The following is a 288,358-nucleotide window of genomic DNA, read 5'->3' as shown; positions in this document are numbered from 1 at the left end:
CAGGGAGGGCCAGGGCTGGCAGTGGCTGCTCAGGGATGGCTTTGGCCCGTGTCCCTCCAAGCAGCCACTGCCCAAGCAGCTGCGCTGGCCCCGGGCTCTCCTCCCGGCCTGCTGGGCTTTGTTGGGTGGCACAGCCTGTGCCAAGGGGCGGCAAGGTGCTCGCAGGCCCCAGCTCTGGGGCAAACGGAGAACGTCCTGCCCGCATCCACCGTGCTGCCAGCTCAGCAGCGCAGCACAGCACGGGCTGACGCTCCCCATTGCTCCCACAGGTGCAGCCAGCCCCACCCACGTGTTTCTGATTTCCAGAAGAGGTGTGAAAAATGGCAATCCCTTGTTTGTAAAGTTTTAAAATTTTATTAATAATAAAATGTTTATAAAACTACCAATATCATTAGAGTGATAAAAATTTTGGACAATTTGGATTAGGCGAATAGGAGACAATAGAAACAAAGAGTTACGAACATCTGGGTACCTATTTTCTGGGCAACAGAAATCCAAAAAGGAACACATGTTAACGGAGGATTAACCCTTAAAATCAATAAGCTGTTGCATGTTCATACATCTCATACATGATGCATGAATTCCATTCAAACTCAGGATTTTGTCTGGTCCTCGTCAACTTCTCCCTCTTAATCTTTACCGGCTTCCTGAGGGCTGAACGACGCAGGAGGAAGTTAATTTCATCTGAGAGGAGAGCAATAAATTCTTTTTCTCTGGCAAATTGCAGTGTTCTATGGCTGCTACCTCGCTATGAGCCCTTGCTTACAAACAAGTATCTTACATAGTGTAGCTTATATTTAAACAGTCTGTTATAACCAAATTATATTTATAAGACTACTTGAGAAAATTAATACAACATTCGTTCTAAAATAACACATATAATATTCATTTTAATATTTGCAAAAAGCCAATCATAAAACAACCATGTTTCACAAGGGTTTGGAAGTGGTTGCTGTTGGGGAACACTCTTGTTTACTTGTGATAAGGGCAAGTTTGAGCTTCTGTTGATGCCAGAAAAGGATTTGGAAATGCTCAACAGAGCCCTGACTGCGAGCTTCCCTGTTGCGGTGCATGTTTTTGATTGTAATTTGTCCTAGTAGTCACTTTTATGACACTCCCTTTTTTTGTATTGTTATACCATATTTTATTGCCAATGGGTCGCTCCTTTCCCCGCCCTGAGTTGTTGGCTTTGCCCTAGTTGTCTATCTCCGCAAAAACCTGCCCTTTTGTTCCCTGTTCCTCCTCCCATTCAATGTCAATCCCTCCCCAAGGCTGCCCCTTTCTCTAGAAACTTCCCTATCAGTTTGGTATCCTTTGAAACCCTATTGGTTTGTTTAAGTTGTCCTCCTCCCCTGTAATCCCCTATTGGTTTAAACAATGTATACCCCGCCTTGTGTTCCACCCTCAGTTTCTCCCAATTGGCTAAAGACTGTATCCTCCCCAGGGACCTCCCCAGTTTGGAAATCTGTGTATGGCATTAATTCAGTGTCTTTCTGCCGCCGAGTCAGCAGGGAGCAAACATAGAGAAGAGCTCTCCCTGTTCCTTGTCCCTACCCCAGCGCAGTCCACCTGTGCTGTAAAGCAGCTGTGCCCTACAGCCAAACCCCAGAGTTGACAGTTTTCTGGGGGCGGCCCACTCTGGGGGTTGGTGTTGGCAGCTAGTCGGGCTGAAGAAATCGGGCACTGCAGCACTTCCCAAATGAGCTCTTCTCTTGCAATAAAGAGATGGAGCTGCCAGCCCAGTGTCCGGGTGGCAGCAGCAGCAAAGCCCACCGGGCAGCAGCACAGGCTGGGCTCCATGGCCAGGAGCAGCCGTGGATGCCCACGGTGTGGGCAGGCAGGAGCCAGGCAGGGGCTGCTGTGACCAGCGGCGGTGCCCCCAGGGCTGGGGGAGCCCATGCTGAGCGTCCCTGGGCTGAGGGCACATTTCCTTCTGGGGGATGATCTGGGCCTGAACCTCATGAGGCAGGCATGGATATTTTGGGTTCCCTGCTTAGGGGTGCTGGGATCCCTCATGAATTACAAAGGAGTATTGATGGCCTCTCCTAAGGTGTGCAGGCATCCCTCATGAGGTGTGCAGCGGGGTTACATTTCAGGGGGTTCTTTACTCTTCTTAGCACAGCAAAGGGTCATTTGACCAAGGTTTTGCAATGCTGGGAGAAAGCCTCTTGAAAAGCCTTGGGCCCTGCCTGCAGGCACAGCGGGCGGACAGAGCCCATCCTCTGGGGCCAGGCCGGGCTGCACTTTTTACAATGGCAGGACCTTATACAACCCACACTAGTAATCAAATAGTTCAGACCCAACCTAAACTTGAACCTGAAGTGTATGAAATAGGCCCATACATAGTGAGGAATGTGGGTGAACAACGACTGTTGTTCAATCCACAATGGTCTCTCAAACGTGTTGAGTTGCTAGTGCAAATGAACATCTCAAAAATCCAACCAGCCTGCTCCCCTTTCCTAAGAACATCCTTTGAGGGCTTCACAACGTGGTTACAAAGACAGATATAGCTCAGGAGCAGAATAAGAAATGATCTAACTGGGATGTTAGGGAATGGATTGAAAGTTTTAAATGGAATTGATTCAGAAATACTGATGAATAAGCTGGCCACTGCAGCAGGTGACCTAGCAAAATTGAAGCAGCCTTTACAGTCATCTCTATTGGCATTAGGAACTAGCCAGTGGCAGATTTCCAAAGTACTGCCAAAGTGGGAAAAGCTTGGGGGCCAAGACCACAAGGTAATAGTAGAAGCACTTGGTACAGTTCAAGATAATGTGTCTTTAGCTTTCAGTTGTATACAAGCACAGTTATAGATGTAGGCAACAGCAGCTCAGATCATACGGGAAGGGGGTGAAGGTAATTTTCCTGCTTCTTATGTGGCCACTGCCTTTGTGCTTACCATACGTAATGCCACTGTTTATGTTATCCACCCCATATTGCACTAAGATTAAATCATGAAAAAACAGTGCTCTACCCTTCAGAACATAGGGTGTGCGCAGGAAAGGTGAATGAAAAGTGGCCAACAGTAAAGTTAGAATCCTGCATTACTAGAGAACAACTAGGATTCATTTGTGAAAGCAATAAAATTAATGCCCAAATGTGTGTCTAGGCACTGAACAGAGTATTGCCGCTTTGAGATTCACCCAGTCACTCATCAGGAAACTGTGCTCGTATATACTAGTAAAAGTTATGTGTGCCTGAGACCTGCTTGTGCTGCTGTAAAAATTGATAGCAACGATTTTATTTTGTCTAGAAGAAATCATTTTAATTTTTGTATTTGTAATTTTGTTAAGATTATCGGGTGTGATTTTTCGTACGTGGCCCCAGTGACATCCCACTGGTTGATTAAAACCAATTACACAATGTAACACAGACTATCACCTACTCCTGTTGGGATGGCCCTTACATTGACAAAACAATTAATTAAGCACCAAGACCTACTACAGATCTTGAAGGAAATTCTAGAAAGCAGAGAAAACCCTAATTAATGTCCAACATGATAACAAAGAAATAACCAGAATTCTGCAAAGAGTAAAGCAAACTGCAGATCATCGCTGGTGGGATGTGATCTTTGGGTAATCACCACCTGAGAATGGAATCATTAATTAATGTGTCATCCCATTTAAGTTTTGTTAATATTAGTTGGACTAAGTTTAGAGTTATCCATTATATTGCTAATTTGAAATTGGAGAATACTACAGCGAACAGCTGTGTTAACCTCCTTATCAAATGTTCATGGTAAAGCATTAAGAGACACTTATTATCGTAGTGATTTACATTAGATGTAAGAATTTACTAATTTCTAGGAAAGGGGGGAAAAGAGACAGAGTAGAAATTTTCCAGAGTAGAAATCCATTTTGATTTAGGTGAAATGTACTACAGTCTGTAGTTTGAAAACATAGCTGTTGAGTCTGACTGCCTGTTCTGGTAAAAAGCCTAGGCTCAGAGAAACTGCTTCAGTCAAGGACAGAGATAAGAGGGTGGCAGGGGACACAGAGACAGAGGAACTGCTATGAGAACAGGCCAACCTGACCTGGGAATTCTTTCTGATAAAGATTAACTAGCGGTAAATGTCACCCCAAATTTATAAAAATGAATATGTATGAACCTATCGTAAAATTGGATGCATATCTATTTGAGTGGGTAAAAAACAAAGGATGTGGAGTTCCCAGAGGGATGCATGTCTTTTAAGGAGAGGAATCTCCACATGCATCCAGCACAGTAATAAACATACCAACTTTACAACTTTCACAAAGTCATGGAGTTGCCTTTATCTCCACAAAACAGGCCCCAGTGTCAGCTGGCTCACAGAGACCCTCCTGCACAGCAGGAGATTCCCACTGTGCTCAAGGTTTGCCTCTGAAGACTGAGAGATGAGCTTGTAAGAAATGCCGGAAATTATCAGGGACAGGGCTTTAAGTCCCTTGCTGTCACTAGGTAAAAATCTCCAGTGGGAATAGGGCCTCACCATACACCAGGTGTCGTCTGATGACTTAGTTCATCTAAGAGTAAAGATCACCAATTAAATGCAGTTTTATTTTTTATTCAGCAAGTGTAAAAGTGCTCCAAATTTTTCACAATTCTAAAACAACTTTGAAAAATCCTAAACTACAATGGGAAGAGGGAAGAAATATTTGGGGATATTTTTCTTAAAAAATGTTTCTCAATTTGTCTAAAATCTTCTGCTGTGTATAAATGTAAAACAAAGACAAAATGAGGTTGCTTTGTCTCAGGAGCCCCGTGCTCAGCTGCTGCCAGCCCAGCCCTGGCTGTGCCCAGACAAGCAGCTCCAGCAGTGCTGGTGGTAGCACAGACACACCTGGGCTGAACCCCAAAGATGTTGCCAGGCTCAGGCCCGTCCCTGGTAGTAGCACTGCACCTCCTGGCCTGGCTGGACACCAGGGGCAGGACCTTTGGGGACAGAGGCTCCTGCTCTGGGTGGTGATACCAACAAGCTGTCCCTAGCAATGAGCTGGTAATGCAGCCGTGGAAGGGACAATGATCACAGGCAAGGAGATGCGAGATGACAGGTCCAGTTCTCCCTGGCTGAGTTATTTGGCCAGTCTTGTGAAGCTGCAGAGGCATCCCTGTGGAGAGAGGAGGTGGCTGAGGCCCCAGCTGCCAGTGGCACACAGGGAGCCTCCTGCACAGCAGGGCCCAGAGCTGGCAAGGCTGCCCAGCACGGCTGGAGCTGCTGGCACAGCTTGGCCCAGCTGCACAGCTGCCCCTCAAGGCCCCGGCGAGCAGGGCACGGCTCTGGGCAGGCTCCCTGGCCAGGAGCGGGCCCCAGAGCGCCTCTGCCTTTCAGGGGCAATTTCGTCCCTGCTCTTTCTCCTCCCTATATTGCTCTGCCTCTGCCTTGAGCCCCTGGGGCTGCTCTTGGCCAGGCAGCCTCAGTGGGAGCCAGCACTGGCTGCAGCCCCAGCGGGCCCCCCAGGACAAGGCCCAGAAATTAGGAGGCCAGTGAAAGCACTGGGCAGCAGCAGAACCCTCAGCAGAGTTCTTTGGACAACCATGGACTGGCCACACCTACACTGCAGCTTCTCTTGGAATGTTTCCTGTCTATATTAGACTTTCAAAAGAAGCTGTTTGAGGGAAAGAGGAAAAAAGCACTCACCCTTTTCTCTTCCTGTAAGTCAAATTTGGACACAGCATAAGATGAAAATAAGCTCCAAAATAGCAGGCCTGCCATTAATCTTATCCAGCAGCCTGTTCCCTTACAGAAACCCCTTCCAGGGCCCTCCTGGGATCCAGAACACGTGTGGTAGGGCTGGCTGCACCTGTGGGAGGAATGGGGAGCGTGAGCCCGTGCTGTGCTGCACTGCTGAGCTGGCAGCACGGTGGATGTGGGCAGGACATTTTCCTTTTCCCCCAGAGCTGGGGCCTGCGGGCACCTTGCCGCCCCTTGGAACAGGCTGTGCCACCCAACAAAGCCCAGCGGGCCGGGAGGAGAGCCCGGGGCCAGCGCAGCTGCTTGGGCAGTGGCTGCTTGGAGGGACACGGGCTAAAGCCATCCCTGAGCAGCCACTGCCAGCCCTGGCCCTCCCTACCCCGTGACAGCTCCCCCAGCGCCAGGGCACAGAGTCAGGCCCTGTCAGGACCCAGTGCAGCCCCTGCCCACTCGGGAGCCAAGGCTGGCTCTGGCCCTGGGCTCGCGGCAGGGCTCCCGCTCGGGGCTGCTCCTGTGCCTTGGGCCTCTGGGCACTCAGGGCCAGCTCCGGAGCAGCTGCAGCGGGAGGGACGTTGGTGCACGGGTCCCCTTTCCCCGGGGCTGTGAATGAGCTCCAGAGGCCTCCAAGGCTCCAGAGGCCTCCAAGCCTCCAGAGGCTACTCCTGCTGTGGCTGCTGATGGGCCATGCAAGGGTAGGCTCTGGTGGAAAGAGCTGCCACCACACAGCCCCTCCAAGGGCTGACCGTGGCAGAGCAATTACCTCCTGTGCCAGTGCCCATGTCTGGCATCTCCTCCTTTCCTGCAGCAGGGGCTGCCAGTCGGCCTCTGCTTGCTTGGGGAAACACTCCCTTCTGTCCTGCCTTTTGCTCCATCACTTGAAAAAGGAAAAAGTTCAGCTGGATCAGATGGAACAATTTCTGATTTCTTTTGGTGGCATCTTCAGGACATCATGCTTATCAAAAATGGGGATAAGATTCAAAACCATCTAGCCTTTTGGGGCTGGGCAAGGGCCCACTTTCCTCCAAATACCTGCCAGGCCTGAGCAGAAGGTGTGAGGGGATTGTGCAGGGCAAGGGCACACACCTGCATGGCTCTGTCCTGGCACCTGCAGCGATGCCCCCCTGGCCGAGCTTTGGGCTCTGAGCTGGCACCTCTCCCAGGGGAAAGGCCTTGACCTACCCTCACCATGTACCAGAGGCTCAATCCCGAACGTGGGTTGCGAAGCCAGATCACCTTCACCAACAGGTTCAGCTGCAAAGAAAGGGAGGACAGAACAGCTCCTGTGACACTGCAGGAGATCCTCAGGCTCCAGGAAAGGCTCAGCTCCGGGGCACAGCCCTGGGCCCGGCCCCTTCCCTCTCTGCTTTTCTCTGTGACTGCACAGAGCACACGGAAGGACACAGTGGCATTGCACATGGGAGGAGGTTGGACAGCTAAATGCTCCTTCATCCCACTGACTGTCATCCTGTGGGATCTCTCAGGGCTCCAGAAAAGAGCAGGGCAAGGTTTTCAGAACCCTTCTGCCCTGACTTAGCCTCTAACGAAAATGGCAGATGAACGAGCTCTTGCCACTTGGGTACTGATTAATATGGCACTAGAAAGGGAAATTCCGAACTTGCCTCCAGCATTCTTCAATACATTCGAAATATCATTCAACAACAATTCCAAATCATCGAAGTCGCGATCCAAATCTAGAAGGGAGCAAAGACCAGACCCATTTCAATGATGCACTGGCATCCCCTTCTGCCTCCGGGAACTGGGCACTGCAAGGGCGTCGGGTAAGGCTGTGTGGGCCAGATGTGAATGGACAAGGCCAAAGCTGCACAGGGGCCTGGGGAGCTCTGAGCTGGCTCCTGGTCACTCTCCACCCTCTTTGCAGGCCCTGTGACACATCCCAGGAGAGGAAACTGGGGCAGCTCACGGCCCTGGGGGCTCTCTCCCTCCCCCAGAGGAAACCCTCCCTTAAAGGCCTGGGGAAAACCATCCCCAGCGCTTCCCGTGGAGGAGGGAGTGCTGTCCCGGGAAAGGGGAGCCAGGCTGCCGGCTCACCTGCTCCCCGCGCTTGCAGCGGAGCAGCCTGGGCAGCCCTGGCAGGCAGGGCCACGGCCAGGAGGAGCAGGAGGAAGAGGCGCAGAGCAAGGGCCATGCTGCCTTGCCCTCTGCCAGTCCCGCAGCTCTTGCTGCCACCGCTGTCCTGACACCGCTGTCCCAATGTCAGCACCACTGCTGCCACCACCGCTGCTGCTGCCGCAACAGTTGTGCTCAAGCACTGACTGCTCGCTCCTTGTGCTGCTGTGCAACCACGGGGCTCTGGCACCTCTGTGACCTCAGATCCTGCTGTGACCTCAGGCTGCTGCGACCCCTGAGCTTGCTGTGACCTCATGGCCTCAGCTGTACCCCCAGAGTGGCCCCTCAAGTGAAGCAATGGACTGCCATGTCTGTAAATATTTCGCTTCAATAAAGGGCCACTGCCCAAGCAAAACATTTGTTGTGCCTGCTGACATTGCTGGTCAGGCTGTGTCCCTGGAGATGGTCCAGGCCCAGATGATGCCAGGGAAGAAAATGTGCCCTCAGCCCAGGGACGCTCAGCATGGGCTCCCCCAGCCCTGGGGGCCCCGCCGCTGGTCACAGCAGCCCCTGCCTGGCTCCTGCCTGCCCACACCGTGGGCATCCACGGCTGCTCCTGGCCATGGAGCTCAGCCTGTGCTGCTGCCCGGTGGGCTTTGCTGCAGCTTCCACCTGGACAGTGAGGTTACAGCTCCATCTCTTTATTGTAGCTGAAGAGCTGGGCAAAGCTCTGGAATGGAGACGGAGGGGGTGGGGACAGAAGCACCTTCAGTGTCATTTGGCAGGCAGGTAAGATGGTTTTGGGAGGAGGGGGACATGGTGGACTCAGCTGGGTATGGAAGGTGCTGAACTGGTTTTGGGGTTGTGGCAGTTGTTAGGATGGACTGGGAGGGGGTGGAGGCATATTGGTGATCCCTGTGGGGAGTGGAGGAGGCTCAGGGATCCCCGCAGGGAGCGGAGGAGGCTCAGGGATTCCCGCACGGAGAGGAGGTGGCACTGGGACTTCCACAGGCAGTTTCCTCATAGATGGCAGCTCTTCTGGGGTTGTCCTCTGAGGGCTTCTGATGGGTCTGCCCAGGTCCTCACCCCTGCTGGAGGAACTGCTCAAGTTATCTGGACGTGAGATCATGCCACTCTCCTTCAGCTGCTGTCAAGAGGTGTGACTGTAGAGAGAGGAGGTGGCTGAGGCCCCAGCTGCCAGCTGCACACAGGGAGCCTCCTGCACAGCAGGGCCCAGAGCTGGCAAGGCTGCCCAGCACGGCTGGAGCTGCTGGCACAGCTTGGCCCAGCTGCACAGCTGCCCCTCAAGGCCCCGGCGAGCAGGGCACGGCTCTGGGCAGGCTCCCTGGCCAGGAGCGGGCCCCAGAGCGCCTCTGCCTTTCAAGGGCAATTTCGTCCCTGCTCTTTCTCCTCCCCACCTTGCTCTGCCTCTGCCCTGTGCCCCTGGGGCTGCTCTTGGCCAGGCAGCCTCAGTGGGAGCCAGCACTGGCTGCAGCCCCAGCGGGCCCCCCAGGACAAGGCCCAGCAATTACGAGGCCATTTAATGCACTGGGCAGCAGCAGAACCCTCACAGAAGTTCTTTGGATACCCATGGACTGGCCACACCTACACTGCAGCCTCACTGGTAATGTTCCCTTCTTATGAGAAGCATTTAAAGGAAGCTGTTTGAGGTCGAGAATTACAAAACATGATTTTGTCTTCCAGCAATACCAGATTGCTCATGGCTGGAATTTTCCTTCTCTGGGAGGGAGCTCCTCCTGCCTGGCAGTTGTGTCCAATGGCTGGACTTGCTCCCCCCCAAGTTGAGCTCAGTGCTCTGTGTTCTGGGCACTGGCACAGGAGATCACATCCAATGATTTCTGAGCTCCTCAGGCACTGTCAGCCACAGCCCAGCATGCTGAGGAGTGAGTGATCTCTGGCTGGAGACAAGTGCCACATTCCTTCCTGTCAGCAGCTTCCCAGCTGGAAATTTGGCACCTTGGGGAGGCCATGGCTAACACAGTCCTTTGGCTTCATAGGAAAGGTGAAGCCTTTACTTCACCATTTGCTCTTCATGTGCAATTTGAGGCACTGCTTCCTCTTGTGGTTCTCAAAGGACACAGTGAATAAAACAGGGGGAAAAACCACCCAACTTCTTCAATGCTTGGATATGCCAAAGGAAACCTTGAGAAGCACAAGGTGGGTCTGTGCTGCCTGACCAAGCCAGAGCCCTTCCATGATGGAGTGGCTGCCTCAGTGACGCGGTGCCAGAGTTCTTCAGCCTGGGCTGCTCCCAGCACTGTCACCAGGAGGGGGCTGCCCCCAAAAAGCCACACAATTTGGGGTGTAGCTGTAGGGCACAACTGCTGTATGGCACAGGGGGAATGCTTCAAGGGCAGGGACAAGGAACAAGGAGAGGTCTTCTGTATGACTCCCAAAGGTGTTTATGTCCAGGAAAGTCAGGCACAGAAAGACACAAGTCCAGGCTCTAGAAGGGGTTTTTCAACAAGGGGAGGTTCAAGAGGAGAGTACAAAACTTTAACCAAGTGGGAGAAACCTGGGGAGAAGCATAAGGCAGGCAATACAGTGTTTAAACCAATTGGGAATTACAGGGGAGGGGAAGAGTTTAAACAAACCAATGAGACCTCAAGGGATACAAAAATGTCAGGGAAGATTCTGGAGAAAGGGGCAGGTATGAGGAGAGATTGACATTGATCCCCCTAGGAGAAGGAACAGGGAACATTCAGGAACAAAGGGCAGGTCTTTGGGAAGATGGAAAACCAGGACAAAACCAACAAGAGAGGTGCAAAGGAACAATGCATTAAGGATAAAATATGCTATAACAATACAAGAGAGGGGGGGAGGGGGGGATTTTAGAACTGACCATTGAAACTGAATTGCTGTTATAAACACAGTAGAGACACACGGCAACACCCCAGTGTGGTAGTCTGTGATTTTACAGGTTGTTCTTCTGTAGTAAGTTTTAAATATTCCTTGTTCTATGTTTGTAATGCTTCATTCCACGTATCACACTTGGTTTCTCTGGTGGTTCAGTCCTGAGTTGTTTATTCACCAAGTATATGTCAATGCCCCTGTCCAACAAAGCACAGCCTTTTCTTCTGGTGTGTACACTGTCATTCATCCCCTCCTCAAAGCAAGATTGGATTTCAAGGTTTGCTCCTTCCCCTTGTTGATTTCTATAGGATAGCCCTTGCCCTGCACTCCTTCCCCAATGCCTTCCCCTTGGTAAAAGGTTGTGTCACTCCCCTTCTTCCCTCCCTTCCTTAAAAATCAGTGTTTTGCCCTCAGTAATTGTCACTTGTCCCTGACTCCTCTGGCGACATAAACCTTCCTTAGAACTCAAAGAAGTGATCTCTCTCGGTTCCTTCGCCTCAGTCCCTCGTACTGGGTTGCTGCTGTGTCACCCGTGCCACAGGTGTCGGCTGCAGGGAGCTGCGAGCCCCTGTACGCACCGCCAGCCGGGAAGGTCCCTGTAGGGATCCAGGGGCAGCCTCTCTTGTGACTGTCCACGGGACTCAGGCAGTGAGCTGGCCAGAGAACATATTGCCTGTGACCCAGTCGGCGAAGTTACACCCCAGGGCAGAAGGGAAGAGCTAGAGATGCCACCACTCTGGACTTCTGCCATGCCCTGGACACATCAGCCCTGCCCAGCATCCTTGTCCCTCCTTTGGTGAGCTATGGATCTGATGGAGGCACAGTTTGGAGAATGAGCAATTGCCTGGCTGGTCACATCCAGGGGGTTGTGGTCAATGGCTCAGAGGCCCAATGGACGTCAGTGACCAATGGTGTCCCTCAGGGTGACAGCAGAAGCTCCCTGGACACTGGGGACTCAGTTTCCTGGTGGTGCTGCTGGACAAGAGAGCTGGAGGGGCCTCCAAAAGAGAACTGTTGTGATTGCCCAAGTCTTTCAGACTTGCTCAGGGAATGAGGAGCTCACTGAAGTGAGAAGATACTGAGAAACCACACAGTCCCTTCCCTGGGAAGAAACATCTCCCCATCCAAACTTCCTCTCCCTGTCTTTATCCAGCTCCAAGAGGAACAGACATGTATATACATCTGTCTATCTATCTATTTATCTATCTATCTATCTATCTATCTATCTATGCCTATCTTAGTTATTTAGCTATCTAGCTATCTAAGTATCTACCTATCTTCCTATATATCTACCCATCTATCTATCTGACAAAATAATTTCAGCTTTATATTAAATCTCTTTATTTATCCTTATCCTTTGAAGTAGAGTTTAGAAAGAAGTATTTTCATACAATTACATTTATTAAAGACATTAAATAACAGATGCTTTTAAGCTGTCCATTATGGAAACTGCAGCAAATCCCTCCCTGACTGACGTTCAGGAGTGCTTGCTGTCAGGGAGGGATCAGAAGGTCCTGTCCAGACGGTGGGAGCAGATGTATGCCCTCTTCTCCAGGATCTGCTTTGCAGCTTTTTTCATTGAATCATCCCGGTTTTCATCGGCATCTCTGGAGTAAGAGAGAAAAGTCAACTAAGGGACCATAAAGAGTCATTGTAAATTTCATGCAAGAAGTGTTTTTGAGTACAAATGCAAGAGTGAGTGCCAGGAAGAAACTGAACATTCTCTTCTGAAAAAGATTGATTATTACAGACTGAGCTTTGGAGAGCCAATGCACAGCTCGTCAGTACTTCCCACAGAGTCCAAATCCCTCATTTCTATCAGTCACTTGACAGGAGTATATACATAAAATATAGATTTTATATTGCTCAATAAAGAACCCTGGCAGTTGGCTTTAGCAATGAAGTGAAGAGACTCTTCTCAACAGGTTCCAACTCTGCCGCTTGTTTGAATTCAAAGCAGAGAAAAACTCTTCTGTTTGTCACATCAAAGCAACAAAAGTTTCATGAGTCTGTGAAAGACATAAGACCGTAAAAATCATTCCGGTTTATAGTACTTACAGTCTTTTAATTCAGCCATGGGATAATTAGGCCATCATTCACTATATCAAAAAACTGGAAAAGGCACTGGAAAACAAGTTATTTTCAAAACTAAGTTTAGAAAAAGGGAATGAATTTCATAAAGAAAAACATGTAGAAAAAACATAGGAATTTAAACTTCTCAAAGCCATTTGATAATAGAGCCCTGATTCCCAGTCATGTGCAGTGCAGTCTCAGCTGTCCCTTTGAGGCCAGAACTACCAAGGCTCAGGGCTGGGATGCGCCTTCACCCAGAACTGGCTCCAAGACTGATTGGGAATCAATCTAGAATAGGGCTGACAAAAAGAGCAAAGTTTCACGGCCAAATCCAATCCTTCATCAGGTTGGATTTGTTTTAACACTGAACTGGAGCATATTTGCTTGTGCTGCAACACCGTTGCCATTAAACTTTACATGAGCTACAAAATAAGCATTGCCCTGTCCTGAACTGTGCTGCCCAAAAAGTGCTGAGAACTTGCTGTGCCTCTGCCCTGTGCCCCTGGGGCTGCTCTTGGCCAGGCAGCCTCAGTGGGAGCCAGCACTGGCTGCAGCTCCAGCGGGCCCCCCAGGACAAGGCCCAGCAATTAGGAGGCCAAGGAAAGCTCAGGGCAGCAGCAGAACCCTCAGAAGAGTTCTTTGGACAACCATGGACTGGCCACAACTCCACAGCAGCACGACTATGAGTCAGGCTACCAATGCTATGGAGCAGAGTTATAGGAAAACTGTGCAGAAAAATCAGCAACTGACCGTCTCATCTCATACAGCTTGCGAATGCCAAGATAGCAGATTAGCAGCAGAAGTGGCACAGTGAACACGATCACCACTGTGCCTATCATGCATTTCCTGCGAACATCCTGGGGGCAGACAATTCTTGGGAGGCGCACTGGATCCGGGCCATATATTCCTGCTTCAGTGACAACGTCTGTGGGAGCAATGGGGAGCGTCAGCCCGTGCTGTGCTGCGCTGCTGAGCTGGCAGCACGGTGGATGCGGGCAGGACGTTCTCCGTTTGCCCCTGAGCTGGGGCCTGCGGGCACCTTGCCGCCCCTTGGCACAGGCTGTGCCACCCAACAAAGCCCAGCAGGCCGGGAGGAGAGCCCGGGGCCAGCGCAGCTGCTTGGGCAGTGGCTGCTTGGAGGGACATGGGCCAAAGCCATCCCTGAGCAGCCACTGCCAGCCCTGGCCCTCCCTGCCCCGTGACAGCTCCCCCAGCCCCCAGGCACAGAGTCAGGCCCTCTAAAAACACAATGGAGCCTTGCTCTCCCCCTGTGCCCTTTCCCCACCATGCGCACCCCGTGCAGTCTCTCCCAGGTTTCAGGACATGTCTCACACGGAGGGACCCCAGCAGGACTGCTCAGACTGGCTGAGCCTGGCACAGCAATCACCTTCTGTGGCACTGTCTGGCATCTCCTCACTTCCTGTATCAGTGGCTAGCACGGGTACATTGCGTCCTCCAGGATGTGCTGCCTTCGGGAAAGTCTTTTGGTCCATCTCTGGAGAAAGGAAAAGGGACAGCCGGATCAGGTGGAGCCATTGCACACTGGGGAGGTGGCATCTTCAGGAGGTACCACTTGTGAAAGACATGGATAAGGATCAGGGAAAGGCCAAGGCTCTTGGGTCTGCAACAGGGTCCTCCCTCCCCCAAACATCTGCCCCTCCGGATCTGGCCAGAGAATGGGAAATCCCAGGCCCATGGTGTAGTTTGGGCTCTCACTTAGTTGATGCCAAATGCCTTCCCGCAGAGGCTGGGGATAAGCTGCAGCCCGGCCAGGCTGGCAAACAGCCCTGCAGGGCATGGAAGCAGCAGCGGGGCAGCGAGGCTGCCATGGATCCCTTCCGGCTGTGCCGGGCACGGCGTGTCTAGATGTGCAGCCAAAGCCCCCGGCTGCTGAGCCCCAGGACAAGGCTGAGGGAAATGCACCCACCACGGTGCCTCTCCAGGTCAATCGGGGTTTGGTCCAGTTGTTTGGATTCCTCCAGGGGCACATTCTGTTTTGTAGGCTTTTTCCTCCCTCTCAGAGGACCTTAAGAGAAAGTATTTCCATTTCACCAGGAATAGATCTCATAGAAGCAGGGCTCAGCTCGTGGGGTCAGCTGGGACACACTACTCACCCCTGCGATGGGAGCTGGGCTTGTGTGCAACATCCACCAAAGGACCTGGGAGGATCCTCCCTGCAGACACACCTGTAACTCAAGAGCCACAGAAGCTTCTGTCGCCTGGTTCCTGCCAGGTTGCCAGTGATTATTCTCTGAGAACATACCTGCAGAAGCTCCCAAGTGCTCCAAACCATCTTCCATCCCAGCTGCTGGCAAAGCCATGCCACCACTCTCATCTGGAAGGGAGCACAGACCAGACCCATTTCCGTGGTGTGCTGGGATCCCCCTCTGCCTATGGGAACTGTGCACTGCAACGTGATCGGGTATAGCTGTGGGAGCCAGATGTGAATGGACAAGGCCAAACAGCACAGGGGCCTGGGGAGCTCTGGGCTGGCTCCTGGTCACTCTCCACCCTCTTTGCAGGGCCTGTCTGACATCCCTGGAGGGCAGGCACTGACGCACAGCCAAGATGGCAGCTCAAGCCTCAGCAGGGCTCAGGCCCAGAGGCACAGCAATTACCTCCCCTGACTGTAGTGGGCATCACCTCCCTTCCTGCAGCAGAGGCTGCCAATGAGCCCCTGCTTCCTCCAGGAAATGCTGTTTTTGGCACAGCCTTTTGGTTCATCTCTGGAGAGAGAAAAAGAGACAGCTAAATTAGATGGAGATGTTCCCCTTTCTGGGAGGTGGCATCTTCAGGAGGCATTACTGGTCAAACTGATGGATAAGGAGCAGGAAATCATAAAAACTTTTGGGATTGGCCAGGATTTGCCCTTCTAAAAACTGCTGTCATTCCTGATCTCCCCATGGTCCAGGCAATTGCAGGGGATCTCAGGGCATGTATGACCCATGGTTCGGTTCGGCCTCTTGGTCAGCAGATGCCCAATGCCTTCCTGCAGAGGCTGGGGAGAAGCTGCAGCCAGGCCAGGCTGGCAAACAGCCCTGCAGGGCGTGGAAGCAGCAGCGGGGCAGCGAGGCTGCCATGGATCCCTTCCTGCTGTGCCGGGCACGGCGTGTCCAGATGTGCAGCCAAAGCCCCCGGCTGCTGAGCCCCAGGACAAGACTGAGGGAAATGCACCCACCATGGGGCCTCTCCAGGTCACTGAGCACCTGGTCCAGAAGTTTGGCAGCCTCCAGGGATTTCTTGTCTCCTGTACCTTGGTTCATCGAACTCGGAGGACCTTAAGAGAAAGTTGTTCCATTTCTACTTCTTGCCTGGAGTGGCAGTGAGGGCGCCTGGGTGATTGGTGCCCTCCAAGGCACTCCCTCAGCTCTGCCTTCCACTCAGGAGCAGGGCCAGGGGCACCTCGTGCCTGCAGTGGCCCCACACTGGGATGGAAGGAGCCCCTTGCGGGGCAGTTGGGGCAGAAAGGACTCCCTGGAGCTGCTGCCGCTCTGAAGTAAGCCCCAGGCAGGGCCAGGGCTTGGCAGCGGCAGCAGGAGCAGCTCAGGTTCCCTGGGGCCGCCAAAGGAGCTGAGAAAGGCTCAGCCCCGGGGCACAGCCCTGGGCCCGGCCCCTTCTCTGTCTGCTCTTCTCCATGGATGCACAGAGCCCACAGAAGAACACACTGGCATTGCACATGGGAGGGAGATGGACAGATAAATGATCCTTTTTCTCTATGACTGAGATCCTGTGGGATCACTGTTGGATACAGGAGCAGAAATTTGGAAGCCAGGATTCCCACAATTTATCAAACTTCAGCGGATCTTGAGGGGAATGACACAGGAATATTACTCTGAGTGAGGATTTCACTTGGACAATGATTACTGTTTTAGGAAAGGGTTGCTGGTAGCCTACCTTCACCAAGCTCCAGCATCCTTAAGTATTGCTTTACCAGCATTTCCAATCCATGCAACTCAGGATCCCAGTCTAGAAAGGAGCACAGATGGGAACCATTCCATGCTGTGCTGGGATTCCCCCTCTATAGGGAACCCAGCACTGGAAGGGTGTCAGGTTATGCTGCGTGCCAGGAGTGCCAAGCAGCAGAGAGGGAGAAACCTTCCTAGAATGCTCATCTAGAGGGAAGCAAACACCCAAAACCATTTCCATGGTGTCCTGGGATCCCCCCTCTGCCTTTGGGACCTGGGCACTGCAAGGGAGTCGGGTAAGGCTGGGGGAGCCAGATGTCAATGGACAAGGCCATAGCTGCACACGGGCCTGGGGAGCTCTGGGCTGGCTCCTGGTGACTCTCTACCCTCTTTGCAGGCCCTGTGACACATCCCGGGAGAGGAAACAGGGCCAGCCGAGGGGCCTGTGGGGGCTTTCTCCCTCTCCCAGAGGAAACCCTCCCTAAAGGCCTGCAGAAAACCATCCCCAGCGCTTCCCGGGGAACAGGGAGCGCTGTCCCGGGAAAGGGGAGCCAGGCTGCCGGCTCACCTGCTCGCCGCGCTTGCAGTGGAGCAGCCTGGGCAGCCCTGGCAGGCAGGGCCACGGCCAGGAGGAGCAGGAGGAAGAGGCGCAGAGCAAGGGCCATGCTGCCTTGCCCTCTGCCAGTCCCGCAGCTCTTGCTGCCACCGCTGTCCTGTCACCGCTGTCCCAATGTCAGCACCACTGCTGCCACCGCCGCTGCTGCTGCTGCCGCAACAGTTGTGCTCAAGCACTGACTGCTCGCTCCTTGTGCTGCTGTGCAACCACGGGGCTCTGGCGCCTCTGTGACCTCAGAGCCTGCTGTGACCTCATGGCTGGGGCAGGATTTCATTGGAATGGATCTCCAGCGGTGCCCTTCCAGCAAGGAGAGGATGTCCCGCCCAGTACCTATTTGCAAGCTCGGATTTTGTCACAACTGAGATACACGATATTGCACAAGTGAGACTTTTTGTGGTTCTACATATGATAGCAATGTCAAGTCAAAAATTCCACTCATGTTGGTGATTCCCACTATTGCAGGCAGCAGCAACCCTGCCATGCTAACACCGAGTCCCTGCTCTGCGCTGTGTGGCCATTTGGCCCGTATTTAAAAAGTGAAGAACTTGATGCCAAAGCTGACAAAAATTATGCAACACAGACCTTCAGGGTAGCTCACACTTTAGGGGACACCCAAACTCTGTGCACATCTTATGGGTGTCCTCAGCCACCATAAAATCCCCGTATGTCCTCAAAGAAAGACATATGACCTCTGCTCAATTTTAAAGATGCCCCTGCAAAACTTGGGACATACATTAAACTCGCTGCACAACTTCTTTGTGTCCCCAGTCCCCTGCACAGCACAGAGGTGACCCAAAGCCCCTGCATGCCTTTAGAGGGACCCAAACATAACACTCAGGGAGCAGTACCAGTGCTGAGCCATCTTCTGTGTGTGTGTGTTCACCATGTGTCCCTAGGTGAACAGATGAGGCCTGGGGGGAAAATCCCCTCTCTGCTGATAAGAGATCCCGGGCTGCCACAGGCCCAGTGTCTCTCAGGCTCTGAGTTCATCCCTCAGGCTCTGAAGGACTTCCTTCAGAGTCCAGCCTCTTTCCATTGTTCTCAAGGCAAGCACCTCCCGATGGCTTCCCTCTTTCCCTGGGCATGCCACTGGAGGAGGCCCAGGCCCAGCTGATGCCAGGGAAGGAAATGTGCCCTCAGCCCGGGGACGCTCAGCATGGGCTCCCCCAGCCCTCGGGGCCCCGCTGCTGGTCACAGCAGCCCCTGCCTGGCTCCTGCCTGCCCACACCGTGGGCATCCACGGCTGCTCCTGGCCATGGAGCTCAGCTTCTGCTGGTGCCGCGTGGGCTTTGCTACTGCTATCACCTGGACAGAGCTGTGACAACTCCATATCTTTATTGAAATATAAAATGTGGGCCAAGCCCAGCCATGGCAGAAACGAGCTGCCCACCTTCAATCCTGGCTGGGGAACAGGAGAAGGGGGCCTTGATGTATAGGGTCTCGTTTTGGAGGAGAGTAATTTGGGAAGGCCTCGTGATGGTGCTGCAGCCGCGACAGGGCAGATAAGGGCATAATTGTAGACCTGGCATAACAGGCCAAGTTCTCTTTGACCAAGTTGCTAGGCCTCTGTTCTGAAGGTGCACAGGAGCACCTATGGAGAGAGGAGGTGGCTGAGGCCCCAGCTGCCAGTGGCACACAGGGAACCTCCTGCACAGCAGGGCCCAGAGCTGGCAAGGCTCCCCAGCAGGGCTGGAGCTGCTGGCACGGCTTGGCCCAGCTGCACAGCTGCCCCTCAAGGCCCCAGCGAGCAGGGCACAGCTCTGGGCAGGCTTCCTGGTAAGGAGCAGACTCCAGAGCGCCTCTGCCTTTCAAGGGCAATCTCGTCCCCGCTCTTTCTCCTCCCCACCTTGCTCTGCCCCTGCCTTGAGCCCCTGGGGTTTCCCTTGGCCAGGTAGCCTCAGTGGGAGCCAGCACTGGCTGCAGCCCCAGCGGGCCCCCCAGGACAAGGCCCAGAAATTAGGAGGCCAGTGAAAGCACTGGGTAGCAGCAGAACCCTCAGCAGAGTTCTTTGGAAAACCATGGACTGGCCACAACTCCACTGCAGCTTCTCTGGGAATGTTTCCTGTCTACATTAGACTTTAAAAAGAAGCTGTTTGAGGGAAAGGTGAACAAAAAACTCACCCTTTTCTCTTCCAATAAGTCCAAATTTGGACACAGCATAACATGAAAATAAACTCCAAAATAGCAGGCCTGCCATTAATCCTATCCAGCATCATTTTACCTTACCGAAACCCCTTGCGGGGCCTATCTGGGAATCCAGAACACAGGTGGTGTGGCCGGCTGCACCTGTGGGAGCAATGGGGAGTGTCAGCCCGTGCTGTGCTGCGCTGCTGAGCTGGCAGCACGATGGATGCGGGCAGGACGTTCTCCGTTTCCCCCAGATCTGGGGACTGCAGGCACCTTGCCGCCCCTTGGCACAGGCTGTGCCACCCAACAAAGCCCAGCAGGCCGGGAGAAGGGCCCAGGGGCAGCGCAGCTGCTTGGGCAGTGGCTGCTTGGAGGGACACGGGCCAAAGCCATCCCTGAGCAGCCACTGCCAGCCCTGGCCCTCCCTGCCCCGTGACAGCTCCCCCAGCCCCAGGGCACAGAGTCAGGCCCTGTCAGGACCCAGTGCAGCCCCTGCCCAGTTGGGAGCCAAGGCTGGCTCTGGCCCTGGGCTCGCGGCAGGGCTCCCGCTCGGGGCTGCTCCTGTGCCTTGGGCCTCTGGGCACTCAGGGCCAGCTCCGGAGCAGCTGCAGCGGGAGGGACGTTGGTGCACGGGTCCCCTTTCCCCGGGGCTGTGAACGAGCTCCAGAGGCCTCCAAGCCTCCAGAGGCTACTCCAGCTTTGGCTCCTGCTGGGCCATGCAAGGGTAGGCTCTGGTGGAAAGTGCTGCCACCACACAGCCCCCCAAGGGCTGACCGTGGCAGAGCAATTACCTCCTGTGCCAGTGCCCATGTCTGGCATCTCCTCCTTTCCTGCAGCAGAGGCTGCCAATTGGCCTCTACTTCCTTGTGGAAACACATCCTTCTGTCCTGCCTTTTGCGCTATCACTTGAAAAAGGAAAAAGTTCAGCTGGATCAGATGGAACAATTCCCGATTTCTTTTGGTGGCATGCTCAGGACATCATGCCTATCAAAAATGGGGATAAGATTCAAAAAACATCTGGCCTTTTGGGGCTGGGCCAGGGCCCACCTTCCTCCAAATAGCTGCCAGGCCTGAGCAGAAGGTGTGAGGGGATTGTTCAGGGCAAGGGCACACACGTGCATGGCTCTGTCCTGGCACCTGCAGTGATGCCCCCCTGGCTGAGCTTTGGGCTCTGAGCTGGCAGCTCTCCCAGGGGAAAGGCCTTGACCTACCCTCGCCATGTCCCAGAGGCTCAATCCTGAACATCAGTTGGGAAGCCAGATCACTTTCACCAACAGGTTCAGTTGCAAAGAACGGCAGGACAGAACAGCTCCTGTGGCACTGTATGAGCTCCTCAGGCTGCAGGCAAGGCTCAGCCCCGGGGCACAGCCCTGGGCCCGGCCCCTTCCCTCCCTGTTCTTCTCCATGGCTGCACAGAGCACACGGAAGGACACACTGCCATTGCACACAGAAGAAGAATGGACAGCTAAATGCTACTTCCTCCTACTGACAGTGATCTTGTGGAATCACTCAGGGCTCTAGACAAGAGCAGGGCAAGGTTTCCAGAACTGAGCATCTTGTCTGGGCTGTGCCCGCAGTGCCAAGCAGCCGAGAGGGCAGCTCAAGAATCAGCCCGGCTCAGGCCCAGCGGCAATTACCTCCTGTGACTGTACCTGGCATCGCCTCCCTTTCTGCAGCAGAGACTGCCAATGAGCCACTGCTTCTGCTGGGAAGTGCTTCCTTCTGCCATGCCTCTACCTCTGTTTCTGGAGAAAAGATGAGGTATAAATGGATCAGGTGGGGCTGTTCCCCACTGGGCACATGGCATCTTTAGGAGCCAATGCTTCTCAAAGACACAGTTAAAAAGCAGGAAATCCCTGTCAACTTTTTCGGTAGGCCAGGGCCCTCTGTTCTCCAAAATGCTGCCCGTTCTGATTTACCTGGCGACAGGGAAATCGCAGGGGATCTCAGGTCCATGGTGCAGGTTGATCTCCCTGTCAGCTAATGCCAAATGCCTTCCTGCAGAGGCTGGGGAGAAGCTGCAGCCAGGCCAGGCTGGCAAACAGCCCTGCAGGGCGTGGAAGCAGCAGCGGGGCAGCGAGGCTGCCATGGATCCCTTCCCACTGTGCCGGGCATGGCATTTCCAGATGTGCAGCCAAAGCCCCCGGCTGCTGAGCTGCAGGACAAGGCTGAGGGAAATGCACCCACCACGGTGCCTCTCCAGGTCAATCAGGTTCCTGTCCATGTGTTTTGCTGCCTCCAGAGATTTCTTGTCTTCTGTGACTTGCTTCTAGGTGTGAGAGTCTGTGTGAATTTTCCCTCATCTGCCTCACGATCGTCATTTGGGGAGCACTGAAGAGAAGACCACCCCTGCCTTGCTCTGTAGGAGAAAATCACACGCCAAAGGCCCTGAGACCTGAGAGCACCGTGCTAAGTATTTGTTTTCACAGGTGTTGTTTGCTGTATGCTGCACTGAGCCCAAAGAAGGGGGCACTGTGCCCTTTCTGCAACAATAGCCCTTGGAAGCTCTCCCACCTATCAGCCTGGCTGGACTTCTCCTGAGTTTCGGGTGGTCTCCCACAGAAGACCCTCACCTGTTTTATGTTTTACCATGACAGACAGACTGAGATGTAAGAAGCCTCTCCATCAAGGACTGAGACATGAGACCCCTATGTGAAAAGGCCCCTCTCCTCCTTCTAAGGACTGGGACTGAAACGCCCAACCCGGGGGAGGTGTGTGGGGGCGGCAAGGTGACCAAAGCGAGATATTTGCCTGCAGGTTGTGACCACTGGGCCACAAAAACATTGCCTCACCCTTTCTCTACTCCCCTCCTTCGGGTAAAAGGGCGAGTAATCATACGGTCCAGGAGTTCCATTGGAGCAGTTGCTGGATTCAGTGGCCTTTGGGCCAGAATAAAGCTCTGGATTAAAACCCTCCATCAGAACCGACTCCTTTCCTTCACTACCGCCTTAAAGCTTCTCTGGCAGAGGGAAGCCTGAGGAGCAGACCCTCCACGGGAGGAAGCTCCATCCCGCTGGCACCGGAGTCCCAGCATGACTGGACTTGTCCCCACGCGCCCAGCTGCAACATCCAGCTGGCCAAAAGTGTCTCTGGGGTGGAACACCACAGTTGCCGCTATTTGCTTCAGCTGCAGGGGCTAGACAAGCCAAGGCATGTGCCATTAGTAGTATTGGTGTAATATATGGTATGAAAAATTCATGCTGTTAATGAATGGTATAAAATATTGTGAAACCCAAAATCATGTCGTTGACCTCCTGGCTGGGAGCAGCTCTCTATTTAGATTCAACTATCTCCTGGACACAAGATAACAATCAACACCTTAACATAAGAATAGAAGCTTCCATGGCGATGATCACCGGTTTCTTGAGTCATGGGGAGCCACCTAAGAGTGATTATCACCTTGCCAGTTGCATCTATCAAGATAGTCAGCGGTGCCAAACTGATGCAGCTGAATACACGGCATTCCCGGAACTGATTGACGCTGATGGCACACCTGGACTCAGCCTTTGTCCAGCTCTGCACATGGAAATAAACAGCAATGCACGTGAAGAGATACAAAGGAAATTTGGTCATCTGTGCCTCGGGCAGAATAAACTGCAGAAAACCTCGTTGCAAGAAGCAGCATGCGTGAACGGGGGAGACTCTGACACTCGGGAGGTCAGATACAGGTTCACCCGGCGGCGATCCCGGGCTCAATGCTGTCTCTTTGTCTGTGGTGGTTTCAAGGACCAAAATTCGGTGTCATAGACAAATTAATAAACCTTTGCTTAATTTTTGACAATTTTGGCTCATGATTTGATCATTTATAACATTGGTAATTCCAATAAAGAAAAAACAGGAGAGGAACATGGCATCCAGTTCAGATAAATGCCACCATTTTGCTGCCTATTCCTGGTTAAAAAATAAAGGAATGTCCTGAAGATCCCTTCATGTGGGTGCATTATTGGCTGTATCAGTACTTGTGTTCGGTAAAACAGGGAAGTTGTTACAGCTTCTCTCCCCATTTATCACTGGATGAAACCCAAATACTGCATTGCTCCTTGTCTACTTGCTTCCAAGTCAAGGCAAATTTTGGTCATGATTGAGTAGGACACATTCATCTGTTCAGAAGCAAATTCTTCTTTCCATTCACACAGTGGCAAGGTTGCTTTGTGGATTTGCTCTAATCGGACAGGAATTAAGGCCTACCTCTCACTAGAACTAAAGCTGATGCATTGGGAGGCAAAGTCTTGAGTAATTTGTCCTGGTGTCTGGCACTGTAGAGAGTTGTTCTGGAATTAAATGACACTTGAAGACACGTGTAGTCTACCATACTTCTGGCACACTAGAAGTGAAAAAACAGCCTTTGAAACACCATTTTATACTTTCTTCCTTCTCCTTCTCCCAGGAATTTCAATCTCTGAGGTCTAAGCTCTTCAGCTGCCTCACAAACATTGTTTTCATTCAGACAGACATCCATGCATTGAGCCACAAATCAGGCCTGCGGTGTGAAGCCAGAGTGCCATCAAAATTACAAATACAGCTTTCTGAGATCTTTCTATACCTATAGAAAGAGATTCAAACTTGTTCATACATGCAACATTGACTAGAAGTGAATGACAGATTGTCACAATAATTGCTTGGGGAACCAAAAGACATAAATAAAAATAAGTTTACATGAAGATAATAAGCAAACCATGACACTGATGACAAAACCAGACCTGCCAAAAGTAAAACCAGTAAGGTTGTTTCATCTGTCTCAGTACAAAAAAATTGCTGAAAAGTATCAGAGATCCTTAAGAGCATTACTATATACAGGAAATTCGAGGTATTGGAAAAAATGAAGAAAATTTTAGTATGCAATTCACAGAGGTAACCTGTAATTTATTGGCGGGTTTGTTGCAAAATTTCAGAGAGCAGACTGGAAAAGCATAGGGGCTGGTGAGCCCATGTGTGGGCATTTAGAGCAGTGTGAGGGATGTTTCTGGGAGCGACTGCAGGGAAGAAGAGCTGCAGACAATTACTGGGGCAATCTCTTTGCTGGCTGTGGAGTTTGTGTCAGTCAGTTCCCTGGGGCTGGGGGAGCTGTCACGGGGCAGGGAGGGCCAGGGCTGGCAGTGGCTGCTCAGGGATGGCTTTGGCCCGTGTCCCTCCAAGCAGCCACTGCCCAAGCAGCTGCGCTGGCCCCGGGCTCTCCTGCCGGCCTGCTGGGCTTTGTTGGGTGGCACAGCCTGTGCCAAGGGGCGGCAAGGTGCCCGCAGGCCCCAGCTCTGGGGCAAACGGAGAACGTCCTGCCCGCATCCACCGTGCTGCCAGCTCAGCAGCGCAGCACAGCACGGGCTGACGTTCCCCATTGCTCCCACAGGTGCAGCCGGCCCCACCACACGTGTTCCTGATTCCCAGAAGAGGTGTGAAAAATGTTAATCACGTGTTTTTAAAGTTTTGAAATTTTATTAATAATTAAATGTTTCTAAAAATAGCACTATCATTAGCGTGATAAATATTTTGGACAATTTGGATTAGGAGAATAGGAGACAATACAAGCAAAGAGTTACGAACATCTGGGTACCTATTTTCCTGGCAACAGAAGTCCAAAAAGGAACACATGTTAACAGCTTAAAAAGAATAACCTGTTGCATGTTCATACATCTCATACATGATGCATAAATTCCATTCAAACACAGGATTTTGTCTGGTCATCGTCAACTTCTCCCTCTTCATCCTTACTGGCTTCCTGAGGGCTGAACGACGCAGGAGGAAGTTAGTTTCTTCTGAGAGGAGAGCAATAAATTCTTTTTCTCTGAAAAATTTCAGTGTTCTATGGCTGCTAACTCGCTATGAGCCCTTGCTTTCAAACAAGTATCTTACATAGTGTCGTTTATATTTTAACATTCTGTTATAACCTAAAATTTAAATTATAAGTCTACTTGAGAAAATTAATACAACATTAATTCTAAAATAACACATATATTATTCATTTTAATATTTGCAAAAAGCCAATCATAAAACAAGCATGTTTCACAAGGGTTTGGAAGAGGTTGCTGTTGGGGAACACTCTCGTTTACTTGTGATAAGGGCAAGTTTGAGCTTCTGTTTATGCCAGGAAAGGATTTGGAAATGCTCAACAGAGCCCTGACTGAGAGCTTCCCTGTTGCGGTGCATGTTTTTGATTGTAATTTGTCCTAGTAGTCACTTTTATGACACTCCCTTTTTTGGTATTGTTATACCATATTTTATTGCCAATGGGTTGCTCCTTTCCCCCTTGTGTTTTTGGCTTTGCCCTAGTTGTCCTTCTCCGCAAAAACCTGCCCTTTTGTTCCCTGTTCCTCCTCCCATCCAATGTCAATCCCTCCCCAAGCCTAGAAACTTCCTATCCATTTGGTATCCTTTGAAACCCTATTGGTTTGTTTAAGTTGTCCTCCTCCCCTGTAATCCCCTATTGGTTTAAACAATGTATTCCCTGCCTTGTGTTCCACCCTCAGTTTCTCCCAAGTGGCTAAAGACTGTATCCTCCCCAGGGACCTCCCCAGTTTGGAAATCGGTGTATGGCATTAATTCAGTGTCTTTGTGTCGCCGAGTCGGCAGGGAGCAAACATAGAGAAGAGCTCTCCCTGTTCCTTGTCCCTACCCCAGCGCAGTCCACCTGTGCTGTAAAGCAGCTGTGCCCTACAGCCAAACCCCAGAGTTGACAGCTTTCTGGGGGCGACCCACTCTGGGGGTTGGTGTTGGCAGCAAGTCGGGCTGAAGAAATCGGGCACTGCAGCACTTCCCAAATGAGCTCTTCTCTTGCAATAAAGAGATGGAGCTGCCAGCCCAGTGTCTGGGTGGCAGCAGCAGCAAAGCCCACCGGGCAGCAGCACAGGCTGAGCTCCATGGCCAGGAGCAGCCGTGGATGCCCACGGTGTGGACAGGCAGGAGCCAGGCAGGGGCTGCTGTGACCAGCGGCGGGGCCCCCAGGGCTGGGGGAGCCCATGCTGAGCGTCCCTGGGCTGAGGGCACATTGCCTTCTGGGGGATGATCTGGGCCTGAACCTCATGAGGCAGGCATGGATATTTGGGGTCCCTGCTGAGGGGTGCTGGGATCCCTCATGAATCACAAAGGAGTATTGATGGCCTCTCCTAAGGTGTGCAGGCATCCCTCATGAGGTGTGCAGTGGGGTTACATTTCAGGGGGTTCTTTACTCTTCTCAGCACAGCAAAGTGTCACTTGGCCGAGGTTTTGCAATGCTGGGAGAAAGCCTCTTGCAAAGCCTTGACCCTGGACTGCAGGCACAGCGGGCGGACAGAGCCCATCCTCTGGGGCCAGGGCCGGCCAGGCCGGGGCAGGCTCGGGCCAGGCAGGGAAGGGCTGCGGCCCTGGGCTCTGATGAGGCTGCTGAGCTCCGCCCTGGCTCTGTGCTGCAGCCCAACACATTTACAGCCAGGGCCGTGCCCTGGCCCACAGGAGGCACCCGGGTCCTGCAGCTGAGGCTGCACCTTCTCCCACTCAAGGCGGCTGGCTCTGTTCCTTTGGAGGATCCAGAGCCTTGTACTTCGGCCTGATGGTGCAAAGATCCCCCCAGCATCCCTGAGCTTGCAGAAATAAAGGCTTTGTGCTCATTAATATGAAAAGGTGTATGGGTGGCCTGCAGCTAATGTTCTTTTGTAGCCTGGACCCCAGTCAGTGCTCGACTTTTAATGAATGACCCAGCCCAAAGCTGGCCTTAAGACTGATTTGATGAGAGGGAGTGAAGCTCTGTTGACTGCAAAATCTCCAGGAAGAAAGTACAGGAACTTGGATAATGCTGGTGACAAAAGCAGAGTGCAGAGTTGAAGCTCTGAGGCCACCTCAATGCTGCCTCCCCCCACCCTTTTGTTTTTATTTTGTTTAATATTCTGAGGGCCAGTTCTTTCATGAAATGGGCCCTCAGCAAGGAGCTGCTGGGTCTACTGGCTGTGTCCATTTGTGCTCCCTGTGCATCTGGTCACCAGGGCCAGCACCTCTGGGGACAGGGGGTCCTGCTATGGGTGGTATTGGCACCAGAATGTCCCCAGCCATAAGCTGGTAGCGCAGCCGTGGAAGGGACAACAGACACTGGCACAGAAATGAGAGATGACAGGTCTAGTTTTCCCTGCCTGAGTTATTTGACAGGTCTTGTGAAGCTGCAGAATCATCCCTGTGAAGAGAGGAGGAGACTGGGGAATTGTGAAAACAATGGGGTATGCATAAGTTTTTGTATATGCCCCATTCGGCATAGGCATTTTTAGGAAGTGATTTATTGTAGGAGTTTTGAAGCAACCATTACATTCAAAAATGGAGAGTGTCCTCTGGAGCTGAATGATCAAAAGTACATAGAGGTGTTAAATTTAACCTTAACAGCTATTGAAATTGAGGGGGAAATTGATGAAGAGATACTAAGTCAAGTATTTCCCAGGGTATGGACCTCTGGTGTACCAGGGATGGCGAAAAATGCCTCCTCCATAGTAATTAAGCTTCAGGAAGGGACACAACAAGTCAGAATTAGGCAGCAGTACCTCCTAAAGAATGAAGACAGGGAAGGAATCAGCCCAATAATTGAAAATTTTCTGCGGTTGGGGTTATTGAAAGAATGCCAATCTGATTTCAATACTCCCATTTTACCCGTTGGGCAATCTGATGGGTCAGACCGGATAGTACAGGATTTGAGGGCTGTCAATAAAGCAAGAGAAGATTTGTATCCTGTGGTAGCAAATCCATATACTTCATGAACTTGTTTAACACCTGAGCTAACATGGTTAACCATTTTAGAATCAAATGATGCCTTCTTTTGCCTCCCTATCCACAAATCCAGCCAGAAAACTTTTGCATTAGAATGGGAAAGCCCTAAAAGTGGGCGCAAAACCCAGCTCACATGGTCCATGCACCTGAAGGCTTCAAAAAAATCCCCCATTCCGATTAGAGAACAACTTGCAAAGATCCAGAGTCCTGGGAAGCTCCACAGGAAGAAGGAAGGCTTTTGTAGTACCGGGATGATCTTCTAGTAGCCACTCGGACGAGGGAAGCATGTCTGGCCTGGACAGTAAGCCTTTTGAATTTCCTAGGACCCCAAGGACACAGCGTATCAAAGAAAAAGGCATAGGCAGAGAAAGAGAAAGTAATCTACCTGGGGTACCAGGTGAGTGCTGGGCAACGGACGTTAGGGCAGGCTCGAAAGGAGCCATATTCCAAACCCCAAAACCCCAGACAATAAAGGAACTCCAAACCTTCTTAGGCATGGCAGGGTGGTGCCGGCTGTGGTTTATAATTATGCACTGCTCGTCAGACTCCTCTATGCTCTTATGGCCAGTGGAAACAGAGATCTCCAGTGGACAAAGGAAGGCACACGGGCCTTTCACCAGCTAAAGAGTGCCCTCATGTCAGCTCCAGCTTTGGGACTTCCAGATGTAAGTGAACCATTCTTTCTGGTTTCCCATGAAAGACAGGGCATTGCCCTGGGAATATTGGCTCAGGACTTGGGTCCATATCAGAGGGCAGTTGCTTCCCTCTCCAAGCAACTAGTTGCCACAGCCAAATGAAATTAGTGTCTCAAGTTTGTGGTGGCCTAAGTGCATCAGATTGTTGGTGTAATTTCACCTTGGTACAGCCTGTACAAGTGACTTGCCTTTAAGCTCGAGATGCTGTCGGGCTCTCATTTAAATTTTAAATTGACACTGCACTTTTTACAATGGCAGGACCTTATACAACCCACATTAGTAATCAAATAGTTCAGACCCAACCTAAACTTGAACCTGAAGTGTATGAAATAGGCCCGTACATAATGAGGAATGTGGGTGAACAACGAGTGTTGTTCAATCCAGAATGGTCTCTCAAACGTGTTGAGTTGCTAGTGCAAATGAACATCTCAAAAATCCAACCAGCCTGCTCCCCTTTCCTAAGAACTTCCTTTGAGGGCTGCACAATGTGGTTACTGAGACAGATATAGCTCAGGAGCAGAATAAGAAATGATCTAACTGGGATGTTTGGGAATGGATTGAAAGTTTTAAATGGAATTGATTCAGAAATACTGATGAATAAGCTGGCCACTGCAGCAGGTGACCTAGCAAAATTGAAGCCGCATTTACAGTCATCTCTATTGGCATTAGGAACTAGCCAGTGGCAGATTTCCAAAGTACTGCCAAAGTGGGAAAAGCTTGGGGGCCAAGACCACAAGGTAATAGTAGAAGCACTTGGTACAGTTCAAGATAATGTGTCTTTAGCTTTCAGTTGTATACAAGCTGAGTTATTGATGCAGGCAACAGCAGCTCAGATCATATGGGAAGGGGGCGAAGGTAATTTTCCTGCTTCTTATGTGGCCACTGGCTTTGTCCTTTCCATACATAATGCCACTGTTTATGTTATCCACCCCATATTGCACTAGGATTAAATCATGAAAAAACAGTGCTCTACCCTTCAGAACATAGGGTGTGGGCAGGAAAGGTGAATGAAAAGTGGCCAACAGAGTAAAGTTAGAATCCTGCATTACTAGAGAACAACTAGGATTCATTTGTGAAAGCAATACAATTAATGCCTAAATGTGTGTCTTGACATTGAACAGAGTATTTGCCACTTTGAGATTCATCCAGTCACTGATCAGAAAAAATGTGCTCGTATCTACTAGTAAAAGTTATGTGTGCCTGAGAACTGCTTGTGCTGCTGTAAAAATTGATAGCAATGATGTTATTTTGTCTAGAAGAAATAATTTTAAGTTTTGTATTTGTAATTTTGTGTAAGATTATCGGGTGTGATTTTTTGTACGTGGCCCCAGTGACATCCCACCAGTTGATTAAAACCAATTACACAATGTAACACAGACTATCACCTACTCCTGTTGGGATGGACCTTACCTTGATAAAACAATTAATTAAGCACCAAGACCTACTACAGATCTCGAAGGAAATTCCAGAAAGCAGAGAAAACCTTAATTAATGTCCAACATGATAACAAAGAAATAACCAGAATTCTGCAAAGAATAGAACAAACTACAGATCATCACTGGTGGGATGTGATCTTTGGGTGGTCACCAACTGCCAATGGAATCCTTAATAAAATATGTCAACCCGTTGTAGTTTTGTTATTATTAGTTTGACTAAGTTTAGGGTTATCCATTATATTGCTAATTTCAAATTGGAGAATACTACAGCGAACAGCTGTGTTAACCTCCTTATCAAATGTTCATGGTAAAGCATTAAGAGACACTTATTGTCGTAGGCATTTGCATTAGATAAAAGAATTTCCCTATTGTCTAGGAAAAGGGGGAAAAGAGACAGAGTAGAAATTTTCCAGAGTAGAAATCCATTTTGATTTAGGTGAAATGTACTACAGTCTGTAGTTTGAAAACATAGCTGTTGAGTCTGACTGCCTGTTCTGGTAAAAAGCCTAGGCTCAGAGAAACTGCTTCAATGAAGGACAGAGATGGGGGGGGCACAGAGAGACAGAGGAACTGCTATGAGAACAGGCCAACCTGACCTGGAAATTCTTTCTGATAAAGATTAACTAGCGGTAAATGTCACGCCAAATTTGTAAAAATGAATATGTATGAACCTATGTAAAATTGGATGCATATCTATTTGAGAGGGTGATAAAAAAGGATCTGGAGTTCCCAGAGGCACATATGTCTTTTAAGGAGCGGAATCTCCACATGCATCCAGCACAGTAATAAACATACCAACTTTACAACTTTCGCAAAGTCGTGTTTATCTCCACAAAACAGGACCCGGCATCAGCTGGCTCACAGAGACCCTCCTGCACAGCAGGAGATTCCCACTGTTCTCAAAGTTTGCCTCTGAAGACCGAGAGATGAGCTTGTAAGAAATGCTGGAAATTATCAGGGAAAGGGCTTTAAGTCCCTTGTTGTCACTAGGTAAAATCTCCAGTGGGAAGAGGGCCTCACCATACACCAGGTGTCCTGTGATGACTTAGTTCATCTAAGAGTAAAGATCACCAATTAAATGCAGTTTTATTTTTCATTCGGCAAGTGTTAAAGTGTTCCAAATTTTTCAGAATTCTAAAACTACTTTGAAAAATCCTAAACTACAATGAGAAAAGGGAAGAAATATTTGGGGATATTTTTCTACAAAAAATGTTTCTAAATCTTTCTAAAATCTTTTGCTGTGTATAAATGTAAAACAAAGACAAAATGAGGTTGCTTTGACTCAGGAGCCCCGTGCTCAGCTGCTGCCAGCCCAGCCCTGGCTGTGCCCAGACAAGCAGCTCCGCCAGAGCTGGTGGTAGCACAGACACACCTGAGCTGAACCCCAAAGATGTTGCCAGGCTCAGGCCCGTCCCTGGTAGGAGGGCTGCACCTCCTGGCCTGGCTGGACACCAGGGGCAGGACCTTTGGGGACAGAGGCTCCTGCTCTGGGTGGTGATACCAACAAGCTGTCCCTAGCAATGAGCTGGTAATGCAGCCGTGGAAGGGACAACGGTCACGGGCACAGAGATGCGAGATGACAGGTCCCGTTCCCCCTGGCTGAGTTATTTGGCCAGTCTTGTGAAGCTGCAGAGGCATCCCTGTGGAGAGAGGAGGTGGCTGAGGCCCCAGCTGCCAGTGGCACACAGGGAGCCTCCTGCACAGCAGGGCCCAGAGCTGGCAAGGCTCCCCAGCACGGCTGGAGCTGCTGACACAGCTTGGCCCAGCTGCACAGCTGCCCCTCAAGGCCCCGGCGAGCAGGGCACGGCTCTGGGCAGGCTCCCTGGCCAGGAGCGGGTCCCAGAGCGCCTCTGCCTTTCAAGGGCAATCTCGTCCCTGCTCTTTCTCCTCCCCACCTTGCTCGGCCTCTGCCTTGAGCCCCTGGGGCTGCTCTTGGCCAGGCAGCCTCAGTGGGAGCCAGCACTGGCTGCAGCCCCAGCGGGCCCTCCAGGACAAGGCCCTGACATTAGGAGGCCAATGAAAGCACTGGGCAGCAGCAGAACCCTCAGCAGAGTTAGATGGAAAACCATGGACTGGCCACAACTCCACTGCAGCCTTACAGGGAATGTTGTCTTCCTATGAGAACCATTTAAAGGAAGCTGTTTGAGGTCGAGAATTACAAAACATGATTTTCTTTTCCAGCAATGCCAGATTGCTCATGCCTGGAATTTTCCTTCTCTGGGAGGGAGCTCCTCCTGCCTGGCAGTTGTGTCCAATGGCTGGACTTGCCCCCCCCCCCCCCCAAGTTGAATTCAGTGCTCTGTGTTCTGGGCACTGGCACAGGAGATCACATCCAAGGATTTCTGAGCTCCTCAGGCACTGTCAGCCACAGCCCAGCATGCTGAGGAATGAGTGATCTCTGGCTGGAGACAAGTGCCACATTCCCTCCTGTCAGCAGCTTCCCAGCTGGAAATTTGGCACCTTGGGGAGGCCATGGCTAACACAGTCCTTTGGCTTCATAGGAAAGGTGAAGCCTTTACTTCACCATTTGCTCTTCATGTGCAATTTAAGGCACTGCTTCCTCTTGTGGTCCTCAAAGGACACCGTGAATAAAACAGGGGGGGAAACCCACCCAACCTCTTCAATGCTTGGATATGTCAAAGGAAACCTTGAGGAGCACAGAGTGGGTCTGTGCTGCCTGACCAAGCCAGAGCCCTTCCATGATGGAGTGGCTGCCTCAGTGATGTGGTGCCAGAGTTCTTCAGCCTGGGCTGCTCCCAGCACTGTCACCAGGAGGGGGCTGCCCCCAAAAAGCCACACAATGTGGGGTGCGGCTGTAGGGCACAACTGCTTTATGGCACAGGGGGAATGCTTCAAGGGCAGGGACAAGGAGCAAGGAGAGGTCTTCTGTATGACTCCCAAAGGTGTTTATTCCCAGGAAGGTCAGGCACAGAAAGACACAAGTCCAGGCTCTAGAAGGGGTTTTTCAACAAGAAGAGGTTCAAGAGGAGGGTACAAAACTTTAACCAAGTGGGAGAAACCAGGGGAGAAGCATAAGGCAGGCAATACAGTGTTTAAACCAATTGGGAGTTACAGGGGAGGGGAACAATTAAAACAAACCAAGGGGACCTCAAGGGATACAAAAATGTCAGGGAAGTTTCTGGAGAAAGGGGCAGGTATGAGGAGGGATTGACATTGCTTCTCTTAGGAGAAGGAGCAGGGAATATTGAGGAACAAATGGCAGGTCTTTGAGAAGATGGAATACCAGGAAAAACCGACAAGAGAGGTGCAAAGGAATAATCCATTAAGGACAAAATATGGTATAACTATACAAAAGACGGGGGGGGATTTTAGAACTGACCATTGAAACTTAATTGCAGTTGAAAACACAGTAGAGACACACCGCAACAACCCCAGTGTGGTAGTCTGTGATTTTACAGTTTGTTCTTCTGTAGTAAGTTTTAAATATTCCTTGTTATATGTTTGTAATGCTTCATTCCACGTATCCCACTTGGTTTCTCTGGTGGTTCAGTCCTGAATTGTTTATTCCCTAAGTATATGTCAATGCCCCTGTCCAACAAAGCACAGCCTTTTCTTCTGGTGTGTACACTGTCGTTCATCCCCTCCTCAAAGCAAGATTGGATTTCAAGGTTTGCTCCTTCCCCTTGTTGGTTTCTATAGGATAGCCCTTGCCCTGCACTCCTTCCCCAATGCCTTCCCCTTGGTAAAAGGTTGTGTCACTCCCCTTCTTCCCTCCCTTCCTTAAAAATCAGTGTTTTGCCCTCAGTTATTGTCGCTTCTCCCTGACGCCTCTGGCGACATAAACCTTCCTTAGAACTCAAAGAAGTGATCTCTCTCGGTTCCTTCGCCTCAGTCCCTCGTACTGGGTTGCTGCTGTGTCACCCGTGCCACAGGTGTCGGCAGCAGGGAGCTGCGAGCCCCTGTACGCACCGCCAGCCGGGAAGGTCCCTGTAGGGATCCAGGGGCAGCCTCTCTTGTGACTGTCCATGGGACTCAGGCAGTGAGCTGGCCAGAGAACATATTGCCTGTGACCCAGCCACGAAGTTACACCCCAGGGCACAAGGGAAGAGCTAGAGATGCCACCACTCTGGACTTCTGCCATGCCCTGGACACATCAGCCCTGCCCAGCATCCTTGTCCCTCCTTTGGTGAGCTATGGATCTGATGGAGGCACAGTTTGGAGAATGAGCAATTGCCTGGCTGGTCACATCCAGGGGGTTGTGGTCAATGGCTCAGAGGCCCGATGGACGTCAGTGACCAGTGGTGTCCCTCAGGGTGGCAGCAGAAGCTCCCTGGACACTGGGGACTCAGTGTCTTGTTGGTGCTGCTGGACAAGAGAGCTGGAGGGGCCTCAAAAGCAGAACTGTTGTGATTGCCCAAGTCTTTCAGACTTGCTCAGGGAATGAGCAGCTGATTGAAGTTAAAGGATACTGAGAAACCACACAATCCTTTATCTGAGAAGAAACATCTCCCCATCCAAACCTCCCCTCCCTGTCTTAATCCAGCTCTAAGAGGAGCAAACATATATATACATCCATCTATCCATCTATGTATCTATCTATCTATCTATCTACCCATCTATCTACCTATATATCTGAGAAAATACTGTCAGCTATAAATGAAATCTGGGTTTTTATCTTTATCATATAAAGTAATATTTTACAAAGAAGTTTTATTTTATACAGTTGCATTTATTAAAGACATTAATTAACAGATGCTTTTAAGCTGTTAAATATGGAAACTGCAGCAAATCCCTCCCTGACTGACGTTTAGGAGTGCCTGCTGTCAGGGAGGGATCAGAAGGTCCTGTCCAGAGGGTGGGAGCAGATGTATGCCCTCTTCTCCAGGATCTGCTTTGCAGCTTTTTTAATGCAATCATCCGTGTTTTCATCAGCATCTCTGGAGAAAGAGAGAAAAGTCATCTAAGGGAGCATAAAGAGCCGTTGTAAATTTCTTTCAAGAAGTGTTTTTGAGTACAAAGGCAAGAGTGAGTGCCAGGAAGAAACTGAACATTCTCTTCTGAAAAAGATTGATTATTACCGACTGAGCTTTGGACAGCCAATGCACAGCTGGTCAGTACATCCCACAGAGTCCAAATCCCTCATTCCTATCAGTCAATTGACAGGAGTATATATATATAATATCGATTTTTTATTGTTCCATAAAGAACCCTGGCAGTTTGCTTTAGCTATGAAGTGAAGAGACTCTTCTCAACAGGTTCCAGCTCTGCCACTTGTTTGAATTAAAGGAGAGAAAAACTCTTGTGTTGGTCACATTAAACAACAAAAGTTTCATGAGTCTGTGAAAGACATAAGAGCAGAGAAATGATTCCATTTTAAAGTACTTACAGTCTTCTAATTCAGGCATGGGAAAATTAGGCCATCATTCTTTAAACCAAATAACGGTATAAAGCACTGGAAAAGAAGTTATATTTTAAACTAAGTTTTAAAACAGTGAATGAATTTGTAAAGAAAACAATGTTTTAAGACTGAAATGGACCACATTTTCTTGTGCTGCAACACCACTGTTGCCATGAAACTTTTCATGAGGCAGTAAATAAGCACTGTCCTGTCCTGAACTGTGCTGCCCAAACACTGCTGAGAACTTGCTGTGCCTCTGCCCTGTGCCCCTGGGGCTGCTCTTGGCCAGGCAGCCTCAGTGGGAGCCAGCACTGGCTGCAGCCCCAGCGTGCCCCCAGGACAAGGCCCAGCAATTAGGAGGCCAAGGAAAGCACTGGGCAGCAGCAGAACCCTCAGCAGAGTTCTTTGGACAACCATGGACTGGCCACAACTCCACAGCAGCACGACTACGAGTCAGGCCAGCAATGCTGTGGAGCACAGTTATAAGAAAACTGTGGAGAAAAATCAGCAACTGACCGTCTCATCTCATACAGCTTGCGAATGCCAAGATAGCAGCCTAGCAGCACAAGTGGCACAGTGAACACTATCACCACTGTGCCTATCATGCACTTCCTGCTAACATCCTGGGGGCAGACAATTCTTGGCAGGCGCACTGGATCCGGGCCATATATTCCTGCTTCAGTGACAACGTCTGTGGGAGCAATGGGGAGCGTCAGACCTTGCTGTGCTGCTCTGCTGAGCTGCCAGCACGGTGGATGCGGGCAGGACGTTCTCCATTTCCCCCAGAGCTGGGGCCTGCAGGCACCTTGCCGCCCCGTGGCACAGGCTGTGCCACCCAACAAAGCCCAGCAGGCCGGGAGGAGAGCCCGGGGACAGCGAAGCTGCTTGGGCAGTGGCTGCTTGGAGGGACATGGGCCAAAGCCATCCCTGAGCAGCCACTGCCAGCCCTGGCCCTCCCTGCCCTGTGTCAGCTCCCCCTGCCCAGGGACACACAGCCAGGCCCCGTTGGGACCCACTGGAGCCTTGCTCTCCCCCTCTGCCCTTTCCCCACCATGGGCACCCCATGCAGTCTCTCCCAGGTTTCAGGACATGTCCCACATGGAGGGACCCCAGCAGGACTGCTCAGACTGGCTGAGCCTGGCACAGCAATCACCTTCTGTGGCACTGTCTGGCATCTCCTCACTTCCTGTATCAGTGGCTAGCACAGGTACATTGCGTCCTCCAGGTTGTGCTGCCTTCCGCAAAGACTTTTGGTCCATCTCTGGAGAAAGGAAAAGAGACAGCCGGATCAGGTGGAGCCATTGCCCACTGGGGAGGTGGCATCTCCAGGAGGTACCACTTGTGAAAGACATGGATAAGGATCAGGGAGAGGCAAAGGCTCTTGGTGCTGCCACAGGACCGTCCCTCCTCCAAACATGTGCCCCTCTGTCTCTGCCCAGAGATCAGGAAATCCCAGGGAATTTCAGGGTCATGGTGCAGTTCGGGCTGTCTGTGAACCGATGCCAAATGCCTTCCTGGAGAGGCTGGGGAGAAGCTGCAGCCAGGCCAGGCTGGCAAACAGCCCTGCAGGGCTTGGAAGCAGCAGCGGGGCAGCGAGCCTGCCATGGATCCCTTCCCGCTGTGCCGGGCACGGCGTGTCCAGATGTGCAGCCAAAGCCCCCGGCTGCTGAGCCCCAGGACAAGGCTGAGGGAATGCACCCACCACGGCGTCTCTCCAGGTCACTCAGGATCCTTTCCATGTGTTGGGACTCCTCTAGGGAATTCGTGCCTCCTCCAGGCTTGTTCGTCCCTCTCGGGGGACCTTAAGAGAAGTGTTTGCATGTCAGAAGAGTGGATCCCACAGAAGCAGGGCTCAGTCCTTCGGGTAAGCAGGGACACACTACTCACCCCTGCAATGAGAGCCGGGCTTGTGAGCAGCAACCAGGAAAGGAGCCTGAAAAGTCCTCACTGCAGACACTCCTGTAACCCAACAGCCACAGAAGCTTCTGTCACCAAGTTCCTGCCAGGTTGTCAAGGATTATCCACTTCGGGGAACACTGAAAACATACCTGCAGGAGGCTTAAGAGGCTGCAAATCTTCATGGAGCCAAGGTGCCTGAGAAACCTTCCTAGCATGCTCATCTAGAGGGGATGCACAGATGGACTTATTCTGTGGTGTGCTGGGATCCTCCTCTGCCTATTGTAAATGGGCACTGCAAGGTGATCAGGTAAGGCTGTGGGAGCCAGATATGAATGGACAAGGCCAAAGCTGCACAGGGGCCTGGGGAGCTCTGGGCTGGCTCCTGGTCACTCTCCACCCTCTTTGCAGGCCCTGTGACACATCCCGGGAAAGGAAACAGGGCCAGCCGAGGGGCCTGTGGGGGCTCTCTCCCTCCCCCAGAGGAAACCCTCCCTTAAAGGCCTGGGGAAAACCATCCCCAGCGCTTCCCGGGGAGCAGGGAGCGCTGTCCCGGGAAAGGGGAGCCAGGCTGCCGGCTCACCTGCTCCCCGCGCTTGCAGCGGAGCAGCCTGGGCCGCCCTGGCAGGCAGGGCCACGGCCAGGAGGAGCAGGAGGAAGAGGCGCAGAGCAAGGGCCATGCTGCCTTGCCCTCTGCCAGTCCCGCAGCTCTTGCTGCCACCGCTGTCCTGACACCGCTGTCCCAATGTCAGCACCACTGCTGCCACCGCCGCTGCTGCTGCCGCAACAGTTGTGCTCAAGCACTGACTGCTCGCTCCTTGTGCTGCTGTGCAACCACGGGGCTCTGGCACCTCTGTGACCTCAGAGCCTGCTGTGACCTCATGGCCAGGGTGGAGTTGTGTGGGGAGTGGGATCTGCCTTCTTTGGCAGGGAGCTCATCCTGCCCAGCTGCTCTGTCCAAGGTCTGTGACACAGTCCCAGCCCAGCTGATCTCCCAGGCTGGGCCATGAAGGGATGGAGAGCAGCCCTGCCAAGAAGGACTTGGGGGTGCTGCAAGATGAGAGGCTGCACATGAGCCAGCCATGTGCATCCAAAGGAGAGTGCCCAGCAGCTTGAAGGAGGTGATTCCACCCCTCTGCTCTGGTGAGACCCCACCGGGAGTACTGTGGAAGAGGTTTTACATCAACCTCTGTGAGCCATTGAGAAGTTTGACATGAAAATCCATGTTTACCCCTGAAAGAATTTTGTAACAATGTCGTTGACATAGAAACCAAAAAAGAAAGAAGGAGAAATAAGTGAAACTTGTAACTGCTTATTTCCAAAAGCACCTTGGTTGTCTCTCTTGACCAGTGAGTAAAGTGTATACTTAAGAGCTTTGTAAGAATGTAGAATAAGCATGCATGCTAGAATAAAAACAGTGTTTGAAGACTTCTTGAAACGGAGTGCGTTGCTTTGTGCTGTCTTTGTCTGTACCACAACAGAGTACTGCATCCAGCTCTGGGCTCCCCATACAGGAAGGCCATGGTCCTGTTGGGTCTAGTCCAGAGGAGGGACAAAATGCTCTGAGGGCTGGAGCCCTTCTGCTTTGGAGACAGGCTGGGAGAGCTGGTGATGTTCAGCCTGCAAGGGAGCAGACTCCAGGGAGACTTGATTGCTGCCTTTCAGTACCTAAGGGGGCTTGTAAAAGAGATGGGACAGAACTTTTACTAGAGCCTTTTGTGAGCAGACCGAGAGGGAATGCTTTTAATCTAAAAGATTGTCGATTCAGACTGGACAAAAGAAACCCATTTTTTACACTAGGTCTGGAAGGCCTGGCACAGGTTGCCCAAAGAGGTGGACATCCATCCCTGCAGACATTCAAACTCATGCTCTCAGCAACCTGACCTACTTAAAGGTGTCCCTGCTCACTGCAGGGCATTGGACTAGATGGCCTTTAAATGTCCCTTCCAAGCCAAGCCATTCTGTGCTCCTGGGCACCATCAAAGCAGTGCTGGATTAGTGCTGGGATGATTATGTGGCACCTGTATTTTGGTAGTTGTGTCCTTTAGCAATTGGCCCTGAGAGCATTCATGGTCTGGGCAGTGAAGTCTGCAAATAACAGACAGTGTGCTCCAGGAGTGTTGCAGTGCGATTTCATGGTTTACCCCAGAACCCTGGGTTTCTCCCCTGAAGATTCCCTTCCAGGTGTGTCCATCATCCCTCCTTTCCCCAGTCTTACCCCTGCCGAGCACTGTCTGTCAATCCTGGGATTCCAGAAGGGCATTGAGTTATTGGCAGATTCAAAAGATGCCCTCTACCCGGGGTGGGGGTGGGCATTGGGCCATCCATGTGTCATTTGTCCCTGGAGATCTCCTCTCCTGTCCCAGGTTGGTGGGCTCCCTCTCCCTTCCCTCCTGCCCTCCCTCGGGTAAAAGGGCGAGCAACCATGCGGTCCAGGAGTTCCATTGGAGCAGTTGCTGGATTCAGTGTCCTGTGGGCCAGAATAAAGCTCTGGATTAAAACCCTCCATCAGAACCGACTCCTTTCCTTCACTACCGCCTTAAAGCTTCTCTGGCAGAGGGAAGCCTGAGGAGCAGACCCTCCACGGGAGGAAGCTCCATCCCGCTGGCACCGGAGTCCCGGCATGACTGGACTTGTCCCCACGCGCCCAGCTGCAACATCCAGCTGGCCAAAAGTGTCTCTGGGGTGGAACACCACAGTTGCCGCTATTTGGTTCAGCTGCAGGGGCCAGACAAGCCAAGGCGCGCCCCGTCAGCAATGTAATATATGTTAGAAATAATTCATGCTATAAAAGATTGTATTTTATAAACATTGTGAAATCCAAACCAGTCTCTGACCACAGGCAGCCCAAGAAGCAGACATCTATTTAAACTCTGAAATTCCTGAAGTAGGCAAGATAACGATCGGCATTTTAGCCTGAGAATAGACGCATCCAGGGCGATGATCACCGCCATCCTGAGCCACGGGAAGGTGCCTAAGAGTGATCATCACCCTGTTGTTAACATCCATCAAGATAGCCAAATTTGCCAGGAACATGCATGTGAATACATGGCTTCCCTGAACTCAATCAAGGCTGGCTATCAGCCAGGAGACAGCCTTTGTCCGGCTCTGCACAGTGAAACAGCCAACTATGAATATGCAGAGTTAGAAAAGAACCTTGAACTCCTTCACCTCTGGCACAATAAACTGTATAAAACATCCTTGCTAGAGGCGGCTCTTGTGAACGAGGGGGAATCTGATGCGATAGACGTTAGATCCAGGTTCACCCAGTGCTGAACCCAGGCTCAACGCTGTCTCTTTGGCTGTGGTGGTTTTGAGGACCGTATTTTGGTTGCGGAAAAGGTAAATAAATTATTTCTCATTTTTTGATAATTTGACTTTCAATTGATCATTTATAACAATTAGGGCCACCCTGATGTGATTTGAATTTTGGATTTGGGCTCCCTTTCCTGTCAGGAGGCTCCCCGCTGATATCAGCGGGGTGACGGTATTGGGAGTTCACGAAACCAATCTGTGGGAATCCACAAAAATAAAGGCTTTTGGGAAAGCTGCAAAAGGCAGGCCTCAGAGACAGTAGAACTGTGATTAGACCTAAGCAGCAGTCACTAGATAGGTCAGCAGAAAAATTATTTGAAAAGTAGAAAGGCAAGGACAAATAGAACAATGGTCTGTGTATTAACGCTTGTCTAGAATAACTCTCTAAGCTACAGAAAAGTTTATCTAACAAGATATTAGGAAGCTTAAGCTTAATAATGGAGCTCTGTGCATTGTGTTTTCAGGCTTACAAGTAGGTATTGTATTTGAAATAAGCAAGCATTGTTTTAATCAAAGGTACGTGTGCTTATAGTGGTTGGATAGAACTACTGTCAATATGCTTTTGCTTTGTGTGATTGGTCAAAAAACATATACAGTAAGTTGTATTATTAAGGTCTTTGTCTGCTGCCTGGGATGTGAGCTGGTGGCATCTTCCCATTGTCATAACCATGTAATGAGACTGATGCTGAAAAATGAAACAAACAAGGCATGTTCCACAGCAGTCCTGTCCCGTTTGTGATTTGTACACAGCCCCTGGCCGGCGGTACCAATCAAATACCAAACTGAAGCCAGAACCACAGCCAAAGATGGATAAAATGAGCCCAGAGCTCTTGGAAATTCGGAACGATCCGAAGAGGGATCTCCGAGGCCGTGGTGCTTTTCCTTCACTCAGAAAATTGACGTGCAGAAGGAATCCACCTGGGAAAAGGAACTGTGAGTACCATGTGGTTGAGTGGGGTGTGATCGAGCGTGTGTGAGACGTGATTTTATCATGAAGCAAGTGTGGATACCACGATTGCAGTTCCCCTCTCCCACGGGGAAAGTGGTTGGTGAAAGGGGAAGCAAGCGCTTTTTCTTGTCACACTTTTTCTTTTTCTTGTGGGACCTGGGACTTATTGTGAGTTCAGGGGATCAATCATGGTTGGGGTCAGGAGGGGAAAGAACGTTCCCGAAATAGTTTGGGAGCCAGTCTGCCTTCTGATCTAGAGAATCAGATAAGAGAGCTTGATACCAGTCAAAAGACCCGCAGAAGGGTTCTCCACGTGGCTGAGTAGACTGGTAGTGTTTCACAGACTTAGGAAATCGACATTGGACAAAGACTTGGGACTCACGTCGAGAATCCCAGCTGAAGGACACAAGGTGAGAAAATTGGCGAATGGGGTTTTTGGGAAAATGGGATTGAAAAAGTGTAAGTGCCACAAAAAGCCCCAGGAAAAACCTCCCCAAGATCCCGGGAAGGTTATGCCTGAAATCTTGAGGAGAAGCCCATTGGGATGGATATTAGAACACTGGGATGACAGCCCCAGGAGGGTGGGAAAGTCCAAGGAAAAGATGATACATTTTTGTATGGAAAAGTGGGGGGGAAAGGAGATTGCAAAATATGTGGTTTGGCCGGTGTTCGGCACTTTCAAGGATTTTGAGGAAATTGAGTATGTTGAGATGTGGAAATACGCTTGTTCAGGACCATACCCGATCAGAGCTCTCAGATGCTTGGCAAACCAGGGCAAGGAGTGGGAACTGCTGGAAAACCTTCCACCACCCTACCTTGTCCCTTCACCCCAACCCGTGCCAGCCCAGGTACCTCAGGTGCCCACGTTGCCTCCCGAGGCATCGATCCCACTGGGACAGGCTTCGGCACCGCTGCTCCCACCGGAGATGGCCGCGGCACCTTCTCTCCCATGTGAGCAGGTATTGGCGGCTCCACTCCCATGCGAGCAGTCCCAGCCACTGACCCTTCCCAAAATCAAGGAGAAACAGATAATTTCCCTAAAGAAAGCAAACTCTCCTCCAGCCCATTGAACAAGGTGGAGGACGAGGAGGGCAACCACTGAAGATAGTGATGACGACAAAGAAAAGCCTGGACTCTTCCCTTTACGGGAAGTACCGACGGTTCCAGGGGTTATTGGCTTTGTACCTGCGCCGATCGACATCGGGGACGTGAGGGCTTTCAAGAAAGAGATGGGGAAGTTGATGGAGGATCCTTTGGGGGTGGCAGAACGACTAGATGAATTTCTAGGAACCAGCACCTACACCTACAGGGATCTCGGTGCGATCCTGAGGTCACTGTTCAACAATGAAGAAAGAGAAATGATCAGACAAGCCGTGATCAGGGATTGGGAGAACAGGAATCCCCAGGAGGAGTGAGGAGATTAGATGTGACCATCTTGGAACGCCCAAATGGAGGAAGGGATGCAGAAAAGGATAAACTAGAGAAATATGATAATAGAAGGTATCAGGGAGGCAGTGCCATAGGGACAAAACATGAGCAAAGTACTCAGGGAATGCCAGGGAAAAGATGAGACCCCCATGGAATGGCTGGAAAGGCTCCAAAAGAGCTTGAGAATGTATTCCGGGACGGACCCCGAATCTCCGATTGGGGCAGTCTTGCTGAAGACCCAATTTGTGGTGAAATCATGGGAGGACATAAGGAAGAAATTGGAAAAGATAGATGGGTGGCAGGATAGGGAACTGCAGGAATTGCTCTGAGAAGCCCAGAAAAATCTACATTAGAAGCGACAAAGAAAAGCAAAAGATTCAGGCGAAAGTTCTAGTGGCTGCAGTGAGGGGGGCACAAGAACGGGAACAGGTCAGAGACTTGGCAAAAACAGCGCCAGTGAAGAAACAAAATCCTTCCCAAGGAAAAGTTTCAAACAGCCAGAAAAAGGACTTCAAGTGCTATGCTACTACTGCAAGCCAAGAGGACGCATTCAGAGGAATTGTCCCAACAAGGTCAAGGATCAAACTATATTTCAGGAAGATTAGGGGTGTCAGGGGCTTCTCAGTTTGGGGTCTGAAACACCAAGGGAGCCCTTGATAAAATTGAGAGTGGGACCTCACAGGCAGGAAATTTGGTTTTCAGTAGATTCTGGGGCTGAACGGGCCATGATGCAGCAGTTACTGCGAGGGTGCTCTCTAAGCGATGATGCAATGATGGTAATTGGAGCAAAGGGGAACCTTTTAAGGTTCCGATCATAAAGAATGTTGAAATAGAGACAGAAAGTAAAAAGTGTAAAGGAAAAATGTTATTGATAAAAGATGCAGACTTTAATTTGGTGGGGTGGTATTTGATGGTGGCATTGGAAATGGGTTTAGCAGTGCAAGATTCCCAGCTCAAAGTGAGATTGTATAAACTCACCACCCAGGATGAGGAGATGATTAATCCACAGGTTTGGTATGTGCAGAGGGAGGCTGGCAAGTTGGACTTACAGCCAATCCATGTTGAAATTGAAAGGCCAGAAGACCCCATTCGGGTCAAACAGTACCCCATCCCCATGGAAGGGAGGAGGAGGCTGAAACCGGTGACTGATGAATTGATAAAAAAGGGAACGTTGGAGCCATGCATGCCCCAACACAACACCCCGACTTTGGCAGTGTGAAAAACGGATGGTAGCCACAGGCTAGTGCAGGATTTAAGGGCTGTGAATCAAAGGACTAAGACACTGTTCCCCACAGTCTCGAATCCTTACACCCTGCTGAATAACATCTCTCCCGAGGACACATGGTACAGCGTGATCGGTTTGAAAGATGCTTTCTGGACCTGTCCTTTAGCAGAGGACAGCAGAGATTACTTTGCGTTTCAGTGGGAAGACCCAGAAACAAACAGAAAGCAGCAGCTCAGATGGACATCGTTGCCTCAGGGCTTCGTTAATTCTCCAAACTTTTTGGGCAAGCACTCGAGCAAGTGCTGAGTCACTTTGTACCAATAGAGGGAACACAATTGCTACAATACGTAGATGATTTGTTGATTGTAGGTCTGAGGGAGGAGGATGTGAGGACGAGTACCATTGAACTTTTGAACTTTTTAGGGGAAAAAGAATTGAAGGTGTCTAAGTCAAAGTTGCAGTTCACAGAGCCAGAGGTCAGATATTGGGGACATTGGTTAGCAAAAGGGAAAAAGTTGGATCCTGAAACGGTGGCAGGGATTATTGCCCTACCACCCCCACGGACAAAAAGAGAAGTGAGGCAACTTCTGGGGTTGTTGGGATATTGTCGGCTGCGCGTGGGCGTACATGGCCCTATGTCCGGCTAGCTGAAGGGGTGAAGCGGCCGACGCCCCTGCGCATCGGAAGCCAGCCCCCCTTGGCGTCCTGGCCTCGGGCTGGGCTGGATTGTGGGCTTGGATTCGCGCTGGACGAGACGAGAGAGGAGGCGACCACTTGCTGGGGGTAAAACGTCGGTTTATTGAAGAGCCCACATGCAGCACAGGGCAAACCAACAGGTGGAAAAACCCACAGCAAAATGGCCCCGAACACAGGGGGAGACAGAGTTTTACAGGGAAGGGGTGGAGACGGGAGGGAAAGCCCAGCTAACCAATAGGGGAACATGTGGGGAGGTACATAAGAAAACTGACACAAGAACTTATCCAATAAACATAGAACAAAGGAGGGGCCCCGGGACGCCAGCCAACCACAACCCCCAGAGAGAAGAATGTTCTAGAAAGCAGGGAGGAGTGGGGGGTGATTGACTGGGCTCAGGGAGGAGGAAAACTTTACTTATATGGTGGGATAAGGGAGGAGCAGTTATGTAACTTGGGAGATTGACAATTAACAGGGGCAGGGGTAACCATAGTAACATAAGTGCCAAAGGCTCTGTGGCGAGAAAACTGGAGGGGGAAGAACCATCTTACAAAGAACAGGGAGGGGAATAATACATAAAATGGGGGAACAAAACAAGAAATTTAAAAACACACTACAACAGTCGGCAGTGGATCGAAGGATAGAGTGAGAAGGTGAAGTTTTTGTATGAAAATCTCACCATGGACAGAATCAAATGGACAGAAAAGGATGAGGAAGAATTTAGGGGAGTCAAGGAAGTGCTCACAGCAGTACCAGTGCTGAGGCTCCCCGATGTGAGACGGCCATTCCAGTTGTTTATGGATGTGAGCAATCACACAGCACATGGTGTGCTGACACAGGACTGGGCAGGGGTCAGGAAACCGGGTGCTTACTTATCTAGGCTTTTGGACCCTGTAAGCAGGGGCTGGCCTGCGTGCTTGCAAGCGATCGTAGCTGTAGTATTGTTGCTGGAGGAAGCCAAGAAAGTAACTTTTGGAGCACCTTTGGTAGTATTTGCACTGCACAATACTACAACACTGGGGAATTCCCCAATTGCACTGGGGAATACTACAACAAAAGGCAGATAAATGGCTCATGGATGCTAGATTGCTGAAGTATGAAGCCACTTTGATTCACTCACCGGACTTGGAATTGCGGACATCAACCGCGCAAAACCTGGCTCAGTTTTTGTTTCGGGAAGCTTCGGAAAAACTCGTCCATGATTGTGTGGAAGCAGTCAAATTGCAGACAAAGAGCAGATTTGGAAGAAGAGGAATTAGACGAAGGAGGAAAAGGGCTTGTAGATGGCTCAAGCAGAGTGATTGAAGGGAAAAGGAAGTCACAATATACAGTTGTCGACAGGCAAACAGGAAAAGTGATAGAAGCAGGCCTCCTGAACGCGGGTTGGCCAGCACAGGCTTGTGAATTGTATGCAGTTCTGAGAGCCTTGAAAGAACTGAAGGGAAAGAAAGGAACAATTTCTACAGACTCTAGGTATGCCTTTGGGAAGGTTCACACCTTTGGGAAAATTTGAGAAGAAAGGGGGACGATCAACACCTAGGGACAGGCACTGATGCACAGGGAATTGTTCCGGCAAATTCTGGAAGCAATAACGGAGCTGGAGGAAATATCGGTTGTCCATGTGAAGGGACATCAGGCAGGGATGCAGTTCCAGACCTGGGGAAACCACTTGGCAGACCAGGAGGCAAAAACCACGGCATTGATGATGGTAAGTACCCCGGAGATCAAAGGGATCGAGGTCCCAAATGACCCTCCTCCATCCTCCCCAAAGGAGATTGAAAGTTATGAGAAGATTGGGGAAAAATTGGAGGAAGGTAAGTGGAAACTACTGGATGGGAGAGAACTAGCCTCTGAAGGTTTTGCCAGGAGAATTTTGAGGAGACTGCTCCAGCAAACACGCTGGGGCGTTCAGGCCTTGGCTGAACAAGTTTGGAAATTTTTCTGGTGCAGAGGAATTTCTGAATTGGCCAAACAAGAGGTACAGGATGCCTGATCTGTCAGAAAGTTAACAAAATCAAGGCAAGACAGGCAATCCTGGGGAGTCGCCACATTGGGTACTGAGCTTTGGAGAGAATTCAAGTTGATTTTACTGAATTGCCCCAGCTGAGAAGGTTCAAATTTGTGCTTGTAAAAGTTGACAAATTGACCCATTTGGTGGAAACTTCCCCCAGTCCAAGGGCAACAGCTCAGACAGTGTCCAAGAAATTGCTGGAAGAAATTGTGCCCTGATATGGGGTGATGAATTACATTGACTCGGATCAAGGGACTGATTTTACTTCAGAAATTATTAAGCAGATGGCAGAGGCACTGGGCATTCGGTGTGAATACCACTCCGTGGCATCCCCAGAGCTTGGGACAAGTTGAAAGGATGACTCAGACTTTGAAGGCGCAGTTCTCTAAATTAATTTTAGAAACTCAGATGTCCTGGCTGAAATGCCTCCCTCTGGCCTTGCTTAGTATCAGGACGATGCCTCATTCAGAAACAGAGCTCTCACCCTTTGAAATGCTATATGGAATGCCATATAAGCATGGGACACCGGTGGGACACCCCAGATTGGAGGACAGCCAAATTTTAGTAGCGATTAACAGAAACTTACAGGAATTGAGAGAACAGGGGATAGTATCTCAGAGTGCCCCTCTGGGATTTGCTATCCACAAAATTCAGCCAGGTGACAGAGTACTTGTGAAAGTATGGAAAGATTTACCCCTCTCCCCCCACTGGGAAGGCCCCTGTCTTGTCCTGACAAAAGACATGGCCATTCGGATGGCAGAAAAAGGTTGGACACACATGTCCAGGGTGAAGAAAGTCGAGCATCAGGAGGAGGCTCCCGAGTAGAGGATTACCTCTTCTCCAGGTGACCTAAAGATCAAACTCCAACGTCCTCATAAATGACCGATGGTGAACGGATAGGTTGTATACTGTCTGACTGTGTATGCTATCCGTTTGTACACTTCAAGTGTGAATATTGTCAAGGGGTTTTTGTTGTATACTGTAGGAGGGGGCAGAGACCAAACGGATTGTGCACCCAGTGTCTGGAAGAGGAGCTTGAGCTGACTGACCACAGTCTAACCCTAGACGCAAATTTACGAATTATCGAATTAGATTCACAAGAGTGGTTCCACGTTTTCCAGAACGGCGTGCATGGAAAACTCAAATCTAAGGCAGAAATATTGGATGTGGAGTTTCAGAAGTCAATCAAAGTACCACGTAGCTCAGATGCTGTCAAGATCTCCTTTAAGAAGAGGAATGTGGCTAGGTCAGAGAATGTGTTCCCTGAAGAATACTCCTGCTGCCGCAAAGATGTTCTTCCTCTCCGCTGGTGGCACCCCAGGGAGTGGAGGCAAAGGCAGAGGAGTACGCCTGGTGGGAATCCTGATTGGCCTGAGCCTAGCCATGTGCGGGACACAGAGTCTGCACATTGAGACTCTGATCCATGTGGGAAATCAGAGCTCCGTGGATGAGTGCAGTAAGTGCACTCAGATGGTCCCGACTGAGCGAAGGGGCAAGGGGATCTTAGCATGCCAAGTCCCAGAGAAATGCATCAAGGGAATCTGGCAGGTACTGTTTGATAAACGGCACTCGGGTCAAATTGTGCAGATTGGGCAAAGAGATCCTGTGTTGAGATCTGAAGGCTGGGACGCTGAACGGGCAGTCAGACAAGCACCAACACTGAGTGCTGAAAAGAAATGTAGAACCAATGCTGATCCCCGTTTGCAGTCAATGTAACCAAACAACGTGGGTTGGGGGAAAGACAGAATCAATTTTTGTAGTGTATCACCAGGTGAATCCATTGTGTTACGACAATTTGAATCTGGGAATGTGCGTGAAGAACAGGAAAATGTACTGTGTGGGAAGAAATATGAAATTTGATAGCAAATTCACCCTGAACAGAGAGCCGATCATGTTGGACTTAGCACAGGCAAACGATGATAGAGTCTGCCTGCAATATGTTTAGGGCTGTCTGTTTTGCAAGGAACAAAGATGGAATAGATCCTGAGGGAAAAATGAGAGAGATTACTCAGGAGCTGAAAAGGAGGGAGTCAGAACTGAGAAAGAAAAGGGTGGAACAGGAAAGATTGAAAACTTTGAGTGATCAGTAGGAACAGCTTAGGGGACAATACGCTGATGGGGAACTACCTTCCCAGATCGAAACTTACTCATTGATTTAGTTCAGGAAATTGCCACGGAATTGGGACTGTCAAACTATTGGATTTGTAGGGGGCTGAAATTGGCAGAGAAGTGGCCTTGGAAGGGTGAAGGTTTGGCTCCAGAACAGCTTTTGAAATGGGACAACCCAAGGGTCTCAAAATTGGCGCTAAGACCTAAGGGATGGGTGTTGGAGCAGCGAGTGATTGGGACTATCTGCATCAGTCGAGAAGGGAAAGAATATACTGAAATGGTGGGACACACACCGTGTATAACCACTTTTTTGGTGAATTCAGACAGCAAGAGCAAAGTCTGGCAACCAGAACCTCCTATGGTGTACTGGAGTCAGAAGAATGAAACAAATTGTGATTGGAATGGTCAGATGGCACTTTGTTGGGTCAAGAGTCCCGGAGCTAATCCTTACCAATCCTTGGCAGGACTGAGAGAATATTGGGGAGACCCAGGGAAAACTAATATCAGATGGAAAGCCCCAGATGGAATTTATTGGATTTGTGGAAAGAAAGCCTACAGTGAGTTACCTCCAAGGTGGAAGGGATCATGCACTTTGGGCATGATCCAGCCAGTTTTCTTCACTCTTCCTCAAACAAAAAGCAACTTACTCGGGGCTCCTCTGTATGAGACCCTGAGGAGGGAGAGAAGAAGCTTGAAGAAAATGATACCTGTCCTAAGTGGCAGGCAAACTTGGGGAGAGGAGGAGTGGCTGGCAGCAAGGATAATTGGTTATTATGGGCCGGCCACATGAGTTCAGGACAGAAGCTATGGATATAGGACTGCAGTCTATCTACTGAACCGGTTGATCAGGCTGCAGGCAGTGGAGGAAATTGTGTCGAATCACACCTCAGAGGCCCTGGATTGTTGAGTCGGCAGCACACTCAGGTACAGGCTTTTGTGTACCAGAATCAAATAGTTTTAGACTATTTGCTGGCTGAAGAAGAGGGAGTCTGTGGAAAATTCAATGAATCATAATGTTGTATTGAAATTGATGATTATGGGGAAACCATAAGAGGATTGGCAGCCAAAATTAAGAAAGTGGCCCATGTCCCAGTCCAGAAATGGAATTTGATCTTGCAGTCATCTTGGTGGGACAGATTATTTGAGGGGGCCTGGTGGAACAAAATAATATTTTTTGTGCTGTGTTCACTAGCAGGAGTCATATTCCTCCCTTGTCTAATACCTTGTTTTAATAGACTGATACACTCCGTGGTAGAGGGTATGCAGATAGCTATAGTGGCTGTGGACCTGGAGTTGGCTTCCAGAAACAACGTGCCCATGATCATGAACCTGGGAGACGGGAAGTGTACAAGCAATGCTGCTGAGGTCTTGGCAAAATTTGAGAAACAGGTCAAAACAAATGGGAACAATTATAATGGTTATCAGGGAATCCCGCAATGAGTGCGTGGCATGAGAATTTAATAAAGCCTGCTCTTTGTAGGGGACCCTTAACAGTGGAGGGTAGATGTAGGAAGTAAATAGATAATGGTAATTTGGGATGTAGAGGGAGCATAAATTAATGTGTTGACATTAAAGGGGAGGCATTGTAATATATGTTGGGAAATAATTCATGCTATAAAAGAATGTATTTTATAAAGATTGTGAAATCCAAACAGGTCTCTGACCACAAGCAGCCCAAGAAGCAGACGTCTATTCAAACTCCGAAATTCCGGAAGGAGGCAGGATAACGCTCAGCATTTAGCTTATGAATAAACGCACCCAGCATGATGATCACCGCCGTCCTGAGCCATCGGAAGATGCCTAAGAGCGATCATCGCCCTGTTGGTAACATCCATCAAGATAGCCAAAGTCACCAGGAACAGACATGTGAATAAGCGACTTCCCAGGATTCGATCAACGCTGGCTATTACCAGGAAATGGCAATTGTCCAGCTCTGCACAGTGAAAGAACTAACTAAGAATGTGAAGAGTTCCAAAAGAAACTTGGACTCCTTCTCCTCGGGCACAATAAACTTATAAAACATCCCCGCTAGAAGCGGCTCTTGTGAACAAGGAGGGCTCTGATGTGATAGAGATTTGATCCAGGCTCACCCAGCACCGAACCCAGGCTCGATGCTGTCTCTTTGGCTATGGTGGTTTTGAAGACCGTATTTTGGTTGCAGAAAAAGATAAATAAATCTTTTCTCATTCTTTTATAATTTGGCTTTCGATTGATCATTTATAACAGCAATATTGGTAATTCCAATAAAGGAGAAACAGGAGAGGAATACAGTTTCCAGTTCAGATAAATGCCAGCATTTTGCTTCCCATTCCTGGTTAAGAAATAAAGGAATGTCCTGAAGATCCCTTCATGTGGGTGCATTATCGGCTGTATCAGTACTTGTGTTCTGTAAAACAGGTAAGTTGTTAATGCTTCTTGCCCCATTTATCACTGGATGAAACCCAAATACTGCATTGCTTCTTGTCTACTTGCTTCCAAGTCAAGGCAAATTTTGGTCATGATTGAGTGGGACATATTCATCTGTTCACAAGCAAATTCTTCTTTCCATTCACACAATGGCAAGATTGCTTTGTGGATTTGCTCTAATTGCACGGTAAATAAGGCCTACCACTCACTAGAATTAAAGCTAATGCATTAGGATACAAAGTTTTGCATAATTTGTCCTGGTGTCTGGCACTGTAGAGAGTTGTTCTGGATTTAAATGACATTTGAAAACACGTATATTCTACCATACTTCTGGCATACTAGAAGTGAAAAAACAGCCTTTGAAACACAATTTTATCCTTTCTTCCTTCTCCTCGTCCCAGGAATTTCAATGTCTGAGGTCCAAGCTCTGCAGTTGCCTCACAAACATTGTTTTAATTCAGACAGGCATCCATGACTTGAGCCACAAATCACGACTGTGGATGTGAAGCTTGAAGCAATGTAGGTTTATAGCATTAAAAATGATAATCCATTCCCAGGTTAAGCCAAGCATTTTTCAAAAAACTCTACCTATTCTCAAGGATGTTTCAAAAAGGATCATTATAAAAGCTGGGAATGGGGAGAAGGAGTGTCTTCAAAATTAAAAATACAGCTTTCTGAAATCTATATATTCCTATAAAAAGAGATTCAAAATTGTTCATATACAGAACATTACCTATGAAGTGAATGACAGATTGTCAAAATAATTGCATGGGAAACAAAAAAAAACATAAATAAAAATAAGTTTACATGTAGATAATAAGTAAACCATCACTCTAAGAAAAAAACCAGAGCTGCAAAAACTAAAACCAATAAGGCTCTTTCATCTGTCTCAATACAAAAAAAATACTGAAAAGAATTGGAGATCCTCAAGACCATTAGCATATGCAGGAACTTCCAGCTATTGGAAAAAAAATGAAGGAAACTGCAGAGTGCAATTCACAGAGGTAATCTGGAATTTATTGGTGGATTTGTTGAAAAATTTCTGAGAGCAGACTGGAAAGGCATAGGGGCTGGTCAGCCCATGGGTGGGCATTTAGAGAAGTGTGAGGGATATTTCTGAGACCAGCTGCAGGGAAGAAAAGCAGAAATCACTGGGACAATCTCTTTGCTGGCTGTAGAGTTTGTGTCAGTCAGTTCCCTGGGGCTGGGGGAGCTGTCACGGGGCAGGGAGGGCCAGGGCTGGCAGTGGCTGCTCAGGGATGGCTTTGGCCCGTGTCCCTCCAAGCAGCCACTGCCCAAGCAGCTGCACTGCCCCCGGGCTCTCCTCCCGGCCTGCTGGGCTTTGTTGGGTGGCACAGCCTGTGCCAAGGGGCGGCAAGGTGCCCGCAGGCCCCAGCTCTGGGGCAAACGGGAACGTCCTGCCCGCATCCACCATGCTGCCAGCTCAGCAGCGCAGCACAGCACGGGCTGACGCTCCCCATTGCTCCCACAGACGTTGCCACTGAAGCGGGAATATATGGCCCGGATCCTGTGCGCCTGCCAAGAATTGTCTGCCCCCAGGATGCGCAGAGGACGTGCATGATAGGCACAGTGGTGATAGTGTGCACTGTGCCACTTGTGCTGCTAGGCTGCTATCTTGGCATTCGCAAGCTGTATGAGATCAGACGGTCAGTTGCTGATTTTTCTCCACAGTTTTCTTATAACTCTGCTCCACAGCATTGCTGGCCTGACTCGTAGTCGTGCTGCTGTGGAGTTGTGGCCAGTCCATGGTTGTCCAAAGAACTCTTCTGAGGGTTCTGCTGCTGCCCTGAGCTTTCCTTGGCCTCCTAATTGCTGGGCCTTGTCCTGGGGGGCCCGCTGGGGCTGCAGCCAGTGCTGGCTCCCACTGAGGCTGCCTGGCCAAGAGCAGCCCCAGGGGCACAGGGCAGAGGCACAGCAAGTTCTCAGCAGTGTTTGGGCAGCACAGTTCAGGACAGGACAGTGCTTATTTACTGCCTCATGAAAAGTTTAACGGCAACAGTGGTGTTGCAGCACAAGCAAATTTTCTCCAGTTCTGTGTTTAAACGTGGTTTTCTTTATGAAATTCATTCACTGTTTTAAAACTTAGTTTTAAATATAACTTCTTTTCCAGTGCTTTTTACCGTTATTTGGTATAATGAATGATGGCCTAATTATCCCATGGCTGAATTAGAAGACTGTAAGTACTATAAAATGGAATCATTTTTCTGCTCTTATGTCTTTCACAGACTTATGTAACTTTTGTTGGTTGATTTGACCAACAGAAGAGTTTTTCTCTGCTTTTAATTCAAACAAGCAGCACAGCTGGAACCTGTTGAGAAGAGTCTCTTCACTTCATAGCTAAAGCAAACTGCCAGGGTTCTTTATGGAACAATTTAAAATCGATATTTTATGTAGACTCCTGTCAAGTGACTGATAGAAATGAGGGATTTGGACTCTTTGGGATGTACTGACCAGCTGTGCATTGGCTGTCCAAAGCTCAGTCGGTAATAATCAATCTTTTTCAGAAGAAAATGTTCACTTTCTTCCTGGCACTCCCTCTTGCATTTGTACTCAAAACCACTTCTTGAAAGAAATTTACAATGGCTCTTTATGTTCCCTTAGTTGACTTTTCCCTGTTTCACCATAGATGCAGATGAAAATCAGGAGGATTCCATTCAAAGTGCTGCAAAGCAGATCCTGGAGAAGAGGGCATACAACTGCTCCCACCCTCTGGACAGGACCTTCTGATCCCTCCCTGACAGCAGGCACTCATGAATGTCAGTCAGGGAGGGATTTGCTGCAGTTTCCATATTTGACAGCTTAAAATGATCCCTTATTTACTGTCTTTAATCAATGTAATTGTACAAAATAAAACTTCTTTCTAAACAATACTTCATAGGATAGGGATAAATAAAGAGATTTAATTTAAAGCTGAAATTATTTTTTCAGATAGATAGATGGGTAGATATATAGGAAGATAGGTAGATACTTAGATCGCTAGACAGCTAGATAACTAAAATAGACATAGATAGATAGATAGATAGATAGATAGATAGATAGACAGATAGATGGATGGATGTATTTACATGTCTGTTCCTCTTGTAGCTGGATAAAGAGAGGGAGGGGAGGTTTGGATGGGGAGATGTTTCTTCCCAGATAAAGGATTGTGTGGTTTCTCAGTATCTTTTCACTTCAGTGAGCTCCTCATTCCCTGAGCAAGTCTGAAAGACTTGGGCAATCACAACAGTTCTGTTTTGGAGGCCCCTCCAGCAGCACCACCAAGACACTGAGTCCCCAGTGTCCAGGGAGCTTCTGCTGTCACCCTGAGGGACACCATTGGTCACTGACGTCCATCGGGCCTCTGAGCCATTGACCACAACCCCCTGGATGTGACCAGCCAGGCAATTGCTCATTCTCCAAACTGTGCCTCCATCAGATCCATAGCTCACCAAAGGAGGGACAAGGATGCTGGGCAGGGCTGATGTGTCCAGGGCATGGCAGAAGTCCAGAGTGGTGGCATCTCTAGCTCTTCCCTTGTGCCCTGGGGTGTAACTTCGCGGCTGGGTCACAGGCAATATGTTCTCTGGCCAGCTCACTGCCTGAGTCCCATGGACAGTCACAAGAGAGGCTGCCCCTGGATCCCTACAGGGACCTTCCCGGCTGGCGGTGCGTACAGGGGCTCGCAGCTCCCTGCAGCCGACACCTGTGGCACGGGTGACACAGCAGCAACCCAGTACGAGGGACTGAGGCGAAGGAACCGAGAGAGATCACTTGTTTGAGTTCTAAGGAAGGTTTATGTCACCAGAGGAGTCAGGGAGAAGTGACAATAACTGAGGGCAAAAAACTGATTTTTAAGGAAGGGAGGGAAGAAGGGGAGTGACACAACCTTTTCCCAAGGGGAAGGCATTGGGGAAGGAGTGCAGGGCAAGGGCTATCCTATAGAAACCAACAAGGGGAAGGAGCAAACCTTGAAATCCAATCTTGCTTTGAGGAGGGGATGAACGACAGTGTACACACCAGAACAAAAGACTGTGCTTTGTTGGACAGGGGCATTGACATATACTTGGTGAATAAACAACTCAGGACTGAACCACCAGAGAAACCAGATGGGATACGTGGAATGAAGCATTACAAACATATAACAAGGAATATTTAAAACTTACTACAGAAGAACAAACTGTAAAATAACAGACTACCACACTGGGGTGTTGCGGTGTGTCTCTACTGTGTTTATAACTGCAATTCAGTTTCAATGGTCAGTTCTAAAATCCCCCCCCATCCCCGTCTCTTGTATTGTTATAGCATATTTTATCCTTAATGGATTGTTCCTTTGCACCTCTCCTGTTGGTTTTGTCTGGTTTTCCATCTTCCCAAAGACCTGCCCTTTGTTCCTGAATGTTCCCGGTTCTTTCTACTAGGAGGAGCAATGTCAATACCTCCTCATACCTGCCCCTTTCTCCAGAAACTTCCCTGTCATTTTTGTATCCCTTAAGGTCTCATTGGTTTGTTTAAACTCTTCCCCTCCCCTGGGGATGAGTTGGTTTAAACACTGTATTCCCTGCCTTATTCTTCTCCCCAGGTTTCTCCCACTTGGTTAAAGTTTTGTACTCTCCTCTTGAACCTCTCCTTGTTGAAAAACCCCTTCTGGAGCCTGGACTTGTGTCTTTCTGTGCCTGACCTTCCTGGGCATAAACACCTTTGGGAGTCATACAGAAGACCTCTCCTTTTGTTCCTTGTCCCTGCCCTTGAAGCATTCCCCCTGTGCCATACAGCAGTTGTGCCCTACAGCCACACCCCAAATTGTGTGGCTTTTTGGGGGCAGCCCCCTCCTGGTGACAGTGCTGGGAGCAGCCCAGGCTGAAGAACTCTGGCACCACATCACTGAGGCAGCCACTCCATCATGGAAGGGCTCTGGCTTGGTCAGGCAGCACAGACCCACCTTGTGCTCCTCAAGGTTTCCTTTGACATATCCAAGCATTGAAGAGTTTGGGTGGTTTTTCCCCCTGTTTTATTGGCTGTGTCCTTTGAGAACCACAAGAGGAAGCAGTGCCTCAAATTGCACATGAAGAGCAAATGGTGAAGTAAAGGCTTCACCTTTCCTATGAAGCCAAAGTGTTTGCCATGGCCTCCCCAAGATGCCAAATTTCCAGCTGGGAAGCTGCTGACAGGAGGGAATGTGGCACTTGTCTCCAGCCAGAGATCACTCATTCCTCAACATGCTGGGCTGTGGCTGACAGTGCCTGAGGAGCTCAGAAATCCTTGGATGTGATCTCCTGTGCCAGTGCCCAGAACACAGAGCAAGGAGCTCAACTTGGGGGGGGGGGGGGGGGGGGCAAGTCCAGCCATTGGACACAACTGCCAGGCAGGATGAGCTCCCTCCCAGAGACGGAAAATTCCAGCCATGAGCAATCTGGTATTGCTGGAAGAGAAAATCGTGTTTTGTAATTCTCGACCTCAAACAGCTTCCTTTAAATGCCTCTCATAGGCAGGGAACATTCCCAGTGAGGCTGCAGTGTAGGAGTGGCCAGTCCATGGTTGTCCAAAGAACTCTGGGGAGGGTTCTGCTGCTGCCCAGTGCTTTCATTGGCCTCCTAATTGCTGGGCCTTGTCCTGGGGGGCCCGCTGGGGCTGCAGCCAGTGCTGGCTCCCACTGAGGCTGCCTGGCCAAGAGCAGCCCCAGGGGCTCAAGGCAGAGGCAGAGCAAGGTGGGGAGGAGAAAGTGCAGGGACGAGATTGCCCTTGAAAGGCAGAGGCGCTCTGGGGCCCGCTCCTGGCCAGGGAGCCTGCCCAGAGCCGTGCTCTGCTCGCCGGGGCCTTGAGGGGCAGCTGTGCAGCTGGGCCAAGTTGTGCCAGCAGCTCCAGCCGTGCTGGGGAGCCTTGCCAGCTCTGGGCTTTGCTGTGCAGGAGGCTCTCTGTGTGCCACTGGCAGCTGGGGCCTCAGCCACCTCCTCTCTCCACAGGTGCTCCTGTTCATTTTCAAAAGAGGAGCCTAACAACTCAGGCAAAGTTTTTCTGACCTCTTATCCCACTTCTCCATGTCTGCCCCTATCTGCTCTTCTGTAGCTACAGCACTGTCATGAACCCTTCCCAAAACCCACCCCTCCCAAACGAGACCCTCTTCCCCTGAGCCCCCTGGTCCTGTTCCCCGGCCAGCACTGAAGTTGACCAGCCCCTGTCTGCCAGGGCAGGGCTTGGCCCACATTTGATGTTTTAATAACGAAATGGAGTTGTCCCAGTCTGTCCAGGTGGTAGCATGTGCAAAGCCCACCCAGCGGAAGCACAGGCTGAGCTCCATGGCCAGGAGCAGCCTGGATGCCCAGGGTGTGGGCAGGCAGGAGTCCGGCAGGGGCTGCTGTGACCAGCGGCGGGGCCCCGAGGGCTGGGGGAGCCCATGCTGAGCGTCCTTGGGCTGATGGCACATTGCTTTCTGGGGGATGATCTTGGCCTGAACCTCATGAGGCAGGCATGGATATTTTGGGGTCTGTGCTCAGAGGTGAAGGGGTCCCTCATGAGGCACACAGTGATATTTTGGGGTCCCTGCTGAGGGGTGAAGGGATCCCTCATGAGACACACAGTGATATTTTTGGGTCCCTACTGAGGGGTGCAGGGATCCCTCATGAATCCCAAAGGAGTATTGATGGCCGCTCCTAAGGTGTGCAGGGATCCCTCATGAGGTGTGCAGCGAGGTTACATTGGAGGGGGTTTTTTACTCTTCTCAGCACAGCAAAGGCTGTGGTTTTGCAAAGCTGGGAGAAAGCCTCTTGCAAAGCCTTGGGCCCAGCCTGCAGGCACAGTGGGCAGGCAGAGCCCATCCTCTGGGGCCAGGCCGGGCTGCTCAGGCCGGGCCGGGGCGGGCCAGGCTCGGGCCCGGCAGGAAAGGGCCGCGGCCCTGGGCTCTGATGAGGCTGCTGAGCTCCGCCCTGGCCCTGTGCTGCAGCCCAACACATTTACAGCCAGGGCCGTGCCCGGGCCCACAGGAGGCACCCGGGGCTGCAACTGAGGCCGCACCTTCTCCCACTCAAGGCGGCTGGCTCTGTTCCCTTGGAGGCTCCAGAGCCTTGTACCTCGGCCTGATGGTGCAAAGATCCCCCCAGCATCCCTGAGCTTGCAGAAATAAAGGCTTGGTGCTCATTGTTATGTTTGCCCGTTTACCCCATCATCAGAAAAACCAAACAATATTAGACGTATTAGCAAATCTAATTGAATAGTTTAGAAAATATATAAAATTGGATACACTTGAAATATTGACAATATAATTTGATTAACAATAAGGGATCATTTGGTTCCAATAATAGTGCATAAGCAAAAGATAACCGTGGGGTACGGGGTGCAAGGTTCTTGGACCCTTGCCACCTCACCAACAAGCTTGCCAAGTGAAGATTCTCCCCTTCTATGCCATATGTCAATGCCATCTCCTCCCATTTTCGATTCATCACACTTCTACCTCCGCCCTCATCACCACCTTTACCACGCATGCTCCACCACTCATTTTGGTGGTCGCACCCCTTTTTGGGGGTCATCTTTAGATGAAGGCTGTCCTCTTCTTCGATGTCTTTTGATTCACTTTTGGGTTACGCATGTGCACTAAGCTAGCATAATGCAAGCCAAAACGAACATAATATTATATTTAAGCTTCAAAGCAAAAAAATCTCTTATAACTGGCATTTTCCTGGGACCCAACCAGATTTTCCTTTCTTTCTCTTAATTTTAAGTACCTGATATCTCTTGCTTTTTCTTGCTTTGAACATCTGCAGGAAAGAGGGGGGTCGAACTCCCCCTCTCCCTTTCTTTCTTGGCATGACACGTTTTAACTGTGTTCTTATTTCCAAATATTAATTACTGTATGAATATTGATTACTGTATAAATTTTGTCAGCATGAATCATACCTATTTACCACAAATCCCCCATTTCTCTTCTTCATCATTGATTTGTGCTTTATTAAAAAACTGTGCCCTGATATCCTTTATATTCTTTAGAATTTGGATTTTCTTGTTTTCCCATTTCAACTTCAAACTTTTCTAGCATTTCTCTCACTGCCTCTAGTGTTTCACACTCTTTTTCAAATTTGGTTAGCATTTCCTGGGTTATTTCAATCTCTCCAGGTCCTGCCCCCAGTTAATAGGTTCCTTTTTCTATAAGACAGGTTGATTTAGCTCTTAGTGCCATTATAGTTCTTGGTTTTCCTTTCACAGCTGATTCTGGATCTAGACGCATTGTTGTAATCTGCATCCCTTGAATCACTGAGGAAATTAGCCTACTAAAACACGGAATCATACAAGGCAGAAACAAAAGTCCCAAACCTGAACATAACAACATGAATCCTAACTTTTTCCACCAAACACCTCCAAAGAGGTAATCTCACCAATCTGCTTTCAAGATTGAATTCTACTTTTGTACTGGCACATGGGCCACCCTTTTAATTTCCTCCGCTTGTTCGGTGATAGCTTCTCCATAATCATCAATTTCTATGCAGCACTCAGATTCATTAAATCTGCCAGAAACGCTTCCTTCTTCTGCTAACAGATAGTCTAGGGCAATCCTGTTTTTGTACACAAACGCCCGCATTTGTGAATATTGCCTGGCCAGTAATTTTAGGGCACCGGAGGTGTGATTTGACACCACCTCCACTACTGCTTGCAGCCTTATGAATCAATTCAACAGGTAAATTGGGGTCCTATATCCCCATGGCCCATCCTGAGCCCATGTTGCTGGGTCATAATATGCTATAATTCTTTCTGCAGGCCATTTGTCCTCTCCCCATTTTTGGTTCCCTCCTGCTGTTGGAAAATTGAAATTCAAATCTCTTTTATTCCGCTGCAGGGTTTCATACAATGGAGCTCCTAACATATTGTACCTAGACCTCAGTAGAACAAAGAAGGATTGTATTACTCCTAAGGTAGAGGTTCCTCCCCATTTTTGAAGTAACTCACTGTATGCTCGTTGCCCACAAATCTAATATATCCCCTATGGGGCTTTCCATTTCTTATCAGTTTTCTCTGGCTGTTCCCAATAAGACCTCAGGCTGTTGATGGATTGGTAGGGGTTAGCTCCAGGACTTCTGTACCAGCATAAATCAATTTGATCATCCCACTCACAGTTTATTTCTTTTATTGGTCCCCCATATCCATCAGGAGTTTCAGGTCGCCAAACTTTTGAACCATTATCCATATTGACTACTAATGTGGACTTAACAGGAGTACGCTGCACTATTTTATTACATTTCTTTCCTTCTCGGGTTATACAAAAGGTTACAATTACTTGATGACTTAAAATCTATCCTTCAGGTCTCTTCAGTGTTCCAGAAATTTGGGTGTGGTTCCATTTTAAAAATTGCTCTGGAGCTAAGCTCTCACCTTTCCATGGCCCCGTTTCAGCCATTTTTAGACCCCCATTGCGGCGAGGGTGTGTCTGGCCTGGATGGTCAGTGTCCGGCTAGCAGTGGGCAGGCCGACACCCAGCTGCAATCCAAAGCAAGCACCACTCGGCGTCTGAGGGCCTCGGGCTGTGCTTGCCTGCGGACCGATCTCACCGCCAACGCGACTGGAAATAAGGAGCTGGACTCTTGATGGGGTCAAGTCAGGTTTAATGAGAAACCCAAGACGACATCCAGGGAGAGACCCCGGGGAGAGACCCCAAGGAGAGATCCCAAGGAAAAGCCCCAAGGAGAGACATCGAAATGGGGGTGAAACGAGGTTATAAAGGGGGTGGGTGTACAAAGGAGGGGTTTACACTGAACCAATAAGGAAGGGTGGAGGGATAAACTTAACACAACTGACATAAAGGGGAATCCAATGAATACAAAGTAAAGGAGGGGCCCCGGGACCACAGCCAACCACAACCCCCAGAGAGAAGAAGATTCTGGAAAGTGAGGAGGAGTGGCGGGTGATTGACTGGGCCCAGGGAGGAGAGAAAGTCCACATATAAGGAAATAAGGGGGAGGGGGAATTATATAACTTAACTGACAGTTTATGCCAATGGCGGGAAAACTGGGAAGGGCAGAACCATTTGCAAACATAGCGGGGAACAATACAAAATGGGGGAGCTATACAATAAACTTGTCAAACACACTACTACACCCCATAAATCCAACATTTGGATAATCCCAATTCTGTGGCAATCTCTTGCATCAATCCCACAAACGGATTCTTTTTTGAGGCTGGCAGGTCCCAATCTTTGTAGTGCTGTTTTAGTTGCTTATACAATTCAGCCAGTTCTTTTGACTCTTTTTTCTCCTGTTCTTTCCTCTATTCCTCTTTGGTTCCTTTTCTTCTTTCCTGTTCTCTTTTAATTTTTCTCTTATTTCCCGGCCTCCTGTGCCTATACTTGGATCATCTCCATTATCCTTACTTTCAAAACAAGAGAATCTTTCATATTGAGGGCAAATCTGATGGCCATGGGGATAAGGAGCTCATTCATTGTATTCCAAATTTTTCCTTACCCAATACATCTTTCCCTTTTTAACACAAACATCTATAAAGCTGCTGCAATTGCAGCAGGCAGAACTAACACAGATTCTATTTTGTCCCTAATCCAAACAGGGTGATTGCAATAGTCACAAATGTTGAAATTGCTGGGACTTGGTTTTTGCTCTGTTTGCTTTTTCATTGCCGATCCTTTCATTTCTTGAACTCTGTCCAGTGTGGCTTTCTGGCTTTGGCCAACTGTCCAGGGTACCATAATAAACACAGTGAAAATAATCCTCGGGAAATCTACCTTTCTACCTTTCTCAAGGCCCCTTGGGTTGCAACCAAGGGCCGAGATGCCAGTCTTCTCAATAGCAAAGGTAATATCCCGGGATCTAGTCACTGCTGGTTTTAGTTTCCTTGGTATCCATAGCCCCACAGAGTTTGCTTTTCCCCTTTTAAATGCCATTCAGGCTGGTTAAGAAAAGATCATTAAAATTAAAAGAACAGGGAAAAGGTTAGACTGAAACCCCATAAACCTATATTTTCCAAAATTTCAGGGATGTGCCAACCACAATAGGATTTTACCAATTATTTTCTGCTTCAAGGGCGGGGAGTTCATTAAGTCGCCGCCTCCAATAGGCAAACTCGCAGCACCAATATGCCCCGGAATGTGCCTATGATGTGGTATATAGACTTCTTCTCCACAACAACTATTGATTATGAGACACTGGTCTATAAGGCCATTAATTGCTCGTTCTCTTATTTGTGCTACAGCCAATAAAGCAAGAACCAATTGATCGAAGTTCTCTATTAATCCAATTGTTGCTGGAAGGGTCCCGTCTCCCAGTCTCAAAGGTATCTCAAAAAATCACTAGCAATGCGTTCTATAGTTAGCCAGCTAAATACATAACCATAGCAAAACCAACAAATCAATTGTCTCTCCTTCTCTTCCCTCTTAGTTACTTTCAACCATAAGTTAAAGCAAAGTGTGCAAACAATACACATCCAGGGATGACACTTTAAACCATGTTCACCGCACTCCCAACCTTTTACTTGTCTCTGAGGTCTTTTAACAACAGGTGTTATCAATCTCAGTTTCTAAAATTGCAGTGAAATGCGTACCCTGGTCTGAATCAATGACCCTCACTAAACCAAATCTTGGAATTACATGTTCTAACAATATTTTAGCCACTGTTTGAGCTGTAGCCCAAGCTGCTGGAAATGCTTCTCCCACAGAGTTAATTGATCTATTATACTTAACAAATACTTCCACTGACCGACTTTAGACAATTCTGTGAAGTCAGCCTGGATCTTTTCAAATGGCCTGTAGGCTGTTTTGTACCCTCCAGAGTGATTGCTCCTCAACATGTTCTTAGACACCCCCGGGTGATTTGTTTTCCACTTTCAAATATCTCTATATACCCATAAAATTTTAAAAAGTGATCACAAAGGGCTCTTGTTCGCCAGTGTGTCTGTCTATGCAAGTTATCTAAGATCTGACGTGCCACTGGCTTTGGCATCATAATCCTGCCATCAGGAAGAACCCACTTTCCCTCCTTCAGTGTTGCTCCTAATTTCCTTATAGCTGCCAGTTCTGCTAGTGAAAGGGAAGGTGTCTCCTGCTGAATGTCTGTTTCTTGTAAGGTCATGATTTCAGTATCTCTTTTCCTTAAGGCTGCTCTTCTTGCTTCTTCATTGGCCAGATTATTTCCTCTGACTCTAATATCCCTCCCTCTCTGGTGCCCCTTTACATGAACCACTGCTATTCTCTTTGGGCCCTTTAAAGCTTCAAGTATCTGAATTATCAGTCTCTCATGTACTAACCCTTTTCCTTGAGTGCTTATAAGTCTCCTTTCCTTCCAAATTTTTCCAAAGGTATGTACTACACTGAAAGCATATCTGGAGTCCATATAAATAGTCCCTTCTCACCCTTTTAGTATTAATGATGCACGGAGTAATGCATTAAGTTCACAAGCTTGTGCTGACCAGGATGGACTAAGGGGACCAGACTCCTTTACCTCAAGCTGTGCCCCACTGATTATAGCATAACCTGATTTTCTTTTCCCACTCACTACCCAAGATGACCCATCTCTAACTAACTTTTCTCCCCTTTGTAATTCTCGGTCTCCCAAATCTGGACGTATTTTTGTTTGTAATTCTGTAACCTCTATGCAATCATGTACCAGCTGTTCCCCTGGATCCCCATAAAGAAACTGAGCAGGGCTCTGTACTTGTGTCACCTTCAAGTCTAATTCGGGGGAGGTAATCAAGACAGCCTCGTACTTCAGTATTCGTCTATCTCTTAACCATTTTTCAGCTTTTTGTGCCAGAATTCCCCCAATATTGTGAGGGGTGTATACTTCCAAAGGTGCACCAAAGGTTACTTTTTGGGCCTCTTCCACTAGCAACGCAGGCGCTACCAAAGCCTGTAAACATGTTGGCCAGCCTTTACTAACTGGATCTAATAGTTTTGAACAATAGCCCACTGGTTTCCAGCTTCCTGCACAGTCTTGAGTCAGTACCCCATAGGCTGTCTGATGAGTTGTACTTACAAATAACTGAAAGGGTTTTCCCAAATCAGGAAGACTTAGTACAGGAGCCTGCAACAAAACTTCTTTAACCTCTTCAAATTTTTTCTAATCCTCACTAGTCCTCTTAAAATGGTTTGTAGGCAATTTTTCATACAAAAATTTCACTTTTCCACTAAATCCTTCAATCCACTGTCTGCAATAACCCAAAAGACCTAAAACCTGTCTTATTTCTCTTTTTTATTTCAGGGGACCCATGTTTCTTATTCCTCAAACTCTCTCAGGGTCCAGCTTTTTCTTTCCCTTACTGATCCAATGACCTAAGTACCTGACTTCTGATTCCACAAACTGTAATTTGGATCTGAATATTTTCAGACCATTTTCACCTAAAAAATTCAGCAAATGAATAGTGCTCCTCCTAGTTTTCTCCTCCCTTTCCTCTGCTTAAACCAAATCATCCACATACTGTAACGACTTGATTCCTTCAGGCAACTCAAAAGTTTTTAAGAGATTTTCTAATGCTCTCCCAAAAAGATTAGGTGACTTGGTGAAACCCTGTGGTAGTACCCTCCACCTGAGCTGTTCTCTTCTACCTGTCTCCCAATCTTCCCACTCAAAAGCAAAATAATCTCTACTGCCCTCATCCAAAGGGCAAGTCCAAAAGGCATCTTTTAAATCCACCACACTATACCACATGTAATTAGGAGGCAATTGACTCAACAAAGTATATGGGTTAGCCACTATTGGAAAATGTGTAATAGTCCTTTGTTTTATTGCCCTTAAATCTTGAACCAGCCTGTAACTCCCATCAGGTTTCTTTACCTGTAAGATGGGAGTATTAGGGGGTGACGTGAAAGGTTCTAATATTCCTTGCTGTGTTAAATTTTCAGTCACTGGTTTTAATCCCTTCTGCCCCTCTAGTGATATTGAATATTGCTTCACTCAGATTGGTACTTCTCGATTCTGTATTTCAATTTTAATAGGCAGAATGTTCAGCTTCCCCTCTTCACCCGAATGCCAAACTGTATCATTAATTTCCAGATTATCCTCTTCAGTTAAAGAGTAACTTTTAAGTTTTTCTTCACAGGGTTTTATCTGTAAATACAAAGCTGTTCTTAGATCTCTGCCTAATAAATTATTCTCGGCCTCCAGTATCAACAATAAATCATTTACTCCAAATTTGTCATCTGTTTCAATTTGCACCCCTTTAATTACAGGAAGGGGAAAAGACTCTCCCTTAACTCCAATTACTGGAACTCGCTCACGACTTATCTTACATCCCTGGGGTAATTTTCTAACTGTTGCCCGAGAAGCTCCAGTATCCACTAAAAATACAACTTCTTTACTATGGGGACCTATCTTGAACTTTATCAAGGGCTCTTCTGGTGGTGTTTTGGTCCCCTTCATTAACTAGAGCCCCTGACCTCCCTAATCCTCCTGAAAATTTTTCTCCTCTTGCTGTTTCTTCCTAAAACTTTTTTGTAGGTGCCCCTTTTTATGACAGTAAAAACAGGTGGGTCCTGCACCCCTCAAGGTAGGGCAAGAATTTTTAAATGCCCCTTCTTGTGGCAAGAAAAACACATGGGTCCTGTGTTCCTAAAAAGAGATCCTGACATCTGCTCTGTTCTTTCCTGCAGGTTTTTCTGTAATCAAAGCTGCCTGCATTTCTTTAACTGCCGCCACCAAAATTCATGCATCTGCCTTCTGCTCTTCCTCATCTCTCCTTACGTACACCTTTTGTGCTTCTCTCACTAACTCCTGAAGTCCCCTGTCCTGCCAATCTTCTAATTTTTCCAGCTTCTTCCTGATGTCTCCCCAGGATTTTGCTACAAACTGAATTTTTAAAAGAACCTGCCCTGCTGCAGTATCAGTATCTATACCTGAATAAAATTGCAAGTCTTTCTTTAATCTCTCTAACTATTCTGCCGGGGACTCATTCTTTCTCTGCTGCTCACTCAAAGCTTTTCCTATATTATGCCCCCTAGGCACTGCCCCACAAATTCCTTGAACAATTATCCACCGGAGATCACTCCTATTCTACCTATGCTCTGCATTCTGATTATTCCAATTTGGATCCTGCATAGGCCATTTCTGATCACTCCGCCCTTGTCCCTCAGTTCTCTGTCCCAAATCCGCATTCCTGCCTGTCCGATCACCTCTCTCTCTTCTCTTGTAAACAGAATTCCTAGCATAGACTGCATCTGCACCCAGGTATATGTGTTTGGTCCCAAAAACTGATCTAACTTTTCTGGCACTCCGATGGGGTCCTCTATCAGTGTACCCATCTCCTTCTTAAATTCCCTGACATTCCCGGTCTTTAGGGGAACACTCACATAATCAATAGGTGGCCTCTGTCCTGGATTTGCCATGGGAACCTCTCTAAGTGGGTACAATTGATTCTCTCTTTCTTCCCCCTCATCTCCATCATTTTCCTCCCCTTTTCTCCCTCTGCTTCTGGTTCTGTGTGCCACCAGCTCCTCTTGAATAGGAGGTGCATTTGGATTTACGGGGGGACTCTCAGGGGCCTGTGGCTGAGCTAGCTGGTTGGGTTGTCCATAAGGGGGTGGGAGTTGATTTAGTGGGTCCCACGGCTCCTGCCTGTTCCTTTTAACCACCTGCCTTTTGGTTAATAAAGGATACATCGGGAACCCCCAGCTTCCTGCCTCTGAACAACAAAGCTACTTCTCCCTCAGGACTCCATAAGGCAGCATACTCACTCGCCTCCTGATTAACAGGGTTTTTTGAATTCACATAAATATTTAGAGCCTGGCAAATCCAATCCTCAAATGATCCAAACTTAGGCCAATATATCTCTCAGGATCATTTCCTTTGTCCATTCAAACATGCAATACTTAACCATTTTCGTTTACTTTTTCCCCTTCGGGATTCCCATTCCATCCCAAAACTGTATCATCATCACCAGTGGGCTGTCCTGAGGAATGCTCCCTTCCTGAGAACCTCCCTCAAAGTTCCCAGATACCCTAAACTCCTGCGAATTTTTCATTCAATCTGCAGCCCCTGGGTCTAAGGACTTACTTTTTCCCTGACCCATCTCTGGCGGCAGTAAACTAAGAGATCCCCGGTACCAGGAGAGTCTTGGTTTTCCACACTCACCTCGTGGTTCAACTTCCTCAATTACTACTCTGTCTCACTGCCTTTTCAATCTACTTGTTCCACTCCTATTTCTCACTCTTTCTCAATCTATTAGCCACGTCCTCTCACCATCTAATCTCATTCTAAATTGCCAGGTACCAACCCCTCCAAGGAAATGGAACCTATTCAATCACTCTCCTTCTCATTCTCCCTACTGAGTCAATCCCTCCTGCTCAAGGACCTTCCCACAGGTGCTTGGACCAGGGACACCCTCCTTCCCCCTGGGTCAAACCCTCCTGGGGTCCCCACTCGTTCACTTTCACTTCCCTCCTTTACTGGCCGGTCTCCTTGCGGATATCTTGGAAACGTGGTACCGGGAGGCCTCACCCGCTTCAGGGGTCCAGGACTGCCCAGCCTCTGTCTCAGATACTCCACACACACTCACACATGCATACAGCCGCCCCCCAGACCCAAAACCTGGTGATACTCACAGCCTCCTTTTCTCTTTGGGGGTCATTTTTGATAAAGGCCTCTCCTCTTCTGCGATGTCCCTAACTCACCCTTGAGTTACACATGTGCACCAAGCCAGTAGAATGTAAGGCAAAACTAACATATTACCACATTTAAGCATCAAAGCAACAAATCTTTTATAGCTGGCATTTTCCTGGGACCCAACCAGATTTTCCCTTCTTTCTGTTAATTTTTAGTAACTGTTATCTCTTGCTTTTTCGTGTCCTTGAACATCTGCAGGAAAGAGGCGGGGGGGTGGAAACCCTCCTCTCCCTTTCTTTCTTGGCATGACACGTTTTAACTGTTTTATTATTTCCAAATATTAATTACTGTATCAATATTGATTACTGTATAAATTTTGGCAGCAAAATTTATACCTATTTACCACAAAACCAATCCGGCTGATAGGTGAGGAAAGAGAATTCAAGTTCATTTAAAGCACTGCTCAATTGTTGGCTTTCTATTGACTGAGCTGATGCTAAGAACTATTTTCTCACATATGGCGGCGTTTCTCTGCAAGGAGGCTTTGATGAGAAATTTCTGACCACATTTGCTATTGCTCTTTAAGATAAGTCAAGAACATGAGTAACTTTGTTGAGGAATGGAGAATTGTTTGTAGCTCAGGAAGAACCTTACATTTTAGCAGAGGAGGAAGGTAAGGCACAGGCTTAAATGCTTTCTCTTCGTGGAGTGATACACTTTCAGAGGAGTCTGTGACGAGAAGTCCCCTCAGCCACTGCCAGAGCTGTCTGCCTCCTCGGCAGGCTCAGTATTCTGGGAGTTCCATGAGCCTCACCTGCAACTGTATTTTCCTCTGAATATTTCTTGTTGTGCAGTACACAGGAAGAATGTTTGGTGCTAGATTCCCTATCTGGGCTTTGAGGTAAATCTCAGTAATGCTGGTGATTTTTATGTTCAGATGAACTTTTTATGGATAGTAAGGAAAAAGGAAGCACTACCATGGAAAATTAATTGCTGAAAATGTGAGCAGCCCAACCACACTAAAAATGAAACAAAAACTGAAGAATTTTTTTATTTTTTTTCCCTTGAAAGGTAAGGTAAAAGATGCAGTGCTAATAAAGTCTTTAAGAGATGCAACCAGCTCCCAACTGTATAAAAATCAAAGAGGTAAAGGATGAGAAAGGGCATGGGAAGAATCTTCCCCCCTTCCTGTTGAAGGTCCAAGAGTATGAAAACGGACTCTGGCTGTTGCCTGTAGGTAACACATGCTCATTGTAGAGGAGGGCAGGTGGCCAAGCTGTTGGTGGCCCAAGCCCTGCGTGGCTGGCCCAGTTGCAGTCCTAGTTGGACCAGGGCGGCGGGCTCGGGAGGGGAGGAGGTGGGGGGATCTCGGGAGGCTTCCGCTTCAAGGCCGGGCTGGGGGGCCGTGGGGGAGGCACGGAGGGCTGGTGCTCTGCTTTCTTGGGCAACTGCTGCTGCCGAGGCCTCGTGTGAGAGCTGTCAAAGGCGACGGTCTCTGGGCTCTCTGGGGGCAAGGGAGAGGCACGCCTTCTCGGCCGGGATGCTGGAGCGGCGGCAGCGCGACTCTGGAGAGAGGAGGTGGCTGAGGGCCCAGCTGCCAGATGCACACAGGAACCCTCCTGCACAGCAGGGCCCAGAGCTGGCAAGGCTCCCCAGCACGGCTGGAGCTGCTGGCACAGCTTGGCCCAGCTGCACAGCTGCCCCTCAAGGCCCCGGCGAGCAGGGCACGGCTCTGGGCAGGCTCCCTGGCCAGGAGCGGGCCCCAGAGCGCCTCTGCCTTTCAAGGGAAATCTCGTCCCTGCTCTTTCTCCTCCCCACCTTGCTCTGCCTCTGCCCTGTGCCCCTGGGGCTGCTCTTGGCCAGGCAGCCTCAGTGGGAGCCAGCACTGGCTGCAGCCCAAGCGGGCCCCCCAGGACAAGGCCCAGAAATTTGGAGGCCAATGAAAGCTCTGGGCAGCAGCAGAACCCTCAGCAGAGTTCTTTGGACAACCATGGACTGGCCACAACTCCACAGCAGCCTCACTGGGAATGTTCCCTGCCTATGAGCAGCCTTTAAAGGGAGCTGTTTGAGGTAGAGAAATCACAAAGCAGTCACGATTTTCTCTTCCAGCAATACTTGTCAAAGGCATGGAAAATGGAAAAGACAAGAAAAATGCCCAGGGTTTTGGAGCTGCATCAGGGCCCTCCCTCCTGCAAACAACTGCCTCTCTGCATCTACCAAGAGACTGGGAAATCGCAGGGGATCTCAGGCCTGTGATGCATTTTGGGCTCTCTGTCAGTAGATGCCCAATGCCTTCCTGCAGAAGCTCGGGAGAAGCTGCAGCCAGGCCAGGATGGCAAACAGCCCTGCAGGACGTGGAAGCAGCAGCGGGGCAGCGAGGCTGCAATGGATCCCTTCCCGCTGTGCCAGGCACAGCGTGTCCAGATGCCAGATGTGGAGCCAAAGCCCCCGGCTGCTGAGCCCCAGGACAAGGCTGACAGAATGCACCCACCACGCTGGCTGTCCACATCACTCCGTTTTTGTTCTGGATGTTGGGATTCCTTCAGGGACTCAGTTGCTCCTCCAGGTTTGCTCTTCCTTCTCAGGGGACCTTAAGAGAAATATTTCCATTTCCCATGAATGGATGCCACAGAAACAGGGCTCAGCCTGTGGTGTCAGCAGGGACACCTGGCTCTTTCCTGGCATCTGCAGCGATGCCTGCTGGCCGAGCTTTGGGCTCTGAGCTGGCAGCTCTCCCAAGGGAAAGGCCTTGACCTACCATCACCATCTCTCCGTGGCCCAGTAATGGGTATGGGCTGGGAATCCATATCAACGTCATCATCAGGATCATCTTCCTCATCAGGTTCATCTGCAAAGCAAGGCAGGAAAGAACAGCTCCTGTGACACCGCTGAAGATTCTCCTTCAGACCCAAGTGGCAGTGAGGGCACCTGGGTGATTGCTGCCCTCCAAGGCACTCCCTCAGCTCTGCCTTCCCCTCAGGAGCAGGGCCAGGGGCACCTCGTGCCTGCAGTGGCCCCACACTGGGATGGAAGGAGCCCCTTGCGGAGCAGTTGGGGCAGAAAGGACTCCCTGGAGCTGCCAGCAACTCCAAACCCAGTCCCAGGCAAGGCCAGGGCTTGGCAGTGGCAGCAGGAGCAGCTCAGGCTCCCTGGGGCTGGCAAAGGAGCTGAGAAAGGCTCAGCCCTGGAGCACAGCCCTGGGCCCAGCCCCTTCCATATCTGCTCTTCTCTGTGGCTGCACAGAGCACACAGGAGGACACACTGGCATTGCACACAGGAGGAGGATGGAGAGATAAATACTACTTCCTCCCACGGACAGCGATCCTGTGGGACCAGTGTTGGGCACAAGAGGTGAAATTTGGATGCCAGGATTTCCAGAATCCATCAAACTTCAGAGGATCTTAAGGGAAATGATGCTCTAATATTACTTGGGCAATGATTAGTCTGTTAGGAAAGGATTGCTGATACCCTGCCTTCACCAAGCTCCAACATCCTTAACTTGTGCTCTACCAGCCTTTCCAAATGGCGCAAGTCAGGATCCCAGTCTAGAAAGGAGCACAGATGGAAACCATTCCATGCTGTGCTGGGATCCCCTTCTATAGGGAACCCAGCACTGCAAGGGAGTCAGGTAATGCTGTGTGCCAGGAGTGCCAAGCAGCAGAGAGGGCAGCTCAAGCCTCAGCAGGGCTCAGGCCCAGAGGCACAGCAATTACCTCCTGTGGCTGTGCCTGGCATCGCCTCCCTTCCTGCAGCAGAGGCTGCCAATGAGCCCCTGCTTCCTCCGGGAAACTGCGCCTTCAGCACAGCCTCTCCTTCCATCTCTGCAGAATGGAAAAGGGACAGCTGGATCAGGTGGGGCTGTTCCACAATGGGAAGGTGGCATCTTCAGGAGGCAATGCTTGTCCAAGTAATGGATAAGATGCAGAAGAAAGATCAGGTTACTGGGGCGGATCAAGAGCCCTCCCTTTTACAAAGAGCTGCCCCTCCAGATGTGCTCAGAGACCGGAAAATTGCAGGGGATCTCAGGCCCATGTTGCAGATGGTGCTCTCTGTCAGTAGATGCCAAATGCCTTCCTGCAGAGGCTGGGGAGAAGCTGCAGCCAGGCCAGGCTGGCAAACAGCCCTGCAGGGCGTGGAAGCAGCAGCGGGGCAGCGAGGCTGCCATGGATCCCTTCCCGCTGTGCCAGGCACGGCGTGTCCAGATGTGCAGCCAAGGCCCCAGGCTGCTGAGCCCCAGGACAAGGCTGAGGGAAATGCACCCACCATGGTGCCTCTCCAGGTCAATCAAGATTTGGTCCAGTTGTTTGGATTCCTCCAGGGGCACAATCTGTTTTGTAGGTTTTTTCCTCCCTCTCAGAGGACCTTAAGAGAAAGTATTTCCATTTCACCAGGAATAGATCCCACAGAAGCAGGGCTCCACCTGTGGGGTCAGCTGGGACTAACTACTCACCCCTGCTATGGGAGCTGGGCTTGTGTGCAACATCCACCAAAGGACCTGGGAGGATCCTCCCTGCAGACACACCTGTAACTCAAGAGCCACAGAAGCTTCTGTCACCTGGTTCCTGCCAGGTTGCCAGTGATTATTCTCTGAGAACATACCTGCAGAAGCTCTCAAGTGCTCCAAACCATCTTCCATCCCAGCTGCTGGCAAAGCCATGCCACCACTCTCATCTAGAAGGGAGCACAGACCAGACCCATTTCCATGGTGTGCTGGGATCCCCCTCTGCCTATGGGAACTGTGCACTGCAAGGGGATCGGGTATAGCTGTGGGAGCCAGATGTGAATGGACAAGGCCAAACAGCACAGGGGCCTGGGGAGCTCTGGGCTGGCTCCAGGTCACTCTCCACCCTCTTTGCAGGGCCTCTCTGACATCCCTGGAGGGCAGGCACTGACACACACCCACGATGGCAGCTCAAGCCTCAGCAGGGCTCAGGCCCAGAGGCACAGCAATTACCTCCACTGACTGTAGTGGGCATCACCTCCCTTCCTGCAGCAGAGGCTGCCAATGAGCCCCTGCTTCCTGCAGGAAATGCTGTTTTTGGCACAGCCTTTTGGTTCATCTCCGGAGAGAGAAAAAGAGACAGCTAAATTAGATGGAGATGTTCCCCTTTCTGGGAGGTGGCATCTTCAGGAGGCATTACTGGTCAAACTGATGGATAAGGAGCAGGAAATCATAAAAACTTTTGGGATTGGCCAGGATTTGCCCTTCTAAAAACTGCTGTCATTCCTGATCTCCCCATGGTCCAGGCAATTGCAGGGGATCTCAGGGCATGTATGACCCATGGTGCGGTTTGGGCTCTGTGTCAGCAGATGCCAAATGCCTTCCTGCAGAGGCTGGGGAGAAGCTGCAGCCAGGCCAGGCTGGCAAACAGCCCTGCAGGGCGTGGAAGCAGCAGCGGGGCAGCGAGGCTGCCATGGATCCCTTCCCACTGTGCTGGGCACGGCGTGTCCAGATGTGCAGCCAAAGCCCCCGGCTGCTGAGCCCCAGGACAAGGCTGAGCGAAATGCACCCACCATGGGGCCTCTCCAGGTCACTGAGCATCTTGTCCAGAAGTTGGGCTGCCTCCAGGGATTTCTTGTCTCCTGTTCCTTGGTTCATCGAACTCGGAGGACCTTAAGAGAAAGTTGTTCCATTTCTACTTCTTGCCAGAGTGGCAGTGAGGGCACCTGGGTGATTGGTGCCCTCCAAGGCACTCCCTCAGCTCTGCCTTCCACTCAGGAGCAGGGTCAGGGGCACCTCGTGCCTGCAGTGGCCCCACACTGGGATGGAAGGAGCAATTTGCGGGGCAGTCGGGGCAGAAAGGACTCCCTGGAGCTGCTGCAGCTCCAAACCCAGCCCCAGGCAAGGCCAGGGCTTGGCAGTGGCAGCAGGAGCAGCTCAGGCTCCCTGGGGCCGCCAAAGGAGCTGAGAAAGGCTCAGCCCAGGGGAACAGCCCTGGGCCCGGCCCCTTCCCTCTCTGCTCTTCTCTGTGGCTGCACAGAGCACACAGAAGGACACAGTGGCATTGCACATGGGAGGGAGATGGACAGATAAATGATCCTTTTTCTTTATGACTGAGATCCTGTGGGATCACTGTTGGACACAGGAGCAGAAATTTGGAAGCCAGGATTCCCACAATTTATCAAACTTCAGCGGATCTTGAGGGGAATGACACAGGAATATTACTCTGAGTGAGGATTTCACTTGGACAATGATTACTCTTTTAGGGAAGGGTTGATGGTAGCCTACCTTCACCAAGCTCCAGCCTCCTTAAGTACTGCTTTACCAGCATTTCCAATCCACGCAACTCAGGATCCCAGTCTAGAAAGGAGCACAGATGGGAACCATTCCATGCTGTGCTGGGATCCCCCTCTATAGGGGTTCAGGTAATGTTGTGGGCCAGGAGTGCCAAGCAGAAGAGAGGGAGAAACCTTCCTAGAATGCTCATCTAGACGGAAGCAAACACCCAAAACCATTTCCATGGTGTCCTGGGATCCCCCCTCTGCCTTTGGGACCTGGGCACTGCAAGGGGGTCGGGAAAGTCCGTGTGGGCCAGATGTCAATGGACAAGGCCAGAGCTGCACAGGGGCCTGGGGAGCTCTGGGCTGGCTCCTGGTCACTCTCCACCCTCTTTGCAGGCCCTGTGACACATCCCGGGAAAGGAAACAGGGCCAGCCGAGGGGCCTGTGGGGGCTCTCTCCCTCCCCCAGAGGAAACCCTCCCTAAAGGCCTGGGGAAAACCATCCCCAGCGCTTCCCGGGGAGCAGGGAGCGCTGTCCCGGGAAAGGGGAGCCAGGCTGCCGGCTCACCTGCTCCCCGCGCTTGCAGTGGAGCAGCCTGGGCAGCCCTGGCAGGCAGGGCCACGGCCAGGAGGAGCAGGAGGAAGAGGCGCAGAGCAAGGGCCATGCTGCCTTGCCCTCTGCCAGTCCCGCAGCTCTTGCTGCCACCGCTGTCCTGACACCCCTGTCCCAATGTCAGCACCACTGCTGCCACCGCCGCTGCTGCTGCCGCAACAGTTGTGCTCAAGCACTGACTGCTCGCTCCTTGTGCTGCTGTGCAACCACGGGACTCTGGCACCTCTGTGACCTCAGAGCCTGCTGTGACCTCATGGCTGGGGCAGGATTTCATTGGAATGGATCTCCAGCGGTGCCCTTCCAGCAAGGAGAGGATGTCCCGCCCAGTACCTATTGCAAGCTCGGATTTTTTCACAACTGAGATACACGATATTGCACAAGTGAGACTTTTTGTGGTTCTACATATGATAGCAATGTCAAGTCAAAAATTCCACTCATGTTGGTGATTCCCACTATTGCAGGCAGCAGCAACCCTGCCATGCTAACACCGAGTCCCTGCTCTGCGCTGTGTGGCCATTTGGCCCGTATTTAAAAAGTGAAGAACTTGATGCCAAAGCTGACAAAAATAATGCCACACAGGCCTTCAGGGTAGCTCACACTTTAGGGGACACCCAAACCCTGTGCACATCTTATGGGTGTCCTCAGCCACCCTAAAATCCCCGTATGTCCTCAAAGAAAGACATACGACCTCTGCTCAAGTTTACAGATGCCCCTGCACAACTTGGGACATACATTAAACTCCCTGCACAATTTCTTGGTGTCCCCAGCCCCCTGCACAGCACAGAGGTGACCCAAAGCCCCTGCATGCCTTTAGAGGGACCCAAACATAACACTCAGGGAGCAGTACCAATGCTGAGCCATCTTCTGTGTGTGTGTGTTCACCATGTGTCCCTGGGTGAACAGATTAGTCCTGGGGGGACAATCCCCTCTCTGCTGATAAGAGATCCCGGGCTGCCACAGGCCCAGTGTCTCTCAGGCTCTGAGTTCATCCCCCAGGCTATGAAGGACTTCCTTCAGAGTCCAGCCTCTTTCCATTGTTCTCAAGGCAAGCACCTCCCGATGGCTTCCCTCTTTCCCTGGGCATGCCACTGGAGGAGGCCCAGGCCCAGCTGATGCCAGGGAAGGAAATGTGCCCTCAGCCCAGGGACGCTCAGCATGGGCTCCCCCAGCCCTGGGGGCCCCGCCGCTGGTCACAGCAGCCCCTGCCTGGCTCCTGCCTGCCCACACCGTAGGAATCCACAGCTGCTCCTGGCCATGGAGCTCAGCTTGTGCTGGTGCCGCGTGGGCTTTGCTACTGCTATCACCTGGACAGAGCTGTGACAACTCCATATCTTTATTGAAGTATAAAATGTGGGCCAAGCCCGGCCATGGCAGACACGAGCTGCCCACCTTCAATCCTGGCTGGGGAACAGGACAAGGGGGCCCTGAGGTATAGGGTCGCGTTTTGGAGGAGAGTAATTTGGGAAGGCCTCGTGATGGTGCTGCAGCCGCGGCAGGGCAGATAAGGGCATAAGTGGAGACCTGGCATAACAGGCCAAGTTCTCTTTGACCGAGTTGCTAGGCCTCTGTTCTGAAGATGCACAGGAGCACCTGTGGAGAGAGGAGGTGGCTGAGGCCCCAGCTGCCACTGGCACACAGGGAGCCTCCTGCACAGCAGGGCCCAGAGCTGGCAAGGCTGCCCAGCACGGCTGGAGTTGCTGGCACAGCTTGGCCCAGCTGCACAGCTGCCCCTCAAGGCCCCAGCGAGCAGGGCATGGCTCTGGGCAGGCTCCCTGACCAGGAGCGGGCCCCAGAGCGCCTCTGCCTTTCATGGGCAATCTCGTCCCTGCTCTTTCTCCTCCCCACCTTGCTCTGCCTCTGCCCTGTGCCCATGGGGCTGCTCTTGGCCAGGCAGCCTCAGTGGGAGCCAGCACTGGCTGCAGCCCCAGTGGGACCCCCAGGACAAGGCCCAGCTATTAGGAGGCCAAGGAAAGCTCAGAGCAGCAGCAGAACCCTCAATGGAGTTCTTTGGACAACCATGGACTGGCCACAACTGCACTGCAGCTTCTCTGGGAATGTTTCCTGTCTACATTAGACTTTCAAAAGAAGCTGTTTGAGGGAAAGGTGAACAAAACACTCACCCTTTTCTCTTCCAGTAAGTCCAAATTTGGACACAGAATAAGATGAAAATAAGCTCCAAAATAGCAGGCCTGCCATTAATCCTATCCAGCAGCCTGTTCCCTTACAGAAACCCCTTCCAGGGCCCTTCTGGAATCCAGAACACAGGTGGTGTGGCCGGCTGCACCTGTGGGAGCAATGGAGAGTGTGAGCCTGTGCTGTGCTGCGCTGCTGAGCTGGCAGCACAGTGGATGCGGGCAGAACATTTTCCGTTTCCCTCAGAGCTGCGGCCTGCGGGCACCTTGCCGCCCCTTGGCACAGGCTGTGCCACCCAACAAAGCCCAGCAGGCCGGGAGGAGAGCCCGGGGCCAGCGCAGCTGCTTGGGCAGTGGCTGCTTGGAGGGACACGGGCCAAAGCCATCCCTGAGCAGCCACTGCCAGCCCTGGCCCTCCCTGCCCCGTGACAGCTCCCCCAGCTCCAGGGCATAGAGTCAGGCCCTGTCAGAACCCAGTGCAGCCCCTGCCCAGTCGGTAGCCAAGGCTGGCTCTGGCCCTGGGCTAGCGGCAGGGCTCCCGCTCGGGGCTGCTCCTGTGCCTTGGGCCTCTGGGCACTCAGGGCCAGCTCCGGAGCAGCTGCAGCGGGAGGGACGTTGGTGCACGGGTCCCCTTTCCCCGGGGCTGTGAATGAGCTCCAGAGGCCTCCAAGTCTCAAGAGGTGCCTCCAGCTTTGGCTGGTGCTGGGCCATGCAAGGGCAGGCTCTGGTGGAAAGTGCTGCCACCACACAGCCCCTCCAAGGGCTGACCGTGGCAGAGCAATTACCTCCTGTGCCTGTGCCCATGTCTGGCATCTCCTCCTTTCCTGCAGCAGAGGCTGCCAATCGGCCTCTCCTTCCTTGTGGAAACACCTCCTTCTGTCCTGCCTTTTGCGCTATCACTTGAAAAATGAAAATGTTCAGCTGGATCAGATGGAACAATTCCAGATATCTTTTGGTGGCATCCTCTGGACATCATGCCTATCAAAAATGGGGATAAGATTCAAAACACATCTGGCCTTTTGGGGCTGGGCCAGGGCCCACCTTCCTCCAAATAGCTGCCAGGCCTGAGCAGAAGGTGTGAGAGGATCGTGGAGAGCGAGGGCACACACGTGCATGGCTCTGTCCTGGCACCTGCAGCGATGCCCCCCTGGCCGAGCTTTGGGCTCTGAGCTGGCACCTCTCCCAGGGGAAAGGCCTTGACCTACTCTCGCCATGTCCCAGAGCCTCAATCCTGAACTTGGGTTGGGAAGCCAGATCACCTTCACCAACAGGTTCAGTTGCAAAGAACGGCACAACAGAACAGCTCCTGTGGAACTGTAGGAGATCCTCAGGCTGCAGGCAAGGCTCAGCCCCGGGCACAGCCCTGGGCCCGGCCACTTCCCTCTGTGCTCTTCTCCATGGCTGCACAGACCACACGGAAGGACACACTGCCATTGCACACAGAAGAAGAATGGACAGCTAAATGCTACTTCCTCCTACAGACAGTGATCTTGTGGAATCACTCAGGGTTCTCGACAAGAGTAGGGCAAGGTTTCCAGAACTGAGAGTCTTGTCTGGGCAGTGCCCGCCGTGCCAAGCAGCCGAGAGGGCAGCCCAAGCATCAGCAGGGCTCAGGCCCAGAGGCACAGCAATTACCTCCTGTGACTGTACCTGGCATCGCCTCCCTTCCTGCAGCAGAGGCTGCCAATGAGCCACTGCTTCTGCTGGGAAGTGCTTCCTTCTGCCAAGCCTCTACCTCTGCTTCTGGAGAAAAGATGAGGTATAACTGGATCAGGTGAGGCTGTTCCCCACTGGGCCCATGGCATCTTCAGGAGCCAATGCTTCTCAAAGACACAGTTAAAAACAGGAAATCCCTGTCAAATTTTTGGGTAGGCCAGGGCCCTCTGTTCTCCAAACAGCTGCCCGTTCTGATTTGCCTGGCGACAGGGTAATCGCAGGGGATCTCAGGGCCATGGTGCAGGTTGATCTCCCTGTCAGCTAATGCCAATGCCTTCCTGCAGAGGCTGGGGAGAAGCTGCAGCCAGGCCAGGCTGGCAAACAGCCCTGCAGGGCATGGAAGCAGCAGCGGGGCAGCGAGGCTGCCATGGATCCCTTCCCGCTGTGCCGGGCATGGCGTGTCCAGATGTGCAGCCAAAGCTCCCGGCTGCTGAGCTGCAGGACAAGGCTGAGGGAAATGCACCCACCACGGTGCCTCTCCAGGTCTCTCAGGATCCTGGCCATGTGTTTGGCTGCCTCCAGAGATTTCTTGTCTTCTGTGACTTGCTTCTAGGTGTGAGAGTCTGTGTGAATTTTCCCTCATCTGCCTCACGATCGTCATTTGGGGAGCACTAAAGAGAAGACCACCCCTGTCTAGCTCTGTAGGAGAAAGTCACACGCCAAAGGCCCTGAGACCTGAGAGCACCGTGCTAAGTTGTTGTTTTCACAGGTGTTGTTTGCTGTATGCTGCACTGAGCCCAAAGAAGGGGGCACTGTGCCCTTTCTGCAACAATAGCCTTGGAAGCTCTCCCACCTCTCGGCCTGGCTGGACTTCTCCTGAGTTTCGGGTGGTCTCCCACAGAAGACCCTCACCTGTTTTATGTTTTACCATGACAGACAGACTGAGATGTAAGAAGCCTCTCCATCAAGGACTGAGACATGAAACCCCTATGTGAAAAGGCCCTTCTCCTACTTCTAAGGACTGGGACTGAAACGCCCAACCCGGGGGAGGTGTGTGGGAGCGGCAAGGTGACCAAAGCGAGATGTTTGCCTGCAGGTTGTGACCACTGGGCCACAAAAGCATTGCCTCACCCTTTCTCTCCTCCCCTCCTTCGGGTAAAAGGGCGAGTAATCATACGGTCCAGGAGTTCCATTGGAGCAGTTACTGGATTCAGTGGCCTTTGGGCCAGAATAAAGCTCTGGATTAAAACCCTCCATCAGAACCGACTCCTTTCCTTCACTACCGCCTTAAAGCTTCTCTGGCAGAGGGAAGCCTGAGGAGAAGACCCTCCACGGGAGGAAGCTCCATCCCAATGGCACCGGAGTCCCGGCATGACTGGACTTGTCCCCACGCGCCCAGCTGCAACATCCAGCTGGCCAAAAGTGTCTCTGGGGTGGAATACCACAGTTGCCGCTATTTGCTTCAGCTGCAGGGGCCAGACAAGCCAAGGCATGTGCCATCAGTAGTATTGGTGTAATATATGGTATGAAAAATTCATGCTGTTAATGAATGGTATAAAATATTGTGAAACCCAAAACCATGTCTTTCACCTCCTGGCTGGGAGCAGCTCTCTATTTAGATTCAACTATCTCCTGGACACAAGTTAAGATAACAATCAACACCTTAACATAAGAAGAGAAGCTTCCATGGCGATGATCACCGGTTTCTTGAGTCATGGGGAGCCACCTAAGAGTGATTATCACCTTGCCAGTTGCATCTATCAAGATAGTCAGCGGTGCCAAACTGATGCAGCTGAATACACGGCATCCCCTGAACCGATTGACGCTGATGGCACACCTGGACTCGGCCTTTTTCCAGCTGTGCACATGGAAAGAAACAGCAATGCACGTGAAGAGATACAAAGGAAATTTGATCATCTTTGCCTCGGGCAGAATAAACTGCATAAAACCTCGTTGCAAGAAGCAGCGTGCGTGAACGGGGGAGACTCTGACACTCAGGAGGTCAGATACAGGTTCACCCGGCGGCAATCCCGGGCTCAATGCTGTCTCTTTGTCTGTGGTGGTTCCAAGGACCAAAATTCGGTGTCACAGACAAATTAATAAACCTTTGCTTAATTTTTGACAATTTTGGCTCATGATTTGATCATTTATAACATTGGTAATTCCAATAAAGGAAAAACAGGAGAGGAACACGGCTTCCAGTTCAGACAAGTGCCACCATTTTGCTGCCTATTCCTGGTTAAGAAATAAAGGAATGTCCTGAAGATCCCTTCATGTGGGTGCATTATTGTCTGTATCAGTACTTGTGTTCTGTAAAACAGGGAAGTTGTTACAGCTTCTTGCCCCATTTATCACTGGATGAAACCCAAATACTGCATTTCTCCTTGTCTACTTGCTTCCAAGTCAAGGCAAATTTTGGTCATGATTGAGTGGGACATATTCATCTGTTCACAAGCAAATTCTTCTTGCCATTCACGCAGTGGCAAGGTTGCTTTGTGGATTTGCTCTAATCGGACAGGAATTAGGGCCTAGCTCTCACTAGAACTAAAGCTGATGCATTGGGAGGCAAAGTCTTGAGTAATTTGTCCTGGTGTCTGGCACTGTAGAGAGTTCTTCTGGAATTAACTGACACTTGAAGACACGTGTAATCTACAATATTTCTGGCACACTAGAAGTGAAAAAACAGCCTTTGAAACACCATTTTATACTTTCTTCCTTCTATTCCTCCCAGGAATTTCAATCTCTGAGGTCTAAGCTCTTCAGCTGCCTCACAAACATTGTTTTCATTCAGACAGGCATCCATGCATTGAGCCACAAATCAGGCCAGTGGTGTGAAGCCAGAATGCCATCAAAATTACAAATACAGCTTTCTGAGGTCTTTCTATTCCTATAGAAAGAGATTCAAAATTGTTCATACATGCAACATTGACTAAAAGTGAATGACAGATTGTCAAAATAATTGCTTGGGGAACTAAAGGACATAAATAAAAATAAGTTTACATGGAGATAATAAGTAAACCATGACACTAAGGACAAAACCACACCTGCCAAAAGTAAAACCAGTAAGGCTGTTTCATCTGTCTCAATACAAAAAAATTGCTGAAAAGTATCAGAGATCCTTAGGAGCATTACTATACACAGAAAAATTCCAGGTATTGAGAAAAATGAAGAAAATTTTAGTATGCAATTCACAGAGGTAACCTGTAATTTACTGGTGGGTTTGTTGCAATATTTCAGAGAGCAGACTGGAAAAGCATAGGGGCTGGTCAGGCCATGTGTGGGCATTTAGAGCAGTGTGAGGGATGTTTCTGGGACCAAGTGCAGGGAAGAAGAGCAGCAGACAATTACTGGGGCAATCTCTTTGCTGGCTGTGGAGTTTGTGTCAGTCAGTTCCCTGGGGCTGGGGGAGCTGTCACGGGGCAGGGAGGGCCAGGGCTGGCAGTGGCTGCTCAGGGATGGCTTTGGCCCGTGTCCCTCCAAGCAGCCACTGCCCAAGCAGCTGCGCTGGCCCCGGGCTCTCCTCCCGGCCTGCTGGGCTTTGTTGGGTGGCACAGCCTGTGCCAAGGGGCGGCAAGGTGCTCGCAGGCCCCAGCTCTGGGGGAAACGGAGAACGTCCTGCCCGCATCCACCGTGCTGCCAGCTCAGCAGCGCAGCACAGCACGGGCTGACACTCCCCATTGCTCCCACAGGTGCAGCCAGCCCCACCCACGTGTTTCTGATTTCCAGAAGAGGTGTGAAAAATGGCAATCCCTTGTTTGTAAAGTTTTAAAATTTTATTAATAATAAAATGTTTATAAAACTACCAATATCATTAGAGTGATAAAAATTTTGGACAATTTGGATTAGGCGAATAGGAGACAATAGAAACAAAGAGTTACGAACATCTGGGTACCTATTTTCTGGGCAACAGAAATCCAAAAAGGAACACATGTTAACGGAGGATTAACCCTTAAAATCAATAAGCTGTTGCATGTTCATACATCTCATACATGATGCATGAATTCCATTCAAACTCAGGATTTTGTCTGGTCCTCGTCAACTTCTCCCTCTTAATCTTTACCGGCTTCCTGAGGGCTGAACGACGCAGGAGGAAGTTAATTTCATCTGAGAGGAGAGCAATAAATTCTTTTTCTCTGGCAAATTGCAGTGTTCTATGGCTGCTACCTCGCTATGAGCCCTTGCTTACAAACAAGTATCTTACATAGTGTAGCTTATATTTAAACAGTCTGTTATAACCAAATTATATTTATAAGACTACTTGAGAAAATTAATACAACATTCGTTCTAAAATAACACATATAATATTCATTTTAATATTTGGAAAAAGCCAATCATAAAACAACCATGTTTCACAAGGGTTTGGAAGTGGTTGCTGTTGGGGAACACTCTTGTTTACTTGTGATAAGGGCAAGTTTGAGCTTCTGTTGATGCCAGAAAAGGATTTGGAAATGCTCAACAGAGCCCTGACTGCGAGCTTCCCTGTTGCGGTGCATGTTTTTGATTGTAATTTGTCCTAGTAGTCACTTTTATGACACTCCCTTTTTTTGTATTGTTATACCATATTTTATTGCCAATGGGTCGCTCCTTTCCCCGCCCTGAGTTGTTGGCTTTGCCCTAGTTGTCTATCTCCGCAAAAACCTGCCCTTTTGTTCCCTGTTCCTCCTCCCATTCAATGTCAATCCCTCCCCAAGGCTGCCCCTTTCTCTAGAAACTTCCCTATCAGTTTGGTATCCTTTGAAACCCTATTGGTTTGTTTAAGTTGTCCTCCTCCCCTGTAATCCCCTATTGGTTTAAACAATGTATACCCCGCCTTGTGTTCCACCCTCAGTTTCTCCCAATTGGCTAAAGACTGTATCCTCCCCAGGGACCTCCCCATTTTGGAAATCTGTGTATGGCATTAATTCAGTGTCTTTCTGCCGCCGAGTCAGCAGGGAGCAAACATAGAGAAGAGCTCTCCCTGTTCCTTGTCCCTACCCCAGCGCAGTCCACCTGTGCTGTAAAGCAGCTGTGCCCTACAGCCAAACCCCAGAGTTGACAGTTTTCTGGGGGCGGCCCACTCTGGGGGTTGGTGTTGGCAGCTAGTCGGGCTGAAGAAATCGGGCACTGCAGCACTTCCCAAATGAGCTCTTCTCTTGCAATAAAGAGATGGAGCTGCCAGCCCAGTGTCCGGGTGGCAGCAGCAGCAAAGCCCACCGGGCAGCAGCACAGGCTGGGCTCCATGGCCAGGAGCAGCCGTGGATGCCCACGGTGTGGGCAGGCAGGAGCCAGGCAGGGGCTGCTGTGACCAGCGGCGGTGCCCCCAGGGCTGGGGGAGCCCATGCTGAGCGTCCCTGGGCTGAGGGCACATTTCCTTCTGGGGGATGATCTGGGCCTGAACCTCATGAGGCAGGCATGGATATTTTGGGTTCCCTGCTTAGGGGTGCTGGGATCCCTCATGAATTACAAAGGAGTATTGATGGCCTCTCCTAAGGTGTGCAGGCATCCCTCATGAGGTGTGCAGCGGGGTTACATTTCAGGGGGTTCTTTACTCTTCTTAGCACAGCAAAGGGTCATTTGACCAAGGTTTTGCAATGCTGGGAGAAAGCCTCTTGAAAAGCCTTGGGCCCTGCCTGCAGGCACAGCGGGCGGACAGAGCCCATCCTCTGGGGCCAGGCCGGGCTGCACTTTTTACAATGGCAGGACCTTATACAACCCACACTAGTAATCAAATAGTTCAGACCCAACCTAAACTTGAACCTGAAGTGTATGAAATAGGCCCATACATAGTGAGGAATGTGGGTGAACAACGACTGTTGTTCAATCCACAATGGTCTCTCAAACGTGTTGAGTTGCTAGTGCAAATGAACATCTCAAAAATCCAACCAGCCTGCTCCCCTTTCCTAAGAACATCCTTTGAGGGCTTCACAACGTGGTTACAAAGACAGATATAGCTCAGGAGCAGAATAAGAAATGATCTAACTGGGATGTTAGGGAATGGATTGAAAGTTTTAAATGGAATTGATTCAGAAATACTGATGAATAAGCTGGCCACTGCAGCAGGTGACCTAGCAAAATTGAAGCAGCCTTTACAGTCATCTCTATTGGCATTAGGAACTAGCCAGTGGCAGATTTCCAAAGTACTGCCAAAGTGGGAAAAGCTTGGGGGCCAAGACCACAAGGTAATAGTAGAAGCACTTGGTACAGTTCAAGATAATGTGTCTTTAGCTTTCAGTTGTATACAAGCACAGTTATAGATGTAGGCAACAGCAGCTCAGATCATACGGGAAGGGGGTGAAGGTAATTTTCCTGCTTCTTATGTGGCCACTGCCTTTGTGCTTACCATACGTAATGCCACTGTTTATGTTATCCACCCCATATTGCACTAAGATTAAATCATGAAAAAACAGTGCTCTACCCTTCAGAACATAGGGTGTGCGCAGGAAAGGTGAATGAAAAGTGGCCAACAGTAAAGTTAGAATCCTGCATTACTAGAGAACAACTAGGATTCATTTGTGAAAGCAATAAAATTAATGCCCAAATGTGTGTCTAGGCACTGAACAGAGTATTGCCGCTTTGAGATTCACCCAGTCACTCATCAGGAAACTGTGCTCGTATATACTAGTAAAAGTTATGTGTGCCTGAGACCTGCTTGTGCTGCTGTAAAAATTGATAGCAACGATTTTATTTTGTCTAGAAGAAATCATTTTAATTTTTGTATTTGTAATTTTGTTAAGATTATCGGGTGTGATTTTTCGTACGTGGCCCCAGTGACATCCCACTGGTTGATTAAAACCAATTACACAATGTAACACAGACTATCACCTACTCCTGTTGGGATGGCCCTTACATTGACAAAACAATTAATTAAGCACCAAGACCTACTACAGATCTTGAAGGAAATTCTAGAAAGCAGAGAAAACCCTAATTAATGTCCAACATGATAACAAAGAAATAACCAGAATTCTGCAAAGAGTAAAGCAAACTGCAGATCATCGCTGGTGGGATGTGATCTTTGGGTAATCACCACCTGAGAATGGAATCATTAATTAATGTGTCATCCCATTTAAGTTTTGTTAATATTAGTTGGACTAAGTTTAGAGTTATCCATTATATTGCTAATTTGAAATTGGAGAATACTACAGCGAACAGCTGTGTTAACCTCCTTATCAAATGTTCATGGTAAAGCATTAAGAGACACTTATTATCGTAGTGATTTACATTAGATGTAAGAATTTACTAATTTCTAGGAAAGGGGGGAAAAGAGACAGAGTAGAAATTTTCCAGAGTAGAAATCCATTTTGATTTAGGTGAAATGTACTACAGTCTGTAGTTTGAAAACATAGCTGTTGAGTCTGACTGCCTGTTCTGGTAAAAAGCCTAGGCTCAGAGAAACTGCTTCAGTCAAGGACAGAGATAAGAGGGTGGCAGGGGACACAGAGACAGAGGAACTGCTATGAGAACAGGCCAACCTGACCTGGGAATTCTTTCTGATAAAGATTAACTAGCGGTAAATGTCACCCCAAATTTATAAAAATGAATATGTATGAACCTATCGTAAAATTGGATGCATATCTATTTGAGTGGGTAAAAAACAAAGGATGTGGAGTTCCCAGAGGGATGCATGTCTTTTAAGGAGAGGAATCTCCACATGCATCCAGCACAGTAATAAACATACCAACTTTACAACTTTCACAAAGTCATGGAGTTGCCTTTATCTCCACAAAACAGGCCCCAGTGTCAGCTGGCTCACAGAGACCCTCCTGCACAGCAGGAGATTCCCACTGTGCTCAAGGTTTGCCTCTGAAGACTGAGAGATGAGCTTGTAAGAAATGCCGGAAATTATCAGGGACAGGGCTTTAAGTCCCTTGCTGTCACTAGGTAAAAATCTCCAGTGGGAATAGGGCCTCACCATACACCAGGTGTCGTCTGATGACTTAGTTCATCTAAGAGTAAAGATCACCAATTAAATGCAGTTTTATTTTTTATTCAGCAAGTGTAAAAGTGCTCCAAATTTTTCACAATTCTAAAACAACTTTGAAAAATCCTAAACTACAATGGGAAGAGGGAAGAAATATTTGGGGATATTTTTCTTAAAAAATGTTTCTCAATTTGTCTAAAATCTTCTGCTGTGTATAAATGTAAAACAAAGACAAAATGAGGTTGCTTTGTCTCAGGAGCCCCGTGCTCAGCTGCTGCCAGCCCAGCCCTGGCTGTGCCCAGACAAGCAGCTCCAGCAGTGCTGGTGGTAGCACAGACACACCTGGGCTGAACCCCAAAGATGTTGCCAGGCTCAGGCCCGTCCCTGGTAGTAGCACTGCACCTCCTGGCCTGGCTGGACACCAGGGGCAGGACCTTTGGGGACAGAGGCTCCTGCTCTGGGTGGTGATACCAACAAGCTGTCCCTAGCAATGAGCTGGTAATGCAGCCGTGGAAGGGACAATGATCACAGGCAAGGAGATGCGAGATGACAGGTCCAGTTCTCCCTGGCTGAGTTATTTGGCCAGTCTTGTGAAGCTGCAGAGGCATCCCTGTGGAGAGAGGAGGTGGCTGAGGCCCCAGCTGCCAGTGGCACACAGGGAGCCTCCTGCACAGCAGGGCCCAGAGCTGGCAAGGCTGCCCAGCACGGCTGGAGCTGCTGGCACAGCTTGGCCCAGCTGCACAGCTGCCCCTCAAGGCCCCGGCGAGCAGGGCACGGCTCTGGGCAGGCTCCCTGGCCAGGAGCGGGCCCCAGAGCGCCTCTGCCTTTCAGGGGCAATTTCGTCCCTGCTCTTTCTCCTCCCTATATTGCTCTGCCTCTGCCTTGAGCCCCTGGGGCTGCTCTTGGCCAGGCAGCCTCAGTGGGAGCCAGCACTGGCTGCAGCCCCAGCGGGCCCCCCAGGACAAGGCCCAGCAATTAGGAGGCCAGTGAAAGCACTGGGCAGCAGCAGAACCCTCAGCAGAGTTCTTTGGACAACCATGGACTGGCCACACCTACACTGCAGCTTCTCTTGGAATGTTTCCTGTCTATATTAGACTTTCAAAAGAAGCTGTTTGAGGGAAAGAGGAAAAAAGCACTCACCCTTTTCTCTTCCTGTAAGTCAAATTTGGACACAGCATAAGATGAAAATAAGCTCCAAAATAGCAGGCCTGCCATTAATCTTATCCAGCAGCCTGTTCCCTTACAGAAACCCCTTCCAGGGCCCTCCTGGGATCCAGAACACGTGTGGTAGGGCTGGCTGCACCTGTGGGAGGAATGGGGAGCGTGAGCCCGTGCTGTGCTGCACTGCTGAGCTGGCAGCACGGTGGATGTGGGCAGGACATTTTCCTTTTCCCCCAGAGCTGGGGCCTGCGGGCACCTTGCCGCCCCTTGGAACAGGCTGTGCCACCCAACAAAGCCCAGCGGGCCGGGAGGAGAGCCCGGGGCCAGCGCAGCTGCTTGGGCAGTGGCTGCTTGGAGGGACACGGGCTAAAGCCATCCCTGAGCAGCCACTGCCAGCCCTGGCCCTCCCTACCCCGTGACAGCTCCCCCAGCGCCAGGGCACAGAGTCAGGCCCTGTCAGGACCCAGTGCAGCCCCTGCCCACTCGGGAGCCAAGGCTGGCTCTGGCCCTGGGCTCGCGGCAGGGCTCCCGCTCGGGGCTGCTCCTGTGCCTTGGGCCTCTGGGCACTCAGGGCCAGCTCCGGAGCAGCTGCAGCGGGAGGGACGTTGGTGCACGGGTCCCCTTTCCCCGGGGCTGTGAATGAGCTCCAGAGGCCTCCAAGGCTCCAGAGGCCTCCAAGCCTCCAGAGGCTACTCCTGCTGTGGCTGCTGATGGGCCATGCAAGGGTAGGCTCTGGTGGAAAGAGCTGCCACCACACAGCCCCTCCAAGGGCTGACCGTGGCAGAGCAATTACCTCCTGTGCCAGTGCCCATGTCTGGCATCTCCTCCTTTCCTGCAGCAGGGGCTGCCAGTCGGCCTCTGCTTGCTTGGGGAAACACTCCCTTCTGTCCTGCCTTTTGCTCCATCACTTGAAAAAGGAAAAAGTTCAGCTGGATCAGATGGAACAATTTCTGATTTCTTTTGGTGGCATCTTCAGGACATCATGCTTATCAAAAATGGGGATAAGATTCAAAACCATCTAGCCTTTTGGGGCTGGGCAAGGGCCCACTTTCCTCCAAATACCTGCCAGGCCTGAGCAGAAGGTGTGAGGGGATTGTGCAGGGCAAGGGCACACACCTGCATGGCTCTGTCCTGGCACCTGCAGCGATGCCCCCCTGGCCGAGCTTTGGGCTCTGAGCTGGCACCTCTCCCAGGGGAAAGGCCTTGACCTACCCTCACCATGTACCAGAGGCTCAATCCCGAACGTGGGTTGCGAAGCCAGATCACCTTCACCAACAGGTTCAGCTGCAAAGAAAGGGAGGACAGAACAGCTCCTGTGACACTGCAGGAGATCCTCAGGCTCCAGGAAAGGCTCAGCTCCGGGGCACAGCCCTGGGCCCGGCCCCTTCCCTCTCTGCTTTTCTCTGTGACTGCACAGAGCACACGGAAGGACACAGTGGCATTGCACATGGGAGGAGGTTGGACAGCTAAATGCTCCTTCATCCCACTGACTGTCATCCTGTGGGATCTCTCAGGGCTCCAGAAAAGAGCAGGGCAAGGTTTTCAGAACCCTTCTGCCCTGACTTAGCCTCTAACGAAAATGGCAGATGAACGAGCTCTTGCCACTTGGGTACTGATTAATATGGCACTAGAAAGGGAAATTCCGAACTTGCCTCCAGCATTCTTCAATACATTCGAAATATCATTCAACAACAATTCCAAATCATCGAAGTCGCGATCCAAATCTAGAAGGGAGCAAAGACCAGACCCATTTCAATGATGCACTGGCATCCCCTTCTGCCTCCGGGAACTGGGCACTGCAAGGGCGTCGGGTAAGGCTGTGTGGGCCAGATGTGAATGGACAAGGCCAAAGCTGCACAGGGGCCTGGGGAGCTCTGAGCTGGCTCCTGGTCACTCTCCACCCTCTTTGCAGGCCCTGTGACACATCCCAGGAGAGGAAACTGGGGCAGCTCACGGCCCTGGGGGCTCTCTCCCTCCCCCAGAGGAAACCCTCCCTTAAAGGCCTGGGGAAAACCATCCCCAGCGCTTCCCGTGGAGGAGGGAGTGCTGTCCCGGGAAAGGGGAGCCAGGCTGCCGGCTCACCTGCTCCCCGCGCTTGCAGCGGAGCAGCCTGGGCAGCCCTGGCAGGCAGGGCCACGGCCAGGAGGAGCAGGAGGAAGAGGCGCAGAGCAAGGGCCATGCTGCCTTGCCCTCTGCCAGTCCCGCAGCTCTTGCTGCCACCGCTGTCCTGACACCGCTGTCCCAATGTCAGCACCACTGCTGCCACCACCGCTGCTGCTGCCGCAACAGTTGTGCTCAAGCACTGACTGCTCGCTCCTTGTGCTGCTGTGCAACCACGGGGCTCTGGCACCTCTGTGACCTCAGATCCTGCTGTGACCTCAGGCTGCTGCGACCCCTGAGCTTGCTGTGACCTCATGGCCTCAGCTGTACCCCCAGAGTGGCCCCTCAAGTGAAGCAATGGACTGCCATGTCTGTAAATATTTCGCTTCAATAAAGGGCCACTGCCCAAGCAAAACATTTGTTGTGCCTGCTGACATTGCTGGTCAGGCTGTGTCCCTGGAGATGGTCCAGGCCCAGATGATGCCAGGGAAGAAAATGTGCCCTCAGCCCAGGGACGCTCAGCATGGGCTCCCCCAGCCCTGGGGGCCCCGCCGCTGGTCACAGCAGCCCCTGCCTGGCTCCTGCCTGCCCACACCGTGGGCATCCACGGCTGCTCCTGGCCATGGAGCTCAGCCTGTGCTGCTGCCCGGTGGGCTTTGCTGCAGCTTCCACCTGGACAGTGAGGTTACAGCTCCATCTCTTTATTGTAGCTGAAGAGCTGGGCAAAGCTCTGGAATGGAGACGGAGGGGGTGGGGACAGAAGCACCTTCAGTGTCATTTGGCAGGCAGGTAAGATGGTTTTGGGAGGAGGGGGACATGGTGGACTCAGCTGGGTATGGAAGGTGCTGAACTGGTTTTGGGGTTGTGGCAGTTGTTAGGATGGACTGGGAGGGGGTGGAGGCATATTGGTGATCCCTGTGGGGAGTGGAGGAGGCTCAGGGATCCCCGCAGGGAGCGGAGGAGGCTCAGGGATTCCCGCACGGAGAGGAGGTGGCACTGGGACTTCCACAGGCAGTTTCCTCATAGATGGCAGCTCTTCTGGGGTTGTCCTCTGAGGGCTTCTGATGGGTCTGCCCAGGTCCTCACCCCTGCTGGAGGAACTGCTCAAGTTATCTGGACGTGAGATCATGCCACTCTCCTTCAGCTGCTGTCAAGAGGTGTGACTGTAGAGAGAGGAGGTGGCTGAGGCCCCAGCTGCCAGCTGCACACAGGGAGCCTCCTGCACAGCAGGGCCCAGAGCTGGCAAGGCTGCCCAGCACGGCTGGAGCTGCTGGCACAGCTTGGCCCAGCTGCACAGCTGCCCCTCAAGGCCCCGGCGAGCAGGGCACGGCTCTGGGCAGGCTCCCTGGCCAGGAGCGGGCCCCAGAGCGCCTCTGCCTTTCAAGGGCAATTTCGTCCCTGCTCTTTCTCCTCCCCACCTTGCTCTGCCTCTGCCCTGTGCCCCTGGGGCTGCTCTTGGCCAGGCAGCCTCAGTGGGAGCCAGCACTGGCTGCAGCCCCAGCGGGCCCCCCAGGACAAGGCCCAGCAATTACGAGGCCATTTAATGCACTGGGCAGCAGCAGAACCCTCACAGAAGTTCTTTGGATACCCATGGACTGGCCACACCTACACTGCAGCCTCACTGGTAATGTTCCCTTCTTATGAGAAGCATTTAAAGGAAGCTGTTTGAGGTCGAGAATTACAAAACATGATTTTGTCTTCCAGCAATACCAGATTGCTCATGGCTGGAATTTTCCTTCTCTGGGAGGGAGCTCCTCCTGCCTGGCAGTTGTGTCCAATGGCTGGACTTGCTCCCCCCCAAGTTGAGCTCAGTGCTCTGTGTTCTGGGCACTGGCACAGGAGATCACATCCAATGATTTCTGAGCTCCTCAGGCACTGTCAGCCACAGCCCAGCATGCTGAGGAGTGAGTGATCTCTGGCTGGAGACAAGTGCCACATTCCTTCCTGTCAGCAGCTTCCCAGCTGGAAATTTGGCACCTTGGGGAGGCCATGGCTAACACAGTCCTTTGGCTTCATAGGAAAGGTGAAGCCTTTACTTCACCATTTGCTCTTCATGTGCAATTTGAGGCACTGCTTCCTCTTGTGGTTCTCAAAGGACACAGTGAATAAAACAGGGGGAAAAACCACCCAACTTCTTCAATGCTTGGATATGCCAAAGGAAACCTTGAGAAGCACAAGGTGGGTCTGTGCTGCCTGACCAAGCCAGAGCCCTTCCATGATGGAGTGGCTGCCTCAGTGACGCGGTGCCAGAGTTCTTCAGCCTGGGCTGCTCCCAGCACTGTCACCAGGAGGGGGCTGCCCCCAAAAAGCCACACAATTTGGGGTGTAGCTGTAGGGCACAACTGCTGTATGGCACAGGGGGAATGCTTCAAGGGCAGGGACAAGGAACAAGGAGAGGTCTTCTGTATGACTCCCAAAGGTGTTTATGTCCAGGAAAGTCAGGCACAGAAAGACACAAGTCCAGGCTCTAGAAGGGGTTTTTCAACAAGGGGAGGTTCAAGAGGAGAGTACAAAACTTTAACCAAGTGGGAGAAACCTGGGGAGAAGCATAAGGCAGGCAATACAGTGTTTAAACCAATTGGGAATTACAGGGGAGGGGAAGAGTTTAAACAAACCAATGAGACCTCAAGGGATACAAAAATGTCAGGGAAGATTCTGGAGAAAGGGGCAGGTATGAGGAGGGATTGACATTGATCCCCCTAGGAGAAGGAACAGGGAACATTCAGGAACAAAGGGCAGGTCTTTGGGAAGATGGAAAACCAGGACAAAACCAACAAGAGAGGTGCAAAGGAACAATGCATTAAGGATAAAATATGCTATAACAATACAAGAGAGGGGGGGAGGGGGGGATTTTAGAACTGACCATTGAAACTGAATTGCTGTTATAAACACAGTAGAGACACACGGCAACACCCCAGTGTGGTAGTCTGTGATTTTACAGGTTGTTCTTCTGTAGTAAGTTTTAAATATTCCTTGTTCTATGTTTGTAATGCTTCATTCCACGTATCACACTTGGTTTCTCTGGTGGTTCAGTCCTGAGTTGTTTATTCACCAAGTATATGTCAATGCCCCTGTCCAACAAAGCACAGCCTTTTCTTCTGGTGTGTACACTGTCATTCATCCCCTCCTCAAAGCAAGATTGGATTTCAAGGTTTGCTCCTTCCCCTTGTTGATTTCTATAGGATAGCCCTTGCCCTGCACTCCTTCCCCAATGCCTTCCCCTTGGTAAAAGGTTGTGTCACTCCCCTTCTTCCCTCCCTTCCTTAAAAATCAGTGTTTTGCCCTCAGTAATTGTCACTTGTCCCTGACTCCTCTGGCGACATAAACCTTCCTTAGAACTCAAAGAAGTGATCTCTCTCGGTTCCTTCGCCTCAGTCCCTCGTACTGGGTTGCTGCTGTGTCACCCGTGCCACAGGTGTCGGCTGCAGGGAGCTGCGAGCCCCTGTACGCACCGCCAGCCGGGAAGGTCCCTGTAGGGATCCAGGGGCAGCCTCTCTTGTGACTGTCCACGGGACTCAGGCAGTGAGCTGGCCAGAGAACATATTGCCTGTGACCCAGTCGGCGAAGTTACACCCCAGGGCAGAAGGGAAGAGCTAGAGATGCCACCACTCTGGACTTCTGCCATGCCCTGGACACATCAGCCCTGCCCAGCATCCTTGTCCCTCCTTTGGTGAGCTATGGATCTGATGGAGGCACAGTTTGGAGAATGAGCAATTGCCTGGCTGGTCACATCCAGGGGGTTGTGGTCAATGGCTCAGAGGCCCAATGGACGTCAGTGACCAATGGTGTCCCTCAGGGTGACAGCAGAAGCTCCCTGGACACTGGGGACTCAGTTTCCTGGTGGTGCTGCTGGACAAGAGAGCTGGAGGGGCCTCCAAAAGAGAACTGTTGTGATTGCCCAAGTCTTTCAGACTTGCTCAGGGAATGAGGAGCTCACTGAAGTGAGAAGATACTGAGAAACCACACAGTCCCTTCCCTGGGAAGAAACATCTCCCCATCCAAACTTCCTCTCCCTGTCTTTATCCAGCTCCAAGAGGAACAGACATGTATATACATCTGTCTATCTATCTATTTATCTATCTATCTATCTATCTATCTATCTATGCCTATCTTAGTTATTTAGCTATCTAGCTATCTAAGTATCTACCTATCTTCCTATATATCTACCCATCTATCTATCTGACAAAATAATTTCAGCTTTATATTAAATCTCTTTATTTATCCTTATCCTTTGAAGTAGAGTTTAGAAAGAAGTATTTTCATACAATTACATTTATTAAAGACATTAAATAACAGATGCTTTTAAGCTGTCCATTATGGAAACTGCAGCAAATCCCTCCCTGACTGACGTTCAGGAGTGCTTGCTGTCAGGGAGGGATCAGAAGGTCCTGTCCAGACGGTGGGAGCAGATGTATGCCCTCTTCTCCAGGATCTGCTTTGCAGCTTTTTTCATTGAATCATCCCGGTTTTCATCGGCATCTCTGGAGTAAGAGAGAAAAGTCAACTAAGGGACCATAAAGAGTCATTGTAAATTTCATGCAAGAAGTGTTTTTGAGTACAAATGCAAGAGTGAGTGCCAGGAAGAAACTGAACATTCTCTTCTGAAAAAGATTGATTATTACAGACTGAGCTTTGGAGAGCCAATGCACAGCTCGTCAGTACTTCCCACAGAGTCCAAATCCCTCATTTCTATCAGTCACTTGACAGGAGTATATACATAAAATATAGATTTTATATTGCTCAATAAAGAACCCTGGCAGTTGGCTTTAGCAATGAAGTGAAGAGACTCTTCTCAACAGGTTCCAACTCTGCCGCTTGTTTGAATTCAAAGCAGAGAAAAACTCTTCTGTTTGTCACATCAAAGCAACAAAAGTTTCATGAGTCTGTGAAAGACATAAGACCGTAAAAATCATTCCGGTTTATAGTACTTACAGTCTTTTAATTCAGCCATGGGATAATTAGGCCATCATTCACTATATCAAAAAACTGGAAAAGGCACTGGAAAACAAGTTATTTTCAAAACTAAGTTTAGAAAAAGGGAATGAATTTCATAAAGAAAAACATGTAGAAAAAACATAGGAATTTAAACTTCTCAAAGCCATTTGATAATAGAGCCCTGATTCCCAGTCATGTGCAGTGCAGTCTCAGCTGTCCCTTTGAGGCCAGAACTACCAAGGCTCAGGGCTGGGATGCGCCTTCACCCAGAACTGGCTCCAAGACTGATTGGGAATCAATCTAGAATAGGGCTGACAAAAAGAGCAAAGTTTCACGGCCAAATCCAATCCTTCATCAGGTTGGATTTGTTTTAACACTGAACTGGAGCATATTTGCTTGTGCTGCAACACCGTTGCCATTAAACTTTACATGAGCTACAAAATAAGCATTGCCCTGTCCTGAACTGTGCTGCCCAAAAAGTGCTGAGAACTTGCTGTGCCTCTGCCCTGTGCCCCTGGGGCTGCTCTTGGCCAGGCAGCCTCAGTGGGAGCCAGCACTGGCTGCAGCTCCAGCGGGCCCCCCAGGACAAGGCCCAGCAATTAGGAGGCCAAGGAAAGCTCAGGGCAGCAGCAGAACCCTCAGAAGAGTTCTTTGGACAACCATGGACTGGCCACAACTCCACAGCAGCACGACTATGAGTCAGGCTACCAATGCTATGGAGCAGAGTTATAGGAAAACTGTGCAGAAAAATCAGCAACTGACCGTCTCATCTCATACAGCTTGCGAATGCCAAGATAGCAGATTAGCAGCAGAAGTGGCACAGTGAACACGATCACCACTGTGCCTATCATGCATTTCCTGCGAACATCCTGGGGGCAGACAATTCTTGGGAGGCGCACTGGATCCGGGCCATATATTCCTGCTTCAGTGACAACGTCTGTGGGAGCAATGGGGAGCGTCAGCCCGTGCTGTGCTGCGCTGCTGAGCTGGCAGCACGGTGGATGCGGGCAGGACGTTCTCCGTTTGCCCCTGAGCTGGGGCCTGCGGGCACCTTGCCGCCCCTTGGCACAGGCTGTGCCACCCAACAAAGCCCAGCAGGCCGGGAGGAGAGCCCGGGGCCAGCGCAGCTGCTTGGGCAGTGGCTGCTTGGAGGGACATGGGCCAAAGCCATCCCTGAGCAGCCACTGCCAGCCCTGGCCCTCCCTGCCCCGTGACAGCTCCCCCAGCCCCCAGGCACAGAGTCAGGCCCTCTAAAAACACAATGGAGCCTTGCTCTCCCCCTGTGCCCTTTCCCCACCATGCGCACCCCGTGCAGTCTCTCCCAGGTTTCAGGACATGTCTCACACGGAGGGACCCCAGCAGGACTGCTCAGACTGGCTGAGCCTGGCACAGCAATCACCTTCTGTGGCACTGTCTGGCATCTCCTCACTTCCTGTATCAGTGGCTAGCACGGGTACATTGCGTCCTCCAGGATGTGCTGCCTTCGGGAAAGTCTTTTGGTCCATCTCTGGAGAAAGGAAAAGGGACAGCCGGATCAGGTGGAGCCATTGCACACTGGGGAGGTGGCATCTTCAGGAGGTACCACTTGTGAAAGACATGGATAAGGATCAGGGAAAGGCCAAGGCTCTTGGGTCTGCAACAGGGTCCTCCCTCCCCCAAACATCTGCCCCTCCGGATCTGGCCAGAGAATGGGAAATCCCAGGCCCATGGTGTAGTTTGGGCTCTCACTTAGTTGATGCCAAATGCCTTCCCGCAGAGGCTGGGGATAAGCTGCAGCCCGGCCAGGCTGGCAAACAGCCCTGCAGGGCATGGAAGCAGCAGCGGGGCAGCGAGGCTGCCATGGATCCCTTCCGGCTGTGCCGGGCACGGCGTGTCTAGATGTGCAGCCAAAGCCCCCGGCTGCTGAGCCCCAGGACAAGGCTGAGGGAAATGCACCCACCACGGTGCCTCTCCAGGTCAATCGGGGTTTGGTCCAGTTGTTTGGATTCCTCCAGGGGCACATTCTGTTTTGTAGGCTTTTTCCTCCCTCTCAGAGGACCTTAAGAGAAAGTATTTCCATTTCACCAGGAATAGATCTCATAGAAGCAGGGCTCAGCTCGTGGGGTCAGCTGGGACACACTACTCACCCCTGCGATGGGAGCTGGGCTTGTGTGCAACATCCACCAAAGGACCTGGGAGGATCCTCCCTGCAGACACACCTGTAACTCAAGAGCCACAGAAGCTTCTGTCGCCTGGTTCCTGCCAGGTTGCCAGTGATTATTCTCTGAGAACATACCTGCAGAAGCTCCCAAGTGCTCCAAACCATCTTCCATCCCAGCTGCTGGCAAAGCCATGCCACCACTCTCATCTGGAAGGGAGCACAGACCAGACCCATTTCCGTGGTGTGCTGGGATCCCCCTCTGCCTATGGGAACTGTGCACTGCAACGTGATCGGGTATAGCTGTGGGAGCCAGATGTGAATGGACAAGGCCAAACAGCACAGGGGCCTGGGGAGCTCTGGGCTGGCTCCTGGTCACTCTCCACCCTCTTTGCAGGGCCTGTCTGACATCCCTGGAGGGCAGGCACTGACGCACAGCCAAGATGGCAGCTCAAGCCTCAGCAGGGCTCAGGCCCAGAGGCACAGCAATTACCTCCCCTGACTGTAGTGGGCATCACCTCCCTTCCTGCAGCAGAGGCTGCCAATGAGCCCCTGCTTCCTCCAGGAAATGCTGTTTTTGGCACAGCCTTTTGGTTCATCTCTGGAGAGAGAAAAAGAGACAGCTAAATTAGATGGAGATGTTCCCCTTTCTGGGAGGTGGCATCTTCAGGAGGCATTACTGGTCAAACTGATGGATAAGGAGCAGGAAATCATAAAAACTTTTGGGATTGGCCAGGATTTGCCCTTCTAAAAACTGCTGTCATTCCTGATCTCCCCATGGTCCAGGCAATTGCAGGGGATCTCAGGGCATGTATGACCCATGGTTCGGTTCGGCCTCTTGGTCAGCAGATGCCCAATGCCTTCCTGCAGAGGCTGGGGAGAAGCTGCAGCCAGGCCAGGCTGGCAAACAGCCCTGCAGGGCGTGGAAGCAGCAGCGGGGCAGCGAGGCTGCCATGGATCCCTTCCTGCTGTGCCGGGCACGGCGTGTCCAGATGTGCAGCCAAAGCCCCCGGCTGCTGAGCCCCAGGACAAGACTGAGGGAAATGCACCCACCATGGGGCCTCTCCAGGTCACTGAGCACCTGGTCCAGAAGTTTGGCAGCCTCCAGGGATTTCTTGTCTCCTGTACCTTGGTTCATCGAACTCGGAGGACCTTAAGAGAAAGTTGTTCCATTTCTACTTCTTGCCTGGAGTGGCAGTGAGGGCGCCTGGGTGATTGGTGCCCTCCAAGGCACTCCCTCAGCTCTGCCTTCCACTCAGGAGCAGGGCCAGGGGCACCTCGTGCCTGCAGTGGCCCCACACTGGGATGGAAGGAGCCCCTTGCGGGGCAGTTGGGGCAGAAAGGACTCCCTGGAGCTGCTGCCGCTCTGAAGTAAGCCCCAGGCAGGGCCAGGGCTTGGCAGCGGCAGCAGGAGCAGCTCAGGTTCCCTGGGGCCGCCAAAGGAGCTGAGAAAGGCTCAGCCCCGGGGCACAGCCCTGGGCCCGGCCCCTTCTCTGTCTGCTCTTCTCCATGGATGCACAGAGCCCACAGAAGAACACACTGGCATTGCACATGGGAGGGAGATGGACAGATAAATGATCCTTTTTCTCTATGACTGAGATCCTGTGGGATCACTGTTGGATACAGGAGCAGAAATTTGGAAGCCAGGATTCCCACAATTTATCAAACTTCAGCGGATCTTGAGGGGAATGACACAGGAATATTACTCTGAGTGAGGATTTCACTTGGACAATGATTACTGTTTTAGGAAAGGGTTGCTGGTAGCCTACCTTCACCAAGCTCCAGCATCCTTAAGTATTGCTTTACCAGCATTTCCAATCCATGCAACTCAGGATCCCAGTCTAGAAAGGAGCACAGATGGGAACCATTCCATGCTGTGCTGGGATTCCCCCTCTATAGGGAACCCAGCACTGGAAGGGTGTCAGGTTATGCTGCGTGCCAGGAGTGCCAAGCAGCAGAGAGGGAGAAACCTTCCTAGAATGCTCATCTAGAGGGAAGCAAACACCCAAAACCATTTCCATGGTGTCCTGGGATCCCCCCTCTGCCTTTGGGACCTGGGCACTGCAAGGGAGTCGGGTAAGGCTGGGGGAGCCAGATGTCAATGGACAAGGCCATAGCTGCACACGGGCCTGGGGAGCTCTGGGCTGGCTCCTGGTGACTCTCTACCCTCTTTGCAGGCCCTGTGACACATCCCGGGAGAGGAAACAGGGCCAGCCGAGGGGCCTGTGGGGGCTTTCTCCCTCTCCCAGAGGAAACCCTCCCTAAAGGCCTGCAGAAAACCATCCCCAGCGCTTCCCGGGGAACAGGGAGCGCTGTCCCGGGAAAGGGGAGCCAGGCTGCCGGCTCACCTGCTCGCCGCGCTTGCAGTGGAGCAGCCTGGGCAGCCCTGGCAGGCAGGGCCACGGCCAGGAGGAGCAGGAGGAAGAGGCGCAGAGCAAGGGCCATGCTGCCTTGCCCTCTGCCAGTCCCGCAGCTCTTGCTGCCACCGCTGTCCTGTCACCGCTGTCCCAATGTCAGCACCACTGCTGCCACCGCCGCTGCTGCTGCTGCCGCAACAGTTGTGCTCAAGCACTGACTGCTCGCTCCTTGTGCTGCTGTGCAACCACGGGGCTCTGGCGCCTCTGTGACCTCAGAGCCTGCTGTGACCTCATGGCTGGGGCAGGATTTCATTGGAATGGATCTCCAGCGGTGCCCTTCCAGCAAGGAGAGGATGTCCCGCCCAGTACCTATTTGCAAGCTCGGATTTTGTCACAACTGAGATACACGATATTGCACAAGTGAGACTTTTTGTGGTTCTACATATGATAGCAATGTCAAGTCAAAAATTCCACTCATGTTGGTGATTCCCACTATTGCAGGCAGCAGCAACCCTGCCATGCTAACACCGAGTCCCTGCTCTGCGCTGTGTGGCCATTTGGCCCGTATTTAAAAAGTGAAGAACTTGATGCCAAAGCTGACAAAAATTATGCAACACAGACCTTCAGGGTAGCTCACACTTTAGGGGACACCCAAACTCTGTGCACATCTTATGGGTGTCCTCAGCCACCATAAAATCCCCGTATGTCCTCAAAGAAAGACATATGACCTCTGCTCAATTTTAAAGATGCCCCTGCAAAACTTGGGACATACATTAAACTCGCTGCACAACTTCTTTGTGTCCCCAGTCCCCTGCACAGCACAGAGGTGACCCAAAGCCCCTGCATGCCTTTAGAGGGACCCAAACATAACACTCAGGGAGCAGTACCAGTGCTGAGCCATCTTCTGTGTGTGTGTGTTCACCATGTGTCCCTAGGTGAACAGATGAGGCCTGGGGGGAAAATCCCCTCTCTGCTGATAAGAGATCCCGGGCTGCCACAGGCCCAGTGTCTCTCAGGCTCTGAGTTCATCCCTCAGGCTCTGAAGGACTTCCTTCAGAGTCCAGCCTCTTTCCATTGTTCTCAAGGCAAGCACCTCCCGATGGCTTCCCTCTTTCCCTGGGCATGCCACTGGAGGAGGCCCAGGCCCAGCTGATGCCAGGGAAGGAAATGTGCCCTCAGCCCGGGGACGCTCAGCATGGGCTCCCCCAGCCCTCGGGGCCCCGCTGCTGGTCACAGCAGCCCCTGCCTGGCTCCTGCCTGCCCACACCGTGGGCATCCACGGCTGCTCCTGGCCATGGAGCTCAGCTTCTGCTGGTGCCGCGTGGGCTTTGCTACTGCTATCACCTGGACAGAGCTGTGACAACTCCATATCTTTATTGAAATATAAAATGTGGGCCAAGCCCAGCCATGGCAGAAACGAGCTGCCCACCTTCAATCCTGGCTGGGGAACAGGAGAAGGGGGCCTTGATGTATAGGGTCTCGTTTTGGAGGAGAGTAATTTGGGAAGGCCTCGTGATGGTGCTGCAGCCGCGACAGGGCAGATAAGGGCATAATTGTAGACCTGGCATAACAGGCCAAGTTCTCTTTGACCAAGTTGCTAGGCCTCTGTTCTGAAGGTGCACAGGAGCACCTATGGAGAGAGGAGGTGGCTGAGGCCCCAGCTGCCAGTGGCACACAGGGAACCTCCTGCACAGCAGGGCCCAGAGCTGGCAAGGCTCCCCAGCAGGGCTGGAGCTGCTGGCACGGCTTGGCCCAGCTGCACAGCTGCCCCGCAAGGCCCCAGCGAGCAGGGCACAGCTCTGGGCAGGCTTCCTGGTAAGGAGCAGACTCCAGAGCGCCTCTGCCTTTCAAGGGCAATCTCGTCCCCGCTCTTTCTCCTCCCCACCTTGCTCTGCCCCTGCCTTGAGCCCCTGGGGTTTCCCTTGGCCAGGTAGCCTCAGTGGGAGCCAGCACTGGCTGCAGCCCCAGCGGGCCCCCCAGGACAAGGCCCAGAAATTAGGAGGCCAGTGAAAGCACTGGGTAGCAGCAGAACCCTCAGCAGAGTTCTTTGGAAAACCATGGACTGGCCACAACTCCACTGCAGCTTCTCTGGGAATGTTTCCTGTCTACATTAGACTTTAAAAAGAAGCTGTTTGAGGGAAAGGTGAACAAAAAACTCACCCTTTTCTCTTCCAATAAGTCCAAATTTGGACACAGCATAACATGAAAATAAACTCCAAAATAGCAGGCCTGCCATTAATCCTATCCAGCATCATTTTACCTTACCGAAACCCCTTGCGGGGCCTATCTGGGAATCCAGAACACAGGTGGTGTGGCCGGCTGCACCTGTGGGAGCAATGGGGAGTGTCAGCCCGTGCTGTGCTGCGCTGCTGAGCTGGCAGCACGATGGATGCGGGCAGGACGTTCTCCGTTTCCCCCAGATCTGGGGACTGCAGGCACCTTGCCGCCCCTTGGCACAGGCTGTGCCACCCAACAAAGCCCAGCAGGCCGGGAGAAGGGCCCAGGGGCAGCGCAGCTGCTTGGGCAGTGGCTGCTTGGAGGGACACGGGCCAAAGCCATCCCTGAGCAGCCACTGCCAGCCCTGGCCCTCCCTGCCCCGTGACAGCTCCCCCAGCCCCAGGGCACAGAGTCAGGCCCTGTCAGGACCCAGTGCAGCCCCTGCCCAGTTGGGAGCCAAGGCTGGCTCTGGCCCTGGGCTCGCGGCAGGGCTCCCGCTCGGGGCTGCTCCTGTGCCTTGGGCCTCTGGGCACTCAGGGCCAGCTCCGGAGCAGCTGCAGCGGGAGGGACGTTGGTGCACGGGTCCCCTTTCCCCGGGGCTGTGAACGAGCTCCAGAGGCCTCCAAGCCTCCAGAGGCTACTCCAGCTTTGGCTCCTGCTGGGCCATGCAAGGGTAGGCTCTGGTGGAAAGTGCTGCCACCACACAGCCCCCCAAGGGCTGACCGTGGCAGAGCAATTACCTCCTGTGCCAGTGCCCATGTCTGGCATCTCCTCCTTTCCTGCAGCAGAGGCTGCCAATTGGCCTCTACTTCCTTGTGGAAACACATCCTTCTGTCCTGCCTTTTGCGCTATCACTTGAAAAAGGAAAAAGTTCAGCTGGATCAGATGGAACAATTCCCGATTTCTTTTGGTGGCATGCTCAGGACATCATGCCTATCAAAAATGGGGATAAGATTCAAAAAACATCTGGCCTTTTGGGGCTGGGCCAGGGCCCACCTTCCTCCAAATAGCTGCCAGGCCTGAGCAGAAGGTGTGAGGGGATTGTTCAGGGCAAGGGCACACACGTGCATGGCTCTGTCCTGGCACCTGCAGTGATGCCCCCCTGGCTGAGCTTTGGGCTCTGAGCTGGCAGCTCTCCCAGGGGAAAGGCCTTGACCTACCCTCGCCATGTCCCAGAGGCTCAATCCTGAACATCAGTTGGGAAGCCAGATCACTTTCACCAACAGGTTCAGTTGCAAAGAACGGCAGGACAGAACAGCTCCTGTGGCACTGTATGAGCTCCTCAGGCTGCAGGCAAGGCTCAGCCCCGGGGCACAGCCCTGGGCCCGGCCCCTTCCCTCCCTGTTCTTCTCCATGGCTGCACAGAGCACACGGAAGGACACACTGCCATTGCACACAGAAGAAGAATGGACAGCTAAATGCTACTTCCTCCTACTGACAGTGATCTTGTGGAATCACTCAGGGCTCTAGACAAGAGCAGGGCAAGGTTTCCAGAACTGAGCATCTTGTCTGGGCTGTGCCCGCAGTGCCAAGCAGCCGAGAGGGCAGCTCAAGAATCAGCCCGGCTCAGGCCCAGCGGCAATTACCTCCTGTGACTGTACCTGGCATCGCCTCCCTTTCTGCAGCAGAGACTGCCAATGAGCCACTGCTTCTGCTGGGAAGTGCTTCCTTCTGCCATGCCTCTACCTCTGTTTCTGGAGAAAAGATGAGGTATAAATGGATCAGGTGGGGCTGTTCCCCACTGGGCACATGGCATCTTTAGGAGCCAATGCTTCTCAAAGACACAGTTAAAAAGCAGGAAATCCCTGTCAACTTTTTCGGTAGGCCAGGGCCCTCTGTTCTCCAAAATGCTGCCCGTTCTGATTTACCTGGCGACAGGGAAATCGCAGGGGATCTCAGGTCCATGGTGCAGGTTGATCTCCCTGTCAGCTAATGCCAAATGCCTTCCTGCAGAGGCTGGGGAGAAGCTGCAGCCAGGCCAGGCTGGCAAACAGCCCTGCAGGGCGTGGAAGCAGCAGCGGGGCAGCGAGGCTGCCATGGATCCCTTCCCACTGTGCCGGGCATGGCATTTCCAGATGTGCAGCCAAAGCCCCCGGCTGCTGAGCTGCAGGACAAGGCTGAGGGAAATGCACCCACCACGGTGCCTCTCCAGGTCAATCAGGTTCCTGTCCATGTGTTTTGCTGCCTCCAGAGATTTCTTGTCTTCTGTGACTTGCTTCTAGGTGTGAGAGTCTGTGTGAATTTTCCCTCATCTGCCTCACGATCGTCATTTGGGGAGCACTGAAGAGAAGACCACCCCTGCCTTGCTCTGTAGGAGAAAATCACACGCCAAAGGCCCTGAGACCTGAGAGCACCGTGCTAAGTATTTGTTTTCACAGGTGTTGTTTGCTGTATGCTGCACTGAGCCCAAAGAAGGGGGCACTGTGCCCTTTCTGCAACAATAGCCCTTGGAAGCTCTCCCACCTATCAGCCTGGCTGGACTTCTCCTGAGTTTCGGGTGGTCTCCCACAGAAGACCCTCACCTGTTTTATGTTTTACCATGACAGACAGACTGAGATGTAAGAAGCCTCTCCATCAAGGACTGAGACATGAGACCCCTATGTGAAAAGGCCCCTCTCCTCCTTCTAAGGACTGGGACTGAAACGCCCAACCCGGGGGAGGTGTGTGGGGGCGGCAAGGTGACCAAAGCGAGATATTTGCCTGCAGGTTGTGACCACTGGGCCACAAAAACATTGCCTCACCCTTTCTCTACTCCCCTCCTTCGGGTAAAAGGGCGAGTAATCATACGGTCCAGGAGTTCCATTGGAGCAGTTGCTGGATTCAGTGGCCTTTGGGCCAGAATAAAGCTCTGGATTAAAACCCTCCATCAGAACCGACTCCTTTCCTTCACTACCGCCTTAAAGCTTCTCTGGCAGAGGGAAGCCTGAGGAGCAGACCCTCCACGGGAGGAAGCTCCATCCCGCTGGCACCGGAGTCCCAGCATGACTGGACTTGTCCCCACGCGCCCAGCTGCAACATCCAGCTGGCCAAAAGTGTCTCTGGGGTGGAACACCACAGTTGCCGCTATTTGCTTCAGCTGCAGGGGCTAGACAAGCCAAGGCATGTGCCATTAGTAGTATTGGTGTAATATATGGTATGAAAAATTCATGCTGTTAATGAATGGTATAAAATATTGTGAAACCCAAAATCATGTCGTTGACCTCCTGGCTGGGAGCAGCTCTCTATTTAGATTCAACTATCTCCTGGACACAAGATAACAATCAACACCTTAACATAAGAATAGAAGCTTCCATGGCGATGATCACCGGTTTCTTGAGTCATGGGGAGCCACCTAAGAGTGATTATCACCTTGCCAGTTGCATCTATCAAGATAGTCAGCGGTGCCAAACTGATGCAGCTGAATACACGGCATTCCCGGAACTGATTGACGCTGATGGCACACCTGGACTCAGCCTTTGTCCAGCTCTGCACATGGAAATAAACAGCAATGCACGTGAAGAGATACAAAGGAAATTTGGTCATCTGTGCCTCGGGCAGAATAAACTGCAGAAAACCTCGTTGCAAGAAGCAGCATGCGTGAACGGGGGAGACTCTGACACTCGGGAGGTCAGATACAGGTTCACCCGGCGGCGATCCCGGGCTCAATGCTGTCTCTTTGTCTGTGGTGGTTTCAAGGACCAAAATTCGGTGTCATAGACAAATTAATAAACCTTTGCTTAATTTTTGACAATTTTGGCTCATGATTTGATCATTTATAACATTGGTAATTCCAATAAAGAAAAAACAGGAGAGGAACATGGCATCCAGTTCAGATAAATGCCACCATTTTGCTGCCTATTCCTGGTTAAAAAATAAAGGAATGTCCTGAAGATCCCTTCATGTGGGTGCATTATTGGCTGTATCAGTACTTGTGTTCGGTAAAACAGGGAAGTTGTTACAGCTTCTCTCCCCATTTATCACTGGATGAAACCCAAATACTGCATTGCTCCTTGTCTACTTGCTTCCAAGTCAAGGCAAATTTTGGTCATGATTGAGTAGGACACATTCATCTGTTCAGAAGCAAATTCTTCTTTCCATTCACACAGTGGCAAGGTTGCTTTGTGGATTTGCTCTAATCGGACAGGAATTAAGGCCTACCTCTCACTAGAACTAAAGCTGATGCATTGGGAGGCAAAGTCTTGAGTAATTTGTCCTGGTGTCTGGCACTGTAGAGAGTTGTTCTGGAATTAAATGACACTTGAAGACACGTGTAGTCTACCATACTTCTGGCACACTAGAAGTGAAAAAACAGCCTTTGAAACACCATTTTATACTTTCTTCCTTCTCCTTCTCCCAGGAATTTCAATCTCTGAGGTCTAAGCTCTTCAGCTGCCTCACAAACATTGTTTTCATTCAGACAGACATCCATGCATTGAGCCACAAATCAGGCCTGCGGTGTGAAGCCAGAGTGCCATCAAAATTACAAATACAGCTTTCTGAGATCTTTCTATACCTATAGAAAGAGATTCAAACTTGTTCATACATGCAACATTGACTAGAAGTGAATGACAGATTGTCACAATAATTGCTTGGGGAACCAAAAGACATAAATAAAAATAAGTTTACATGAAGATAATAAGCAAACCATGACACTGATGACAAAACCAGACCTGCCAAAAGTAAAACCAGTAAGGTTGTTTCATCTGTCTCAGTACAAAAAAATTGCTGAAAAGTATCAGAGATCCTTAAGAGCATTACTATATACAGGAAATTCGAGGTATTGGAAAAAATGAAGAAAATTTTAGTATGCAATTCACAGAGGTAACCTGTAATTTATTGGCGGGTTTGTTGCAAAATTTCAGAGAGCAGACTGGAAAAGCATAGGGGCTGGTGAGCCCATGTGTGGGCATTTAGAGCAGTGTGAGGGATGTTTCTGGGAGCGACTGCAGGGAAGAAGAGCTGCAGACAATTACTGGGGCAATCTCTTTGCTGGCTGTGGAGTTTGTGTCAGTCAGTTCCCTGGGGCTGGGGGAGCTGTCACGGGGCAGGGAGGGCCAGGGCTGGCAGTGGCTGCTCAGGGATGGCTTTGGCCCGTGTCCCTCCAAGCAGCCACTGCCCAAGCAGCTGCGCTGGCCCCGGGCTCTCCTGCCGGCCTGCTGGGCTTTGTTGGGTGGCACAGCCTGTGCCAAGGGGCGGCAAGGTGCCCGCAGGCCCCAGCTCTGGGGCAAACGGAGAACGTCCTGCCCGCATCCACCGTGCTGCCAGCTCAGCAGCGCAGCACAGCACGGGCTGACGTTCCCCATTGCTCCCACAGGTGCAGCCGGCCCCACCACACGTGTTCCTGATTCCCAGAAGAGGTGTGAAAAATGTTAATCACGTGTTTTTAAAGTTTTGAAATTTTATTAATAATTAAATGTTTCTAAAAATAGCACTATCATTAGCGTGATAAATATTTTGGACAATTTGGATTAGGAGAATAGGAGACAATACAAGCAAAGAGTTACGAACATCTGGGTACCTATTTTCCTGGCAACAGAAGTCCAAAAAGGAACACATGTTAACAGCTTAAAAAGAATAACCTGTTGCATGTTCATACATCTCATACATGATGCATAAATTCCATTCAAACACAGGATTTTGTCTGGTCATCGTCAACTTCTCCCTCTTCATCCTTACTGGCTTCCTGAGGGCTGAACGACGCAGGAGGAAGTTAGTTTCTTCTGAGAGGAGAGCAATAAATTCTTTTTCTCTGAAAAATTTCAGTGTTCTATGGCTGCTAACTCGCTATGAGCCCTTGCTTTCAAACAAGTATCTTACATAGTGTCGTTTATATTTTAACATTCTGTTATAACCTAAAATTTAAATTATAAGTCTACTTGAGAAAATTAATACAACATTAATTCTAAAATAACACATATATTATTCATTTTAATATTTGCAAAAAGCCAATCATAAAACAAGCATGTTTCACAAGGGTTTGGAAGAGGTTGCTGTTGGGGAACACTCTCGTTTACTTGTGATAAGGGCAAGTTTGAGCTTCTGTTTATGCCAGGAAAGGATTTGGAAATGCTCAACAGAGCCCTGACTGAGAGCTTCCCTGTTGCGGTGCATGTTTTTGATTGTAATTTGTCCTAGTAGTCACTTTTATGACACTCCCTTTTTTGGTATTGTTATACCATATTTTATTGCCAATGGGTTGCTCCTTTCCCCCTTGTGTTTTTGGCTTTGCCCTAGTTGTCCTTCTCCGCAAAAACCTGCCCTTTTGTTCCCTGTTCCTCCTCCCATCCAATGTCAATCCCTCCCCAAGCCTAGAAACTTCCTATCCATTTGGTATCCTTTGAAACCCTATTGGTTTGTTTAAGTTGTCCTCCTCCCCTGTAATCCCCTATTGGTTTAAACAATGTATTCCCTGCCTTGTGTTCCACCCTCAGTTTCTCCCAAGTGGCTAAAGACTGTATCCTCCCCAGGGACCTCCCCAGTTTGGAAATCGGTGTATGGCATTAATTCAGTGTCTTTGTGTCGCCGAGTCGGCAGGGAGCAAACATAGAGAAGAGCTCTCCCTGTTCCTTGTCCCTACCCCAGCGCAGTCCACCTGTGCTGTAAAGCAGCTGTGCCCTACAGCCAAACCCCAGAGTTGACAGCTTTCTGGGGGCGACCCACTCTGGGGGTTGGTGTTGGCAGCAAGTCGGGCTGAAGAAATCGGGCACTGCAGCACTTCCCAAATGAGCTCTTCTCTTGCAATAAAGAGATGGAGCTGCCAGCCCAGTGTCTGGGTGGCAGCAGCAGCAAAGCCCACCGGGCAGCAGCACAGGCTGAGCTCCATGGCCAGGAGCAGCCGTGGATGCCCACGGTGTGGACAGGCAGGAGCCAGGCAGGGGCTGCTGTGACCAGCGGCGGGGCCCCCAGGGCTGGGGGAGCCCATGCTGAGCGTCCCTGGGCTGAGGGCACATTGCCTTCTGGGGGATGATCTGGGCCTGAACCTCATGAGGCAGGCATGGATATTTGGGGTCCCTGCTGAGGGGTGCTGGGATCCCTCATGAATCACAAAGGAGTATTGATGGTCTCTCCTAAGGTATGCAGGCATCCCTCATGAGGTGTGCAGTGGGGTTACATTTCAGGGGGTTCTTTACTCTTCTCAGCACAGCAAAGTGTCACTTGGCCGAGGTTTTGCAATGCTGGGAGAAAGCCTCTTGCAAAGCCTTGACCCTGGACTGCAGGCACAGCGGGCGGACAGAGCCCATCCTCTGGGGCCAGGGCCGGCCAGGCCGGGGCAGGCTCGGGCCAGGCAGGGAAGGGCTGCGGCCCTGGGCTCTGATGAGGCTGCTGAGCTCCGCCCTGGCTCTGTGCTGCAGCCCAACACATTTACAGCCAGGGCCGTGCCCTGGCCCACAGGAGGCACCCGGGTCCTGCAGCTGAGGCTGCACCTTCTCCCACTCAAGGCGGCTGGCTCTGTTCCTTTGGAGGATCCAGAGCCTTGTACTTCGGCCTGATGGTGCAAAGATCCCCCCAGCATCCCTGAGCTTGCAGAAATAAAGGCTTTGTGCTCATTAATATGAAAAGGTGTATGGGTGGCCTGCAGCTAATGTTCTTTTGTAGCCTGGACCCCAGTCAGTGCTCGACTTTTAATGAATGACCCAGCCCAAAGCTGGCCTTAAGACTGATTTGATGAGAGGGAGTGAAGCTCTGTTGACTGCAAAATCTCCAGGAAGAAAGTACAGGAACTTGGATAATGCTGGTGACAAAAGCAGAGTGCAGAGTTGAAGCTCTGAGGCCACCTCAATGCTGCCTCCCCCCACCCTTTTGTTTTTATTTTGTTTAATATTCTGAGGGCCAGTTCTTTCATGAAATGGGCCCTCAGCAAGGAGCTGCTGGGTCTACTGGCTGTGTCCATTTGTGCTCCCTGTGCATCTGGTCACCAGGGCCAGCACCTCTGGGGACAGGGGGTCCTGCTATGGGTGGTATTGGCACCAGAATGTCCCCAGCCATAAGCTGGTAGCGCAGCCGTGGAAGGGACAACAGACACTGGCACAGAAATGAGAGATGACAGGTCTAGTTTTCCCTGCCTGAGTTATTTGACAGGTCTTGTGAAGCTGCAGAATCATCCCTGTGAAGAGAGGAGGAGACTGGGGAATTGTGAAAACAATGGGGTATGCATAAGTTTTTGTATATGCCCCATTCGGCATAGGCATTTTTAGGAAGTGATTTATTGTAGGAGTTTTGAAGCAACCATTACATTCAAAAATGGAGAGTGTCCTCTGGAGCTGAATGATCAAAAGTACATAGAGGTGTTAAATTTAACCTTAACAGCTATTGAAATTGAGGGGGAAATTGATGAAGAGATACTAAGTCAAGTATTTCCCAGGGTATGGACCTCTGGTGTACCAGGGATGGCGAAAAATGCCTCCTCCATAGTAATTAAGCTTCAGGAAGGGACACAACAAGTCAGAATTAGGCAGCAGTACCTCCTAAAGAATGAAGACAGGGAAGGAATCAGCCCAATAATTGAAAATTTTCTGCGGTTGGGGTTATTGAAAGAATGCCAATCTGATTTCAATACTCCCATTTTACCCGTTGGGCAATCTGATGGGTCAGACCGGATAGTACAGGATTTGAGGGCTGTCAATAAAGCAAGAGAAGATTTGTATCCTGTGGTAGCCAATCCATATACTTCATGAACTTGTTTAACACCTGAGCTAACCTGGTTAACCATTTTAGAATCAAAAGATGCCTTCTTTTGCCTCCCTATCCACAAAGCCAGCCAGAAAATTTTTGCAATCAAATGAGAAAGCCCTAAAAGCAGTGCAAAGCCCAGCTCACATGGTCCATGCGCCTGAAGGCTTCAAAAAATTCCCCCACTCAGATTAGAGAACAACTTGCAAAGATCCAGAGTCCTGGGAAGCTCCACAGGAAGAAGGAAGGCTTTTGTGGTACCTGGATGATCTTCTAGTAGCCACTCGGACGAGGGAAGCATGTCTGGCCTGGACAGTAAGCCTTTTGAATTTCCTAGGACCCCAAGGACACAGAGTATCAAAGAAAAAGGCACAGGCAGTGAAAGAGAAAGTAATCTACCTGGGGTACCAGGTGAGTGCTGGGCAACGGACGTTAGGGCAGGCTCGCAAGGAGCCATATGCCAAACCCCAAAACCCCAGACAATAAAGGAACTCCAAACCTTCTTAGGCATGGCAGGGTGGTGCCGGCTGTGGTTTATAATTATGCACTGCTCGTCAGACTCCTCTATGCTCTTATGGCCAGTGGAAACAGAGATCTCCAGTGGACAAAGGAAGGCACACGGGCCTTTCACCAGCTAAAGAGTGCCCTCATGTCAGCTCCAGCTTTGGGACTTCCAGATGTAAGTGAACCATTCTTTCTGGTTTCCCATGAAAGACAGGGCATTGCCCTGGGAATATTGGCTCAGGACTTGGGTCCATATCAGAGGGCAGTTGCTTCCCTCTCCAAGCAACTAGTTGCCACAGCCAAATGAAATTAGTGTCTCAAGTTTGTGGCGGCCTAAGTGCATCAGATTGTTGGTGTAATTTCTCCTTGGTACAGCCTGTAGAAGTGACTTGCCTTTAAGGTCGATATGCTATAGGGCTCTCATTTAAATTTTAAATCAACACTGTACTTTTTACAATGGCAGGACCTTATACACCCACATTAGTAATCAAATAGTTCAGACCCCACCTAAACTTGAACCTGAAGTGTATGAAATAGGCCCATACATAGTGAGGAATGTGGGTGAACAACGACTGTTGTTCAATCCAGAATGGTCTCTCAAACGTGTTGAGTTGCTAGTGCAAATGAACATCTCAAAAATCCAACCAGCCTGCTCCCCTTTCCTAAGAACATCCTTTGAGGGCTGCACAACGTGGTTACAAAGACAGATATAGCTCAGGAGCAGAATAAGAAATGATCTAACTGGGATGTTTGGGAATGGATTGAAAGTTTTAAATGGAATTGATTCAGAAATACTGTTGAATAAGCTGGCCACTGCAGCAGGTGACCTTGCAAAATTGAAGCAGCCTTTACAGTCATCTCTATTGGCATTAGGAACTAGCCAGTGGCAGATTTCCAAAGTACTGCCAAAGTGGGAAAAGCTTGGGGGCCAAGACCACAAGGTAATAGTAGAAGCACTTGGTACAGTTCAAGATAATGTGTCTTTAGCTTTCAGTTGTATACAAGCACAGTTATAGATGCAGGCAACAGCAGCTCAGATCATACGGGAAGGGGGTGAAGGTAATTTTCCTGCTTCTTATGTGGCCACTACCTTTATGCTTACCATACGTAATGCCACTGTTTATGTTATCCGCCCCATATTGCACTAGGATTAAATCATGAAAAAACTGTGCTCTACCCTTCAGAACATAGGGTGTGGGCAGGAAAGGTGAATGAAAAGTGGCCAACAGTAAAGTTAGAATCCTGCATTACTAGAGAACAACTAGGATTCATTTGTGAAAGCAATACAATTAATGGCCAAGATGTGTGTCTAGACACTGAACAGAGTATTGCCACTTTGAGATTCACCCAGTCACTCATCAGAAAACTGTGCTCGTATATAGTAGTAAAAGTTATGTGTGCCTGAGAACTGCTTGTGCTGCTGTAAAAATTGATAACAACGATGTTATTTTGTCTAGAAGAAATCATTTTAATTTTTGTATTTGTAATTTTGTTAAGATTATCGGGTGTGATTTTTTGTACGTGGCCCCAGTGACGTCCCACCAGTTGATTAAAACCAATTACACAATGTAACACAGACTATCACCTACTCCTATTGGGATGGACCTTACATTGATAAAACAATTAATTAAGCACCAAGACCTACTACAGATCTTGAAGGAAATTCTAGAAAGCAGAGAAAACCCTAATTAATGTCCAACATGATAACAAAGAAATAACCAGAATTCTGCAAAGAGTAAAGCAAACTGCAGATCATCGCTGGTGGGATGTGATCTTTGGGTAATCACCACCTGAGAATGGAATCATTAATTAATGTGTCATCCCATTTAAGTTTTGTTAATATTAGTTGGACTAAGTTTAGGGTTATCCAGTATATTGCTAATTTGAAATTGGAGAATACTACAGCGAACAGCTGTGTTAACCTCCTTATCAAACGTACATGTTAAAGCATTAAGCGACACTTATTATCGTAGTGATTTGCATTAGATGTAAGAATTTACTAATTTCTAGGAAAGGGGGGAAAAGAGACAGAGTAGAAATTTTCCAGAGTAGAAATCCATTTTGATTTAGGTGAAATGTACTACAGTCTGTAGTTTGAAAACATAGCTGTTGAGTCTGACTGCCTGTTCTGGTAAAAAGCCTAGGCTCAGAGAAACTGCTTCAGTCAAGGACAGAGATGGGGGGGGCACAGAGAGACAGAGGAAGTGCTATGAGAACAGGCCAACCTGATCTGGGAATTCTTTCTGATAAAGATTAACTAGCAGGAAATGTCACGCCAAATTTGTAAAAATGAATATGTATGAACCTATGTAAAATTGGATGCATATCTATTTGAGAGGCGGAAAAAAAAGGATGTGGAGTTCCCAGAGGTACACATGTCTTTTAAGGAGAGGAATCTCCACATGCATCCAGCACAGTAATAAACATACCAACTTTAGAACTTTCACAAAGTCATGGAGTTACGTTTATCTCCACAAAACAGGCCCCAGTGTCAGCTGGCTCACAGAGACCCTCCTGCACAGCAGGAGATTCTCACTGTGCTCAAGGTTTGCCTCTGAAGACTGAGAGATGAGCTTGTAAGAAATGCCGGAAATTATCAGGGACAAGGCTTTAAGTCCCTTTCTGTCACTAGGTAAAAATCTCTAGTGGGAAAAGGGCCTCACCAGTACACCGGGTGTCGTCTGATGACTTAGTTCATCTAAGAGTAATGATCACCAATTAAATGCAGTTTTATTATTTATTTGGCAAGTGTAAAAGTGTTCCAAATATTTCAAAATTCTAAAACTACTTTGAAAAATCCTAAACTACAATGGGAAAAGTGAAGAAATATTTGGGGGTATTTTTCTAAAAAAATGTTTCTAAATTTTTCTAAAATCTTCTGCTGTGTATAAATGTAAAACAAAGACAAAATGAGGTTGCTTTGACTCAGGAGCCCCGTGCTCAGCTGCTGCCAGCCCAGCCCTGGCTGTGCCCAGACAAGCAGCTCCAGCAGTGCTGGTGGTAGCACAGACACACCTGGGCTGAACCCCAAAGATGTTGCCAGGCTCAGGCCCGTCCCTGGTAGGAGGGCTGCACCTCCTGGCCTGGCTGGACACCAGGGGCAGGACCTTTGTGGATAGAGGCTCCTGCTCTGGGTGGTGATACCAACAAGCTGTCCCTAGCAATGAGCTGGTAATGCAGCCGTGGAAGGGACAACGGACATGGGCACAGAGATGCGAGATGACAGGTCCAGTTCTCCCTGGCTGAGTTATTTGGCCAGTCTTGTGAAGCTGCAGAGGCATCCCTGTGGAGAGAGGAGGTGGCTGAGGCCCCAGCTGCCAGTGGCACACAGGGAGCCTCCTGCACAGCAGGGCCCAGAGCTGGCAAGGCTCCCCAGCACGGCTGGAGCTGCTGGCACGGCTTGGCCCAGCTGCACAGCTGCCCCTCAAGGCCCCGGCGAGCAGGGCACGGCTCTGGGCAGGCTCCCTGGCCAGGAGCGGGCCCCAGAGCGCCTCTGCCTTTCAAGGGCAATCTCGTCCCTGCTCTTTCTCCTCCCCACCTTGCTCTGCCCCTGCCTTGAGCCCTTGGGGCTGTTCTTGGCCAGGCAGCCTCAGTGGGAGCCAGCACTGGCTGCAGCCCCAGCGGGCCCCCCAGGACAAGGCCCAGCAATTAGGAGGCCAGTGAAAGCACTGGGTAGCAGCAGAACCCTCGGCAGAATTCTTTGGACAACCATGGACTGGCCACAACTGCACTGCAGCTTCTCTGGGAATGTTTCCTGTCTACATTAGACTTTTAAAAGAAGCTGTTTGAGGGAAAGGTTAACAAAACACTCACCCTTTTCTCTTCCAGTAAGTCCAAATTTGGACACAGCATAACATGAAAATAAGCTGCAAAATAGCAGGCCTGCCATTAATCCTATCCAGCATCCTGTTCCCTTATCGAAACCCCTTGTGGGGCCTATCTGGGAATCCAGAACACAGGTGGTGGGGCCGGCTGCACCTGTGGGAGCAATGGGGAGCGTGAGCCCGTGCTGTACTGCGCTGCTGAGCTGGCAGCACGGTGGATGCAGGCAGGACGTTCTCCGTTTCCCCCAGATCTGGGGACTGCAGGCACCTTGCCGCCCCTTGGCACAGGCTGTGCCACCCAACAAAGCCCAGCAGGCTGGGAGGAGAGCCCGAGGGCCAGCGCAGCTGCTTGGGCAGTGGCTGCTTGGAGGGACACGGGCCAAAGCCATCCCGGAGCAGCCACTGCCAGCCCTGGCCCTCCCTGCCCCGTGACAGCTCCCCCAGCCCCAGGGCACAGAGTCAGGCCCTGTCAGGACCCAGTGCAGCCCCTGCCCAGTCGGGAGCCAAGGCTGGCTCTGGCCCTGGGCTCGCGGCAGGGCTCCCGCTCGGGGCTCCTCCTGTGCCTTGGGCCTCTGGGCACTCAGGGCCAGCTCGGGAGCAGCTGCAGCGGGAGGGACATTGGTGCACGGGTCCCCTTTCCCTGGGGCTGTGAATGAGCTCCAGAGGCCTCCAAGACTCCAGAGGCCTCCAAGCCTCCACAGGCTACTCCAGCTTTGGCTCCTGCTGGGCCATGCAAGGGTAGGCTCTGGTGGAAAGTGCTGCCACCACACAGCCCCCCAAGGGCTGACCGTGGCAGAGCAATTACCTCCTGTGCCAGTGCCCATGTCTGGCATCTCCTCCTTTCCTGCAGCAGAGGCTGCCAATTGGCCTCTACTTCCTTGTGGAAACACCTCCTTCTGTCCTGCCTTTTGCGCTATCACTTGAAAAAGGAAAAAGTTCAGCTGGATCAGATGGAACAATTCCCGATTTCTTTTGGTGGCATGCTCAGGACATCATGCCTATCAAAAATGGGGATAAGATTCAAAAAACATCTGGTTTTTTGGGGCTGGGCCAGGGCCCACCTTCCTCCAAATAGCTGCCAGGCCTGAGCAGAAGGTGTGAGGGGATCGTGGAGAGCGAGGGCACACACGTGCATGGCTCTGTCCTGGCACCTGCAGTGATGCCCCCCTGGCCGAGCTTTGGGCTCTGAGCTGGCAGCTCTCCCAGGGGAAAGGCCTTGACCTACCCTCGCCATGTCCCAGAGGCTCAATCCTGAACGTGGGTTGGGAAGCCAGATCCCCTTCACCAACAGGTTCAGCTGCAAAGAAAGGCAGGACAGAACAGCTCCTGTGGCACTGTAGGAGATTCTCAGGCTGCAGGCAAGGCTCAGCCCCGGGGCACAGCCCTGGGCCCGGCCCCTTCCCTCCCTGTTCTTCTCCATGGCTGCACAGAGCACACGGAAGGACACACTGCCATTGCACACAGAAGAAGAATGGACAGCTAAGTGCTACTTCCTCCTACAGACAGTGATCTTGTGGAATCACTCAGGGCTCTAGACAAGAGCAGGGCAAGGTTTCCAGAACTGAGCATCTTGTCTGGGCTGTGCCCGCAGTGCCAAGCAGCTGCGAGGGCAGCTCAAGACTCAGCCCGGCTCAGGCCCAGAGGCAATTACCTCCTGTGACTGTACCTGGCATCGCCTCCCTTCCTGCAGCAGAGGCTGCCAATGAGCCAGTGCTTCTGCTGGGAAGTGCTTCCTTCTTCCAAGCCTCTACCTCTGCTTCTGGAGAAAAGATGAGGTATAAATGGATCAGGTGGGGCTGTTCCCCACTGGGCACATGGCATCTTCAGGAGCCAATGCTTCTCAAAGACACAGTTAAAAAGCAGGAAATCCCTGTCAAATTTTTGGGTAGGCCAGGGCCCTCTGTTCTCCAAACAGCTGCCTGATCTGATTTGCCTGGCGACAGGGAAATTGCATGGGATCTCAGGTCTATGGTGCAGGTTGATCTCCCTGTCAGCTAATGCCAAATGCCTTCCTGCAGAGGCTGGGGAGAAGCTGCAGCCAGGCCAGGCTGGCAAACAGCCCTGCAGGGCGTGGAAGCAGCAGCGGGGCAGCGAGGCTGCCATGGATCCCTTCCCACTGTGCCGGGCACAGCGTTTCCATATGTGCAGCCAAAGCCCCCGGCTGCTGAGTTGCAGGACAAGGCTGAGGGAAATGCACCCACCACGGTGTGTCGGATGAAGGAGACCCAGACACCAGTTGGTTCATCCAAGTCCAATTTATTGATCGAATATGGCGGGTTAAATATAGTTCTTAATAAGCTTCATACATATTGCAAAAGTTGAGCTCAGGATTGGTTAGTTACATATCTGCAACTACACCTACTTCTACATTCTTGTGCTTATTCTTCTGTTACATTCTGCAGATATTCAGGACTAATCTCACCTCCCTTTCCTCATGTTGCAGCAAGGCCATCCGGCATTCTTGCCTGTCAGCAGTCACTGAAACAGAGACTGCTGACCTCCCTTTCAAGCTTAACCAGTGGCATTATGTCAGTATGGCCTTTCTCAGCTAACCAACTCTTAATAAAATCCTCCACATTTCCCCCGTTTTCTTCTTCTGCAAGGAGATTAGTTTGCCAGGTTTTTGCTATCATACGGCTAACCATGTTTTGAATACAAGTAAAAATACAAGGCAAAATAAGCAAAAACATTAAGATCACACCCAGTAAGCCGATAGCATATGTCACAATGTTCCTTAGCCATGGTCCAAGCCCTAAGCCTTTAAGCCATTCGTCAATTCCTAAACCTTCTTCTTCTTTGAGATTGTGAAGTCCCTGTTGCAGTTCTTTTATCTTGGTATGAATGGACACCGAATGAACAGACAAATTCATGCAACACATTCCTTCAAACTCTCCACATCCATGTCCTTGTGCCAAGAGCAAAAAATCTACAGCAGCTCTATTTTGCAAAACAGCATGGTTAACACTCTGCACATCTGCGGTTAACATGTCTAGAATTTGGGATGTCTTGTTCAGCTCATTTTTTGCCCAGCACCCTAATTGCTTTGCTAAATTTATAGCCTTATTGGCAGATCCTCCTGGTAAAATAGTTGAAACTACTACTTGCCTGAATGTACCCCAAAACTTTGGATCTCCTATCTGGCTGCAGTCCAAGTCATGTATACTACGCCTTTTCCTGTTTGATGTTTGACTGAGCTGCATTAGCAAGGACACATTAGGATGAAACAAGGACAATTTTCCCAAATAACAGGGTCCACCCTGTGGCTTAGCTGGTACACCATTCCACGCCCTGTCTCCACAAATTAAAAATATTAGGTAATTTCATTGGTGCCGTGATTTTTGTACTGTTACATTGACTGTAATACAGTGGAGAGAATTCACTCAAATTCGGGGATGAATCTAAGGTGGCCCATGTGTCTTTAGGTTGATTTAAATTTTGAACATCCAAGGGTTTGAAACTAAACTATCCTCCAGCTGTAGTGTTAGGCATACTGGCATTTGCACTTCCAAAAAGATCCAGTTCCTCAGGAGGAGAATGCAAAGAGGTGTTAAGTGATTGGATTAGTAAGCATTGGCGATAGCCATCACTCTGACCTGCAGTATACCCTTGCTGCACTGGCAATGTGATGTTTGACATGTTAGACATACATAAAGTTCGATTATTTATCAAACCGCAAAATTCTCCAGGAGACCACACCGGAAGTCCCACCAGGCATGTTCGAAATGGGTTAGTAATTCCTCCAAGACTAAGACAAAGCGATGATCGGTTAATCTGTTTAGCAAGTGTTACCCATAAATTCTCTCTTGGCTGACTAAAATGTGTTATTCCTACTGCTTCACTTGCTACAGCATTGAACAGTATAATAAAAACAAACCTCATTCTTCTTTCTGCTTTCTCTGTTTTTCCTTTCTTCGTTGTCTTTTCCCTGGTTTGTTAGGCTGATTAAAATGGACCTGAGTCAGTCTTTGAATACACTGATCTAACTCCAAATCAGCATCCTTGCTCACAGGTATAGCATATGGCAAGTTTAAAGGCAAATCAGCTTTACAGCGAGCTGCTATAATGCGTGAGGCACTAGTAACTTCAAGCTCTCTAAGTGCTTGCTGCAACTTCCATCTAATATATGCTATAACCACTTGTTCTGCACTCTCAAAAAGCTCTAATCCTGCCCTTCCTGGCAGGCCAGTACTTTGTTCAAGAGCTCTAACCCAGACAAAATCTTGAATCCACTTCCCGAAACAAGGTCCACACCATAAATTTGCTATTGTCTTTTGTGAGTACCAATAAATCTTATTACAACCTGCACAAAGCAAAGCTATCCATGCATAGCACTTATCAGCATCCCTTTTGCAAACATAACAAGGAAGTGAATGTAAGTAAGGACCAGTATAAAAATCTGTCTCTTCGACCCAATGCAACCAATTTAATGGTGGTGATTGCAAAGCCTCTTCACCTTTCTTACTATATAAGGCAAATAGTTCAAGCTCTTTCTTTAGCGCAAGGCGTATTTTATTTCGTAATCGTTGTTCCTGCTTGTTATCTTCTTCAATAACTATATCCTCCCGAGGGTCCCACAACTGTAAAATTGTCCTAATCATAGAAAACTAATTAGCCTAATTTAGAAGAGGTTGTTCCCTTTCTAGCCTTCTTTTTCTTATCAGTTTTCAGTTTTGCTGCTCCTAATTTCACTGGTCCCGTCACTTTCAAACTTAATTTTTGTAATTTTTCAATGCAATGATGCAATGCTCTTTCAGGATTCCCCCTGAAGGGCCCCACAATAGAATGTTGTGTTAAAGGTACTAATTTTCTACACCTTACAGAAATTATACGTGATTTACTTTGAACCTTAATTCTACTTACAACACATTGTACTTCCCAACGATAATAAGCAAGAATTTTTTGTTCAGGAGACTCATAAAGATTTAAAGCTACATATGCATTCAGCCCCGTTTGTCTCCTTAATTCATCTTGCCAGTTTTTACCCCACGTGTGCTCGTGCTCACAAGTATGACACCATAAATCCCGTAATAATGATTGTTCTATCCAAAAAGTATTATCACAGCCTCCACAACGTAGAGCTATCCAGGCAGCACAATGTGGATCATAACAGTCAAGGCAATGTTCCTTTGCTGGATTTGTTAAACGAAAAGTTGATAATGAGTCAATAAAACCAATCAACTCCTGGGCCGTCCGATAGTGACATGTCAGTGCTCTGTCCAACACTTTCGAGTGTCCCTTCAGCTGTAGCAGCAGCGGTTGTAGGACTAGGGGCAGTTTCTCCCTCAGTCGCTCCCTGTCCTCCTCTGTGAGGCGATCCACTAGAGGCTGCATCAAAAACAGGTTTAGTCCACTTAGCAGGCACCCACAAAGGTCCTGTAGGTGAGGAAACACAAAGATATCCCCGACCCCAGTATAATACTTTTGCAGGTTTTTCCCATAATCCTGTAGTCGGGTTTTAATTTCCTGACCTGACCTCGGATGATGTTTAATTGCAGGAGGGATATCGTCTTCCCCAAAAATACATAAATGATTGATCACATACAGAACCTTAGCCAAACATGATTGTGGGTCCTTTATATCTTGATGCTTTTCAATATACTGCTTAAGGGTACCATTTGCTCTTTCCACTATTGCCTATCCAGTAGGAGAGTGTGGAATACCTGTCACATGCTTAACAGACCACTGATTCAAGAATTTCTGGACCCTAGCACTCACATAAGCTCGACCATTATCCGTTTTGATACTCTTTGGGACTCCCATGACAGCAAAGCAACTTAACAGGTGCCTAATAACATGTGTAGCTTTTTGTCCTGCCTGAGCCGTAGCCCATATGTAGTGACTATATGTATCTACAGTGACATGCACGTACTTAACTTTACCAAATCTAGGTACCTGTGTAACATCCATTTGCCATTTTTCATTTATTTCCAAACCTCGAGGATTAACTCCCATGCCTAAACCTATTCCCTCATTATGATAACTACATATTGGACATGCTCTAACAATGGCTTTAGCTTCTGATAAACTCAGCTCAAAATGTTTTGCAAGCCCTCTTGCATTTTGATGATATCTGCTATGTGCTTCTCTGGCCAATGTATGCTTGTCAATAGGACAAGAGTTATCAATGGGTAAGGTAACCAATTTGTCTGCACGTTCATTCCCTTCTCCTAAACCTTCAGACCATTTATGGCTCCTAATATGAATCACAGAATACGCTGCACTTCTTTCTCGTAAAGCTTTCCTTAATTGTATCAATAACTCATACAATCGTTTATTATTCACTTCCTTAATTGCTGCTTCCTCTATTCGTCTGGCTACTCCGGCAACATACATAGAGTCTGTGACCACATTTAAAGGCTCCTGTAAATTAGACACTGCCCATACTACTGCCAACAATTCCAAAGTTTGTAAACTATCTGCAGGATCTGCTGTAAGAAGTTGATGCTTCCATTGTCCTTTTTCTTGCCAGATGACAGCAGCACGCCTTGATTTCTTTCCCGCATCTGTAAAAGCTGTAATAGCTCCTTCTATAGGGCGTTCTTCTCTCAATGGTCGAGTAATCCAGTTCCATTCTGTCATCCATTACAAAACTTTAGGCACTAATTTGCTGGTTTCTACTTTAGCAGATGATGCTAATAATGCTTCCTGCAAGTTCTTTGAATTAATCAAGTACCAGTCCAAAGTCTCTTTCTCCATAGGCAATCTAATGGTAGCAGGTTCTCGACCATCCACTTCAATAATTCTGAGACGCCCTTTTTTGACTAACACAGCCAATTGTTCAATTTTTGAGAATATTATTCTCTTATGTTGTAGTGATGGTGACAACCATTCCAGAACTCATATCTCCCCCGTTTTCTCCTGTTGTTGAGAGAGAGCACCAAGCAAATGGCAAGGACTATTCCAAATAGTAAGGTCAATAGGGCAGTCGAGTTGTCGACGAGACACATATCCCTGTTGTACACAGTTACTAATTTGTTGCAAGGCAAGGTGGTGCTCCTTTGTCAGGTGTACAGGAGTAGTAGGATCAATACCCTTTAACAAAGGCCGTAGGGTTTCTAACAAATGATTTGGTATTCCCACAATAGGTTTTAACCACTGTAAATCTCCCAGCAACTTCTGTGCATCATGCAAAGTTTTAATGTCCAATTGCAATTCCAATTTTTGAGGTATTACTTTTTGATCCGTTAAAGTCCATCCCAGATATTTCCATGGTGTGGTGGTCTGAATTTTCTCAGCAGCAATAACAAGCGAATATGCTGAAAGAGTATCTCTAATACTGTCAATCTGCAGAGAGGAGAATGGTTGTTGCTTTGCAAACGAAATATCGTCCATGTAATGATATATTATAGTTGCTGGCCACTTACGACGTAGTGGCTGTAATGTAGCATCAACATAAAGCTGACACAACATCGGGGAATTCCGCATGCCTTGCGGAAGAGTCGTCCATTCAAATCTTTTATCTGGCTCTCCACGATTTATTGCCGGTAAAGTAAAAGCAAATCTCTTCATATCATCAGGATGCAGCCCAATAGTGAAAAAACAATCCTTTAGATCAATAATTAAAAGTGGCCAGTGTTCTGGGATCATAGCTGGATTTGGAAGACCAGGCTGTAAGGCCCCCATTGGTTCCATTTGTTCATTTACAGCCCGTAAATCATGTATCAAACGATATTTCCCTGATTTCTTCTTGATAACAAAAATAGGTGTATTCCAAGGGCTCGTAGAAAGTCGTAAGTGTCCCTGTGAATATTGTTCCTTTACCAATTCATGGGCATGCATAAGACTCTCCCCTTTTAATGGCCATTGCTTAACCATCACCGGTGTGTCCGTTTTCCAGGTGAGTGGAATGGGGAAAGTCCAAGCAATGGCAATTACCCCAAAGGGTGATGATTAGTTAACACCACTCCCAATTGTGTTAAAATGTCCCTTCCAATTAAACAAGAAACTGTAGGAGGTAATTGAACAACTGAAAACACAGCAGATACTTGTTGATCATCAATACACACTAACAAAAGTGGTGATCTACTTGCTAATGTAAATCCTCCTACTCCGGTGAGCATATTTGATGATGGGAATAGAGGCCAATGTTGTGGCCATGCTTCTGGAGAAATAATGCTGGTATCTGCTCCTGTATCCAATAATCCATAAAGGGTTATGCTTTGATGTCCATGGGTAATTTCCACCTTTTGTTTTGGTCTATTTTGTAAATCCACAGTTAAAAGTGTAACACCAGTAGAGCCAAAACCCTTTTCATCCCGCGTTTGTCCAGTAAATGATGGTATACCGGATGTCATTTGTGATAGTGGTATTAATTGTGCAATGCGTTGTCCTTTTGTTATTTTAATAGGAGGATAAAGGGTGTAAACCATAATTTGTATTTCCCCTGTATAATCCGCATCGATAACACCAGGTAATACAAATAATCCAAGCATAGTTATTGAAGAACGTCCTAATAACAATGCTCCACATCTTTATCTATTTAATATAAGAGGACCCTTTACTCCAGTTTGTATCCTCTCCGGCCGGTTCGTCATTAATGTGACGTCTACTGCTGCTGATAAATCCAAACCAAGGCTCCCTGCTGTGGCTGGTTGCAGACAGGAGGTGACAGCGATGTTGCGTCGGCAGCTGGTGTCTCCGATGTCACGGCGGCTACTTGTGTCTGGGCGCGTATAGGATAGGCAGTTGTGACACCATATCCCGGTAGCTCGACATGTTCGTCGCGTATGTCCCTCACTGCCGCATCTGTAGCACTTGAGGAATGGTCTCGAGCTCTGCGTGACCGCCAGTGAGCCACTTCGGAGAGGAGCAAGAGCAGCTAACACCTGACTTTGAGTAGACTCTGCTTGCTTTTGTAATCCTAACCCTAGCTCCTTTAGTGCATCTACTATAAATGACTGTGAAGCTGTTGGCATTAATACCATTCGCTCTAAAGCTTCCTCAATGGTCCAATTTGACCCTAAAGCAGCTAACACTCTTGCATTTGCCTAACAGGTTAACTTTTTACTCCAAACTGACTAACCGTAGAACATAACTGGGCTAACAACTTCCAATCTAAGGGAGTATATTCCGCTATATTATGTGTAAGGTTCCCCTGTGCATCATACTGTGGTGTGTATGTGACCGGACATGCAAGATTAGAAGCTACTTCCACTGCCTCGCCATCCCCCATTTGCATTACTTCTTTTGCCACAGCAGCCCAAGCTTCCCTCCTCTGTTTAGCCATCTCCCCCCATAGGTCACTGTATGCCCCCGGGATGGGATCTGGCTCTTTAAGGGTGCTATGCTGCTGGCACTTCGGTACCGAGACCGAGCTCTCGCACGGGGAAGGCGGTGGAGCAGGAGCCGGCTCGCGCGGGGAAAGCGGCCCCCCCGCTGAGGCCGGCTCGCGCGGGGAAAGCGGCCCCCCCGCTGCTGGAGCTGACAGTGAAACCGGAGACGACTCACGCGGGGGAAGTGGCCCCCCGGGAGCCGGCCCGCTCGGGGGAAGCGGCGGAGGCAAAGGTGGCGGCGGAGGCGAAGCTGGCTTGCTCCCACCCCCACCATCCGACCCGCCTGAAGCTGGCGGCGGAGGCGAAGCTGGCTTGCTCTTACCTCCACCATCCAACTCGCCCTCCCCCTCCGACAGGAAGGGTGCAGATGGTTCCACTGTATCTAAGGGAAAATTTTCCACACCATTTTGCTGGGGACCCTTAGGCATAAGTATCTGAGTTACAGAAGGTGCCAGGGGATCATCCTCACGACCATGCCCTATATTCCTCTTATGAGCTTCTGTTGCCCTTTCTGCTGCCTTTCTCTCAGAGACCTGCTGAAGTAACGTATTATATACCACCCGCCATAACTTGCCAAATTTCTTTGCGGACTTATCATCATCTAACACTGTATCCCACAGGATATCCCCAAACTTTTTCCACTCTACTATCTCATGAACTGTATGTGGGTTAGCAAAAATACCTTTAGAATAACCATAAGCTAATAACCCTGGTAATTCCTTTTTTAAATCTATCCCTTTTACTCCTCGTCTTTCTAAATATGAGGAGAAGGGATCGTATGTCGCTTGCCTATCCATACCTATATATCAGCGCGCGCTGTTGCAGCCCTTCCAGGCTCCGGCGACACGTAGAGACTTGAGATACCTTTTGTGATCCTCAAGGGTGCTTTTAAAATCCGGCACCGTCCCGGCTGCAAGGACTCTCACCCAACTTCCCCGACCATGGCGAATTTATAATCCAAGAGAGCGAACGTTCAGAGTCCCTCTGCCCGCATTCTCCACCATTTGTCGGAGGAAGGAGACCCAGACACCAGTTGGTTCATCCAAGTCCAATTTATTGATCGAATATGGCGGGTTAAATATAGTTCTTAATAAGCTTCATACATATGGCAAAAGATGAGCTCAGGATTGGTTAGTTACGTATCAGCACCTACACCTACTTCTACATTCTTGTGCTTATTCTTCTGTTACATTCTGCAGATATTCAGGACTAATCTCACCTCCCTTTCCTCATGTTGCAGCAAGGCCATCCGGCATTCTTGCCTGTCAGCAGTCACTGAATCAGAGACTGCTGACCTCCCTTTCAAGCTTAACCAGCGGCATTAAGTCAGTATGGCCTTTCTCAGCTAACCAACTCTTAATAAAATCCTCCACAACGGTGCCTCTCCAGGTCTCTCAGGATCCTGGCCTTGTCTTTTGCTGCCTCCAGAGATTTCTTGTCTTCTGTGACTTGCTTCTAGGTGTGAGAGTCTGTGCGAATTTTCCCTCATCTGCCTCAAGATCGTCATTTGGGGAGCACTGAAGAGAAGACCACCCCTGCCTAGCTCTGTAGGAGAAAGTCACACGTCAAAGGCCCTGAGACCTGAGAGCACCGTGCTAAGTTGTTGCTTTCACAGGTGTTGTTTGCTGTATGCTGCACTGAGCCCAAAGAAGGGGGCACTGTGCCCTTTCTGCAACAATAGCCTTGGAAGCTCTCCCACCTCTCAGCCTGGCTGGACTTCTCCTGAGTTTCGGGTGGTCTCCCACAGAAGACCCACACCTGTTTTACAACCACCATGACAGACAGACTGAAATGTAAGAAGCCTCTCCATCAAGGACTGAGACATGAAACCCCTATGTGAAAAGGCCCCTCTCCTCCTTCTAAGGAATGGGACTGAAACCCCCAAACTGGGGGAAGTGTGTGAGGGTGGCAAGCTGACCAAAGCGAGATGTTTGCCTGCAGATTGTGACCACTGGGCCACAAAAACATTGCCTCACCCTTTCTCTCCTCCCCTCCTTCGGGTAAAAGGGCGAGTAATCATACGGTCCAGGAGTTCCATTGGAGCAGTTGCTGGATTCAGTGGCCTTTGGGCCAGAATAAAGCTCTGGATTAAAACCCTCCATCAGAACCGACTCCTTTCCTTCACTACCGCCTTAAAGCTTCTCTAGCAGAGGGAAGCCTGAGGAGAAGACCCTCCACGGGAGGAAGCTCCATCCCGCTGGCACCGGAGTCCCGGCATGACTGGACTTGTCCCCACGGGCCCAGCTGCAACATCCAGCTGGCCAAAAGTGTCTCTGGGGTGGAACACCACAGTTGCCGCTATTTGCTTCAGCTGCAGGGGCCAGACAAGCCAAGGCATGTGCCATCAGTAGTATTGGTGTAATATATGATATGAAAAATTCATGCTGTTAATGAATGGTATAAAATATTGTGAAACCCAAAATCATGTCTTTGACCTCCTGGCTGGGAGTAGCTCTCTATTTAGATTCAACTATCTCCTGGACACAAGATAACAATCAACACCTTAACATAAGAATAGAACCTTCCATGGCGATGATCACCGGTTTCTTGAGTCATGGGGAGCCACCTAAGAGTGATTATCACCTTGCCAGTTGCATCTATCAAGATAGTCAGCGGTGCCAAACTGATGCAGCTGAATACACGGCATTCCCGGAACTGATTGACGCTGATGGCACACCTGGACTCAGCCTTTGTCCAGCTCTGCACATGGAAATAAACAGCAATGCACGTGAAGAGATACAAAGGAAATTTGGTCATCTTTGCCTCGGGCAGAATAAACTGCAGAAAACCTCGTTGCAAGAAGCAGCGTGCGTGAACGGGGGAGACTCTGACACTCGGGAGGTCAGATACAGGTTCACCCGGCGGCGATCCCGGGCTCAATGCTGTCTCTTTGTCTGTGGTGGTTTCAAGGACCAAAATTCGGTGTCATAGACAAATTAATAAACCTTTGCTTAATTTTTGACAATTTTGGCTCATGATTTGATCATTTATAACATTGGTAATTCCAATAAAGGAAAAACAGGAGACGAACACGGCTTCCAGTTCAGATAAATGCCACCATTTTGCTGCCTATACCTGGTTAAGAAATAAAGGAATGTCCTGAAGATCCCTTCATGTGGGTGCATTATTGGCTGTATCAGTACTTGTGTTCGGTAAAACAGGGAAGTTGTTACAGCTTCTCTCCCCATTTATCACTGGATGAAACCCAAATACTGCATTGCTCCTTGTCTACTTGCTTCCAAGTCAAGGCAAATTTTGGTCATGATTGAGTGGGACATATTCATCTGTTCACAAGCAAATTCTTCTTTCCATTCACACAGTGGCAAGGTTGCTTTGTGGATTTGCTCTAATCGGACAGGAATTAAGGCCTACCTCTCACTAGAACTAAAGCTGATGCATTGGGAGGCAAAGTCTTGAGTAATTTGTCCTGGTGTCTGGCACTGTAGAGAGTTGTTCTGGAATTAAATGACACTTGAAGACACGTGTAGTCTACCACACTTCTGGCACACTAGAAGTTAAAAAACAGCCTTTGAAACACCATTTTATACTTTCTTCCTTCTCCTTCTCCCAGGAATTTCAATCTCTGAGGTCTAAGCTCTTCAGCTGCCGCACAAACATTGTTTTCATTCAGACAGGCATCCTTGCATTGAGCCACAAATCAGGCCTGCGGTGTGAAGCCAGAGTGCCATCAAAATTACAAATACAACTTTCTGAGATCTTTCTATTCCTATGGAAAGAGATTCAAAATTGTTCATACATGCAACATTGACTAAGAAGTGAATGACAGATTGTCACAATAATTGCTTGGGGAACCAAAAGACATAAATAAAAATAAGTTTACATGTAGATAATAAGTAAACCATGACACTAAGGACAAAACCAGACCTGCCAAAAGTAAAACCAGTAAGGCTGTTTCATCTGTCTCAATACAAAAAAATTGCTGAAAAGTATCAGAGATCCTTAAGAGCATTACTATATACAGAAAATTCCAGGTATTGGGAAAAATGAAGAAAATTTTAGTATGCAATTCACAGAAGTAACCTGTAATTTATTGGTGGGTTTGTTGCAATATTTCAGAGAGCAGACTGGAAAAGCATAGGGGCTGGTCAGGCCATGTGTGGGCATTTAGAGCAGTGTGAGGGATGTTTCTGGGACCAAGTGCAGGGAAGAAGAGCAGCAGACAATTACTGGGGCAATCTCTTTGCTGGCTGTGGAGTTTGTGTCAGTCAGTTCCCTGGGGCTGGGGGAGCTGTCACGGGGCAGGGAGGGCCAGGGCTGGCAGTGGCTGCTCAGGGATGGCTTTGGCCCGTGTCCCTCCAAGCAGCCACTGCCCAAGCAGCTGCGCTGGCCCCGGGCTCTCCTCCCGGCCTGCTGGGCTTTGTTGGGTGGCACAGCCTGTGCCAAGGGGCGGCAAGGTGCCCGCAGGCCCCAGCTCTGGGGCAAACGGAGAACGTCCTGCCCGCATCCACCGTGCTGCCAGCTCAGCAGCGCAGCACAGCACAGGCTGACGCTGCCCATTGCTCCCATAGGTGCAGCCGGCCCCACCACACGTGTTCCTGATTCCGAGAAGAGGTGTGAAAAATGGCAATCACTTGTTTGTAAAAGTCTGAAATTTTATTAATAATAAAATGTTTATAAAAATAGCAATATCAGTAGAGTGATAAAAATTTTGGACAATTTGGATTAGGAGAATAGGAGACAATAGAAAGAAAGAGTTACGGACATCTGGGTTCCTATTTTCTGGGCAATATAAGTCGAAAAATAACACATGTAAATGGTGGATTAACCCTTAAAAAAAAATAACCTGTTGCATATTTATGCATCTCATACATGATGCATAAATTCCATTCAAGCACAGGATTTTGTCTGGTCATCGTCAACCTCTCCCTCTTAGTCCTAACCAGCTTTCTGAGGGCTGAGCGAGGCAGGCAGAATTTAGTTTCTTCTGATAGGAGAGCAATAAATTCTTTTTCTCTGGCAAATTGCAGTGTTCTATGGCTGCTACCTCGCTATGAGCCCTTGCTTTCAAACAAGTATCTTACATAGTGTCGTTTATATTTTAACATTCTGTTATAACCTAAAATTATATTGATAAGACTACTTGAGAAAATTAATACAGCATTAGTTTCTAAGATAACACATTTAAATTTCATTTTAATAATTTGCAAAAAGCCAATCATAAAACAAGCATGTTTCACAGAGGTTTGGAAGAGGTTGCTGTTGGGGAAAACTCTGTTTGCTTGTGATAAGGGCAAGTTTGGCCGTCTCTTGGTGCCAGGAAAGGATTTGGAAGTGCTCAACAGAGCCCTGACTGAGAGCTTCCCTGTTGTGGTGCATGTTTTTGATTGTAATTCTGTCCCAGTAGTCAGTTTTATGACACCCCCTTATTTGGTATTGTTATACCATATTTTATTGCCAATGGGTTGTTCCTTTGCCCTCTGTGTTGTTGGCTTTGCCCTAGTTGTCCATCTCCCCAAAGTCCTGCCCTTTTGTTCCCTGTTCTTGCTCCCATCCAATGTCAATCCCTCCCCAAGCCTAGAAACTTCCCTATCAACTTGGTATTTTTGCAAACCTATTGCTTTGTTTAAGTTGTCCTCCTCCCCTGTAATCCCCTATTGGTTTAAACAATGTATTCCCTGCCTTGTGTTCCACCCTCAGTTTCTCCCAAGTGGCTAAAGACTGTATCCTCCCCAGGGACCTCCCCAGTTTGGAAATGGGTGTATGGCAGTAATTCAGTGTCTTTCTGTCACCGAGTTGGAAGGGAACAAACATAGAGAAGAGCTCTCCCTGTTCCTTGTCCCTACCCCAGCGCAGTCCACCTGTGCTGTAAAGCAGCTGTGCCCTACAGCCAAACCCCAGAGTTGACAGTTTTCTGGGGGCGGCCCACTCTGGGGGTTGGTGTTGGCAGCTAGTCGGGCTGAAGAAATCGGGCACTGCAGCACTTCCCAAATGAGCTCTTCTCTTGCAATAAAGAGATGGAGCTGCCAGCCCAGTGTCCGGGTGGCAGCAGCAGCAAAGCCCACCAGGCAGCAGCACAGGCTGAGCTCTATGGCCAGGAGCAGCCGTGGATGCCCACGGTGTGGGCAGGCAAGAGCCAGGCAGGGGCTGCTGTGACCAGCAGCGGGGCCCCCAGGGCTGGGGGAGCCCATGCTGAGCGTCCCTGGGCTGAGGGCACATTTCCTTCCCTGGCATCAGCTGGGCCTGGGCCTCCTCCTGTGGCATGCCCAGGGAAAGAGGGAAGCCATTGGGAGGTGCTTGCCTTGAGAACAATGGAAAGAGGCTGGACTCTGAAGGAAGTCCTTCATAGCCTGAGGGATGAGCTCAGAGCCCGACAGACACTGCGCCTGTGGCAGCCGCGGATCTCTTATGAGCAGAGTGGGGATTTGCCCCCCAGGCCTCATCTGTTCCCCCAGGGACACACGGTGAACACACACACAGAGAAGATGGCTCAGCACTGGTGCTGCTCCTTGAGTGTTATGTTTGGGTCCCTCTAAAGGCATGCAGGGGCTTTGGGTCACCTCTGTGCTGTGCAGGGGACTGGGGACACCAAGAGATTGTGCAGGGAATTTAATGTATGTCCAAAGGTGTGCAGGGGCTGAGGGACAGCTGTAAATTGAGCAGGGCTTGGGGGTCTCTTGTGGAGGCCACAGGGGGATTTTAGGGTGGCTGAGGACACCCATAATATGTGCACGGGGTTTGGGTGTCCCCTTAAGCGTGCAGGTATACTCTGATGTCCCGTGCTGCAAAATTTTTGTCAGCTTTGGCATCAAGTTGTTCACTTTTTAAATACGGGCCAAATGGCCGCACAGCGCAGAGCAGGGACTCGGTGTTAGCATGGAAGGGCTGCTGCTGCCTGCAATAGTGGGAATCACCAACATGAGTGGAATTCTGGATTTGGCATTGCTGTTTTATGCAGAACCATGAAAAGCCTCACTTGTCCAATGTTTTATAACTCACTTCCTGTGAAAAACAAAATGACATTGCAAATAGGTACCAGGAGGGACATCCTCTCCTCGCTGGAAGGGTACCTCTTGAGATCCATTCTGAAAAAATCCTGCCCCAGCCATGAGATCACAGCAGGCTCTGAGGTCACAGAGGTGCCAGAGCCCCGTGGTTGCACAGCAGCACAAGGAGCGAGCAGTCAGTGCTTGAGCACAACTGTTGCGGCAGCAGCAGCGGTGGTGGCAGCAGTGGTGCTGACATTGGGACAGCGGTGTCAGGACAGCGGTGGCAGCAAGAGCTGCGGGACTGGCAGAGGGCAAGGCAGCATGGCCCTTGCTCTGCGCCTCTTCCTCCTGCTCCTCCTGGCCGTGGCCCTGCCTGCCAGGGCTGCCCAGGCTGCTCCGCTGCAAGCGCGGCGAGCAGGTGAGCCGGCAGCCTGGCTCCCCTTTCCCGGGACAGCGCTCCCTGCTCCCCGGGAGGCTCTGGGGATGGTTTTCCCCAGGCCTTTAGGGAGGGTTTCCTCTGGGGGAGGGAGAGAGCCCCCATGGGCCTTGGGGCTGGCCCGGTTTCCTCTCCAGGGATGTGTCACAGGGCCTGCAAAGAGGGTGGAGAGTGACCAGGAGCCAGCCCAGAGCTCCGCAGGCCCCTGTGCAGCTTTGGCCTTGTCCATTGACATCTGGCTCGCCGAGCCTTACCCGGCGCCCTTGCAGTGCCCAGTTGCCCAAGGTAGAGGATGATTCCAGCACACCATGGAAATGGGTCTGTTTGTGCTCCCTTCTAGACTGGGATGGCAACATGCATTATCTGTATGACCTATCAGATGATGGCTTGAAACCTCTTAAAAAACCTGGAGGTGAGTTCTCCTGTGCCTTTCCTGGCAAAATGATCAGTTTCTATGTGAAAAGAGGTCACTTATGACCCCTTTCCCTTAACAGAATCTCATGGTTGAAAGAATCTGATAACCTGGTCCTGTTTCTTTCTGGAGCCTGAGGGATCCCAGTGTGGAGGCATCCCCTAAATTACCCCCCATGAGCTCCTTCCCCTCTTCCAATGTCCGTGAACCACTGCCTCCCATTTCCTTGATAGGCCCTTTGTAGTGCCCTGAGACCAAGGTCAGACCCCAGGCCCCCAGAGAGAGAACGCTGGACCCACCCTGTGTGTGTGCCTGCGACCTGAATATTTCACAGGCAGCTCCATTAAACATCTGAGGATATTTTGCAAAGGCCCTTTTTGCTAATAACACAGGATCACTGTCAGTGGCAGTGAGGATCATTTATCTGTCCATCCTCCTGCCACGTTCAAGGCCAGTGTGTCCTTCTGTGTGCTCTGTGCAGCCACAGAGAAGAGCAGACAGGGAAGGGTCCAGACCCAGTGCTGTGCCCCAGGGCTGAGCCTTTCTCAGCTCCTTTGACGGCCCCAGGGAGCCTGAGCTGCTCCTGCTGCTGCTGCCAAGCCCTGGCCCTGCCTGGGGCTGCCTTCAGAGCGGCAGCAGCTTCAGGGAGTCCTTTCTGCCCCGACTGCCCCGCAAGGGGCTCCTTCCATCCCAGTGTGGGGCCACTGCAGGCACGAGGTGACCCCTGGCCCTGCTCCTGAGTGGAAGGCAGAGCCGAGGGAGTGCCTTGGAGGGCAGCAATCACCCCGGTGCACTCACTGCCACTCAGGCCTGAAGGAGAATTGGAACATTTTTCTATTAAGATCATCCTAGTATGAAGAACCAAGATACAGGAGAGAAGAAATCGCTGGAGGCAGCCAAACTTCTGGACAAGATGCTGAATGACCTGGAGAGACGCCGTGGTGGGTGCATTCCCTTAGCCTTGTCCTGGGGCTCAGCAGCCGGGGGCTTTGGCTGCACATCTGGACACGCCGTGCCCGGCACAGCGGGAAGGGATCCATGGCAGCCTCGCTGCCCCGCTGCTGCTTCCACGCCCTGTGGGGATGTTTGCCAGCCTGGCCTGGCTGCAGCTTCTCCCCAGCCTCTGCAGAAAGGCATTGGGCATTAGCTGACAGGCAGACCTAACAGCACCCCTGCGATTTCCCAGTCTATGGGCAGATCCGGAGGGGCAGCTGTTTGGAGGAGGGAGGGCTCTGGGCAGCGCCAAGAGCTTTGGCCTTTCCCTGATCCTTATCTATTCCTTTAACTAGGGGTACTTCGTGATGCTGTCATCCCCCTAATCGGGATTGGCTCCATGTGATCCGGCTGTCCCTTTTCCTTTCTCTAGAGATGGACCAAAAGTCTTTCCGGAAGGCAGCACATCCTGAAGGACGCAATGTACCGATGGCAGGCACTGACACAGGAAGTGAGGAGATGCCAGACAGTGCCACAGAAGGTGATTGCTGTGCCAGGCTCAGCCAGTCTGAGCAGTCCTGCTGGGGTCCCTCCATGTGGGACATGTCCTGAAACCTGCGAGCCACTGCATGGGGTTCCCATGGTAGGGAAAGGGCACAGGGAGAGGGCAAGGCTCCAGTGGGTCCTGAGAGGGCCTGGCTGCGTGTCCCTGGGCAGGGGGAGCTGTCACGGGGCAGGGAGGGCCAGGGCTGGCAGTGGCTGCTCAGGGATGGCTTTGGCCCGTGTCCCTCCAAGCAGCCACTGCCCAAGCAGCTGCGCTGCCCCCGGGCTCTCCTCCCGGCCTGCTGGGCTTTGTTGGGTGGCACAGCCTGTGCCAAGGGGCGGCAAGGTGCCCGCAGGCCCCAGCTCTGGGGCAAACGGAGAACGTCCTGCCCGCATCCACCGTGCTGCCAGCTCAGCAGTGCAGCACAGCACGGGCTGACGCTCCCCATTGCTCCCACAGACGTTGCCACTGAAGCGGGAATATATGGCCCGGATCCAGTGCACCTCCCAAGAATTGTCTGCCCCCAGGATGCGCAGAGGACGTGCATGATAGGCACAGTGGTGATAGTGTGCACTGTGCCACTTGGGCTGCTAGGCTGCTATCTTGGCATTCGCAAGCTGGCAATCGAGATGAGACGGTCAGTTGCTGATTTTTCTCCACGATTTTTTTATAACTCTGCTCCACAGCATTGCTGGCCTGACTCGTAGTCATGCTGCTGTGGAGTTGTGGCCAGTCCATGGTTGTCCAAAGAACTCTGCTGAGGGTTCTGCTGCTGCCCTGAGCTTTCCTTGGCCTCCTAATTGCTGGGCCTTGTCCTGGGGGGCCTGCTGGGGCTGCAGCCAGTGCTGGCTCCCACTGAGGCTGCCTGGCCAAGAGCAGCCCCAGGGGCACAGGGCAGAGGCACAGCAAGTTCTCAGCACTGTTTGGGCAGAACAGTTCAGGACAGGACAGTGCTTATTTACTGCCTCATGAAAAGTTTAACGGCAACAGTGGTGTTGCAGCACAAGCAAATTTTCTCCAGTTCTGTGTTAAAACGCGGTTTTCTTTATAAATGTCATTCACTGTTTTAAAACTTAGTTTAAAGTATAACTCTTTTCCAGAGCTTTTTACCGTTATTTGGTATAATGAATGATGGCATTATTATCCCACGGCTGAATTAAAAGACTGTAAGTACTATAAAATGGAATCATTTTTACACTCTTATGTCTTTCACAGACTTATGAAACTTTTGTTGGTTTGATGTGACCAAGAGAAGAGTTTTTCTCTGCTTTTAATTCAAACAAGCAGCAGAGCTGGAACCTGTTGAGAAGAGTCTCTTCACTTCATAGTTAAGCAAACTGCCAGGGTTTTTTATTCAGTGCCATAAAATCTATATTTTATGTATAGACTCCTGTCAAGTGACTGATAGAAATGAGGATTTGGACTTTTTGAGAAGTACTGAGCTACTGCGCGATGGCTTGCCATAGTTAAGTCTGTAATAATCAGTCTTTTTCAGAAAACAATGTTAAGTTTCTTCCTGGCACTCACTCTTACATTTGTACTCAAAAACGCTTCTTGAAAGAAATTTACAATGGCTTTTTATGTTCCTTAGTAACTTTTCTCTCTTTCTCCAGTGATGCCAATGAAAACCTGGATGATTCAATGAAAAAAGCTTCAAAGCAGATGCTGGAGAAGAGGGCATACATCTGCTGCCACCCTCTGGACAGGACCTTCTGATCCCTCCCTGACAGCAGGCACTCATGAATGTCAGTCAGGGAGGGATTGGCTGCAGTTGCAGTATTTCACACAATAAAAGCACCTGTTATTTAATGTCTTTACTAAATGTAAGTGTATAAAAAAAAATTTCTTTCTAATGACTACTACATAGGATAAGGATTAATAAAGAGATTTTATTATCAGCTGAAGTGTTTTTTTAGATAGGTAGGTAGGAAGGTAGGTAGATAGATAGATAGATAGATAGATAGATAGATAGATAGATAGATAGATAGATATATGTATATACATGTCTGTTCCTCTTGGAGGTTTGGATGGGGAGATGTTTCTTCCCAGGAAAGGGATTGTGTGGTTTCTCAGTATCTTTTAACATCAGTGAGCTCCTCATTCCCTGAGCAAGTCTGAAACACTTGGGCAATCACAACAGTTCTGCTTTTGAGGCACCTTCAGCTCTCTTGTCCAGCAGCACCACCAGGACACTGAGTCCCCAGTGTCCAGGGAGCTTCTGCTGTCACCCTGAGGGACACCATTGGTCACTGACGTCCATTGGGCCTCTGAGCCATTGACCACAACCCCCTGGATGTGACCAGCCAGGCAATTGCTCATTCTCCAAACTGTGCCTCCATCAGATCCATAGCTCACCAAAGGAGGGACAAGGATGCTGGGCAGGGCTGATGTGTCCAGGGCATGGCAGAAGTCCAGAGTGGTGGCATCTCTAGCTCTTCCCTTCTGCCCTGGGGTGTAACTTCGTGGCTGGGTCACAGGCAATATGTTCTCTGGCCAGCTCACTGCCTGAGTCCCATGGACAGTCACAAGAGAGGCTGCCCCTGGATCCCTACAGGGACCTTCCCGGCTGGCGGTGCGTACAGGGGCTCGCAGCTCCCTGCAGCCGACACCTGTGGCACGGGTGACACAGCAGCAACCCAGTACAAGGGACTGAGGTGAAGGAACCGAGAGAGATCACTTGTTTGAGTTCTAAGGAAGGTTTATGTCGCCAGAGGAGACAGGGAGAAGCGACAATAACTGAGGGCAAAACACTGATTTTTAAGGAAGGGAGGGAAGAAGGGGAGTGACACAACCTTTTACCAAGGGGAAGGCATTGGGGAAGGAGTGCAGGGCAAGGGCTATCCTATAGAAACCAACAAGGGGAAGGAGCAAACCTTGAAATCCAATCTTGCTTTGAGGAGGGGATGAACGACAGTGTACACACCAGAACAAAAGACTGTGCTTTGTTGGACAGGGGCATTGACATATACTTGGGGAATAAACAACTCAGGACTGAACCACCAGAGAAACCAAATGGGATACGTGGAATGAAGCATTACAAACATAGAACAAGGAATATTTAAAACTTACTACAGAAGAACAAACTGTAAAATAACAGACTACCACACTGGGGTGTTGCGGTGTGTCTCTACTGTGTTTATAACTGCAATTCAGTTTCAATGGTCAGTTCTAAAATCCCCCCCCCCTCCCCCCATCTCTTGTATTGTTATAGCATATTTTATCCTTAATGCATTGTTCCTTTGCACCTCTCTTGTTGGTTTTGTCCTGGTTTTCCATCTTCTCACAGACCTGCCCTTTGTTCCTCAACGTTCCCGGTTCCTTCTACTAGGATGGGCAATGTCAATCCCTCCTCATACCTGCCCCTTTCTCCAGAAACTTCCCTGTCATTTTTGTAACCCTCAAGTTCTCATTGGTTTGTTTAAACTCTTCCCCTCCCCTGTAATTCCCAATTGGTTTAAACACTGTATTCCCTGCCTTATGCTTCTCCCCAGGTTTCTCCCCCTTGGTTAAAGTTTTGTACTCTCCTCTTGACCTCCCCTTGTTGAAAAACCCCTTCTAGAGCCTGGACTTGTGTCTTTCTGTGCCTGACCTTCCTGGGCATAAACACCTTTGGGAGTCATACAGAAGACCTCTGCTTGTTCCTTGTCCCTGCCCTTGAAGCATTCCCCCTGTGCCATACAGCAGTTGTGCCCTACAGCCGCACCCCAAATTGTGTGGCTTTTTGGGGGCAGCCCCCTCCTGGTGACAGTGCTGGGAGCAGCCCAGGCTGTAGAACTCTGGCACCGCATCACTGAGGCAGCCACTCCATCATGGAAGGGCTCTGGCTTGGTCAGGCAGCACAGACCCACCTTGTGCTCCTCACGGTTTCCTTTGGCATATCCAAGCATTGAAGAGGTTGGGTTGTTTTCCCCCCTGTTTTATTGACTGTGTCCTTTGAGAACCACAAGAGGAAGCAGTGCCTCAAATTGCACATGAAGAGCAAATGGTGAAGTAAAGGCTACACTTTTCCTATGAAGCCAAAGGACTGTGTTAGCCATGGCCTCCCCAAGGTGCCAAATTTCCAGCTGGGAAGCTGCTGACAGGAGGGAATGTGGCACTTGTCTCCAGCCAGAGATCACTCACTCCTCAGCATGCTGGGCTGTGGCTGACAGTGCCTGAGGAGCTCAGAAATCCTTGGATGTGATCTCCTGTGCCAGTGCCCAGGACACAGAGCACTGAACTCAACTTGGGGGGAGACAAGTCCGGCCCTTGGACACAACTGCCAGGCAGGAGGAGCTCCCTCCCAGAGAAGGAAAATTCCAGCCATGAGCAACCTGGTATTGCTGGAAGAGAAAATCGTGTTTTGTAATTCTCGACCTCAAACAGCTTTCTTTAAATACTTCTCATAGGCAGGGAACATTCATTGAGGCTGCAGTGTAGGAGTGGCCAGTCCATGGTTGTCCAAAGAACTCTGCTGAGGGTTCTGCTGCTGCCCAGAACTTTCATTGGCCTCCTAATTGCTGGGCCTTGTCCTTGGGGGCCCGCTTGGGCTGCAGCCAGTGCTGGCTCCCACTGAGGCTGCCTGGCCAAGAGCAGCCCCAGGGGCTCACAGCAGAGGCAGAGCAAGGTGGGGAGGAGAAAGAGCAGGGACGAGATTGCCCTTGAAAGGCAGAGGCGCTCTGGGGCCCGCTCCTGGCCAGGGAGCCTGCCCAGAGCCGTGCCCTGCTCGCTGGGGCCTTGAGGGGCAGCTGTGCAGCTGGGCCAAGCTGTGCCAGCAGCTCCAGCCGTGCTGGGGAGCCTTGCCAGCTCTGGGCCCTGCTGTGCAGGAGGCTCCCTGTGTGCCACTGGCACCTGGGGCCTCAGCCACCTCCTCTCTCCACAGGTGCTCCTGTGCATCTTCAGAACAGAGGCCTAGCAACTCGGTCAAAGAGAACTTGGCCTGTTATCCCAGGTCTCCACTTATGCCCTTATCTGGCCTGCTGCGGCTGCAGCACCATCACGAGGCCTTCCCAAATTACTCTCCCCAAAACGAGACCCTATACCTCAGGGCCCCCTTGTCCTGTTCGCCAGCCAGGATTGAAGGTGGGCAGCTCCTGTCTGCCAGGGCCGGGCTTAGCCCACATTTTATATTTCAATAAAGAAATGGAGATGTCACAGCTCTGTCTAGGTGGTAGAATCTGCAAAGCCCACCGGGCAGCAGCACAGGCTGAGCTCCATCGCCAGGAGCAGACGTGGATGCCCACGTTGTGGGCAGGCACGAGCCAGGCAGGGGCTGCTGTGACCAGCAGCGGGGCCCCGAGGGCGGGGGGAGCCCATGCTGAGCATTCCTGTGTTGAGGGAATGGTAGATATAAGTCCAATTGTGTCAGGGACCCACGTCTTAAAAAGGAACCCACTAGGCAGCTGCAAAATATCCAAATATGGATAACATTGTAACCAGACCAGTGAAGAGATTTTTGCTTTTATTTCCTGCACATCAATCTCAGAATACAAAAAGAAGACATGACAGCTCACTGATCCACCTCAAAAATGTCTCTTCCAGGAGAGCTCACACAGCAATACATAAAATCATCTCAGTCCACATTTTCAGCCAATCACACACAGAAAACAAATATTGATAAGCATTCTATCCAATCTTATAAAACATACGTAATGGTAGCTAAAAAAAAGACTGGTTCATAAGAGACAAAGAACAGACTTCTATTCATACTTATCTTCTAAAGATATACATTAAATAACCTTGTTGCCATCCTAAAGCCAATTCTACAGAGGCCTATTGTTATTTGTCACATCTACTGCTTGGGAAACTTTTCTGTTACATGGGAAACTTTTCTGCTTGCATGGGAAACTTTTCTGCAATGCTAACAAAACTCCAATCTAAGGCCTACATACTTTTTTTTAACCATTTCTTAAAAATCCTCTAACCTTATGGATTCCAGAATCCCTGGGCTGAGGGCACATTTCCTTCCCTGGCATCAGCTGGGCCTGGGCCTCTTCCAGTGGCATGCCCAGGGAAAGAGGGAAGCCATGGGGAGGTGCTTTCATTGAGAACAATGGAAAGAGGCTGGACTCTGAAGGAAGTCCTTCATAGCCTGAGGGATGAGCTCAGAGCCCGACAGACACTGGGCCTGTGGCAGCCGCAGATCTGTTATGAGCAGAGTGGGGATTTGCCCCCCAGGCCTCATCTGTTCACCCAGGGACACATGGTGAACACACAAACACAGAAGATGGCTCAGCACTGGTGCTGCTCACTGAGTGTTATGTTTGGGTCCCTCTAATGGTATGCAGGGGCTTTGGGTCACCTCTGTGCTGTGCAGGGGACTGGGGACACCAAGAAATTGTGCAGGGAATTTAATGTATGTCCAAAGGTGTGCAGGGGCTGAGGGACGGCTGTAAATTGAGCAGGGCTTGGGGGTCTCTTCTGGAGGCCACAGGGGGATTTTATGGTGGCTGAGGACACCCATAAGATGTGCACGGGGTTTGGGTGTCCCCTAAAGAGTGCAGGTACCCTGATGTCCCGTGTTGCATAATTTTTGTCAACTTTGGCATCAAGTTGTTCACTTTTTAAATACGGGCCAAATGGCCGCACAGCGCAGAGCAGGGACTCGGTGTTAGCATGGCAGGGCTGCTGCTGCCTGCAATAGTGGGAATCAACAACATGAGTGGAATTTTGGATTTGGCATTGCTGTTGTATGTAGAACCATGAAAAGCCTCATTTGTCCAATGTTTTATAATTCACTTCCTGTGTAAAAAAAATGACATTGCAAATAGGTACCAGGAGGGACATCCTCTCCTGGCTGGAAGGGTACCTCTTGAGATCCATTCTAACAAAGTCCTGCCCCAGCCTGGCTCTCCTTTCCCATGACAGCGCTCCCTGCTCCCCGGGAAGCGCTGGGGATGGTTTTCCCCAGGCCTTCAGGGAGGGTATCCTCTGGGGGAGGGAGAGAGCCCCCATGGGCCCTGGGCTGGCCCAGTTTCCTCTCCAGGGATGTGTCACAGGGCCTGCAAAGAGGGTGGAGAGGGACCAGGAGCCAGCCCAGAGCTCCCCAGGCCCCTGTGCAGCTTTGGCCTTGTCCATTGACATCTGGCTCCCCCAGCCTTACCTGATGCCCTTGCAGTGCCCAGTTGCCCAAAGTAGAGGATGATTCCAGCACACCATGGAAATGGGTCTATTTGTGCTGCCTTCTAGACTGGGATGGCAACATGCATTATCTGGATGACCTATCGGATGATGGCTTGAAACCTCCTAAAAAACCTGGAGGTGAGTTCTCCTGTGCCTTTCCTGGCAAAATGATCAGTTTCTATGTGAAAAGAGGTCACTTATGACCCCTTTCCCTTAACAGAATCTCATGGTTTAAAGAATCTGATAACCTGGTCCTGTTTCTTTCTGGAGCCTGAGGGATCCCACTGTGGATGCACCCCCTAAATTACACCCCATGAGCTCCTTCCCCTCTTCCAATGTCCGTGAACCACTGCCTCCCATTTCCTTGATTGGCCCTTTGTAGTGCCCTGAGACCAAGGTCAGACCCCAGGCCCCCAGAGAGAGAACGCTGGACCCACCCTGTGTGTGTGCCTGCGACCTGAATATTTCACAGGCAGCTCCATTAAACATCTGAGGATATTTTGCAAAGGCCCTTTTTGCTAATAACACAGGATCGCGGTCAGCGGGAGTAAGGATCATTTACCTGTCCATCCTCCTGCCACGTTCAAGGCCAGTGTGTCCTTCTGTGTGCTCTGTGCAGCCACAGAGAAGAGCAGACAGGGAAGGGTCCAGACCCAGTGCTGTGCCCCAGGGCTGAGCCTTTCTCAGCTCCTTTGACGGCCCCAGGGAGCCTGAGCTGCTCCTGCTGCTGCTGCCAAGCCCTGGCCCTGCCTGGGGCTGGGTTTGGAGCTGCAGCAGCTTCAGGGAGTCCTTTCTGCCCCGACTGCCCCGCAAGGGGCTCCTTCCATCTCAGTGTGGGGCCACTGCATGCACGAGGTCCCCCTGGCCCTGCTCCTGAGTAGAAGGAAGAGCTGAGGGAGTGCCTTGGAGGGCAGCAATCACCCCGGTGCACTCACTGCCACTCAGGCCTGAAGGAGAATTGGAACATTTTTCTATTAAGATCATCCTAGTATGAAGAACCAAGATACAGGAGAGAAGAAATCGCTGGAGACAGCCAAACTTCTGGACAAGATGCTGAATGACCTGGAGAGACGCCTTGGTGGGTGCATTCCCTTAGCCTTGTCCTGGGGCTCAGCAGCCGGGGGCTTTGGCTGCACATCTGGACACGCCGTGCCCGGCACAGCGGGAAGGGATCCATGGCAGCCTCTCTGCCCCGCTGCTTCCACGCCCTGCAGGGCTGTTTGCCAGCCTGGCCTGGCTGCAGCTTCTCCCCAGCCTCTGCAGAAAGGCATTTGGCATCAACTGACAGAGAGCCCAAACTGCACCCCTGCGATTTCCCAGTCTATGGGCAGATCCGGAGGGGCAGCTGTTTGGAGGAGGGAGGGCTCTGGGCAGCCCCAAGAGCCTTGGCCTTTCCCTGATCCTTATCTATTCCTTTAACTAGGGGTACTTCGTGACGCCATCACCTCCCCAGTGGGCAATGGCTCCACCTGATACAGCTGCCCCTTTTCCTTTCTCCAGAGATGGACCAAAAGTCTTTCCGGAAGGCAGCACATCCTGAAGGACACAATGTACCGATGGCAGGCACTGACACAGGAAGTGAGGAGATGCCAGACAGTGCCACAGAAGGTGATTGCTGTGCCAGGCTCAGCCAGTCTGAGCAGTCCTGCTGGGGTCCCTCCATGTGGGACATGTCCTGAAACCTGCGAGCCTCTGCATGGGGTTCCCATGGTAGGGAAAGGGCAGAGGGGGAGGGCAAGGCTCCAGTGGGTCCTGAGAGGGCCTGGCTGCGTGTCCCTGGGCAGGGGGAGCTGTCACGGGGCAGGGAGGGCCAGGGCTGGCAGTGGCTGCTCAGGGATGGCTTTGGCCCGTGTCCCTCCAAGCAGCCACTGCCCAAGCAGCTGCGCTGCCCCCGGGCTCTCCTCCCGGCCTGCTGGGCTTTGTTGGGTGGCACAGCCTGTGCCAAGGGGCGGCAAGGTGCCCGCAGGCCCCAGCTCTGGGGGAAACGGAGAACATCCTGCCCGCATCCACCATGCTGCCAGCTCAGCAGTGCAGCACAGCATGGGCTGATGCTCCCCATTGCTCCCACAGACGTTGCCACTGAAGCGGGAATATATGGCCCGGATCCAGTGCACCTCCCAAGAATTGTCTGCGCCCAGGATGCGCAGCGGACGTGCATGATAGGCACAGTGGCGATAGTGTGCACTGTGCCACTTGGGCTGCTAGGCTGCTATCTTGGCATTCGCGAGCTGGCAATCGAGATGAGACGGTCAGTTGCTGATTTTTCTCCACAGTTTTCTTAAAACTGTGCTCCATAGCATTGCTGGCCTGACTCGTAGTCGTGCTGCTGTTGAGTTGTGGCCAATCCATGCTTCTCCAAAGAACTCTGCTGAGTGTTCTGCTGCTGCCCAGTGCTTTCATTGGCCTCCTAATTGCTGCGCCTTGTCCTGGGGGCCCACTGGGGCTGCAGCCAGTGTTGGCTCCCACTGAGGCTGCCTGGCCAAGGGAAACCCCAGGGGCTCAGGGCAGAGGCAGAGCAAGGTGGGGAGGAGAAAGAGCAGGGACGAGATTGCCCTTGAAAGGCAGAGGCGCTCTGGGGCCCGCTCCTGGCCAGGGAGCCTGCCCAGAGCCGTGCTCTGCTCGCCAGGGCCTTGAGGGGCAGCTGTGCAGCTGGGCCAAGCTGTGCCAGCAGCTCCAGCCGTGCTGGGGAGCCTTGCCAGCTCTGGGCCCTGCTGTGCAGGAGGCTCCCTGTGTGCCACTGGCACCTGGGGCCTCAGCCACCTCCTCTCTCCACAGGTGCTCCTGTTCATCTAGAGAAGAGGAGCCTAACAACTCAGTCAAAGTTCTTCCGACCTCTTATCCGAATTCTCCACGTCTGCCCCTATCTGCTCTTCGCTAGCTGCAGCACCGTCATGAACCCTTCCGAAAACCCACCCCTCCCAAATGAGACCCTCTTCCCCTGAGACCCCTGGTCCATTTCCCCAGCCAGCACTGAAGTTGGCCAGCCCCTGTCTGCCAGGGCAGGGCTTGGCCCACATTTGATGTTTTAATAAAGAAATGGAGTTGTCACAGCTCTGTCCAGGTGGTAGCATGTGCAAAGCCCACCCAGCGGAAGCACAGGCTGAGCTCCATGGCCAGGAGCAGCCGCGGATGCCCACGGTGGGGGCAGGCAGGAGTCCGGCAGGGGCTGGTCAGAGCGGCGGGGCCCCGAGGGCTGGGGGAGCCCATGCTGAGCGTCCTTGGGCTGAGGGCACATTGCCTTCTGGGGGATGATCGGGGCCTGAACCTCATGAGGCAGGCATGGATATTTTGGGGTTTGTGCTCAGAGGTGAAGGGGTCCCTCATGAGGCATACAGTGATATTTTGGGGTCCCTGCTGAGGGGTGAAGGGATCCCTCATGAGACACACAGTGATATTTTTGGGTCCCTACCGAGGGGTGCAGGGATCCCTCATGAATCACAAAGGAGTATTGATGGCCACTCCTATGGTGGGCAGGGATCCCTCATGAGGTGTGCAGCGGGGTTACATTGGAGGGGGTTTTTTACTCTTCTCAGCACAGCAAAGCGTCACTTGGCCGAGGTTTTGCAAAGCTGGGAGAAAGCCTCTTGCAAAGCCTTGGGCCCGGCCTGCAGGCACAGCGGGCAGGCGGAGCCCATCCCCTGGGGCCAGGCCGGGCTGCTCAGGCCGGGCCGGGCCGGGCCAGGTTCAGGCCCCGGCAGGGAAGGGCCGCGGCCCTGGGCTCTGATGAGGCTGCTGAGCTCCGCCCTGGCCCTGTGCTGCAGCCCAACACATTTACAGCCAGGGCCGTGCCCTGGCCCACAGGAGGCACCCGGGGCTGCAACTGAGGCCGCACCTTCTCCCACTCAAGGCGGCTGGCTCTGTTCCCTTGGAGGCTCCAGAGCCTTGTACCTCGGCCTGATGGTGCAAAGATCCCCCCAGCATCCCTGAGCTTGCAGAAATAAAGGCTTTGTGCTCAGTGTAATGTTTGCCCGTTTACCCCATCATCAGAAAAACCAAACAATATTAGAGGTATTAGCAAATCTAATTGAATAGTTTAGAAAATATATAAAATTGGATCCACTTGAAATATTGACAATATAATTTGATTAAAAATAAGGGTCAATTTGGTTCCAATAATAGTGCATAAGCAAAAGATTACTGTGGGGTACGGGGTGCAAGGTTCTTGGACCCTTGCCACTTCACGAACAAGCTTACCAAGTGAAGATTCTCCCCTTCTATGCTATATGTCAATGCCATCTCCTCCCATTTTCGATTCATCACACTTCTACCTCCGCCCTCATCACCACCTTTACCGCGCATGCTCCACCACTCATTTTGCTGGTCACACCCCTTTTTGGGGGTCATCTTTAGATGAAGGCTGTCCTCTTCTTCGATGTCTTTTGATTCACTTTTGGGTTACGCATGTGCACTAAGCTAGCATAATGCAAGCCAAAACGAACGTAATATTGTATTTAAGCTTCAAAGCAAAAAGTCTCTTATAGCTGGCATTTTCCTGGGACCCAACCAGATTTTCCTTTCTTTCTCTTAATTTTTAGTACCTGATATCTCTTGCTTTTTCCTGCTTTGAACATCTGCAGGAAAGAGGGGGGTCAAACCCCTCCTCTCCCTTTCTTTCTTGGCATGACACGTTTTAACTGTGTTCTTATTTCCAAATATTAATTACTGTATGAATATTGATTACTGTATAAATTTTGTCAGCATGAATCATACCTATTTACCACAAATCCCCCATTTCTCTTCTTCATCATTGATTTGTGCTTTATTAAAAAACTGTGCCCTGATATCCTTTATATTCTTCAGAATTTGGATTTTCTTCTTGTCTCATTTCAACTTCAAACTTTTCTAGCATTTCTCTTGCTGCCTCTAGTTTTTCACACTCTTTTTCAAATTTGGTTAGCATTTCCTGGGTTATTTCAATCTCTCCAGGTCCTGCCCACAGTTAATTGGTTCCTTGTTCTTTAAGACAGGTCGATTTAGCTCTTACTACCATTATAGATCTTGGTTTTCCTTTCACAGCTGATTCTGGATCTAGAGGCATTGTTGTAATCTGCATCCCTTGAATCACTGAGTAAATCAGCCTACTAAAACACGGAATCATACAAGGCAGAAACAAAAGTCCCAAATCTGAACATAACAACATGAATCCTAACTTTTTCCACCAAACACCTCCAAAGAGGTTATCTCACCAATCTGCTTTCAAGATTGAATTCTACTTTTGTACTGGCACATGGGCCACCCTTTTAATTTCCTCCGCTTGTTCGGTGATAGCTTCTCCATAATCATCAATTTCTATGCAGCACTCAGATTCATTAAATCTGCCAGAAACGCTTCCTTCTTCTGCTAACAGATAGTCTAGGGCAATCCTGTTTTGGTAAACAAACGCCCGCATTTGTGAATATTGCCTGGCCAGTAATTTTAGGGCACCGGAGGTGTGATTTGACACCACCTCCACTACTGCTTGCAGCCTTATGAATCAATTCAACAGGTAAATTGGGGTCCTATATCCCCATGGCCCATCCTGAGCCCATGTTGCTGGGTCATAATATGCTATAATTCTTTCTGCAGGCCATTTGTCCTCTCCCCATTTTTGGTTCCCTCCTGCTGTTGGAAAATTGAAATTCAAATCTCTTTTATTCCGCTGCAGGGTTTCATACAATGGAGCTCCTAACATATTGTACCTAGACCTCAGTAGAACAAAGAAGGATTGTATTACTCCTAAGGTAGAGGTTCCTCCCCATTTTTGAGGTAACTCACTGTATGCTCGTTGCCCACAAATCTAATATATCCCCTATGGGGCTTTCCATTTCTTATCAGTTTTCTCTGGCTGTTCCCAATAAGACCGCAGGCTGTTGATGGATTGGTAGGGGTTAGCTCCAGGACTTCTGTACCAGCATAAATCAATTTGATCATCCCACTCACAGTTTATTTCTTTTATTGGTCCCCCATATCCATCAGGAGTTTCAGGTCGCCAAACTTTTGAACCATTATCCATATTGACTACTAATGTGGACTTAACAGGAGTACGCTGCACTATTTTATTACATTTCTTTCCTTCTCGGGTTATACAAAAGGTTACAATTACTTGATGGCTTAAAATCTATCCTTCAGGTCTCTTCAGTGTTCCAGAAATTTGGGTGTGGTTCCATTTTAAAAATTGCTCTGGAGCTAAGCTCTCACCTTTCCATGGCCCCGTTTCAGCCATTTTTAGACCCCCATTGCGGCGAGGGTGTGTCTGGCCTGGATGGTCAGTGTCCGGCTAGCAGAGGCCAGGCCGACACCCAGCTGCAATCCAAAGCAAGCACCACTCGGCGTCTGAGGGCCTCGGGCTGTGCTCGCCTGCGGACCGATCTCACTGCCAACGCAACTGGAAATAAGGAGCTGGACTCTTGATGGGGTCAAGTCAGGTTTAATGAGAAACCCAAGACGACATCCAGGGAGAGACCCCGGGGAGAGACCCCAAGGAGAGACCCCAAGGAAAAACCCCAAGGAGAGACATCGAAATGGGGGTGAAACGAGGTTATAAAGGGGGTGGGTGTACAAAGGAGGGGTTTACACTGAACCAATAAGGAAGGGTGGAGGGCTGAACTTAACACAACTGACATAAAGGGGAATCCAATGAATACAAAGTAAAGGAGGGGCCCGGGGACCACAGCCAAACACAACCCCCAGAGAGAAGAAGATTCTGGAAAGTTAGGAGGAGTGGCGGGTGATTGACTGGGCCCAGGGAGGAGAGAAAGTCCACATATAAGGAAATAAGGGGGAGGAGGAATTATATAACTTAACTGACAGTTTATGCCAATGGCGGGAAAACTGGGAAGGGCAGAACCATTTGCAAACATAGCGGGGAACAATACAAAATGGGGGAGCTATACAATAAACTTGTCAAACACACTACTACACCCCATAAATCCAACATTTGGATAATCCCAATTCTGTGGCAATCTCTTGCATCAATCCCACAAACGGATTCTTTTTTGAGGCTGGCAGGTCCCAATCTTTGTAGTGCTGTTTTAGTTGCCTATACAATTCAGCCAGTTCTTTTGACTCTTTTTTCTCCTGTTCTTTCCTCTATTCCCCTTTGGTTCCTTTTCTTCTTTCCTGTTCTCTTTTAATTTTTCTCTCATTTCCCGGCCTCCTGTGCCTATACTTGGATCATCTCCATTATCCTCGCTTTCAAAACAAAAGAATCTTTCATATTGAGGGCAAATCTGATGGCCATGGGGATAAGGAGCTCATTCATTGTATTCCAAATTTTTCCTTACCCAATACATCTGTCCCTTTTTAACACAAACATCTATAAAGCTGCTGCAATTGCAGCAGGCAGAACTAACACAGATTCTATTTTGTCCCTAATCCAAACAGGGTGATTGCAATAGTCACAAATGTTGAAATTGCTGGGACTTGGTTTTTGCTCTGTTTGCTTTTTCATTGCCGATCCTTTCATTTCTTGAACTCTGTCCAGTGTGGCTTTCTGGCTTTGGCCAACCGTCCAGGGTACCATAATAAACACAGTGAAAATAATCCTCGGGAAATCTACCTTTCTACCTTTCTCAAGGCCCCTTGGGTTGCAACCAAGGACCGAGATGCCAGTCTTCTCAATAGCAAAGGTAATATCCCGGGATCTAGTCACTGCTGGTTTTAGTTTCCTTGGTATCCATAGCCCCACAGAGTTTGCTTTTCCCCTTTTAAATGCCATTCAGGCTGGTTAAGAAAAGATCATTAAAATTAAAAGAACAGGGAAAAGGTTAGACTGAAACCCCATAAACCTATATTTTCCAAAATTTCAGGGATGTGCCAACCACAATAGGATTTTACCAATTATTTTCTGCTTCAAGGGCGGGGAGTTCATTAAGTCGCCGCCTCCAATAGGCAAACTCGCAGCACCAATATGCCCCGGAATGTGCCTATGATGTGGTATATAGACTTCTTCTCCACAACAACTATTGATTATGAGACACTGGTCTATAAGGCCATTAATTGCTCGTTCTCTTATTTGTGCTACAGCCAATAAAGCAAGAACCAATTGATCGAAGTTCTCTATTAATCCAATTGTTGCTGGAAGGGTCCCGTCTCCCAGTCTCAAAGGTATCTCAAAAAATCACTAGCAATGCGTTCTATAGTTAGCCAGCTAAATACATAACCATAGCAAAACCAACAAATCAATTGTCTCTCCTTCTCTTCCCTCTTAGTTACTTTCAACCATAAGTTAAAGCAAAGTGTGCAAACAATACACATCCAGGGATGACACTTTAAACCATGTTCACCGCACTCCCAACATTTTACTTGTCTCTGAGGTCTTTTAACAACAGGTATTATCAATCTCAGTTTCTAAAATTGCAGTGAAATGCGTACCCTGGTCTGAATCAATGACCCTCACTAAACCAAATCTTGGAATTACATGTTCTAACAATATTTTAGCCACCGTTTGAGCTGTAGCCCAAGCTGCTGGAAATGCTTCTCCCACAGAGTTAATTGATCTATTATAACTAACAAATACTTCCACTGACCGACTTTAGACAATTCTGTGAAGTCAGCCTGGATCTTTTCAAATGGCCTGTAGGATGTTTTGTACCCTCCAGAGAGAGGCTCCTCAACATGTTCTTAGACACCCCTGGGTAATTTGTTTTCCACTTTCAAATATCTCTATACACCCATAACATTTTAAAAAGTGATCCCAAAGGGCTCTTGTTCCCCAGTGTGTCTGTCTATGCAAGTTATCTAAGATCTGACGTGCCCCTGGCTTTGGCATCATAATCCTGCCATCAGGAAGAACCCACTTTCCCTCCTTAAATGTTGTTCCTAATTTCCTTATAGCTGCCAGTTCTGCTAGTGAAAGGGAAGGTGTCTCCTGCTGAATGTCTGTTTCTTGTAAGGTCATGATTTCAGTATCACTTTTCCTTAAGGCTGCTCTTCTTGCTTCTTCATTGGCCAGATTATTTCCTCTGACTCTAATATCCCTCCCTCTCTGGTGCCCCTTTACACGAACCACTGCTATTCTCTTTGGGCCCTTTAAAGCTTCAAGTATCTGAATTATCAATCTCTCGTGTACTAACCCTTTTCCTTGAGTGCTTATAAGTCTCCTTTCCTTCCAAATTTTTCCAGAAGTATGTACTACACTGAAAGCATATCTGGAGTCCATATAAATAGTCCCTTCTAGCCCTTTTAGTATTAATGATGCACGGAGTAATGCATTAAGTTCACAAGCTTGTGCTGACCAGGATGGACTAAGGGGACCAGACTCCTTCACCTCAAGCTGTCCCCCAGTGATTATAGCATAACCTGATTTTCTTTTCCCACTCACTACCTGAGATGACCCATCTGTAACTAACTTTTCTCCCCTTTGTAATTCTTGGTCTCCCAAATCTGGACGTATTTTTGTTTGTAATTCTGTAACCCCTATGAAATCATGTACCAGCTGTTCCCCTGGATCCCCATAAAGAAACTGAGCAGGGCTCTGTACTTGTGTCACCTTCAAGTCTAATTCAGGGGAGGTAATCAAGACAGCCTCGTACTTCAGTATTCGTCTATCTCTTAACCATTTTTCAGCTTTTTGTGCCAGAATTCCCCCAATATTGTGAGGGGTGTATACTTCCAAAGGTGCACCAAAGGTTACTTTTTGGGCCTCTTCCACTAGCAACGCAGGCGCTACCAAAGCCTGTAAACATGTTGGCCAGCCTTTACTAACTGGATCTAATAGTTTTGAACAATAGCCCACTGGTTTCAAGCTTCCTGCCCAGTCTTGAGTCAGTACCCCATAGGCTGTCTGATGAGTTGTACTTACAAATAACTGAAAGGGTTTTCCCAAATCAGGAAGACTTAGTACAGGAGCCTGCAACAAAACTTCTTTAACCTCTTCAAATTTTTTTCTAATCCTCCCTAGTCCTCTTAAAATGGTTTGTAGGCAATTTTTCATACAAAACTTTCACTTTTCCACTAAATCCTTCAATCCACTGTCTGCAATAACCCAAAAGACCTAAAAACTGTCTTATTTCTCTTTTTTATTTCAGGGGTCCCATGTTTCATTTTCCTCAAACTCTCTCAGGGTCCAGCTTTTTCTTTCCCTTACTGATCCAATGACCTAAGTACCTGACTTCTGATTCCACAAACTGTAATTTGGATCTGAATATTTTCAGACCATTTTCACCTAAAAACTTCAGCAAATGAATAGTGCTCCTTCTAGTTTTCTCCTCCCTTTCCTCTGCTAATAACAAATCATCCACATACTGTAACAACTTGATTCCTTCAGGCAACTCAAAAGTTTTTAAGAGATTTTCTAATGCTCTCCCAAAAAGATTAGGTGACTTGGTGAAACCCTGCGGTAGTACCGTCCACCTGAGCTGTTCTCTTCTACCTGTCTCCCAATCTTCCCACTCAAAAGCAAAATAATCTCTACTGCCCTCATCCAAAGGGCAAGTCCAAAAGGCATCTTTTAAATCCACCACACTATACCACACGTAATTAGGAGGCAATTGACTCAACAAAGTATATGGGTTAGCCACTATTGGAAAATGTGTAATAGTCCTTTGTTTTATTGCCCTTAAATCTTGAACCAGCCTGTAACTCCCATCAGGTTTCTTTACCTGTAAGATGGGAGTATTAGGGGGTGACGTGCAAGGTTCTAATATTCCTTGCTGTGTTAAATTTTCAGTCACTGGTTTTAATCCCTTCTGCCCCTCTAGTGATATTGAATATTGCTTCACTCAGATTGGTACTTCTCGATTCTGTATTTCAATTTTAATACGCAGAATGTTCAGCTTCCCCTCTTCACCCGAATACCAAACTGTATCATTAATTTCCAGATTATCCTCTTCAGTTAAAGAGTAACTTTTAAGTTTTTCTTCACAGGGTTTTATCTGTAAATCCAAGGCTATTATTAGATCTCTGCCTAATAAATTATTCTCGGCCTCCAGTATCAACAATAAATCATTTACTCCAAATTTGTCATCTGTTTCAATTTGCACCCCTTTAATTACAGGAACGGGAAAAGCCTCTCCCTTAACTCCAATTACTGGAACTCGCTCACGACTTATCTTACATCCCTGGGGTAATTTTCTAACTGTTGCCTGAGAAGCTCCAGTATCCACTAAAAATACAACTTCTTTACTATGGGGACCTATCTTGAACTTTATCAAGGGCTCTTCTGGTGGTGTTTTGGTCCCCTTCATTAACTAGAGCCCCTGACCTCCCTAATCCTCCTGAAAATTTTTCTCCTCTTGCTGTTTCTTCCTAAAACTTTTTTGTAGGTGCCCCTTTTTATGACAGTAAAAACAGGTGGGTCCTGCACCCCTCAAGGTAGGGCAAGAATTTTTAAATGCCCCTTCTTGTGGCAAGAAAAACACATGGGTCCTGTGTTCCTAAAAATAGATCCGGACATCTGTTCTGTTCTTTCCTGCAGGTTTTTCTGTAATCAAAGCTGCCTGCATTTCTTTAACTGCCGCCACCAAAATTCATGCATCTGCCTTCTGCTTTTCCTCATCTCTCCTTACATACACCTTTTGTGCTTCTCTCAGTAACTCCTGAAGTCCCCTGTCCTGCCAATCTTCTAATTTTTCCAGCTTCTTCCTGATGTCTCCCCAGGATTTTGCTACAAACTGAATTTTTAAAAGAACCTGCCCCGCTGCAGTATCAGTATCTATACCTGAATATAATTGCAAGTCTTTCTATAATCTCTCTAACCATTCTGCTGGGGACTCATTCTTTCTCTGCTGCTCACTCAAAGCTTTTCCTATATTATGCCCCCTAGGCACTGCCCCACAAATTCCTTGAACAATTATCCACCGGAGATCACTCCTATTCTACCTATGCTCTGCATTCTGATTATTCCAATTTGGATCCTGCATAGGCCATTTCTGATCACTCCGCCCTTCTCCCTCACGTTCTGTGTCCCAAATCCACATTCCTGCCTGTCTGATCACCTCTCTCTCTTCTCTTGTAAACAAAATTCCTAGCATAGACTGCATCTGCACCCAGGTATATGTGTTTGGTCCCAAAAACTGATCTAATTTTCTGCCACTCCAACGGGGTCCTCTATCAGTGCACCCATCTCCTTCTTAAACTACCTGACATCCCCAGTCTTTAGGGGAACACTCACATAACCAATAGGTGGCCTCTGTCCTGGATTTGCCACGGTGATAGTGGAACCCTGGAAAAACTTAAAGATATAATCTAAAATGTTAGGCTTTGTGCTTTCCCAGATCAACTGCACCTGCGTAAGCAGTACGATAAGTTATATAATTGTTAGATGTGATGATTGTTTAGTAATTAAATGTAATTATTATATAACCATAGGAAGAATAGTGAGAAACTATGTTGGAAATTCAGAGGGGGGCTAAATTTATGTATACAATAGAACAATATAAGTTTAATAATAAACATGAAAGTTATGTAATGATACAGTATAAAACATGATCATTTCGGATGTATGGTCGGAGTCAGATTTGGGTTGAATATACCCCGATTCCCAGAGCTCTTAATAAAAAGCACCGCATATAATCGCTCCGTGATTATGTGTTTTTGAACGCTAACAATGGGAACCTCTCTAAGTGGGTACAATTGATTCTCCCTTTCTTCCCCCTCATCTCCATCATTTTCCTTCCCTTGTCTCCCTCTGCCTCTGGTTCTGTGTTCCACCAGCTCCTCTTGAATAGGAGGTGCATTTGGATTTACGGGGGGACTCTCAGGGGCCTGTGGCTGAGCTAGCTGGTTGGGTTGTCCATAAGGGGGTGGGAGTTGATTTAGTGGGTCCCACGGCTCCTGCCTATTCCTTTTAACCACCTGCCCTTTGGTTAATAAAGGATACATCGGGAACCCCCAGCTTCCTGCCTCTGAACAACAAACCTACTTCTCCCCTCAGGACTCCATAAGGCAGCATACTCACTCGCCTCCCGATTAACAGGGTTTTTCGAATTCACATAAATATTTAGAGCCTGGCAAATCCGATCCTCAATTGATCCAAACTTAGGCCAATATATCTTTCAGAATCATTTCCTTTGTCCATTCAAACATGCAATACTTAATCATTTTCGTTCACTTTTTCCCCTTCAGGATTCCCATTCCATCCCAAAACCGTATCATCATCGCCAGTGGGTTGTCCTGAGGAATGCTCCCTTCCTGAGTGCCCCCCTCAAAGTTCCCAGATACCCTAAACTCCTGCGAATTTTTCACTCAATCTGCAGCCCCTGGGTCTAAGGACTTACTTTTCCCCTGACCCATCTCTGGCAGCAACAAACTAAGAGATCCCCGGTACCAGGAGAGTCTTGGTTTTCCACACTCACCTCATGATTCAACTTCCTCACTTACTACTCTGTCTCACTGCCTTTTCAATCTACTTGTTCCACTCCTATTTCTCACTCTTTCTCAATCTATTAGCCACGTCCTCTCACCATCTAATCTCATTCTAAATTTCCAGCTACCAATCCCTCCAAGGAAATGGAACCTATTCAATCACTCTCCTTCTCATTCTCCCTACTGAGTCAATCCCTCCTGCTCAAGGACCTTTTCACAGGTGCTTGGACCAGGGACGCCCTCCTTCCCCCTGGGTCAAACCCTCCTGGGGACCCCACTCGTTCACTTTTCTTTCACTTCCCTCCTTTACTGGCCGGTCTCCTTGCGGATATCTTGGAAACGCGGTACCGGGAGGCCTCACCCGCTTCAGGGGTCCAGGACTGCCCAGCCTCTGTCTCAGATACTCCACACACACTCACACATGCATACAGCCGCCCCCCAGACCCAAAACCTGGTGATACTCACAGCCTCCTTTTCTCTTTGGGGGTCATTTTTGATGAAGGCCTCTCCTCTTCTTCGATGTCCTTAACTCACCCTTGGGTTACACATGCGCATCAAGCCAGTAGAATGTAAGGCAAAACTAACATATTACCACATTTAAGCATCAAAGCAACAAATCTTTTATAGCTGGCATTTTCCTGGGACCCAACCAGATTTTCCCTTCTTTCTATTAATATTTAGTAACTGTTATCTCTTGCTTTTTCGTGTCCTTGAACATCTGCAGGAAAGAGGCGGGGAGGGTGGAAACCCTCGTCTCCCTTTCTTTCTTGGCATGACACGTTTTAACTGTTTTATTATTTCCAAATATTAATTACTGTATGAATATTGATTACTGTATAAATTTTGGCAGCAAAATTCATACCAATTTACCACAAAACCAATCCGGCTGATAGGTGAGGAAAGAGAATTCAAGTTCATTTAAAGCACTGCTCAATTGTTGGCTTTCTTTTGACTGAGCTGACGCTAAGAACTATTTTCTCACATATGGCAGCGTTTCTCTGCAAGGAGGCTTTGATGAGAAATTTCTGACCCCATTTGCTATTGCTCTTTAAGATAAGTCAAGAACATGAGTAACTTTGTTGAGGAATGGAGAATTGTTTGTAGCTCAGGAAGAACCTTACATTTTAGCACAGGAGGAAGGTAAGGCACAGGTTTAAATGCTTTCTCCTCCTGGAGTGACACACTTTCAGAGGAGTCTGTGACGAGAAGTCCCCTCAGCCACTGCCAGGGCTGTCTGCCTCCTCTGCAGGCTCAGTATTCTGGGAGTTCCACGAGCCTCACCTGCAACTGTATTTTCCTCTGAATATTTCTTGTTGTGCAGTACACAGGAAGAATGTTTGGTGCTAGATTCCCTATCTGGGCTTTGAGGTAAATCTCAGTAATGCTGGTGATTTTTATGTTCAGATGAACTTTTTATGGATAGTAAGGAAAAAGGAAGCACTACCATGGAAAATTAATTGCTGAAAATGTGAGCAGCCCAACCACACTAAAAATGAAATCAAAACTGAAGAATTTTTTTATTTTTTTTCCCTTGAAAGGTAAGGTAAAAGATGCAGTGCTAATAAAGCTTTAAGAGATGCAACTAGCTCCCAACTGTATAAAAATCAAAGAGGTAAAGGATGAGAAAGGGCATGGGAAGAATCTTCCCCCCTTCCTGTTGAAGGTCCAAGAGTATGAAAACGGACTCTGGCTGTTGCCTGTAGGTAACACATGCTCATTGTAGAGGAGGGCAGGTGGCCAAGCTGTTGGTGGCCCAAGCCCTGCGTGGCTGGCCCAGTTGCAGTCCTAGTTGGACCAGGGCGGCGGGCTCGGGAGGGGAGGAGGTGGGGGGATCTCGGGAGGCTTCCGCTTCAAGGCTGGGCTGGGGGGCCGTGGGGGAGGCACGGAGGGCTGGTGCTCTGCTTTCTTGGGCAACTGCTGCTGCCGAGGCCTCGTGTGAGAGCTGTCAAAGGCGACGGTCTCTGGGCTCTCTGGGGGCGAGGGAGAGGCACGCCTTCTTGGCCGGGATGCTGGAGCGGCGGCAGCGCGACTGTGGAGAGAGGAGGCGGCTGAGGCCCCAGCTGCCAGTGGCACACAGGGAGCCTCCTGCACAGCAGGGCCCAGAGCTGGCAAGGCTGCCCAGCACGGCTGGAGCTGCTGGCACAGCTTGGCCCAGCTGCACAGCTGCCCCTCAAGGCCCCGGCGAGCAGGGCACGGCTCTGGGCAGGCTCCCTGGCCAGGAGCGGGCCCCAGAGCGCCTCTGCCTTTCAGGGGCAATCTCTCCCTGCTCTTTCTCCTCCCCACCTTGCTCTGCCTCTGCCCTGTGCCCCTGGGGCTGCTCTTTGCCAGGCAGCCTCAGTGGGAGCCAGCACTGGCTGCAGCCCCAGCGGGCCCCCCAGGACAAGGTCTAGCAATTGAGAGGCCAATGAAAGCACTGGGCAGCAGCAGAACCCTCAGCAGAGTTCTTTGGACAGCCATGGACTGGCCACACCTACACTGCAGCCTCTCTGTTCCCTGAATGTTCCCTGACTGTATGCAGCCTTTAAAGAAGCTGGTGGGTAGAAATTAGCGACAACTTACCGTTTCTTTTCCTTCCACCACCGGAACCCAACATTACACAGCACCATGGAAATTGGCACTGTGAACAGTGTCACTACCGTGCCTATCATGCAGGACCTGCGCACATCCTGGGGGCAGATAATTCTTGGGGTCTTCCGTGGATTCTGGGCGTTAGAGTCCGACTTGCCAAGCACTTCTGTGGGAGCAATGGGGAGCGTGAGCCCGTGCTGTGCTCCACTGCTGAGCTGGCAGCATGGTGGATGCGGGCATGACGTTCTCCGTTTGCCCCAGAGCTGGGGCCTGCAGGAACCTTGCCGCCTCTTGGCACAGGCTGTGCCACCCAACAAAGCCCAGCAGGCCGGGAGGAGAGCCCGGGGCCAGCACAGCTGCTTGGGCAGTGGCTGCTTGGAGGGACACGGGCCAAAGCCATCCCTGAGCAGCCACTGCCAGCCCTGGCCCTCCCTGCCCCGTGACAGCTCCCCCAGCCCCAGGGCACAGAGTCAGGCCCTGTCAGGACCCAGTGCAGCTCCTGCCCAGTCAGGAGTCAAGAGTGGCTCTGGCCCTGGGTTTGCAGCAGGGCTCCCGCTCGGGGCTGCTCCTGTGCCTTGGGCCTCTTGGCACTCAGGGCCAGCTCCAGAGCAGCTGCAGCGGGAGGGACGTTGGTGCACGGGTCCCCTTTCCCATGGCTGTGAATGAGCTCCAGAGGCCTCCAAGCCTCCAGAGGCTCCTCCAGCTTTTTCTGCTGCCGGGCTGGGAAAGGGCAGACCCTGGGGGAAGAGCTGCTGCCACACAGCCCCATAAGGGCTGAGCCTGGCGGAGCAGTTATCTCCTGTGCCTGTGCCCATGTCTGGCATATCCTCCTTTGCTGCATCAGTGGCTGGCACAAAGCCATTGCTTCCTATAGGATATGGCCCCATCTGCATGGACTTTTGCTCCATCGCTTGAGAAAGGAAAAAGCACAGCTGGATCCAATGGAATCATTGCAGGAGGTGGCAACTTCAGGAGACAATACTTATAAAGTCATAGATAAGGATCAGGAAAATAGCCAGGTTATTGGGGCTGGGCCAGGGCCCTCTCTGACCAAAAAAGCCCCTACACCTGATCTGACTGGAGATTAGGATATTGCAGGGGATCTCAGGGCATGTATGGCCCGTGGTGCAGTTTGGGCTGCCTGTGAACTGATGCCAAATGCCTTCCTGCAGAGGCTGGGGAGAAGCTGCAGCCAGGCCAGGCTGGCAAACAGCCCTGCAGAGCGTGGAAGCAGCAGCGGGACAGAGAGGCTGCCATGGATCCCTTTCCCGCTGTGCCGGGCACGGCGTGTCCAGATGTGCAGCCAAAGCCCCCGGCTGCTGAGCCCCAGGACAAGGGGCTGAGGGAAATGCACCCAACACGGCGTCTCTCCAGGTCATTCAGCATCTGGTCCTGATGTTTGGCTGCCTCCAAGGATTTTGTGTCTCCTATGTCTCGGTTCTTCCATTTAGGAGGACCTTAATGGAAAGTTCCTTTTCTCCTTCAGGCCCGAGTAGCAGAGAGGGCACCTGGGTGATTGCTGCCCTCCAAGGCACTCCCTCAGCTCTGCCTTCCACTCAGGAGCAGGGCCAGGGGCACCTCGTGCCTGCAGTGGCCCCACACTGGGATGGAAGGAGCCCCTTGCGGGGCAGTCGGGGCAGAAAGGACTCCCTGGAGCTGCTGCAGCTCCAAACCCAGCCCCAGGCAGGGCCAGGGCTTGGCAGTGGCAGCAGGAGCAGCTCAGGCTCCCTGGGGCCGCCAAAGGAGCTGAGAAAGGCTCAGCCCTGGGGCACAGCCCTGGGCCCAGCCCCTTCCATCTCTGCTCTTTTCTGTGGCTGCACAGAGCACACAGAAGGACACACTGGCATTGCACACGGGAGGAGGATGGACAGGTAAATGATCCTTCCTCCCACTGACAGCGATCCTGTGGGATCACAGAAGGGAGCAGGGCAAGATTTCCAGCTTCTTTAAACCCTGAGATTATATTCAGGGACAGGGCTCATGACTGAGCCGTTGCCACATTGATATTGATTTTTTTTTTAGGAAAGGAACACAGAGAACTTGCCTGCACCATGCCCTAGAGTCTTCATACTGTCGTTCACCAGCATTTCCATATAGGCCATCTTATCGTTCCAGTCTAGAAGAGAGCAAAGACCAGGACATTTCCGTGGTGTGCTGGGATCCCCCACTGCCTATAGGAAATGGGCACTGCAAGGGGGTCATGTAAGGCTGTGGGGGCCAGATGTGAATGGACAAGGCCAAAGCTGCACAGGGGCCTGGGGAGCTCTGGGCTGGCTCCTGGTCACTCTGCACCCTCTTTGCAGGCCCTGTGACACATCCCTGGAGAGGAAACAGAGGCAGCCCAGGGCCCTGGGGGCTCTCTCCCTCCCCCAGAGGAAACCCTCCCTAAAGGCCTGGGGAAAACCATCCCCAGCGCTTCCCGGGGAGCAGGGAGCGCTGTTCCGGGAAAGGGGAGCCAGGCTGCCGGCTCACCTGCTCGCCACGCTTGCAGCGGAGCAGCCTGGGCAGCCCTGGCAAGCAGGGCCACGGCCAGGAGGAGCAGGAGGAAGAGGCGCAGAGCAAGGGCCATGCTGCCTTGCCCTCTGCCAGTCCCGCAGCTCTTGCTGCCACCGCTGTCCTGACACCGCTGTCCCAATGTCAGCACCACTGCTGCCACCGCTGCTGCTGCTGCCGCAACAGTTGTGCTCAAGCACTGACTGCTCGCTCCTTGTGCTGCTGTGCAACCACGGGGCTCTGGCACCTCTGTGACCTCAGAGCCTGCTGTGACCTCATGGCCTCCGCTGTACCCCCAGAGTGGACCCTCAATTGAAACAATAGACTGGCTTGGTCGTAAATATTTTGCTTCAATAAAGGGCCGCTGCTCAAGCAAAACCTTTGTTTTGCCTGCTGACATTGCTGGTCAGGCTGTGTCCCTGAAGATGGTCCAGGCCCAGATGATGCCAGGGAAGGCAATGTGCCCTCAGCCCAGGGACGCTCAGCATGGGCTCCCCCAGCCCTGGGGGCCCCGCCGCTGGTCACAGCAGCCCCTGCCTGGCTCCTGCCTGCCCACACCGTGGGCATCCACGGCTGCTCCTGGCCATGGAGCTCAGCCTGTGCTGCTGCCCGGTGGGCTTTGCTGCTGCTTCCACCTGGACACTGAGGTTACAGCTCCATCTCTTTATTGGAGCTGAAGAGCTGGGCAAAGCTCTGGAATGGAGAAGGGGGTTGGGGGACAGAAGCACTTTGAGTGTCATTTGGCAGGCAGGTTAGATGGTTTTGGGAGGAGGGGGACGTGGTGGACTCAGCTGGGTATGGAAGGTTCTGAAGTGGTTTTGGGGTCGTGGCAGTTGTTAGGATGGACTGGGAGGGGGTGGAGGCATATTGGTGATCCCTGTGGGGAGTGGAGGAGGCTCAGGGATTCCCGCAGGGAGAGGAGGAGGCTCCGGGATTCCCGCAGGGAGAGGAGGTGGCACTGGGACTTCCACAGGCAGTTTCCTCATAGATGGCAGCTTTTCTGGGGTTGTCCTGTGAGGGCTTCTGATGGGTCTGCCCAGGTCCTCAGCACTGCTGGAGGAACTGCTCACGTTATCTGGATGTGAGATCCTGCCACTCTCCAAGAGCTGCTATCAAGAGGTGGAACTGTGGAGAGAGGAGGTGCCTGATGCCCCAGCTGCCAGTGGCAAACAGGGAGCCTCCTGCACAGCAGGGCCCAGAGCTGGCAAGGCTCCCCAGCACGGCTGGAGCTGCTGGCACAGCTTCGCCCAGCTGCACAGCTGCCCCTCAAGGCCCCGGCGAGCAGGGCACGGCTCTGGGCAGGCTCCCTGGCCAGGAGCAGGCCCCAGAGCGCCTCTGCCTTTCAAGGGCAATCTCGTCCCTGCTCTTTCTCCTCCCCACCTTGCTCTGCCTCTGCCCTGTGCCCCTGGGGCTGCTCTTGGCCAGGCAGCCTCAGTGGGAGCCAGCACTGGCTGCAGCCCCAGCGGGACCCCCAGGACAAGGCCCAGCAATTAGGAGGCAAATGAAAGCACTGGGCAGCAGCAGAATCCTCAGCAGAGTTCTTTGGATAACCATGGACTGGCCACACCTACACTGCAGCCTCACTGGGAATGTTCCCTTCTTATGAGAAGCATTTAAAGGAGGCTGTTTGAGGTCGAGAATTACAAAACACGATTTTCTCTTCCAGCAATACCAGATTGCTCATGGCTGGAATTTTCCTTCTCTGGGAGGGAGCTCCTCCTGCCTGGCAGTTGTGTCCAATGGCTGGACTTGCTCCCCCCCAAGTTGAGCTCAGTGCTCTGTGTCCTGGGCACTGGCACAGGAGATCACATCCAAGGATTTTTAAGCTCCTCAGGAACTATCAGCCACAGCCCAGCATGCTGAGGAGTGAGTGATCTCTGGCTGGAGACAAGTGCCACATTCCCTCCTGTCAGCAGCTTCCCAGCTGGAAATTTGGCACCTTGGGGAGGCCATGGCTAACACAGTCCTTTGGCTTCATAGGAAAGGTGAAGCCTTTACTTCACCATTTGCTCTTCATGTGCAATTTGAGGCACTGCTTCCTCTTGTGGTTCTCAAAGGACACAGTGAATAAAACAGGGGGGGAAACCCACCCAACCTCTTCAATGCTTGGATATGTCAAAGGAAACCTTGAGGAGAAAAAGGTGGGTCTGTGCTGCCTGACCAAGCCAGAGCCCTTCCATGATGGAGTGGCTGCCTCAGTGATGTGGTGCCAGAGTTCTACAGCCTGGGCTGCTCCCAGCACTGTCACCAGGAGGGGGCTGCCCCCAAAAAGCCACACAATGTGGGGTGCGGCTGTAGGGCACAACTGCTTTATGGCACAGGGGGAATGCTTCAAGGGCAGGGACAAGGAGCAAGGAGAGGTCTTCTGTATGACTCCCAAAGGTGTTTATGCCCAGGAAGGTCAGGCACAGAAAGACACAAGTCCAGGCTCTAGAAGGGGTTTTTCAACAAGGGGAGGTTCAAGAGGAGAGTACAGAACTTTAACCAAGTGGGAGAAACCTGGGGAGAAGCATAAGGCAGGGAATACAGTGTTTAAACCAATTGGGAATTACAGGGGAGGGGAAGAGTTTAAACAAACCAATGAGATCTTGAGGGTTACAAAAATGACAGGGAAGTTTCTGGAGAAAGGGGCAGGTATGAGGAGGGATTGACATTGCCCCTCCTAGTAGAAGGAACCGGGAACGTTGAGGAACAAAGGGCAGGTCTGTGAGAAGATGGAAAACCAGGACAAAACCAACAAGAGAGGTGCAAAGGAACAATGCATTAAGGATAAAACATGCTATAACAATACAAGAGAGGGGGGGAGGGGGGGGGGATTTTAGAACTGACCATTGAAACTGAATTGCAGTTATAAACACAGTAGAGACACACCGCAAAACCCCAGTGTGGTAGTCTGTTATTTTACAGTTTGTTCTTCTGTAGTAAGGTTTAAATATTCCTTGTTATATGTTTGTAATGCTTCATTCCACGTATCACACTTGGTTTCTCTGGTGGTTCAGTCCTGAGTTGTTTATTCCCCAAGTATATGTCAATGCCCCTGTCCAACAAAGCACAGTCTTTTGTTCTGGTGTGTACACTGTCGTTCATCCCCTCCTCAAAGCAAGATTGGATTTCAAGGTTTGCTCCTTCCCTTTGTTGGTTTCTATAGGATAGCCCTTGCCCTGCACTCCTTCCCCAATGCCTTCCCCTTGGTAAAAGGTTGTGTCCTCCCCTTCTTCCCTCCCTTCCTTAAAAATCAGTGTTTTGCCCTCAGTTATTGTCGCTTCTCCCTGACGCCACTGGCGACATAAACCTTCCTTAGAACTCAAACAAGTGATCTCTCTCGGTTCCTTCGCCTCAGTCCCTCGTACTGGGTTGCTGCTGTGTCACCCGTGCCACAGGTGTCGGCAGCAGGGAGCTGCGAGCCCCTGTACGCACCGCCAGCCGGGAAGGTCCCTGTAGGGATCCAGGGGCAGCCTCTCTTGTGACTGTCCATGGGACTCAGGCAGTGAGCTGGCCAGAGAACATATTGCCTGTGACCCAGCCACGAAGTTACACCCCAGGGCACAAGGGAAGAGCTAGAGATGCCACCACTCTGGACTTCTGCCATGCCCTGGACACATCAGCCCTGCCCAGCATCCTTGTCCCTCCTTTGGTGAGCTATGGATCTGATGGAGGCACAGTTTGGAGAATGAGCAATTGCCTGGCTGGTCACATCCAGGGGGTTGTGGTCAATGGCTCAGAGGCCCAATGGACGTCAGTGACCAATGGTGTCCCTCAGGGTGACAGCAGAAGCTCCCTGGACACTGGGGACTCAGTGTCTTGGTGGTGCTGCTGGACAAGAGAGCTGGAGGGGCCTCAAAAGCAGAATTGTTGTGATTGCCCAAGTCTTTCAGACTTGCTCAGGGAATGAGGAGCTCACTGAAGTGAGAAGATACTGAGAAACCACACAGTCCCTTCCCTGGGAAGAAACATTTCCCCATCCAAACATCCTCTCCCTGTCTTTATCCAGCTCCAAGAGGAACAGACATGTATATACATCTGTCTATCTATCTATCTATCTATCTATCTATCTATCTATCTATCTCTCTATCTATCTATCTATCTATCTATCTATCTGTCTATCTTAGTTATTTAGCTATCTAGCTATCTAAGTATCTACCTATCTTCCTATATATATACCCATCTATCTGTCTGACAAAATAATTTCAGCTTTATATAAATCTCTTTATTTATCCTTATCCTTTGAAGTAGAGTTTAGAAAGAAGTATTTTCATACAATTACATTTATTAAAGACATTAATTAACAGATGCTTTTAAGCTGTCCATTATGGAAACTGCAGCAAATCCCTCCCTGACTGACAGTCATGAGTGCCTGCTGTCAGGGAGGGATAAGAAGCTCCTGTCCAGAGGGTGGCAGCAGATGTATGCCCTCTTCTCCAGGATCTGCTTTGCAGCTTTTGTCATTGAATCATCCCGGTTTTCATCGGCATCTCTGGAGTAAGAGAGAAAAGTCATCTAAGGGAGCATAAAAAGCCGTTGTAAATTTCATTCAAGAAGTGTTTTTGAGTACAAATGCAAGAGTGAGTGCCAGGAAGAAACTGAACATTCTCTTCTGAAAAAGATTGATTATTACGGACTGAGCTTTGGAGAGCCAATGCACAGCTCGTCAGTACTTCCCACAGAGTCCAAATCCCTCATTTCTATCAGTCACTTGACAGGAGTATATACATAAAATATAGATTTTATATTGCTCAATAAAGAACCCTGGCAGTTTGCTTTAGCTATGAAGTGAAGAGACTCTTCTCAACAGGTTCCAGCTCTGCCACTTGTTTGAATTCAAAGCAGAGAAAAACTCTTCTGCTTGTCACATCAAACCAACAAAAGTTTCATGAGTCTGTGAAAGACATAAGACCGTAAAAATCATTCCATTTTATAGTACTTACAGTCTTTTAATTCAGCCATGGGATAATTAGGCCATCATTCACTATATCAAAAAACTGGAAAAGGCACTGGAAAACAAGTTATTTTCAAAACTAAGTTTAGAAAAAGTGAATGAATTTCATAAAGAAAAACATGTAGAAAAAACATAGGAATTTAAACTTCTCAAAGCCATTTGATAATAGAGCCCTGATTCCCAGTCATGTGCAGTGCAGCCTCAGCTGTCCCTTTGAGGCCAAAATTACCAAGGCTCAGGGCTGGGATGAGCCTTTACCCAGAATTGGCTCCAAGACTGATTGGGAATCAATCCAGGACAGGGCTCACACAAAGAGCAATGTTTCATGGCCAAATCCAATCCTTCATCAGGTTGGATTTGTTTTAACACTGAACTGGAGCATATTTGCTTGTGCTGCAACACCGTTGCCATTAAACTTTACATGAGCTACAAAATAAGCATGGCCCTGTCCTGAACTGTGCTGCCCAAACACTGCTGAGAACTTGCTGTGCCTCTGCCCTGTGCCCCTGGGGCTGCTCTTGGCCAGGCAGCCTCAGTGGGAGCCAGCACTGGCTGCAGCCCCAGCGGGCCCCCCAGGACAAGGCCCAGCAATTAGGAGGCCAAGGAAAGCTCAGAGCAGCAGCAGAACCCTCAGCAGAGTTCTTTGGACAACCATGGACTGGCCACAACTCCACAGCAGCACGACTACGAGTCAGGCCAGCAATGCTGTGGAGCAGAGTTATAAGAAAACTTTGGAGAAAAATCAGCAACTGACCGTCTGATCTCATACAGCTTGCGAATGCCAAGATAGCAGATTAGCAGCAGAAGTGGCACAGTGAACACTATCACCACTGTGCCTATCATGCATTTCCTGCGAACATCCTGGGGGCAGACAATTCTTGGGAGGCGCACTGGATCCGGGCCATATATTCCTGCTTCAGTGACAACGTCTGTGGGAGCAATGGGGAGCGTCAGCCCGTGCTGTGCTGCACTGCTGAGCTGGCAGCACGGTGGATGCGGGCAGGACGTTCTCCGTTTGCCCCAGAGCTGGGGCCTGCGGGCACCTTGCCACCCCTTGGCACAGGCTGTGCCACCCAACAAAGCCCAGCAGGCCGGGAGGAGAGCCCGGGGCCAGCGCAGCTGCTTGGGCAGTGGCTGCTTGGAGGGACACGGGCCAAAGCCATCCCTGAGCAGCCACTGCCAGCCCTGGCCCTCCCTGCCCCGTGACAGCTCCCCCAGCCCCAGGGCACAGAGTCAGGCCCTCTAAACACACAATGGAGCCTTGCCCTCCCCCTGTGCCCTTTCCCCACCATGGGCACCCCATGCAGTGGCTCCCAGGTTTCAGGCCATGTCCCACATGGAGGGACCCCAGCAGGACTGCTCAGACTGGCTGGGCCTGGCACAGCAATCACCTTCTGTGGCACTGTCTGGCATCTCCTCACTTCCTGTATCAGTGGCTAGCACGGGCACATTGCGTCCTCCAGGATGTGCTGCCTTCGGGAAAGTCTTTTGGTCCATCTCTGGAGAAAGGAAAAGGGACAGCCAGATCACGTGGAGTCATTGCCCACTGGGGTGGTGGCATCTTCAGGAGGTACCACTAGTGAAAGACATGGATAAGGATCAGGGAAAGGCCAAGGCTCTTGCGGCTGAAACAGGGCCCTCCCTCCTCCAAATATTTGCCCCTCCGGACCTGGCCACAGAACGGGAAGTCCCAGGCCCATGGTGCAGTTTGGGATCTCACTTAGTTGATGCCAAATGCCTTCCTACAGAGGCTGGGGAGAAGCTGCAGCCAGGCCAGGCTGGCAAACAGCCCTGCAGGGCGTGGAAGCAGCAGCGGGGCAGCGAGGCTGCCATGGATCCCTTCCCGCTGTGCCGGGCACGGCGTGTCCAGATGTGCAGCCAAGGCCCCCGGCTGCTGTGCCCAGGACAAGGCTGAGGGAAATGCACCCACCATGGGGCCTCTCCAGGTCACTGAGCATCTTGTCTAGAAGTTTTCCTGCCGCCAGGGATTTCTTGTCTCCGGTACCTTGGTTCATCGAACTCGGAGGACCTTAAGAGAAAGTTGTTCCATTTCTACTTCTTGCCAGAGTGCCTTGGAGGGCACCTGGGTGATTGGTGCCCACCAAGGCACTCCCTCAGCTCTGCCTTCCACTCAGGAGCAGGGCCAGGGGCACCTCGTGCCTGCAGTGGCCCCACACTGGGATGGAAGGAGCCCCTTGCGGGGCAGTCGGGGCAGAAAGAACTCCCTGGAGCTGCTGCAGCTCCAAACCCAGCCCCAGGCAAGGCCAGGGCTTGGCAGTGGCAGCAGGAGCAGCTCAGGCTCCCTGGGGCCGCCAAAGGAGCAGAGAAAGGCTCAGCCCAGCGGAACAGGCCTGGGCCCGGCCCCTTCCCTCTCTGCTCTTCTCTGTGGCTGCACAGAGCACACAGAAGGACACACTGGCATTGCACATGGGAGGGAGATGGACAGATAAATGATCCTTTTTCTCTATGACTGAGATCCTGTGGGATCACTGTTGGACACAGGAGCAGAAATTTGGAAGCCAGGATTCCCAGCATTTATCAAACTTCAGCGGATCTTGAGGGGAATGACAAAGGAATATTACTCTGAACGAGGATTTTACTTGGACAATGATTACTGCTTTAGGGAAGGGTTGCTGGTAGCCTACCTTCACCAAGCTCCAGCATCCTTAAGTATTGCTTTACCAGCATTTCCAATCCACGCAACTCAGGATCCCAGTCTAGAAAGGAGCACAGATGGGAACCATTCCATGCTGTGCTGCGATACCCCTCTATAGGGAACCCAGCACTGGAAGGGAGTCAGGTAATGCTGCGTGCCAGCAGTGCCAAGCAGCAGAGAGGGAGAAACCTTCCTAGAAAGCTCATCTAGAGGGAAGCAAACACCCAAAACCATTTCCATGGTGTCCTGGGATCCCCCCTCTGCCTTTGGGACCTGGGTACTGCACGGGGGTCGGGAAAGTCTGTGTGGGCCAGATGTCAATCGACAAGGCCATAGCTGCACACGGGCCTGGGGAGCTCTGGGCTGGCTCCTGGTCACTCTCCACCCTCTTTGCAGGCCCTGTGACACATCCCGGGAGAGGAAACAGGGCCAGCCCCAAGGCCCATGGGGGCTCTCTCCCTCCCCCAGAGGAAACCCTCCCTAAAGGCCTGGGGAAAACCATCCCCAGCGCCTCCCGGGGAGCAGGGAGCGCTGTCCCGGGAAAGGGGAGCCAGGCTGCCGGCTCACCTGCTTGCCGCGCTTGCAGCGGAGCAGCCTGGGCAGCCCTGGCAGGCAGGGCCACGGCCAGGAGGAGCAGGAGGAAGAGGCGCAGAGCAAGGGCCATGCTGCCTTGCCCTCTGCCAGTCCCACAGCTCTTGCTTCCACCGCTGTCCTGACACCCCTGTCTCAATGTCAGCACCACAGCTGCCACCGCTGCTGCTGCTGCCGCAACAGTTGTGCTCAAGCACTGACTGCTCGCTCCTTGTGCTGCTGTGCTACCACGGGGCTCTGGCACTTCTGTGACCTCAGAGCCTGCTGTGACCTCATGGCTGGGGCAGGATTTCATTGGAATGGATCTCCAGCGGTGCCCTTCCAGCAAGGAGAGGATGTCCCGCCCAGTACCTATTGCAAGCTCTGATTTTTTCAAAACTGAAATATACGATATTGCACAAGTGAGACTTTTTGTGGTTCTACATATAATAGCAATGTCACATCCAATATTCCACTCATGTTGGTGATTCCCACTATTGCAGGCAGCAGCAACCCTGCCATGCTAACACCGAGTCCCTGCTCTGCGCTGTGTGGCCATTTGGCCCGTATTTGAAAAGTGAAGAACTTGATGCCAAAGCTGTCAAAAATAATGCAACACAGGCCTTCAGGGTAGCTCACACTTTAGGGGACACCCAAACCCCGTGCACATCTTATGGGTGTCCTCAGCCACCCTAAAATCCCCATATGTCCTCAAAGAAAGACATACGACCTCTGCTCAAGTTTACAGATGCCCCTGCACAACTTGGGACATACATTAAACTCCCTGCCCAACTTCTTGGTGTCCCCAGTCCCCTGCACAGCACAGAGGTGACCCAAAGCCCCTGCATGCCTTTAGAGGGACCCAAACATAACACTCAGGGAGCAGCACCAGTGCTGAGCCATCTTCTCTGTGTGTGTGTTCACCATGTGTCCCTGGGTGAACAGATTAGGCCTGGGGGGAAAATCCCCTCTCTGCTCATAAGAGATCCCCGGCTGCCAAAGGCCCAGTGTCTCTCAGGCTCTGAGTTCATCCCTCAGGCTATGAAGGACTTCCTTCAGAGTCCAGCCTCTTTCCATTGTTCTCAATGAAAGCACCTCCCCATGGCTTCCCTCTTTCCCTGGGCATGCCACTGGAGGAGGCCCAGGCCCAGCTGATGCCAGGGAAGGAAATGTGCCCTCAGCCCAGGGACGCTCAGCATGGGCTCCCCCAGCCCTCGGGGCCCTGCTGCTGGTGACAGCAGCCCCTGCCTGGCTCCTGCCTGCCCACACCGTGGGCATCCACGTCTGCTCCTGGCCACAGAGCTCAGCTTGTGCTGGTGCCGCGTGGGCTTTGCTACTGCTATCACCTGGACAGAGCTGTGACCACTCCATATCTTTATAGAAATATAAAATGTGGGCCAAGCCCGGCCATGGCAGACACGAGCTGCCCACCTTCAATCCTGGCTGGGGAACAGGACAAGGGGGCCCTGAGCTATAGGGTCTCGTTTTGGAGGAGAGTAATTTGGGAAGGCCTCGTGATGGTGCTGCAGCCGCGGCAGGGCAGATAAGGGCATATGTGGAGACCTGGGATAACAGGCCAAATTTTCTTTGACCGAGTTGCTAGGCCTCTGTTCTGAAGATGCACAGGAGCACCTGTGGAGAGAGGAGGTGGCTGAGGCCCCAGCTGCCAGTGGCACACAGGGAGCCTCCTGCACAGCAGGGCCCAGAGCTGGCAAGGCTCCCCAGCACGGCTGGAGCTGCTGGCACGGCTTGGCCCAGCTGCACAGCTGCCCCTCAAGGCCCCGGCGAGCAGGGCACGGCTCTGGGCAGGCTCCCTGGCCAGGAGCGGGCCCCAGAGCGCCTCTGCCTTTCAAGGGCAATCTCGTCCCTGCTCTTTCTCCTCCCCACCTTTCTCTGCCTCTGCCTTGAGCCCCTGGGGCTGCTCTTGGCCAGGCAGCCTCAGTGGGAGCCAGCACTGGCTGCAGCCCCAGCGGGCCACCCAGGACAAGGCCCAGCAATTAGGAGGCCAATGAAAGCTCTGGGCAGCAGCAGAACCCTCAATGGAGTTCTTTGGACAACCATGGACTGGCCACAACTCCACTGCAGCTTCTCTGGGAATGTTTCCTGTCTACATTAGACTTTCAAAAGTAGCTGTTTGAGGGAAAGGTGAACAAAACACTCACCCTTTTGTCTTCAAGTAAGTCCAAATTGGGACACAGCATAAGAGGAAAATAAGCTCAAAAATATCAGGCCTGCCATTAATCCTATCCAGCAGCCTGTTCCCTTACAGAAACCCCTTGCAGGGCCTATCTGGGATAGGTGGTGTGGCCGGCTGCACCTGTGGGAGCAATGGGGAGCGTGAGCCCGTGCTGTGCTGCACTGCTGAGCTGGCAGCACTGTGACTGCAGGCAGGACATTTTCCTTTTCCCCCAGAGCTGGGGCCTGCAGGCACCTTACTGCCCCTTGGCACAGGCTGTGCCACCCAACAAAGCCCAGCAGGCCGGGAGGAGAGCCCGGGGGCAGCGCAGCTGCTTGGGCAGTGGCTGCTTGGAGGGACACGCGCCACAGCCACCCCTGAGTAGCCACTGCCAGCCCTGGCCCTCCCTGCCCCGTGACAGCTCCCCCAGCCCCAGGGCACAGAGTCAGGCCCTGTCAGGACCCAGTGCAGCCCCTGCCCAGTCGGGAGCCAAGGCTGGCTCTGGCCCTGGGCTCGCGGCAGGGCTCCCGCTCGGGGCTGCTCCTGTGCCTTGGGCCTCTGGGCACTCAGGGCCAGCTCCGGAGCAGCTGCAGCGGGAGGGACATTGGTGCACGGGTCCCCTTTCCCTGGGGCTGTGAATGAGCTCCAGAGGCCTCCAAGGCTCCAGAGGCCTCCAAGCCTCCAGAGGTGCCTCCAGCATTGGCTGGTGCTGGGCCATGCAAGGGTAGGCTCTGTTGGAAAGAGCTGCCACCACACAGCCCCTCCAAGGGCTGACCGTGGCAGAGCAATTACCTCCTGTGCCTGTGCCCATGTCTGGCATCTCCTCCTTTCCTGCAGAAGAGGCTGCCAATTGGCCTCTACTTCCTTGTGGAAACACCTCCTTCTGTCCTGCCTTTTGCTCCATCACTTGAAAAAGGAAAAAGTTCAGCTGGATCAGATGGAACAATTCCAGATTTCTTTTGGTGGCATCCTCAGGACATGATGCCAATCAAAAATGGGGATAAGATTCAAAAAACATCTGGCCTTTTGGGGCTGGGCCAGGGCCCACCTTCCTCCAAATAGCTGCCAGGCCTGAGCAGAAGGTGTGAGGGGATTGTGCAGAGCGAGGGCACAAACGTGCAATGGCTCTGTCCTGGCACCTGCAGCGATGCCCCCCTGGCTGAGCTTTGGGCTCTGAGCTGGCAGCTCTCCCAGGGGAAAGGCCTTGACCTACCCTCGCCATGTCCCAGAGGCTCAATCCTGAACGTGGGTTGGGAAGCCAGATCCCCTTCACCAACAGGTTCAGCTGCAAAGAAAGGCAGGACAGAACAGCACCCGTGGCACTCTAGGAGATCCTCAGGCTCCGGGAAAGGCTCAGCCCCGGGGCACAGCCCTGGGCCCAACACCTTCCCTCCCTGATCTTCTCCATGGCTGCACAGAGCACACGGAAGGACACACTACCATTGCACACAGAAGAAGAATGGACAGCTAAATGCTACTTCCTCCTACTGACAGTGATCTTGTGGAATCACTCAGGGCTCTAGACAAGAGCAGGGCAGGGTTTCCGGAACTGAGAGTCTTGTCTGGGTTGTGCCTGCAGTGCCAAGCAGCCGAGAGGGCAGCTCAAGCATCAGCAGGGCTCAGGCCCAGAGGCACAGCAATTACCTCCTGTGACTGTACCTGGCATCGCCTCCCTTCCTGCAGGAGAGGCTGCCAATGAGCCACTGCTTCTGCTGGGAAGTGCCTCCTTCTGCCAAGCCTCTACCTCTGCTTCTGGAGAAAAGATGAGGTATAACTGGATCAGGTGGGGCTGTTCCCCACTGGGCACATGGCATCTTCAGGAGCCAGTGCTTGTCAAAGACACAGTTAAAAAGCAGGAAATCCCTGTCAAATTTTTGGGTAGGCCAGGGCCCTCTGTTCTCCAAACAGCTGCCCGTTCTGATTTTCCTGGCGACAGGGAAATCACAGGGGATCTCAGGCCCATGGTGCAGGTTGATCTCCCTGTCAGCTAATGCCAAATGCCTTCCTGCAGAGGCTGGGGAGAAGCTGCAGCCAGGCCAGGCTGGCAAACAGCCCCGCAGGGCGTGGAAGCAGCAGTGGGGTAGCGAGGCTGCCATGGATCCCTTCCCACTGTGCCGAGCACGGCGTGTCCAGATGTGCAGCCAAAGCTCCCGGCTGCTGAGCTGCAGGACAAGGCTGAGGGAAATGTACACACCACAGTGCCTCTCCAGGTCTCTCAGGATCCTGGCCATGTGTTTGGCTGCCTCCAGAGATTTCTTTTCTTCTGTGACTTGCTTCTAGGTGTGAGAGTCTGTGTGAATTTTCCCTCATCTGCCTCACGATCGTCATTTGGGGAGCACTAAAAAGAAGACCACCCCTGTCTAGCTCTGTAGGAGTAAGTCACACGACAAAGGCCCTGAGACCTGAGAGCACCGTGCTAAGTTATTGTTTTCACAGGTGTTGTTTGCTGTATGCTGCACTGAGCCCAAAGAAGGGGGCACTGTGCCCTTTCTGCAACAATAGCCTTGGAAGCTCTCCCACCTCTCAGCCTGGCTGGACTTCTCCTGAGTTTCAGGTGGTCTCCCACAGAAGACCCACACCTGTTTTATGTTTTACCATGACAGACAGACTGAGATGTAAGAAGCCTCTCCATCAAGGACTGAGACATGAAACCCCTATGTGAAAAGGCCCTTCTCCTCCTTCTAAGGACTGGGACTGAAACGTCCAACCCGGGGGAGGTGTGTGGGGGCGGCAAGCTGACCAAAGCGAGATGTTTGCCTGCAGATTGTGACCACTGGGCCACAAAAACATTGCCTCGTCCCTTCCCTCCTCCCCTCCTTTGGGTAAAAGGGCGAGTAATCATACGGTCCAGGAGTTCCATTGGAGCAGTTGCTGGATTCAGTGGCCTTTGGGCCAGAATAAAGCTCTGGATTAAAACCCTCCATCAGAACCGACTCCTTTCCTTCACTACCGCCTTAAAGCTTCTCTGGCAGAGGGAAGCCTGAGGAGCAGACCCTCCACGGGAGGAAGCTCCATCCCGCTGGCACCAGAGTCCCAGCATGACTGGACTTGTCCCCACGCGCCCAGCTGCAACATCCAGCTGGCCAAAAGTGTCTTTGGGGTGGAATACCACAGTTGCTGCTATTTGGTTCAGCTGCAGGGGCCAGACAAGCCAAGGCATGTGCCATCAGTAGTATTGGTGTAATATATGGTATGAAAAATTCATGCTGTTAATGAATGGTATAAAATATTGTGAAACCCAAAACCATGTCTTTGACCTCCTGGCTGGGAGCAGCTCTCTATTTAGATTCAACTATCTCCTGGACACAAGTTAAGATAACAATCAACACCTTAACATAAGAAGAGAAGCTTCCATGGCGATGATCACCGGTTTCTTGAGTCATGGGGAGCCACCTAAGAGTGATTATCACCTTGCCAGTTGCATCTATCAAGATAGTCAGCGGTGCCAAACTGATGCAGCTGAATACACGGCATCCCCTGAACCGATTGACGCTGATGGCACACCTGGACTCGGCCTTTGTCCAGCTCTGCACATGGAAAAAAACAGCAATGCACGTGAAGAGATACAAAGGAAATTTGGTCATCTTTGCCTCGAGCAGAATAAACTGCATAAAACCTCGTTGCAAGAAGCAGCGTGCGTGAACGGGGGAGACTCTGACACTCGGGAGGTCAGATACAGGTTCACCCGGCGGCGATCCCGGGCTCAATTCTGTCTCTTTGGCTGTGGTGGTTCCAAGGACCAAAATTCGGTGTCACAGACAAATTACTAAACCTTTGCTTAATTTTTGACAATTTTGGCTCATGATTTGATCATTTATAACATTGGTAATTCCAATAAAGGAAAAACAGGAGACAAACATGGCATCCAGTTCAGATAAGTGCCACCATTTTGCTGCCTATTCCTGGTTAAGAAATAAAGGAATGTCCTGAAGATCCCTTCATGTGGGTGCATTATTGGCTGTATCAGTACTTGTGTTCTGTAAAACAGGGAAGTTGTTACAGCTTCTCTCCCCATTTATCACTGGATGAAACCCAAACACTGCATTGCTCCTTGACTACTTGCTTCCAAGTCAAGGCAAATTTTGGTCATGATTGAGGGGGACATATTCATCTGTTCACAAGCAAATTCTTCTTTCCATTCACACAGTGGCAAGGTTGCTTTGTGGATTTGCTCTAATCGGACAGGAATTAAGGCCTACCTCTCACTAGAATTAAAGCTGATGCATTGGGAGGCAAAGTCTTGAGTAATTTGTCCTGGTGTCTGGCACTGTAGAGAGTTGTTCTGGAATTAAATGACACTTGAAGACACATGTAGTCTACCATACTTCTGGCACACTAGAAGTGAAAAAACAGCCTTTGAAACACCATTTTATACTTTCTTCCTTCTATTCCTCCCAGGAATTTCAATCTCTGAGGTCTAAGCTCTTCAGCTGCCTCACAAACATTGTTTTCATTCAGACAGGCATCCATGCATTGAGCCACAAATCAGGCCTGCGGTGTGAAGCCAGAGTGCCATCAAAATTACAAATACAGCTTTCTGAGATCTTTCTATTCCTATAGAAAGAGATTCAAAATTGTTCATACATGCAACATTGACTAGAAGTGAATGACAGATTGTCAAAATAATTGCTTGGGAAACCAAAAGACATAAATAAAAATAAGTTTACATGAAGATAATAAGTAAACCATGACACTAAGGACAAAACCAGACCTGCCAAAAGTAAAACCAGTAAGGCTGTTTCATCTGTCTCAATACAAAATAATTGCTGAAAAGTATCAGAGATACTTAAGAGCATTACTATATACAGGGAATTCCAGGGATTGAGAAAAATGAAGAAAATTTTAGTATGCAATTCACAGAGGTAACCTGTAATTTATTGGTGGGTTTGTTGCAATATTTCAGAGAGCAGACTGGAAAAGCATAGGGGCTGGTCAGGCCATGTGTGGGCATTTAGAGCAGTGTGAGGGATGTTTCTGGGACCAAGTGCAGGGAAGAAGAGCAGCAGACAATTACTGGGGCAATCTCTTTGCTGGCTGTGGAGTTTGTGTCAGTCAGTTCCCTGGGGCTGGGGGAGCTGTCACAGGGCAGGGAGGGCCAGGGCTGGCAGTGGCTGCTCAGGGATGGCTTTGGCCCGTGTCCCTCCAAGCAGCCACTGCCCAAGCAGCTGCGCTGCCCCCGGGCTCTCCTCCCGGCCTGCTGGGCTTTGTTGGGTGGCACAGCCTGTGCCAAGGGGCGGCAAGGTGCCTGCAGGCCCCAGCTCTGGGGGAAACGGGAACGTCCTGCCCGCATCCACCGTGCTGCCAGCTCAGCAGCACAGCACCGCACGGGCTGACGCTCCCCATTGCTCCCACAGGTGCAGCCAGCCCCACGAAACGTGTTTCTGATTCTCAGAAGAGGTGTGAAAAATGGCAATCCCTTGTTTGTAAAGTTTTAAAATTAATTAATAATAAAATGGTTATAAAACTACCAATATCATTAGAGTGATAAAAATTTTGGACAATTTGGATTAGGAGAATAGGAGACAATACAAACAAAGAGTTACGAACATCTGGGTACCTATTTTCTGGGCAACAGAAGTCCAAAAAGGAACACATGTTAACGGAGAATTAACCCTTAAAAACAATAAGCTGTTGCATGTTCGTACATCTCATACACGATGCATAAATTCCATTCCAACAGAGGATTTTGTCTGGTCCTCGTCAACTTCTCCCTCTTAATCCTTACCGGCTTCCTGAGGGCTGAACGACGCAGGAGGAAGTACGTTTCTTCTGATAGGAGAGAAATAAATTCTTTTTCTCTGGCAAATTGCAGTGTTCTATGGCTGCTACCTCGCTATGAGCCCTTGCTTTCAAACAAGTATCTTACATAGTGTCGTTTATCTTTTAACATTCTGTTATAACCTAAAATTATATTTATAGGACTACTTGAGAAAATTAATACAACATTAGTTCTAAGATAACACATATAATATTCATTTTAATATTTGCAAAAAGCCAATCATAAAACAACCATGTTTCACAAGGGTTTGGAAGTGGTTGCTGTTGGGGAACACTCTTGTTTACTTGTGATAAGGGCAAGTTTAGCTTCTGTTGATGCCAGGAAAGGATTTGGAAATGCTCAACAGAGCCCTGACTGAGAGCTTCCCTGTTGCGGTTCATGTTTTTGATTGTAATTTGTCCTAGTAGTCAGTTTTATGACACCCCCTTATTTGGGATTGTTATACCATATTTAATTGCCAATGAGTTGCTCCTTTCCCCCCCCCCCCCCCCCGTGTTGTTGGCTTTGCCCTAGTTGTCCATCTCCGCAGAAACCTGCCCTTTTGTTCCCTGTTCCTCCTCCCATTCAATGTCAATCCCTCCCCAAGCCTGCCCCTTTCTCTAGAAACTTCCCTATCCATTTGGTATCCTTTGAAACCCTATTGGTTTGTTTAAGTTGTCCTCCTCCCCTGTAACCCCCTATTGGTTTAAACAATGTATACCCTGCCTTGTGTTCCACCCTCAGTTTCTCCCAATTGGCTAAAGACTGTATCCTCCCCAGGGACCTCCCCGTTTTGGAAATCGGTGTATGGCATTAATTCAGTGTCTTTCTGTCGCCGAGTCAGCAGGGAGCAAACATAGAGAAGAGCTCTCCCTGTTCCTTGTCTCTACCCCAGCGCAGTCCACCTGTGCTGTAAAGCAGCTGTGCCCTACAGCCAAACCCCAGAGTTGACAGTTTTCTGGGGGCAGGCCCACTCTGGGGGATGGTGTTGGCAGCTAGTCGGGCTGAAGAAATCGGGCACTGCAGCACTTCCCGAATGAGCTCTTATGTTGCAATAAAGAGATGGAGCTGCCAGCCCAGTGTCCGGGTGGCAGCAGCAGCAAAACCCCCTGGGCAGCAGCACAGGCCGAGCTCCATGGCCAGGAGCAGCCGTGGATGCCCAGGGTGTGGACAGGCAGGAGCCAGGCAGGGGCTGCTGTGACCAGCGGCGGTGCCCCCAGGGCTGGGGGAGTGCGTGCTGAGCGTCCCTGGGCTGAGGGCACATTTCCTTCTGGGGGATGATCTGGGCCTGAACCTCATGAGGCAGGCATGGATATTTTGGGGTCCCTGCTTAGGGGTGCAGGGATCCCTCATGAATCACAAAGGAGTATTGATGGCCTCTCCTAAGGTATGCAGGCATCCCTCATGAGGCGTGCAGCGGGGTTACATTTCAGGGGGTTCTTTACTCTTCTCAGCACAGCAAAGGGTCACTTGGCCGAGGTTTTGCAAAGCTGGGAGAAAGCCTCTTGCAAAGCCTTGGGCCCTGCCTGCAGGCACAGCGGGCGGGCAGAGCCCATCCCCTGGGGCCAGGCCGGGCTGCTCAGGCCGGGCCGGGCCGGGCTCGGGGCCCGGCAGGGAAGGGCCGCGGCCCTGGGCTCTGATGAGGCTGCTGAGCTCCGCCCTGCCCCTGTGCTGCAGCCCAACACATTTACAGCCAAGGCCATGCCCTGGCCCACAGGAGGCACCCGGGTCCTGCAGCTGAGGCTGCACCTTCTCCCACTCAAGGCGGCTGGTTCTGTTCCTTTGCAGGATCCAGAGCCTTGTAGTTCGGCCTGATGGAGCAAAGATCCCCCCAGCATCCCTGAGCTTGCAGAAATAAAGGCTTTGTGCTCATTAATATGAAGAGCTTTATGGGTGGCCTGAAGCTAATGCTCTTTTGTAGCCTGGACCCCAGTCAGTGCTCGAGTCTAACTGAATGACCTAGCCCGAAGCTGGCCTTAAGACTGATTTGATGAGAGGGACTGAAGCTCTGTTGACTGCAAATTCTCCCAGAAGAAAGTCCAGGAACTTGGATAATGCTGGTGACAAAAGCAGAGTGCAGAGTTGAACCTGTGAGGCCACCTCAATGCTGCCTCTCCCCACCCTTTTGTTTTTATTTTGTTTAATATTCTGAGGGCCAGTTCTTGCATGAAATGGGCCCTCAGCAAGGAGCTACTGGGTCTCCTGGCTGTGTCCATTTGTGCTCCCAGTGCTTCTGGTCACCAGGGCCAGCACCTCTGGGGACAGGGGGGTCCTGCTCTGGGTGGTGGTAGCAACAGCATGTCCCCACCAATAAGCTGGTAGCACAGCCGTGGAAGGGACAACGGACACTGGCGCAGAAATGAGAGATGACAGGTCTAGTTTTCCCTGCCTGAGTTATTTGACAGGTCTTGTGAAGCTGCAGAATCATCCCTGTGAAGAGAGGAGGAGGCTGGGGAATTGGGAAAACAATGGGGGGTGCATAAGTTTTTTTATATGCCCCATTCAGCATAGGCAGTTTTAGGAAGTGATTTATTGTAGGAGTTTTGAAGGAACCATTACATTCAATAATGGAGAGGGTCCTCTGGAGCTGAATGATCAAAAGTACATAGAGGTATTAAGTTTAACCTTAACAGCTATTGAAATTGAGGGGGAAATTGATGAAGAGATACTAAGTCAAGTATTTCCCAGGGTATGGACCTCGGGTGTACCAGGGATGGCGAAAAATGCCTCCTCCATAGTAATTAGGCTTAAGGAAGGGACACAACAAGTCAGAATTAGGCAGCAATACCCCCTAAAGAATGAAGACAGGGAAGGAATCAGCCCAATAATTGAAAATTTTCTGCGGTTAGGATTATTGAAAGAATGCCAATCTGATTCCAATACTCCCATTTTACCCGTTGGGCAATCTGATGGGTCAGACCGGATAGTACAGGATTTGAGGGCTGTCAATAAAACAAGAGAAGATTTGTATCCTGTGGTAGCCAATCCATATACTTCATGAACTTGTTTAACACCTGAGCTAACCTGGTTAACCATTTTAGAATCAAAAGATGCCTTCTTTTGCCTCCCTATCCACAAAGCCAGCCAGAAAATTTTTGCATTAGAATGGGAAAGCCTTTAAACTGGGCGCAAAACCCAGCTCACATGGTCCATGCACCTGAAGGCTTCAAAAAATTCCCCCATTCCGATTAGAGAACAACTTGCAAAGATCCAGAGTCCTGGGAAGCTCCACAGGAAGATGGAAGGCTTTTGTAGTACCTGGGTGATCTTCTAGTAGCCACTCGGACGAGGGAAGCATGTCTGGCCTGAACAGTAAGCCTTTTGAATTTCCTAGGACCCCAAGGACACAGAGTATCAAAGAAAAAGGCACAGGCAGTGAAAGAGAAAGTAATCTACCTGGGGTACCAGGTGAGTGCTGGGCAACGGACGTTAGGGCAGGCTCGCAAGGAGCCATATGCCAAACCCCAAAACCCCAGACAATAAAGGAACTCCAAACCTTCTTAAGCATGGCAGGGTGGTGCCGGCTGTGGTTTATAATTATGCACTGCTCGTCAGACTCCTCTATGCTCTTATGGCCAGTGGAAACAGAGATCTCCAGTGGACAAAGGAAGGCACACGGGCCTTTCACCAGCTAAAGAGTGCCCTCATGTCAGCTCCAGCTTTGGGACTTCCAGATGTAAGTGAACCATTCTTTCTGGTTTCCCATGAAAGACAGGGTATTGCCCTGGGAATATTGGCTCAGGACTTGGGTCCATATCAGAGGGCAGTTGCTTCCCTCTCCAAGCAACTAGTTGCAACAGCCAAATGAAATTAGTGTCTCAAGTTTGTGGTGGCCTAAGTGCATCAGATTGTTGGTGTAATTTCACCTTGGTACAGCCTGTAGAAGTGACTTGCCTTTAAGCTCGAGATGCTGTCGGGCTCTCATTTAAATTTTAAATCGACACTGCACTTTTTACAATGGCAGGACCTTATACAACCCACACTAGTAATCAAATAGTTCAGACCCAACCTAAACTTGAACCTGAAGTGTATGAAATAGGCCCATACATAGTGAGGAATGTGGGTGAACAACGAGTGTTGTTCAATCCACAATGGTCTCTCAAACGTGTTGAGTTGCTAGTGCAAATTAACATCTCAAAAATCCAACCAGCCTGCTCCCCTTTCCTAAGAACTTCCTTTGAGGGCTGCACAACGTGGTTACAAAGACAGATATAGCTCAGGAGCAGAATAAGAAATGATCTAACTGGGATGTTTGGGAATGGATTGAAAGTTTTAAATGGAATTGATTCAGAAATACTGATGAATAAGCTGGCCACTGCAGCAGGTGACCTTGCAAAATTGAAGCAGCCTTTACAGTCATCTCTATTGGCATTAGGAACTAGCCAGTGGCAGATTTCCAAAGTACTGCCAAAGTGGGAAAAGCTTGGGGGCCAAAACCACAAGTTAATAGTAGAAGCACTTGGTACAGTTCAAGATAATGTGTCTTTAGCTTTCAGTTGTATACAAGCTGAGTTATAGATGCAGGCAACAGCAGCTCAGATCATACGGGAAGGGGGTGAAGGTAATTTTCCTGCTTCTTATGTGGCCACTGGCTTTGTCCTTTCCATACATAATGCCACTGTTTATGTTATCCACCCCATATTGCTCTAAGATTAAATCATGAAAAAACAGTGCTCTACCCTTCAGAACATAGGGTGTGCGCAGGAAAGGTGAATGAAAAGTGGCCAACAGTACAGTTAGAATCCTGCATTACTAGAGAACAACTAGGATTCATTTGTGAAAGCAATACAATTAATGCCCAAATGTGTGTCTAGACATTGAACAGAGTATTTGCCACTTTGAGATTCATCCAGTCACTGATCAGAAAAAATGTGCTCGTATCTACTAGTAAAAGTTTTGTGTGCCTGAGAACTGCTTGTGCTGCTGTAAAAATTGATAGCAACGATGTTATTTTGTCTAGAAGAAATCATTTTAATTTTTGTATTTGTAATTTTGTGTAAGATTATCAGGTGTGATTTTTTGTACGTGGCCCCAGTGACATCCCACCAGTTGATTAAAACCAATTACACAATGTAATACAGACTATCACCTACTCCTGTTGGGATGGACCTTACATTGATAAAACAATTAATTAAGCACCAAGACCTACTACAGATCTTGAAGGAAATTCCAGAAAGCAGAGAAAACCTTAATTAATGTCCAGCATGATAACAAAGAAATAACCAGAATTCGGCAAAGAATAGAACAAACTGCAGATCATCACTGGTGGGATGTGATCTTTGGGTGGTCACCAACTGCCAATGGAATCCTTAATAAAATATGTCATCCCGTTGTAGTTTTGTTATTATTAGTTTGACTAAGTTTAGGGTTGTCCATTATATTGCTAATTTGAAATTGGAGAATACTACAGCGAACAGCTGTGTTAACCTCCTTATCAAATGTTCATGGTAAAGCATTAAGAGTCACTTATTGTCGTAGGCATTTGCATTAGATAAAAGAATTTCCCTATTGTCTAGGAAAAGGGGGAAAAGAGACAGAGTAGAAATTTTCCAGAGTAGAAATCCATTTTGATTTAGGTGAAATGTACTACAGTCTGTAGTTTGAAAACATAGCTGTTTAGTCTGACTGCCTGTTCTGGTAAAAAGCCTAGGCTCAGAGAAACTGCTTCAGTGAAGGACAGAGATGGGGGGGGCACAGAGTGACAGAGGAACTACTATGAGAACAGGCCAACCTGACCTGGGAATTCTTTCTGATAAAGATTAACTAGCGGTAAATGTCACGCCAAATTTGTAAAAATGAATATGTATGAACCTATGTAAAATTGGATGCATATCTATTTGAGAGGGTGATAAAAAAGGATCTGGAGTTCCCAGAGGCACATATGTCTTTTAAGGAGTGGAATCTCCACATGCATCCAGCACAGTAATAAACATACCAACTTTACAACTTTCACAAAGTCGTGTTTATCTCCGCAAAACAGGACCCGGCGTGAGCTGGCTCACAGAGACCCTTCTGCACAGCAGGAGATTCCCACTGTTCTCAAAGTTTGCCTCTGAAGACCGAGAGATGAGCTTGTAAGAAATGCTGGAAATTATCAGGGAAAGGGCTTTAAGTCCCTTGTTGTCACTAGGTAAAATCTCCAGTGGGAAGAGGGCCTCACCATACACCAGGTGTCCTGTGATGACTTAGTTCATCTAAGAGTAAAGATCACCAATTAAATGCAGTTTTATTTTTCATTCGGCAAGTGTAAAAGTGTTCCAAATTTTTCACAATTCTAAAACTACTTTGAAAAATCCTAAACTACAATGGGAAAAGGGAAGAAATATTTGGGGATATTTTTCTACAAAAAATGTTTCTAAATCTTTCTAAAATCTTCTGCTGTGTATAAATGTAAAACAAAGACAAAATGAGGTTGCTTTGACTCAGGAGCCCCGTGCTCACCTGCTGCCAGCCCAGCCCTGGCTGTGCCCAGACAAGCAGCTCCGCCAGAGCTGGTGGTAGCACAGACACACCTGAGATGAACCCCAAAGATGCTGCCAGGCTCAGGCCCATCCCTGGTAGGAGGGCTGCACCTCCTGGCCTGGCTGGACACCAGGGGCAGCACCTTTGGGGACAGAGGCTCCTGCTCTGGGTGGTGATACCAACAAGCTGTCCCTAGCAATGAGCTGGTAATGCAGCCGTGGAAAGGACAACGGACACGGGCACGGAGATGCGAGATGACAGGTCCAGTTCTCCCTGGCTGAGTTATTTGGCCAGTCTTGTGAAGCTGCAGAGGCATCCCTGTGGAGAGAGGAGGTGGCTGAGGCCCCAGGTGCCAGTGGCACACAGGGAGCCTCCTGCACAGCAGGGCCCAGAGCTGGCAAGGCTCCCCAGCACGGCTGGAGCTGCTGGCACAGCTTCGCCCAGCTGCACAGCTGCCCCTCAAGGCCCTGGCGAGCAGGGCACGGCTCTGGGCAGGCTCCCTGGCCAGGAGCGGGCCCCAGAGCGCCTCTGCCTTTCAGGGGCAATCTCGTCCCTGCTCTTTCTCCTCCCCACCTTGCTCTGCCTCTGCCTTGAGCCCCTGGGGCTGCTCTTGGCCAGGCACCCTCAGTGGGAGCCAGCACTGGCTGCAGCCCCAGCGGGCCCCCCAGGACAAGTCCCAGCAATTAGGAGGCCAATGAAAGCACTGGGCAGCAGCAGAACCCTCAGCAGAGTTAGATGGAAAACCATGGACTGGCCACAACTCCACTGCAGCCTTACAGGGAATGTTGTCTTCCTATGAGAACCATTTAAAGGAAGCTGTTTGAGGTCGAGAATTACAAAACATGGTTTTCTTTTCCAGCAATACCAGATTGCTCATGGCTGGAATTTTCCTTCTCTGGGAGGGAGCTCATCCTGACTGGCAGTTGTGTCCAATGGCTGGACTTGCCCCCCCCCCCCCAAGTTGAGTTCAGTGCTCTGTGTCCTGGGCACTGGCACAGGAGATCACATCCAAGGATTTCTGAGCTCCTCAGGCACTGTCAGCCACAGCCCAGCATGCTGAGGAGTGAGTGATCTCTGGCTGGAGACAAGTGCCACATTCCCTCCTGTCAGCAGCTTCCCAGCTGGAAATTTGGCACCTTGGGGAGGCCATGGCTAACACAGTCCTTTGGCTTCATAGGAAAGGTGAAGCCTTTACTTCACCATTTGCTCTTCATGTGCAATTTGAGGCACTGCTTCCTCTTGTGGTTCTCAAAGGACACAGTGAATAAAACAGGGGGGGAAACCCACCCAACCTCTTCAATGCTTGGATATGTCAAAGGAAACCTTGAGGAGAAAAAGGTGGGTCTGTGCTGCCTGACCAAGCCAGAGCCCTTCCATGATGGAGTGGCTGCCTCAGTGATGTGGTGCCAGAGTTCTTCAGCCTGGGCTGCTCCCAGCACTGTCACCAGGAGGGGGCTGCCCCCAAAAAGCCACACAATGTGGGGTGCGGCTGTAGGGCACAACTGCTTTATGGCACAGGGGGAATGCTTCAAGGGCAGGGACAAGGAGCAAGGAGAGGTCTTCTGTATGACTCCCAAAGGTGTTTATTCCCAGGAAGGTCAGGCACAGAAAGACACAAGTCCAGGCTCTAGAAGGGGTTTTTCAACAAGAAGAGGTTCAAGAGGAGGGTACAAAACTTTAACCAAGTGGGAGAAACCAGGGGAGAAGCATAAGGCAGGCAATACAGTGTTTAAACCAATTGGGAGTTACAGGGGAGGGGAACAATTAAAACAAACCAAGGGGACCTCAAGGGATACAAAAATGTCAGGGAAGTTTCTGGAGAAAGGGGCAGGTATGAGGAGGGATTGACATTGCTTCTCTTAGGAGAAGGAGCAGGGAATATTGAGGAACAAATGGCAGGTCTTTGAGAAGATGGAATACCAGGAAAAACCGACAAGAGAGGTGCAAAGGAATAATCCATTAAGGACAAAATATGGTATAACTATACAAAAGACGGGGGGGGATTTTAGAACTGACCATTGAAACTGAATTGCAGTTGAAAACACAGTAGAGACACACCGCAACACCCCAGTGTGGTAGTCTGTGATTTTACAGTTTGTTCTTCTGTAGTAAGTTTTAAATATTCCTTGTTATATGTTTGTAATGCTTCATTCCACGTATCCCACTTGGTTTCTCTGGTGGTTCAGTCCTGAGTTGTTTATTCCCTAAGTATATGTCAATGCCCCTGTCCAACAAAGCACAGCCTTTTCTTCTGGTGTGTACACTGTCGTTCATCCCCTCCTCAAAGCAAGATTGGATTTCAAGGTTTGCTCCTTCCCCTTGTTGGTCTCTAATGGATAGCCCTTGCCCTGCACTCCTTCCCCAATGCCTTCCCCTTGGGAAAAGGTTGTGTCACTCCCCTTCTTCCCTCCCTTCCTTAAAAATCAGTGTTTTGCCCTCAGTTATTGTCGCTTCTCCCTGACGCCTCTGGCGACATAAACCTTCCTTAGAACTCAAAGAAGTGATCTCTCTCGGTTCCTTCGCCTCAGTCCCTCGTACTGGGTTGCTGCTGTGTCACCCGTGCCACAGGTGTCGGCAGCAGGGAGCTGCGAGCCCCTGTATGCACCGCCAGCCGGGAAGGTCCCTGTAGGGATCCAGGGGCAGCCTCTCTTGTGACTGTCCATGGGACTCAGGCAGTGAGCTGGCCAGAGAACATATTGCCTGTGACCCAGCCACGAAGTTACACCCCAGGGCACAAGGGAAGAGCTAGAGATGCCACCACTCTGGACTTCTGCCATGCCCTGGACACATCAGCCCTGCCCAGCATCCTTGTCCCTCCTTTGGTGAGCTATGGATCTGATGGAGGCACAGTTTGGAGAATGAGCAATTGCCTGGCTGGTCACATCCAGGGGGTTGTGGTCAATGGCTCAGAGGCCCGATGGACGTCAGTGACCAATGGTGTCCCTCAGGGTGGCAGCAGAAGCTCCCTGGACACTGGGGACTCAGTGTCCTGGTGTTGCTGCTGGACAAGAGAGCTGGAGGGGCCTCCAAAAGAGAACTGTTTTAATTGCCCAAGTCTTTCAGACTTGCTCAGGGAATGAGCAGCTGATTGAAGTTAAAGGATACTGAGAAACCACACAATCCTTTATCTGAGAAGAAACATCTCCCCATCCAAACCTCCCCTCCCTGTCTTAATCCAGCTCTAAGAGGAGCAAACATATATATACATCCATCTATCCATCTATGTATCTATCTATCTATCTATCTACCAAACTATCTACCTATATATCTGACAAAATACTGTCAACTTTAAATGAAATCTGGGTTTTTATCTTTATCATATAAAGTAATATTTACAAAGAAGTTTTATTTTATACAGTTGCATTTATTAAAGACATTAATTAACAGATGCTTTTAAGCTGTTAAATATGGAAACTGAGGCAAATCCCTCCCTGACTGACGTTCAGGAGTGCCTGCTGTCAGGGAGGGATCAGAAGCTCCTGTCCAGAGGGTGGCAGCAGATGTATGCCCTCTTCTCCAGGATCTGCTTTGCAGCTTTTTTAATGCAATCATCCTGGTTTTCATCAGCATCTCTGGAGAAAGAGAGAAAAGTCATCTAAAGGAGCATAAAGAGCCGTTGTAAATTTCTTTCAAGAAGTGGTTTTGAGTACAAATGCAAGAGTGAGTGCCAGGAAAAAACTGAACATTCTCTTCTGAAAAAGATTGATTATTACCGACTGAGCTTTGGAGAGCCAATGCACAGCTGGTCAGTACATCCCACAGAGTCCAAATCCCTCATTCCTATCAGTCAATTGACAGGAGTATATATATATAATATCGATTTTTTATTGTTCCATAAAGAACCCTGGCAGTTTGCTTTAGCTATGAAGTGAAGAGACTCTTCTCAACAGGTTCCAGCTCTGCCACTTGTTTGAATTAAAGGAGAGAAAAACTCTTGTGTTGGTCACATTAAACAACAAAAGTTTCATGAGTCTGTGAAAGACATAAGAGCAGAGAAATGATTCCATTTTAAAGTACTTACAGTCTTCTAATTCAGGCATGGGAAAATTAGGCCATCATTCTTTAAACCAAATAACGGTATAAAGCACTGGAAAAGAAGTTATATTTTAAACTAAGTTTTAAAACAGTGAATGAATTTGTAAAGAAAACAATGTTTTAACACTGAAATGGACCACATTTGCTTGTGCTGCAACACCACTGTTGCCATTAAACTTTTCATGAGGCAGTAAAAAAGCACTGTCCTGTCCTGAACTGTGCTGCCCAAACAGTGCTGAGAACTTGCTGTGCCTCTGCCCTGTGCCCCTGGGGCTGCTCTTGGCCAGGCAGCCTCAGTGGGAGCCAGCACTGGCTGCAGCCCCAGCGGGTCTCCCAGGACAAGGCCCAGCAATTAGGAGGCCAAGGAAAGCTCAGGGCAGCAGCAGAACCCTCAGCAGAGTTCTTTGGACAACCATGGACTGGCCACAACTCCACAGCAGCACGACTACGAGTCAGGCCAGCAATGCTGTGGGGCACAGTTATAAGAAAACTGTGGAGAAAAATCAGCAACTGACCGTCTGATCTCATACAGCTTGCGAATGCCAAGATAGCAGCCTAGCAGCACAAGTGGCACAGTGAACACTATCACCACTGTGCCTATCATGCACTTCCTGCTAACATCCTGGGGGCAGACAATTCTTGGGAGGCGCACTGGATCCGGGCCATATATTCCTGCTTCAGTGACAACGTCTGTGGGAGCAATGGGGAGCGTCAGCCCGTGCAGTGCTGCGCTGCTGAGCTGGCAGCACGGTGGATGCGGGCAGGACGTTCTCCGTTTGCCCCAGAGCTGGGGCCTGCGGGCACCTTGCCGCCCCGTGGCACAGGCTGTGCCACCCAACAAAGCCCAGCAGGCCGGGAGGAGAGCCCGGGGGCAGCGCAGCTGCTTGGGCAGTGGCTGCTTGGAGGGACATGGGCCAAAGCCATCCCTGAGCAGCCAGTGCCAGCCCTGGCCCTCCCTGCCCTGTGTCAGCTCCCCCAGCCCCAGGGCACAGAGTCAGGCCCCGTTGGGACCCACTGGAGCCTTGCTCTCCCCCTCTGCCCTTTCCCCACCATGGGCACCCCATGCAGTCTCTCCCAGGTTTCAGGACATGTCCCACATGGAGGGACCCCGGCAGGACTGCTCAGACTGGCTGAGCCTGGCACAGCAATCACCTTCTGTGGCACTGTCTGGCATCTCCTCACTTCCTGTATCAGTGGCTAGCACAGGTACATTGCGTCCTCCAGGATGTGCAGCCTTCTGGAAAGACTTTTGGTCCATCTCTGGAGAAAGGAAAAGGGACAGCCGGATCAGGTGGAGCCATTGCCCACTGGGGAGGTGGCATCTTCAGGAGGTACCACTAGTGAAAGACATGGATAAGGATCAGGGAAAGGCCAAGGCTCTTGGTGCTGCCACAGGACCGTCCCTCCTCCAAACATGTGCCCCTCTGTCTCTGCCCAGAGATCAGGAAATCCCAGGGAATTTCAGGGTCATGGTGCAGTTCGGGCTGCCTGTGAACCGATGCCAAATGCCTTCCTGGAGAGGCTGGGGAGAAGCTGCAGCCAGGCCAGGCTGGCAAACAGCCCTGCAGGGCGTGGAAGCAGCAGCGGGGCAGCGAGGCTGCCATGGATCCCTTCCCGCTGTGCCGGGCACGGCGTGTCCAGATGTGCAGCCAAGGCCCCTGGCTGCTGAGCCCCAGGACAAGGCTGAGGGAAATGCACCCACCACGGCGTCTCTCCAGGTCAATCAGGGTTTGGTCCAGTTGTTTGGATTCCTCCAGGGGCACAATCTGTTTTGTAGGTTTTTTCCTCCCTCTCAGAGGACCTTAAGAGAAAGTATTTTCATTTCACCAGGAATAGATCTCACAGAAGCAGGGCTCAGCTCGTGGCGTCAGCTGGGACACACTACTCACCCCTGCGATGGGAGCTGGGCTTGTGTGCAACATCCACCAAAGGACCTGGGAGGATCCTCCCTGCAGACACACCTGTAACTCAAGAGCCACAGAAGCTTCTGTCACACAGTTCTTCCAGGTTGTCAGTGATTATTCTCTGAGAACATACCTGCAGAAGCTCCCAAGTGCTCCAAACCATCTTCCATCCCAGCTGCTGGCAAAGCCATGCCACCACTCTCATCTAGAAGGGAGCACAGACCAGACCCATTTCCATGGTGTGCTGGGATCCCTCTCTGCCTATGGGAACTGTGCACTGCAAGGTGATCGGGTATAGCTGTGGGAGCCAGATGTCAATGGACAAGGCCAAAGATGCACAAGGGCCTGGGGAGCTCTGGGCTGGCTCCTGGTCACTCTCCACCCTCTTTGCAGGGCCTCTCTGACATCCCTGGAGGGCAGGCACTGACGCACAGCCAAGATGGCAGCTCGAGCCTCAGCAGGGCTCAGGCCCAGAGGGACAGCAATTACCTCCCGTGACTGCGCTGGGCATCACCTCCCTTCCTGCAGCAGAGGCTGCCAATGAGCCCCTGCTTCCTGCAGGAAATGCTGTTTTCGGCACAGCCTTTTGGTTCATCTCTGGAGAGAGAAAAAGAGACAGCTAAATTAGATGGAGATGTTCCCCTTTCTGGGAGGTGGCATCTTCGGGAGGCAATACTGGTCAAACTGATGGATAAGGAGCAGGAAATCATAAAAACTTTTGGGATTGGCCAGGGCTCGCCCTTTTCTAAACTGCTGTCATTCCTGATCTCCCCATGGTCCAGGCGATTGCAGGGGATCTCAGGGCATGTATGACCCATGGTGCAGTTTGAGCTCTCTGTCAGCAGATGCCAAATGCCTTCGTGCAGAGGCTGGGGAGAAGCTGCAGCCAGGCCAGGCTGGCAAACAGCCTTGCAGGGCGTGGAAGCAGCAGCGGGGCAGCGAGGCTGCCATGGATCCCTTCCTGCTGTGCCGGGCACGGCGTGTCCAGATGTGCAGCCAAAGCCCCCGGCTGCTGAGCCCCAGGACAAGGCTGAGGGAAATGCACCCACCACGGCGTCTCTCCAGGTCATTCAGCATCTGGTCCAGATGTTTGGCTGCCTCCAAGGATTTCGTGTCTCCTATGTCTCGGTTCTTCCATTTAGGAGGACCTTAACGGAAAGTTCCTTTTCTCCTTCAGGCCCGAGTAGCAGTGAGGGCACCTGGGTGATTGGTGCCCTCCAAGGCACTCCCTCAGCTCTGCCTTCCACTCAGGAGCAGGGCCAGGGGCACCTCGTGCCTGCAGTGGCCCCACACTGCGATGGAAGGAGCCCCTTGCGGGGCAGTCGGGGCAGAAAGGACTCCCTGGAGCTGCTGCAGCTCCAAACCCAGCCCCAGGCAGGGCCAGGGCTTGGCAGTGGCAGCAGGAGCAGCTCAGGCTCCCTGGGGCTGTCAAAGGAGCTGAGAAAGGCTCAGCCCAGGGGAACAGCCCTGGGCCTGGCCCCTTCCCTCTCTTCTGTTCTCTGTGGCTGCACAGAGCACATGGAAGGACACAGTGGCATTGCACACGGGAGGAGGATGGACAGATAAATGATCCTTCCTCCCGCTGACAGCGATCCTGTGGGATCACTGTTGGACATAAGAGCAGAAGTTTAGAAGCCAGGATTCCCAGCATTTATCAAACTTCAGGGGATCTTAAGGGGAATGACACAGGAATATTACTCTGGACGAGGATTTCACTTGGACAATGATTACGCTGTTAGGGAAGGGTTGCTGGTAGCCTACCTTCACCAAGCTCCAACATCCTTAACTTGTGCTCTACCAGCCTTTCCAAATGGCGCAAGTCAGGATCCCAGTCTAGAAAGGAGCACAGATGGGAACCATTCCATGCTGTGCTGGGATCCCCTTCTATAGGGAAGCCAGCACTGGAGGGGGGTCAGGTAATGCTGCGTGCCGGAGTGCCAAGCAGCAGAGAGGGCAGCTCAAGCCTCAGCAGGGCTCAGGCCCAGAGGCACAGCAATTACCTCCTGTGGCTGTGCCTGGCATTGCCTCCCTTCCTGCAGCAGAGGCTGCCAATGAGCCCCTGCTTCCTCTGGGAAACTGAGCCTTCATCGCATCCTCTCCTTCGATCTCTGCAGAAAGGAAAAGGGACAGCTGGATCAGCTGGGGCTGTTCCCCAATGGGAAGGTGGCATCTCCAGAAGGCACTGTGTGTCCAAGTACTGGATAAGATGCAGAAGAAAGATCAGTTTATTGGGGCTGCTGCAGGGTCCTCCCTCCGCTGAAGAGCTGCCCCTCCAGATGTGCTCAGAGACCGGGAAATTTCAGGGGAGCACAAGCCCATGGTGAAGTTTGGACTCTCTGTCACTTGATGCCAAATGCCTTCCTTCAGAGGCTGGGGAGAAGCTGCAGCCAGGCCAGGCTGGCAAACAGCCCTGCAGGGCGTGGAAGCAGCAGCGGGGCAGCGAGGCTGCCATGGATCCCTTCCCGCTGTGCCGGGCACGGCGTGTCCAGATGTGCAGCCAAAGCCCCCGGCTGCTGAGCCCCAGGACAAGGCTGAGGGAATGCACCCACCACGGCGTCTCTCCAGGTCACTCAGGATCCTTTCCATGTATTGGGACTCCTCTAGGGAATTCGTGCCTCTTCCAGGCTTGTTCGTCCCTCTCAGGGGACCTTAAGAGAAGTGTTTGCATGTCAGAAGAGTGGATCCCACAGAAGCAGGGCTCAGTCCGTCGGGTAAGCAGGGACACACTACTCACCCCTGCAATGAGAGCCGGGCTTGTGAGCAGCAACCAGGAAAGGAGCCTGAAAAGTCCTCACTGCAGACACTCCTGTAACCCAACAGCCACAGAAGCTTCTGTCACCAAGTTCCTGCCAGGTTGTCAAGGATTATCCGCTTCGGGGAACACTGACAACATACCTGCAGGAGGCTTAAGAGGCTGCAAATCTTGATGGAGCCAAGGTGCCTGAGAAACCTTCCTAGCATGCTCATCTAGAGGGGGTGCACAGATGGACTTATTCTGTGGTGTGCTGGGATCCTCCTCTGCCTATTGTAAATGGGCACTGCAAGGTGATCGGATAAGGCTGTGGGAGCCAGATGTCAATGGACAAGGCCAAAGCTGCACAGGGGCCTGGGGAGCTCTGGGCTGGCTCCTGGTCACTCTCCACCCTCTTTGCAGGCCCTGTGACACATCCTGGGAGAGGAAACTTGCGCTGCCCAGGGCCCGTGGGGGCTCTCGCCCTCCCCCAGAGGAAACCCTCCCTAAAGGCCTGGGGAAAACCATGCCCAGCGCTTCCCGGGGAGCAGGGAGCGCTGTCCCGGGAAAGGGGAGCCAGGCTGCCGGCTCACCTGCTCGCCGCGCTTGCAGCGGAGCAGCCTGGGCAGCCCTGGCAGACAGGGCCACGGCCAGGAGGAGCAGGAGGAAGAGGCGCAGAGCAAGGGCCATGCTGCCTTGCCCTCTGCCAGTCCCGCAGCTCTTGCTGCCACCGCTGTCCTGACACCGCTGTCCCAATGTCAGCACCACTGCTGCCACCGCTGCTGCTGCTGCCGCAACAGTTGTGCTCAAGCACTGACTGCTCACTCCTTGTGCTGCTGTGCAACCACGGGGCTCTGGCACCTCTGTGACCTCAGAGCCTGCTGTGACCTCATGGCCAGGGTGGAGTTGTCTGGGGAGTGGGATCTGCCTTCTTTGGCAGGGAGCTCATCCTGCCCAGCTGCTCTGTCCAAGGGCTGTGACACAGTCCCAGCCCAGCTGATCTCCCAGGCTGGGCCATGAAGGGATGGAGAGCAGCCCTGCCAAGAAGGACTTGGGGGTGCTGCAAGATGAGAGGCTGCACATGAGCAAGCTATGTGCATCCAAAGGAGAGTGCCCAGCAGCTTGAAGGAGGTGATTCCACCCCTCTGCTCTGGTGAGACCCCACCGGGAGTACTGTGGAAGAGGTTTTACATCAACCTCTGTGAGCCATTGAGAAGTTTGACATGAAAATCCATGTTTACCCCAAAAAGAATTTTGTAACAATGTCGTTGACATAGAAAACAAAAAAGAAAGAAGGATAAGTAAGTGAAACTTGTAACTGCTTATTTCCAAAAGCACCTTGGTTGTCTCTCTTGACCAGTGAGTAAAGTGTAAACTTAAGAGCTTTGTAAGAATGTAGAACAAGCATGCATGCTAGAATAAAAACAGTGTTTGAAGACTTCTTGAAACGGAGTCTGTTGCTTTGTGCTGTCTTTGTCTGTACCACAACAGAGTACTGCATCCAGCTCTGGGCTCCCCACACAGGAAGGCCATGGTCCTGTTGGGTCTACTCCAGAGGAGGGACAAAATGCTCTGAGGGCTGGAGCCCTTCTGCTTTGGAGACAGGCTGGGAGAGCTGGTGATGTTTAGCCTGCAAGGGAGCAGACTCCAGGGAGACTTGATTGCTGCCTTTCAGTACCTTAAGGGGGCTTGTAAAAGAGATGGGACAGAACTTTTACTAGAGCCTTTTGTGAGCAGACCGAGAGGGAATGCTTTTAATCTAAAAGATTGTCGATTCAGACTGGACAAAAGAAACCCATTTTTTACACTAGGTCTGGAAGGCCTGGCACAGGTTGCCCAAAGAGGTGGACATCCATCCCTGCAGACATTCAAACTCATGCTCTCAGCAACCTGACCTACTTAAAGGTGTCCCTGCTCACTGCAGGGCATTGGACTAGATGGCCTTTAAATGTCCCTTCCAAGCCAAGCCATTCTGTGCTCCTGGGCACCATCAAAGCAGTGCTGGATTAGTGCTGGGATGATTATGTGGCACCTGTATTTTGGTAGTTGTGTCCTTTAGCAATTGGCCCTGAGAGCATTCATGGTCTGGGCAGTGAAGTCTGCAAATAACAGACAGTGTGCTCCAGGAGTGTTGCAGTGTGATTTCATGGTTTACCCCAGAACCCTGGGTTTCTCCCCTGAAGATTCCCTCCCAGGTGTGTCCATCACCCCTCCTTTCCCCAGTCTTACCCCTGCTGAGCACTGTCTGTCAATCCTGGAATTCCAGAAGGGCATTGAGTTATTGGCAGATTCAAAAGATGCCCTCTACCCGGGGTGGGGGGGGCATTGGGCCATCCATGTGTCATTTGTCCCTTGAGATCTCCTCTCCTGTCCCAGGTTGGTGGGCTCCCTCTCCCTTCCCTCCTGCCCTCCCTCGGGTAAAAGGGCGAGCAACCATGCGGTCCAGGAGTTCCATTGGAGCAGTTGCTGGATTCAGTGGCCTGTGGGCCAGAATAAAGCTCTGGATTAAAACCCTCCATCAGAACCGACTCCTTTCCTTCACTACCGCCTTAAAGCTTCTCTGGCAGAGGGAAGCCTGAGGAGCAGACCATCCACGGGAGGAAGCTCCATCCCACTGGCACCGGAGTCCCGGCATGACTGGACTTGTCCCCACGCGCCCAGCTGCAACATCCAGCTGGCCAAAAGTGTCTCTGGGGTGGAACACCACAGTTGCCGCTATTTGGTTCAGCTGCAGGGGCCAGACAAGCCAAGGCGCGCCCCGTCAGCAATGTAATATATGTTAGAAATAATTCATGCTATAAAAGATTGTATTTTATAAACATTGTGAAATCCAAACCAGTCTCTGACCACAGGCAGCCCAAGAAGCAGACATCTATTTAAACTCTGAAATTCCTGAAGTAGGCAAGATAACGATCGGCATTTTAGCCTGAGAATAGACGCATCCAGGGCGATGATCACCGCCATCCTGAGCCATGGGAAGGTGCCTAAGAGTGATCATCACCCTGTTGTTAACATCCATCAAGATAGCCAAATTTGCCAGGAACATGCATGTGAATACATGGCTTCCCTGAACTCAATCAAGGCTGGCTATCAGCCAGGAGACAGCCTTTGTCCGGCTCTGCACAGTGAAACAGCCAACTATGAATATGCAGAGTTAGAAAAGAACCTTGAACTCCTTCACCTCTGGCACAATAAACTGTATAAAACATCCTTGCTAGAGGCGGCTCTTGTGAACGAGGGGGAATCTGATGCGATAGACGTTAGATCCAGGTTCACCCAGTGCTGAACCCAGGCTCAACGCTGTCTCTTTGGCTGTGGTGGTTTTGAGGACCGTATTTTGGTTGCGGAAAAGGTAAATAAATTATTTCTCATTTTTTGATAATTTGACTTTCAATTGATCATTTATAACAATTAGGGCCACCCTGATGTGATTTGAATTTTGGATTTGGGCTCCCTTTCCTGTCAGGAGGCTCCCCACTGATATCAGCGGGGTGACGGTATTGGGAGTTCACGAAACCAATCTGTGGGAATCCACAAAAATAAAGGCTTTTGGGAAAGCTGCAAAAGGCAGGCCTCAGAGACAGTAGAACTGTGATTAGACCTAAGCAGCAGTCACTAGATAGGTCAGCAGAAAAATTATTTGAAAAGTAGAAAGGCAAGGACAAATAGAACAATGGTCTGTGTATTAACGCTTGTCTAGAATAACTCTCTAAGCTACAGAAAAGTTTATCTAACAAGATATTAGGAAGCTCAAGCTTAATAATGGAGCTCTGTGCATTGTGTTTTCAGGCTTACAAGTAGGTATTGTATTTGAAATAAGCAAGCATTGTTTTAATCAAAGGTACGTGTGCTTATAGTGGTTGGATAGAACTACTGTCAATATGCTTTTGCTTTGTGTGATTGGTCAAAAAACATATACAGTAAGTTGTATTATTAAGGTCTTTGTCTGCTGCCTGGGATGTTAGCTGGTGGCATCTTCTCATTGTCATAACCATGTAATGAGACTGATGCTGAAAAATGAAACAAACAAGGCATGTTCCACAGCAGTCCTGTCCCGTTTGTGATTTGTACACAGCCCCTGGCCGGCGATACCAATCAAATACCAAACTGAAGCCAGAGCCACAGCCAAAGATGGATAAAATGAGCCCAGAGCTCTTGGAAATTCGGAACGATCCGAAGAGGGATCTCCGAGGCCGTGGTGCTTTTCCTTCACTCAGAAAATTGACGTGCAGAAGGAATCCACCTGGGAAAAGGAACTGTGAGTACCATGTGGTTGAGTGGGGTGTGATCGAGCGTGTGTGAGACGTGATTTTATCATGAAGCAAGTGTGGATACCACGATTGCAGTTCCCCTCTCCCACGGGGAAAGTGGTTGGTGAAAGGGGAAGCAAGCGCTTTTTCTTGTCACACGTGGGACCTGGGACTTATTGTGAGTTCAGGGGATCAATCATGGTTGGGGTCAGGAGGGGAAAGAACGTTCCCGAAATATTTTGGGAGCCGGTCTGCCTTCTGATCTAGAGAATCAGATAAGAGAGCTTGATACCAGTCAAAAGACCCGCAGAAGGGTTCTCCACGTGGCTGAGTAGACTGGTAGTGTTTCACAGACTTAGGAAATCGACATTGGACAAAGACTTGGGACTCACGTCGAGAATCCCAGCTGAAGGACACAAGGTGAGAAAATTGGCGAATGGGGTTTTTGGGAAAATGGGATTGAAAAAGTGTAAGTGCCACAAAAAGCCCCAGGAAAAACCTCCCCAAGATCCCGGGAAGGTTATGCCTGAAATCTTGAGGAGAAGCCCATTGGGATGGATATTAGAACACTGGGATGACAGCCCCAGGAGGGTGGGAAAGTCCAAGGAAAAGATGATACATTTTTGTATGGAAAAGTGGGGGGGAAAGGAGATTGCAAAATATGTGGTTTGGCCGGTGTTCGGCACTTTCAAGGATTTTGAGGAAATTGAGTATGTTGAGATGTGGAAATACGCTTGTTCAGGACCATACCCGATCAGAGCTCTCAGATGCTTGGCAAACCAGGGCAAGGAGTGGGAACTGCTGGAAAACCTTCCACCACCCTACCTTGTCCCTTCACCCCAACCCGTGCCAGCCCAGGTACCTCAGGTGCCCACGTTGCCTCCCGAGGCATCGATCCCACTGGGACAGGCTTCGGCACCGCTGCTCCCACCGGAGATGGCCGCGGCACCTTCTCTCCCATGTGAGCAGGTATTGGCGGCTCCACTCCCATGCGAGCAGTCCCAGCCACTGACCCTTCCCAAAATCAAGGAGAAACAGATAATTTCCCTAAAGAAAGCAAACTCTCCTCCAGCCCATTGAACAAGGTGGAGGACGAGGAGGGCAACCACTGAAGATAGTGATGACGACAAAGAAAAGCCTGGACTCTTCCCTTTACGGGAAGTACCGACGGTTCCAGGGGTTATTGGCTTCGTACCTGCGCCGATCGACATCGGGGACGTGAGGGCTTTCAAGAAAGAGATGGGGAAGTTGATGGAGGATCCTTTGGGGGTGGCAGAACGACTAGATGAATTTCTAGGAACCAGCACCTACACCTACAGGGATCTCGGTGCGATCCTGAGGTCACTGTTCAACAATGAAGAAAGAGAAATGATCAGACAAGCCGTGATCAGGGATTGGGAGAACAGGAATCCCCAGGAGGAGTGAGGAGATTAGATGTGACCATCTTGGAACGCCCAAATGGAGGAAGGGATGCAGAAAAGGATAAACTAGAGAAATATGATAATAGAAGGTATCAGGGAGGCAGTGCCATAGGGACAAAACATGAGCAAAGTACTCAGGGAATGCCAGGGAAAAGATGAGACCCCCATGGAATGGCTGGAAAGGCTCCAAAAGAGCTTGAGAATGTATTCCGGGACGGACCCCGAATCTCCGATTGGGGCAGTCTTGCTGAAGACCCAATTTGTGGTGAAATCATGGGAGGACATAAGGAAGAAATTGGAAAAGATAGATGGGTGGCAGGATAGGGAACTGCAGGAATTGCTCTGAGAAGCCCAGAAAAATCTACATTAGAAGCGACAAAGAAAAGCAAAAGATTCAGGCGAAAGTTCTAGTGGCTGCAGTGAGGGGGGCACAAGAACGGGAACAGGTCAGAGACTTGGCAAAAACAGCGCCAGTGAAGAAACAAAATCCTTCCCAAGGAAAAGTTTCAAACAGCCAGAAAAAGGACTTCAAGTGCTATGCTACTACTGCAAGCCAAGAGGACGCATTCAGAGGAATTGTCCCAACAAGGTCAAGGATCAAACTATATTTCAGGAAGATTAGGGGTGTCAGGGGCTTCTCAGTTTGGGGTCTGAAACACCAAGGGAGCCCTTGATAAAATTGAGAGTGGGACCTCACAGGCAGGAAATTTGGTTTTCAGTAGATTCTGGGGCTGAACGGGCCATGATGCAGCAGTTACTGCGAGGGTGCTCTCTAAGCGATGATGCAATGATGGTAATTGGAGCAAAGGGGAACCTTTTAAGGTTCCGATCATAAAGAATGTTGAAATAGAGACAGAAAGTAAAAAGTGTAAAGGAAAAATGTTATTGATAAAAGATGCAGACTTTAATTTGGTGGGGTGGTATTTGATGGTGGCATTGGAAATGGGTTTAGCAGTGCAAGATTCCCAGCTCAAAGTGAGATTGTATAAACTCACCACCCAGGATGAGGAGATGATTAATCCACAGGTTTGGTATGTGCAGAGGGAGGCTGGCAAGTTGGACTTACAGCCAATCCATGTTGAAATTGAAAGGCCAGAAGACCCCATTCGGGTCAAACAGTACCCCATCCCCATGGAAGGGAGGAGGAGGCTGAAACCGGTGACTGATGAATTGATAAAAAAGGGAACGTTGGAGCCATGCATGCCCCAACACAACACCCCGACTTTGGCAGTGTGAAAAACGGATGGTAGCCACAGGCTAGTGCAGGATTTAAGGGCTGTGAATCAAAGGACTAAGACACTGTTCCCCACAGTCTCGAATCCTTACACCCTGCTGAATAACATCTCTCCCGAGGACACATGGTACAGCGTGATCGGTTTGAAAGATGCTTTCTGGACCTGTCCTTTAGCAGAGGACAGCAGAGATTACTTTGCGTTTCAGTGGGAAGACCCAGAAACAAACAGAAAGCAGCAGCTCAGATGGACATCGTTGCCTCAGGGCTTCGTTAATTCTCCAAACTTTTTGGGCAAGCACTCGAGCAAGTGCTGAGTCACTTTGTACCAATAGAGGGAACACAATTGCTACAATACGTAGATGATTTGTTGATTGTAGGTCTGAGGGAGGAGGATGTGAGGACGAGTACCATTGAACTTTTGAACTTTTTAGGGGAAAAAGAATTGAAGGTGTCTAAGTCAAAGTTGCAGTTCACAGAGCCAGAGGTCAGATATTGGGGACATTGGTTAGCAAAAGGGAAAAAGTTGGATCCTGAAACGGTGGCAGGGATTATTGCCCTACCACCCCCACGGACAAAAAGAGAAGTGAGGCAACTTCTGGGGTTGTTGGGATATTGTCGGCTGCGCGTGGGCGTACATGGCCCTATGTCCGGCTAGCTGAAGGGGTGAAGCGGCCGACGCCCCTGCGCATCGGAAGCCAGCCCCCCTTGGCGTCCTGGCCTCGGGCTGGGCTGGATTGTGGGCTTGGATTCGCGCTGGACGAGACGAGAGAGGAGGCGACCACTTGCTGGGGGTAAAACGTCGGTTTATTGAAGAGCCCACATGCAGCACAGGGCAAACCAACAGGTGGAAAAACCCACAGCAAAATGGCCCCGAACACAGGGGGAGACAGAGTTTTACAGGGAAGGGGTGGAGACGGGAGGGAAAGCCCAGCTAACCAATAGGGGAACATGTGGGGAGGTACATAAGAAAACTGACACAAGAACTTATCCAATAAACATAGAACAAAGGAGGGGCCCCGGGACGCCAGCCAACCACAACCCCCAGAGAGAAGAATGTTCTAGAAAGCAGGGAGGAGTGGGGGGTGATTGACTGGGCTCAGGGAGGAGGAAAACTTTACTTATATGGTGGGATAAGGGAGGAGCAGTTATGTAACTTGGGAGATTGACAATTAACAGGGGCAGGGGTAACCATAGTAACATAAGTGCCAAAGGCTCTGTGGCGAGAAAACTGGAGGGGGAAGAACCATCTTACAAAGAACAGGGAGGGGAATAATACATAAAATGGGGGAACAAAACAAGAAATTTAAAAACACACTACAACAGTCGGCAGTGGATCGAAGGATAGAGTGAGAAGGTGAAGTTTTTGTATGAAAATCTCACCATGGACAGAATCAAATGGACAGAAAAGGATGAGGAAGAATTTAGGGGAGTCAAGGAAGTGCTCACAGCAGTACCAGTGCTGAGGCTCCCCGATGTGAGACGGCCATTCCAGTTGTTTATGGATGTGAGCAATCACACAGCACATGGTGTGCTGACACAGGACTGGGCAGGGGTCAGGAAACCGGGTGCTTACTTATCTAGGCTTTTGGACCCTGTAAGCAGGGGCTGGCCTGCGTGCTTGCAAGCGATCGTAGCTGTAGTATTGTTGCTGGAGGAAGCCAAGAAAGTAACTTTTGGAGCACCTTTGGTAGTATTTGCACTGCACAATGTGCGGGGAATACTACAACAAAAGGCAGATAAATGGCTCATGGATGCTAGATTGCTGAAGTATGAAGCCACTTTGATTCACTCACCGGACTTGGAATTGCGGACATCAACCGCGCAAAACCTGGCTCAGTTTTTGTTTCGGGAAGCTTCGGAAAAACTCGTCCATGATTGTGTGGAAGCAGTCAAATTGCAGACAAAGAGCAGATTTGGAAGAAGAGGAATTAGACGAAGGAGGAAAAGGGCTTGTAGATGGCTCAAGCAGAGTGATTGAAGGGAAAAGGAAGTCACAATATACAGTTGTCGACAGGCAAACAGGAAAAGTGATAGAAGCAGGCCTCCTGAACGCGGGTTGGCCAGCACAGGCTTGTGAATTGTATGCAGTTCTGAGAGCCTTGAAAGAACTGAAGGGAAAGAAAGGAACAATTTCTACAGACTCTAGGTATGCCTTTGGGAAGGTTCACACCTTTGGGAAAATTTGAGAAGAAAGGGGGACGATCAACACCTAGGGACAGGCACTGATGCACAGGGAATTGTTCCGGCAAATTCTGGAAGCAATAACGGAGCTGGAGGAAATATCGGTTGTCCATGTGAAGGGACATCAGGCAGGGATGCAGTTCCAGACCTGGGGAAACCACTTGGCAGACCAGGAGGCAAAAACCACGGCATTGATGATGGTAAGTACCCCGGAGATCAAAGGGATCGAGGTCCCAAATGACCCTCCTCCATCCTCCCCAAAGGAGATTGAAAGTTATGAGAAGATTGGGGAAAAATTGGAGGAAGGTAAGTGGAAACTACTGGATGGGAGAGAACTAGCCTCTGAAGGTTTTGCCAGGAGAATTTTGAGGAGACTGCTCCAGCAAACACGCTGGGGCGTTCAGGCCTTGGCTGAACAAGTTTGGAAATTTTTCTGGTGCAGAGGAATTTCTGAATTGGCCAAACAAGAGGTACAGGATGCCTGATCTGTCAGAAAGTTAACAAAATCAAGGCAAGACAGGCAATCCTGGGGAGTCGCCACATTGGGTACTGAGCTTTGGAGAGAATTCAAGTTGATTTTACTGAATTGCCCCAGCTGAGAAGGTTCAAATTTGTGCTTGTAAAAGTTGACAAATTGACCCATTTGGTGGAAACTTCCCCCAGTCCAAGGGCAACAGCTCAGACAGTGTCCAGGAAATTGCTGGAAGAAATTGTGCCCTGATATGGGGTGATGAATTACATTGACTCGGATCAAGGGACTGATTTTACTTCAGAAATTATTAAGCAGATGGCAGAGGCACTGGGCATTCGGTGTGAATACCACTCCGTGGCATCCCCAGAGCTTGGGACAAGTTGAAAGGATGACTCAGACTTTGAAGGCGCAGTTCTCTAAATTAATTTTAGAAACTCAGATGTCCTGGCTGAAATGCCTCCCTCTGGCCTTGCTTAGTATCAGGACGATGCCTCATTCAGAAACAGAGCTCTCACCCTTTGAAATGCTATATGGAATGCCATATAAGCATGGGACACCGGTGGGACACCCCAGATGGGAGGACAGCCAAATTTTAGTAGCGATTAACAGAAACTTACAGGAATTGAGAGAACAGGGGATAGTATCTCAGAGTGCCCCTCTGGGATTTGCTATCCACAAAATTCAGCCAGGTGACAGAGTACTTGTGAAAGTATGGAAAGATTTACCCCTCTCCCCCCACTGGGAAGGCCCCTGTCTTGTCCTGACAAAAGACATGGCCATTCGGATGGCAGAAAAAGGTTGGACACACATGTCCAGGGTGAAGAAAGTCGAGCATCAGGAGGAGGCTCCCGAGTAGAGGATTACCTCTTCTCCAGGTGACCTAAAGATCAAACTCCAACGTCCTCATAAATGACCGATGGTGAACGGATAGGTTGTATACTGTCTGACTGTGTATGCTATCCGTTTGTACACTTCAAGTGTGAATATTGTCAAGGGTTTTTTGTTGTATACTGTAGGAGGGGGCAGAGACCAAACGGATTGTGCACCCAGTGTCTGGAAGAGGAGCTTGAGCTGACTGACCACAGTCTAACCCTAGACGCAAATTTACGAATTATCGAATTAGATTCACAAGAGTGGTTCCACGTTTTCCAGAACGGCGTGCATGGAAAACTCAAATCTAAGGCAGAAATATTGGATGTGGAGTTTCAGAAGTCAATCAAAGTACCATGTAGCTCAGATGCTGTCAAGATCTCCTTTAAGAAGAGGAATGTGGCTAGGTCAGAGAATGTGTTCCCTGAAGAATACTCCTGCTGCCGCAAAGATGTTCTTCCTCGCCGCTGGTGGCACCCCAGGGGGTGGAGGCAAAGGCAGAGGAGTACGCCTGGTGGGAATCCTGATTGGCCTGAGCCTAGCCATGTGCGGGACACAGAGTCTGCACATTGAGACTCTGATCCATGTGGGAAATCAGAGCTCCGTGGATGAGTGCAGTAAGTGCACTCAGATGGTCCCGACTGAGCGAAGGGGCAAGGGGATCTTAGCATGCCAAGCCCCGGAGAAATGCATCAAGGGAATCTGGCAGGTACTGTTTGATAAACGGCACTCGGGTCAAATTGTGCAGATTGGGCAAAGAGATCCTTTGTTGAGATCTGAAGGCTGGGACGCTGAACGGGCAGTCAGACAAGCACCAACACTGAGTGCTGAAAAGAAATGTAGAACCAATGCTGATCCCCGTTTGCAGTCAATGTAACCAAACAACGTGGGTTGGGGGAAAGACAGAATCAATTTTTGTAGTGTATCACCAGGTGAATCCATTGTGTTACGACAATTTGAATCTGGGAATGTGCGTGATGAACAGGAAAATGTACTGTGTGGGAAGAAATATGAAATTTGATAGCAAATTCACCCTGAACAGAGAGCCGATCATGTTGGACTTAGCACAGGCAAACGATGATAGAGTCTGCCTGCAATATGTTTAGGGCTGTCTGTTTTGCAAGGAACAAAGATGGAATAGATCCTGAGGGAAAAATGAGAGAGATTACTCAGGAGCTGAAAAGGAGGGAGTCAGAACTGAGAAAGAAAAGGGTGGAAAAGGAAAGATTGAAAACTTTGAGTGATCAGTAGGAACAGCTTAGGGGACAATACGCTGATGGGGAACTACCTTCCCAGATCGAAACTTACTCATTGATTTAGTTCAGGAAATTGCCACGGAATTGGGACTGTCAAACTATTGGATTTGTAGGGGGCTGAAATTGGCAGAGAAGTGGCCTTGGAAGGGTGAAGGTTTGGCTCCAGAACAGCTTTTGAAATGGGACAACCCAAGGGTCTCAAAATTGGCGCTAAGACCTAAGGGATGGGTGTTGGAGCAGCGAGTGATTGGGACTATCTGCATCAGTCGAGAAGGGAAAGAATATACTGAAATGGTGGGACACACACCGTGTATAACCACTTTTTTGGTGAATTCAGACAGCAAGAGCAAAGTCTGGCAACCAGAACCTCCTATGGTGTACTGGAGTCAGAAGAATGAAACAAATTGTGATTGGAATGGTCAGATGGCACTTTGTTGGGTCAAGAGTCCCGGAGCTAATCCTTACCAATCCTTGGCAGGACTGAGAGAATATTGGGGAGACCCAGGGAAAACTAATATCAGATGGAAAGCCCCAGATGGAATTTATTGGATTTGTGGAAAGAAAGCCTACAGTGAGTTACCTCCAAGGTGGAAGGGATCATGCACTTTGGGCATGATCCAGCCAGTTTTCTTCACTCTTCCTCAAACAAAAAGCAACTTACTCGGGGCTCCTCTGTATGAGACCCTGAGGAGGGAGAGAAGAAGCTTGAAGAAAATGATACCTGTCCTAAGTGGCAGGCAAACTTGGGGAGAGGAGGAGTGGCTGGCAGCAAGGATAATTGGTTATTATGGGCCGGCCACATGAGTTCAGGACAGAAGCTATGGATATAGGACTGCAGTCTATCTACTGAACCGGTTGATCAGGCTGCAGGCAGTGGAGGAAATTGTGTCGAATCACACCTCAGAGGCCCTGGATTGTTGAGTCGGCAGCACACTCAGGTACAGGCTTTTGTGTACCAGAATCAAATAGTTTTAGACTATTTGCTGGCTGAAGAAGAGGGAGTCTGTGGAAAATTCAATGAATCATAATGTTGTATTGAAATTGATGATTATGGGGAAACCATAAGAGGATTGGCAGCCAAAATTAAGAAAGTGGCCCATGTCCCAGTCCAGAAATGGAATTCGATCTTGCAGTCATCTTGGTGGGACAGATTATTTGAGGGGGCCTGGTGGAACAAAATAATATTTTTTGTGCTGTGTTCACTAGCAGGAGTCATATTCCTCCCTTGTCTAATACCTTGTTTTAATAGACTGATACACTCCGTGGTAGAGGGTATGCAGATAGCTATAGTGGCTGTGGACCTGGAGTTGGCTTCCAGAAACAACGTGTCCATGATCATGAACCTGGGAGACGGGAAGTGTACAAGCAATGCTGCTGAGGTCTTGGCAAAATTTGAGAAACAGGTCAAAACAAATGGGAACAATTATAATGGTTATCAGGGAATCCCGCAATGAGTGCATGGCATGAGAATTTAATAAAGCCTGCTCTTTGTAGGGGACCCTTAACAGTGGAGGGTAGATGTAGGAAGTAAATAGATAATGGTAATTTGGGATGTAGAGGGAGCATAAATTAATGTGTTGACATTAAAGGGGAGGCATTGTAATATATGTTGGGAAATAATTCATGCTATAAAAGAATGTATTTTATAAAGATTGTGAAATCCAAACAGGTCTCTGACCACAAGCAGCCCAAGAAGCAGACGTCTATTCAAACTCCGAAATTCCGGAAGGAGGCAGGATAACGCTCAGCATTTAGCTTATGAATAAACGCACCCAGCATGATGATCACCGCCGTCCTGAGCCATCGGAAGATGCCTAAGAGCGATCATCGCCCTGTTGGTAACATCCATCAAGATAGCCAAAGTCACCAGGAACAGACATGTGAATAAGCGACTTCCCAGGATTCGATCAACGCTGGCTATTACCAGGAAACGGCAATTGTCCAGCTCTGCACAGTAAAAGAACTAACTAAGAATGTGAAGAGTTCCAAAAGAAACTTGGACTCCTTCTCCTCGGGCACAATAAACTTATAAAACATCCCCGCTAGAAGCGGCTCTTGTGAACAAGCAGGGCTCTGATGTGATAGAGATTTGATCCAGGCTCACCCAGCACCGAACCCAGGCTCGATGCTGTCTCTTTGGCTATGGTGGTTTTGAAGACCGTATTTTGGTTGCAGAAAAAGATAAATAAATCTTTTCTCATTCTTTTATAATTTGGCTTTCGATTGATCATTTATAACAGCAATATTGGTAATTCCAATAAAGGAGAAACAGGAGAGGAATACAGTTTCCAGTTCAGATAAATGCCAGCATTTTGCTTCCCATTCCTGGTTAAGAAATAAAGGAATGTCCTGAAGATCCCTTCATGTGGGTGCATTATTGGCTGTATCAGTACTTGTGTTCTGTAAAACAGGGAAGTTGTTAATGCTTCTTGCCCCATTTATCACTGGATGAAACCCAAATACTGCATTGCTTCTTGTCTACTTGCTTCCAAGTCAAGGCAAATTTTGGTCATGATTGAGTGGGACATATTCATCTGTTCAGAAGCAAATTCTTCTTTCCATTCACACAATGGCAAGATTGCTTTGTGGATTTGCTCTAATTGCACTGTAAATAAGGCCTACCGCTCACTAGAATTAAAGCTAATGCATTAGGATGCAAAGTTTTGCATAATTTGTCCTGGTGTCTGGCACTGTAGAGAGTTGTTCTGGATTTAAATGACATTTGAAAACACGTGTATTCTACCATACTTCTGGCATACTAGAAGTGAAAAAACAGCCTTTGAAACACAATTTTATCCTTTCTTCCTTCTCCTCGTCCCAGGAATTTCAATGTCTGAGGTCCAAGCTCTGCAGCTGCCTCACAAACATTGTTTTAATTCAGACAGGCATCCATGACTTGAGCCACAAATCATGACTGTGGATGTGAAGCTTGAAGCAATGTAGGTTTATAGCATTAAAAATGATAATCCATTCCCAGGTTAAGCCAAGCATTTTTCAAAAAACTCTACCTATTCTCAAGGATGTTTCAAAAAGGATCATTATAAAAGCTGGGAATGGGGAGAAGGAGTGTCTTCAAAATTAAAAATACAGCTTTCTGAAATCTATATATTCCTATAAAAAGAGATTCAAAATTGTTCATATACAGAACATTACCTATGAAGTGAATGACAGATTGTCAAAATAATTGCATGGGAAACAAAAAAAAACATAAATAAAAATAAGTTTACATGTAGATAATAAGTAAACCATCACTCTAAGAAAAAAACCAGAGCTGCAAAAACTAAAACCAATAAGGCTCTTTCATCTGTCTCAATACAAAAAAAATACTGAAAAGAATTGGAGATCCTCAAGACCATTAGCATATGCAGGAACTTCCAGCTATTGGAAAAAAAATGAAGGAAACTGCAGAGTGCAATTCACAGAGGTAACCTGGAATTTATTGGTGGATTTGTTGAAAAATTTCTGAGAGCAGACTGGAAAGGCATAGGGGCTGGTCAGCCCATGGGTGGGCATTTAGAGAAGTGTGAGGGATATTTCTGAGACCAGCTGCAGGGAAGAAAAGCAGAAATCACTGGGACAATCTCTTTGCTGGCTGTAGAGTTTGTGTCAGTCAGTTCCCTGGGGCTGGGGGAGCTGTCACGGGGCAGGGAGGGCCAGGGCTGGCAGTGGCTGCTCAGGGATGGCTTTGGCCCGTGTCCCTCCAAGCAGCCACTGCCCAAGCAGCTGCGCTGGCCCCGGGCTCTCCTCCCGGCCTGCTGGGCTTTGTTGGGTGGCACAGCCTGTGCCAAGGGGCGGCAAGGTGCCCGCAGGCCCCAGCTCTGGGGGAAATGGGAACGTCCTGCCCGCATCCACCGTGCTGCCAGCTCAGCAGCGCAGCACAGCACAGGCTGACGCCCCCCATTGCTCCCACAGACGTTGTCACTGAAGCAGGAATATATGCCCCGGATCATGTGCGCCTGCCAAGAATTGTCTGCCCCCAGGATGCGCAGAGGACGTGCATGATAGGCACAGTGGTGATAGTGTGCACTATGCCACTTGTGCTGCTAGGCTGCTATCTTGGCATTCGCAAGCTGTATGAGATCAGACGGTCAGTTGCTGATTTTTCTTCACAGTTTTCTTATAACTCTGCTCCATAGCATTGGTAGCCTGACTCGTAGTCGTGCTGCTGTGGAGTTGTGGCCAGTCCATGGTTGTCCAAAGAACTCTGCTGAGGGTTCTGCTGCTGCCCTGAGCTTTCCTTGGCCTCCTAATTGCTGGGCCTTGTCCTGGGGGGCCCGCTGGGGCTGTAGCCAGTGCTGGCTCCCACTGAGGCTGCCTGGCCAAGAGCAGCCCCAGGGGCACAGGGCAGAGGCACAGCAAGTTCTCAGCACTGTTTGGGCAGCACAGTTCAGACAGGACAGTGCTTATTTACTGCCTCATGAAAAGTTTAACGGCAACAGTGGTGTTGCAGCACAAGCAAATTTTCTCCAGTTCTGTGTTAAAACGTGGTTTTCTTTATGAAATTCATTCACTGTTTTAAAACTTAGTTTTAAATATAACTTCTTTTCCAGTGCTTTTTACCGTTATTTGGTATAATGAATGATGGCCTAATTATCCCATGGCTGAATTAGAAGACTGTAAGTACTATAAAATGGAATCATTTTTCTGCTCTTATGTCTTTCACAGACTTATGTAACTTTTGTTGGTTGATTTGACCAACAGAAGAGTTTTTCTCTGCTTTTAATTCAAACAAGCAGCAGAGCTGGAACCTGTTGAGAAGAGTCTCTTCACTTCATAGCTAAAGCAAACTGCCAGGGTTCTTTATGGAACAATTTAAAATCGATATTTTATGTAGACTCCTGTCAAGTGACTGATAGAAATGAGGGATTTGGACTCTTTGGGATGTACTGACCAGCGGTGCATTGGCTCTCCAAAGCTCAGTCGGTAATAATCAATCTTTTTCAGAAGAGAATGTTCAGTTTCTTCCTGGCACTCCCTCTTGCATTTGTACTCAAAACCACTTCTTGAACGAAATTTACAATGGCTCTTTATGCTCCCTTAGTTGACTTTTCTCTGTTTCACCATAGATGCAGATGAAAATCGGGAGGATTCCATTCAAAGTGCTGCAAAGCAGATCCTGGAGAAGAGGGCATACATCTGCTGCCACCCTCTGGACAGGACCTTCTGATCCCTCCCTGACAGCAGGCACTCATGAATGTCAGTCAGGGAGGGATTTGCTGCAGTTTCCATATTTGACAGCTTAAAATGATCCCTTATTTACTGTCTTTAATCAATGTAATTGTACAAAATAAAACTTCTTTCTAAATACTACTTCATAGGATAGGGATAAATAAAGAGATTTCATTTAAAGCTGAAATTATTTTGTCAGATAGATAGATGGGTAGATATATAGGAAGATAGGTAGATACTTAGATCGCTAGACAGCTAGATAACTAAGATAGACATAGATAGATAGATATATAGATAGATAGATAGATAGACAGACAGATAGATTGATGGATGTATTTACATGGCTGTTCCTCTTGTAGCTGGATAAAGAGAGGGAGGGGAGGTTTGGATGGGGAGATGTTTCTTCCCAGATAAAGGATTGTGTGGTTTCTCAGTATCTTTTCACTTCAGTGAGCTCCTCATTCCCTGAGCAAGTCTGAAAGACTTGGGCAATCACAACAGTTCTGTTTTGGAGGCCCCTCCAGCAGCACCACCAAGACACTGAGTCCCCAGTGTCCAGGGAGCTTCTGCTGTCACCCTGAGGGACACCACTGGTCACTGATGTCCATTGGGCCTCTGAGCCATTGACCACAACTCCCTGGATGTGACCAGCCAGGCAATTGCTCATTCTCCAAACTATGCCTCCATCAGATCCATAGCTCACCAAAGGAGGGACAAGGATGCTGGGCAGGGCTGATGTGTCCAGGGCATGGCAGAAGTCCAGAGTGGTGGCATCTCTAGCTCTTCCCTTGTGCCCTGGGGTGTAACTTCGCGGCTGCAGTCACAGGCAATATGTTCTCTGGCCAGCTCACTGCCTGAGTCCCGTGGACAGTCACAAGAGAGGCTGCCCCTGGATCCCTACAGGGACCTTCCCGGCTGGCGGTGCGTACAGGGGCTCGCAGCTCCCTGCAGCCGACACCTGTGGCACGGGTGACACAGCAGCAACCCAGTACGAGGGACTGAGGCGAAGGAACCGAGAGAGATCACTTGTTTGAGTTCTAAGGAAGGTTTATGTCACCAGAGGAGTCAGGGAGAAGTGACAATAACTGAGGGCAAAAAACTGATTTTTAAGGAAGGGAGGGAAGAAGGGGAGTGACACAACCTTTTCCCAAGGGGAAGGCATTGGGGAAGGAGTGCAGGGCAAGGGCTATCCTATAGAAACCAACAAGGGGAAGGAGCAAACCTTGAAATCCAATCTTGCTTTGAGGAGGGGATGAACGACAGTGTACACACCAGAACAAAAGACTGTGCTTTGTTGGACAGGGGCATTGACATATACTTGGGGAATAAACAACTCAGGACTGAACCACCAGAGAAACCAAATGGGATACGTGGAATGAAGCATTACAAACACAGAACAAGGAATATTTAAAACTTACTACAGAAGAACAAACTGTAAAATAACAGACTACCACACTGGGGTTTTGCGGTGTGTCTCTACTGTGTTTATAACTGCAACTCAGTTTCAATGGTCAGTTCTAAAATCCCCCCCCCCCCCCCCCCCCCCCGTCTCTTGTATTGTTATAGCATATTTTATCCTTAATGGATTGTTCCTTTGCACCTCTCCTGTTGGTTTTGTCCTGGTTTTCCATCTTCCCAAAGACCTGCCCTTTGGTCCTTAATGTTCCCGGTTCTTTCTCCTAGGAGGAGCAATGTCAATCCCTCCTCATACCTGCCCCTTTCTCCAGAAACTTCCCTGACATTTTTGTATCCCTTAAGGTCTCATTGGTTTGTTTAAACTCTTCCCCTCCCCTGGGGAAGAGTTGGTTTAAACACTGTATTCCCTGCCTTATGCTACTCCCCAGGAATCTCCCACTTGGTAAAAGTTTTGTACTCTCCTCTTGAACCTCTCCTTGTTGAAAAACCCCTTCTGGAGCCTGGACTTGTGTCTTTCTGTGCCTGACCTTCCTGGGCATAAACACCTTTGGGAGTCATACAGAAGACCTCTCCTTGTTCCTTGTCCCTGCCCTTGAAGCATTCCCCCTGTGCCATACAGCAATTGTGCCCTACAGCCACACCCCAAATTGTGTGGCTTTTTGGGGGCAGCCCCCTCCTGGTGACAGTGCTGGGAGCAGCCCAGGCTGAAGAACTCTGGCACCACATCACTGAGGCAGCCACTCCATCATGGAAGGGCTCTGGCTTGGTCAGCCAGCACAGACCTATTGAAGTGAAGGGAGACACGACCATCCGATTGATGCATCGAACTCCAGCTTTATTGATCAATCAATCACCTTAAATAACAGTGCTAACGAACTTCATGAATATTCTGTAATCCAATTTCATGATCGGCTAACAGAGAAACTTCTAACCACTCCTCTTGTTTTAGAATACCTACAATTGTTTATTAAAAACAGAAAACAAAACAGAAACCAGAAACTAAAACAGAAACCAGTGTTCCCAAAACTTCTACATCTGTTCTCAGGATGGCAGGCCTTCCCAGAGACGGTGTTCTGCTTATTATGGGAAGACAATCTGAGAACTCCATTGTTTATAGAATGATGCCTGAGAGAGTCTAATTGTTTATACAAATCAGAAAGCTGAGAACTGTTAGAAACTGCTTTACTTTTCCCCTATACTTTTCTCTCAATTGTATGTCTCATGGCCTTTTCTTTAAGTCATTCTTGAAAAACTCTCCAACATTTCCCCTGTTTTTTTCTTTGAGAGAAAAGAGGTTAGTTTGCCAGGTCTTCTCTATCATTCTACCAACCATCTTTTGGATACAACAAGGTAAGATAATGGTGAAGTTTTTCCTCATAGAAACTCTTGTGGAGGAGGCATTACCAGATGTCAAGAGAAGTGCAGACCCCGCTCTGCCAGGGCTCAGCTGCACCAAAGGCCTGAGGATAAACAGGACACTCAGTGTCAGAAATGTGATCCTGCGGAGAAGGATCAGAACCAGTGCTCAGAGGTGGAATAATGATAACTTGCTTAAATAACAAGATCCACCCTGCGCCTGGGCTGGTATTCCATTCCAGGCTCTATCTTCACAAATTAAAAATATCCCTGTGGGTAATTTCCTAGGTGTCATAATAGTAGAGCCTTTACATTGGTTATAAAGCTGTTTAGACACTATTTCCAGGTTTAGAGATGAATCCAGAGTAGCCCATGTCTGTTTATGCTGACTCATCCTTTGAAATTTAGAGTAATCACAGCTGAACTGCAATTATCTAATGCTTGATTGGGATCTCTTCTTATAGGGCCTACAACAGAATGTTGTGTTAAAGGCACCAGTTTTCTACATCTTATTGAGGCTATATATGAAGCACTTTGATCTTTAACCTTTTTCAAAATACACTGTACCTCCCATCGATAATAAGCCAAGATTTTCTGCTCATGAGATTCATAAAGGTCTAAAGCTGAGGCAGTGTTTCCTTGTCTCATTCCGTAGTGCCTGCTCCCAATCATGTTCCCAGATGTGCCTATAATTACAGGTGTGGCACCATAAATGAAAAAGTAACAACTGATCACAACCCCCACAACACAGTGCAACCCAAGCAGCACAATTTGGGCTGTGACATTCAAGACAGTCCTCTTTTGCCAGTCCTCGTATATGTAAAGATGATAATGATTCAATAATGTCAATCAGTTCTCTGGTCGTCCGGCAACGGCGTGTTAAGGCCTTATCAGGCATTGCACAACAGGTGGTAATTGGACTAAGAAAAGAAAGCTGTTAGCTGTTTTCATTCATGCAACCTGGAGAGACGTAAACAAGCCTGAAAATGATTCTTTCTGTCCTTGAAGTTATCACATCCACCTTTTTTCATGAGCTTCCCAGAAATGTTCAAAGTCAGTTTTCAGTTTGTAATCCTTTAGTCATTTGGCTCAAATGGCATCAACTGGGAGATTCTCAGTCCTTTGTTAATTTGGAGTGGTGAAAAGATAGTATGCATTTAAGGCACTTAAAATATTTAACTTAACAGACTTATTTGCAAATCATGTAAAATCACTTAAATCTAATTCAAACTTAACAGAATCTAACTTAACTTACTTAATAATACTTAACAAAATTTAATTTTCTTTAAATCTCACACAACTCAAACCTATATGTAATTTAAACTTAGAAGACCTCGAACCCAACCGAAAACAAGCTCAACAATTTTAACCTTAACATTTAATGGCACTTAATTAATAACTTTACTTAAACTACTTAATAACAGATAAAACCTACTATAGAAATAAAATATAGCATTTACTATAACTTACTTACAGGCCTGATTCTAAAATATTAAGCTAAAATAACTTTCTTCACGTGTTTGCTATAGCATTTTTATACTTAAATACACTTAAACACAATTCATTTAAGGTGCACCTGTGAAAAAATTCTTTTGAATTCAGTGTTTGCTTTTACATCTATCACATCTAAACAAAGCTTAAAGAATACAAAAAACACACTCATTACATCTCACTCATACAATCATTCCAACACATCTTAACATTTTTAAATTTTTCAAAACACAGCTTTAAAGTCTAATGTTCCACCGGCCCAGCCATCCGGGCTTCTGATGTTCAAAGTCTCTGGTAATACAGATGTTTCCAAGACAGCATAACCAATGCCGAGCCAAATCGGCCGAAATCTGACTCTTGCATCCATTTACGCTGATTTCTGTTTTACAGTCTGTGCTGGGGAGAACAAAAGATCTCTCTAACTTAGGTGAAAAACATCCTGACAGCAACAGTCCTTGGTGTCGCTTGTTTAGTTTCACTAATCTTTTAATTGCAATAGGAATCTTTTCTTTTGTTGACAAGAGTCACAGTTATTACGGCTGTTAGATCTTAAACTGTAGCTTTTGCCGGCTACGGGGTGGAGGGAGAAACGGTCCCGCTCGAAAAAGCACTCTGAAGTCGGAATCCGCTAAGGAGTGTGTAACTACTCACTTGTCGAATCAACTAGCCCTGAAAATGGATGGCGCTGGACGCTCATCAGAGCCCAAAAAAGATGTTGGTCGATCTAAACAGCAGGACGAAAACTATCAATGCACAGCATGATTGCTCCTCCATCACCTGCTCTCTGATGTCCAGTTACTGTTCCCAAGCAGCAACTGGCCGCCCGTGGACATCTGGCCCCTAGTTCACACATGAGGGCGATGCGGCTCCGGTCGCTCCCCCCGCGGCGCTCTTTGTTCACTTCCGGCGTGGCTCTCGGGGTGGCGCGGCTTGGTTTCTGCGGCGGCGGCACAAGCGGCCCTTGCCTTCGCATGGACAGCATTTCGTGCGGCCCTCTTTATTTGATGCTGCAAACGCAGCGGACGCTTGAAGAGGTGCAAAAGCGGCTAACATCTGACTTTGAGAGGACCTTGCCTGTTCTCGAAAACCTATTCCTATCTGTTTGAGTACATCTGCCACAAAAGCCTGCTGGCCAGTGGGAATGAGAGCCATCCTTTCTAATGCTTCCTCGATAGTCCAATTTGCACCTAAGGTGTTAAGTATGTTTCTAGTAGCAGAATTACAAGTTTGAAGGACACACTGCCTGAGTAGGACCCTGCGCAAATATTCTGGCACGCCTGCTCTCTTAATTGCAGCCGCAGCTTTATCAACAAAAGCATCAAATGTCTCATCTTTGCCTTGCTTAATTCCCATATACACTGGTATCCCTCCTGGTTCCTTCACCATATCTATCGCGAGTCTGACTAACCGCATTGCCTCCCGGCACTTTTCCGGACCTATTAAAACTTGTGCATCAGTACGAAGAAAAGACCCCAGCCCCATAAGCTCATTTATAGTGATACCATGCAAGGGGTCACCCGACTGTCTTTGAACTACCACACACTCACTGACAAGTATCCGCCAATGATCATTAAACAGCAATTGTTGATGGTGGGTAAAGATTAATTTAACTATCCCACGACAATCATTAACAAGAAGGATACTGGTGTCAAAAATATAATCGAGCATTTGCTTAGCTGGTTCACTCTTAAAGCCAAACTGACTAACAGTAGCTCGCAACTGAGATAACAATTCCCAGTCAAGAGCACTAATTGCGGCTTGAATTCCTCCACCAGCCTGAGGGTTAAAGACAACTGGACAAGCCAGTTCCCGAGCCGAACTTATCAGCTCCTGATCTCCCTTTTCAATTGCATCTTTGGCCAGGGCAGCCCACGCATCTCTTTCCCTCGCGATCGCCGCCGCCAAGCCGATTTCCGACCCAGGGACCGGCTGATTGCTTGTCGGGAACGGAGTACACGTATCTGGCCCCAGCTGCTGAGACGCAGCAGGTACGGGAGACTCAAAGGTGCTCTGTGTAGCCTGCGGCAAAGCAGACAACAAGGCACCCCGCGGAGCTTGGCTCGTTAGGGGCGGCTGCGAAGCGGGTACTAAAGCAGTCTGCGTAGCCTGGTTTGTAGGCTGGCTCGTAGCCGGGCTTGTAGCCTGGCCCGTTAAGGGGGGCTGCTCGGCGGGCAGCGAGGCGGTCTGCGCCTGGCTCATAGTGTGACTCATAGCCTGGCTTTCCGAGGGAGGTGGTGAAGCAGGTAATAAAACTGTCCGCATCGCGGGACCAAGAGGAATTCCCGCGTTCTTATCAAATTCCCTATCTTGATCGCATTCTTTGTTACGATCGTAAGCGGCAGTAGCCTGGTGAGCAGCCCTTTTTTCAGCTTGAATCCGCAACAGTTCGGTGTTAACGACCCGCCATAATTTACCCCACTTCTTAGCAGTTTTATCATCATCTAACGTAGCCTGCCACAATAAATCACCAAATCTACGCCACTCCAACAATTCGTGAACTGTGTGAGGATTTATAAAGATCCCCCTTTCTAGGCCATAAACTAAAAGGCCTGGTAACTCTTTCTGTAAATCTATTCCCTTAATTTGCCGTTTTTGCAAAAGGGTAATAAAAAGTTCATATGCGGCTTGCCTTTCCATACCTATGTGCGCACGTTGCAGCTCTTCAAATCAAGGTCGCGGCCGCATGTCTCGGACGAGCCTATCTGTATAGTCGCTCGCAGCGCGGCACGGGCCGGCGGGTTACCCTCCGCTTTGTCTTCCGCGCTTCTTCGCCGTTCCGGCTGCAGTTTCGATCTTACGGAACCCGAACCTGGCTTCACTTCGCGTGGCGTTCGCTTCCCCGTGGTGTTCGCTATCACGGTCGGAGGTCACCATATATTGAAGTGAAGGGGAGAATGACCATCCTGGTAATGCATCGAACTCCAGCTTTATTGATCAATCAATCACCTTAAATAACAGTGCTAACGAACTTCATGAATATTCTGTAATCCAATTTCATGATAGGCTAACAGAGAAACTTCTAACCACTCCTCTTGTTTTAGAATACCTACAATTGTTTATTAAAAACAGAAACCAAAACAGAAACCAGAAACTAAAACAGAAACCAGTGTTCCCAAAACTTCTACATCTGTTCTCAGGATGGCAGGCCTTCCCAGAGACGGTGTTCTGCTTATTATGGGAAGACAATCTGAGAACTCCATTGTTTATAGAATGATGCCTGAGAGAGTCTAATTGTTTATACAAATCAGAAAGCTGAGAACTGTTAGAAACTGCTTTACTTTTCCCCTATACTTTTCTCTCAATTGTATGTCTCATGGCCTTTTCTTTAAGTCATTCTTGAAAAACTCTCCAACACAGACCCACCTTGTGCTCCTCAAGGTTTCCATTGGCATATCCAAGCATTGAAGAGGTTGGGTGGGTTTCCCCCCCTGTTTTATTGACTGTGTCCTTTGAGAACCACAAGAGGAAGCAGTGCCTCAAATTGCACATGAAGAGCAAATGGTGAAGTAAAGGCTTCACCTTTCCTATGAAGCCGAAGTGTTTGCCATGGCCTCCCCAAGGTGCCAAATTTCCAGCTGGGAAGCTGCTGACAGGAGGGAATGTGGCACTTGTCTCCAGCCAGAGATCACTCATTCCTCAACATGCTGGGCTGTGGCTGACAGTGCCTGAGGAGCTCAGAAATCCTTGGATGTGATCTCCTGTGCCAGTGCCCAGAACACAGAGCAAGGAGCACAACTTGGGGGGGGGGGCGGGGGGGCAAGTCCAGCCATTGCACACAACTGCCAGGCAGGATGAGCTCCATCCCAGAGAAGGAAAATTCCAGCCATGAGCAATCTGGTATTGCTGGAAGAGAAAATCGTGTTTTGTAATTCTCGACCTCAAACAGCTTCCTTTAAATGCTTCTCATAGGCAGGGAACATTCCCAGTGAGGCTGCAGTGTAGGAGTGGCCAGTCCATGGTTGTCCAAAGAACTCTGCTGAGGGTTCTGCTGCTGCCCAGAGCTTTCATTGGCCTCCTAATTGCTGGGCCTTGTCCTGGGGGGCCCGCTGGGGCTGCAGCCAGTGCTGGCTCCCACTGAGGCTGCCTGGCCAAGAGCAGCCCCAGGGGCTCCAGGCAGAGGCAGAGCAAGGTGGGGAGGAGAAAGTGCAGGGACGAGATTGCCCTTGAAAGGCAGAGGCGCTCTGGGGCCCGCTCCTGGCAAGGGAGCCTGCCCAGAGCCGTGCCCTGCTCGCCAGGGCCTTGAGGGGCAGCTGTGCAGCTGGGCCAAGCTGTGCCAGCAGCTCCAGCCGTGCTGGGGAGCCTTGCCAGCTCTGGGCCCTGCTGTGCAGGAGGCTCTCTGTGTGCCACTGGCAGCTGGGGCCTCAGCCACCTCCTCTCCCCAGAGGTGCTCCTGTTCATTGTCAGAAGAGGAGCCTAACAACTTAGGCAAAATTTTTCTGACCTCTTATCCCACTTCTCCACGTCTGCCCCTATCTGCTCTTCTGTAGCTGCAGCACTGTCATGAACCCTTCCGAAAACCCACCCCTCCCAAACGAGACCCTCTTCCCCTGAGCCCCCTGGTCCTGTTCCCCGGCCAGCACTGAAGTTGACCAGCCCCTGTCTGCCAGGGCAGGGCTTGGCCCACATTTGATGTTTTAATAACGAAATGGAGTTGTCACAGCTCTGTCCAGGTGGTAGCATGTGCAAAGCCCACCCAGCGGAAGCACAGGCTGAGCTCCATGGCCAGGAGCAGCCGTGGATGCCCAGGGTGTGGGCAGGCAGGAGTCCGGCAGGGGCTGCTCTGACCAACGGCGGGGCCCCGAGGGCTGGGGGAGCCCATGCTGAGCGTCCTTGGGCTGAGGGCACATTGCCTTCTGGGGGATGATCTGGGCCTGAACCTCATGAGGCAGGCATGGATATTTTGGGGTCTGTGCTCAGAGGTGAAGGGGTCCCTCATCAGGCACACAGTGATATTTTGGGGTCCCTGCTGAGGGGTGAAGGGATCCCTCATGAGACACACAGTGATATTTTTGGGTATCTACTGAGGGCTGCAGGGGTCCCTCATGAATCCCAAAGGAGTATTGATGGCCACTCCTAAGGTGTGCAGGGATCCCTCATGAGGTTTGCAGCGGGGTTACATTTGACGGGGTTTTTTACTCTTCTCAGCACAGCAAAGGCTGTGGTTTTGCAAAGCTGGGAGAAAGCCTCTTGCAAAGCCTTGGGCCCGGCCTGCAGGCACAGCGGGCAGGCGGAGCCCATCCTCTGGGGCCAGGCCGGGCTGCTCAGGCCGGGCCGGGTCGGGCCAGGCTCGGGGCCCGGCAGGGAAGGGCTGCGGCCCTGGGCTCTGATGAGGCTGCTGAGCTCCGCCCTGGCTCTGTGCTGCAGCCCAACACATTTACAGCCAGGGCCGTGCCCGGGCCCACAGGAGGCACCCGGGGCTGAAACTGAGGCCGCACCTTCTCCCACTCAAGGCGGCTGGCTCTGTTACTTTGGAGGCTCCAGAGCCTTGTACCTCGGCCTGATGGTGCAAAGATCCCCCCAGCATCCCTGAGCTTGCAGAAATAAAGGCTTTGTGCTCATTGTTATGTTTGCCCGTTTACCCCATCATCAGAAAAACCAAACAATATTAGACGTATTAGCAAATCTAATTGAATAGTTAAGAAAATATATAAAATTGGATACACTTGAAATATTGACAATATAATTTGATTAACAATAAGGGATCATTTGGTTCCAATAATAGTGCATAAGCAAAAGATAACCGTGGGGTACGGGGTGCAAGGTTCTTGGACCCTTGCCACCTCACCAACAAGCTTGCCAAGTGAAGATTCTCCCCTTCTATGCCATATGTCAATGCCATCTCCTCCCATTTTCGATTCATCACACTTCTACCTCCGCCCTCATCACCACCTTTACCACGCATGCTCCACCACTCATTTTGGTGGTCGCACCCCTTTTTGGGGTCATCTTTAGATGAAGGCTGTCCTCTTCTTCGATGTCTTTTGATTCACTTTTGGGTTACGCATGTGCACTAAGCTAGCATAATGCAAGCCAAAACGAACATAATATTATATTTAAGCTTCAAAGCAAAAAAATCTTTATAACTGGCATTTTCCTGGGACCCAACCAGATTTTCCTTTCTTTCTCTTAATTTTAAGTACCTGATATCTCTTGCTTTTTCCTGCTTTGAACATCTGCAGGAAAGAGGGGGGTCGAACTCCCCCTCTCCCTTTCTTTCTTGGCATGACACGTTTTAACTGTGTTCTTATTTCCAAATATTAATTACTGTATGAATATTGATTACTGTATAAATTTTGTCAGCATGAATCATACCTATTTACCACAAATCCCCCATTTCTCTTCTTCATCATTGATTTGTGCTTTATTAAAAAACTGTGCCCTGATATCCTTTATATTCTTTAGAATTTGGATTTTCTTGTTTTCCCATTTCAACTTCAAACTTTTCTAGCATTTCTCTCACTGCCTCTAGTGTTTCACACTCTTTTTCAAATTTGGTTAGCATTTCCTGGGTTATTTCAATCTCTCCAGGTCCTGCCCCCAGTTAATAGGTTCCTTTTTCTATAAGACAGGTTGATTTAGCTCTTAGTGCCATTATAGTTCTTGGTTTTCCTTTCACAGCTGATTCTGGATCTAGACGCATTGTTGTAATCTGCATCCCTTGAATCACTGAGGAAATTAGCCTACTAAAACACGGAATCATACAAGGCAGAAACAAAAGTCCCAAACCTGAACATAACAACATGAATCCTAACTTTTTCCACCAAACACCTCCAAAGAGGTAATCTCACCAATCTGCTTTCAAGATTGAATTCTACTTTTGTACTGGCACATGGGCCACCCTTTTAATTTCCTCCGCTTGTTCGGTGATAGCTTCTCCATAATCATCAATTTCTATGCAGCACTCAGATTCATTAAATCTGCCAGAAACGCTTCCTTCTTCTGCTAACAGATAGTCTAGGGCAATCCTGTTTTGGTAAACAAACGCCCGCATTTGTGAATATTGCCTGGCCAGTAATTTTAGGGCACCGGAGGTGTGATTTGACACCACCTCCACTACTGCTTGCAGCCTTATGAATCAATTCAACAGGTAAATTGGGGTCCTATATCCCCATGGCCCATCCTGAGCCCATGTTGCTGGGTCATAATATGCTATAATTCTTTCTGCAGGCCATTTGTCCTCTCCCCATTTTTGGTTCCCTCCTGCTGTTGGAAAATTGAAATTCAAATCTCTTTTATTCCGCTGCAGGTTTTCATACAATGGAGCTCCTAACATATTGCTCCTAGACCTCGGTAGAACAAAGAAGGAGGATTGTATTACTCCTAAGGTAGAGGTTCCTCCCCATTTTTGAAGTAACTCACTGTATGCTCGTTGCCCACAAATCTAATATATCCCCTATGGGGCTTTCCATTTCTTATCAGTTTTCTCTGGCTGTTCCCAATAAGACCTCAGGCTGTTGATGGATTGGTAGGGGTTAGCTCCAGGACTTCTGTACCAGCATAAATCAATTTGATCATCCCACTCACAGTTTATTTCTTTTATTGGTCCCCCATATCCATCAGGAGTTTCAGGTCGCCAAACTTTTGAACCATTATCCATATTGACTACTAATGTGGACTTAACAGGAGTACGCTGCACTATTTTATTACATTTCTTTCCTTCTCGGGTTATACAAAAGGTTACAATTACTTGATGGCTTAAAATCTATCCTTCAGGTCTCTTCAGTGTTCCAGAAATTTGGGTGTGGTTCCATTTTAAAAATTGCTCTGGAGCTAAGCTCTCACCTTTCCATGGCCCCGTTTCAGCCATTTTTAGACCCCCATTGCGGCGAGGGTGTGTCTGGCCTGGATGGTCAGTGTCCGGCTAGCAGAGGCCAGGCCGACACCCAGCTGCAATCCAAAGCAAGCACCACTCGGCGTCTGAGGGCCTCGGGCTGTGCTCGCCTGCGGACCGATCTCACTGCCAACGCGACTGGAAATAAGGAGCTGGACTCTTGATGGGGTCAAGTCAGGTTTAATGAGAAACCCAAGACGACATCCAGGGAGAGACCCCGGGGAGAGACCCCAAGGAGAGACCCCAAGGAAAAACCCCAAGGAGAGACATCGAAATGGGGGTGAAACGAGGTTATAAAGGGGGTGGGTGTACAAAGGAGGGGTTTACACTGAACCAATAAGGAAGGGTGGAGGGCTGAACTTAACACAACTGACATAAAGGGGAATCCAATGAATACAAAGTAAAGGAGGGGCCCGGGGACCACAGCCAAACACAACCCCCAGAGAGAAGAAGATTCTGGAAAGTTAGGAGGAGTGGCGGGTGATTGACTGGGCCCAGGGAGGAGAGAAAGTCCACATATAAGGAAATAAGGGGGAGGAGGAATTATATAACTTAACTGACAGTTTATGCCAATGGCGGGAAAACTGGGAAGGGCAGAACCATTTGCAAACATAGCGGGGAACAATACAAAATGGGGGAGCTATACAATAAACTTGTCAAACACACTACTACACCCCATAAATCCAACATTTGGATAATACCAATTCTGTGGCAATCTCTTGCATCAATCCCACAAACGGATTCTTTTTTGAGGCTGGCAGGTCCCAATCTTTGTAGTGCTGTTTTAGTTGCCTATACAATTCAGCCAGTTCTTTTGACTCTTTTTTCTCCTGTTCTTTCCTCTATTCCCCTTTGGTTCCTTTTCTTCTTTCCTGTTCTCTTTTAATTTTTCTCTTATTTCCCGGCCTCCTGTGCCTATACTTGGATCATCTCCATTGTCCTCGCTTTCAAAACAAAAGAATCTTTCATATTGAGGGCAAATCTGATGGCCATGGGGATAAGGAGCTCATTCATTGTATTCCAAATTTTTCCTTACCCAATACATCTGTCCCTTTTTAACACAAACATCTATAAAGCTGCTGCAATTGCAGCAGGCAGAACTAACACAGATTCTATTTTGTCCCTAATCCAAACAGGGTGATTGCAATAGTCACAAATGTTGAAATTGCTGGGACTTGGTTTTTGCTCTGTTTGCTTTTTCATTGCCGATCCTTTCATTTCTTGAACTCTGTCCAGTGTGGCTTTCTGGCTTTGGCCAACCGTCCAGGGTACCATAATAAACACAGTGAAAATAATCCTCGGGAAATCTACCTTTCTACCTTTCTCAAGGCCCCTTGGATTGCAACCAAGGACCGAGATGCCAGTCTTCTCAATAGCAAAGGTAATATCCCGGGATCTAGTCACTGCTGGTTTTAGTTTCCTTGGTATCCATAGCCCCACAGAGTTTGCTTTTCCCCTTTTAAATGCCATTCAGGCTGGTCAAGAAAAGATCATTAAAATTAAAAGAACAGGGAAAAGGTTAGACTGAAACCCCATAAACCTATATTTTCCAAAATTTCAGGGATGTGCCAACCACAATAGGATTTTACCAATTATTTTCTGCTTCAAGGGCGGGGAGTTCATTAAGTCGCCGCCTCCAATAGGCAAACTCGCAGCACCAATATGCCCCGGAATGTGCCTATGATGTGGTATATAGACTTCTTCTCCACAACAACTATTGATTATGAGACACTGGTCTATAAGGCCATTAATTGCTCGTTCTCTTATTTGTGCTACAGCCAATAAAGCAAGAACCAATTGATCGAAGTTCTCTATTAATCCAATTGTTGCTGGAAGGGTCCCGTCTCCCAGTCTCAAAGGTATCTCAAAAAATCACTAGCAATGCGTTCTATAGTTAGCCAGCTAAATACATAACCATAGCAAAACCAACAAATCAATTGTCTCTCCTTCTCTTCCCTCTTAGTTACTTTCAACCATAAGTTAAAGCAAAGTGTGCAAACAATACACATCCAGGGATGACACTTTAAACCATGTTCACCGCACTCCCAACATTTTACTTGTCTCTGAGGTCTTTTAACAACAGGTATTATCAATCTCAGTTTCTAAAATTGCAGTGAAATGCGTACCCTGGTCTGAATCAATGACCCTCACTAAACCAAATCTTGGAATTACATGTTCTAACAATATTTTAGCCACCGTTTGAGCTGTAGCCCAAGCTGCTGGAAATGCTTCTCCCACAGAGTTAATTGATCTATTATAACTAACAAATACTTCCACTGACCGACTTTAGACAATTCTGTGAACTCAGCCTGGATCTTTTCAAATGGCCTGTAGGATGTTTTGTACCCTCCAGAGAGAGGCTCCTCAACATGTTCTTAGACACCCCTGGGTAATTTGTTTTCCACTTTCAAATATCTCTATACACCCATAACATTTTAAAAAGTGATCCCAAAGGGCTCTTGTTCCCCAGTGTGTCTGTCTATGCAAGTTATCTAAGATCTGACGTGCCCCTGGCTTTGGCATCATAATCCTGCCATCAGGAAGAACCCACTTTCCCTCCTTAAATGTTGTTCCTAATTTCCTTATAGCTGCCAGTTCTGCTAGTGAAAGGGAAGGTGTCTCCTGCTGAATGTCTGTTTCTTGTAAGGTCATGATTTCAGTATCACTTTTCCTTAAGGCTGCTCTTCTTGCTTCTTCATTGGCCAGATTATTTCCTCTGACTCTAATATCCCTTCCTCTCTGGTGCCCCTTTACGAACCACTGCTATTCTCTTTGGGCCCTTTAAAGCTTCAAGTATCTGAATTATCAATCTCTCGTGTACTAACCCTTTTCCTTGAGTGCTTATAAGTCTCCTTTCCTTCCAAATTTTTCCAGAAGTATGTACTACACTGAAAGCATATCTGGAGTCCATATAAATAGTCCCTTCTCGCCCTTTTAGTATTAATGATGCACAGAGTAATGCATTAAGTTCACAAGCTTGTGCTGACCAGGATGGACTAAGGGGACCAGACTCCTTCACCTCAAGCTGTCCCCCAGTGATTATAGCATAACCTGATTTTCTTTTCCCACTCACTACCTGAGATGACCCATCTGTAACTAACTTTTCTCCCCTTTGTAATTCTTGGTCTCCCAAATCTGGACGTATTTTTGTTTGTAATTCTGTAACCCCTATGAAATCATGTACCAGCTGTTCCCCTGGATCCCCATAAAGAAACTGAGCAGGGCTCTGTACTTGTGTCACCTTCAAGTCTAATTCGGGGGAGGTAATCAAGACAGCCTCGTACTTCAGTATTCGTCTATCTCTTAACCATTTTTCAGCTTTTTGTGCCAGAATTCCCCCAATATTGTGAGGGGTGTATACTTCCAAAGGTGCACCAAAGGTTACTTTTTGGGCCTCTTCCACTAGCAACGCAGGCACTACCAAAGCCTGTAAACATGTTGGCCAGCCTTTACTAACTGGATCTAATAGTTTTGAACAATAGCCCACTGGTTTCAAGCTTCCTGCCCAGTCTTGAGTCAGTACCCCATAGGCTGTCTGATGAGTTGTACTTACAAATAACTGAAAGGGTTTTCCCAAATCAGGAAGACTTAGTACAGGAGCCTGCAACAAAACTTCTTTAACCTCTTCAAATTTTTTCTAATCCTCCCTAGTCCTCTTAAAATGGTTTGTAGGCAATTTTTCATACAAAAATTTCACTTTTCCACTAAATCCTTCAATCCACTGTCTGCAATAACCCAAAAGACCTAAAAACTGTCTTATTTCTCTTTTTTATTTCAGGGGTCCCATGTTTCATTTTCCTCAAACTCTCTCAGGGTCCAGCTTTTTCTTTCCCTTACTGATCCAATGACCTAAGTACCTGACTTCTGATTCCACAAACTGTAATTTGGATCTGAATATTTTCAGACCATTTTCACCTAAAAACTTCAGCAAATGAATAGTGCTCCTTCTAGTTTTCTCCTCCCTTTCCTCTGCTAATAACAAATCATCCACATACTGTAACAACTTGATTCCTTCAGGCAACTCAAAAGTTTTTAAGAGATTTTCTAATGCTCTCCCAAAAAGATTAGGTGACTCGGTGAAACCCTGCGGTAGTACCGTCCACCTGAGCTGTTCTCTTCTACCTGTCTCCCAATCTTCCCACTCAAAAGCAAAATAATCTCTACTGCCCTCATCCAAAGGGCAAGTCCAAAAGGCATCTTTTAAATCCACCACACTATACCACACGTAATTAGGAGGCAATTGACTCAACAAAGTATATGGGTTAGCCACTATTGGAAAATGTGTAATAGTCCTTTGTTTTATTGCCCTTAAATCTTGAACCAGCCTGTAACTCCCATCAGGTTTCTTTACCTGTAAGATGGGAGTATTAGGGGGTGACGTGCAAGGTTCTAATATTCCTTGCTGTGTTAAATTTTCAGTCACTGGTTTTAATCCCTTCTGCCCCTCTAGTGATATTGAATATTGCTTCACTCAGATTGGTACTTCTCGATTCTGTATTTCAATTTTAATACGCAGAATGTTCAGCTTCCCCTCTTCACCCGAATACCAAACTGTATCATTAATTTCCAGATTATCCTCTTCAGTTAAAGAGTAACTTTTAAGTTTTTCTTCACAGGGTTTTATCTGTAAATCCAAGGCTATTATTAGATCTCTGCCTAATAAATTATTCTCGGCCTCCAGTATCAACAATAAATCATTTACTCCAAATTTGTCATCTGTTTCAATTTGCACCCCTTTAATTACAGGAACGGGAAAAGCCTCTCCCTTAACTCCAATTACTGGAACTCGCTCACGACTTATCTTACATCCCTGGGGTAATTTTCTAACTGTTGCCTGAGAAGCTCCAGTATCCACTAAAAATACAACTTCTTTACTATGGGGACCTATCTTGAACTTTATCAAGGGCTCTTCTGGTGGTGTTTTGGTCCCCTTCATTAACTAGAGCCCCTGACCTCCCTAATCCTCCTGAAAATTTTTCTCCTCTTGCTGTTTCTTCCTAAAACTTTTTTGTAGGTGCCCCTTTTTATGACAGTAAAAACAGGTGGGTCCTGCACCCCTCAAGGTAGGGCAAGAATTTTTAAATGCCCCTTCTTGTGGCAAGAAAAACACATGGGTCCTGTGTTCCTAAAAATAGATCCGGACATCTGTTCTGTTCTTTCCTGCAGGTTTTTCTGTAATCAAAGCTGCCTGAATTTCTTTAACTGCCGCCACCAAAATTCATGCATCTGCCTTCTGCTTTTCCTCATCTCTCCTTACATACACCTTTTGTGCTTCTCTCAGTAACTCCTGAAGTCCCCTGTCCTGCCAATCTTCTAATTTTTCCAGCTTCTTCCTGATGTCTCCCCAGGATTTTGCTACAAACTGAATTTTTAAAAGAACCTGCCCCGCTGCAGTATCAGTATCTATACCTGAATATAATTGCAAGTCTTTCTATAATCTCTCTAACCATTCTGCTGGGGACTCATTCTTTCTCTGCTGCTCACTCAAAGCTTTTCCTATATTATGCCCCCTAGGCACTGCCCCACAAATTCCTTGAACAATTATCCACCGGAGATCACTCCTATTCTACCTATGCTCTGCATTCTGATTATTCCAATTTGGATCCTGCATAGGCCATTTCTGATCACTCCGCCCTTCTCCCTCACGTTCTGTGTCCCAAATCCACATTCCTGCCTGTCTGATCACCTCTCTCTCTTCTCTTGTAAACAAAATTCCTAGCATAGACTGCATCTGCACCCAGGTATATGTGTTTGGTCCCAAAAACTGATCTAATTTTCTGCCACTCCAACGGGGTCCTCTATCAGTGCACCCATCTCCTTCTTAAACTACCTGACATCCCCAGTCTTTAGGGGAACACTCACATAACCAATAGGTGGCCTCTGTCCTGGATTTGCCACGGTGATAGTGGAACCCTGGAAAAACTTAAAGATATAATCTAAAATGTTAGGCTTTGTGCTTTCCCAGATCAACTGCACCTGCGTAAGCAGTACGATAAGTTATATAATTGATGTGATGATTGTTTAGTAATTAAATGTAATTATTATATAACCATAAGAAGAATAGTGAGAAACTATGTTGGAAATTCAGAGGGGGGCTAAATTTATGTATACAATAGAACAATATAAGTTTAATAATAAACATGAAAGTTATGTAATGATACAGTATAAAACATGATCATTTCGGATGTATGGTCGGAGTCAGATTTGGGTTGAATATACCCCGATTCCCAGAGCTCTTAATAAAAAGCACCGCATATAATCGCTCCGTGATTATGTGTTTTTGAACGCTAACAATGGGTACCTCTCTAAGTGGGTACAATTGATTCTCCCTTTCTTCCCCCTCATCTCCATCATTTTCCTTCCCTTGTCTCCCTCTGCCTCTGGTTCTGTGTTCCAACAGCTCCTCTTGAATAGGAGGTGCATTTGGATTTACGGGGGGACTCTCAGGGGCCTGTGGCTGAGCTAGCTGGTTGGGTTATCCATAAGGGGGTGGGAGTTGATTTAGTGGGTCCCACGGCTCCTGCCTATTCCTTTTAACCACCTGCCCTTTGGTTAATAAAGGATACATCGGGAACCCCCAGCTTCCTGCCTCTGAACAACAAACCTACTTCTCCCCTCAGGACTCCATAAGGCAGCATACTCACTCGCCTCCCGATTAACAGGGTTTTTCGAATTCACATAAATATTTAGAGCCTGGCAAATCCGATCCTCAATTGATCCAAACTTAGGCCAATATATCTTTCAGAATCATTTCCTTTGTCCATTCAAACATGCAATACTTAATCATTTTCGTTTACTTTTTCCCCTTCAGGATTCCCATTCCATCCCAAAACCGTATCATCATCGCCAGTGGGTTGTCCTGAGGAATGCTCCCTTCCTGAGTGCCCCCCTCAAAGTTCCCAGATACCCTAAACTCCTGCGAATTTTTCACTCAATCTGCAGCCCCTGGGTCTAAGGACTTACTTTTCCCCTGACCCATCTCTGGCAGCAACAAACTAAGAGATCCCCGGTACCAGGAGAGTCTTGGTTTTCCACACTCACCTCATGATTCAACTTCCTCACTTACTACTCTGTCTCACTGCCTTTTCAATCTACTTGTTCCACTCCTATTTCTCACTCTTTCTCAATCTATTAGCCACGTCCTCTCACCATCTAATCTCATTCTAAATTGCCAGCTACCAACCCCTCCAAGGAAATGGAACCTATTCAATCACTCTCCTTCTCATTCTCCCTACTGAGTCAATCCCTCCTGCTCAAGGACCTTTTCACAGGTGCTTGGACCAGGGACGCCCTCCTTCCCCCTGGGTCAAACCCTCCTGGGGTCCCCACTCATTCACTTTTCTTTCACTTCCCTCCTTTACTGGCCGGTCTCCTTGCGGATATCTTGGAAACGCGGTACCGGGAGGCCTCACCCGCTTCAGGGGTCCAGGACTGCCCAGCCTCTGTCTCAGATACTCCACACACACTCACACATGCATACAGCCGCCCCCCAGACCCAAAACCTGCTGATACTCACAGCCTCCTTTTCTCTTTGGGGGTCATTTTTGATGAAGGCCTCTCCTCTTCTTCGATGTCCTTAACTCACCCTTGAGTTACACATGTGCACCAAGCCAGTAGAATGTAATGCAAAACTAACATATTACCACATTTAAGCATCAAAGCAACAAATCTTTTATAGCTGGCATTTTCCTGGGACCCAACCAGATTTTCCCTTCTTTCTGTTAATTTTTAGTAACTGTTATCTCTTGCTTTTTCGTGTCCTTGAACATCTGCAGGAAAGAGGCGGGGGGGGTGGAAACCCTCGTCTCCCTTTCTTTCTTGGCATGACACGTTTTAACTGTTTTATTATTTCCAAATATTAATTACTGTATGAATATTGATTACTGTATAAATTTTGGCAGCAAATTTTATACCTATTTACCACAAAACCAATCCGGCTGATAGGTGAGGAAAGAGAATTCAAGTTCATTTAAAGCACTGCTCAATTGTTGGCTTTCTTTTGACTGAGCTGATGCTAAGAACTATTTTCTCACATATGGCGGCGTTTCTCTGCAAGGAGGCTTTGATGAGAAATTTCTGACCACATTTGCTATTGCTCTTTAAGATAAGTCAAGAACATGAGTAACTTTGTTGAGGAATGGAGAATTGTTTGTAGCTCAGGAAGAACCTTACATTTTAGCACAGGAGGAAGGTAAGGCACAGGTTTAAATGCTTTCTCCTCCTGGAGTGACACACTTTCAGAGGAGTCTGTGACGAGAAGTCCCCTCAGCCACTGCCAGAGCTGTCTGCCTCCTCTGCAGGCTCAGTATTCTGGGAGTTCCATGAGCCTCACCTGCAACTGTATTTTCCTCTGAATATTTCTTGTTGTGCAGTACATAGGAAGAATGTTTGGTGCTAGATTCCCTATGTGGGCTTTGAGGTAAATCTCAGTAATGCTGGTGATTTTTATGTTCAGATGAACTTTTTATGGATAGTAAGGAAAAAGGAAGCAGTACCATGGAAAATTAATTGCTGAAAATGTGAGCAGCCCAACCACACTAAAAATGAAATCAAAACTGAAGAATTTTTTTATTTTTTTTCCCTTGAAAGGTAAGGTAAAAGATGCAGTGCTAATAAAGTCTTAAAGAGATGCAACCAGCCCCCAACTGTATAAAAATCAAAGAGGTAAAGGATGAGAAAGGGCATGGGAAGAATCTTCCCCCCTTCCTGTTGAAGGTCCAAGAGTATGAAAACGGACTCTGGCTGTTGCCTGTAGGTAACACATGCTCATTGTAGAGGAGGGCAGGTGGCCAAGCTGTTGGTGGCCCAAGCCCTGCGTGGCTGGCCCAGTTGCAGTCCTAGTTGGACCAGGGCGGCGGGCTCGGGAGGGGAGGAGGTGGGGGGATCTCGGGAGGCTTCCGCTTCAAGGCCGGGCTGGGGGGCCGTGGGGGAGGCACGGAGGGCTGGTGCTCTGCTTTCTTGGGCAACTGCTGCTGCCGAGGCCTCGTGTGAGAGCTGTCAAAGGCGACGGTCTCTGGGCTCTCTGGGGGCGAGGGAGAGGCACGCCTTCTCGGCCGGGATGCTGGAGCGGCGGCAGCGCGACTGTGGTGAGAGGAGGTGGCTGAGGGCCCAGCTGCCAGTGGCACACAGGGAGCCTCCTGCACAGCAGGGCCCAGAGCTGGCAAGGCTGCCCAGCATGGCTGGAGCTGCTGGCACAGCTTGGCCCAGCTGCACAGCTGCCCCTCAAGGCCCCGGCGAGCAGGGCACGGCTATGGGCAGGCTCCCTGGCCAGGAGCGGGCCCCAGAGCGCCTCTGCCTTTCAAGGGCAATCTCATCCCTGCTCTTTCTCCTCACCACCTTGCTCTGCCTCTGCCCTGTGCCCCTGGGGCTGCTCTTGGCCAGGCAGCCTCAGTGGGAGCCAGCACTGGCTGCAGCCCCAGCGGGCCCCCCAGGACAAGGTCTAGCAATTGAGAGGTCAATGAAAGCACTGGGCAGCAGCAGAACCCTCAGCAGAGTAAGATGGACAACCATGGACTGGCCACACCTACACTGCATTCTCTCTGTTCCCTGAATGTTCCCTTACTATGTGCAGCCTTTAAAGAAGCTGGTGGGTAGAGATGAGCAACAACTTACCGTTTCTTTCCCTTCCACCACCGGAACCCAACATAACACAGCACCATGGAAATTGGCACTGTGAACAGTGTCACTACCGTGCCTATCATGCAGGACCTGCGAACATCCTGGGGGCAGATAATTCTAGGGGTGTTCCGTGGATTCTGGGCGTTAAGAGTCCGACTTGCCAAGCACTTCTGTGGGAGCAATGGGGAGCGTCAGCCAGTGCGGTGCTGCACTGCTGAGCTGGCAGAACGGTGGATGCGGGCAGGACATTCTACGTTTCCCCCAGAGCTGGGGACTGCAGGCACCTTGCCGCCCCTTGGCACAGGCTGTGCCACCCAACAAAGCCCAGCAGGCCGGGAGGAGAGCCCGGGGGCAGCGCAGCTGCTTGGGCAGTGGCTGCTTGGAGGGACACGGGCCAAAGCCATCCCTGAGCAGCCACTGCCAGCCCTGGCCCTCCCTGTCCCTTGACAACTCCCCCAGCCCCAGGGCACAGAGTCAGGCCCTGTCAGGACCCAGTGCAGCCCCTGCCCAGTCGGGAGCCAAGGCTGCCTCTGGCCCTGGGCTCACGGCAGGGCTCCCGCTCGGGGCTGCTCCTGTGCCTTGGGCCTCTGGGCACTCAGGGCCAGCTCCGGAGCAGCTGCAGCGGGAGGGACATTGCTGCACGGGTCTCCTTTCCCCGGGGCTGTGAATGAGCTCCAGAGGCCTCCAAGCCTCCAGAGGCTCCTCCAGCTTTTGCTGCTGCCGGGCTGGGAAAGGGCAGACCCTAGGGGAAGAGCTGCTGCCACACAGCCCCGCCAAGGGCTGAGCCTGGCGGAGCTCTTATCTCCTGTACCTGTGCCCATGTCTGGCGTCTCCTCCTTTCCTGCATCAGTGGCTGGCACAAAGCCATTGCTTCCTACAGGATATGGCCCCATCTGCATGGACTTTTGCTCCATCGCTTGAGAAAGGATAAAGCACAGCTGGATCCAATGGAATCATTGCAGGAGGTGGCAACTTCAGGAGACAATACTTATAAAGTCATAGATAAGGATCAGGAAAATAGCCAGATTATTGGGGCTGGGCCAGGGCCCTCCCTGACTGAAAAAGCCCCTACACCTGATCTGACTGGAGATTAGGATATTGCAGGGGATCTCAGGGCATGTATGACCCGTGGTGCAGTTTGGGCTGCCTGTGAACCGATGCCAAATGCCTTCCTGCAGAGGCTGGGGAGAAGCTGCAGCCAGGCCAGGCAGGCAAACAGCCCTGCAGGGCGTGGAAGCAGCAGCGGGGCAGCGAGGCTGCCATGGATCCCTTCCCGCTGTGCCGGGCACGGTGTGTCCAGATGTGCAGCCAAAGTCCCCAGCTGCTGAGCCCCAGGTCAAGACTGAGGGAATGCACCCACCACGGCGTCTCTCCAGGTCATTCAGCATCTGGTCCAGATGTTTGGCTGCCTCCAAGTATTTCGTGTCTCCTATGTCTCGGTTCTTCCATTTAGGAGGACCTTAACAGAAAGTTCCTTTTCTCCTTCAGGCCCGAGTAGCAGAGAGGGCACCTGGGTGATTGGTGCCCTCCAAGGCACTCCCTCAGCTCTGCCTTCCACTCAGGAGCAGGGCCAGGGGGACCTCGTGCCTGCAGTGGTCCCACACTGGGATGGAAGGAGCCCCTTGCGGGGCAGTCGGTGCAGAAAGGACTCCCTGGAGCTGCTGCAGCTCCAAACCCAGCCCCAGGCAGGGCCAGGGCTTGGCAGCAGCAGCAGGAGCAGCTCAGGCTCCCTGGGGCCAGCAAAGGAGCTGAGAAAGGCTCAGCCCCGGGGAACAGCCCTGGGCCCAGCCCCTTCCCTCTCTGCTCTTGTCCGTGGCTGCACAGAGCACACAGAAGGACACAGTGGCATTGCACATGGGAGGAGAATGGACAGATAAATAATCCTTCCTCCCACTGACAGCAATCCTGTGGGATCACAGAAGGGAGCAGGGCAAGATTTCCAGCTTCTTTAAACCCTGAGATTATGTTCAGGGACAGGGCTCATGACTGAGCCGTTGCCACATTGACATTGATTATTTTTCAGGAAGGGAACACAGAGAACTTGCCTGCACCATGCCCTAGAGTCTTCATACTGTCCTTCACCAGCATTTCCATATAGGCCATCTTATCGTTCCAGTCTAGAAGAGAGCAAAGACCAGGACATTTCCGCGGTGTGCTGGGATCCCCCACTGCCTATAGTAAATGGGCACTACAAGGGGGTCGGGTAAGGCTGTGGGGGCCAGATGTGAATGGACAAGGCCAAAGCTGCACAGGGGCCTGGGGAGCTCTGGGCTGGCTCCTGGTCACTCTCCACCCTCTTTGCAGGCCCTGTGACACATCCCTGGAGAGGAATCAGAGGCAGCCCAGGGCGCTGGGGGCTCTCTCCCTCCCCCAGAGGAAACCCTCCCTAAAGGCCTGGGGAAAACCATCCCCAGCGCTTCCCGGGGAGCAGGGAGCGCTGTCCCGGGAAAGGGGAGCCAGGCTGCCGGCTCACCTGCTCGCCACGCTTGCAGCGGAGCAGCCTGGGTAGCCCTGGCAGGCAGGGCCACGGCCAGGAGGAGCAGGAGGAAGAGGCGCAGAGCAAGGGCCATGCTGCCTTGCCCTCTGCCAGTCCCGCAGCTCTTGCTGCCACCGCTGTCCTGACACAGCTGTCCCAATGTCAGCACCACTGCTGCCACCGCCGCTGCTGCTGCCGCAACAGTTGTGCTCAAGCACTGACTGCTCGCTCCTTGTACTGCTGTGCAACCACGGGGCTCTGGCACCTCTGTGACCTCAGAGCCTGCTGTGACCTCATGGCCAGGGTGGAGTTGTCTGGGGAGTGGGATCTGCCTTCTTTGGCAGGGAGCTCGTCCTGCCCAGCTGCTCTGTCCAAGGGCTGTGACACAGTCCCAGCCCAGCTGATCTTCCAGGTTGGGCCATGAAGGGATGGAGAGCAGCCCTGCCAAGAAGGACTTGGAGGTGCTGCAAGATGAGAGGCTGCACATGAGCCAGCCATGTGCATCCAAAGGAGAGTGCCCAGCAGCTTGAAGGAGGTGATTCCACCCTTCTGCTCTGGTGAGACCCCACCTGGAGTACTGTGGAAGAGGTTTTACAGTGACCTCTGTGAGCCACTGAGAACTTTGTTAAGAGGATCCATGTTTACCCCTGAAAGAATTTCCTACCAAGGTTGTTGACATAGAAACCAAGAAAGAAAGAAGGATAAAAAAGATAAATCTGCAACTGCCTACTCCAGGAAGCATTTAGCTTGTCTCTCGTGACCAGTGAGTAAAATGTAAATTTTGAGCTTTGTAAGAATGTAGAACAAGCATGCATGCTAGAATAAAAACAGTATTTGAAGCTTTCTGGAAACGGAGTGTGTTGCTTTGTACTGTCTGTATCTGTACCACAACAGAGTACTGCATCCAGCTCTGGGCTCCCCACACAGGAAGGCCATGGTCCTGTTGGGTCTAGTCCAGAGGAGGGACAAAATGCTCTGAGGGCTGGAGCCCTTCTGCTTTGGAGACAGGCTGGGAGAGCTGGCGATGTTCAGCCTGCAAGGGAGCAGACTCCAGGGAGACTTGATTGCTGCCTTTCAGTACCTAAGGGGGCTTGTAAAAGAGATGGGACAGAACTTTTAGTAGAGTCTTTTTTGAGCAGACCGGAGGGAATGCTTTTAATCTAAAAGATGGTCAACTCAGACTGGACAAAATAAACCCATTTTTTTCACTGTAGACTTTGAAAGCCTGGCTCAGGTTGCCCAGAGAGGTGGACATCCATCCCTGCAGACATTCAAGCTCATGCTCTCAACGACCTGACATACTTAAAGGTGTCCCTGCTCACTGCAGGGCATTGGACTAGATGGCCTTTAAATGTCCCTTCCAAGCCAAGCCATTCTGTGCTCCTGGGAACCATCAAAGCAATGCTGGATTAGTGCTGGGGTGATTATGTGGTGCCTGCATTTTGCTAGCTCTGTCATTTAGCAATTGGCCTTGAGAGCATTCATGGTCTGGGCAGTGAAGTCTGCAAACAACAGACAGTGTGCTCAAGGGGAAACGGGGGAGGAACACTGCTTCCATTTCAGATAAATGCCAGCATTTTGCTGCCCATTCCTAGTTAAGAAATAAAGGAATGTCCTGAAGATCCTCTCATGTACGCGCATTTTTGGCTGCATCAGTACTTGTGTTCTGTAAAACAGGTAAGTTGTTAATGCTTCTTGCCCCATTTATCACTGCATGAAACACAAATACTGCATTGCTCCTTGTCTACTTTCTTCCAAGTCAAGGCAAATTTTCGTCAAGATTGAGTGGGACATATTCATCTGTTCACAAACAAATTCTTCTTGCCATTCACACAGTGGCAAGATTGCTTTGTGGATTTGCTAATCGGACTGGAATTAAGGCCTACCTCTCACTAGAATTAAAGCTGATGCATCAGGATGTAAAGTTTTGCATAATTTGTCCTGGTGTCTGCAACTGTAGAGAGTTGTTCTGGAATTAAATGACACTTGAAGACACGTGTAGTCTACCATACTTCTGGCATACTAGAAGTGAAAAAACAGCCTTTGAAACACAATTTTATCCTTTCTTCCTCCTTGTCCCAGGAATTTCAATGTCTGAGGTCTAAGCTCTTCAGCGGCCTCACAAACATTGTTTTAATTCAGACAGGCATCCATGCCTTGAGACACAAATCTGTCCTGTGGCTGTGAAGCTTGAAGCAATGTAGGTTTATAGCACAAAAAGTAATAATCCATTCCCAGGTTAAGCCAAGCATTTCCCAAGTAAGCCTACCTATGATCAGGGATGTTTAAAAAAGGATCATTGTAAAAGCTACGAATGGGGACAAAGTGTGTCATCAAAATTAAAAAGACAGCTTTCTGATATTTTTAGATTCCTATAGAAAGTGAACAATTTTGAATCTTATATGGAGCATTGACTAAGAAGTGAATGACAGGTTGTCAAAGTAATTGAGGAACAATATAGCATAAATAATAATAAGTTTACATGTAGATAATAGGTAAGCCACCTTACTAAGAAAAAAAAGAAACCTGCCAATACTAAAACCAGTAAGGCTGTTTCATCTGTTTCAATACAAAAAAATTGCTGAAAAGTATCAGAGATCCTTAAGAGCATTACTATACACAGAAAAATTCCAGGTATTGGGAAAAATGAAGAAAATTTTAGTATGCAATTCACAGAAGTAACCTGTAATTTATTGGTGGGTTTGTTGCAATATTTCAGAGAGCAGACTGGAAAAGCATAGGGGCTGGTCAGGCCATGTGTGGGCATTTAGAGCAGTGTGAGGGATGTTTCTGGGACCAAGTGCAGGGAAGAAGAGCAGCAGACAATTACTGGGGCAATCTCTTTGCTGGCTGTGGAGTTTGTGTCAGTCAGTTCCCTGGGGCTGGGGGAGCTGTCACGGGGCAGGGAGGGCCAGGGCTGGCAGTGGCTGCTCAGGGATGGCTTTGGCCCGTGTCCCTCCAAGCAGCCACTGCCCAAGCAGCTGCGCTGGCCCCGGGCTCTCCTCCCGGCCTGCTGGGCTTTGTTGGGTGGCACAGCCTGTGCCAAGGGGCGGCAAGGTGCCTGCAGGCCCCAGCTCTGGGGGAAACGGGAACGTCCTGCCCGCATCCACCGTGCTGCCAGCTCAGCAGCGCAGCACCGCACGGGCTGACGCTCCCCATTGCTCCCACAGGTGCAGCCGGCCCCACCACACGTGTTCCTGATTCCCAGAAGAGGTGTGAAAAATGGCAATCCCTTGTTTGTAAAGTTTTAAAGTCTAATTAATGACAAAATGTTTATAAAAATAGCAATATCATTAGAGTGATAAAAATTTTGGACAATTTGGATTAGGAGAATAGGAGACAATAGAAACAAAGAGTTACGGACATCTGGGTACCTATTTTCTGGGCAACAGAACTCCAGAAAGGAACACATGTTAACGGAGAATTAACCCTTAAAATCAATAAGCTGTTGCATGTTCATACATCTCATACATGATGCATGAATTCCATTCAAACACAGGATTTTGTCTGGTCCTCGTCAACTTCTCTCTCTTAATCCTAACCGGCTTTCTGAGGGCTGAATGACGCAGGAGGAAGTTTGTTCCTTCTGAGAGAAGAGCAATAAATTATTTTTCTCTGAAAAATTGCAATGTTCTATGGCTACTACCTCGCTATGAGCCCTTGCTTTCAAACAAGTATCTTACATAGTGTAGTTTATATTTTAACATTCTGTTATAACCTAAAATTATATTTTTAAGACCACTTGAGAAAATTAATACAACATTAGTTCTAAGATAACATATATAATATTCATTTTAATATTTGCAAAAAGCCAATCATAAAACAACTTTTTTTCTAGGGGTTTGGAAGTGGTTGCTGTTGGGAAACACTCTTGTTTACTTGTGATAAGGGCAAGTTTGGCCTTCTATTGGTGCCAGGAAAGGATTTGGAAGTGCTCAACAGAGCCCTGACTGAGAGCTTCCCTGTTGCGGTGCATGTTTTTGATTGTAATTCGGTCCTAATAGTCACTTTTATAACACCCCCTTATTTGGTATTGTTATACCATATTTAATTGCCAAGGGGTTTCCCCTTTCCCCCCGTGTTGTTGGCTTTGCCCTAGTTGTCCATCTTCCCAAAGACCTGCCCATTTGTTCCCTGTTCCTCCTCCCATTCAATGTCAATCCCTCCCCAAGCCTGCCCCTTTCTCTAGAAACTTCCCTATCAGTTTGGTATCCTTTGAAACCCTATTGGTTTGTTTAAGTTGTCCTCCTCCCCTGTAATCTCCTATTGGTTTAAACAATGTATACCCCGCCTTGTGTTCCACCCTCAGTTTCTCCCAAGTGGCTAAAGACTGTATCCTCGCCAGGGACCTCCCCAGTTTGGAGATCGGTGTATGGCAGTAATTCAGTGTCATTCTGTCGCCGAGTCGGCAGGGAGCAAACATACAGACGAGCTCTCCCTGTTCCTTGTGTCTACCCCAGCGCAGTCCACCTGTGCTGTAAAGCAGCTGTGCCCTACAGCCAAACCCCAGAGTTGACAGCTTTCTGGGGGCGGCCCACTCTGGGGGTTGGTGTTGGCAGCAAGTCGGGCTGAAGAAATCGGGCACTGCGGCACTTCCCAAATGAGCTCTTTTGTTGCAATAAAGAGATGGAGCTGCCAGCCCAGTGTCCGGGTGGCAGCAGCAGCAAAGCCCACCGGGCAGCAGCACAGTCTGAGCTCCATGGCCAGGAGCAGCCGTGGATGCCCACGGTGTGGGCAGGCAGGAGCCAGGCAGGGGCTGCTGTGACCAGCGGCGGGGCCCCCAGGGCTGGGGAGCCCATGCTGAGCGTCCCTGGGCTGAGGGCACATTGTCTTCTGGGGGATGATCTGGGCCTGAACCTCATGAGGCAGGCATGGATATTTTGGGGTCCCTGCTTAGGGGTGCAGGGATCCCTCATGAATCACAAAGGAGTATTGATGGCCTCTCCTAAGGTGTGCAGGCATCCCTCATGAGGTGTGCAGTGGGGTTACATTTCAGGGGGTTCTTTACTCTTCTCAGCACAGCAAAGGGTCACTTGGCCGAGGTTTTGCAATGCTGGGAGAAAGCCTCTTGCAAAGCCTTGGGCCCGGCCTGCGGGCAAAGCCAGCGGACAGAGCCCATCCCCTGGGGCCAGGCCGGGCTGCTCAGACCGGGCCAGGCCGGGCCAGGCTCAGGGCCCAGCAAGCAAGGGCCGCGGCCCTGGGCTCTGATGAGGCTGCTGAGCTCTGCCCTCGCCCTGTGCTGCAGCCCAACACATTTACAGCCAGGGCCGTGCCCTGGCCCACAGGAGGCACCCGGGTCCTTCAACTGAGGCCGTGCCTTCTCCCACGCAAGGGGGCTGGCTCTGTACCTTTGGAGGTTTCAGAGTCTTGTACTTTGGCCTGATGGTTCAAAGATCCCCCCAGCATCCCTGAGCTTGCAGAAATAAAGGCTTTTATTAGTGCTCATTAATATGAAAAGCTGTACGGGTGGCCTGCAGCTAATGTTCTTTTGTAGCCTGGACCCCAGTCAGTGCTTGAGTTTAAATGAATGACCCAGCCCGAAGCTGGTCTTAAGACTGATTTGATGAGAGGGACTGAAGCTCTGTTGACTGCAAATTCTCCAGGAAAAATGTATAGGAACGTGGATAATGCTGGTGACAAAAGCAGAGTGCAGAGTTGAACCTGTGAGGCCACCTCAATGCCGCCTCCCCCCACCCTTTTGTTTTTATTTTTTTTAATATTCTGAGGGCCAGTTCTTGCATGAAATGGGCCCTCAGCAAGGAGCTGCTGGGTCTACTGGCTGTGTCCATTTGTGCTCCCTGTGCTTCTGGTCACCAGGGCCAGCACCTCTGGGGACAGGGGGGTCCTGCTCTGGGTGGTGGTGGCAACAGCATGTCCCCAGCAATAAGCTGGTAGCGCAGCCGTGGAAGGGACAACAGACAATGGCACAGAAATGAGAGATGACAGGTCTAGATTTCCGTGCCTGAGTTATTTGACAGGTCTTGTGAAGCTGCAGAATCATCCCTGTGAAGAGAGGAGGAGGCTGGGAAATTGGGAAAACAATGGGGTATGCATAAGTTTTTGTATATGCCCCATTCAGCATAGGCATTTGTGGCAAGTGATTTATTGTAGGAGTTTTGAAGCAACCATTACATTCAAAAATGGGAGAGGGTCCTCTGGAGCTGAGTGATCAAAAGTACATAGAGGTATTAAGTTAAACCTTAACAGCTGTTGAAATTGAGGGGGAAATTGATGAAGAGATACTAAGTCAAGTATTTCCCAGGGTACGGACCTCGGGTGTACCAGGGATGGCGAAAAATGCCTCCTCCATAGTAATTAAGCTTAAGGAAGGGACACAACAAGTCAGAATTAGGCAGCAATACCCCCTAAAGAATGAAGACAGGGAAGGAATCAGCCCAATAATTGAAAATTTTCTGCGGTTAGGGTTATTGAATGAATGCCAATCTGATTTCAATACTCCCATTTTACCCGTTGGGCAATCTGATGGGTCAGACCGGACAGTACAGGATTTGAGGGCTGTCAATAAAGCAAGAGAAGATTTGTATCCTGTGGTAGCCAATCCATATACTTCATGAACTTGTTTAACACCTGAGCTAACCTGGTTAACCATTTTAGAATCAAATGATGCCTTCTTTTGCCTCCCTATCCACAAAGCCAGCCAGAAAATTTTTGCATTAGAATGGGAAAGCCCTAAAAGTGGGCGCAAAACCCAGCTCACATGGTCCATGCACCTGAAGGCTTCAAAAAATTCCCCCATTCCGATTAGAGAACAACTTGCAAAGATCCAGAGTCCTGGGAAGCTCCACAGGAAGATGGAAGGCTTTTGTAGTACCTGGATGATCTTCTAGTGGCCACTCGGACGAGGGAAGCATGTCTGGCCTGGACAGTAAGCCTTTTGAATTTCCTAGGACCCCAAGGACACAGAGTATCAGGAAAAAGGCACAGGCAGTGAAAGAGAAAGTAATCTACCTGGGGTACCAGGTGAGTGCTGGGCAACGGACGTTAGGGCAGGCTCGCAAGGAGCCATATGCCAAACCCCAAAACCCCAGACAATAAAGGAACTCCAAACCTTCTTAGGCATGGCAGGGTGGTGCCGGCTGTGGTTTATAATTATGCACTGCTCGTCAGACTCCTCTATGCTCTTATGGCCAGTGGAAACAGAGATCTCCAGTGGACAAAGGAAGGCACACGGGCCTTTCACCAGCTAAAGAGTGCCCTCATGTCAGCTCCAGCTTTGGGACTTCCAGATGTAAGTGAACCATTCTTTCTGGTTTCCCATGAAAGACAGGGCATTGCCCTGGGAATATTGGCTCAGGACTTGTGTCCATATCAGAGGGCAGTTGCTTCCCTCTCCAAGCAACTAGTTGCAACAGCCAAATGAAATTAGTGTCTCAAGTCTGTGGTGGCCTAAGTGCATCAGATTGTTGGTGTAATTTCACCTTGGTACAGCCTGTAGAAGTGACTTGCCTTTAAGCTCGAGATGCTGTCGGGCTCTCATTTAAATTTTAAATCGACACTGCACTTTTTACAATGGCAGGACCTTATACAACCCACACTAGTAATCAAATAGTTCAGACCCAACCTAAACTTGAACCTGAAGTGTATGAAATAGGCCCATACATAGTGAGGAATGTGGGTGAACAACGAGTGTTGTTCAATCCACAATGGTCTCTCAAACGTGTTGAGTTGCTAGTGCAAATGAACATCTCAAAAATCCAACCAGCCTGCTCCCCTTTCCTAAGAACATCCTTTGAGGGCTGCACAACGTGGTTACAAAGACAGATATAGCTCAGGAGCAGAATAAGAAATGATCTAACTGGGATGTTTGGGAATGGATTGAAAGTTTTCAATGGAATTGATTCAGAAATACTGATGAATAAACTGGCCACTGCAGCAGGTGACCTAGCAAAATTGAAGCAGCCTTTACAGTTATCTCTATTGGCATTAGGAACTAGCCAGTGGCAGATTTCCAAAGTACTGCCAAAGTGGGAAAAGCTTGGGGGCCAAGACCACAAGGTAATTGTAGAAGCACTTCGTACAGTTCAAGATAATGTGTCTTTAGCTTTCAGTTGTATACAAGCACAGTTATAGATGCAGGCAACAGCAGCTCTGATCATACGGGAAAGGGGTGAAGGTAATTTTCCTTCTTCTTATGTGACCACTGCCTTTGTGCTTACCATACGTAATGCCACTGTTTATGTTATCCACCCCATATTGCACTAGGATTAAATAATGAAAAAACAGTGCTCTACCCTTCAGAACATAGGGTGTGGGCAGGAAAGGTGAATGAAAAGTGGCCAACAGTAAAGTTAGAATCCTGCATTACTAGAGAACAACTAGGATTCATTTGTGAAAGCAATACAATTAATGCCCAAATGTTTGTCTAGACACTGAACAGAGTATTTGCCACTTTGAGATTCACCCAGTCACTGATCAGAAAAAATGTGCTCGTATCTACTAGTAAAAGTTATGTGTGCCTGAGAACTGCTTGTGCTGCTGTAAAAATTGATAGCAACAATGTTATTTTGTCTAGAAGAAATCATTTTAATTTTTGTATTTGTAATTTTGTGTAAGATTATCGGGTGTGATTTTTTGTACGTGGCCCCAGTGACATCCCACCAGTTGATTAAAACCAATTACACAATGTAACACAGACTATCACCTACTCCTGTTGGGATGGACCTTACCTTGATAAAACAATTAATTAAGCACCAAGACCTACTACAGATCTTGAAGGAAATTCCAGAAAGCAGAGAAAACCTTAATTAATGTCCAACATGATAACAAAGAAATAACCAGAATTCGGCAAAGAATAGAACAAACTGCAGATCATCACTGGTGGGATGTGATCTTTGGGTGGTCACCAACTGCCAATGGAATCCTTAATAAAATATGTCATCCCGTTGTAGTTTTGTTATTATTAGTTTGACTAAGTTTAGGGTTGTCCATTATATTGCTAATTTGAAATTGGAGAATACTACAGCGAACAGCTGTGTTAACCTCCTTATCAAATGTTCATGGTAAAGCATTACGAGACACTTATTGTCGTAGGCATTTGCATTAGATAAAAGAATTTCCCTATTGTCTAGGAAAAGGGGGAAAAGAGACAGAGTAGAAATTTTCCAGAGTAGAAATCCATTTTGATTTAGGTGAAATGTACTACAGTCTGTAGTTTGAAAACATAGCTGTTGAGTCTGACTGCCTGTTCTGGTGAAAAGCCTAGGCTCAGAGAAACTGCTTCAGTGAAGGACAGAGATGGGGGGGGCACAGAGAGACAGAGGAACTGTTATGGGAACAGGCCAACCTGACCTGGGAATTCTTTCCGATAAAGATTAACTAGCGGTAAATGTCACGCCAAATTTGTAAAAATGAATATGTATGAACCTATGTAAAATTGGATGCATATCTATTTGAGAGGCGGATAAAAAAGGATCTGGAGTTCCCAGAGGTACACATGTCTTTTAGGGAGAGGAATCTCCACATGCATCCAGCACAGTAATAAACATACCAACTTTACAACTTTCACAAAGTCGTGTTTATCTCCGCAAAACAGGACCCGGCGTCAGCTGGCTCACAGAGACCCTCCTGCACAGCAGGAGATTCCCACTGTTCTCAAAGTTTGCCTCTGAAGACCGAGAGATGAGCTTGTAAGAAATGCTGGAAATTATCAGGGAAAGGGCTTTAAGTCCCTTGTTGTCACTAGGTAAAATCTCCAGTGGGAAGAGGGCCTCACCATACACCAGGTGTCCTGTGATGACTTAGTTCATCTAAGAGTAAAGATCACCAATTAAATGCAGTTTTATTTTTCATTCGGCAAGTGTAAAAGTGTTCCAAATTTTTCACAATTCTAAAACTACTTTGAAAAATCCTAAACTACAATGGGAAAAGGGAAGAAATATTTGGGGATATTTTTCTACAAAAAATGTTTCTAAATCTTTCTAAAATCTTCTGCTGTGTATACATGTAAAACAAAGACAAAATGAGGTTGCTTTGACTCAGGAGCCCCGTGCTCAGCTGCTGCCAGCCCAGCCCTGGCTGTGCCCAGACAAGCAGCTCCGCCAGTGCTGGTGGTAGCACAGACACACCTGGGCTGAACCCCAAAGATGTTGCCAGGCTCAGGCCCGTCCCTGGTAGGAGGGCTGCACCTCCTGGCCTGGCTGGACACCAGGGGCAGGACCTTTGGGGACAGAGGCTCCTGCTCTGGGTGGTGATACCAACAAGCTGTCCCTAGCAATGAGCTGGTAATGCAGCCGTGGAAGGGACAACGGACATGGGCACAGAGATGCGAGATGACAGGTCCAGTTCTCCCTGGCTGAGTTATTTGGCCAGTCTTGTGAAGCTGCAGAGGCATCCCTGTGGAGAGAGGAGGTGGCTGAGGCCCCAGCTGCCAGTGGCACACAGGGAGCCTCCTGCACAGCAGGGCCCAGAGCTGGCAAGGCTCCCCAGCACGGCTGGAGCTGCTGGCACAGCTTGGCCCAGCTGCACAGCTGCCCCTCAAGGCCCCGGCGAGCAGGGCACGGCTCTGGGCAGGCTCCCTGGCCAGGAGCGGGCCCCAGAGCACCTCTGCTTTTCAGGGGCAATCTCGTCCCTGCTCTTTCTCCTCCCTACATTGCTCTGCCTCTGCCTTGAGCCCCTGGGGCTGCTCTTGGCCAGGCAGCCTCAGTGGGAGCCAGCACTGGCTGCAGCCCCAGCGGGCCCCCCAGGACAAGGCCCTGCAATTAGGAGGCCAATGAAAGCTCTGGGCAGCAGCAGAACCCTCAGCAGAGTTAGATGGAAAACCATGGACTGGCCACAACTCCACTGCAGCTTCTCTGGGAATGTTTCCTGTCTACATTAGACTTTAGAAAGAAGCTGTTTGAGGGAAAGGTGAACAAAACACTCACCCTTTTCCAGTAAGTCCAAATTTGCACACAGCATAAGATGAAAATAAGCTCAAAAATAGCAGCCCTGCCATTAATCCTATCCAGCAGCCTATTGCCTTACAGAAACTCCTTCCAGGGTCCTTCTGGGAATCCAGAACACATGTGGTGGGGCTGGCTGCACCTGTGGGAGCAATGGGGAGCGTCAGCCCGTGCTGTGCTGCGCTGCTGAGCTGGCAGCACGGTGGATGCGGGCAGGACGTTCCCGTTTCCCCCAGAGCTTGGGCCTGCAGGCACCTTGCCGCCCCTTGGCACAGGCTGTGCCACCCAACAAAGCCCAGCAGGCCGGGAGGAGAGCCCGGGGGCAGCGCAGCTGCTTGGGCAGTGGCTGCTTGGAGGGACACGGGCCAAAGCCATCCCTGAGCAGCCACTGCCAGCCCTGGCCCTCCCTGCCCCGTGACAGCTCCCCCAGCACCAGGGCACAGATCCTCAGGCTGCAGGAAAGGCTCAGCCCCGGGGCACAGCCCTGGGCCCATCCCCTTCCCTCCCTGCTCTTCTCCATGGCTGCACAGAGCACACAGAAGGACACACTGTCATTGCACACGGAAGAAGGATGGACAGCTAAATGCTCCTTCCTCCCACTGACAGTCATCCTGTGGGATCCCTCAAGGCTCCAGAAGGGAGCAGGGCAAAGTTTCCAGAACTGAACAACCTTTAGAGGAACTTAAAGGAAATGCCATATGAGTGAGCTCTTGCCACATAGACACTGATTATTCTTTCAGGAAAGGTACGTTGAGAACTTGTCTCCAGCATTTGACAACATCTTCAAACCACCATTTACCAGCCTTTCCAAGTAATCCAAGTCATGATCCCAGTCTAGAAGGGAGCAGAGATGCTACAGAACCATTTCTATGATGTGCTGGGATCCCCTTCTGATTTGGGGACTTGGTACTGCAAGGGGGTGAGGTAAGGCTGTGGGAGCCTGTGGCTCCTGATCACTCTCCAGACACTTTGCAGTCCCTGTGCAACATCCCTGGAGGGGCAGCTGGAGCAGCCCAGGGCCCTGGGGCTCTCTCGCTGCCACACAGGAAACCCTCACTAAATGCTCGGGGAAATCTGCAGTGCCACAGCTATTGCTCCCAACCTCTGTCCCGCCCTCCTGTTTGCCCACCTTCCCATGGAACAGCTTCCCCAGCCCAAGGGCACATAGCCAGGCTCTGTCAGGACCCAGGGGAGCCTTGCTCTCCCCCTCTGCCCTTTCCCCACCATGGGCACCCCGTGCAGCCGCTCGCAGGTTTCGAGACGTGTCTCCCATGGAGGGAGCCCAGCAGGACAGCTCAGTACCCGAGTGCCCTGAGCCTGCTCGGGACAATTCCTCTGGGCTGTGCCCATCTTGTCCGGGCTGTGCCCGCAGTGCCAAGCAGCAGGGAGGGCAGCTCAAGCCTCAGCAGGGCTCAGGCCCAGAGGCACAGCAATTACCTCCTGTGGCTGTGCCTGGCATTGCCTCCCTTCCTGCAGGAAATGCCGCCTTCCACAGAGCCTCTCTGTCCATCACTTGAGAAAGGAAGAGGCTTGGTGGGATCAGATGCAATCATTGCACATGCAGGTGGTGGCCTCTTCAGGAGGCAATACTTGTCCACAACATGGATAAGAGTCAGGAAAATCCTGATCCCCACAGGCCTTTGGGCCTTCCTATGGCCCTCCCTCTGCCAAGCAGGCACACCTCAGGATGTGCTCAGACACTGGGAAAATGCAGGGGATCCTTGGTGCAGTTTGGGCTCTCTGTCAGCAGATGCCCAATGCCTTCCTGCAGAGGCTGGGGAGAAGCTGCAGCCAGGCCAGGCTGGCAAACAGCCCTGCAGGGCGTGGAAGCAGCAGCGGGGCAGCGAGGCTGCCATAGATCCCTTCCTGCTGTGCCGGGCACGGCGTGTCCAGATGTGCAGCCAAAGCCCCCGGCTGCTGAGCCCCAGGACAAGGCTGAGGGAAATGCACCCACCTTGTCCTGCCTGCTGCATTTCCTTCGTCCTTTGCCTCATGTGTTCAGATGGCTCATGGGCTTTCTTCTGTCCTGCAGCTTTGTTCTTTCCTTTTAGAGGACCTTAGAAAAGCATGTTTCCTCTTCCCATTAATGGATCCCACAGAAGCAGGGCTCAGCCCGTGGGGTCAGCAGGGACACACTACTCACCCCTGTGATGGGAGGCAGGCTTCTGTGTAGTAATGAGGGATGGATCAGGAAGAGTCCTCCCTGCAGACACATCTGTAACACAACAGCCACAGAAGCTTCTGCCGCCTCTACTCAGCTGCACGGGCACCACTGAGCCTCAGGAGCGCTGAGGGGATCGCGCAGGGTGAGGGCACACATGTGCATGGCTCTGTCCTGGCACCCGCAGCAATGCCCCCCTGGCCGAGCTTTTGGCTCTGAGCTGGCAGATCTCCCAGGGGAAAGGCCTTGACCTACCCTCGCCATCTCCCTGAGGCTCAATCCTGAACGTGATTTGGGAAGCCAGATCACCTTCACCAACAGGTTCAGCTGCAAAGAAAGGCAGGACAGAACAGAACCCGTGGCACTGTAGGAGATCCTCAGGCTGCAGGAGAGGCTCAGCCCCGGGCACAGCCCTGGGCCCAGCACCTTCCCTCTCTGCTTTTCTCTGTGACTGCACAGACCACACGGAAGGACACAGTGGCATTGCACATGGGTGGAGGATGAACGGCTACATGCCTCTTTCCTCCCACTGACAGTCATTCTGTGGGATCACTCAGGGTTCCAGAAAGGAGCAGGGCAAGGTTTTCAGAACCCTTCTGCCCTGACTTAACCTCTAACGAAAATGGCAGATGAACGAGCTCTTGCCACTTGGATGCTGATTAATATGTCACTAGAAAGGGAAATTCAGAATTTGCCTCCAGCATTCTTCAAGACAATCAAAATATCATTCAACAACAATTGCAAATCAAGAAAGTCGTGATCCAAATCTAGAACGGAGCAAAGACCAGACCCATTTCCATGATGCACTGCCATCCCCTTCTCCTTCCAAGAAACTGGGCACTGCAGGGTGGTCGGGTAAGGCTGTGGGGGTCAGATGTCAATGGACAAGGCCAAAGCTGCACATGGGCCTGGGGAGCTCTGGGCTGGCTCCTGGTCACTCTCCACCCTCTTTGCAGGTTCTGTGACACATCCCAGGAGAGGAAACTTGCGCTGCCCAGGGCCCGTGGGGGCTCTCTCCCTCCCCCAGAGGAAACCCTCCCTAAAGGCCTGGGGAAAACCATCCCCAGCGCTTCCCGGGGAGCAGGGAGCGCCGTCCCGGGAAAGGGGAGCCAGGCTGCCGGCTCACCTGCTCGCCGCGCTTGCAGCAGAGCAGCCTGGGCAGCCCTGGCAGGCAGGGCCACGGCCAGGAGGAGCAGGAGGAAGAGGCGCAGAGCAAGGGCCATGCTGCCTTGCCCTCTGCCAGTCCCGCAGCTCTTGCTGCCACCGCTGTCCTGACACCGCTGTCCCAATGTCAGCACCACTGCTGCCACCGCCGCTGCTGCTGCCGCAACAGTTGTGCTCAAGCACTGACTGCTCGCTCCTTGTGCTGCTGTGCAACCACGGGGCTCTGGCACCTCTGTGACCTCAGAGCCCGCTGTGACCTCATGGCCAGGGTGGAGGTGTGTGGGGATTGGGATCTGCCTTCTTTGGCAGGGAGCTCATCCTGCCCAGCTCTCTGTCCAAGGGCTGTGACACAGTCCCAGCCCAGCTGATCTCCCAGGCTGGGCCATGAAGGGATGGAGAGCAGCCCTGCCAAGAAGGACTTGGGGGTGCTGCAAGATGAGAGGCTGCACATGAGCCAGCCATGTGCATCCAAAGGAGAGTGCCCAGCAGCTTGAAGGAGGTGATTCCACCCCTCTGCTCTGGTGAGACCCCACCGGGAGTACTGTGGAAGAGGTTTTACAGTGACCTCTGTGAGCCACTGAGAACTTTGACAAGAGGATCCATGTTTACCCCTGAAAGAATCCCTTCCAATGTTGTTGACATAGAAACCAAGAAAGAAAAAAGGATAAATAATTGAAACTTTCAACTGCTTATTTCAAGAAGCATTTTGCTTGTCTCTCTTGACGAGTGAGTAAAATGTAAATTATGAGCTTTGTAAGAATGTAGAACAAGCATGCATGCTAGAATAAAAACAGTGTTTGAAGACTTCTTGAAACGGAGTGCGTTGCTTTGTGCTGTCTTTGTCTGTACCACAACAGAGTACTGCATCCAGCTCTGGGCTCCCCACACAGGAAGGCCATGGTCCTGTTGGGTCTAGTCCAGAGGAGGGACAAATTGCTCTGAGGGCTGGAGCCCTTCTGCTTTGGAGACAGGCTGGGAGAGCTGGTGATGTTCAGCCTGCAAGGGAGCAGACTCCAGGGAGACTTGATTGCTGCGTTTCAGTACCTAAGGGGGCTTGTAAACGAGATGGGACAGGACTTCTACTAGAGCCTTTTGTGAGCAGACTGAGAGGGAATGCTTTTAATCTAAAAGATGGTCGATCCCGACTGGACGAAAGAAACCCATTTTTTACACTAGGTCTGGAAGGCCTGGCACAGGTTGCCCAGAGAAGTGGACATCCATCCCTGCAGACATTCAAGCTCATGATCTCAGCAACCTGACCTACTTAAAGGTGTCCCTGCTCACTGCAGGGCATTGGACTAGATGGCCTTTAAATGTCCCTTCCAAGCCAAGCCATTCTGTGCTCCTGGGCACCATCAAAGCAGTGCTGGATTAGTGCTGGGGTGATTATGTGGCACCTGTATTTTGGTAGTTGTGTCCTTTAGCAATTGGCCCTGAGAGCATTCATGGTCTGGGCAGTGAAGTCTGCAAATAACAGACAGTGTGCTCCAGGAGTGTTGCAGTGTGATTTCATGGTTTACCCCAGAACCCTGGGTTTCTCCCCTGAAGATTCCCTTCCAGGTGTGTCCATCACCCCTCCTTTCGCCACCCTGACCCCTGCCGAGCACTGTCTGCCAATCCTGGAATTCCAGAAGGGCATTGAGTGATTGGCAGATTCAAAAGATGCCCTCTACCCGGGGTGGGGGGGGCATTGGGCCGTCCATGTGTCATTTGTCCCTTGAGATCTCCTCTCCTGTCCCAGGTTGGTGGGCTCCCTCTCCCTTCCCTCCTGCCCTCCCTCGGGTAAAAGGGCGAGCAACCATGCGGTCCAGGAGTTCCATTGGAGCAGTTGCTGGATTCAGTGGCCTGTGGGCCAGAATAAAGCTCTGGATTAAAAGCCTCCATCAGAACCGACTCCTTTCCTTCACTACCGCCTTAAGGCTTCTCTGGCAGAGGGAAGCCTGAGGAGCAGACCCTCCACGGGAGGAAGCTCCATCCCGCTGGCACCGGAGTCCCGGCATGACTGGACTTGTCCCCACGTGCCCAGCTGCAACATCCAGCTGGCCAAAAGTGTCTCTGGGGTGGAATACCACAGTTGCTGCTATTTGGTTCAGCTGCAGGGGCCAGACAAGCCAAGGCGCGCCCCGTCAGCAATGTAATATATGTTAGAAATAATTCATGCTATAAAAGATTGTATTTTATAAACATTGTGAAATCCAAACCAGTCTCTGACCACAGGCAGCCCAAGAAGCAGACCTCTATTCAAACTCTGAAATTCCTGAAGGAGGCAGCATAACCCAGGGCGATGATCACCACCATCCTGAGCCATCGGAAAGGAAACCCCCTAAGAGCAATCATCGCCCTGTTGATAACATCAATCAAGATAGCCAGGGACCCCATGAAGATTCATGTGAATACATGGCTTCGCTGAACTCAATCAACGCTGGCTATCAGCCAGGAAACAGCCTTTGTCCGGCTCTGCACCGTGAAACAGCCAACTATGAATATGCAGAGTTAGAAAAGAACCTTGAACTCCTTCACCTCTGGCACAATAAACTGTATAAAACATCCTTGCTAGAGGCGGCTCTTGTGAAGGAGGGGGAATCTGATGCGATAGACATTAGATCCAGGTTCACCCAGCGCTGAACCCGGGCTCAACGCTGTCTCTTTGGCTTTGGTGGTTTTGAGGACCGTATTTTGGTTGCGGAAAAAGATAAAGAAATCTTTTGGCATTTTTTTGATAATTTGGCTTTTGATTGATCATATATAACAATGCTGTTTTCTTACGACTTCCTCCAAACTTCTGCTTGCATACCTTGTAATGGTTGACAAGCTAACTCACCACCTTCTCATGTTGTTTTTCTTATCACCCTTTTATTTATCTTTTGGCAAATTATACATCTTTCAGTTACTTGCTTTTCTACTCCAAAAATCCCAATGCAGCCATAGTTCCTTAAAAAAAAATCACACAAAACCTGAGTATTCACTGGGTTTTCTGATGCATGTCTTCTAATACTCCCTACTAAGCATTTTATTAACTAATTGTCTTCCATCAAGATGTTTCTATTTTCCTGATTTATCTTGTTCACCACCTATCTTGTTCAATTCCTGATTGCTCTGCTTCCCTAACCTTTGGAATGTCTAACTTTTCCTTATTTGGCGTTAATATTAACTCTTTCAGCTCCATTCTCTGCTGCATCTTTAGCTTCCTGATCTGCCAAATTATTTCCTCTTATTTCTTGGGTCTTTACCTTTTGGTGTCCCTTAATATGTATGTCAGAGGAAGGAGACCCAGACACCAGTTGGTTCATCCAAGTCCGATTTATTGATCGAATATGGCGGGTTAAATATAGTTCTTAATAAGCTTCATACATATTGCAAAAGTTGAGCTCAGGATTGGTTAGTTACATATCAGCAACTACACCTACTTCTACATTCTTGTGCTTATTCTTCTGTTACATTCTGCAGATATTCAGGACTAATCTCACCTCCCTTTCCTCATGTTGCAGCAAGGCCATCCGGCATTCTTGCTTGTCAGCAGTCACTGAATCAGAGACTGCTGACCTCCCTTTCAAGCTTAACCAGCGGCATTAAGTCAGTATGGCCTTTCTCAGCTAACCAACTCTTAATAAAATCCTCCACATATGTACTATAGCTATGACTCTTAGGTAATTTTAATGTCTCTAAAACCTCTGAAAAAAGTTTCTCATGCACTAATCCTTTTCCTCTTGAATTATTTAATCTCTTTTTTAAAACATATTTCTTAAAGCATGTACTACTTTAAAGGCACAACTTGAATCAATATATAACTCCTTTCTTTTGTGTTAAATATTCTCATGGTTTTTTAGAAGTATATAATTCACAAGTTTGAGACTTCTAGTTTAAGGTTAACATCCCTTTTTCCATAGCTTCCTTTTTTTTTCCCATCAACTTCTGCATACCCTGTGTTTTGCAAGGAGTTGTATTTCTGTTAGCTAACATAACTCTCAAAGGGCTCTCTTGGGGGTATCTCTTCCAGCATGCTTTTATTCCCCCCAGTTGGTTTTTTTTTTCCTGTATCTAACTTACTGGCTTTCTGTTCCATTTTCAAGATCTTATCTATTCATCCCCTGCTTCTGTTTCTCACTTTCACTAAACAGCTTAAATACCACTTATCTTTCAACTACTTATACCTAAAATTAAAAAACGTTTTTCACACACTGCTTTTCAATACAATACACCTCCCTCCAAGGAGATATGGTAAAGCTTCTACATTACCAATACTTCCATTCGTCCACATTCACTCACTTTTACCTCTCATTCACTTTCACAAATTCTTTCACACCCTCAAGACACAAAGCGGATCCCTGTTGCCAGGAAATCACGGGTCCCTGTGGCCCCCTCCCTCGCCTTGGGGTTGGCCTCCAGGTCTCAGTGTTGCCGGGGCTCCTGGAAGGGCCCTGACTCTGGTGGCCTCTGGTGCCCGTTCACCTGTGAGGCTGTCTGCGTGTCTTTCACACCCTTCAGCTACGGCCCCTCACACGCCTGGGGAACACTAGCTTGGTGTGCAGGTCACACACAGCCTTCAGCCAAAGCCCCACCTGCCCGGGGAACAATAGCCTGTTTGCAGGTCACCTGCACTTTATGCCACAGCCCCCACCCACCCAGGGAACACTGGCTTGTTTTGTGGCTCACACACTCCTCATTCCACTGCCCCCTCTTCCCACCCACGCAGGAAGTTGAGACTGATTTTGTGTGTGACTCACTCTCACACACAACAAGACAACAACAAGGTACCTTTTACTTTCACATCACCTATTACAAGTTTAGGTGTTACTGGCCATTCCAGATGCTGTTGGATATCCCTCAACCCACCTGTGTTGTCCAACCCCAGATGCTCTTGGGCATTTTTCCCTCAATCCAGCTGGGTTGTCCAACCCCGGATGCTGTTGGACATTTTTCTGTCCCTCAACCCAGGTGTGTGGTACATCCACAGATGCTCTTGGGGAAAATTTTCATCCCTCAGTCTAGCTGTGTTGTCCCATCCTGCGTGTTCTCGGGCATATCCTCAGTCCGGCACAATTCTGCTCAACCCTAGATGCTCTTGGAATGTAAATCCCTCAACCCAGCAGGTTTTAGGGGCCCCTCCTGTCCCGTTTCCTAGTGGATTGGGCTAGGAAACCTTGCTCCCTACCTCCTAGGGGCCCAACCCCTCCCTGAGACCCCTCCCAGTTACCCTGGGGGATTCTTTCACTCTCGTATCACTCGCTTCGTCTCTTTACTGGCCACTTTCCTCGCGGAAAGTCGGAAACGCAGCATGGGAGACTCCAGCACTCACTCTGCAGGTCTGGGACAACCAGCCTGTCTCTCATTCACACGCATCCATCCCCCCGTGCCTGCCCCTCCCAAAAAGTACCAGTCCCTTTTCCTTCCCGAGTTCTTCATGTGCACTACTAGTTTTAGGGGGCCAATTACCACGGTTGCAGGGAGCCTTTTTCCCTTCTCTTTGTTTTATTGTCTCCGCTTGTCCACCGATCGTAACCTGCGTCTGTTGGTCACCCCAGGGAAAACAGAGTGAGGCTGCCAAAGTGGGCAGGACGCGCCTTCCCCACTCTGCCAATCCTAAAGCACCAGCAGCAAGGTGCTGGTAACCATCCTCTGCTACCATAGTTGTAAAAAATGCCAATCACTTGTTTTCAAAATTTTAAAAGTTTAATAATAATAAAATGGTTATAAAAATTCTAATACAATTAGAGTAGTAATAATTTGGACAATTTGGATTAGGACAATATGAGACAATAGAAACAAAGAGTTATGGATGTCTGGGTACCCATTTTCTGGACAGCATAAGCTCGAAAAAGGACCCACGTTAACAGAAGATTTACCCCTAAAACCAATAACTTGTTACATATTCATATATCTCATACATGATGCATAAATTCCATTCAAACACAGGATTCTGTCTGGTCATCATCAACTTCTTCCTCATAAGATGAATGGTGTTGCCTGGCTGTGTGAGGCAGCAATAAATTCTCTTTCTCTGAAAGATTTAGGTGTCCTGTGGCTGCTGTCTCAGTGCGAGTCCTTTCTTTAGGAAAAAAAGTATCCTACATAGTGCAGTTTCTATTCTAACATTTTGTTTTAACCTAAAACTATATTTACCACACTACTTAAGATAATTAATACAGCATTACTTTCTAACACAACACATATAATATTCATTTTAATATTTGCAAAAAGACAATCATGAAATATGCATTTATCACACCTCTCAAGTATATCCCTGCTACATTCCTCATGAGGGATCCCTGCACACCTTAGGAGAGGCCATCAATACTCCTTTGTTCCTCATGATACCCCTGCAACCCTCAGCAGGGACCCCAGAATATCCCTGTGTGACTCATGGGGCCCAGGCCCAGATTATGTCAGGGAAGGAAATGTGTTGGAGAATTTTGCTCAGAAATGGCTTAAAAGGCAGCTGTGAGGAGCAAATTCTCACAGCCTGTTTCTGTAAACAGCTAAGTTCTCAAACCTGTCTTCAATAACATGGAGGCCTTGAGAAGTTTCATACCAGGGTGAGAAAATAAATCTTGGATTCAATAACTAACCACAGGTATTGAAAACAAAAGGAGGGGTCAGCGTTGGCTCTGTGACCTATCGTGAGCTCAGATTTCGCAATATCCATATGCTTAATTAACACCACTATAAAGATGTGTAAGTGAGATCAATAAATCGGAGTCGATGCTGATCAACAAGGATGGGTCGGTCTCCCTTCGCTTTCAACAGAAATGTGCCCTCAGCCCAGGGACGCTCAGCATGGGCTCCCCCAGCCCTGGGGGCCCCGCCGCTGGTCACAGCAGCCCCTGCCTGGCTCCTGCCTGCCCACACCGTGGGCATCCACGGCTGCTCCTGGCCATGGAGCTCAGCCTGTGCTGCTGCCTGGTGGACTTTACTAATTCTACCACCTGGACAGAGCTGTGACATCTCCATTACTTTATTTGAACAAAAAACTGGGGACAATCCGTCCCCTGGCTGATAGGGCCTGCCCAGCTTCAGTTCTGGCTGGGGAAAAGGGCCAGGGGGCTCTGGGGCAGAGGGGCTCGTTTAGGAGGGGTGGGTTTTGGGCAGGCCTTGTGATGGGGTTGAAGCCACGGCAGGGGAGATGGGGGCAGACGTGGACACGTGGGATAACAGGTGGGGAGCGCTTTGACGGAGGTTTTAGGCTCCTCTTCTGTAGATGCACAGGAGCACCTGTTGGGAGAGGAGGTGGCTGAGGCCCCAGCTGCCAGCGGCCCACAGGGACCCTCCTGCACAGCAGGGCCCAGAGCTGGCAAGGCTGCCCAGCACGGCTGGAGCTGCTGGCACAGCTTGGCCCAGCTGCACAGCTGCCCCTAAAGGCCCTGGCGAGCAGGGCACGGCTCTGGGCAGGCTCCCTGGCCAGGAGGGGGCCCCAGAGCGCCTCTGCCTTTCAAGGGCAATCTCGTCCCTGCTCTTTCTCCTCCCCACCTTGCTCTGCCTCTGCCCTGTGCCCCTGGGGCTGCTCTTGGCCAGGCAGCCTCAGTGGCTGCCAGCACTGGCTGCAGCCCCAGCGGGCCCGCCAGGACAAGGCCCAGCCATTAGGAGGCCAATGAAAGCTCTGGGCAGCAGCAGAACCCTCAGCAGAGTTCTTTGGACAACCATGGACTGGCCACAACTCCACTGCAGCCACACTGGGAATGTTCCCTGCCTATGAGCAGTCTTTAAAGGAAGCTGTTTTAAATAGAGAATCACAGAACACTCACGATTTTCTCTTCCAGTAATACCAGATTGCTGCACAGAAAATCAACAGGAAAAGTGCTACAACAGCCACAATGGCCATCAACTTGATCAGACAAGATGTTCCCCAGCAGAAAATTCTTCTCCAGGTGTTGTCAGCACGTGTTGAGGTGCCAGCTGCATCTGTGGGAGCAATGGGGAGTGTGAGCCCGTGCTGTGCTGCACTGCTGAGCTGGGAGCACCGTGGATATGGCCAGGATGTTCTCACTCCCTGTTTCCCCCCGAGCTGGGGCCTGCAGGCACCTTGCTGCCCCTTGGCACAGGAGTGCTCAGTAACCAAACCCCTGAGCCTGCATGCAGTAATTCCTCTGTGCTGTGCCCTTCTGCTCCAGACAATACTTGTCAAAGGCATGGACAAGGACAAGGAAAATGCCCAGGGTTTTGGAGCTGCTCCAGGGCCCTCCCTCCTGCAAACAGCCGCCTCTCTGCATCTACCCAGAGACCGGGAAATTGCAGGGGATCTATGGCCCGTGGTGCAGTTTGGGCTGCCTGTCAGCTGATGCCCAATGCCTTCCTGCAGAGGCTGGGGAGAAGCTGCAGCCAGGCCAGGTTGGCAAACAGCCCTGCAGGGCGTGGAAGCAGCAGCGGGGCAGCGAGGCTGCAATGGATCCCTTCCTGCTGTGCCGGGCACGGCGTGTCCAGATGTGCAGCCAAAACCCCCGGCTGCTGAGCTGCAGGACAAGGCTGAGGAAATGCACCCACCACGCTGCCTGTCCATAGCACTCCATTTTCTTCCAGATGTTTCGATTCCTCTAAGGACTTACCAGCTCCTATAGGTTTGTTCTACATTCTCAGGGGGTCTTAAGAGAAATGTTTCCATTTCCCATGAATGGATCCCATAGAAGCAGGGCTCAGCCTGTGGGGTCAGCAGGGACACACTGCTCACCCCTGCACTAGAAGCTGGGCTTGTGTGCAACCTCCACCAAAGGACCTGGGAAAGTCCTCCCTGCAGACACCCTTGTAACTCAACAGCCACAGAAGCTTCTGTCATCTCTGCTCAGCTGCACAGACACCACTGAGCCGCAGGAGCGATGAGGGGATCACGCAGGGCGACAGCAGACACCTGCATGGCTCTGTCCTGGCACCTGCAGCGATGCCACCCTGGCCGAGCTTTGGGCTCTGAGCTGGAAGCTCTCCCAGGGGAAAGGCCTTGAGCTACCCTTACCATGTCCCTGAGGGTCAATAATGACTATGGGTTGTGAATCCAGATCATCTTCATCAACATGATCATCTTCATCAACAGGATAATCTTCATCATCAGGATAATCTTCATCATCAGGTTCATCTGCAAAGAAAGGCAGGACAGAACAGCTCCTGTGATACTGCTGAAGATTCTCCTTCAGGCTCGAGTGGCAGTGAGGGCACCTGGGTGATTGGTGCCCTCCAAGGCACTCCCTCAGCTCTGCCTTCCACTGAGGAGCAGGGCCAGGGGCACCTCGTGCCTGCAGTGGCCCCACACTGGGATGGAAGGAGCCCCTTGCGGGGCAGTCGGGGCAGAAAGGACTCCCTGGAGCTGCTGCAGCTCCAAACCCAGCACCAGGCAAGGCCAGGGCTTGGCAGTGGCAGCAGGAGCAGCTCAGGCTCCCTGGGGCCGCCAAAGGAGCTGAGAAAGGCTCAGCCCTGGGGAACAGCCCTGGGCCCAGCCCCTTCCCTCTGTGCTCTTCTCCGTGGCTGCACAGAGCACACAGAAGGACACACTGGCATTGCACATGAGAGGGAGATGGACAGATAAATGCTCCTTCCTCCCACTGACAGCAATCCTGTGGGATCACTGTTGGGCACAAGAGGTACAGTTTGGAGACCAGGATTCCCAAAATCCATCAAACTTCAGCGGATCTTGAGGGGAATGACACAGGAATATTACTCTGGACAATGATTCCTCTTGGAAAATGATAACTCTGTTAGGGAAGGGTTGCTGGTAGCCTACCTTCACCAAGCTCCAACATCCTTATGCCGTGCTTTACCACCATTCCCAAATGATGCAAGTCAGGATCCCAGTCTAGAAAGGAGCACAGATGGGAACCGTTCCATGCTGTGCTGAGATACCCTTCTATAGGGAACCCAGCACTGCAAGGGAGTCAGGTAATGCTGTGTGCCAGCAGTGCCAAGCAGCAGAGAGGGCAGCTCAGGCCTCAGCAGGGCTCAGGCCCAGAGGCACAGCAATTACCTCCTGTGGCTGTGCCTGGCATCTCCTCCCTTCCTGCAGCAGAGGCTGCCAATGAGCCACTGCTTCCTCCAGGAAACTGCGCCTTCAGCACAGCCTCTCCTTCCATCTCTGCAGAAAGGAAAAGGGACAGCTGGATCAGGTGGGGCTGTTCCACAATGGAAAGGTGGCATCTTCAGGAAGCACTGCGTGTCCAAGTAGTGGATAAGATTCAGGAGAAAGATCAGTTAATTGGGGCTGCTGCAGGGTCCTCCCTGCTCCAAAGAGCTCATAGACAGGGAAACTGCAGGGGATCTCAGGCCCATGCTGCAGCTTAGGCTGCCTGTGAACTGATGCCAAATGCCTTCGTGCAGAGGCTGGGGAGAAGCTGCAGCCAGGCCAGGCTGGCAAACAGCCCTGCAGGGCGTGGAAGCAGCAGCGGGGCAGCGAGGCTGCCATGGATCCCTTCCTGCTGTGCCGGGCACGGCGTGTCCAGATGTGCAGCCAAAGCCCCTGGCTGCTGAGCCCCAGGACAAGGCTGAGGGAAATGCACCCACCATGGCGCCTCTCCAGGTCACTCAGCATCTTGTCCATGTGTTTGGATGCCTCTAGGGACTTACTGTCTCCTCCATGTCTGTTCCTCCCTCTCAGAGGACCTTAGGAGAAGTGTTTGCATGTCGAAGAGTGGATCCCACATAAGCTGGGCTCAGCCCATGGGGTCAGCAGGGACACACTACTCACCCCTGCGATGAGAGCTGGGCTTGTGAGCAGCAACCCGGAAAGGAGCCTGAAAAGTCCTCCCTGCAGACACTGCTGTAACACAAGAGCCACAGAAGCTTCTGTCACCTGGTTCATGCCAGGTTGTCAATGATTATCCTCTGAGGGGAACATTGACAACATACCTGCAGGAGGTGGAAGAGGCTGCAAATCCTCATGGAGCCAAGCTGCTGGAGAAACCTTCCTAGCATGCTCATCTAGAAGGGAGCGGAGATCAGATCAGACCCATTTCCATGGTTTGCTGGGATCCCCTTCTGCCCTAATGAACTGCGGGTGTGGGAGCCAGATGTGAATGGACAAGGCCAAAGCTGCACAGGGGCCTGGGGAGCTCTGGGCTGGCTCCTGGTCACTCTGCACACTTTTTGCAGTTGCCGTGCTACATCCCTAGCGAGGCAACTCAATGGCCCACGGCCCTGGGGCTCTCCCAGTGCCACACAGGAAACCCTCACTAAATCCCTGGGGAAAATTGTAGCAGGCAGTGTCACAACTATCCCTGCCAACCTCTCTCCCTCCTTCTACCAGGAAAGCTTCCCCCAGCCCAAGGGCACATGGCCAGGCTCTCTCAGGACCCAGGGGAGCCTTGCTCTCCCCCTCTGCCCTTTCCCCACCATGGGCACCCCGTGCAGCCGCTCCCAGATTTCGGGCCGTGTCTCCCACGGAGGGAGCCCAGCAGGACAGCTCAGTACCCGAGTGCCCTGAGCCTGCTCGGGACCATTCCTCTGGGCTGTGCCCATCTTGTCCGGGCTGTGCCCGCAGTGCCAAGCAGCAGAGAGGGCAGCTCAAGCCTCAGCAGGGCTCAGGCCCAGAGGCACAGCAATTACCTCCTATGGCTGTGCCTGGCATCGCCTCCCTTCCTGCAGCAGAGGCTGCCAATGAGCCACTGCTTTCTCCTGGAAATGCCACCTTCTGCCCAGCCTCTCCTTCCATCTCTGCAGAAAAGAAAAGGGACAGCTGGATAAGGTGGGCCTGTTCCCCAATGGGTAGGTGGCCTCTTCTGCAGGAATGCTTGACAAAGACATTCATAAGTTTCTGGAACTCAATCAAAGTTTGGAGATGGGCCAGGGCTTTCCCTTCTCCAAACCACCACCCCTCCTGATCTGTCTGGAGACCAGAAAATTTGGAGGAGATCTCAGGACGTGCGGGGCCTGTGATGGAGTTTGGGCTGCCGGTGAGCAGATGCCCAATGCCTTCCTGCAGAGGCTGGGGAGAAGCTGCAGCCAGGCCAGGCTGGCAAACAGCCCTGCAGGGCGTGGAAGCACCAGTGGAGCAGCGAGGCTGCCATGGATCCCTTCCTGCTGTGCCGGGCACGGCGTGTCCAGATGTGCAGCCAAAGCCCCCGGCTGCTGAGACCCAGGACAAGGCTGAGAGAAATGCACCCACCATGGCGCCTCTCCAGGTCACTCAGGATCTCGTCCATGTGTTTAGCGGCCTCTAGGGACTTACTGTCTCCTGCAGGCTTGTTCCTCCCTCTCAGAGGACATTAAGAGAAGTATTTGCATTTCCCATGAATGGATCCCTCAACGCCAGGGCTCAGCCCATGGGGTCAGCAGGGACACACTACTCACCCCTGCGATGGGAGCTGGGCTTGTGTGCATCAACCCGGAAAGGAGCTTGATAAGTCGTCCCTGCAGACACTCCTGTAACCCAACAGCCACAGAAGCTTCTGTCACCTGGTTCCTGCCAGGTTGTCAAGGATTATCAACTTAGGGGAACATTGACAATGAACCTGCAGGAGGCTTTAGAGCCTGGAAATCCTCATGGAGCCAAGGTGCCTGAGAAACCTTCCTAGCATGCTCATCTAGAGGGGATGCACAGATCAGACTTATTCTATGCTGTGCTGGGATCCTCCTCTGCCTATAGTAAATGGGCACTGCAAGGTGGTCGGGTAAGGCTGGGGGAGCCAGATATGAATGGACAAGGCCAAATCTGCACAGGGGCCTGAGGAGCTCTGGGCTGGCTCCTGGTCACTCTCCACCCTCTTTGCAGGCTCTGTGACACATCCCAGGAGAGGAAACTTGCGCTGCCCAGGGCCAGTGGGGGCTCTCTCCCTCCCCCAGAGGAAACCCTCCCTAAAGGCCTGGGGAAAACCATCCCCAGCGCTTCCCGGGGAGCAGGGAGCGCTGTCCCGGGAAAGGGGAGCCAGGCTGCCGGCTCACCTGCTCGCCGCGCTTGCAGCAGAGCAGCCTGGGCAGCCCTGGCAAGCAGGGCCACGGCCAGGAGGAGCAGGAGGAAGAGGCGCAGAGCAAGGGCCATGCTGCCTTGCCCTCTGCCAGTCCCGCAGCTCTTGCTGCCACCGCTGTCCTGACACCGCTGTCCCAATGTCAGCACCACTGCTGCCACCGCCGCTGCTGCTGCCGCAACAGTTGTGCTCAAGCACTGACTGCTCGCTCCTTGTGCTGCTGTGCAACCACGGGGCTCTGGCACCTCTGTGACCTCAGAGCCTGCTGTGACCTCAGAGCCTGCTGTGACCTCATGGCTGGGGCAGGATTTTTTCAGAATGGATCTCAAGAGGTACCCTTCCAGCGAGGAGAGGATCTCCCTCCTGGTACCTATTTGCAATGTCATTTTGTTTTTCACCGGAAGTGAGTTATAAAACATTGGACAAGTGAGGCTTTTCATGGGTCTACACACAACAGCAATGCCAAATCCAAAATTCCACTCATGTTGGTGATTCCCACTATTGCAGGCAGCAGCAGCCCTGCCATGCTAACACCGAGTCCCTGCTCTGCGCTGTGCGGCCATTTGGCCCGTATTTAAAAAGTGAAGAACTTGATGCCAAAGCTGACAAAAATTATGCAACACGGGACATCAGAGTACCTGCACGCTTTAGGGGACACCCAAACCCCGTGCACATCTTATGGGTGTCCTCAGCCACCCTAAAATCCCCCTGTAGCCTCCACAAGAGACCCCCAAGCCCTGCTCAATTTACAGCTGTCCCTCAGCCCCTGCACACCTTTGGACATACATTAAATTCCCTGCACAATTTCTTGGTGTCCCCAGTCCCCTGCACAGCACAGAGGTGACCCAAAGCCCCTGCATGCCTTTAGAGGGACCCAAACATAACACTCAGGGAGCAGCACCAGTGCTGAGCCATCTTCTGTGTGTGTGTGTTCACCATGTGTCCCTGGGAGAACAGATGAGGCCTGGGGGGCAAATCCCCACTCTGCTCATAAGAGATCCAGGGCTGCCACAGGCGCAGTGTCTGTCGGGCTCTGAGCTCATCCCTCAGGCTATGAAGGACTTCCTTCAGAGTCCAGCCTCTTTCCATTGTTCTCAAGGCAAGCACCTCCCGATGGCTTCCCTCTTTCCCTGGGCATGCCACTGGAGGAGGCCCAGGCCCAGCTGATGCCAGGGAAGGAAATGTGCCCTCAGCCCAGGGACGCTCAGCATGGGCTCCCCCAGCCCTGGGGGCCCCGCCGCTGGTCACAGCAGCTCCTGCCTGGCTCCTGCCTGCCCACACCGTGGGCATCCACGGCTGCTCCTGGCCATGGAGCCCAGCCTGTGCTGCTGCCCGGTGGGCTTTGCTGCTGCTGCCACACGGACACTGGGCTGGCAGCTCCATCTCTTTATTGCAAGAGAAGAGCTCATTTGGGAAGTGCTGCAGTGCCCGATTTCTTCAGCCCGACTAGCTGCCAACACCAACCCCCAGAGTGGGCCGCCCCCAGAAAACTGTCAACTCTGGGGTTTGGCTGTAGGGCACAGCTGCTTTACAGCACAGGTGGACTGCGCTGGGGTAGGGACAAGGAACAGGGAGAGCTCTTCTCTATGTTTGCTCCCTGCCGACTCGGCGACAGAAAGACACTGAATTAAAGCCATACACCCATTTCCAAACTGGGGAGGTCCCTGGGGAGGATACAGTCTTCAGCCACTTGGGAGAAACTGAGGGTGGAACACAAGGCGGGGAATACATTGTTTAAACCAATAGGGGATTACAGGGGAGGAGGACAACTTAAACAAACCAATAGGGTTTCAAAGGATACCAAATGGATAGGGAAGTTTCTAGGCCTTGAGAGGGATTGACATTGGATGGGAGCAAGAACAGGGAACAAAAGGGCAGGACTTTGGGGAGATGGACAACTAGGGCAAAGCCAACAACACAGAGGGCAAAGGAACAACCCATTGGCAATAAAATATGGTATAACAATACCAAATAAGGGGGTGTCATAAAACTGACTACTGGGACCAAATTACAATCAAAAACATGCACCGCAACAGGGAAGCTCTCAGTCAGGGCTCTGTTGAGCACTTCCAAATCCTTTCCTGGCACCAATAGAAGGCCAAACTTGCCCTTATCACAAGCAAACAGAGTGTTCCCCAACAGTAACCTCTTCCAAACCTCTGTGAAACATGCTTGTTTTATGATTGGCTTTTTGCAAATATTAAAATGAAATTTATATGTGTTATCTTAGAAACTAATGTTGTATTAATTTTCTCAAGTAGTCTTATAAATTAAATTTTAGGTTATAACAGAATGTTAAAATATAAACGACACTGTGTAAGATACTTGTTTGAAAGCAAGGGCTCATGGAGAGGTAGCAGCCATTGAACACTGCAATTTGCAAGAGAAAAAGAATTTATTGCTCTCCTATCAGAAGAAACTAAATTCTGCCTGCCTCGCTCACCCCTCAGAAAGCTGGTTAGGACTAAGAGGGAGAGGTTGACGATGACCAGACAAAATCCTGTGCTTGAATGGAATTTATGCATCATGTATGAGATGCATGAATATGCAACAGGTTATTTTTTTTAAGGATTAATCCTCTGATAACATGTGTTATTTTTCGACTTTTATTGCCCAAAAACTAGGTATCCAGATGTCTGTAACTCTTTGTTTCTATTGTCTCCTATTCTCCCAATCCAAATTGTCCAAAATTTTTATCACTCTAATTATATTGCTACTTTTATAAACATTTTATTATTAATAAAATTTTAAAACTTTAAAAACACGTGATTAACATTTTTCACACCTCTTCTGGGAATCAGGAACACGTGTGGTGGGGCCGGCTGCACCTGTGGGAGCAATGGGGAGCGTCAGCCCGTGCGGTGCTGCGCTGCTGAGCTGGCAGCACGGTGGGTGCGGGCAGGACGTTCTCCGTTTGCCCCAGAGCTGGGGCCTGCAGGCACCTTGCCGCCCCTTGGCACAGGCTGTGCCACCCAACAAAGCCCAGCAGGCCGGGAGGAGAGCCCGGGGCCAGCACAGCTGCTTGGGCAGTGGCTGCTTGGAGGGACACGGGCCAAAGCCATCCCTGAGCAGCCACTGCCAGCCCTGGCCCTCCCTGCCCCGTGACAGCTCCCCCAGCCCCAGGGAACTGACTGACACAAACTCCACAGCCAGCAAAGAGATTGCCCCAGTAATTGTCTGCTGCTCTTCTTCCCTGCACTTGGTCCCAGAAACATCCCTCACACTGCTCTAAATGCCCACCCATGGGCTCACCAGCCTCTATGCTTTTCCTGTCTGCTCTCTAAAATTTTGCAACAAATCCACCATAAATTACATGTTGCCTCTGGGAATTGGCATAACATTTTGCTTCATTTTTTCCCAATACCTGGAATATCCTGTGTGTAGTAATGCTCTTAAGGATCTCTGATACTTTTCAGCAATTTTTTTGTACTGAGACAGATGAAACAGCCTTACTGGTTTTAGTATTGGCAGGTCTGGTTTCTTCCTTAGCGTGATGGTTTACTTATTATCTACATGTAAACTTATTTTTATTTATGTCTTTTGGTTCCCCAAGCAATTATTTTGACAATCTGTCATTCACTTCTTAGTCACTGTTGCATGTATGAACAATTTTGAATCTCTTTCTATAGGAATAGAAAGATCTCAGAAAGCTGTATTTGTAATTTTGATGGCACTCTGGCTTCACACCACAGGCCTGATTCGTGGCTCAATGCATGGATGCCTGTCTGAATGAAAACAATGTTTGTGAGGCAGCTGAAGAGCTTAGACCTCAGACATTGGACGTCCTGGGACGAGGAGGAGGAGGAAGAAAGGATAAAAAGGTGTTACCAAAGTCTTCTAGTCTGCCAGAAGTATGGTAGACTACACGTGTCTTCAAGTGTCATTTAATTCCAGAACAACTCTCTACAGTGCCAGACACCAGGACAAATTACTCAAGACTTTGCCTCCCAATGCATCAGCTTTAGTTCTAGTGAGAGGTAGGCCTTAATTCCTGTCCGATTAGAGCAAATCCACAAAGCAACCTTGCCACTGTGTGAATGGAAAGAAGAATTTGCTTGTGAACAGATGAATATGTCCCACTCAATCATGACCAAAATTTGCCTTGACTTGGAAGCAAGTAGACAAGGAGCAATGCAGTATTTGGGTTTCATCCAGTGATAAATGGGGCAAGAAGCTGTAACAACTTCCCTGTTTTACAGAACACAAGTACTGATACAGCCAATAATGCACCCACATGAAGGGATCTTCAGGACATTCCTTTATTTCTTAACCAGGAATAGGCAGCAAAATGGTGGCACTTATCTGAACTGGAAGCCGTGTTCCTCTCCTGTTTTTCCTTTTTTGGAATTACCAATGTTATAAATGATCAAATCATGAGCCAAAATTGTCAAAAATTTAGCAAAGGTTTATTAATTTGTCTGTGACACCGAATTTTGGTCCTTGAAACCACCACAGCCAAAGAGACAGCATCGAGCCCGGGATCGCCGCTGGGTGAACCTGTGTCTGACCTCCCGAGTGTCAGAGTCTCCCCCGTTCACGCACGCTGCTTCTTGCAACGAGGTTTTATGCAGTTTATTCTGCTCGAGGCAAAGATGACCAAATTTCCTTTGTATCTCTTCACGTGCATTGCTGTTTATTTCCATGTGCAGAGCCGGACAAAGGCCAAGTCCAGGTGTGCCATTGGTGTCAATCGGTTCCAGAGATGCCGTGTATTCAGCTGCATCAGTTTGGCACCGCTGACTATCTTGATAGATGCAGCTAGCAAGGTGATAATCACTCTTAGGTGGCTCCCCATGACTCAAGAAACCGGTGATCATCGCCATGGAAGCTTCTCTTCTTATGTTAAGGTGTTGATTGTTATCTTAACTTGTGTCCAGGAGCTAGTTGAATCTAAATAGAGAGCTGCTCCCAGCCGGGATGGCCAAAGATATGATTTTGGATTTTTCAATATTTTATACCATTCATTAACAGCATGAATTATCCGTACCATATATTACTCCAATATTGCTGATGGGACATGCCTTGGCTTGTCTGGCCCCTGCAGCTGAAGCAAATAGCGGCAACTGTGGTGTTCCACCCCAGAGACACTTTTGGCCAGCTGGATGTTGCAGCTGGGCACGTGGGGACAAGTCCAGTCATGCCGGGACTCCGGTGCCAGCGGGATGGAGCTTCCTCCCGTGGAGGGTCTGCTCCTCAGGCTTCCCTCTGGCCCAAAGGCCACTGAATCCAGCAACTGCTCCAATGGAACTCCTGGACCGCATGGTTGCTCGCCCTTTTACCCGAGGGAGGGCAGGAGGGAAGGGAGAGGGAGCCCACCAACCTGGGACAGGTGAGGGCGTCTCCAGGGACAAATGACACATGGATGGCCCAATGCCCCCCCACCCCGGGTAGAGGGCATCTTTTGAATCTGCCAATCACTCAATGCCCTTCTGGAATTCCAGGATTGGCAGACAGTGCTCGGCAGGGGTAAGACTGGGGAAAGGAGTGGTGATGGACACACCTGGGAGGGAATCTTCAGGGGAGACACCCGGGGTTCTGGGGTAAACCATGAAATCACACTGCAACACTCCTGGAGCACACTGTCTGTTATTTGCAGACGTCACTGCCCAGACCATGAATGCTCTCAGGGCCAATTGCTAAAGGACACAACTACCAAAATACAAGTGCCACATAATCATCCCAGCACTAATCCAGCACTGCTTTGATGGTGCCCAGGAGCACAGAATGGCTTGGCTTGGAAGGGACATTTAAAGGCCATCTAGTCCAATGCCCTGCAGTGAGCAGGGACACCTTTAAGTAGGTCAGGTTGCTGAGAGCATGAGTTTGAATGTCTGCAGGGATGGATGTCCACTTCTCCGGGCAACCTGTGCCAGGCCTTCCAGACCTAGTGTAAAAAATGGGTTTCTTTTGTCCAGTCTAAATCGACAATCTTTTAGATTAAAAGCATTCCCCCTAGGTCGGCTCACAAAAGGCTCTAGTAAAAGTCCTGTCCCATCTCTTTTACAAGCCCCCTTAAGGTACTGAAAGGCAGCAATCAAGTCTCCCTGGAGTCTGCTCCCTTCCAGGCTGAACGCCACCAGCTCTCCCAGCCTGTCTCCAAAGCAGAAGGGCTCCAGCCCTCAGAGCATTTTGTCCCTCCTCTGGACTAGACCCAACAGGACCATGGCCTTCCTATGTGGGGAGCCCAGAGCTGGATGCAGTACTCTGTCGTGGTACAGACAGAGACAGCACAAAGCAACAGACTCGGTTTCCAAAAGGCTTAAAACCCTGTTTTTATTCTAGCATGCATGCTTGTTCTACATTCTTACAAAGCTCATAATTTACACTTTACTCACTGGTCACGAGAGACAAGCAAAGTGCTTCTTGAAATAAGCAGTTACAAGTTTTCCTTACTTATCCCACTTTCATTCTTGCTTTCACTGTAAAAACCCTTGATAATAAATTCTTTCAGGGGTAAACCTGGATCCTCTTGTCACAGTTCTCAATGGCTCACAGAGGTCACTGTAAAACCTCTTCCACAGTACTCCAGGTGGGGTCTCACCAGAGCAGAGGGGTGGAATCACCTCCTTCAAGCTGCTGGGCACTCTCCTTTGGATGCACATGGCTGGCTCATGTGCAGCCTCTCATCTTGCAGCACCCCCAAGTCCTTCTTGGCAGGGCTGCTCTCCATCCCTTCATGGCCCAACCTGGAAGATCAGCTGGGCTGGGACTGTGTCACAGCCCTTGGACAGAGCAGCTGGGCAGGATGAGCTCCCTGCCAAAGAAGGCAGATCCCACTCCCCACACAACTCCACCCTGGCCATGAGGTCACAGCAGGCTCTGAGGTCACAGAGGTGCCAGAGCCCCGTGGTTGCACAGCAGCACAAGGAGCGAGCAGTCAGTGCTTGAGCACAACTGTTGCGGCAGCAGCAGCGGCGGTGGCAGCAGTGGTGCTGACATTGGGACAGCGGTGTCAGGACAGCGGTGGCAGCAAGAGCTGCGGGACTGGCAGAGGGCAAGGCAGCATGGCCCTTGCTCTGCGCCTCTTCCTCCTGCTCCTCCTGGCCGTGGCCCTGCCTGCCAGGGCTGCCCAGGCTGCTCCGCTGCAAGCGTGGCGAGCAGGTGAGCCGGCAGCCTGGCTCCCCTTTCCTGGGACGGCGCTCCCTGCTCCCCGGGAAGCGCTGGGGATGGTTTTCCCCAGGCCTTTAGGGAGGGTTTCCTCTGGGGGAGGGAGAGAACCCCCAGGGCCCTGGGCTGCCCCAGTTTCCTCTCCAGGGATGTGTCACAGGGCCTGCAAAGAGGGTGGAGAGTGACCAGGAGCCAGCCCAGAGCTCCCCAGGCCCCTGTGCAGCTTTGGCCTTGTCCATTCACATCTGGCCCCCCCAGCCTTACCCGACCACCTTGCAGTGCCCTGGTCCCAAAGGCAGACAGGGAATCTCAGGACACCATGGAAATGGGTTTGGGTGTTTGCTTCACTCTAGATGAGCTTGCTGGGAAGGTTTCTCGAGCAGCTTGGCTCCATGAAGATTTTCACCCTCTAAAGCCTCCTGCAGGTATGTTGTCAATGCTCCCCTCAGAGGATAATCATTGACAACCTGGCATGAACCAGGTGACAGAAGCTTCTGTGGCTCTTGTGTTACAGCAGTGTCTGCAGGGAGGACTTTTCAGGCTCCTTTCCGGGTTGCTGCTCACAAGCCCAGCTCCCATCGCAGGGGTGAGTAATGTGTCCCTGCTGACCCCACGGGCTGAGCCCTGCTTCTGTGGAATCATTTCATCTGACATGCAAACACTTCTCTTAAGGTCCTCTGAGAGAGTGGAACAAGCATGGAGGAGAAAGTAAGCCCCTAGAGGCGTCCAAACCCATGGACAGGAGCACGCTGAGTGATCTGAAGGGACGCCGTGGTGGGTGCCTTCCCTCAGCCTTGTCCTGGGGCTCAGCAGCCGGGGGCTTTGGCTGCACATCTGGACACGCTGTGCCCGGCACAGCGGGAAGGGATCCATGGCAGCCTCGCTGCCCCGCTGCTGCTTCCACGCCCTGCAGGGCTGTTTGCCAGCCTGGCCTGGCTGCAGCTTCTCCCCAGCCTCTGCAGGAAGGCATTTGGCATCTGCTGACAGGTAGCCCAAACTGCACCATGGGCCATAGATCCCCTGAAATTTCCGGGTGTCTGAGCACATCTGGAGGGGCAGCTCTTTGGAGGAGGGAGGACCCTGGAGCAGGCCCAATAACCTGATCTTTCTTCTGCATTTTATCCATTACTTGGACACACAGTGCCTCCTGAAGATGTCACCTTCCCATTGTGGAACAGCCCCACCTGATCCAGCTGTCCCTTTTCCATTCTGCAGAGATGGAAGGAGAGTCTGTGCTGAAGGCGCAGTTTCCCGGAGGAAGCAGGGGCTCATTGGCAGCCTCTGCTGCAGGAAGGGAGGAGATGCCAGGCACAGCCACAGGAGGTAATTGCTGTGCCTCTGGGCCTGAGCCCTGCTGAGGCTTGAGCTGCCCTCTCTGCTGCTTGGCACTCCTGGCACGCAGCATTACCTGACTCCCTTGCAGTTCTGGGTTCCCTACAGAAGGGTATCCCAGCACAGCATGGAATGGTTCCCATCTGTGCTCCTTTCTAGACTGGGATCCTGACTTGAGTCATTTCGAAATGGTGGTAAAGCAATTCTTAAGGATGTTGGAGCTTGGTGAAGGTAGGCTACCAGCAACCCTTCCCTAAAAGAGTAATCATTGTCCAAGTGAAATCCTCATCCAGAGTAATATTCCTGTGTCATTCCCCTTAAGATCCCCTGAAGTTTGATAAATTCTGGGAATCCTGGCCTCCAAATTTCTGCTCCTGTATCCAACAGGCATCCTACAGGATCCCACAGGATCACTGTCAGTGGGAGGAAGGATCATTTATCTGTCCATCTTCCTCCTGTGTGCAATGCCAGTGTGTCCTTCTGTGTGCACTGTGCAGCCATAGAGAAGAGCACAGAGGGAAGGGGCTGGGCCCAGGGCTGTTCCCCAGGGCTGAGCCTTTCTCAGCTCCTTTGGCGGCCCCAGGGAGCCTGAGCTGCTCCTGCTGCCACTGCCAAGCCCTGGCCCTGCCTGGGGCTGGGTTTGGAGCTGCAGCAGCTCCAGGGAGTCCTTTCTGCCCCGATTGCCCACCAAGGGGCTCCTTCCATCCCAGTGTGGGGCCACTGCAGGCACGAGGTGACCCCTGGCCCCGCTCCTGAGGGGAAGGCAGAGCTGAGGGAGTGCCTTGGAGGGCAGCAATCACCCAGGTGCCCTCACTGCCACTCCGGCAAGAATTAGAAATTGAACAATTTTCTACTAAGGTCCTCCTGGTTCAATGAATCAAGGTACAGGAGGCAAGAAATCCCTGGAGGCAGCCAAACTTCTGGACCAGGTGCTCAGTGACCTGGAGAGGCCCCATGGTGGGTGCATTTCCCTCAGCCTTGTCCTGGGGCTCAGCAGCCGGGGGCTTTGGCTGCACATCTGGACACGCCGTGCCCGGCACAGCAGGACGGGATCCATGGCAGCCTCGCTGCCCCGCTGCTGCTTCCACGCCCTGCAGGGCTGTTTGCCAGCCTGGCCTGGCTGCAGCTTCTCCCCAGCCTCTGCACGAAGGCATTTGGCATCTGCTGACAGAGAGCCCAAACCGCACCATGGTTCATACATGCCCTGACATCCCCTGCAATTGCCTGGACCATGGGGAGATCGGGAATGACAGCAGTTTAGAGAACGGCAAACCCTGGCCAATCCCAAAAGTTTTTATGATTTCCTGCTCCTTATCCATCAGTTTGACCAGTAATGCCTCCTGAAGATGCCACCTCCCAGAAAGGGGAACATCTCCATCTTATTTAGCTGTCTCATTTTCTTTTTCCAGAGATGAACCGAAATGCTGTGCCAAAAACAGCATTTCCTGCAGGAAGCAGGGGCTCATTGGCAGCCTCTGCTGCAGGAAAGGAGGCGATGCCCAGGAAATTTACAGGAGGTAATTGCTGTGCCTCTGGGCCTGAGCCCTGCTGAGGCTTGAGCTGCCATCTTGGCTGTGCGTCAGTGCCTGCCCTCCAAGGATGTCAGAGAGGCCCTGCAAAGAGGGTGGAGAGTGACCTGGAGCCAGCCCAGAGCTCCCCAGGCCCTTGTGCAACTTTGGCCTTGTCCATTCACATCTGGCTCCCACAGCTATACCCGATCCCCTTGCAGTGCACAGTTCCCATAGGCAGAGGGGGATCCCAGCACACCATGGAAATGGGTCTGGTCTGTGCTCCCTTCCAGATGAGAGTGGTGGAATGGCTTTGCCAGCAGCTGGGATGGAAGATGGTTTGGAACCCTTGGGAACTTCGGCAGGTATGTTCTGAGAGAATAATCACTGACAACCTGGCAGGAACTGTGTGACAGAAGCTTCTGTGGCTCTTGAGTTACGGGTGTGTCTGCAGGGAGGATCGTCCCAGGTCCCTTGGTGGATGTTGCACACAAGCCCAGCTCCCATCGCAGGGGTGAGTAGTGAGTCCCAGCTGACCCCACAGGCGGAGCCCTGCTTCTGTGGGATCTATTCCTGGTGAAATGGAAATACTTTCTCTTAAGGTCCTCTGAGAGGGAGGAAAAAACCTACAAAACAGATTGTGCCCCTGGAGGAATCCAAACAACTGGACCAAATCTTGATTGACCTGGAGAGGCACCGTGGTGGGTGCATTCCCTCAGCCTTGTCCTGGGGCTCAGCAGCCGGGGGCTTTGGCTGCACATCTGGACATGCCGTGCCCAGCACAGCGGGAAGGGGTCCATGGCAGCCTCGCTGCCCCGCTGCTGATTCCACGCCCTGCAGGGCTGTTTGCCAGCCTGGCCTGGCTGCAGCTTCTCCCCAGCCTCTGCAGGAAGGCATTGGGCATCTGCTGATGGGCAGAATAAACTACACCATGGGCCTGAAATTCCCTGGGATTTCCCGGTCTCTGGGCAGATCCACAGGGGCAGATGTTTGGAGGAGGGAGGGCCCTGTGGCTGCCCCAAGAGCCTTGGCCTTTCCCTGATCCTTATCCATGTCTTTCACAAGTGGTACCTCCTGAAGATGCCACCTCCCCAGTGTGCAATGGCTCCACCTGATCCGGCTGTCCCTTTTCCTTTCTCCAGAGATGGACCAAAAGTCTTTGCGGAAGGCAGCACATCCTGGAGGACGCAATGTACCTGTGCTAGCCACTGATACACAGAGTGAGGAGATGCCAGACAGTGCCACAGAAGGTGATTGCTGTGCCAGGCTCAGCCAGTCTGAGCAGTCCTGCTGGGGTCCCTCCGTGTGGGACATGTCCTGAAACCTGCGAGCCACTGCATGCGGTGCCCATGGTGGGGAAAGGGCACAGGGGGAGGGCAAGGCTCCATTGTGTTTTTAGAGGGCTTGACTCTGTGCCCTGGGGCTGGGGGAGCTGTCACGGGGCAGGGAGGGCCAGGGCTGGCAGTGGCTGCTCAGGGATGGCTTTGGCCCGTGTCCCTCCAAGCAGCCACTGCCCAAGCAGCTGCGCTGGCCCCGGGCTCTCCTCCCGGCCTGCTGGGCTTTGTTGGGTGGCACAGCCTGTGCCAAGGGGCGGCAAGGTGCCCGCAGGCCCCAGCTCTGGGGCAAACGGAGAACGTCCTGCCCGCATCCACAGTGCTGCCAGCTCAGCAGCGCAGCACAGCACTGGCTCACGCTCCCCATTGCTCCCACAGATGTTGTCACTGAAGCAGGAATATATGTCCCGGATCCAGTACACCTCCCAGAAATTGTCTGCCCCCAGGATGTGCGCAGGAAGTGCATGATAGGCACAGTGGTGGTAGTGTGCACTGTGCCACTTGTGCTGATAGGCTGCTATCTTGGCATTCTCAAGGTGCAGGAGAAAAGACGGTCAGTTGCTGATTTTTCTCATCGGTTTTCTTATAACTCTGCTCCATAGCATTGGTAGCCTGACTCGTAGTCGTGCTGCTGTGGAGTTGTGGCCAGTCCATGGTTGTCCAAAGAATTCTGCTGAGGGTTCTGCTGCTGCCCTGAGCTTTCCTTGGCCTCCTAATTGCTGGGCCTTGTCCTGGGGGGCCCGCTGGGGCTGCAGCCAGTGCTGGCTCCCACTGAGGCTGCCTGGCCAAGAGCAGCCCCAGGGGCACAGGGCAGAGGCACAGCAAGTTCTCAGCACTGTTTGGGCAGCACAGTTCAGGACAGGACAGTGCTTATTTAGTAGCTCATGTAAAGTTTCATCGGATTTGCTCCAGTTCAGTGTTAAAACAAATCCAGCCTGATGAAGGTTTGGCTTTGGCCATGAGACTTTGCTCTTTGTGTGAGCCCTGTTTTGGATTGATTCCCAATCAGTCGTGGAGCCACTTTTGGGGGAAGGCTCATCCCAGCCCTGGGCCTTGGCAGTTCAGGCCTCAAAGGGACAGCTGAGGCTGCAGTGCATATGACTGGGCATCGGGGTGCCATTATCCAAGGGCTTGAGAAGTTTAAATTACTGTAATTTTTCTACATGCTTTTTTTCCATGAAATTTGTTCACTTTTTCTAATTTTAGTTCAAAAAAAATATTTTTCCAGTGCGGTTTACCATTATTTGATATTGTGAATGCTGCCATGATTATCCCATGGCTGAATTAGAAGACTGTAAGTATCATAAAATGGAATAATTTTTACACTCTTATGTCTTTCACAGGCTCATGAAACTTTTGTTGCTTTGATGTGACCAACAGAAGAGTTCTGCTCTGCTTTTAATTCAAACAAGCAGCAGAGCTGGAACCTGTTGAGAGGAGTCTCTTCACAGCTACAGCAGCCTGCCAGGGTTCTTTATTGAGGAATATAAATCTTTATTTTATGAATATACTTGTCTTGGTTTGGAAAGACAGGTGCCTGCTAAGGAAGGCAGTAGCATCCCCTGAAATGGAGAATGTACCCCCCCCTCCCTTTGAATTGTTATAAATTTTAAATTAAGGGTCTCTTAGGCAAAAGAATGTGGGAGCAGGAAATAACAGTTCTTTAACAGGGAAGAAAATAAAAGTATAAAATAAACACTGCAGTAAACTAAAACAACACTGACAGAGTCAGAACACAAGCCGACACCCAGTGGGTCAGGGTGTTGGTAGCAGTCCAAGTGGAATTATGGCTGCAGTCCTCCTGGAGTGTCAGGTGTTGTTCTGCTGGAGCAGGAATCCTGTAGAAAAGGGTGTAGTCTTCCTCTGAAGATCCAGGGGAAGAAGAGGCAGCTGCTGTTTCTCTGGGAAAGCCAGTGGAGAAGCTGTCTTGGTGTTCCAGAATCTCCACATTATATCTCTGGCAGGAATTCCCTCTGGGGCAGAGCATCTCTTACTGGGATGCTGTAGTTCTTATCAGTCATGCAGTGACATTCAATAGCCTGTTATCAGCAGATGTTTGTGTCCCCGCCCCCTCCCCCAAGGCAGGAGTGGGTGTGGAAGAGATAAGGCAAACTCGCCACTGAACAGAAGACAGCTGCCATACAGATGGTAATAGAAAACATATTGCTTTGCAGTCTGGGACACTATCCACCCCTTTTGCCTCTGCATCACAATGAAACTTTACACACTCTCACTTAATACCAGGTTTTTCTGTGGTACACAAGGATCTTTGTCTTCCTGCATTACCCACCAAGTGTAACCATGTTCTTGAGCAAAAACAATTCCATGGATGGGTTTGTCTTTGCCTGAGGTGGGATTAATCCAAACAGCCTTTCCTAAAATACCTTTCATATGTACAACAGGGACATTATTTCCATCCACTGTGTGCAGGGGTTCAGACTGGGCAGGACCAGCTCAATTGATGGACCCTCGGGTGTTGATCATCCAGGTGACTTTTGCTAAGTTCATTTCCCTATTTCTAAAAGTCTCCTCCCCAGGTGCCTTCAGGGTAGTCTTAAGCAGTCCATTGCACCATTCACCTTTCCTAGCAGCTGGTGCATGATAGAGGATATCCATTCAATACCATGTTCCCTGGCCCAGGTGTTGATAAGGCCGTTCTTGAAATGGGTCCCGTTGTCCAACTGAATCCTTTAAGGGATGCTATGTCTCCACAGAACTTGCTTTTCAAGGCCCAGGATGCTGTTCCAGGCAGTTGCATGAGACACAGGGTAGGTCTCCAACCATCCAGTGGTGGCTTCCACCATGGTCAGCACGTAGCGCTTGCCCTGGCGTGTCTGGGACAGTGTGATGGAGTCAATCTGCTAAGCCTCCCCATACTTGCACCACCACCCACCGTACCATAGGGGCTGCACCTGCTTGGCCTGCTTGATGGCAGCACACGTCTTACAGTCATGGATAACCCTAGAAATACTGTCCATGGTTAAATCCACCCCTTGGTCTTGTGCCCACTTAGAGGTGGCATCTCTGCCCTGATGGCCTTAGGCATCATGCCCCCATCAAGCTAGGAACAACTCCCCCTTATGCTGCCAATCTAAGTCTGTCTTCAACACCTCTATTTTTGCTGCCTGATCTACCTGTTCATTGTTTCAGTGTTCCTCATTAGCCCGACTCTTGGGGACATGGGCATCTACATGATGGACTTTCACAGGTAGCTTCTCCAACCGAGCAGCAATTCATCAGCAGCCCAGACTGGTTTTCCCCTACGCTGCCAGCTGACCTTTTTCCACCTTTCCAGCCAGCTCCACAGAGCATTGGCTACCATCCACAAATCAGTATAAAGGCAGAGCTTTGGCCACTTCTCTCTCTCAGCAATGGCCAGGGCCAGCTGAACAGCTTTGAGTTCAGTAAGTTCCTTGAACCACCTTCTCCTTTAGTAGTTTGTGCAACCTGTTGTGGGGGGCTCCATACGGCTGCTTTCCACTTCCAGTTCATCCCTACCATGCGACAGGAACTGTCAGTGAAAAGAGCGTAGCGCGTTTCCTGTGCTGGTAGATGGTTGTATGGTGGAGCTTCTTCAGCACGTCTCACTTGCTCTTGTTCACCAGTGAGACCAAAGTTTTCACCTTCCGGCCAGTTTGTAATTATCTCCAAAATCCCACAGCAATTCAGGTTTCCAATATGGGCGTGCTGTGTGATAACAGCAATCCATTTGCTCCATGTGGTGTCAGTGGCATGGTGGGTAGTGGGAACCTTTGCTTTGAACATCCACCCCAGCACCGGTAGTCAGGGTGCCAGGAGGAGTTGTGCTTCCGTGCCAGTCACCTCTGAGGCAGCCTGGACTCCTTCACAGGCAGCCAAGATTTCTTCTGTTGGAGTATAGTTGGCTTCAGACCCTCTGTAGCTTCAACTCCAAAATCCCAGTGGTCGACCCCGAGTCTCCCCAGGCACTTTCTGCCAAAGGCTCCAGGACAAGCCATGGTTCCTGGCTGCAGAGTAGAGCACATTCTTCACCTCTGGTCCTGTCCTGACTGGGCCAAAGGCTACTGCATGAGCGATTTCCTGCTTAATCTGGCCAGAAGCTTGTTGCTGCTCAGGGCCGCAGTGGAAATCATTCTCTTGCAGGTGACAAGGTAAAGAGGGCTCACGATCTGAACTGTACTCAGGAATTGGCATTCTCCAAAAACCGATGGCGCCTAGAAAGCTTGTGTTTCTTTCTTGCTGGTTGGTGGAGACATTGCTGTGATCTTAATGATGACCTCAGTGCGAATCTGACACTGTCCATCTTGCAACTTTACTCTCAGGAACTGGATCTCTCGGGCACGTCCCTTGACTTTACTCTTCTTGATGGTGAAGCTGGCTTCCAGGGGAATCTAGAGGATCCTCTCTCCTTTCTCAAATACTTCCATTGCTGTGTTCCCCCACAAAATGATGTCATCGATGTACTGCAGATGTTCTGGAGCCTCACCCTTTTCCAGTGCAGCCTGGATCAGTCCATGGCAGATGGTGGGGCTGTGCTTCCACCCCTGGGGCAGTCGGTTCCAGGTGTACCGCACGCCCCTCCAGGTGAAAGCCAACTGAGGCCTGCATTCTGCTGCCAGAGGAATGGAGAGAAAGGCGTTAGCAATGTCTATAGTGGCGCACCACTTCGCTGCCTCGGACTCCAGCTCGTACTGGAACTCCAGCATGTCCAGCCCAGCAGCGCTCAGCCGTGGAGTCCCTTCATTCAAGGCACAATATTCCACAGTCAATCTCCATTCTCTGTCAGACTTGCACACAGGCCAGATGAGACTGTCGAAGGGTGAGTGGGTTTTGCTGACCACCCCCTGGCTCTCCAGCTCACGGATCATTTTCTGGATGGGGATCACAGCATCTCGATTCGTCCGATACAGCCGGCAGTGCACTGTCGAGGTGGCAATTGGCACTCGTTGCTCTTCTGCCTTCAGGAGTCCTACTGCAGATGGGCTTTCTGATAGTCAGGGCAAGGTGTTCAACTGCTTAATGTTCTCTGCCTCTACAGCAGGTATTCCAAATGCCCATCTGAGTCCCTCTGGGTCTTTGTAATAGCCATTCTGGAGAAAGTCTATGCCCAGAACACAGGGGGCCTCTGGGCCAGTCACAATACGATGTTTTTTCCACTCTTTCCCAGTCAGGCTCACCTCGGGTCCCAGCAGGATCAATTGCTATGATCCCCCTGTCACCCCGGCAATGGAAACAGGTTCTGCCCCCCACATGTCCTGATGGTATCAGGGCACACTGTGCACCAGTATCAACTAAGGCATCGTATTTTTGTGGCTCTGATGTGCCAGGCCATTGGATCCACAACATCCAGAAGATCCTGTTTTCCCATGCCTTTCCCTGGCTAGAGGCAGGGCCCTTCTAACCCTGGGTATAAATGGTAGAGGTACCTTCAAGAGGATCTGACAGATCATACTCAGCAGCTCGGTCATGGGAGGTTGAGGCTACCTTTACTGGAATTCCCTCAGTTAGTGTTTCCCTCCTTGAGTTGAATCACCCGTACTGCCAGGACAGAAGTGGGTTTCCCATCCCACCTTCCCATATCTCTCCCATGGTTACACAGAAGGAACCACAGGTCAGCCCGTGGGGTGTACCCTCTCTATATAGCTGGGGAATGTTGGGCTCTGACTCTGGGGCCTGTGACTCGCACTGGTGCCATGTGGGAACTGTTCCTCCTCACCTCCTCCCTCATCTCGTCTCTGAGTTCTTGGACAACGGCAGAGACATGAGCCTGCATTGGGCCATTGATCAGACTCACACAATTTCTAAGCTTGGTGGCCACAGAACCCACTGTCTCTCGGTTGGTGTCGGCATTAATTGTTGCAATGAAGGTGGTGTATTGAGATGGCCCCAGATTTGCCAGACTCCACAACACTTGGCCTGCGCACCTGACCTTGTCGGGGTCATTTTCATGCTGTCCATCCCTCCCAAAGAGTACCTCCAATACTGCCACTTCTCTCAGCTGTTGGATCCCCCCCTCAAGGGTCTTCCAGCACATTCTATGGTGGTGCTCCTGCACTGTCTCCCTGTGGACAAAACTGTGGAATCCCAGGGCATCAGGAATATTTCTCTGCTCTGGAGTGCCCTGATCCCCAGGGAAGCTCTGACTTTGACCCTCATTCATGGAGAAAGTTTCCTACACTTCAAGATAAACTAGAATCCACAAAAGTGTGAAATAGATTATAGAGAGTAGTGTAGTTATATCACTTGGTGAGAAATTTAGTTTTAGGATTTTTAGTATGCTGTGGATGAAAGCAAGATGGAGGGCACAGGGTGTCATCCTGGGTTTCTTCTCCATGCTTCTTCTTCCTCCTTCTTCATGGGTTTGGGTGGCATTTTGTAATTGGGCAGAAAAGTCCACATTGCAGGCTCTTTGGGATCAGTTATTGGGTTAAAAGGGAAAATAATCTAGGTGTCAGTTCTTAATTGGATAGTTTACTCTTAATAGACCTTGGAACAAGAGCTTGTTGGCCATTTTGTGCCTTCTAATGAAAAGCTGCCCAACTCACCATAATGAGACTGTTTTTACTGATAAGAAATAATAAACACTTGAGTCTGAACAGAAATTACTGTCTCAAGTGCCTTCAATCCAGACCCAGAAAAACCAATGACTGGGACCCCCACACAAACCTCTCTCTGACACTTACTAAAAGCCGCTCTCAGAGGGAAAGGGACCCTGGCTCCCTTATAAAAATCTGATTCATACCGGAGTCCTGGGTCAAGGCTCCCAGATTCCTTGCCTCACCAGCATCCAGTTGGACACCTGTACCCATAAGGTCCCAGACCCGGAGTAGCCAGGTTGTATAAGCCTCACATCCCCATCATACAATGTCTTTGTGCAGATTACGGAGGCTTTTGTACGTCAGGGACTCGGTGATGATCGCAACCCCTGGCTCCCCTGTGGGTTGTGAGGGCCCTGCCCTATCTGGGTGCTCTGCTTTCATCTTAGATCTCCTTGTTTCCACAGGGGTGACTGCTGCTGGCTGTGTCTGCCTTTGCAGTTCACCTGGAACCTGGACAGTTGTAACATCTGTGCATTCTGCTGCTGCACTATTAGACTCTCCCTCTTCAAGGCAGGGGGAGGGCTTCTCACCAGGTGGGGAAGTGTATTCCTTCAGCATCTGGCCCATATCATGCATCTCCTTCACCAGATCCCCCACCCAATCTGGGTAGTTCACATCTGGGATGGGCTGTGGGGCAGGGTCAGGCTCTGGGGCAGCAGCATCCCAAGGCTCTGGTGCCATGTCAGGTTCTGGGGTAGGTGTCAGGGTAGTTATCCAGGTTAATCTTCCCTTCTCTCTAAATGCTCAATAGAACAGGCCTATTAGCAACACCAGCCACTGCATGATATTGTTAGTATTGAGAGTGGATCTGAACTCTTCACAAACTCGTGGGGCAGACCAAAAGAGATGATTAAAGGGTTAGGAGAAAATTTCCTCCCGTGTCATTTCCTTACACCAGCTGCCATTAATAAAGTAACCCCAAAAACATACAGTTAGTGCGTGATAGCTGTGAATCCATGTGCCTGCTTTCCAGAGCAAGTTAAAAATCCATTAATTCCTTACCTTATTCACCCATAAAACAAACCGGGTAACAGACATGTTGGGGGATGGGTAGATATAAGTCTAATTGTGTTTGGAACTCACGTCTTACAAAAGGAACTCACTAGGCTGCGGCAAAATATCTAAATATGGATAACATTGTAAACAGACTAGTGAAGAGATTTTTGATTTTATTTCTAGCACATCAGTCTTATAATACAAAAAGGAGACATAACAGCTCACTGATCTACTCTAAAAAATGTCTTTCTCAGGAGGGTTCATACAGCAATACATAAAATCATCTCAATCTAGAATTCAGCTAATCACACACAGAAAACACATATTAACAAGCATTCTATCCAATTCCACAAAGTATACGTAATCGTAGCTAAAACAAAGACTGGTTCATAGGAGACAATGAACAGAGCTCTATTCATGCTAACCTTCTAAAGATATACATTAAATAACTTTGTTGCTATCTTAAAACCAATTCTACAGAGATCTATTGTTATTTGTCACGTCTACTGCTTGGGAAACTTTTCTGCTTGCATGGGAACCTTTTCTGCTTGCATTTGCAATGCTAACAAAACTTCAGTCTGAGGCCTATACTTGTTTAACCATTTCCTAAAAACCTACTAACCTTATGGATTCCAACATTTCCTCCTCTCTGTTTGACTCAGAAGCTTTCATTTTCTTGTCGCTTGCTACTTGCGTTTTATAGCTCTATTGCAAAACTTCTGCTTATTATCTGTTGAAGACTTATTTTCACTAAACTGAAATATTGCTATATTACGGCACAGCAACTTAATGTTGTGAAAACTTAATTTTTGAAAGAGCTATGATTTACGTTCGGCAACAGTCACAAGTTATCGTTCGAAAAACTCGGGTCGATTCTAAGGCTTTAATTTAAAACCTTTGTTCATGTCAATATTCTCATCTACTGCTTTCGTGAGATTTCGTACACTTTCTGTGCTTCTACTTCTTAATTCTCCTGCTTGAATGACAAAAACTTCTCGGACTGTTTTGTTCATCATTCGCCGAACACAACAGAGTATACAAGGTACCACTATCAATATCAGTATTAGAACACTTAATACGTAAAGACTTATCTTGCAAACTTGCCTTAGCTAAGGTGCAAAATTCTAATTTTGAAACAAATCATCTAGCTAGGAACTTCTATTTTCTTTAATTTGGGCTGTCAGATCCTTTAATTTTTGAATGCTTTTGTGAATGGATTCAGAATGATCAGACAAATTCATACAACACAATCTTTCAAATTCTTCACAACTATGTTCTTGTGCTAGTAAAAGAAAATCAATGGCTGCTCTGTTTTGAAGAGTAGCATGTCTAATACTATCAACATCGGTGAATATATCACTGATTGCAGAGGATGTGGCATTAGCTTGTTTGCTCAGCCAACATCTAACTCGATCTAATTGTCTCAATGCTACTGCTGAAGCCAATTGTGGTAAAAATATACTTGCTGAAATCTTTCTGGCGGCATTCTAAGGCATAAAATCACTCTGACAGTTCTCATCATAATGAGGAACAGCTCTCGTTTTCCTTTGTTTCTTTTTCATCACTGCTTTTGCAGTGGGGGCAATTATGGTGAGCATGCCAATGCTACAAGGGCCACTTTCAAGGTCAGCTGGAATGCCTTGCTAAGCTCTGTCTCCGCAGATGAACTAATACTCTTTCGGCAATTGCCGTGGATATTGATCTGTCTCTGGAAACACATCTCAACTATTCGAAACATTACACCAAAAACTCAAATTTTTATATGCAAAATAATGAGGAGTAACACTGAACTTTGGGGGATCATCTTTTCGGCAGGCACGAGTCATGAAAGTAAAACAAAAATCTATGGTCAAAGAACCAAGGATTTCTAATTCTTGAGATTCAGATGCTGCCCTAAGGAGTTTTTTGGACTAAATGTTCTAATTGAAGGAAGGACTGTTTCTATTGTCAATTCTACCTAGTTTACCATTAGATTGTTTTTTGATCAAAGGTAACTCTTTCACTGGCACACCAACTAGACAGGTTGAAAAAGGCTTTTCTGGTTCTGAATTAGACAGACATATAGTATCTGATCTAGCAGCCTTGGCTAAGGTCACTCAAACATTCGTTTCCGGTTGATCTACAGGCAAATCTGCACGACAAAAAACAATTAAAATAAAACAAAACAAGTATACTATTTGAATTTGCCCCATCTCTTTCAGGAACTAAGTTTTGGCAGAATTCTTTCTAAACAAAAACGACAATCTAAGTTTTCAGCCAAATATTAGCTTTGTTAAACAAACATTCAGCATTCAATTAGCATACTCATAAATAACATTGGCACAAAATCAGAGTTCATGGGTTCTACCGATGTACAAAGAACGTCAGGCACAAGAGGCGTCAGGCGAGACCTGGGATCTTTCGATTTGGTTCACGTCTGCGTACTTGCTTCTTCGGTTCTGGGTTCGACAACAGGTTCTGAAGTGCGATATGGTTTGACGTTTTTGGCAGGAACCCACTTAATTCCAGCACCTGTGGAGATAGAAGCATACCCTTTCCCCAAATTATTAATCAAAATGGACCTTCACTTGAAAAATGTACAGAGCCTTACTCAGTCTCATCTGTGGGGTGCTCTCCGTTCCCCCTCTCTGTTGATCTAATATGTGTTTTAGGGTTTGATGTGTTTTTTCAATGATTGCTTGGCTTGTGGGAGAGTGGGAAATACTAAAAATGTGGTGAACACTATTTATTTAAAAATGTGGTTAATTTTTGAGATATATATGCGGGACTGTTGTCAGTTTTTACTTCTTGGGGTGTACTTAAGGAAGCAAAAGCTTGCAAGAAATTATGACAGGCATGGCTGCTAGTTTTACTTGTGTGAAGGGAAGCAAAAACTGCACTAGAGAACGTGTCTACGGAAACATGAATACTTTAATGTGAGAAACAAAACATGGATTAGTTCATGGATTATTGCAAAGTTGTAAAAAGACATGAAAGCTAACGATGTAAAGTTTCATTACTAACATCTTTTAAAATTAAACATTAACATTAGTAACATAAGCAAAATCTGTGACTAAATTAAGAGGTTGATGGAAAAGCTGAAAACTCAAACTACAGTCAAAGTCTAGTCATGAGGTTGTCTTCTTTGAAGAGTTGATAGTCTTTTTTGAAGAGATGATGTCTCAGCTTTGGATCTTTGTTGCATCTCTGTCTGCGTCGAAGTTGTGATGAGTAGATCATTTAGTGTAGTAGTATAATCTTGAATCTTGGAGATTTCTGTGAACTGAGGACAAAACTTGTACAACAAGACATTAGCAGATTATATACATCATGACAATCACATCTTATGATAGGTAGAAAGTCACTTTGATTGGAATTTTTACATATGACAATCTTTTTGTGACATGACTAGCCCAGTGAGAATATTCACCCATTGCCAGTGGGTACTACAATTTGTGTCTGAGCGCGGTGGAACGCGCTGTTTCTGAAGTTGAAAGACAGTGGGTTGCCATTGATATTAAATAGTGAGTGACAGAATTTAGCAAGATGCTTTCTTTTCCGGCATCGAGGGCAAATTGAAATTTGATTTGATGTCTCACGACAATCTTTTTTAAGGTGTCTTAATTTATTACAACTAAAGCAGACAGGCTTTTTATTAGGATTTACTTTTACAGCATTAACAGAATTTTTTCAATGTTTTTCTAAAAACTTTTCAATTTTATTTATTCGTTGTGTCAAATTGTGTTCTAGTGTTTTTTTTAAAGCATTGACTTGTGAATTTACAGCATTTTGTGAACTCATAAGTCTACTGCAAGCTGTTAGTATCTGAGTAATTGTTGGAGGCTGATTAGGCAAAGCTAAAATAATTTTTCTACATTTATTATTAGCATTTACAGAAGCAAGATTTTGAATAGTATAAGAGTGGGTTTGTTTATCTGGACATTGTCTTTCAACTGCTTGAGTTAATCTATTTGAAAAAGAACCATAAGATTCAGTTTCACTTTGTCTGATTGGTGGATAAGAATTCAAGTGTGAGCCAGCAGGCTCAAGTGAAAGCAAGGCTTTTCTAGCAGCATCTTTAATGTCTGTTAACACAGGCCGAGGCAGTTCAGCTGCTTGATTTTCAGGCTTATTGTAAGGTGAATTACCAGCTAATTGAGCAACATCTAGATTAGCATAATCATTATTTGCATATCTTTTAACTAACTTGTTAAGTAGTTTTTTCTATTGTAATTCTCATAGTAGGTACTGTGAATTGGTTAAAATCAGAGAGGCCACATTCTTGCAATCAGCAGGAACTAAATCATAAGAGTTAAAAGTATTTTTCAACACACTATTAAAATAGGGAGAAGAAAATCTACTCTCTTTCAAAGCTTGTCGCAACTCTTTTATATCATGATGATCAAGTCTTTCATATTTTGGATTTCTATCATTTCTTCCATATTTTACTGGTAAAGCAAGATATTGTTCTCTTAAATCTGAATCTTTTTCTAGTTTCTGATTAATGTATGACCAATCAGGTAAATTCAATGGAAAATCAAAATTGTCACTTCAATTAATGACAGATTGACCTTTACTTCTAATACATTTTCTGATTCTGAAAAATCACTAAATTTAAACTTTCTAGGCACTCTGCTCAAATCTAAATTCTTGACAGGGACACTGTACTCTTGTCTAGGAGTTCTGCCAACTCTCGGAACTCGGCCAGCTCTGGGAGCTCGGCCATAACAACACGCCTCCTCTGAAGCCCGAGCCAAAGGGGCCAGGACAGAGGCGTGTTCCTCTCTTCTGGGAACAGTGCCATTTAACTTTGAGTTTGATACTTTACTACAAGTTTCACATTGTCTCTCTTCTAAGAAAAACTCAGCTTGGGAGTCTCCAAATTTAGGTTTTAAACTTACATGGTTTTGTTTTAAAATACAAGAATTAGGATCATGACATTTTAAAAACTCAACTCGTGCTTTTTCAGGTTTTTGAGAGTTATCCATCTTTTCAAAGGACTCCACCCTTAAAGCTAATTTTTCTTTCTCTGTATTTATAGATTGACAAACACCAGAAAAACTATGTTTTTGCTTAACTGAAAAAGAGTTTTCTGGAACCACAATTTCTTGAGTGGAAGTGACACTCTCAGCTTCTATCTCAGGCATAGAAGAACTCAATGTCTCTGCACAAACAATTTTAGAAGGTACAGACACTTTTTCATTTGCATTTTCTACACATATTGTCCTATCTCCCTTACAAGAGTCACATATTTTTACATTAACAGAACAACACGAAGAAAAGTCCGAAAGAGTCTCATTTTTTCTCAGAGAGAGAGAAGGAGGATTTTTTTCAACAGAGTTCAAAGCAATAGTGTCACTATTTGAAACAACACTTGTTACATTCTCTGATACACACACAGTCTCCGGTTTACTGGAATTTAAAGAGACAGAGCTAGAAGCTTTGTTTTCTGAGTCTAAGTTGATCTTATTATTATCAGTTTGTTTAAAACACTCCAACAGAGCTCTACAAATTGGCATAAGTTTTCTTAAGCTTTCATCTTTTTTGAGAGAGACTAGATAATAGATTTTCTAGTTTATCTGATCTTAAAAATGAAAAGTAAAAGCGGACTGCAAATTTAAATCTTGCGTATTCGCCTTAACCTAGATAAGTAAGTTTTTAAGCTTAGTTCTTGAAATTTCAGACTGACTTTTTTCTTGTAATATTGCCTCTAATTGATGAAAAACATCTTATTCAACTTTTGATAAATTCGTTCTCATTTTTGTGTTCTTTTAATAATTTTCTTTTTCTCTATATTTGCTCTCAACGTCACTCAAGCGCTCTCCCGAGATAGTTACTTACAATTTTCTTGGCTTCGGTGGGAGAGATGATACAGTGTCTTTCTTGTTAACACTTGGGTCTCCGTGGCTGGTACATCCACGATTTTTCTTTTTTCTTCTATTCTACGTCCTTGGACGGGGCACCATTTGTTGGGGGATGGGTAGATATAAGTCTAATTGTGTTTGGAACTCACGTCTTACAAAAGGAACTCACTAGGCTGCGGCAAAATATCTAAATATGGATAACATTGTAAAGAGACTAGTGAAGAGATTTTTGATTTTATTTCTAGCACATCAGTCTTATAATACAAAAAAAGAGACATAACAGCTCACTGATCTACTCTAAAAAATGTCTTTCTCAAGAGAGTTCATACAGCAATACATAAAATCATCTCAATCTAGAATTCAGCTAATCACACACAGAAAACACATATTAACAAGTATTCTATCTAATCTCACAAAGTATACGTAATCGTAGCTAAAACAAAAACTAGTTCATAAGAGACAATGAACAGAGCTCTATTCATGCTAACCTTCTAAAGATATACATTAAATAACTTTGTTACTATCTTAAAACCAATTCTACAGAGATCTATTGTTATTTGTCACATCTACTGCTTAAGAAACTTTTCTGCTTGCATGAGAAACTTTTCTGCTTGCATTTGCAATGCTAACAAAACATCAGTCTGAAACCTATACTTTTTTAACCATTTCCTAAAAACCTACTAACCTTATAGATTCCAACACAGACACAGTAGCTTTGGTTATACGAACATGTTTAGATAAGGGCTTGCACATGGGAGGAATACAGCCAGTACCACGTGCCACCCAAACCAGGGCAAGCTGGACTACATGGGGTCGCTTAACTAGGTTTCTATAGTCGTACACAGAAAAATTGATTACTCAAGAACTTTTATTCCCTTTTTGTTTCTGTGCCCTCGAGCCTCACGTTGGGCACCAAAATCTGTCTTGGTTTGGAAAAGACAGGAGTCTGCTAAGGAAGGCAGTAGCGTCCCCTGAAAAGGAGAATGTAAGTGCCCCCCCCCCCCCCCCCCAACCTCACAATTGTTATAAATTTTAAATTAAGGGCCTCTTAGGAACAAAAATATGGGAGCAGGAGATAACAGTTCTTAAATAGGGAAGAAAATAAAAGTATAAAATAAACAATGCAGTAAACTAAGAACACAACCTGACACCCAGTGGGTCAGGGTGTTGGTAGCAGTCCAAGTGGAATTATGGCTGCAGTCTTCCTGGAGTGTCAGGTGTTGTTCTGCTGGAGCAGGAATCCTGTAGAAAAGGGTGTAGTCTTCCTCTGAAGATCCAGGGGAAGAAGAGGCAGCTGCTGTTCCTCTGGGAGAGCCAGTGGAGAAGCTGTCTTGGTGTTCCAGAATCTGTACATTATATCTCTGGCAGGAATTCCCTCTGGGCAGAGCATCTCAACCTGGGATGCTGTAGTTCTTATCATTCATTCAATAGCCTGTTATCAGCAGATGTTTGTGTCCTGTTCCTGAATGTCCCAGTCCCGCCCCCAATCCCCCCCAACCAATCCCCCTCCGCCCACCCACCCTTCCCCCCCCACCCCACCCCCCAAATGAGGAGTGGTTGTGAAAGAGATAAGGAAAACTGCCCACTTAAATGAAGATACAATCTGGGACAATACTCCTGACAAGTCACTGATAGAAATGAGGGATTTGGACTCTTTGGGATGTACTGACCAGCGGTGCATTGGCTCTCCGAAGCTCAGTCTGTAATAATCAATCTTTTTCAGAAGACAATGTTCACTTTCTTCCTGGCACTCACTCTTGCATTTGTACTCAGAACCACTTCTTGAAAGAAATTTACAACAGCTTTTTATGCTCCCTTAGTTGACTTTCCTCTGTTTCTCCAGAGATGCCAATGACAATCAGGATGGTTCCATTAAAAAAGCTGCAAAGCAGATCCTGAAGAAGAGGGCATACATCTGCTGCCACCCTCTGGACAGGACCTTCTGATCCCTCCCTGACAGCAGGCACTCATGAATGTCAGTCAGGGAGGGATTTGCTGCAGTTCCAGAATTTGACACCTTAAAAGCATCTGTTATTTAATGTCTTTAATACATGTAACGGCATAAAATAAAACTTCTTCGTAAAGACTACTTCATAGAATAAGGAAAAATAAACAGATTTTATTTAAAGTGGAATAGATATACATATATATGTCTGTTCCTCTTGGAGCTGGATAAAGACAGGGGAGGTTTGGATGGGGAGATGTTTCTTCCCAGGGAAGGGACTCTTTGGTTTCTCAGTATCCTTTAACTTCAATCAGCTGCTCATTCCCTGAGCAAGTCTGAAAGACTTGGGCAATCACAACAGTTCTCTTTTGGAGGCCCCTCCAGCTCTCTTGTCCAGCAGCACCACCAGGACACTGAGTCCCCAGTGTCCAGGGAGCTTCTGCTGTCACCCTGAGGGACACCACTGGTCACTGACGTCCATCGGGCCTCTGAGCCATTGACCACAACCCCCTGGATGTGACCAGCCAGGCAATTGCTCATTCTCCAAACTGTGCCTCCATCAGATCCATAGCTCACCAAAGGAGGGACAAGGATGCTGGGCAGGGCTGATGTGTCCAGGGCATGGCAGAAGTCCAGAGTGGTGGCATCTCTAGCTCTTCCCTTGTGCCCTGGGGTGTTGTGGTGTCTCTCTATTGTATATTCAACTGCAATTCAGTTTTAACAGTCGGTTCTATAATCCCCTGCAGTCTTTTGTATTGGTATCGCATATTTTATCCTTAATGGATTGTTCCTTTGCACCTCTCTTGTTGGTTTTGCCCTGGGTTTCCATCTTCCCAAAGACCTGCCCTTTGTTCCTCAATGTTCCTTGTTCCTTCTCCTAGGGGGAGCAATGTCAATCCCTCCTCATACCTGCCCCTTTCTCCAGAAACTTCCTTGTCATTTTTGTATCCCTTGAGGTCTCATTGGTTTGTTTAAACTCTTCCCCTCCCCTGTAATTCCCAATTGGTTTAAACACTGTATTCCCTGCCTTATGCTTCTCCCCAGGTTTCTCCCACTTGGTTAAAGTTTTGTACTCTCCTCTTGAACCTCCCCTTGTTGAAAAACCCCTTCTAGAGCCTGGACTTGTGTCTTTCTGTGCCTGACCTTCCTGGACATAAACACCTTTGGGAGTCATACAGAAGACCTCTCCTTGCTCCTTGTCCCTGCCCTTGAAGCATTCCCCCTGTGCCATACAGCAGTTGTGCCCTACAGCTGCACCCCACATTGTGTTGCTTTTTGGGGGCAGCCCCCTCCTGGTGACAGTGCTGGGAGCAGCCCAGGCTGAAGAACTCTGGCACCACGTCACTGAGGCAGCCACTCCATCATGGAAGGGCTCTGGCTTGGTCAGGCAGCACAGACCCACCTTGTGCTCCTCAAGGTTTCCTTTGGCATATCCAAGCATTGAAGAGTTTGGGTGGTTTGTCCCCCTGTTTTATTGGCTGTGTCCTTTGAGGACCACAAGAGGAAGCAGTGCCTTAAATTGCACATGAAGAGCAAATGGTGAAGTAAAAGGTTCACCTTTCCTATGAAGCCAAAGGACTGTGTTAGCCATGGCCTCCCCAAGGTGCCAAATTTCCAGCTGGGAAGCTGCTGACAGGAGGGAATGTGGCACTTGTCTCCAGCCAGAGATCACTCACTCCTCAGCATGCTGGGCTGTGGCTGACAGTGCCTGAGGAGCTCAGAAATCCTTGGATGTGATCTCCTGTGCCAGTGCCCAGAACACAGAGCAGTGAACTCAACTTGGTGGGGCAAGTCCAGCCGTTGGACACAACTGCCAGGCAGGAGGAGCTCCCTCCCAGAGAAGGAAAATTCCAGCCATGAGGTCCATCCCCAAGCAGGCCATGAGGTCACAACAGGATTGTGAGGTCACGGCAGGCTGAGGTCCAAACGGACTCTGGGCTCACAGCATCACAATGACCAGCCCCTCAGTCCTTAGCAATTCTTGCATACATTGGGACAGGGGTGTCAGGACAGCGGTGGCAGCAAGAGCTGCGGGACTGGCAGAGGGCAAGGCAGCATGGCCCTTGCTCTGCGCCTCTTCCTCCTGCTCCTCCTGGCCGTGGCCCTGCCTGCCAGGGCTGCCCAGGCTGCTCCGCTGCAAGCGTGGCGAGCAGGTGAGCCGGCAGCCTGGCTCCCCTTTCCCGGGACAGCGCTCCCTGCTCCCTGGGAAGCGCTGGGGATGGTTTTCTGCAGGCCTTTAGGGAGGGTTTCCTCTGGGGGAGGGAGAGAGCCCCCATGGGCCCTGGGCTGGCCCGGTTTCCTCTCCAGGGATGTGTCACAGGGCCTGCAAAGAGGGTGGAGAGGGACCAGGAGCCAGCTCAGAGCTCCCCAGGCCCCTGTGCAGCTCTGGCCTTGTGCATTCACATCTGGCTCCCACAGCCTTACATGACCCCCTTCCAGTAGCCATTTACTATAGGCAGTGGGGGATCCCAGCACACCATGGAAATGTTCTGGTCTTTGCTCTCTTCTAGACTGGAACGACAAGATGGCTTATATGGAAAAGCTGGTGAACGACAGTATGAAGACTCTAGGGCATGGTGCAGGCAAGTTCTCTCTGTGCCTTTCCTGAAAAATAATCAGTATCCATGTGGCAAAGGCTCAGTCATGAGCCCTGTCCCTGAACATAATCTCAGGGTTTAAAGAAGCTGGAAATCTTGCCCTGCTCCCTTCTGTGGTCCCACAGGATCGCTGTCAGTGAGAGGAAGGAGCATTTATCTGTCCATCTCCCTCCCATGTGCAATGCGAGTGTGTCCTTCTGTGTGCTCTGTGCAGCCATAGAGAAGAGCACAGAGGGAAGGGGCTGGGCCAAGGGCTGTTCCCCTGGGCTGAGCCTTTCTCAGCTCCTTTGCCGGCCCCAGGGAGCCTGAGCTGCTCCTGCTGCCACTGCCAAGCCCTGGCCCTGCCTGGGGCTGGGTTTGGAGCTGCAGCAGCTCCAGGGAGTCCTTTCTGCCCCGACTGCCCCGCAAGGGGCTCCTTCCATCCCAGTGTGGGGCCACTGCAGGCACGAGGTGCCCCTGGCCCTGCTCCTCAGTGGAATGCAGAGCTGAGGGAGTGCCTTGGAGGGCACCAATCACCCAGGTGCCCTCTCTGCTACTCGGGCCTGAAGGAGAAAAGGAACTTTCCGTTAAGGTCCTCCTAAATGGAAGAACCAAGACATAGGAGACACGAAATCCTTGGAGGCAGCCAAACATCTGGACCAGATGCTGAATGACCTGGAGAGACGCCGTGGTGGGTGCATTCCCTCAGTCTTGTCCTGGGGCTCAGCAGCCGGGAGCTTTGGCTGCACATCTGGACACGCTGTGCCCGGCACAGCAGGAAGGGATCCATGGCAGCCTCGCTGCCCCGCTGCTGCTTCCACGCCCTGCAGGGCTGTTTGCCAGCCTGGCCTGGCTGCAGCTTCTCCCCAGCCTCTGCAGGAAGGCATTTGTCATCAGTTCACAGGCAGCCCAAACTGCACCACGGGCCATACATGCCCTGAGATCCCCTGCAATTTCCTAATCTCCAGTCAGATCAGGTGTAGGGGCTTTTTCGGTCAGGGAGGGCCCTGGCCCAGCCCCAATAACCTGGCTGTTTTCCTGATCCTTATCTATGACTTTATAAGTATTGTCTCCTGAAGTTGCCACCTCCTGCAATGGTTCCATTGGATCCAGCTGTGCTTTTTCCTTTCTCAAGCAATGGAGCAAAAGTCCATGCAGATGGGGCCATATCCTGTAGGAAGCAATGGCTTTGTGCCAGCCACTGATGCAGGAAAGGAGGAGATGCCAGACATGGGCACAGGTACAGGAGATAATTGCTCCACCAGGCTCAGCCCTTGGAGGGGCTGTGT

Source organism: Melozone crissalis, unplaced genomic scaffold (genome assembly GCF_028551555.1).
Source record: "Melozone crissalis strain CALT ecotype California unplaced genomic scaffold, PUWL_Pcris_2 ptg000029l_1, whole genome shotgun sequence".
NCBI lineage: Eukaryota > Metazoa > Chordata > Aves > Passeriformes > Passerellidae > Melozone > Melozone crissalis.
This window is presented reverse-complemented; position numbering follows the sequence as displayed.